The 288,358-nt window shown below is 41.1% G+C and overlaps 2 protein-coding genes across 3 annotated transcripts; one reads left to right on the top strand and one right to left on the bottom strand.

The window, feature by feature from the left end:
• Positions 1–103,769: 103,769 nt before the first annotated feature.
• On the top strand, positions 103,770–225,185 carry NSMAF (neutral sphingomyelinase activation associated factor). 2 transcript variants are annotated; one of them, XM_089685304.1, is made up of 31 exons: positions 103,770–104,112; positions 132,359–132,448; positions 147,311–147,389; positions 147,731–147,789; positions 148,613–148,649; positions 150,457–150,507; positions 152,132–152,203; positions 154,664–154,711; positions 154,801–154,853; positions 154,940–155,069; positions 156,130–156,201; positions 160,020–160,128; positions 166,228–166,404; positions 166,567–166,646; positions 169,836–169,926; positions 174,526–174,589; positions 174,706–174,757; positions 174,829–174,949; positions 175,057–175,188; positions 180,129–180,171; positions 182,387–182,550; positions 187,413–187,521; positions 190,759–190,817; positions 192,698–192,765; positions 194,914–194,981; positions 196,845–196,968; positions 199,957–200,040; positions 206,889–207,039; positions 214,549–214,651; positions 215,394–215,503; positions 220,176–225,185. In XM_089685304.1, the coding sequence occupies exons 1-31, from the start codon at positions 104,093–104,095 to the stop codon at positions 220,268–220,270; spliced, it is 2,715 nt and encodes a 904-aa protein (XP_089541430.1). In that variant the 5' UTR covers positions 103,770–104,092; the 3' UTR covers positions 220,271–225,185. The 2 variants fall into 2 exon arrangements, with proteins under 2 accessions (XP_089541430.1, XP_089541429.1); XM_089685303.1 differs by lacking the exon at positions 103,770–104,112 and adding an exon at positions 108,523–108,753.
• A 398-nt stretch (positions 225,186–225,583) lies between these two features.
• SDCBP (syndecan binding protein) lies at positions 225,584–257,820 on the bottom strand. Its single transcript, XM_089685305.1, has 8 exons — positions 257,667–257,820; positions 246,925–247,003; positions 245,399–245,499; positions 243,515–243,676; positions 239,431–239,606; positions 234,264–234,435; positions 231,125–231,216; positions 225,584–230,438 (listed from the first exon to the last, which is right to left on the bottom strand). The coding sequence occupies exons 1-8, from the start codon at positions 257,715–257,717 to the stop codon at positions 230,384–230,386; spliced, it is 888 nt and encodes a 295-aa protein (XP_089541431.1). The 5' UTR covers positions 257,718–257,820; the 3' UTR covers positions 225,584–230,383.
• Between the last annotated feature and the right edge of the window lie 30,538 nt (positions 257,821–288,358).

The raw sequence follows: 288,358 nt of genomic DNA, 5'->3' as shown, positions 1-288,358 counted from the left end.
CGATGAGGTTATTGAAATTATTGTGACGAAGACAAATAGGTACGCAGCGCAACAACTAGCTGCTCCACATAGCAGGTTTTCACGAAGCAGAAAGTGGGAACCTGTGACCAAAGAGGACATTTGGCTGTTTCTCGGCCTAATTATTCTGCAAGGGGTGGTGAGGAAACCATTGCAGAAGTGGTACTGTATCACAAACAAAATGCTCGTCACGCCATTCTTTGGCACAGTAATGTCGGACTACAGCTTTTCCCTTATTATGAAATTTTTGCACTATACAAATAATGAGGATTTTGATGAAACAACTCATCTGGCTCCCAAGCTAAAAAAAATTTGGGAAGTCTCCCAAATAATTGTAAGAAATTTCCAGCAGAGCTATGTGCCAGAGAGAGACATTAGCATAGACGAAAGTCTAATGGCCTACAAAGGAAGGCTCAGCTGGATACAGTATATAGCGTCCAAGTGAGCAAGATTTGGCATCAAATCCTACCTGCTGTGCGAATCCTCTACCGGCTATATATGGATCACAGTTATATACATCGGCAAAGTCACAAAATTTGATCCCAAGCACAGCAACTACGGAATGGCAACATCTTCCGCCCTGTCACTGATTGAGCCTCTGCAAAAACCAAGGTTACTGTGTAACGACGGACAATTTCTACACCTCTCCAGAACTTTACGAGGTTCTTCTTCAGCACAAAACGGATGCATATGGAACCGTTCGGGCTAACCGTCGCAACCTGCCATCAATGTTTGCAAAAAACAAACTGAAGTCGAGAGAATTAGTTGCCTGCCAGAAAGGCAAAATGATTGCACTGAGATGGCGGGACAAGAAGGATGTGTGCCTAATGTGTACCATTCATAATTCCTCCACAGTGATGGTACAAAAAAAAGGTGGGAAAAACATCCAGAAGCCACAGGTTGTCATTGACTACAACAGCACTATGGGAGGTGTCAACAGAGTTTACCAAGCTACGACATTCTATCCAGCGATGAGAAAGCAGCAGAGGAAATACTATAAAAAGATTTTCCGGCATCTTCTGGAACAGTGCTTGTAGAATGCCTATATTCTGTTCCGCAAAAACAGTGACAAGCTTGTGGTTCATGCAGACTTTATCTGGAAAGTGGCAGAATCCATTTTCCTCAAGCATCAAACACCATCAGTGTCTGTGGGTAGATCCGGATGACATGCTGTGGGAGTTGTCAACCCAGAACGTCTGACTAGACGTCATTTTATGGACCACATAAAACCAACCCAAGAAAAGGCACCACCTACACGGATGTGTGTGGTATGTTGCTCTCGGTGAGATGAGAGTGGAAAAAAATCTGCACGGAAACAAGGTTCCATTGTCCTGATTGCGATGTCAGACTTTGTGCAGTCCCGTGTTTCAAAATATACCACACCCGTGATATTTTCTAGAATATGCAGTGTCTATATAATATTGTTTTGGAGTTACGTGTTTGATTTGAGTACATTATTTAATTTATTATTATTATTTTTTATTATATTATAATTTATGATTTAATTTATTAAACTTTATTGCACCAAGGATGTCTACTAGACTCTTGTTTAAACAGATTTCAGTGAGTTATTCTTAAGAATTACAGGTCTGCAATGAAAAAAAACCCATATTTCCATTGAAAACAATGTACCGCTTTGAGCACAGAAATACTGACATAATCATACTACTAGGGAAGTTAAGCAGTGTCAGGTCAGGAGTTTGAATGACAACAAAACAATTTAAACATGCTATTTATTCAGACAGTTTAATTATATCTAGCATATACCACAAGAAGGACCCTTGGCAGAGCAGTCTGGCTGGTCCTTGGGGTGCACCATCGCAAAAGTCAGCAGGATAACAAGAACTGGTGGAAGGATGCAGAAGTTCAGAGCAGACCAGAAGGTAATAGAGAGTCTGATATCACGGGAGGGTCAGGCAAAACAGAGTCAAAAATGGTACAGAATCTTAATGGATAAAGCAAGGTCAAAGCAAGCCACGTCATACAGAGATATCCACAGAACAAATACAAGCTGGATCAGGTAAGAGCACATCAAGTAGTATCTGCTATCACAAATCCTGGTTGTGTGTGAAATAGGTGCTTTAAACATTGGCAGCAAGAATCTGGTCAGTCACTGTTGTTTCCTGAGGCTGTATCAGGTGAGTTTTATTCAGCCTTAAAGGGCCAGCACAAGTCCTGTTACTGACATTACCCCCCCCCCCTCCCCCCCCCCACACACACACACACACACACACATGCACACTTCTTTGAGTTGAAGCAGGAGCATAATGTCCTACAGCTAATACTGTGACAGGCTGAATTGAGGTGGCAGGTGCAGAGACAGGCAACTGGCACAAGAATTGGCACGACTGTCACAGATAGCACCAGACAAGGCTGGACTGGTACTGCTGATACAGAGGTAACCTGGACTGAAGCAGTGAGCACAGGCTGAGATGAGGCAGGCTGGACAGACAGGGACAATACTTTATTTGAGGAGGTGTACCACCAGGTAGGAGATCAATGGAACAGTTGTAACTGTGATAAGGCAGTAAAGTGTTACCCGACCCTTTAGAAGATGCATCCATGGAGTACTTATAACAAGGCAAAATCTATTTCACTTAGCAGGCAGCAATCTGGATTGAATGTGGCATGCAGGTTGTACACACTGATCATACCATGCCAACATATTCCCTGTGCTCCAATCAATCAGTGGATTGTGGCCCTGAATCCAAGAAAGGCCTAGAATCAAGGGTGTGGACAGAGAGTTAATGACAAGACAAGAGATCTTCTCCCAGTGTGAATGACCTACTTATAGCTGTAAAGGGTCCGTGGCCCATAGCAATTTGTGAGAGAGGTTGATTTTCCATAGAAATCGAGTGGACAGGATAATCCAGAGCATGAGCTTTCATAGACAAGTGGGTGACCAGAACTTGATCAAGAAAATGTCTGGCATATCTGGTATCCACAAAGGCTAGTGGCTCATGAGACCCAGACCCATAGTGGTTAACAGCAGGGATCCTTAAGTGTTTGTCCTTTTGTGGAGATAAAATTAGACCTAAATTGACCTTTTCACAATCACCTGGAGTTCCCTGGAAGTGTGGGGTAAGAACGTAGCACATGACCTTTGAGGTCACAATACAAAGTCCCAAGTAATGATGGTTGAATGTGTGTTCCTGAGCAGATAAACAGGTGGAACTTCCTTCTCAAACATGGCACTGAATGGGGGGGGGGGGGGATTTGGTGTCAAGGAATGCACAGGTTTCAGTCTCTTTTCAGTCTGACGATGGTCAATTCTGATCCAGTGAAACTAAGAAGGGGTGGTTAAAGTGGAACATTAGCCAGGAATGAAGTCTTGCTAGATCACTTCAGGTTAGCCCCTTTTGCAGGTATAGCCACAGTATGTAAAGTGCCTATACTGTTTAAAATCCAGTAATAAACTGTCTCACCCTGCTCTGCACATAGTCAGTTGCTCTCTATTTTTAAGCACTGTGCCAAAAATCAGAGCTATTAGAGGCTAATCTGCTGACACCCTAAAGATCTACTGCTCAGGGGCTCTGGCCTTCAGCAAAATGGCAGCCTCCAGAAAGAAGAAACAGAAGCAACGCTGGGGGCAATTTGCAGCACATATTAATTTTGGTAGCATAATTATTATTGTGGAATGTATGTTTTTTTGCTAAAGAACATTATTTCTTATTGTTACAAATAAAGTTCCACTTTAACCAAAGTGTCTTTGATTGTCTCAGACAGGCCAGTTCAGAATTGGCTGCAGGGAGCTATCCAGATTCCGGAGTCCACCTATGAAACTCTGAACAAAGTATCTCAGCGGAGCTGGCCCCTTGCTGTAAATTACTCAGGGCTGTTTCAGCAGCTCCATGATCTGGGTCATCATAAAGCCTAGGGCTTCAATGAAGGCCTCTACATTTAAAATTGCTGGATGGTTTGGTTCCAGACTATAGGCCCAGGTCTGGGGGTCACTCTACTGTAACGAAATGATGATTTGCACCCTCTGTTATTAGAGCAAGGCAAGGATGGCTTTAACTTGAAATATAATTTGCAACTGTTCTTAAAGTTAAATAATTAGTAATTAAATAAAATTAAATGTGAATTAGAAATACTAACATTAATAATTATGCTACCAAAGTTAGTGTGTGCTGTAAATTGCCTCCAGCATTGCTCCTATTTCTTCATGTCAGAGGCTGCCAGTTTGCTGAAGTCCAGAGCCCCTGAGTAGCAGCAGATCAGCCACTACAAATTCAGAGCAATGCCTAAAAATAGAGGGCAACTGAGCATGTGCAGAGCGGGGTGAGACTGGATTTTAAACAGTATAGGCATTTATTTTTAATGTGTTACATAGCTGTACCTGCTAAAGAGGCCAGCCTGAAGTGATCTAGCAGAACTTAATTTTCTGTATCCCTATAGTAGAGAAAGGGGAAATCAGTCAAGCTCCACACCAATCAGGAGTTCTCCCATCATATATCTGTGAATCAGAGTTTGATAGGAATGTATTTATTTGTTTCTTAAATGGCATCAAGTAAACAATGTTGAACATTCAGTACTCTTGTAGTATACCCAGGCTAAGCAGGTGATTAAAAAGCCATAATTTGTGTTTTTGTCCTGGGAAATGTGAGCATACACTTTCAAAAATGTACATTCACTTTGCTAAGTAAGAATCTTTATTCCCTTAATAAATCAATCCCAATGACTTGTAGTATACATTTGTTACACAGTGCAGAGCAATTCATGGAAAATGGCAGGGTAGTTTTATCAAATGACCTAGTTTAAAAGCATTCAATAATGAAAGACAAAAGACACAAGGCTTCTGTTTTAAATGAAAACACTTGTGTTTTAAGGTGTTTAATTTTCCATGTATCTCTATCATAAAATGAACAGGATGTAAGAAGTCATGGCCTTTGGAAAAAATTTGAGTCGGTAACCTTGTTTTTTAATGACCAAATAATTTCTGTGTAACCTCTAATACACTTTGCGCTCTACTTATTTCTTTAGGTAAGTTATTTCATGTGAAACTATTGCATTGGATCCTCTTATTTTTCATGAGTCATCACTGATTTGCAAAAGTAGAAGCATGCAAGTAATGATTATAGTGCATGCTAATTTATTATTTATTTTACAAAAGCATGTTTAAAGTGTTAAGCGGCACCATCTTTAGGAATATCTAGAGTGTGAAGGGGGTGCTCTCCTTTGAAGGTGGTACCCTATTACTGAACTGACATCTGGTGGGTCTTCGTTGCTCATAGTGGGCACCCTTCTGTGATGAACATGGTGCCTGAACCCTGCCCTTCTCACCAACTCCTGACAAAGGATCAGCCAATCTCACACCACACTGTCACTTACATAACAATGCCACTCTCAGCTGCATCCTGCAAAAACATTTTCCAGCTTGTAGGACCACTATCTAGGTCAGGGTTAGGCAACCTGCAGCTCTCCAGCTGTTGCAGGACCACAAGTTCCATCATGCCTCTGCAAGTCATAGCTGTAACTGTCAATTTTGCAATGTCTCATGGGAAATGTAGTTCCACAACAGCTAGAGAGCTGCAGGTTGCCTACCCCTGATCTAGGTACTGCAGCCTGAGAGTGATTGTCACTGTGTTAAGGTACTAAGCAATTAACTCTTTAAAGCGATTGTAAGGTTCCATGGGACTCAGGTAAGTATTGAGGGGGCTGGGGGAACTGCTGCACACAGAATGTTTTTTACCTTAATGCATAGAATGCATACTTGCAAAGTCCTGTTTTAGCAGATTTCAGTCAATAAGCATGGTGCTATTGGCTCTCATAACTTGACAGATGTTCCTCCATTGATGGCAAAACAAGAGCTTGACAACAGGTTCTGCCATTCCCTTTTCCTGTGGTATCAAAGGGGTGTTGACAGAGACCATCTGGCCAATCATCCAGTTTAAGGGGTGGGTGCTGGGAGGTCACCATGTTTATGACCAAGTCTCACATACAGTTTTTATACTAATATTAATATCTTCCACCATGTACAGGTTGCTTTCTGGAAACTGGTAGATAATTGTTTATTATTGAATATTATTATTGATTATTATTGTAGCATTATATTTTGTGTCCAAGGATACCAAACACAGAGAATTTTGGATGGGTCTGTCACCCAGGAGGGGGGAGACGGCTTTCTCCCCTTTCGTATGTGCTAGCTTAGTCATGTATAACCTTGATTTGTTCAGTATGATATTCCCTATTCAAACATATACTTAATTAATGTGTCCTGGTCCTGTTGGCCTTTATGAATTGTGTGTGGATTTTGGTAAGTTGTTAATTGGGTATAGGTCTCAGAGAGGTCAACCACATCTGACTGCTTTTTGTGTAGACATTTCATGGCACGGTATGCATTCCTAGAGCTTTAATTGCATTACACATCATGCCTGACAGAACGGATGGATTTGTCATTGTTTTACAACAGTTCAGAAGGAAGTGTCAATCTGTAGAGTGTTTTATGGTCTGTAGAAGCAGGCATCCTGCAAGCCCTAATTACTTGTTTACAGCTCTGACCAAGGCCTGTGTGCTGATGTCTGCTGTCCCTAATTTGAGATAACAGGCACTTTTGAAGTGTGTTAAAAGTTAAAGCTATGAATTCCATAGTTTGCAGGAGGAGGGATGGGGTAAGATCACTGGGCTCAGGAAAAAACAAAATAGCTGAAACCTGACAAGATGGCTGTCACCCACAGCTTGCATGTGTCTACTGTGCACTACCATTACACCTTCTAAGTATTATTAAAACAAGTAAAAAATAGCAGTGCTAAGAATTGTGAAAAAATGTCATAAATTTATCTAATATATAAATAGAAATAATTAGTGCACAAAATAAATAAATACTTTAAATAACAAAGTGTCCTTATTTGTACATATTCAGTGCCATGTGATGTGAACCAAAGATTACATATTTGTAAAAAAAAGAAAAAAAAAAAAGGGTCCAAAATAACTGATCCTTCAATAAAGATGGCCAGCCACATAGGGTGCAATATCTTCCACCACCTCAAGGTATCCACTACCATGGTCAAATGCAATCATGATTCAATCCCAGAAGTTGTACCGGCATCAGCTTGGAAAAAACCATGGGGTCAGAAAAAAAACACTTCCATAGTGAAGAAAGTATTAAAAGACAAAAGCCATTTACAGTATTGTTTAAAAAAGAGACATCACCGCCTTGCAAATATAAAATAAAACTTTTACAGCAACCTTAAAAAAGTTAGGCTGATTGCTCAAGACAAGAATGGCAACAGCTACAGGCATTGAAGGCGTGATGATGTCATGTACAGGTCATGCCCGACATGTTATGTCTAACAGACATCTTCTGGGGACCGGCTGCACAGCATTTATCACAAATACACTCAATAAATAATGACTGCTAACAATGGCACCACCCAAAAAGGAGCAAAAACTCCCTGTGGCACAAAATAAAAACCACTAACATCACTCAAGAGGACAAAAACTCCATCTACAGGTAAAACAAAAATTAACCACTTGCCCTTCAGAAGATTCCCCCCCCCCCCCTTAATGACCAGGCCATTTTTTGCTATTCGGCACTGCGCCATTTCAACTGGTAATGGCGGGGCCATGCAATGCTGTACCCAAATGAAATTTATGTCCTTTTTTGACACAAATAGAGCTTTCTTTTGGTGGTATTTGATCACCAATGAGTTTTTTATTTTTTGTGATATAAATGAAAAGAGACTAAAAAATTTGGAAAAAAAAAACATTATTTTTTACTTTCGGTTATAAAAATATCCAGTAAACTCAAAGTTAGTCATACATTTAGGCCAAAATGTATTCTGCTACATGTCTTTGGTAAAAAAAAAAATCCCAATACATATATATTAATTGGTTTATGTGAAAGTTATAGGTCTACAAACTATGGTGTATATAGTATATTGGAATGTATGCAGTTTTTGCTTTCTGACTGTCTATCACACTTCTTGACGTGCTAAAATGAGAGGCATGTTGAGTCCATGGAACATTTTATTTTTTGCCACAAATTTTTGGAAAATGACAAAACTTTTTTTTAAACAAAGTCATTTAAATGATATATTGAAATGGTATATGTGAAATAACACCCCAAAACACATTCTGCTACTTTTCCTGAGTAAGGGGATACCACATGTGAGAGACTTTTTGGCAGCCTAGCTAGATACAGGCCCCCAAAATCCAATGACCACCTCCAGGCTTTCAAAAAGCATATTTCTTCATATCTCTTCCCCACTACCTATCACAGTTTTGGAGGCCCTAAAATGCCAGGATAATACAAACAGCCCCCTCCAAATGACCACTTTTTGGAGATTAGACACCCAAGCAATTTGATAAGAGGCATGGTGAGTATTTTGCAGATATAATTTCTTTCACAGGGTTTTAAAAAAGAATAATAGAAAAGAAAAAATACATTTTTGTTTTCCTTCTTTCTTTGTTTTCCAAAAACTTGTGGCAACAAACGAGATCTTCAAAATACTCACCATGCCTCTTAGCAAATACCTTGGGGTGTCTACTTTCCAAAAAGGGGTCATTTGAGGGGGAGGGGTGCTTCTACTATCCTGGCATTTCAGGGCCACACATCACCAACTTTTCTAACCACTTGAAGACCAAGCCTTTTCTGACGCTTTTTGTTTACTTGAAAAAAATTTTTTTTTTGCTAGAAAATTAATTTGAACCCCCAAACATTAAATATTCTTTTAAAGCAGAGGCCCTAGAGAATACAACGGTGGGTGTTGAAATTTTTGATGTCACACAGTATTTGCACAGTAATTTTTCAAATGCAAATATTTTGGAAAAAACACACTTTTTAAAATTTTAACGTACAAAAACATATATATTATATTATATAATATATTGCCCAATTGTTTAATAAAGTAGAAAAGATGATGTTATGCTTCATCCCTGAAAAAGTCATGTGATGCAAACGCAATGCGTCGGACAGAAGCGTGGTAATGTCATTTCTGGCATCTTTGTTTACCCCAGTGATATGCTTTATTGTGTTTAACGCATTTAAGCGCATCAAGCACTTGGGCATTCATTCATTTCATTGAACATAATAATAATTTAATCTGGCCGCTGAAATGAATTAACACTCAAGTGCTAAATGTGCTTAACATTAATGCGTGCTTAGATGCGTTCACAGAGTGTTTACACGCGTAAAGATTTTTTTCGGCCAAAATGCAGCTGCCTCTTGGATGCACTGGCAGTGGGGTTTTTTTCTGCCTTTAAACATCCCTGCCTCGAAGTTTCTTTTCCCTGGACACATATGCTAACACACAGGGGCATTTAGAGGAAGAAAATAGAAATTCCAAATGCCCCTAAGAGCAGCTTTAAAAATGTCCAGTTTGCACGAGGCCCTATAGTCCTGAGAGTGTCTCCTTTGAAGGAAAAAAATAAATAAATAAATATATATATATATACATATATTATATATACACTGTAACTGGCCACTGTATTAGATAGACCTGTTCAATTGCTTGGTAACACAAATTGCTAATCAGCCAATCACATGGCAGCAACTAAATGCATTTAGGCATCTAGACGTGGTGAAGATGACTTGCTGAAGTTCAAGCATCAGAATGGGAAAGAAAGGGGATTTAGGTGGCTTTGAACGTGGCATGATTGTTAGTGCCAGGCGGGCTGCTCTGATTATTTAAAAAACTGCTGATCTACTGGGATTTTCATGCACAACCATCTCTAGGGTTTACAGAGAATGGGCTGAAAAAATGAGAAAATATCCAGTGAGTGGAAGTTGTGTAGACAAAAATGCCTTGTTGATGTCAAAGGATAATGGGCAGACTGGTTGCTGCGACATTCAGATGTTAGGGTCAGAATTAGGTGTAAACAACATGAAAGCATGGATCCACCCTGCCTTGTATCCACGGTCCAGACTGGTGGTGGTGAAATGGTGTGGGGGAGATTTTCTTGGCACTAGCAAGGTGTACCTAATAAAGTGGCCGGTGAGTGTATATGTATAATACTGTGTACACACACAAACATATATATACTTACCCATTTTCTCAGCTGTTTATATTAGCCATTTGAAGTAATGCTTTAAAACAAATTATCACATATTTCTTCCTTTCAACACACTGTTTAACACTCGTTATCACGATTTACAACTGTTTTCCATTTAATAATGAGAAAAACACAAAACAGTGCCGCACTATTTCCTAACAAGCTCATATGTGTGTATAAACATAGCCAAGAGTGTGTGGCAACCGTGGATCTCATACCCATGTCTCCCAGAGGAAGGCAATCCTCTCGTTATAGATTTTGTTTTTCATCCGTGTTACAGAGAAGGCAGAATGTAGAACAACCTACAAAACAATTGAAAAGTTTGCCAAATGAAGACAAGGCAAATGCAAAAGTATATTGCGAATGAAAGCAAAATGTGCTTAACAATTGAGTGTTTATAATAAGTGCAGGCATAATTGCTCTGAAGGGCTGTCAGGGAAAAGATTAATTTGGCAAAGATTAGTATTGACTTGCTGTTTATTAAGGCTTTTGAACAGCTGTATCTGGCAATATTCCTGTAACTGCTTGTCATATCTGAAAATCAAACTCACACACCCCGGTGCTTACCAGCTGTTACTAAACAATCTTACACCACTTTGCGTGTCTCTCTCCTAACAGAACAGAAAAAAAAGTATAAAGTGTTGCCAAATAAGTCCTTTTTCCCCCCATCTGTCAATTTTTTTGATTATTACAAACCTAAATGGCAGTTTGCAGCTGATGGCTGGTCTGATAACAGACACCGGAAGAAAAGCAGGTGTTTGAAGAAGGTGCAGCAGCAACAAGACCCACTTCTTTTTTGAAAGTGGTATTTCTGCTACTGACCTGATAAGGCCATCAAACCACAGCTCTCAACTGCTGTGCACGGATAACACAGGAGAAGTCAGGTAAACCTAGTCTCATTAAACATAAAAGATATTCCTTTAAAGCCCACTGTGGCAGGCCTGTTATTTGTGTATGTGTGATAGCTTGCCTTGCTGTATTCCATAGTACTACTCCAAATGTGGACAAATATAGGTATATATTATGCATATTCCCACAAAAATTATGGTCAGGAAATAATAACTTTATTCACTTGGCTTCAAATAATATATACAATCAAATCTACTGTTTCTATAACTGTTCCACAAGCTGCAGTTGCATGAAACGTAGATTTTACTGCATTTATTATTTAAATCTATTAGATTAAAGTAGAATTCCAGTCTAACACTAACTATGCTTAAAGTGATTCTAAAAACATTTTTTTAAAATAACAAACATGTTATACTTACCTGCTCAATGCAATAGTTTTGCACAGAGCAGCCTGATCCTCCTCTTCTGAGGCCCCCCTCTGGCACTCCTGGCTCCTTCAACCTGCCGAGTGCCCCCATAAGCTGCTGCTTGCTATGGGGGCACTCATGTGGGCTCACTTCTAAGCCACCCTCTGTGTGTTCATTGACTTGGCCCTGCCTCCTGATCTTTCTTCACTGACTGTGATTGATAGCAGGAGGAGCCAATGGCTCCCACTGCTGCCTCTCTGTCCAATGAGGAGAGAGAGAGAGAGAACTGAGAGAGCTACTGCTCTGGGGCATAGCCCTGGACTAAGATAAGGCTCAGGTAAGTATAAGGGGCTGGGGGGGGCTTACACAGAGAAGGTTTTTTACCTTAATTCATAGAATGCCCCTCCTTTCCTCCCTCCTGCTACCTATCCTGCCTAACCTGTGTAAAAAGATGTGTATACTTACCGAGTTCACACTACATGCACTTCAGTGCGCTTTTTTTCTTCATCAAAAACGCGTGCACAGTGTTTTCCATGTATTCCAATGACTGGCAGTTTGAACTGGCTTTCTTATCCCCCTCTTTTGATAAGTTATACTTATCCATGTTCCTTGCCAACAAAAGCCATTATTAGACTGGGGTAGGCTGGCAAATTGAACTGGATAGTCCTATTTTTTACTTTGTGACGCTTTCCATGTTCACTGTTTAAAAAGCCAGTTATAGATCTGGGTAGGTGACCAGTTTTTTCTTTGTATGGTAATTTTGGAGGTTCAGTGGGTGCATTGGACACCCTGGCTGCCGTTGTGCTACATGCTGGGTGTCAGGTGCGCTCCCATGACCTTAATGAGGGGTGGACTCCCTCAGGTTCACCTGCCCTTGTTTCTATCCATTTAAATGCATGTGCCTCCATTGTGAGGACTCTCAAGATTTATAGAGTTAGGACCACAGATACTCAGGGCGCCGTGATGGGGCTCTGTGGCTTACGTATGTATTTGCAAATGTGTGCTAACTAAACCCCTGTTTTTAAACGCATGTTCTTAGACAGGTTAATTTGGTTTTTGATAGTTGGCTAACTGGCTGGCAGTTTGAACTGGCTTTCTTATCCCCCTCTTTTGATAAGTTATACTTTATCCATGTTCCTTGCCGACAATAGCCATTATTAGACTGGGGTAGGCTAGCAAGTTGAACTGGATAGTCCTATTTTTTACTTTGTGATGCCTTCCATGTTCACTGTTTGAAAAGCCAGTTATAGACCTGGGTAGGTGACCAGTTTTTTCTTAGTTTTTTCTTTTTTCTTTGTATGTATTCCAATGGCCCTGGTTCACACTAGTGCAGTCAGTGCCAGTCAGTTTCCGGTGCCAAAAAAAGTTGAAAATACTGGATTTTTTCTGCACATAACCATACTGGAACATTGCAAACTGCATCAAAACTGCACTGGAACTGCGTTTGGTGTGAACTGTAAGCAAAAACGTATCCAGTATGCATGCAGAGTGCATTATTGTAGTGAGAACTGGCCCTTAGTCTGGTGATCTTGCAGATCCAGCACCCCTGTGTCAGTGAGCGGCAGCTGCAGGGGAGAGGAGTGAGTGCTCACAATGGCTGGAACATGGGAGCCTATAAGTGATGTCACAGCTCATGGAATTCCAAGGCATTGTGAAGCGCTCCCTCTTCACCCCTGCAGCCATTGCTTACTGACACAGGTGAGATCACATGACCAGAGTGACCTAAAAATAGTATTTAAATAAGTATTCACATCTTTTTTATACAGGTTAGGCAGGACAGGTAGCAGGAGGTGGGAGGGGACATTTTTAAGCATAGTTAAGAACTTCACTTTATGCAGAGTGCAGAGCCTTGATTTGTTTTGGAATATGCACTTATTGATTTACTAATAATGAACTGAGTACTGTGGGAGGTATTTTGTGTGTAACATGCAAGCCTAGAAAACTAACTTTGTTTTTTTTGAACCTCTGTGTAACTTCCATGTAAAATGTTGTTAGGTTCAATTCAAATGCATATCTTTACAAAAAAAACTATGCTTTGCCCATTCAGGAGCAAGTTTGTTCCCTCAAATCTCCATAGCAGTATATAATCACCTTTCCTTAACCCCCCACCCCATCTCTCTGTTCAGATTTTGGAGCCAAAGAAAATACCTGGTCATTCCAAGTATAAAGGAGCATGAGATTTACTCCATAGCCTTGGATAAGCTATGACTCTGGCAACTTGTAACTCACACACAACTTTTGGGCCATTTATGCACTTATGGCTGGATGCTAACTGCATTTCATTGGCTCTGTACATGTACTTTGCACAATGACAATAAAGTTGAATCTAAATCTAAAAATCTAAACTTTTCTTTGATCTCAGGAGACAGTGGAGGTATGGTACATTATGTTCTTCCAAGAAAGGGCTAAATTGAAGAAACTTTTTCAGAATTTTTGAAAAGGGAAAATAGGCAAAGCCTACAAAGCAAGTAAATAACCACTTCCAATTCTGGCCAATTCGGACATTCTTCTCCTACATGTAAAAAACATAATTCTTTGCTAGAAAACTACTTAGGACCACCAAACAGTATACATTTTTTAAGCCATAGGGAATAGAATGGTGGGTGTTCCATATTTTTATGTCACACAGTATTTGTGCAGTGGTTTTTCAAACACACATTTTGGAAAAAATACACTTTAATGAATTTTGATGCACAAAAACACAATATAATACCCAATTGTTTGGTAAAATATAATGTTATGCCGAGTAAATAGATACTAAATATGTCACACTTTAAAATTGTGCCCGTCCGTGGAGCGGTGCCAAACTACGGTACTTTAAAATCTCAATAGACAATGCTTTAAAAGCCTTTACAAATTACCAGTTTAGAGTTACAGAGGAGGTCTGGTGCTGAAATTATTTCCCTCGCTTAAAATTTTTTTAAATGAATATTTATTTTATTTAAAAATAATTACACTGTATCTTATTTTGTTTTTTTAATCTTTTTTCTTACTATCAGAAGGGGTAAACAACTTCCCTTGTGATAGCATGGGTCATGAAAGCTCCTCTTTAATGGAGACATCTGGGGTCTATTAGACCCCATATCTCTCCTCTGGCCTCCAAAGCATTTGAACTAAGATCAGTTTGATCAGATGTTTAATCAGATGTTTGTTCAAGCCAGTAATGGCTTGTTTATATTAAATGTAAACCGGAAGTGACAAAATCCATGTGGCTTTTGATTTCTGACATCACACAGTAGGAGGAACAACATCAGTTCCTATCACTTTGTCCCAGGAATCAGATATTACCAGTCACATCCTTTCCAGGCTCCCTGATCGCACGGGAGTACCCAGTAAATGCAGCAGCAGGAGTGAGGTGGGCCCACTTCCCCCAGCTGTATAAGTAATCCAGAGGCTTCTTAGATGTTAGAATTTCTTTTATTTTGTGCAGATTCAATTGGGCTAAAAAAAATTATATATAGGTAATTGCTGCAGCTGCAGTGATAACCGAGTTATCACCTCCCAATCCAGCGACATACTGGTATGTGGCCAGACCCGGAAGCAGTTAAGCCAACACCCCCCACTATGCACAGGTTGACAGGTCATTTGGGTTAACCATGAAACCAGTAAAAGCTAGGCCATAGAAGAAAAGTATAACTATATCAGATAAGGACGCAGAAGATTTCAGTTTAAGAAGTTTAAAATGGAGATAAACTTTAACAATTACCTCTTAATAAATGTAACTGTGTATAGAATGTTTATTTATAAATGATCCACATTGCAGTGGCTAAATACTATCCAATTACTGTATGTGCCTTTACATTATAGCAAGGTACAAGTAATGATGTCTTCCAGCCCAACACAACCAATCAGAGATGAGATTCATGAGTTTAGACTAATTAGACTAGTAGATTATGATTTCTCATCAGTTTCTACAGTTTACAGCACACTGATTTTTTTTGGCCAGTTAAATAAAGTGCTTGGAATTAGTTTCAAATATCAGGCTCCTATAAGTAAATGTCAAGCATCACTAATAGCAAATTAGTGATTTTGCAAAAAAAGTTAAGAAGTGACAACAAATATCACACAATTCAATCTTTCATGCATGGAATCCACATTTAGGAAATGAAAATTAAAAGCAGCTCAAGGTAACTCGTAACTTCAGTGAACTGCTAATGGCACTTAGAAAACACTGCATTTGTGCTAAAGTCAAATTTAGTTGGGCGTCACTATAGCCTGTGAACCCAGGTTATTCGGGGGTCATTGTAAAAGTTAGCTGGTAGATTATGAGGGCTGGGTTTCAGTCACCTCCTCCTGGCTTCTGGAAGCTTTTAGAGAGCAGTCTGAGTATTTAAGGGGACTCCACGGATGCAAATCCCTGGGGGAAGAACCACCCAGTATGTGGAGAGTGACCCATAAGTATTCAGGAGCCTGGCCAGAGGCCTGGAGGGAACCCCTATGCTGGGGGGGGGGCTCTGCCTCCAGGCAGAAGTGTGCTACGGAAAGAGGAAGAAGAAAAGGAGCCAGAGACCTCCTCACCCCCTACAGACTCAGTCAGGCTTGGCTATGACTCCCTGCTAGCAAGAGGGACCTGTACAGCAGAAGGTCTAGACAGAAGACCCCATCTTTGCTCCAGCAAGCATCAGGGACTGAGTGAGTGATCTCTATTTTGTTCATCCCCCTCTCCTCCTACAATGGAGAAAGCAGCCAGGTGCAAGACCTAGCTTGTTTTCAGGAGGGACAGTGTTTAGCCTACCTTTGTCCCTGCTGGGGACATTTCAAATACTGAGCTGCCTGCATTAGATTTCTTCTTGTGGAAAAAGTTCAGGATTCCTACAGTCAGTATAGAAGTTTCTCTTAAAGGAGTACAGTTTTGGATTTTGTGCCAGGAGTCTACAATCGTTGTCCAGCTTGTCCTCACAGTTTGTGCTTTGAAGTCAGTTCTGTGCATCCAATACTACCCTATCCCTGTCCAAATTATCATTCCCTAATAATTTGTCAAAACCAGGCTCATGGACTGGATTATTTACAGTGGAGTACTTGCTGAAAATGCATGTTGCTTGGCTGTGCAGGTAAAGAGGGACCCAAAATCCAGCAGTTCTCTGCAGTGGTTCTCAACCTGTTAAACCTCAGGACCCACATTTGTCCTTAGTCATTAAGTTGCAACCCAAAAATAATTTAATTTTCAAAACATAATTTATTCCACAAAACAACTTGTGCAGTATTCTACATGGTTTATGCACTTTTTATAAAGTAAACAAACGGCTTCCTTTCAAAATGGATAGTGCAGTAATCACAATGCTAGTGACAATGAAGGTCCTGGCCCCAGTCCCCGCTGTCCTAACATTTACAGTGACTCATTACTTGAGAAACAGGACTGTAGGGGGTAGCACTACACTTATATATACTTAGAATTTATATACTAATGTTTTATAGTGCTCCTGGGAGGGACTGCAGTCTTTTGCCACATAATTATGGGCTTTGCAATTTCCCCGAGACCTAGGGAGGGTGGTACTCTAAGCCTAGGAACACTTTAACTGCATTTATAGCATTTATAGCAAATATAGGAATTTAGGTACTTAGTTGTGATATGGCTACTAGGATGAAAACTAGAGCTGCTTAATCAAGTAGGTTGTGTTTTGAGGTTGACTGCCCATTTGTTATGTTTGATTTGCTTGTACCATTAGGATGCCTAAATGTATAAATGTCAGACAGGTATTTTGCTATCATGCTAAATAAATATTAATTTAAAAGAAAAAAAAAATCTATTTACTTGTATAGTGTTTAGAAACATGCAGTCGGTTCAGTGCTATTAGAACATCAGCCCGAAACATGCCATATCTTGACAGTAGAGTACAAAGCTATGCAATGTTACAGTAGAATTTGTACAAGCAGCTAAATCCACAAGTGAAATACGTTGACCTTTTAGAGCTTTAGTTGCCAAGGGATTTGTTAGTTTGGCCAGTTATTTTATGATAAACAAGCCTTTATTAAACAATAGACTCACTGTGCTACTTCTTAGTTTTCCATTTCTGTGTATTGGGTCAGCTTTACTGCTTCTTTGGGCAGCTCCCTGCTCACTAAATAAAGGTGTTAATGTTACTTCACTGCCCAATGAAGAGATTTAAAGGAGAACCTAACTGTACCTGAGCACCAAAGGTCAAAAATGATATTAATTCATTTAATTTAGTTAATTTTTAATACTCAAAGCACCCCCTCCTTCCATGTCTCCATGTGTCATTTTGTTGAGAAATCACATTGAAAAACATCCCCTCCCCCAGCTTTTCTAGCTGTTGAGTAAGGGCAGATGATTCATGTAGCATTTACTTCCTGAAATTCATCTGCCCATTGCTTATGCATGCAGATCTGAAAAATCCCCTCCTGTCCACCCCAGATGAAAGAAAAAAAAATCCCATGAAGACTGTAGGGATGTATGACATCATTTTAACCTAGGCCAGAAACTAAGAGGTAACTGAAGAAATAATAAAAAAAAATAAAGTTAAAACAATTAAGTATAATATACTGTACCTTCCTATCTATTTACTAATGCTAGCAGCATAGTGATTACAAAATTCATAATGTTGATTAAAAGAGTAAAGTTCCACTGTAAGATGTATTTCAGTAGTGTATTTAGCTGTTTGCCTGGACTTGTACTTTATGGGCCTGATATATAGAAATTTGACTTACTATACAAGCACGTACCTGTACGTTGGCAGTGTCTTCCGGGTTCAGGGCAAAGCAGGGAGAAGGAACAAACAGATGTTTAGTAAAAATCAGTACACATTACACATTGTTAGGCACACAGCTAACCCTTTGATCGCTCATAGATGTTAACCCCTTTACAGCCAGAGTCATTAGTACAGTAAGAGAGTATAGTATTATCACTGATCACTGTATTAGTGTCACTGGTGATGTCAGTCAGTTAGTGTACCTCCCAGCCAGCGTCAGTTAGTGTCAGATTGTCCGTTGCAGTTCCACTATAAGTCACTGATCAATGCCATTAAAAGTATAATCAATAAATAAATACATTAATTAATTATTGTTCCAGTATATATATCAAACCAATCAATACTTACTGGGATTATTTTTCTACCAAAAACATGTAGCACAATACATTTTGGCCCGAATTTATGAAGAAATTAGATTTTTTTTTTATTGCATATGTTTCATAGCAGAAAGAAAAATATATGTAATAAAAAAGTACACAATAAAAACTAAAAAACCCAGTGGTGCTCAAATTCCACCCAAAAAAATCTCTATTTGCGTGAAAAAAAATATCATTTGGATACAGAGTTGCATTTCCGTGCAAATCCCAGTTAAAATAGTGCAGTGCTAAACAACAAAAAATGGCCCGGTCAGGAAGGGGGTAAAACCTTCCGGAGGTCAAGTGGTTAAGATACACTTTAATACCCCTCTAGTAAAATAACCCCACAATACATGCAATATGCATTCATTCCATACTGTAACAGGAATATATAGCATTCATGTAAAATGCTACACATAACAGCATATACAAATATTGTGCAGGAAGTACCCTGATGACTGCCATTCTTGTATATCAGCAGGTTAGAAGCATTTTCAAAAGGAAAAGTAAGGCCAGTGCTACTAAAGCAGCACACATCCCAATCAGAGAATTCTAATGCCAAGTTATCAAAACTGAGTATGATAATTTACAGCTTCATTGTTATACAAAAATCCCATTTTTGCAATGCTATTTGTGTCATATAAGGAAGTTATCAAACCTTATTTCAGCTACATAAGATGTGAAGATGAATAAGGATGGGAAATTTATCAGAGTGTGACAAATTGTACATATGAAACATCACATGCTCAGTTTTGGATGAGCCTTCAATAAAACCCCAAAGTTCTATTGCATTTGATTTTTATCATCCGCTATCTCCTTTTTGTCATCTGCCATCCATGTTTCCTGCTGGCATTTCCTGTGGTTATGCTTACAGTATGCAAATGAGACAACATAGCCAGATACAGAATTCCAGCAGTGTAAAATGAAAGAAGAGAGAAGAGAAAGGAGTCATGATTAAAGCATTTAAAATAGATTTTCAGATAATACTCAGAAGTAAGTAATAACTATGCAATGTGAATAACTATTAAACTCAGTGTGCTTTATGTTCTCTAGCACATTGTTATGCAGAAAAATGTTAACCTCCTCAAATCTGTTGGATTTGTTACTATTATATAATCAAAAGGCAGTCTGACATCTTAACTGTGGCAAGCGGACACTGCTAGTCTTTATATACAAAGCAATTTAATCACTTGCCCTCCAGAGGATTTACCCCCCTTCCTGATCAGGCCATTTTTTGTATTATGGCACTGCTTTACTTTAACTGACAATTGCACTGTCATGCAACGCTGCCCCCAAATTAAATGTATGTCCTTTTTCCCATGAATTGAGCTTTCTTTCGGTGGTACGTGCGTTTTTTATTTTTTGCACTATAAAAAAATAAAGACCAACAATTTTGAGAAAAAAATAATATTTATGACTTTTTGCTATTAAATATGTCCAGTAAAAAAATTCTAAAAATAAAATTTCATCACAAATTTAGGCCAAAATGTGTTCTGCTAATGTCTTTGCTAAAAAAAATCTCAATACGTGTAAATTAACTGGTTTACGTGAAAGTTATAGCGTTTACAAATGGCGGTGTATATACTGGTATTTTTTATTATTATTTTTACTAATAATGGCGATCAGCGATTTATAGCAGGACTGCTGCGGGCATTCTGACACTGGGGGGAACTGACTTGGTGTCAATAACATCTCGAGTGACACCAATACAGTGATCAGTGCTAATAAAAAGCACTGACACTGTACTAATGACACTGGGCAGGAAGGGGCTAACATGTGGGGCGATCAAAGGGTTAACTGTGTGCTGGGAGTGTTTTACTTGTGGCTGTGTGTTAGTGCTTCACTGTAAGCACACTGCCATGCAAAGCAGTATGCATGAGCTGACAGGGACGAGAACTGTTTTGTTTACTAACAGTTCTCCCCCCCCGTCAGAGATGCTCAGCAATCACAAGGTGCTGGCGAGTAATCACTGTCCAGGACCCGGTGATTGACAGCCATGGCTGCTGATTTTGCGCACCTGTGCCACCCTGTAGCAGTATATCTGCTATAGGGCGGACCGGAAGCGGTTAATCCATTACAAATGCTTTGCTTGTGATTGTTCAGATACTATCGAGAACAGAACTTTAAAGCAATATTAAACTCAAAACCAAAAATATATTATATTGCAGCTTACCAGTCATTAGATGTGGTGGCTACATCAGTTTTCTTATCTTTGGCTTTTTCCCTCTGTTTTCACCTGGTGATCTGGCCAGTAACTCGACTCCTGTATTATTGAGACACAATTCTGGATGAATGAGCACAGGGGACACAGCAGACAGCTGCAGTGTCAGTCTTGGGGGGGGGGGAAGGGGAGTGTTTAATGTATTAGCAGATTTAAATACACTAATTGAAGTCAAACTCCAGTTTTGTTTCCTTTTCTGATAAATATTTTGCTTGAATAAATACAGTAAAAGTTGATCATTTTAACCACCCTTACCAGTGTTAAATGGTTTGTTTAATCCATGTAAAAGATACATTCTGATGGAGAGCTTGAGCTTTTGAAAAACATTTGCTGATTGGTTCACCAGATGAAAACAGAAAAAAGAAAATTAATGCAGCCATCACATCTAATAATAAATAAGCTGCAATATAATACGTGTTTGCTTTTGAGTTTAATACTCATTTAACTTCACAACCAGTTAAGTGCAAAAAAGTACCTAAAATACCTAAATGTAATTTCTCATTGAAACTGCTAAAAATTGGACCTGAACAGCTGTTTCATGTTAAATTAAGTGCACCATACAAAAAACATTTGCTGCAAGACATGCTAAACAGACTATCAATAATGCCAAAGCATATACAGTATATCCTTAAAAGTATTACAATAAAGATCCTTCTGAAAATTGCATAGTATTTGTACTATGCAAGTCAGCACTTTAATAAGCTGATCCTGTATCACACAGCTATTTATCTTATGACCGATGTCCTTTAAAGTAGAAATGTAGCTAATAATTAAAAAAAAATGCCAACATTGAAAAAATAACTCTCTCTGCACCTTCAGTCCATTAGAATTAAACAAAAATATTTTTTTTCTATTAGAAAGTGATCCTCTTCCAGGTTGCATGATATCCAGCATCATTCAATCTACTCCCTGTGAGCCTAGGCTGTCACAGACACACCCACTGGGGGTTCATCATCATGCAGATCTGGGCTCATAACTCTGCACTCCTCATTAAAATATTTTGTACTGAAGTAAGAATTGACCCATGTCCTACAGCCATATGCATATATATTGAAGCACATTGGTGGGCTTTAACTCATATCTGAGTAACATATACAGCCAATGAGTTAATTTGGTGCCCCCAGCACTGTGACTGGGCTGTCACCAAAAGTCCTGGTCACTGTTTTCAATTGGGCTTTTGATCACATGATAATTGTGAAAGCCAATCACAATGATTATATGATCAGGAAGCCCAGGAAATGCCTTGGATGTTAAGAACTCCTTAACGGACTGGTCGGAGCCAGCAGAAAGGAGTTAAAGGATGTATTTATGGAATTTGAAAAAGTGGGGAAAGGGGACCTGGGAGGGGGCTGGGAGAACTAATGATGGGGAAAACTAGAGATTAGCTTTACTCTGTTCTAGATAATACATTTTATGAACATAGAAAGTAAATATTTAGTGTCAGGGTATAAAAAGAACACATTATAGATATTTATACATAAGCCTTTCTACAGATTCATATGAAACCACACTCAACCTATACACAATCCTGTTGATTATTTAAAAAATGTTTTTCAGGAAATAAAGTAGATCATTGGTTATTTTTGTAGCATGATAACACGTACAAGTAACTAGCTAACCAGTAGATCATTCTGAAAGCTAAGGCTGGCCATACATTGTACTATTTTACTTTAGATTTATCAAAAGCATATAATATGAGTTCAAACCTAAGCACTTTCAATTTGTATGCAATCAGACAGGCCCTTGCACTACATAGTTGAAGGTAAATCTAAAGGAAATTGAACAAGAAAAGTGTATAATGTATGGCCAGCTTAACAATAAAATTCTAATCTATGGGAACCTTAATTTTATCCATTTATTGAACCAACGTACTACTTTACACAATAAAAGTGCTAAAAAATAACATAAAAAATATATACTTACACCTAAATCCCAAACATTTTTTTTTAAATAAAATGCACACTTTTTCTAAACACATTTTACACACAATGACCCTGATTAATAAAGCATGCTGAGTATGAAATGTTTGCAAGGTGAATTTTTACTTTGTTTGAATTTAAGAGTGAACATGCTCTGCTCCCCTGGTGCCCAACACTACAGGCTGCATGTGGTCCACAGGCTCTTGGGCACCAGTTAGGCAGCAGGGTGCCAGGAGCTAGAACATTCTCTGTGTTCCAGCACCCAGCACTAAAATAAAGACTGTACTGTGAGTGGTGTTATCACCACCCACAGTACAAATAAAGTACCAACCTGAGTATAGAGAGTGGTGTGTGAGCCTGTGATAACGTAGGTGATTGTCAATTGGGTGGGATGGTGGGAGCAGTTAACTTTCACTGCCATGACCACCAATATGTGGGAGGGGTTAACTATCTCTGCCATGAGCACCAGTGCTGGGGGGAAATCACTTTCAATGCCAATGCTGGGGGTCATTATTGTGTCCACTGACACCAGTGCTAGGGGTTATAATAGCATCCACTGACACCAATGTTGGGGGTTTTATTGATTCCACTGATACAAATGTTGGAGGTTATTATTGCGTTCACTGACATTAATGTTGGGGTTATTATTCAATCTACTGATATCAGCACTGGGGGTCTATTATGCGCCCCAAAGTTGAGGTTTATTATTACTTCAACTGATATCAATGTTGGGGGTTTTACTATGTCCACTGACAGCAGTATTGGGGGTTATTATTGCATCCACTGACACCGATGCCAGGGATTATTATTACTGCCACTGACATCAATGCTGGGGGTTATTGTACTTCAACAGCATCAGTGTGCATTAAGATAAACTGCAAAAATGCAGCAGGACCAATTTTTGGGGGTATTGAGGTATGCTATGCACAAATATACACAAATATGCACTGCTTTTCTGCGGTCCTCTGGAAATGTCGGAGGCCATACTTCAGGCCTTTTATCATTTTAAGTTGACCACCAATTCTACTCTACTCTTTTAGCAAATTAGTAACTTCACCCTACCATAAATATTATTAAATTCAAAAATTAAATAATACCAGTCAATTTATGGAAGAACCACATTATATACAAGGCCTTGTATACAGTATAAAAATAAGCAGCAAAGATTGTATGTAGAAAATAAACCTTGCCTATGTTTCAGTCCTTAGCCATACATAAAGAAAATTGCATCCCATACAATTGAAAAAGCTGAATGTGTGCTGTGATGTGCTGAAGAAGAACTAAGTTATTTTTCCAATTTAGAGATTGCAAGGATATTAAAGCTAATCTCAAGGCTACTATATAAAAATATATCAAGTAATTAAAAAAAGTAATACTGCATGCATTCATTAAAAAAATCATTAAATGTATTTGTAAATGTAGTTTCCTAAATGCCTTAATCTATCTTGTTATAAGCTTCTTGAATCCCATTCAGCCTTGAGACTTGGGAAGGTCAACACTAGCAGCCATTTATGCTTTGCTGCAGTGCACACATTCTGACAGAGAGCATGCTAACAGGAGGAGAGAGTAAGAGTGTGACTTTCTGGGTTTATATTTTTCTGTACTGGCATACACCCTTTCTGTATAGCTGGGAGAGTAGTGGGCCAGCCTGAGGGTCCAACCTGGTAAGCTCCTACCTTATGTTGCTCCATGCCTTTGACAGCAGTGAGTGATGGCAGAGTAAATTAAGTTTAGGAAGTCTAGGAAGGCCCTAGAGAGGAGGATTGTTGAATCTGTCTTTAGTGAGCCACAGGCCTTGAAGGGCCTGGGCCCTGTTATGAGGGAGGGCCTGCCTTTGACTAATCTGGAGAGAATCCCTTTAAAGTTTTGAGAATTAGCCTGGCTCTCATCTCATGTCAGACTCTGTTTGAAGGGTAACCTGAAGCATCACTCTCTGGATGTCTGTGGCTGTCTGAGAGTATAGTGTGGCGGAGTGGAAAAGAAGATGAATAATTTTTTGCCTCAGTGTCAGTTTAAACATGGAAGTCTATAGTGGGTGGGAGGGGCTCTGTGTATCCCTTTCCTTTCCCACATGAGTATGCAAAATGTATGTATGGGGCCCTTTAGACTCACCAGAATTTTGATTTCTTTTAACACTTTTTTCGTGTTACTGTAGCATGTTACTTTACATGCAATGCACAGGATCAAGTTTACATTTGGAAATAAGTCTTTCCTATTGAGGTTGTGGAACAAGATATTCTGGGTGAGGTTGGGAATATCTGGGTCTGGAGAAAGACAGGTATGGTGGAAGGCCTGAACAAAAGCGTGGAGGAATGTCAGGTCTTTGTAGCTGCAGTCTGTCAGTCTTTGGGTGTGTGCATCTTCCTTCTGTCCTTACAAGTCCCCTAGATTTTGATAGGTTCGGATTTCTGGAAAAGGGCTACAGCCATGGGTAACATTTTTAAATATTTCTTACTATGAGTTTGTGTTTAGGTTGAGGAAGGGTTTTGTTGTGGTACTTTATAACAATAGTAATATATAGTAAAAATAATAAAAATTTGTAATTTTGTATACAGTTCAATTTATATTTTTATTTTGTCAAAAATCCATTTTTCTGTTTATGATACCATAGGCCAGGGGTCTCCAAACTAGCTAAACAAAGGGCCAGTTTATTGTCCTTCAGACTTTATGGACTTTATGGCCAGTGGGAGTAAGGCAGGCCATAGACGGGCCATTTATCGGCTGACTTTTCGGCCAATAAACGAAGAATAGGTCGGCCCCGTTGCCGATGCTGCCACCAATGTCCACCAAAAATGGCCGATTTTCGTGGATTTTCCAGCATGACCGATAAAACTAAACGAGAAGATCCGTGAAAAATGGCCGACGGGCTGGTCCCACTAACGGCGTGAATATCGGCTGATTTTTCGTGCAGACGAAAATTCGGCCAATAAACGACCCATCTATGGCCTGCATACAAAATTCCCTGGTATCAGTAGGAGTAAACAATGCATAATTTATTGTTATTATACAGGATTTATATAGCACCAACAGTTTGCTCAGAGCTTTACAATATAAAGGGAGATGATATAGTTCAATACAAAAGGGTAAGGAGGGCCCTGCTCCTGGGAACTTACAATATAATAGGGAGGGGCTGGTGGTTCAAAAGATAATAACTGTGGGGGATGAACTGATGGGAGAAGTAGAAGATTCAGTTATTAGCTGAAGGCAGGATAGGTTTCCCTGAAGAGATAGGTTTTCAGGGATCATCTAAAAGTGGGCAGAGTAGTTTTTTGAATTTTTTTCATTGGGCAATGGGAGTCACTTGTTTAAATGGGAGCAATAGTGCTCCATTGCTGGTATCAGTGGGAGTAAAAGTGCTACGTTGTTGGTATCAGTAGGAATAATAGTGCCCCATTGTTGACATCTTTAGTGTCTGTGGTAGGAATTGTGCCCCACCATTGGTGTCAGTGGATGGAATGGCGCCTCATCACTGGTGACGTTTGTGGATAGAATAGTGCCCCAAGGGCCAGATAGAGGCAAGAAAAAGGACACAGTTTGGAGACCACTGCCCTAGGCTAATGTAAGTTTATTTTTGTTTATGTATAAAAATGTATTGTATTTATTTTGTATATATGTAATATGTTTTAGGAAGCTGTGATTTTGTAAGATTTGTAATAAACAAATATGTACAGATATAACCTCATCACTGTGCTGATGTTCCTTCATTGTATAATTAGCAAGTTAGGAGTGTGTTCCTGACTACTCTTTTCTGCCACTACAGAGAAGATCAAGGATCTGATATCACCATCTGGCAGAGGTATCTGGATCACAAGATTCACTCTACAGAGTTTTACATTTTTTAGGCTGCTAAAACAGCAGCAGTGTTTCAATTGGGTTAAAGCTGCTTACCTAGAGTTCACATTTTTTGAACAATAAAAAATACAATACTGCTAAGTGAAATTATAAGGCCAACAAAGTTATATGCCTCAATTATTGTCATTATTTCTTAAACAATCCATTGCAGAAAATGGAGCAACTTTGTTCCACAAACCCATCAAAAATAGGGATGATGATTGAAACCTCGAAGGATTTCCAGTGTGACTTGAGATTTACAGCAAGTGGGGTTTTTAGTACTCTGTTGTAAAATGATTTCAATTGTCTGTCTCTTAAGGAGACACTAGGGGTTATTTACTAAAACGGGAGAGTGCAAAATCTGGTAAAACTCTGCATAGAAACCAATCAGCTTCCAGGTTTTGTTGTTAAAGCTTAATTGAACAAGCTGAAATTAGAAGCTGATTGGCTACCATGCACAGCTACACCAGATTCTGAGTGCACTGGTTTTAGTAAGTGTCCCCCACTGTGACCTTGCCCATTCAGGACCTAGTGAAAGTATCTTTGCAAAGGACCAACCACAGAAAGAGTTAGGGCAGGTACACAGTAGTATGTCCTGTTTGCCAAACCATGAAGGGTGGCATGGTGCGCTATTTACTTTTTGTTATTTTTAACAATATTGGCAAAATACAAAGTTACACCCCATTCAAGTCTCTGAACTGCAGTGCGCTGTGCTGTACTGTGATACGGTGACTTGTCGTGCCATCAGAATTTCTGCATTTTAATGCACCACACATGCTTCTACTCAGCTGATGACAATAACCAGTATGGGGGAGCATGTAACTTCCTTCCCTGTGAAAATGGTTGGGTCTAAGCAGGCAATTACTAGGCCCGAGCATGGAGTAATGCCACCACTATCCTTAGTGTCCAACACCAGTCAACACTGGGGATTTTAGTGCCTGCTGAAACAGAGAGGGGAGCAGGGTGGGAGCTCTAACATAGTGACTGTCAGAGGTACAAGGGCGAAGCCTTTATAAAGATAATGTCACTTTGCCCTGAATTGGCAATATATCAATGGGGTTGATTTACTAAAACTGGAGAGTGCAACATCTGGTGCAGCTCTTCAGAGAAACCAATCAGCTTTCAGATTTTTTGTCAAAGCTTAATTGAACAAGCTGAAGTTAGAAGCTGATTGGCTACCATGCACAGCTGCACGAGATTTTGCATACTCCAGTTTTAGCACATGAACCCAAATGTATTTTTAAAGGAAAACTCCACTATCATTAAAAACGTAAAAACTAATTTCAAAGCAATATACTTTATCCAGTAATTTAATATTATTAACAAATACTTTTCTATTTTAATCTGCAGCCAGCAATAACTTTCTCTAACTGCCAAAAAGAGATATTTCTTACAATTATGAGTTCCCTGTGTATACAGTGCCTCAGAAATCACATTTTCTATTGATATACAGTAATTGGCTTCTTGTTAAAGGCTGCACAGAGCTTGCAGTAAAGTTACATGCATCCCTGGACTCTCCTTAGATTTACAGCAGTAAGCTTTTCATCTCGGATGATATACTGGCTTTATGTCTACAGGGATTCTGAGGATGGAATTGTTTTCTAATTATAAATTCAATATATTCACGGTTTCAGTGACAGTGCACTCAGCTAATAGTACACTATATTACCAAAAGTATTGGGACACCCCTACAAATCATTGGATTTAGGTGTTCCAATCACCTCCATGGCCACAGGAGTATAAAATCAAGCACCTAGGCATGCAGACTGCTTCCTCAAACATTTGTGAAAAAATGGGTTGGTTAGGTGCTCAGTGAATCCAAATGTTGTACATTGATAGGTTGCCACCTGTGCAATAAGTCCATCTGTGAAATATGCTACTAAATATTCCATGATCAACTAATAGAAAACTGTTAACAAAGTGTAAAAAACTGAGAACAGCAACTCAGCCACAAAGTGGTAAGCCACGCAAAATGACAGAGCAGGGTCAGTACATGCTGTAGCACACAGTGCGCAGAAGTCACCAACTGTATGCAGAGTCAATAGCAGAGTCAAATGCAGAAGTCACCAACTGTATGCAGAGTTATAGCTTCGTGGGGCCTTCAGATTAGCACAACAGTGCGTAGAAAGCTTCATGGAATGGGTTTCCATGGCTGAGCAGCTGCATCCAAGCCTTACATCACCAAGTGCAATGCAAAGCATCAGATGCAGTGGTGTAAAGCACGCCACCACTGGACTCTAGAACAGTAGAGATGTGTTCTCTAGAGGGATGATTCATACTTCTCTGTCTTGCAATATGATGGACGTCTCTGGGTTTGACGATTGCCAGGAGAACGGTACTTGCCTGACTGCATTGTGCCAAGTGTAAAGTTTGGTGGAGGGGGGATTATGGTGTGGGTTGTTTTTCAGGGGTTGGGCTTAGCCCCTTAGTTCCAGTGAAGGGAACTCTTAGGGTGTCAGCATACCAAAACATTTTGGACAAGTTCATGCTCCCAACTTTGTGGGAACAGTTTGGGGATGGCCCATTCCTGTTCCAACGTGACTGCGTACCAGTGCACAAAGCAAGATCCATAAAGACATGGTTGAGTGAGTTTGGGGTGGAGGAACTTGACTGACCTTAACCCGATAGAACACCTTTGGAATGAATTAGAGCGGAGACTGTGAGCCAGGCCTTCTCATCTAAAATCATTGCCTGACCTCACAAATGCACAACTGGAAGAATTGCCAATTATTCCCATAGACACACACCTAAACCTTGTGGACAGTCTTCCCAGAAGAGCTGAAGCTGTTATAGCTGCAAAGGGTGAATCAACTCAATATTGAACCCTATGGACTAAGACTGGGATGCCATTAAAGTTCATGTGCGCGTAACAGCAGGCGTCCCAATACTTTTGGCAATATAGTGTATATACAGGAGTGTTCTCTTTAAGGGGAATGTCTGATATATATATATATATATATATATATATATATACACACACATACAGTATATAGTCTATATTAGCCAGTTTTACACAGGCTTCCAGCAAACATGTGAGGTTGATAGTCTTCTAAGTTTGTAAACATCGCATCCAAATAATTACGGTTTGCTTGGAATTTTGAGTACATATAATCTCTACACTTTAAGGATAATTTCAGCTCTGATTTCACATGTCATACAATAATATTCAATCATTTAATTATATGGAATACAATCTTATTTATGTTTAACATGATATACGTTTGTCTGTTTTGTATTTAATGTAAGCATTCTTTCCTGCCTTTTTATACCTATGTATCATTCATTTTCTATGGCAACATCACCAGAGTAGATATATTTTATGTTATTGTTTAGAACTTGGGGGTAGGTATTTTAACTAGAATTCACACCATAAGAGCTCACTTTCTTTTCAGCTATAATGAGAAAATTTGTTGAAATCTCATTTGTTTGTACCAGACCAAATTCATCTAACGTCTCAGAAAACCTCATATTGTTTTTAACTTTGAGGATGGTTTCTATTTTTTAACCTTGTTATAAACACACTCCTTAAAATACACTAATATATTTTTGTGGGTCTGATTTTAACATTTAATGCCAGCTAGACATGTTTAAAAACATTCCTCTTCTACAATTACTGTTCAAACTCAATATGGAATGTTTTATTCAGTTAACTAGCAATTCTCTGTTAGTAGGGGAATTATAGATAAGCTACTGCAGCCTGTTTTATGGTGTATAGTTCTCGAAGGATCGACATAAGTGAGTTCACATTTTAATCCGTCTTTACCAACAGATGGTTTGGATAAAATCTATTAGTTTCATTAGTGCAAATGTTTTTATACAGAGTTGCCTGTTATTAACATACTGCCTTAGGGCCTGGAGTGAACAATTGCAAGAGTGTAGAATGTTTGCCAAACCCTTTAAAACTTTAATCAGCATAATTGCTATCAAATAAAACATGGCATTGTAATGTAATTCAAATCTTCACAGACAGAATTTATGGTACTTGGTTTAATTACTTAGTATTTATTTATTAAACAAGAAATGATCATTATTTTTTTTATAATCCTACTTCCATTCTAAACACTAGATAAATAATGTGTTTTCATAGAGACATTTACAAAGTGTATATTAAGTCTGCATGTTGTGTTAGTATTACATTCTCAATTTTCTAATCTGCAGCACATCATTCATGAGTAGCACAGCACTGCTACAGTTTAGAAGTACTTTATAGGTCTATGGTTTGTATAAAATCACATAATTTGAATCCATGCGATATACCTTACAGCATTTTTTTTGTCATTTTTTTTCTTTTAAAATAATAAACATGGTAAACTTATTGGCTTGAACCTCCTCTTCTTGGGGCCCTTGTGGGCACTCCTGGTTCCTCCTCTTCTCAGTGGGCCACCATAGGAAGCCACTTCCTATTGCTGCACACCTGCAGGCTCGATCTCGAGCCACGCTGCCTGCATCTATAGACACAGACAGCGAGGCTTGGCCCCACCCTCCCTTATCAATGGCTCCCACTGCTCTCAGAAAAGCATGTGAGAGTGGAGAGAAGAGGAGAGAGCCGCTACTCTCGGGTACGGTACAGGAACGAGATCAAGCTCAGGTACATATAAGGGGGTTAAGGGGGTGATGCACATACTGAAACATTTTTTACTTTAATGCAGGGAATGCAGTAAGGTAAAAAATGTTTAGGCTTCATAACCACTTTAAATTGCAAATTCAAAACTTTTTAACATTTTGGATAGAGTAGAGAATCGTTAATTGTTTTTTTGTTTTTTCATTCATTCGTTTCTTTGATTTACCATTACTATTTACCTTTATTTCCTACCCCAGAGATACAGAAGGAAGTGAAAAGAAAGTTCTCCAAAGTTAGCTTAATTCCCTTTTTCCTAGTTCATGCCATAGAAATGCAGTCCGGATGTATTCCAGATGCATTTCTGCATGCACATTTGTGACAATTTTTTTTATGCATTCCGGTGCGTTTTTAATCCATTTTTATGCATTCTAGTGCATTTTTCCCCTCTTTTTTTGTTTTTCTTAAATAGGGACTCTGGTGCATTTTTGGTGTGTTTTGGTGCTTTCCAATGTTTTTTTGTGGCATTTCACCGCGTTCCAGTACAGTTCAGTGCATAAAAAATGCAGCATGTTCTACTTTTTTTCTGCAGTGGAGCGCACTGGAACTGACTGCACTGGTGTGAACAAGGCCATTGGAACTCATGTAACAGCAAAACTCATAGGGGTTTTAAAATTGCTTATGATGTCCAAAACCTAAAAACTTAAGGTTTTACACATTACTTAATAAAACACTTCTGAAAAACTCACTTTTTTATAAATTCAAATACAGTGATCAGATTTTTCCAATAGTCAAAGGGGCGATCAAGAATGACACTAGAAACCTATGTGCTGCTCTTTAAAAATGTATTTTGTCAAATGTATCACAAGTTCTGATATATGTATTTTTCAAGCAATGTGAACGTCTTCTAATCTGCACTGAGAAGTGTGTTTATGAGAAGTCTAACTGGGTGTAGGAGTCTGAATGTTTAGTTCCAAATAATCCTATCTTCTTAGCTTAAAGCATTGGGTTGTATTTTTTTTTCTATAAATAAGAGTCTTACTCTAGTATAACCAGTCAATTGAAGGTATATGGCAGGGTTTCTCAACCAGGGTTCCTCCAGAGGTTGCTAGGGGTTCCTTGAGTAATTAACAATTTCTGCCTCTCAGATAAGTTCCCAATGACACCATTGATGTTTTTAGCTATTTGTAAAGGGGTCTTTCTTCCCAATGACAACAAGTGTAAGCAACATTCTTACCACTGACCATCACACTTCATGAGTTGTAGATATAGTAATTTTTAGCAAGGGTTTCCCAAGAATGAAAAGTTATCTAAGGGTTCCTCTGTGTTGGGAAGGCTGGAAAAGGCTATTATATGCTATATTAGCTTATATACAGCACTTTTGCGCATGCTTTAAGTCCCATCATATATTTCTAGTTTAGTTACAGCTTATTAATTTTTTTAAAGGAAATATATGGATCCCCCACGCTCAGTAGGATAGCAAAATGACCTAATAGAACATAAGAAGCAGCCAAAACACCTAATCCTATACCTATAGGTCGAGAGATAATAATGAATGCAAAATGATGCGGTGCTAAGATTAAGTGTGTTTTTGATCACTTATTGTCACTTAATCTTAGCACCGCATCAGTTTGTATTCATTATTATTAATTTTTTTGCTTTCCTTACATCAAATCTCTAGCTACTGTCCCATTATGGTACATAATTTAAAGATTCAGTAGTTGTTGCATAAAATTGTAATTTCCCATGCCTGGCCATTTTATTTTCTGGTCTATAATCTCTTGTCTGTGAGCTTTCCCTGGTAACAATCACCTGTCCTGATATCCAATGTCTCTCCCACTTCACTGCTGATATGTTGTGATAAAACCTGTAAGGTTGGCACAACCAACCTGAAGTTTTAAAGAGTTAAGGTATACCTGTGCTAAAATCCTATTGGCTTCTATGTGTACATAATTCATCAGGTGATAAAGGGGTGTGACCACATGTTAAAGGATAAGTTAACCTTTTGTAACACATCACACCCATATTCAGGGTGTAACATGTAACATGGTATGAAGGAACCAGCCCCCGCTCCCCATTGTGACAGCTAAAGTGGAATATTGTCCTCCCCGATAGCTGTCACAATTCATTCACGGTGTTCTGTAAATTAATGAACTACAATTCCTGACAGCTTTTGTGGCTTTCGGCGGCTAGTAGTTCTTAAAGAACTACCATGGCACTGTGGAGTGCTGTGTTAGTTCATTGACTCTTCCTGTAAGCATATCTGCTTGCCCGCCCCTGCATGGCACCAGCAATCTGTTGATCACTGTTGCAATGCTTTAGAGGCTCCAGGAACAAAAAATAATAAATGCACATTTTTTTACCTGCAAAAAAATGTGCATTTCTTATTTTTTGTAAAAAAGGTGAATGTATCCTTTAACACTAAAAATTCTTTATAAACCCTCTGCTCATGTACAGACTTTGACACATCCTTTTGTTACCTTCCTGTAGCACCTGATGGATTATGTACACATAGACGTTATTGGGATTAAACACAGGCATATCTTACTTCTATTGCATTACAGGCCAATGACCAGACCTGAATCTTGTAGCTCTCCTACAACTTGTGTCTATCTGACCCATATTGGCATTATATTCACTGGAGCATTTGCGTTTGGCAGAGCAGAAAAAAAAGAAAGTTTCAAAGTCTGACATTTGCTGAATAGGAGAGTTGCAGGGTAAAATTTGATGTGTTCAAGAGTAAATTAAGACAAGCTGAAGTCTTAATGTTAGTTATTCATGGTGAGGCATCTGTCCCTCAATGGATATTCGTGTGTTGTTTAATAGCACATGTATGGTTTTTAGTTCTGGTGACATGAACAGCTCTTTTTTCAGCATAACCAATAAGGATCTTAATAGTGCCGCGCTCCTATTGCTATATATATTATAAATTCAATCTACTCTCTTTCCAATGAATATATATATTGAAACCTCAGCAAAATCCATAAATCACTATACTTATTGGGTGAAATATAATATATAATCACAGTGACTGGTGAATCAAAAAAAATGGTTGTAAAAGAACCTTAATAAATTAGGCTGATCTCAATCAATTAATAGTAACCAATAAATTGAAATTAGAGTGTGTATAAATACTTGGTGCCACTCATCAATCCATCAATATTGTGCAAAAACATATATTAATATTAATGTGCAAGTGCAAACATAATAATACATGAATAAATAAATAAAGAGTCTTTTAAAGTAAGTGCAATGTGCAGGTGAGTTCCTTATTCCCTTTTGCCTCAGGTGCCTTGTGATCTCCCTATGCGTTCACCTTAATATTTGCCCAAATAAATTCAGGCAAATAAACTTTTAATCCTTGCAGGATTGATGGAATAATGCTGATGTATAGGATGTTCCACGAGGTAAGTGTAGATCTATTATGGATACTCCTGTACTCTCCTCTCTCTCCTTAGGCTGCTGCTCATAGGTGAGTATTTACACCAGCTCTATAGGGATCTCCTTGTTCCCCTCCTGGCATTTATTATTATAACAAAGACTACATTCATGTCAAAACACAACTCAGCCAAAAATTGGAAGGTACTGCTCCATAATGTGTTTTTGGAAAGTTAAATAAATACTGTATATACTTAACTATATAATATACTGTATATTAATGCAAAGCATTACATAGTTTGTGGAAAATGCCTGATGTATATTTGTATTTATTTTTACTGTGCAGATATATGTATATTTCTGATTTAAACCGTATTCTGGTTAAGATCCCTCAAGCCCAGGAGTGTTTAAATATTCATAAATATGGTATTAGCTTTCTATTTAAATAAGACACTCTCATAGATGTGGCCCATTTTAGGATAACCTAGTAAACTGAGATGAATACATTTGCTAAGTTTGAAACCGAATGAGACACTACTGAGAGGGACAGGTGGGGGCTCCAGTGCTCTTATGCCATATAATAGACTAACAGGTGGATTAACCTACTGGCACACGCAAAAACACGACACATACATTATAAAGATCTTTTGATTATATTATTCCACTAAAATACAGAAATAAAATGTATTTGACTTCTTTTTCTAAACACAAGTTAAAATACTAAAATAATGTACCAGTTAACAACCATTTCCAAGCCTTAGATGCACACTTGGTTTCCAAATTTTCAGGGGTTGAAAACTACCAATGTGTCACCATGACCATGTTGCAGCATTTATTTTGTTTTTATATATTTTTATATTCCATTATATTACATGGAGAAATCTTTATTTTATACCAACTGAATGAATTTGTGGCACTACAAAACTCCAAGGTTATCATAGTAAAATAGGCATATAGAGACTTGTCAAAACAATCCGGTTCTGCTGTTATCTGGTAATAGCACTTTCTGTTATCAAACAATAGCTGGACGGTGTTTGTGCTAGAAATAACTGCCACAGATAACTGTGGAATGCCAACAACAGAAAATGGGTTGATTTACTAAATGCAAATAGGCAGTTCATGTTACAAAGAAATCTGAACTTCACAATGGAATTTTTACCTTAGCTTAGTGAGAGCAGTGAAATTTAATTTTGCAAATAATACCCAATCACATGCAAGAAACATTGAAAAAATTGTATCTTTGCTTGCACATGTTTGGATGATAAAAATCAGCACCGCTTCCCCACATTTACCAAGCTAAGGAGAGAAGTGAACAATTCCTTGCAAAGTACTGTCTATTTGCCTTTAGTAAATCAACCCCTAACAGTCTACTGGCCAAGCCAGAACTTTTAGATCAATTCTTTTTCCAATATGTTTGTAGCAGAAGGTAAGTCTAGTTCAATATTCATAAGTAATCCATTCAAAATACATTTTCCTATGTTTGATGTGTGTCAGAAGCACACCTAATGCACAAGTTTGCAGATTCCTATCTCCTTTATTAGTGTAGTGTTAATGACAGTTTGCAGGCTGCATTTGACCTGCTTTGTAATTCTTTGAATGCAGCAGGTCCTATTGAGATGTATTTTGAGACACGAGTCCATGCACAGTATTGAACAAACTTTATTGTTTTGAATTAATTGGAAAGACGTAAATGGTCAAGTACTGGTATAGTGCCTGGAAAGTGGCTTTGTATTAGCAAATTGTCAGGACTGCAATTTGTAGGCAGCTCTGTATTTAGCTGCTTGCCTACAGTTACACATTCATTAATTAATTTACCTATACATTACAGTCAAATTGGTAGTAAGCAGATGTTCTCCATCCAAATCATGTTTCTAGTTTGACCTATGAACAACAGTAATGGTCATATAAAATGCAAGCAGATGCAGCAACTATAGTGATGATTTAACTCCAGCCACATATTGATTGGGCAGAAGAAATGTTTGAGCAAGCCATTAAGCCTGAGAAGTCTTTAGTGGCCAAATATTTGACTCATCTAAGCCCATCTATAGTCTCTGGTAACATTGTTCTGGTTTGTTTTATTGTCCTGCTAAAGCCTGTCATAGATGGATCGAATCTCGGCTGGTTCAGCAGGGACCGGCTGAGACTCGATCCATCTATGGGTAAGCTGCTTGTACCCAAGTCAATCCATCGATTTGAGTACAACCAGCCTCTCAGATTTTTTCCATGAGATTACTTTCAGCAGCTTTATTCATTGTCTTCAACTGGCTGTCAGCAGAACACAATGCTTTGCCTTACTTATACATTTGTACAGTATAATACATTGTATTTTGGTCCATTTTCTTTTGCACAGCTTGTCCTAAGCTAGGCTATCGTTTTGTTATCATTATATGAACATATACAATACCAGGGTATTTAAATTAAACATCTGCTCTTTATAATCTACACATTTTATTAGTTTGTTATCAAGCTGGAGTGTTAAATTACTCGCCACATGTCTTCCTTATGTTCTAGCGCCAAAGAAAATGCTGCCATGATTATTCGATTAATATTTGATTGTGATTTATTGCACCCTGTAACAGGTTTCTCATTAACAAGGCCTAAATAATGTAAAATCAAATTAAATTATATGGATAATCAATACAATGAAGATGTTTTCTGAAATACACAATGTTTTCACTCTGAAAATAAGAGCAAAAATAGCAATGCGGCATGTATGGTGCTTAATATGGTTAAAACAGCAAATAAAATACTTTTAATACCAGCGTCAACCATATATTTGCAGTTTCAGTCTGCACACATTTTTCTTCATCAGTCTTCTCATTTAAGACACAAAATGTTCATAATAATGGAAAGATCTATGTAGAACATGTTGTACAGTGGAGAAGGCATAGATTTACCAGCTCTGCTCCCATGTAAGTAAACAACAGTGCTGGCTTTATGCTTGCTACTGTTCCTAGGTGTACGGACTCAGCCGTTTTCCTTCAATTTCAATCATTTTCAATAAAGAAAAAATACTAACTACTTATTTAATTGACAGACATTTTTCGTTTAAGTTAGAAATATTAAACATGTGTTAGATAAACATATATTTTAGGGCATTAGAGTGCCTTAGCAATAGATACTGTAAGATTTTGCATCAGCAAGTCTGAGTATTTTACTCACAGTCTAGGAATGTGTCTGTGTAATTTCACAGAATCTCCTGGAATAGTTACCGTTTAGAAATCAAGATGATGTAAAGTTTACAAAAAAAAATTAAATGATGCATTTCTGATTTTACAAAACCATTGTGACCATTGGTTAAGGAGCGTGCGGTCGCCGCTTGTCTCCCTCTTTGCTGACCTGTTGGGATGCATGCTCGGATAAGAGTCTGGTATTGATTTTGGGGGGACCCCACGCCTTATTTTTTATTTTGGCATGGGAGTTCTCCTCAAAAACCATACCAGACTCAAAGGGCCTAGTAAGGATTGGTGGGGGGACCCCACACTGTTTTTTTTCTTAATTTTTAAGTGCCGTTTTTTTACATTCAGCTGTCAGTGGAGAGCCTGCTGACACCTGATAACTCATTACATTACCTTATGTGTTCACTACTAAAACACCGCATGATTTCATAAAATAACTCATGCGGTATTTTAGTAGCATTTTTTTAGTGAATGCCAACAAAACTTTTTTAAAAATGCTGTACGGTATCTTACCACATCATTGGTGAAAATTACATTTCATCATAAATTTAGGCCAAAATGTATTCTACTACATGTCTTTGCTAAAAACAAATCCCAATACATGTAAATTAATTGGTTTATGTGAAAGTTATAGTGTCTACAAATGGCGGTGTATATATACTGGAATTTTTATTTTTTTATACCAGTAATGGAGGCGATCAGCGACTTATAGTGGGACTGCGGGGGGCATTCTGACACTGGGAGGGAACTGACTAACTGTCACTGACATCCCCAGTGACACTAATACAGTGATCAGTACTAATAAAAAGCACTGACACAACTAATGGCACTGGGCAGGAAGGGGCAGGGGTGGACTGACCATTTGGAAACTCGGGCACTGCCCGAGGGCCCAGGGTCAGTAGGGGGCCCCATGAGATGCCCCTGGTACCTTTTTCATAGGCTTTTTTGAGTTTGGGCAAGGACACAGGGGCCCCATGATCCCATATTGCCCAGGGGCCCCATGAGTTGTCAGTCTGCCCCTGGGAAGGGGTTAACATCTGCGGCGATCAAAGGGTTAACTGTGTGCTGTGTGTGTTTTACTGTGTGTTGTGTGCTGTGTTTTACTAGGGAGACATGCTGTTTTGTATTGCTCTGCTATGCAGAGCAATACAAAGCAGCATGCTGGTGCTAATAGGGGAGAGATCTCTATTATTTACATACAGACCTCTCCCCCATCAGTGTTCCTTGGTGATCGCCGGGTGCCAGCAGAGAATCTCCGGCCGGGTCCTGATGATTGACAGCGTGTGCCCCCTACCTGGAAATATAAAAATCATGTATATATACGTGATTTTGCGCAGCCCTGCAGTAGTTCTGCTTTAGGGCGGTCGGGAAGCGGTTAAATCAACCCTGCTGATTCTACTTGTTTCTATTGTAGTACTGAGTGGGTTGGGAAACTCATATTTGCTATACTTACTGATTAGGCAATAATTTTTACATTATTTATAATACCAAAAAAACGAATATAAGGCTCATTCATACTGATTTATTTCAATTTATTTCATCTTGCAGTTAAACAACTTTAATGGCAATGTAGAGAATTGCACAAGGCTATCTGGCGTACGTCCAGTGTGTTGTGCTGTAATTCAGTTTAAGTGGAATCACTATGCACCTAGACAGCAGGCCGCAATCTAGTTGTGTTCACACACACCACAACACGCACCATGTGAACTTTCTGTGCACTGTGTTAAAAAAATTGTGTCTGTTAAAATATCCATTGTGGTGAATCAGAAGCCCTCACATTAATAGTCAGTAGCAATTCTAAGCATCCTTATGAAAGAGACACTGTATTAGCATACAACCGGTGTTGCAGAGCTTAATAGGGATGTTGCCTTGAGAAAGGGACCATGTGAGACCATGAAACATCAGCTGTATATGTGATGACTCTTTCACAATAAAGCTGTGAAAATAATACGTTTGGAGTGCTGATGACTTTATGCGTCACCATTGAATTTACCATTGTCCCATATGTTGTTGTCATTTCATGTACTCATGACACGAAGGTCAAGTGCTGTATGAAGTGCATTTTATAGATGGGCTTTAGTCGACATATTAATGTAAGTGCATTAATGCAATACAGAGCATCGGACCAGTGAGAATGGGTCTATATCAAGTTTTGTTCAGACAGACAAAACTTAAAGTAACATTCCAGTCAAATCCTAACTATACCTAAATCTATTGCCACCCTCATTCTAAGCCTATTCTAACTACTCTGTGAAAGGAAAGATGTCTATACTTACCTCTATTAAGGGTGCTCCGCTCCAGTCATGTGGTCGATTCCCAGCACCAGCTTCAGTGTACAAGAGGGACAGCTGACAACGGATGCCCCATAGTAAGCCTATGGGTGACGTCATTGCCCAGGCTTTTCAGCTGTTCTTGGCAATCTGTGAAGCCGGCCACTGGAGAAATTATGTGACCAGACCAGAGTGTCCTCAAAATAGGTAGGTATAGAAATCTTTCCTTTACAGGGTAGTTATAATGGACTCCTAATTGGGGGTGTGAGTAGGTTTAGGTACAGGTGTTAGGACTTGACTGGGACAATATTTTATTAGTTAACCTGGCAAACACTTTTTGCAGGAATCATTTAAACAGGTACTATCACAGCGGCTCAGACACTTGGTTGTACACAGCTGTCAAATTGACTGTTGGGTTTTATCAAATTATTATTATTATTATACAGGATTTATATAGCGCCGACTGTTTGCTCAGCGCTTTACATTATGGGGGAGACAGTACGCGAGACAGTACAGTAACAATACCATTCAATACACGAGGGGTTCGAGGGCCCTGCTCCTTGGAGCTTACAATCTAGGAGGGAAGGGATAGTGGTACAGGAGGAAATAGCTGTGGGGGATGGAGGAGTTCAGTATTTAGCTGAGGGCGGACTAGGCTTCCCTGAAGAGATAGGTTTTCAGAGTGCGCCTAAAGGTGAGCAGAGTAGGTGATAGTCTGATTGATTGGGGTAGGGAGTTCCAGAGGATGGGGGAAGCCCTGGAGAAGTCCTGGAGACGAGCAAGGGAGGAGGAGACCAGGGAACTAGAGAGTAGGAGGTCTTGTGAGGAGCGGAGAGTATGTTTTGGGTGATATTTGGAGACAAGATCGGTGATGTAGTTTGGGGCAGTATTATGAAATTTATACGTCAGTGTTAGCGTTTTGAATTTTATCCATTGGGCAATCAGAAGCCCGTGGACGGATTGGCAGAGGGGGGTGGCAGATATGGAGTGGTTATAAGGTGGATGAGTCTGGCCGCAGCATTCAAGATAGACTGAAGCGGGGACAGCCTGCGGTGAGGTAGGCCGATGAGGAGGGAGTTACAGTAGTCGAGGCGTGATATAATAAGGTAGTGAATGAGTAGCTTAGTGGTTTCCGGGGTTAGGAACGGTTGTATTTTGGAGATGTTGTGTAGGTGAAGTCTACATGAGTTTGTCAGCGATTGGACCTGGGGCTGGAAGGACCGATTGGAGTCTAGGATGACACCTAGTACTCTGGCTTGAGGGGTGGGACTGATGGTAGTGTTGTTGGTCTTGATGGAGAAGTCGGGGGAGGGGGGCGCGGGATGGGCGGAAAACTAGGAGCTCAGTTTTGGAAAGATTTCGTTTGAGGAACTGGAGTGACATCCAATCCGATATGTTACTCAGTAGGCTTGTGATATGGGGAGAGACTGAAGGGGTGAGGTGAGGGGTAGAGAGATAGATTTGCGTGTCGTCGGCATAGAGATGGTAGTTGAAGCCGTGGGAATCAATTGGCCAAGGAAGGAGGTGTAGATGGAGAAGAGAAGGGGCCCAAGGACAGAACCTTGAGGGACCCCAACAGAGAGGGGGAGTGAAGAGGAGGTGGCAGCGTAACACTGAAGGAGCGCTGTGATAGATAGGAAGAGAGCCAGGAGAGAGCAGAGTCTCTGAGGCCTAGAGAGTGTAGTTTTTTGAGGAGGAGGGGATGGTCAACCGTGTCGAAAGCCGCAGAGAGGTCGAGGAGTAGGAGCACTGAATAGTGGCCATTCGTTTTGGCGGTAAGCAGGTCATTGGTGAGTTTGAGTAGGGTAGTTTCGGTGAAGTGTAGGGGGCGGAAGCCAGACTGTAGGGGATCAAGGAGGTTGTTGTCGGTGAGGTGGGAACTCAGGCGATTATAGACTAAGCGCTCTAGGAGTTTGGATGTAATTGGCAGCAGGGAGATGGTTTTTAGGTTGTTTAGGTCAGTGGGATCCAGCTTGGGTTTTTTAAGTATGGGAGTGATGTGCACGTGCTTTAGAGGGGAGGGGAAGGTGCCAGTAGAGAGGGAAAGATTAAAGATGTGAGTGAGGGAGTAGAGGATGGGAGAAGAGGGTGATTGTAGGAGTTGTGAGGGGACAGGGTCAAGGGGGCAGGTGGTGAGGCGGGCTTCTAAGAAGACCTTAGTGACCTCTTCAGTAATAGCGAGGTCGAAGTAGTAGAGTTTTGAGGGGGTTTTAGTGTGAGGGGTGCTAGGTGGGGTGGAGGTCTGAGCAGTGGTGAGGTCGATGGAGTGGAGTGTTGAGGGGGTTTTAGTGTGAGGAATGCTAGGTGGGGTGGAAGTCTGAGCAGTGGCAATGTCCCTACAAATTGCATCGATCTTGTTTTGGAAGTGGTTAGCAATCTCGTGGGCGGTGAGTGAAGTACTGGGTGGAGGTGGGGGCGAAGAGAGTAGAGAGTTAAAAGTAGAGAAGAGCCGGCGAGGACTGGAAGAGAAGGTATTAATGAGGGTAACAAAGTAGGCTTGCTTGGCAGCATGAAGGGAGGAAGTGTATGTTAGGAAGGCAGATTTATATCGGGTGAACGCCTGTTGGGATTTCGAAGGAAGAGAAGGATAAAGAGGGAGGGTTTGGGAGGACTTGGAAGGTGCTCTGTGGTGACAGGAGCATACCAACCCCATCACCTTTCCGACCGCTGGGTCTGGGTGAGTGGGTCCAGATGAGACCTCCATAGGAGAGTGCTGCATGGTAGGCAGAGTCAGTAGCTTGGATCCAGGTTTCGGTGGTCACTAGGAGGTTGAGGGAGCAGGAGACAAATAGGTCGTGGATGGCGGTGAGTTTGTTGCAAACCGATCGGACGTTCCAGAGTGCACATGAAAACGGGAGGGTGGTTTTGGGGAGCAAGGGGACAGGTATTAGATTGAAGGGGTTGCGGTAGTTCATGGAAGAAAGAGGATGCCTTGTGTGTGGGCGAGGTAGTGGAGGACCAGGGTTCGGGGATATGTCCCCAGAGGTTAGGAGAAGAAGAAGGGTGAGAAAGGTGGCATAGGAGTGGGATGTACATGAACGCGTATGTCTGCCAGTGATGACGTTCGGGTCAGTGGGAGAGTGGAGTATCAAGAGGAGGTGATGAGAGCTGTAGTAGGGAGATGGGAGCAGTGAAGGTGAGATGTACAGTTGTTTGGGTGGAGCAGAGGGATATAGAAAATAGATTTTGGGAACAGAGGAGAGGAGTATGAGGAGGAGGAGGAGTAGAGGAAGGTATACGGAGTGGCGGTCAGGTGTGGTGGAATGTTTCTCAGGGTGCTTGATTGCAGATAGTCCAGCGTGCAGTAGAGTATCTCATTGTTGTATCTTCGTGCAGCTAGAGTTCTCGTGAACGTCACGTGACCCTGTGACGCAACGCGTAGGGGAGGGGCTCTGACATCACGACGTTGCATCGGAGAGGCTCGGCGATTCTAGCAGAGGCAGACAGAGAGGCAGAGGGAATCACAAGCTCAGCATATCTGCACAAGATAAGTGCCTCAAATGCCTGTATCACCGCATCTGGTAGCAATAAATACTCTTACCTAAAAGGATAAGGCACCATGGTCTTTTTTTTCTCCATCTGATTTATATATCCAATACTGAGGAAAGGTGGATATGAGAAGGAGGTGTCCCCAGGAGGGGAAATAAGAGATACTCATACCCTCTTCAAATGTCTATCTATGAGAGGCTACGTGGATGAACTGAGAGGAGATTATAAGAGGATCTGAGCAGGCCTTTACATCCATCTGGAATACTGCATAGAGGAGCATTATCCCACCACTATCCCACCAGTCCTGGAAGGACTAAAAGTCTATTTGCCTAAATTTATTTGGGCAAATATTAAGGTGAGCGCATATTGAGACTACACGGCACCTGAAAAGAGGGATTAAGGAGTTCACCTGCACATTGCACATTTGCACAAAGATATATAAGACTTTTTATTTATTTATTCTTTCATGCACATTTGCACAAAGATATATAAGACTTTTTATTTATTTATTCTTTCATGCACTATATGAATTACATTAGAATATTTATTATGGCATTGATATTATTGATTGAGCACTAATGGCATGCTTTAGCACAATAATGGTTTGATTTGTATTTACTCATCACAATAATTAACTAATTGATTTTTATTTATTTTTTTAGTTTATTTATTAATTATTAGTTTATTCATTTTATTGATTATTATGAGTGATACACAATATATGATTAAGTATTTATAGTAGGAGCGTGGCATTATAAGTACATTTAACTAATTAACATATACACAATCAAGTGAGTTTGTGAAAGTGCCAGCGCACCTAGCACAATATACAGGTAGTTTACTACCACTAATTTCACCTACTATACTGAACACCTGAGTTATAGTAGCTCACAAGTATTCACTTTTAAAGAGTATCTCATTGTTGTATCTTCGTGCAGCTAGAGTTCTCGTGCTTAGGTTCAGGATGGGTTGAGTTCAGTTAGATAGCTTATGGCCAAGGGTAGTATTGGCCCCAAGGGATCCATGGCAGCTGGCGCCGGTGCAGGGGGGTGGTAGCATGGTTGTAATCAAGGTACAAGTTCCAGTTTGTGCAAGTCCCAGATTGTAGGATGAAGTTTGGTTTGAGGAGATGAGGGCTGGACGTCAGCTGTAGAAGTGTTTCCCAGGTGGTGGAGACAAGATTTAGTAGAAGGTTGTGAGGGTGGGCATCCTCTGTGGGAGTTGGGTGTAGTACGGGGGCTAGGGGACTACGGAATCAGCAGTCGGGCCCTCTCCCACACTGGCTGTACTCATGGGGGGTAGACAGATGGGCTTCAGGTCCGGACAGGGTCGCGTCATGGTAGTCGGTGGTAGGCCTCACCAGGCCGAGATCATCTGCTGGGCTCAACTGCGTGGAAATAGGCCCGCTTCGGTTCACTCTTTCAGGTGTGGATGGGGATGTGCAGGTGAAGCTCCTTTATGCCAGCTGCTTGCTCCCCTCGGATGTCAGAGGGGGTGTGCCATGGTAGGCCACAGCTGGCCCTGCCAGGCCAGGTGCTGTGGTAGCGTGGTAGGCCTCAGCCTAGGTGGCACTGGTCTCTTTCTCCTACACCGGGTGCAGGTAGGGTCGGGGAGACCTCCGGTGTTCTCCCCCTGCCCTCTGCTACCCGGGTGGTTGAATTATATGGTGGGGGCTGAGTAGTGTGGTTGGCGGGCCTGGCGGCCTTTGTAGCGGTGGGCCCTGCTAGGTTGGCGTGCGGCCTTGATGCGGGAGGCCGCGGCAGGCTCTGTCAGGACAGATGCCTGAAGTTGTGGGCGGTGGAAGGCGGCGGAGTTGAGGGCGGTGGGGAGGCTCGGGCGGATGCTCCCCCTTCTCTATGTGTATCAGGAGCATGGCTTGGTGGTGGCAGGCCGCGGCTCAGCGGGCCCTGCGTGGACGGGCGCCACAGCGTGGGGAGGCAGCAATGGAGCGGAGGGGTGGCTCGGGCGTCCGCTCCTCCTTTTCTGCCAAATATACTAGACAAAGCTGCTGCAGTGGGAGAGAAAGATCAGGACGTTTAAGTATGTTCAAGGTATTTAGTCAGCAAGTGATTATTATTTATTTATTATTTTATTTACTTATACAGCGCCGTCAATTTACGCAATGCTTTACATATATACTGTATATTTACATCAGTCCCTAACCCTCAAGGGGCGTACAATCTAAAGTCCCTACCTTACATTCATACATACACATACTAGGGACAATTTAGACAGGATCCAATTAACCTACCAGCATGTCTTTGGAGTGTGGGAGGAAACTGGAGTACCTGGAGGAAACCCACGCAGGCACAGGGAGAACATTCAAACTCCAGGCAGGTGGTGCCGTGGTTGGGATTCAGACCAACGACCCTAGTACTGCCAGGTGGAAGTGCTAACCATTTAGCCACTGTGCTGCCCATGATTAAACTTTTTTTTTCATCAAAGTATACTATATCAGCTTGCCTTTGCATTTTAGAAGTTCCACTTTAAAAGAAAAGGGCTCTAAGTTGTATTGCTATATTAAGAAATAATTGTATTATCTTGGTTTTCAGTAATAGAATTCAAAGTCTTTGCCTATTACAGAGCAGGACAATCAGCTTTCGGACTGATTACCAATATTAGGGAAAAAAATGGAGCAGGCGTTATCATCAGTTTTTGTAATATATAACCAGTTTAAATGGTAAAGGGCTGTAATACCATGAAACCTCAGCAGCCTACAGTGATATTTACAGCTTGGGCTCTCTCACTGAGATGGATAGAGCCTGAGACTACTATTTTTGTAACCGGTCATCTGTTTGAAGTTAAAGCGTTACTAAACCCACAACAATAAAATCTGTATATGCAGTAAAGCATGCTTGTTATACTCACTGTGGAACCTATGGGGTTAATCCTCTGCATTCTGTAAAAAGGATGTTTGATCCTGAATTCTCTGATCATCCCCTTCTTCTACTGCCCCCCTCTTTTTTCCTCATAAGACATATTGTGTGGAGTCACTCTGCACATACACAGTTTGATGTGTATTGCTAGAGAGGGTTTTTCTTTTTCTTGGGAGAGTGCATGTGATCAGCACATGGCCAATCAGCACAGTCCAGACAGAGGTCACAGGTTCTGCATCCTCCTACAGCAAAATGAAAACTCATCTTACAAGCTTTAACCAGTGCGTGGCTGGACACTGATAAAAGTCAGAAGACTGCTCAAACTGCTGATGAAAAGGTATTAAGCAGTTTATATTTACTAAAATAATTGCACTTCCATGTTCTGTGTACTGTGGGATACCAGACATGGGGAATGCAGCATCCTGGGTTTAGTAACACTTTAAGTAAATTATATTTTTCTTTTTTAATTGTGGGTGTGAGTTAAGTGGCCTAAATCATATGTAAAATCTGCTTTCTTGGGGTCACTGCAAATTAACTTAAATAGTAGCTCCACTCTTGTTAAGAAAAAAATAATCCCCTCTGGATGATTAGTGTACATTGCAAGGATTTTAACAACCTTTGTTGCAGATTCCTACCTGTTTCCACTCTGAAGAAATACCTGTTTGTTCTTCTATGTTTTTTAATATAGAAAGATTGGCACCAATGGGCATTAAAAGCACCACATCCCTAAAGAAAATCTGAAAAGAAGCAAATAGAGAAATGTGGGACTTTTAAGGTACTTATAACCATGTCTATAAATTACTACGATGTTAAAATTCCATGAAATTTAATTTGCATTATAAATCTTAAAATTAGGTTGAAAATTAAAATATCTCAGGACTTCATACAATGCAATTATAACAGCAGACACCGTCAGCATCGTACCAACTACATGATTATATACAGTATATAGTAAACTAAAGAAGCTGTATCTCGTGTTTTGTGAGTTGTGCTTCTTTAGGAGATCCTAATTTTAAGAATTCTAATGCAATACAATATATGGAATTTTATCATTGTAGTCATTTATGGTCATTCCTGAGGTTAAGAGCACCTTCTAAGTCCTACATTTCTCTATTTGCTTCTTTACAGATCTTCTTTGTCTTTTAAACACTGAGTCTGAATAGGAGCGACTTTGTCATTATCAATCAGCTAATCAACTTGCAGGGCTCTAATGAGGCAAGTTGCAGGGCCTGCATTCCTTTAGAAGTAATTAAACCTTTAGTAGTATCTCACCAAAAACAGAGGATTCTGGAAAAATCGATGAGCCAGTGCTTTGTACCCCAGTTGTGTACAGGAGGCCTTCAGGTTGCCATAGTGCACTGAATTTTACAGAAAATTATGTCGCTGATTGAAAATAAAAAATCATTTTTAATAACAAGCAAAATGGGTGCAGCGCTGAAAAAAATTATTATAATATAGTGCAAAACTAAAAATATTAATGATAATATGGAAATAATAAATATAAGTGATATCACAAAAGTGAATGAATCACTGCAATTAGCGCAATAAAACAAGTGCAGCTGTGAAAGTCTTAAACAAAATAAGTGTTCATACGATGGTGAGGGTCTGCCAAACACCGGTCAGAAAGTCGTGCTGCAAACGGATCCTATTGCACAGGTAGTATCAGATTATTTCATGTGACTTTTATCTGTGCAGGGAATAGATAAAAATGCTCATTCACCAGATGCGCATAGTAAAAGCGCAATGTGTTGAACCATATATTGACCAAGGGTCTGCAGGAAGCCCCCTTTAAATGGACCAGACAGACAGCATGGAAAGAAACTCCCTCCTCCCAGATCCAGAGGAGGGAGTCTCTTTCCATGCTGTCTGTCTGGTCCATTTAAAAGGGGCTTCCTGCAGATCCTTGGTCAATATATGGTTCAACACATTGCACTTTTACTATGCGCATTTGGTGAGTGCGCATTTTTATAAATTCCCTGAACGGATAAAAGTCACATGAAATAATATGATACCACCTGTGCAAAAGGATCCGTTTGCAGCACAACTTTCTGACTGGTGTTTGTCAGACCCTTACCATCATATGAACACTTATTTTGTTTAGGACTTTCACAGCTGCACTTGTTTTATTGCGCTAATTGCAGCGCTTCATTCACTTTTGTGATATATTATACTTATATTTATTATTTCCATATTATCATTAATATTTTTAATTTTGCACTGTATTATAACAGTGCTGCACCAATTTTGTTTGTATTTTATAGAAGGTTTAGGGTTCCTTTTTAGTGCATTTGCTGCTGATCTCATCAGATTCTTGAGCGTTTGTTGTCCCTTTGTTCAGCATTTTTAATAACAGTCAGTTACAATATGGCTTGCGTCGCAATTGCACATGCTATATTATTCTTTTTAATTGCTATATTTTTAACATAAAAGCGGAGTTACCATTTAAGATAGACAGTGCCAGGCAAATGTAGCTCTCTTAAAAACGGGATCAATAAATTCTGAGATCAAATGCCACAGCACTACATAAGTCCTGTGGAATTGGGACTTTTATGCAAACATTCACCCTAATAGAAAAGTTAAATTATAAAAACAGTGCAGCGCTATAAATTCCCTATCCACATAACTTAATACAAGAAAATAAAGACAACATGTGGTGCTGTGATTCCTCCCAGTATATAGATCTGTCCTATTATGTGAAAAACACACACAACAAACTTCATGCAGGTGCTCCCAATTGTAATGTGAATCCACAGTGACAGGGGTGCCCCCTCACCTTCCTGCCCAGGCCCCGCAGGACCACTGAGCCAGACAATTGCCTCTTTGTTATCCTCCCACAACACCTTGGGGGCCTTCTCAGCAGTAGTGGTGGTACTTCCTCCTCTGATGGGTAATATTTCCACTAGGTACCTCCAGATATTAGTGCGCACTCATTTTCATATGCATACCACATAAGACAAGAAAGATCCACATAGTGTAAAACCGCATAGACCTTTTATTTAAAAAGCCACACTACTGGTACTACTCACATTTGTGAGTAGTGCATGAAGATTGTTGTGTGTGTTTTTCACATAATAGGACGGATCTATATACTGGGAGGAATCACAGCACCACATGTTGTCTTTATTTTCTTGTATTAAGTTATGTGGATAGGGAATTTATAGCGCTGCACTGTTTTTATAATTTAACTTTCCTATTGTGTTTGGTGCCAGGGTTGCGTCACCTTAGTGCTGGCAGCTTACCATATATTTTATATATTTAATAGCGCAGGAGTAACATCTATACACATATAATTCACCCTAATAGAGCCTTATCCATTTACATTTTCTTTTGTTATTCAGCATGTTTGCAGGCCAATAGCGGTATTAAACCCAAAACAAAAATGCAATATATTGCAGCTTACAAATCCTTAGCTGTGATGGCTGCATTCTTTTTCTTTGGCAGTGTTTCCTTGATTTCAGCTGGTGATGTGGCCAGTAACACACTTCCCATCTAAAGTCAGACATAGATGGATCTAATCTCAGATGGTTTAGCAGGGACCGGCCAAGATTCGATCCTTTTGTAAGCAGACTGGTTGTACTAAAGTCGATCCATCGATCGACTTCAGTACAACCAGCCACTTGGATTTTTTTCATGCAATCACTGCTGGCAGATAAAGCTGCCAAAACTGATCATTATGTTCTTCCAGCAGGGAAGGTTCCCAGCCAGAAGAATACAATAGTGCTGCGGGAGGAATTCCCCAATGAATGCTGACTGCAATGATCAAGGGGTAGCAAGCAATTTTCTTTCCTTCCACCCATGGTGAAAGGAAACAAAATTGCATAATCTATGGGCTCCTTTAGGGTATCTCCACTCAGGATGAAGTAGACACCTTTGGACAGCAGCATTGTCAGTCTGGGGAGAGGGTAGTGATGGAATAGCAAATAACCCAATCAGTGGTATATGGTTTATCGCAACCATCTAACTGCCACTTTGTCTGGACAGTTCAGTCTGTTGAAGAATAGTAGGCTTACTGGATGAATGACCAGGTGAAAATAAGGGAATAAAGCCTAAAAAAAAGAAACCAAATGCAGCCATCACATCTAAGAATTGGCAAGCTGCATTGGAATATGATTGTTTTGGGGTTTAATGCCACTTTAGGCCAGACAAGTCAGGAATTATGACCATGGAATCATGTTCTACTTTTCTTAGAACTTGCTCTGCTATGACATGGCAAACAAACAAACCTGTTGCTGTCAAATGTGTACTTTTTGTACCAGTTACCTATTAAAGTGTTACTAAACCCAGGAGCCTGCATTCACTATATCTGGCCTCCCACAGTACACAGAGCATGGAAATGAAATTATTTTAATAAATATAAACTGCTAAATACCTTTTCTCATCAGCAGTTAGAGCAGTCTTGTGACATATATCAGTGTCCAGACCAGCACTAGCTAAAGCTTGTAGGAGGAGCTTTTTTTCTGCTCTAGGAGGATGGAAATCCCCTGCCCTCTCTCTGGACAGTGCTGATTGGCCCTGTGCTGATCACATGGACTCTCCCAAAAAGAAAAAAACCTCTCTAGCAATATACACCAAACTGAGAATGTGCATGCCTACGGTTCAGTCTGGAGATAAGTGGTGGTCGCTTGAAAAAGGGGAGGAACAGAGAAGAAAGGATCAAACAGCCTTTTTATACAATGCAGAGGATTAACCCCTTAGGCTCCACAGTGAGTATAACAAGCATGCTTTACTGCATATACAGACTGATTTTACTGTTGTGGGTTTAGTAACACTTTAAGAGTAACCTTTCACTGTTCCTTCCATTGCATCCTTTTTCATTGGATTGGAAAAATACAACAACCTGTTCAACATATGTTCAAAAGAATACTATAAAGGTAAAAGCACTCTTATATTATCGAAGCTGACATTTGTGTTTAACTCTCTTTTCAACATGTAATTGTAATTCTGCGCTTTCTAATGAAATTTACAGTAATATACAATTTTAGAAATTTACAGTAAAATATACTTTTTTAAATAAAGCCATAAAATGGTTAGAATAGTAAAATTATCATTAGCGTGATTTTATGAACAAGATAAACTAGGTTTGTTACAAAACAAAAATTCACCTCTGTAAACCTGAATTATGCAAGTCATTTCCAATCCACAGACTCACACAGTTCAAATAGTCATGGTGTGTGGGAGGATATAATACAAATATGTATAATGTAATAAAAATGCAAGCACATCTCCGGCAAGAATATATTCATTAGTGATCTAGGTGTGCTTGCATTTATCTTAGCTTGGCTAGAGTTACTACTACACATAATTTGTTTTGTAATTTACTTCAGTGTGTTACCAACTCAACTTGATGATTCCAAAGAAGACATACAGTATGTGGTCCATCTGCTCCCTTTATTAATGCATTATAATAAACAAAAAAACATTATATTTAAATTATCAACCGTGTGGTGTGAATCGGTAAGCTTAATACAGCACCCCACCCTTCCATCAAATAGGCCAAATTAAATTCTACTTGGAAAGAAGCCTGCAGTTTTATCACAAGTACTACCTTCTGCTGTCTTATAAATACCATCTGTCTCAGAAGCAGTGAGAATGGCTCAGGAAACCAGATGTATCCTCAGAAGATATATCTGTTTTTTCTTAATGTAGATAGTGCAAGTAATAATTATTTTAGATATCCAAATGTGCTGTCATGTTGTTTTATTTTCTGTCTTTGGAATTACTGTTTTTTTAATACATTGTACTATTAACATTAAACTATCATATAATAATAATAATAATAATAAAAAATACCAATTAGGTTTTTATAAACTCTGATTCATTTTCCAGGAGCTTTTCTCATTTCTAATCAGCAGCATTAACCTTTCATCACCTATGTATCGTCAGTTTTGGAATTGAGAAAGTCTGTGTAAAATTATAAATTAAATTACATTTTTTGGGACAATTGAATTTTCAAGTAGTATTATAATTAGATTTTTTTCAAATGTCCTGAGAACAAGCTGAATATGTGAAAAGATATACACATGAGTGCATGCACAATAATATGTAAAGTATTACACGTCATACCTTGCTTTTGTTTCAAAATGCATTTGACAGAGGAAAAGAGAGATTTGATACTGAGAATTTGACTGGCTGTCAGAGGAATCATATGGCTAGGAACTAAAAATAATATTTGTAACCATTACTGTGGAGCCACACTTAAACCCATATCTTCTTAAAGCAGAATTAAAGTATATATTTTTCTTGAATCGAAAAACACTTTGAAGTTGCTAGTTAAAAATAGAGCATTTATGCACACTTGCCAATCTGTGATAGCTTTATCTATATTTTTTATTATCCATATGCCATCTTGCACAGTATTTTCCATTTACTTCAGCATTAAAAAAGTACTGACCCTTTCACTGCCAGAGCCATTTTTGCATTTTTTGCACACATGTTTGATAAATCAATGCAGTCCTGAGGATTACATAAAACTGTCAAACATTATATATTTTCTGAAAGCAGATACCTTAGAGAATAATGTGGCATCAGTCTGAATCCAAATTTCAGTAAAAATACACTGAAGTTAATTTTAGGGCACATAAATGCAATTTATTTCCTAATTTGGTAAAATATAAAAGGTGAAGTTGTTCTGAGTAAATAGATACCCAACATGTCAAACCTTAAAACTGCATGAGACATGAAAAGCAAACAAATATAAAGAGCCAGCATCTTGGGCTTCCGTGGTGACAGTTAAAAGCAGCTTATGCATATCAGCAATTTGTCTTAATCATAGCATAATACACAATAAACCCTTTTATCACTTTGTACACAATCCTCCCACAAACAGATAGGTGTCAGTTCTTTAACAATTAAAATCAAATTGAAAAACAGAAAATGCAAGTCTGAGCAGTAACAATAAATATAGTACAGTTATATTACAAAGTTATATTACAAAACATACAAAAAGTATACAAATGATGTAAAATACACAAATCACAAACATGAAGAGCCAAAAGTTCTGCCGTTCAGTTACTGGGATCGGCATGGAGCAAAGCCATATCTAAAAAGAAAATATAGAATAGATAAAAAATATACATATAAAAAACTTTTTCAGATACATGTTGGTCCCAGTAAAACTATCCATTAAATAAATTCAGCATAACTCACTGGGGAAGAAGTAAACATATAAAAAAACGAGAACTAAAATATGACCGAATTTCAAAAAGAGTTATACCGTACATCCCATCTAAAGTTATGTCATAGGGGGACTCATGAAATGGCAACAATCTTCAGTACCCTATATTTTCCATCCACTTTAGAAGCCCCTACAGGTCATCAGTTCAGAGTTTCCCAGAAGATCTAGTGGTAGAATTATTGTTCTTAAGTGTGCACAGTGATATGTAACAAGTGTAGGGCAGTCAACGTCTTTGGGCTTAGGCTCCCCCGAAGCTGCATTTACATTTGCATGTGCCTGTATTTAGGGGTTAGGGGGGCCTCAAAAATTCTTGGGAGGGAGGATTTTAAGTGCCTGGGTATCATTTTAATTTTTTTACAATGTCTTTTTTTAACTGAACTTTATTAATCCCATTGAAGACAAAAAGCCATTTGTGATTTTTTTTTTTGGGTGACAGGTTCTCCTTATTGAGACATCAGGGAGTTTATTTACTAAAGCTGGAGAGTCCAAAATCAGACTCCCTTCTGCATAGAAACCAATCAGCTTCTAACCTCAGCTTGTTCAATGAAGCTTTGGCAATGAAACCTGGAAGCTGTTTGGTTTCTATGCAGAAGTGAGTCTGATTTTGCACTCTCCAGCTTTAGTAAATAAACCCCCAGGGGTCTAAAAGACTACTCGTTTTACTAAATGCAACTGTCAATCAAGTGAAGGCAGAACATAGGGCTGGGGTTGGATAAAATTATGGAAACACCAGGTAAATGAACAAAATTGTTACCAATGAGGTGCGAGAACAGCAGCTCTTATGCACATCACTGGATCAAGATGGGGCTCAGGTAAGTATATGGGGGAGCTGATGGGGGAGCTGCACCTAGAAGGTTTTTTACCTTAATGCATAGAAGGCATTAAGGTAAAAAAACTTTTAGCTTTTAGAACCACTTTAAACTGGGCATACACTAGAAGAATTTTGCTTGAAACTTTTCATTACAAGAACATTTGCTCATTTTCTAATCATTTATGGAGTCAAATTGACATCTGTTTTTATCTGTAATGATAAGAAAATTCAAAGGAGCAGAATTGAACATTTTATTCAAATGTACGAATTTCTAACAGTGTATGTGGTTTTCATTTGATAAAGTCCATTTATTCCAAAACCGAATGTTAAAACCAAATAAAATCTTGAACTACTGTCAACCAACATTCAAATGTTCTGAGAATTTTCATTAAAATTTTCCAAAGAATTTTCATACAAATAATTTTTTGAAATGTTACTAGGGTATTCCCAGCTTTAGAGGATTGAGACAAACCATTTAATACTGTCAGGAATGCTTACAATGGCCAACTTTTGTTTATTTATTTAAAAACATTATTCCAAAAGGAAAAAAATACTATTTCTGTTATGGCTTAAAAAGGTGTTAGCTGAAGTTAGGTTTTAAAGTGGCAATAAAACCAAAACCAAAAATGTATTATATTGCAGCTTACCAAGCATAAGCTGTGGTGGCTTCATCAGTTTACTTTTCTCTGGATTTTTTCCATCTGTTTTTACCTGGTGATCTGACCAGTAACACACTTTGGAGGAATTATCCAGGACACAGGAAAAGCAGCATTGACAGATGGGGTGGAGTGGGGGGGTGTTAAATGTTTTAGCAGATTAGAATACAAATAGAAAATTACAGCCAAACTCCAGCTACCACTTTATAATCAGTTACAACAAACAGCTTTGCTCCTTTTGGGATAAAGGTTTTACATTAATAAATAAAAGCTGATCATTTGAATCACCCCTGCCAGTGGGTGATTATCCATGTAAACTGATACATTCTGCTGGAGAGCTTGGTGACTCCAGTGTTGGGCTTTGTGCACTTGGATATCAAGGTCATTTGGAAATGAGCTGGGAACTATAGCTGGGAGAACTTACTATTGGAGTCCTAAATAAGATAATAAAAATCAGTATGCAACTCACCACACTTCACCTATACCTAAAATATCATTTTTATGCGGACTTTACATTATCATCTGCATATACATCTGCTTTAATTATCTTTTTAAACCATTTGCTATTAAGATTTATTGGACATGTGCTGTTGCTTACTAAAATAGTTCATAGTGTAAAGTCTTTAGGTTGTTTAATGTAATTGGATGTGGTTTGGTTGCCGTCATTATACATGCCACTTTATAGACACACAGGTAAAAGAATTAAGCATACACCAATAAGCCAAAGTTAACTCAGGGATTGATTTACTAAAGGCAAATAGACTGTGCAATTTGCAGGTGCAGTTGCTCCAGAGCTTTCTAAATGAAGGGAAGCACTGCTGACTTCCATCATCCAATCATGTGCAAGGAGAAATTGCTGTTTTTTTAAACTTTTCTTGCATGTGATTGGGTATTCTTTGCAAAGTGAAGCTTTACCTAATTTACTAAGTTCAGTCTATTTGCCTTTAGTAAATAAACCCCTATGCCATTAAATGATAAATAAATAATTAGTTTATTCTCTGGCTAATTGTTATGATGAAAAGTTTAAATTTTCTAATAAATATGTTTTCAATTCAACCAACTATTAATAGTATATTTTTACTACTTTTATGATTCACAAACTACTTTGAACTCATTTTGTAGGGTAGGAAGATATCACTCATTATTGTCACCTGTAGGATAACGTCATTCATCTTTCTCCTCTAAAGAAAACCATAATTAATAATTGGTCATATCTTTTTACTTATTGCTCATTAAATACACTACATTTCTCACCACTTGTTCATCATAATTCATTATTTGCCACTAATTATAATCCTCTATAATCAGTCTTTACAGTTTTCTTATCCTTTATCACTGTGGGTAGCCCCTGATGTATTGTCATTTATTGCATGTATCTACATTATGTATGTATGCATCTATCTATCTATCTATCTATCTATCTATCTATCTATCTATCCAGAGAGATTCTTATTGTGTAAAATGCCTCAAATATCAAAATATGCCAGAAAATATGCAAATCATTTGGAAAGGAAATATAATTATCCTATTAAAATATTTTACAACTGTGTCAACATTTGAAAAGTTGTTTGGTATAGATTTCATAGAGGGAAACCCCATGCAAAAAACATGGAAAAGAAATGTGGGTCATTGGGTAAGGTGCAGGGGGGATCCCCCAGCAACATACTCTCCATGTGTTAAGGGAACGTGCTTAGTATGGTGTAAAATCGGGGGCCATACACCTGCTGCCCGCTACCCTGTTTTTCTGGCCAGCCAAGCTGCATGCTTGCTTAACCATTTTGTATGGACTTTAGAGGGAACCCCATGCCATTTTTTTTGCACATTGTCACCCCTTAACATTTATATCAGACTCTTATTCAGAATAAGGGTCTGCTATAGGTGAAGAGAATCACTAACATTCTGAATGAACCCTCTACACACTGCTATACACCCTTTCTGGGAACCTTTGTACAAAAACATGGATTTTTAGTTCACATACATTGCAATAATTGTTTAAGCTGGCTGAGTCAAAGTAATCCCTATCTGGCCAGTCCCTACTCTGCTCTGCAAAATGCAAATGCTCCAGTGAATATAGTACCAATATGGGGCAGATCGTCAAAAGTTGTAAGAAAGCTACAGGTGTAGGTCTTGTCACTAATCTGGACTACACAATAGAAATAAAATATATCTGTGTTCAAATCCAAATAGCCTATACACATATATAACTCATAAGGTGCTATAGGGGTGTTACTACATGTTAACACGAAAAATTCTGAATTAACCCTCTTACACTGCACTTTTTTTGTGCCATTTTTTCTAGAAAGGGCATATAGCAGTGTGCAGAGGGTTCATTTGGAATTTTTAGTGACTTTTCATGTGTATAAGCTAATTGGAATGGAGCACATATACACTATATTGCCAAAAGTATTGGGACACCCCAATCCAAATCATTGGATTCTGGTGTTCCAATCATCTCCTTGGCCACAAGTGGTTAAAATCAAGCACCTAGGCATGCAGACTGCTTCTACAAACAAAGCGAGTGGGTCGCTCTCAGGAGCTCAGTGAATTTAAGCATGGTACCGTGATAGGTTGCCACCTGTGCAATCAGTCCATCCGTGAAATTTTCTTGCTACTAAATATTCCACAGTCAACTGTTAGTGGTATTATAACAAAGTGGAAATAACTGGGAACAACAGCAACTCAGCCACGAAGTGGTAGGCCATGTAAAATGACAGAGTGAGGTCAGCGCATTCTGCAGCGCACAGTGTGCAGAAGTCGCCAACTGTCTGCAGAGTCATTAGCTAAAGTGCTCCAAACTTCATGTGGCCTTCAGATTAGCACAACAACGGTGCGTAGAGAGCTTCATGGAATGGGTTTCCATGGCCGAGCTGCTGCATCCAAGCCTTACATCACCAAGTGCAATGCAAAGCGTAGGATGCAGTGGTGTAAAGCACGTCGCCACTGGACTCTATAGCAGTGGAGACGTGTTCTCTGGAGTGACCAATCACGCTTCTCTATCTGGCAATCTGACGGACATGTCTGGGTTTGAAAGTTGCCAGGAGAACGGTACTTGCCTGACTGCATTGTGCCAAGTGTAAAGTTTGATGGAGGGGGGATTATGGTGTGGGGTTGTTTTTCAAAGGTTAGACTTGGCTCCTTAGTTCCAGTGAAGGGAACTCTTAAGGTGTCAGCATACCAGGACATTTTCATGCTCCCAACTTTGTGAGAACAGTTTGGGGATGGCCCGTTCCTTTTCTAACATGACTGCACACCAGTGCACAAATTAAGGTCCATAAAGACATGCATGAGCCAGTTTGGGGTGGAGGAACTTGACTTGCCTGCACAGAGTCCTGACCTAAACCCAACAGAACACCTTTGGGATGAATTAGAGGGAAGACTGCAAGCCAGGCCTTTTTTTCCAACATCAATGCCTGAGCTCACAAATGCGGTTCTGGAAGAATGGTCAAACATTCCCATAGACACACTTCTAAACCTTTTGGACAGCATTCCCAGAAGAGTTGAAGCTGTTATAACTGTAAATGGTGGGCCAACTCAATATTGAACCCTGCCGACTAAGACTGGGATGCCATTAAAGTTCATGTGCTTGTAAAGGCAGGCGTCCCAATATTTTTGGCAATATAGTGTATATTTTATTTCTATTGCATAGATGAAGAGAATCCCCTGCCGCTTTGTTTACTAATAAAATGAAGGGTCCAGGAAATCACTTACTGGCAATTTAAGTGGGATTTTTTTGGCAAAGCCAGATTTGCTGTAGTACATTTTATATATCATACAGATGCACCATTTCACAGATAGGTTTAAGGCATTCCACAGGCATATTATTTAAATGAGAAGTATGGCCAACAATTTTTGGCTATACTTCTAATGGGGGGTTCATTAAGAGTGCACTTAGTTCTGCATTCCTGTGTCCCAGATTCAGCCAACAGTGGGCTAAAGCCAGCTGTCAGCTGATGTCACAGAGTCAGTCTAGGCTCTAAAGGGATCCTGACAATAATGTTGGGATACATCCAGACGCCTTACCAGCAGCTGTATCAGCCTCTGAGTGGGCCATTGGTAGCCTGAGCCAGCTGCTCCTGTCTCCTCCACAGCCTGGCACTCCAGTGAGTGAGTGACTGCTGGGCATTTTAAATGTATCACTTTATGCATTACTAAAATTGCCACCAAATGGTATATTAAAAAAAAAATTGCATTGATTCATATATCCCAAGGCAGTGTCCAGCTCCCATGCTCTTTGATAATCCCTCAGCCTTGATAATGGCCAGAACATAGTTACATAATTACATAGTTAGTCTGGCTGAAAAAAGACAAAAGTCCATCCAGTTCAACCATAGAAAAAAAAAAAGTTATAATCCTATGAGAAAAAATATATAAGTGGAAATAGCGCCAAAAAGTATTATACTACTATATAATATACTATTATACAGACCGGACGTTCGTCGACGCGAGGGTCTCTGAAAACGCCTGGTGGGAGGGGTGAAACACACCATCGCACTTCTGGTCTGCCATCTTACGACACTTCCGGTGAGTGGAACGCAAGCCACAGTGCTGTGTTCCAGGTGGCCATCTTTGTGGTCTAAATAGTACACTGTCATCTACTGCTAAGCTGTGGGACTTCTGGCAACTGTCCTGGATGTACTGAAGCTTTTTGAATGCCTGTGGAGGCAATAAAAACATGCTGTTTTACATCTTAAACAATGTGAGTGGCCTGTTGTTTAAATAGTGTTGTAAGCCGGGTGTTGCAGTATTACACTATGTATTTTTTCTTTCCTACATCAAATTGAGTCTGGCTGGGAAGAGAAGCTTGGAGGTGTGGGAAGGTGGAGAAAGTTCTCTTGAGCTGGAGTGGAGTTCTGTAGGTTTATCATAAGGGTCTAGGACCCCAAAAATACCTAGAAGGCGTTTATTTCACCAGAATCTGGTGAGTGCGGTATATGTTGGTGTAAGCACATTTTTGGTGGAAGCGCACTTCATTGGAAAAAGGACTTATATTTTTGGCACTTGTGGTTATTTTACAGAATTTGTTTTGTTCACAATTTTTCACGTTTTTTGAGTGGGACTATTTATATTCATTTTTATGAATTTGTATTTTTATTTTATTATTAGATTTTTATGATTTATATATAATTATTTGCGCCGTTTGAATGTTTTCATAAAACAACAATCATATCAAAAGATTCGAAAGTATCCTTGTAATCATAATATCCACCCCAAAAAGACAAGGGTTGTACCATACACTCTATTATTGATCTTTTAAAGGGGCCAGCATATTAAAGAAAAACTCTAACTTTACACATTCATAAATGAGCTGATAACTACAATAGAATTCATATTATCCACTCCTAAAAACAAGGAGTGTGCCATACACTCTATTATTATCAATCTTTTAAAGAGCCAGTATATTAAGGGAAAACTCTAACTTAGAAATTGAACCTCATATACCACTTCTAAGCATATCATCAAATATTATATACCTTCTCAAATAGTTTACAAAGAAGTTTTTTTAGAAATCTGTGAGGAAACAATTGAGATCAATATCAATGTTTAACCCTTGTGGTCTAAGGGTATCCAGATTATATATCCAAAAAGTTTCCTTTTTAGAAACTTCTTTTAACATATCAATCCCTCTCCAATGTTGATCAATTTTATCAATACCCCAAAAGGTGAACAATTCTGGATTACAATCATGATACAGTTTAAAATGTTTAGATACACTATGTTTATCAAATCCTTTCTTAATATTATTTATATGTTTTCCAATTCTTGTTTTTAAAGTTCTAACTGTTCTTCCAACATACTGGAAATTACAAGGACATTCCAGCATATATACCACATGTGTGGATTCACAAGATACCTATAAATGTTAGTATCCAGTTATATTCTGTGTATCTAAGAAACAATCCAGTCCTTTTTTGAAGAAATCCACTGAGCTGGCCAGAACCAACTCTTGAGGGAGTCTATTCCACATTTTCACAGCTCTTATTGTGAAGAAACCTTTCCGTGTTTGGAGATTAAATTTCTTTTCCTCCACATGTAAAGAGTGCCCCCTTGTCCTCTGTGTTGACCTCAGGGTGAATAGCTCTACACCGAGTTCACTATATGAACCACTGATGTATTTATACATGGTGATCATATCCCCCCTTAATCTCCTCTTCTCAAGAGAGAATAAATTTAGTTTCTCTAATCTTTCCTCATAGCTGATCTCCTCCATGCCTTGTATCAGTTTAGTTGCCCTTCTCTGTAGTTTCTCAAGTTCCCCAATGTTCTTTTTGTGAATTGATGCCCAAAACTGAGCTGCATATTCCAGATGAGGTATTATTAATGATTTGTACAGGGGTAATATGATATCTCTCTCTCTGGAGTCTATACCTCTTTTAATACAAAAGAGGATTTTGCTCGCTTTAGAAGCCTTAGCTTGGCATTGTATGCCATTATTAAGCTTGTGATCTACCAGAACCCCCAGATCTTTCTCCACCATTGATTCCCCCAGTTGTACTCCCCCCTAGTATGTATGATGCATGCATATTCTTAGCCCCCAAGTGCATAACCTTACATTTATCAACATTAAATCTCATTTGCCACATAGTTGCCCAATTAAACAGTGCATTGAGGTTGGCTTGTAAGTTGAAGACATCCTGTAAGGAAGTTATTCCACTGCACAGCTTGGTGTCATCTGCAAAGACTGAAATTGGATTTTTAATCTCAGACCCTATATTGTTTATAAATATATTAAAAAGAAAGGGTCCCAACACTGAACCCTGGGGTACACCACTGATGACCCCAGACCATTCAGAGTATGAATCATTAACCACTACTCTCTGAATACGATCTTTTAGCTAGTTCTCTATCCATTTACATATGGATTTTTCCAAGCCCGTAGACTTTACCTTACAAATTAGCTGTGTGTGGGGAACTGTGTCAAATGCTTTTGCAAAATCCAAGTATACCACGTCCTCCGCCACCCCTCTGTCCAAGGTTTTGCTCACCTCCTCATAAAAAGAAATCAGATTTGTTTGACAACTTCTGTCCTTCAGGAATGCATGCTGTCTGTTGCTTAAAATATTTTTTTCCAGCAAGTACTCATCTATGTGGTCTTTTATTAAACTCTCCAGTATCTTCCCAACTATAGAAGTTAAACTAACAGGTCTGTTATTACTAGGTAAATATTTTGACGTCCTTTTAAATATTGGCACCACATTGGCCTTACGCCAATCCAGTGGTACTATGCCAGTCATTAAAGAGTCCCTAAAAATTAGAAACAATGGCTTTGAAATGACAGAGCTCAATTCTTTAAGGACCCGTGGTTGTATGCCATCTGGTCCAGGTGCTTTATTCACCTTTATTCTGTTTAAATATTTTTGGATCATATCAATTGTGAGCCAATGTGGATTATCTGGAACTGTGCCAATACCATGCCCATTATGGACAAGAGCTCCCCCATGCTCCTTTGTATATACAGAGCTGAAGAAGGTATTAAATAAATTTGCCTTCTCTTTGTCCCCAGTCACCCACTCTAGATTATTTTGTAAAGGGCCTGCATGCTCAGACTGAACCTTTTTACTATTAATATATTTGAAGAATTTTTGGGGGTTGGTCCTGCTATCTTTTGCAATCTGTCGTTCGTTTTAAATTTTTGCAGCCTTTATTTCCTTTTTGCATATTCTGTTATATTCTTTGTAATGTTTAAATGATGATAGTGTTCCTTCATTATTATATTGAATAAAAGCTCTTTTCTTATTATCTATAGCCTTTTTAACTTTGGCCGTTAGCCACATAGGTTTGATTTTTAGCCTTTTAAACTTGTTGCCCATAGGAATATATTTTGCAGTGTGTTCACATACAGTCTTTTTGAAGAACTCCCATTTCTGTGTTGTGTTCATCAATGCCAATATTCCCTCCTAGTCTAAGTCTTGGAGAGCAGCTCTCAGCCTTGGAAAATTAGCTCTCTTGAAATGTAGCGGTTTTATTTTTCCCGTATGTGCTTGATGTTTACAGCTAACAATAAATGAAATCATGTTATGGTCACTGCTACCCAGATGTTCTTTTATATGGACATTCGTAATAAGCTCTGCATGGTTTTGGATTATCAGGTCCAGCGGAGAATCATTCCTAGTAGGGGCCTCTATGAACTGTACCATAAAATTTTCCTGTAGTAGGTTTAAAATTTTTTGCCCTTTAACTGTTCCTGCAGTACCATTACTCCAGTCAATTTCTGGGTAGTTAAAATCCCCCATTGTTATCACTGTCCCAGTCCTTGCAGCCCTTTTGATCTGTGCAAGGAGCTGAGTTTCCACCTCTTCATTAACACTAGGAGGCTTATAACAAACTCCAATGATTACCTTTGTAGTACACACCCCCATGTGCAGTTCCACCCTTAATACTTCAGCCTCATCACACTCTCCATCAACTAGGTCCTCTTTCACACTCGCTCTGAGATCACTTCTCACATAGAGACATAAACCACCACCTTTCCTATTTACTCTGTCTCTCTGAAAGAGAACATAGCCAGGAATATTAATGGCCCAGTCATGTGAAGAATGAAGCAAAGATTCAGCAATACCAATTAAATCATAGCTCTCTTCATGCAATAAAGCTTCCAACTCACCTATTTTGCTTGGCAGACTTCTGGCATTGGTGAACAAACACTTTAATCAATTGACACCTTGTTCAAATGTATTTTGCATATTTTTTTATTTTCATACAAATGGTACCAATTCCACTGGTTGTTTGTAACATGGAAACCTTCTTATCATCTGCCATAGCCTTCCCCCCATCTATCCCCATTCCACCCACCAATAAGTACTGACCCCTGTCTGATCTGTCTACCCCATTATAATCTAATTCTCCCTCCCCCCTCGATCCTAGTTTAAATACTCCTCCAGCCTTCCCATAAACCTCTCCCACAGCAGACCCCCTTCCATTTAGGTGCAGACCATCTCTAGCATATAGGTTGCACCCCAATGAAAAGCCAGCCCAGTGCTCTAGAAACACAAATCCTTCCCTCATACACCAGGCCTTCAGCCATGCATTGAGTTCTCTAATCTCCCCCTGTCTTTCCTGAGTTGCGCATGGCACAGGTAATATATCAGAGAATATCACCTTGGTGGTCCTTCCCTTCAACTTGCAACCTAGTTCTTTAAATTGATTCTTAAGGATCCTCCACCTTCCATGTATTCTGTCATTGGTTCCAACATTATTCAAGACAGCTGGGTCATGCCCAGCCCCTCCCATAATTTATCAACCCGCATGCCGAACCCTGGTACCAGGCAGACAGCAAACCATTCGGTTGAGGCGATCCTGGCTACAATTATTCTATCAGTCCTTCTGATCATTGAATCCCCTACTACCACCAGCTGTCTAGGCCTTCCTGCACTACCCTCACCGCCCCTCCCAGATGGTCTGCCCTCCCAGCTGTTAGGGATAGCAGGGACATCCAAGGCTGCCACCCCTGAGCTTGCCACCCCCACATCTTCACCCAACTTGGCTGTCTGGCTGTGTTTGGAGTTCATGGTTCCTGCTGGTGATTCATTGAAGCTGTGTCCATTCACCTATGAGAATATCCATCTGCATCTATTGACCTGACCTGGCTTTATTCTCATGCTAAATTTGGCCTTTGTATTGATGGTCAAACTATATGGTGAGAGCACATTCTTTGAAGGAGTAGGTGAAGGTCTCCTGATATTGTCACGCATCTTTCGATGAATTTTGGATTTATTATTTGACACAAACTTGATTTTGGATTTTGGACTTTGCTCTGTATGACATACAGTATTGCACATGCTTTATATATATATATATATATATATATATATATATAATATATATATATATATAAATATTGTCATTACACTGTGCACACTATTTATTTCATACAGTTAGCCCTGCACTCCTCCCAGAGCACATTACTCTGACACATTACTCTGAAGACTGCTTAATCACTTTGAGAGAGAACAGTTTGAATGACTTTAGTGCTTCTGCACTGAATGTTTAGAAAGATTGCTCTACAATACCTGCTGCAATAGGGTGAGTAAAAGCATTGTTGAAAACTCATTTACTGCTTCCTTGATGTGTATTTACTTTTCTATGTCTATAGCCTTGTCATAGGCTCAATTTAAAGCATATCTAAATCTGAGACACAAAATGTCTTATATTACAGCTTACCAATCTTTGGATGTGGCTAAATTAGTGGTTTTTCAAGTTTTTTTCCTTTTTTACCTGGTGATCTTACCAATAACATACTTCCTGTCCTAGAGTGACAATACTCACCATACTGCTCTATGAAGGAATAGCGTTTTTACCATGAGACAAGACTACAGATTATGTCCCCCTCTTTTCTTCCTTATAACATAAAGGAGAGGGGTTCAGTAGTTTACAGTGATAGCTGTCAACAATGAAACTGATAACAGTGCAGCACAGGCGGAGAGCAAATGAAGTTAGTAACTGAAAAAATATGATGGTATATTAAACAGACCGATGAAAGGATATGAGCCTAGTGATACAGAGCTAGGTGGTAACTACCAACATCTCTAAATAGTGCATAGAAAAACCTAAAAGGTATGTGGAAATCCCCTTGGGATCTAAAAGACCAATTGTCAAGTTTCATTCATGTAAAGATTTTTGGCCAAAAGGCCAATAAAATCTGATAATGGTTCAACAAAAATTACACATGTGATACAAAGAATTAAATATTCAACATATACCCTTACAGGATACACATACACCGATATACAAAGATATCACTTGATTGATAGCTGTGTGGTCTTCCGATAACTCCCAACATGTTTCGGAACGAAGTTCCTTCTTCAGGGGAACAAATAGGTATAGTGATGCTGTGATACAACAGCTAAAACATCAATAATATGCACAGAAAGAGTATTTGAAAATAAAAGCGTACATAGGTATATGTTCCAAAAATGCAAAAACAAATTAGGCAGAGTGCTTCTCTAATCCTTGGGTGAGATAAACATGCCCACCGCTCAGGTGCAGCAAAATTGGCATGCATCATGGGATTCTCTGGCATGCCAGTGCGCGGTATCACCACGCACAGAGGTGTGTGATGCTGTCATGTGTCACCACGTCACCGGCATGCATATGTCAGTCATCACGCCGAGACGTGGCATGATTGAGGTGGGGGGACATAGGACGATGTCACAGGGGCGTGACTGAGGCCCCACAGCCACAATGACTGACAGGAAAAATAGTCCCTCCCAACCATGCAAAATGTGACAGGGAGGGACCCTTGTGTGCAGGGTAGCGAGGGACAAACCTGTGGACACACCAGCACAACACTCCCCAGCACTGAAGCGGGCACCTATTGGAGTAGTAGAACAAAAAAGAAAGGGGCATGGAACATATGATGTTACCATAGAATCAGAGATTGTTGTAAAAACATACAACTAGCACATAAGATGTTCCTAACACAGGAAATACAAGTATGATATACATAATAGTATGAGTACATAACATAGCAGTACCCCACATGATTTACATGCCAGAAATGTCTAGCTATACATAGCTCACTAACTAATATGTACAAATACCCAAGCAAAATTCAAGGTAAAAATAAACACTTCACATGTTAAGTTCACATCCTCCTGAACTAAATCCTTCTAGATAGGGTTTGAAATTAAAGGCCTCATTGAGGCCAGGGGTGTAGTTGCATTAAGTGAAAAAATCCATCTTAGTTCCTGTTGAAGGAGGAATATATTGAATTCCCCTCCCCTGGATCCTATCCAGTGCTAAAAACCATACAGTCAGGGTAGAGGCTTTATGGACAAAAGCAGCATGGCGGACTAATGGAAAGTCAGGGTCCTTTTTGCGTATAGTGGCTAGATGTCGGTACATACGTCTCCAGGACTGCAATTTGGTTTTCCCAACATAAAAACACCTGCATTTGCAAGTGAGGAGGTATATATGAGGAGGATAATGGCCTGAGATCCTTGATTCTTGTACAAAGAGCTAAAAGAGAAAAAATACCAACAATACTTTTGTCGATAGATGCTGAAAAGGCCTTTGATAGGGTTAATTGGGGATTTATGTTTGATACATTAGAAACATTAGGAATAGGGCCTAAGATGATGAACTGGATAAAAGGATTGTATAATAACCCATCAGCGGCAGTTAAGGTCAACTGATCTCTCTCTCAGTTCTTTAGGATGCATAATGGCACTAGATAGGAATGTCCCCTTTCTCCTCTATTGTTTGTCTTGTTGTTGGAACCACTCTTAGAGAGGGTAAGGAAAAGTGTAGATATAAGGGAGATAAAATTAGGAAAAATAGAGCATAAAGTCGCCGCCTATGCAGATGATATGTTGTTTTACATCATTAACCCTAGAATAACGTTGCCTAACTTAATTAAAGTATTAAAACAGTATGGGGAGATAACAAACTTAAAAATAAACCCTGTTAAATCTGAAGTTTTAAATATAAATCTCTAAGTGGCAGAGAAGACTGGTCTACAAAAAGAATTCCCTTTTACTTGGAAGAGAAATTAAATACGATATCTTGGAGTAAAATTAACTACCTCATTAAAAAGCTTATATCAAGTAAATTACATCCCTTTAATAAATGAAATTAAGGAAGAATTAAGAAGACATTTAAAAGGAGGAGTATCGTGGATCAGACGAATAAACCTGGTTAAGATGGTGATACTTCCAAAAATTCTGTATAAATTCCACATGCTCCGATTTCTCTTCCAGGGTCCTTTTTTGGAATAATTAAAAAAATGATTACTAAGTTACTGGGCAAACAAGAAACCAAGAATCAGCTAGGAGGTGTTGAGCAAAGCAAAAGGAAATGGAGGTTTGGGATTACCTAATATGAAGATTTATTACACAGAAGTAATATTATCACGAGTAGTAGATTGGACATTTTATTCACAAGGGAAGAGTTGGGTAAATATGGAAGGGATATTAAGTAAAGCTCAGTTAGAAAAAAGTATATGGATGCCACATAGGTTTCGCACATTGGATGTAGATATTAGTTCACTGACTAGGATAATCTTGGGCACGTGGGACAGAGTACACAAACAAAAAAAAATAGAAATTTAATTCACTGATGAAACCACTTGTGGGAATGTATTTTTTTCCCCCAGGGAAGGATAAAATTAGTGGGAATTGGATAAAAGACAAGAATGCACATTTGAAAGATATTATACAGGATTGGAAATTGCATACACTTCAAAATTTAAAAAAGGAAAAAAACTTGTTTGTCACGATAGATGAATGGAGGTATTACCAGCTAAACCATGTCATTGTGAGCCTTCCATAACCATTGAGGACAATGGAGGATATGTATCCATTTGAAAAATTATTAAGTGGAAGTTTGACTCCAAAACATGTTACTTCAAGGATATAAAAGATCCTTGTGGATACGGGAGGAGTAGACCCCCCAGGGTTTCTAGGGAAATCGGAGAAGGAACTGGGAGTAAACATGAAACCACAGCAAAGGAATATTGTTCTCAAATTAACACATAAGGTGATAAATAGGCATACAGTAGAAATGAATTATAAATGTATAGCCAGATGGTATATAACACCAAGTGTAGCCCATAAACAGCAAGTAGAAATCTCCCCATTGTGTTGGAGAGGATGTAGAGAAGGAGGCACAATGGCACACATTTGGTGGAGTTGTCCGAAAATACAGAATTATTGGAGGGAAATAACCCAACTTATTCAGGAAATTTGTGAGGTAACTTTTCAGAGAGACCTGTGGAAGTGCTTATTTTATTATTTTGAGCCCCCATCAGAATTATACAAAAACAGAGTATTGTATCATTTAATTCGTGCAGCAAAGGGTCTAATTCCCAAGTATTGGCAAGATTGAAGCACCAAAAATCGGAGACTGGATAGATAGAGCGGAGGGTATCTTTAGAATGGAGGAATTGTACCATATGGAAGAGGACAAAATGGAAAAATTTAAGAAAACATGGTATAGATGGATGAAATTTAAAACGTCGGAAATATATATACAATTGATCAGGGTAAAGGGGGAATCTAGAAACTGTAAGTGTGCTAAGGTGGTAAACACGAGAAAGAGATGTAATTGATACAGATAGATAGGTATGAGAGAAGGACTAGATTGGGCGTGGAGGGGGGGAGGGACTGGGGAAATGCTGGGGGAAAATGGATTATATATTAAATATTTTTATAATGGATGTTTTCTAGTTTTTTCTTTGTTTCTATAATAATCAAATAAAAATTTAAATAAAAAAAAAGAGGAGGTATATTACCCCTGGAGTTTTGCAGTTGATATAGTGTTTTGGATTAAAGTAGTTCAGTTGGGGAGTCTGATGTAAGGCCTTAAGTCCATAAATTGGCAGTATTAATGTACAGTCAGGACTCGTTTTGGATGTGTACGTCCAAAAAGGTGACGTCAGATGTACTGTATGACATAGTGAAATGTAAGTTGAAGTTATTACAGAATAATGCTTAGTGAGCTGCCACACTTCACCCAGTTGCTCCAATCCAAAGATAGCCTGACAGTCTAATAGAGATTGCTGCAACCAGTCATAAAGTGCACTCTTACACACCTAACGTAAACAACTTACAACCTTTGTGGTGTGCTATACCTTTAACTACATAAATATCAAACTAAGTACAAATAAACCATCAAAAAACGTATATGTCCATTCTTAAATGATATGAATGTCCATAAATTGTGTAAACTTTCATATATTAGTGCTGTGTCATTCAATCCAACAAATGTGCTCCTTTAGGTGAAAAACTTGTTCACCTTGTAATCAGACCTACAACTCAATATAGGTCCAGTGCGCTGTGTTAATAACAATGATACTATTTCAAAAAGACTCTTCCATCCAGGATCTGCTTACTGGCTCCAAAATGTGAGAGTATGCTCCAAAAAAATAAAAAAAAACATATTTCATAGTGCAACACTGTATTAACCAATTTGTTACAACTAAATTAATGCTCTCACATGTGGTCTTTTAAAATCATGCCCTTCAAATCCTCCTGTGTTTTAAATAGTGTACATTTTAACACATCACTGGCAAATGTGCTCAACAGCCCATCACCCCTCAATGCAATGCAGGCTCACCTTCTCATTTGACCCATGTGAGTGCATTAATTGAGTTTAGTGTAACAAAGTGGCGAACTCCTGGCAACTATATGTGGGCATTGGCCCTACTTTCTGCTCTTTCTTTGGGTTGTTTTTACCAGTATTGGATATGGTTATACCAACACACATATCGATTGTAAGTGTACATTTTATGGAGCATATGCATATATGGATCTGTTGTTTTTGCATCTTTTGAACATATACCTATGTACGCTCTTATTTTCAAATACTCTTTCTCTGTATGTTCTTGATGTTTTATCTATTGTATCACAGAATCGCTATACCTATTTGTTCACATGTGTAATTGTTGAACCATTATCAGGTTTTATTGACCTTTTGGCCAAAAATCTTTACATGAATTAAAATTGACAATTGGTCTTTTAGATACTTTTTCTACTTTTTTTGCCTTTAAAGTCCCAAGGGGACTTCCACGTACCTTTTAAGTTTTTCTATATATTAAACAGACCAAAAGGGATCACAAAGTGAAGTTCATTGCTAGGGTTTACATACACTTTCAGAAATAAATTGAGGATTAAGTGTTAGGGGAGGTTACGTGTTTTTTAGGGATCAGGTTAAATTTTAGGAATTGGCAGAGGAAAGATTTATAGGTTGTAGCCTAGGTGTAAGTTAATTTAAGACAGCGGTCAGAGTGTTTAGGTGGACATTCTTTTCACACATGTTATTGCATCAAAAGCCCAAATGAAAAACTACCAGATGCTTGGTGCCACAAAATAAAAACATTAATCTGAAACCAGAGTTCAACCAAGAATCTGCTTGGGGCATCATCAAAACCATAGTTTATAAAGAAGCAATTAACACCTATTAGGAATGTAAGTTAGTTTGTTCTTAAACCAAGAATCTCAAATTAAATTCAATTCAACTTAATTTAAGCATTTTATTTAATAAATCCTATGAGCTTTTCATTGATCTTTACCTTGTCTTTTTATTTGGAACTATTTCAATTCGTAAGTCTGGTTGATGTCACAATTTTAAGTTTGGAGTTTCTAGTAATGACAAAAATAAAACGTAAATGTTTGCTAGTGGTTTTTGGCAACTCCCCAGGGTTATAGCTTTATAAGACAGACATATAGATAAAGTAAACTGTTGAGATAAGATGCTATTGATAATTTGCTCAGCCTTCTGTCAAAATAACTTTAAAGAGATATGTTTATATGACCGTTTAATACTACAGCCTCTAAAGGCCCATTCATACAATGTGCAACAATGCATATTGTTGCATTTTTTTAATGTAGACAAAATACGCAGACATAAAAAGTCTATTATTTTGATGAAGAACCCTTCCCACCAATGAATTGCATTGCAGTACACTGAAAATACAAATGCTACCTTTTTGGTGCTTAGACCTGCTGTTTTACTAATCAAGTCATTTGAAACGGCTCTTTAAATAATATCATATGAAATGCATGTCAAAGCATGTTAATACAATAAAAGTTAAGGCATACATCCTAGTGTGAAAGGATCATAAAGTAATCAGAAAGTTAATAAGGAAATTGATTATGTTCTTGTGAGGACGTGTAATTCCACATGCATAAATGATTTATACAATATTTTGCTAGAAATTATGTTTCATGAAATTTTGCTAGCATGTAAAAAATTATTTAATGAATTAGTGTAAAGCTAGATTAATAAATAATCTTCATATTAAGTTAATATCTCTGATTGTACTAAAACCAGGATTAAAATTTCCAAAGCAACAGTCTTGCTACAAAATTATCAGTAGCTGCTCTGACCAATCATTTTGGTAATATGTTAAGCTTCTGAACTGTCTGCCAAATTTGGAAAAAACTGAAAGGAAGCTGCTGTCAACACTTTTTGTTGCATTTAACTAGTTCACTAGTCTGCATCTGCCTAGGAGGGCTTTACAGCAGAGCTATACCCTCCAACCTTTTTTAGCCAAGGAAGCCACCATCTTAGCCTCTGTTTGATCTGCACCTGCCATGGTGCCACAAATATGACCAGTTATGATACCAGCCATTTCATGAAAGTTTGGTTAGGATTACAAGCAAATGTGACAGTTAGCTTTCCCAGCATGTCTTGAATGAAACTTTTTTGAAACCGTAAAATCAACGGATTTAGTTCCGCTTTAAGATCATCAAAACTCAATAGCCTGCAGTGAAGTCTGCAGGTTTGGCCCTCTCACGAAGGTGAACGGAAACTGAGAGTGAGACCTGAGACTTCTATTTTCTGAAAACTGTCATCTGTTATTGGTTAAGTAAATTATATTTTTCATTTTTTTTGTGTGAATGTGTGTGATTGAACTGGTAATATGTTGAGAGACTTGCATGAATAATCAGCTTCCTTAGGGACATTGCAAATGAATATAAGATGAACAGTGACAGGCAATTTGTAGAGTTCTTCAATATCTGATCATTCAATTCTTAGATCAAGTACCATAACACTACAATGGTGTCAGAGAGGTGGGACTGTGTGTATTCTAATGGAAAAAGAATGGCAGGATTTAACTTTCTCAGTGCAACTAGTGAAGTAATAACCGATTAATGAATTGTAATGTTTTTGAGAGCATAGGCACGCTCAGACTTATAGGTTAAATTGGTCACATCTCCACTTGGGAGACAGAATAGAATGCAGATGTCTTCATGCAAGGGAATGAAGCCTGCAGCTAGAAGTTGAGTGGGATATGTGAGTTAGAGTTCAAATATATATATAATATTTGGAATGACAGTGTTGTCTTGTGTAATTGAGATGTGGCTATTAGGCATTATCTTAACTACATAACTAACAAAACCAATAGAAATGTCAGGATATACAAATATAATAAAAATATTTTAAGAAAACAGCTTGTAACAATTTGTAAAGCTTACGAAGCTGAGTATCATTACGACATCTCTTACTGCCATCAGAGAGAGAGGGTCTAGAAACAGACAGAATGTAGTGTATGCAAGTGCCTGGGAATCTTAACATGCAAGAATTTAAATTATTAGTTGGGGTTTTCAAATTATAATAAAATCATCTAATTTACTATGAATAAACAACAGGAGTGGCAGGCTTATGGTGGTGATTTAGTAATAGATGGAAAAATGAATGATAGGCACACAAACTAAAGTTGATGATCTGGGAAAGTTTGATAGAAAGCATGATGTGCAAAAGCCATGGTATAGTTAAATGGACATTTTTATTCCCACAGGGGGGGTGTGACTGTGGTAAACTGTTTTTAAAGAGATTTTACAGTATACTCTGCTGAAAATGCTTATTTTAATCTGTTATAGGAGCTTATAAAACTATAAGCTCCCCAGGGGCAGACTGACAACTCATGGGGCCCCCAGGCAATAGGGGATCATGGGGCCCCTGTGTCCTTGCCCAAACTCAAAAAAGCCTATGAAAAAGGTACCAGGGGCATCTCATGGGGCCCCCTACTGACCTTGAGCCCTCGGGCAGTGCCCGAGTTTCCAAATGGTCAGTCTGCCCCTGAAGCTCCCCCACTATGCATATTACTACAGGAACCCCCAGCTCTGTGGAACATTAATAGAAGCCAATCTCCCACTGCCCAGTCCACAAATGATGCCAGGCTCCACCCCTGATGTGCTGGTGTGCAGCGCCACCCTTTCACGCAGTGTGGGATGACGTCACTCATGGATAAATCGCTGACATGCAACAAACACTGCTCATGTATCTATTAATATGTACCTTTGGAGATAACAGTTTCTGTTTTTGCCCACTTTAAGAGCCGATATTTATATTTGTACCTGTTTAATTTATAAGGCTTTTTGGTACCATATTCTAGAGTCTATCCGGTTTGACACCCTAAAAGCTTTGGAGAGAACCCTACATACGGTTTTGTGCTCATCTACACTATATTGCCAAAAGCACTGGGACGCCTGCCTTTACACGCACATGAACTTTAATGGCATCCCAGTCTGAGTCAGTAGGGTTCAATATTGAGTTGGCCCACCCTTTGCAGCTATAACAGCTTCAACTCATCTGGGAAGGCTGTCCACAAGGTTCAGGAGTGTGTCTATGGGAATGTTTGACCATTCTTACAGAAGTGCATTTGTGGGGTCAGGCACTGACGTCGGATGAGAAGGTCTGGCTTGCAGTCTCCGCTCTAATTCATCCAAAAGGTATTCTATCAGATTGAGGTCAGGACGTTGTGCAGGCCAGTCAGGTTTCTTGACCCCAAACTCGCTCATCCATGTCTTTATGGACCTTGCTTTATGCACTGGTGCGCAGTCATGTTAAAAAAGGAATGGCCATCCCCAAACTGTTCCCACAAAGTTGGGAGCATGAAATTATCCAAAATGTCTTGGCATGGTGATGCCTTAAGAGTTCCCTTCACTTGAATTAAGGGGCCAAGCCCAACCCCTGAAAAACACCCCCCTCCCACCATAATCCCCTCTCCATCAAACTTTACACTTGGCACAATGCAGTCAGGCAAATACCGTTCTCCTGGCAACCTCTAAACCCAGACATGTCCATCGGATTGCCAGACAGAGAAGCATGATTAGTCACTCCAGAGAACACATCTTCACTGCTCCAGTGTTGGCGTGCTTTACACCACTGCATCTGACACTTTGCAGTACACTTGGTGATGTAAGGCTTGGATGCAGCTGTTTGGCCATGGAAACCCATTCCATGAAGCTCTCTACACACTGTTGTGCTAATCTGAAGGTCACTTGAAGTTTGGAAGCCTTTAGCTTCTGATTCTGCAGACAGTTTGCGACTTCTGTGCACTGTACACTTCAGCATGCTCTGACCCTGGTCTGTAATTTTACATAGTCTTCCACTTCATGGCTGAGTTGCTGTTGTTCCCAGTTACTTCCACTTTGTTATAATACCACTAACAGTTGACCATGGAATGTTTAGTAGCAAGGAGATTTCACGGATGGACTTTTTACACAGGTAGCAACCTATCACAGTACCATGCTTGAATTCACTGAGCTCCTGAGAGCGACACATTCTTTCACAAGTGTTTGTCGAAGCAGTCTGCATGCCTAGGTGCTTGATTTTATAAACTTGTGGCCATGGAGGTTATTGGAACACCAGAATCCAATGATTTGGAGGGGTGTCCAAATACTTTTGGTAATATAGTGTACATATGGGAAGTAGCATCTGTGAAGACATTTATGCACTAATAACCACAATGGTGGGTGTTTTATATGTTCACCTTGCAATGTGTAACAATAATCAGTATTTTCTGCCCATTTTGGACTTAGTGTCTATTTGGAGGGGCCCTGGGTGATCGGTAACTACTGAAATGAGGACTGAGGAGTAGCAGCAAACCTGACTATGTTTTTAAGTATTATGTTGTTTCAATATTTTGATGGTGTGAGTATTGTATACTCATATTCATACAAATATGGCACATGGATGTGTTATGATTGTAGCATTTATGTTCTAAACAAAAGTATTTTTATTTTTATAGATTATATCACCATTCTGCATGTCGGGAATTTTTGTTACAAAATAAAGATTCATGCAAACCTTTTTAATTTATGGATTGATGCCATTAAAGTCCCACAGAAGTGGGGGTTCTTTGTAGCAATATGCATAGTATTTTAGGGATCTAGGCTTGTATCAGGAATACCTCACTTTTTTCTTTACTTATAAGCTCCCCCTCAGACGATCTGTCAGAGAATTCATGTATTGTGAGTCCATTATGGAGATTTAACATAAGATCCAGGAGAGCCAAAAACTAACGAAACATCACTCACCAGCCACCATGCATGCATGTGGCCAATATCTTATCTTTTTTCGTGCAGCACTCTCCTTGATTCAGGTATGGTAGCCATGTTTTCTTTATGTAAACTAACACAATATGAGAATTAACAATAAAGAATATTGCACAGCTATCACCTGTTTTAAAAGTAACAGGTTTGCATACATAAACAATTCTAGAAATGTAAACTAAAGAAAGTAAGATCCTTGGCTAACATCAACAAAATCAACAGAACTCATCAGGGGCGGACTGACCATTTGGAAACTCAGGTGCTGTCTGAGGACCCAGGGTCAGTAGGGGACCCCATGAGATGCCCTTGGTACCTTTTTAATAGGCTTTGTTGAGTTTGGGCAAGGACACAGGGGCCCCATGATCCCCTATTGCCCGGGGGCCTCATGAGTTGTCAGTCTACTCCTGGTGCTCATCATACCAGCCATCTATGAAAGCTGCCCAACACGCCATAAGATAGACTGTGAAATATAACACAATGAATGTAACAGGTAGTCAATAGGATCATAAATAAACACAGTCTGAGAACACATAAGTGTATGGGTAGCCCAAAACTAATTAGGAAAATACTGATCTAACTAAGCATGTAATGCTGCTTGGTGATCTGGAGGGGGAGCTCCATCTAATTCAAATATAGGAAAGAAAAGACACAGCGCAAAACCTGTATAGTGTAGTAAATCAAATCCAGAAAATGTATTACAAACCATAAGAAATGCACTCACAGGGGTTAAAGTAACATATGGATGTGGAATACTGCTGGGTCATTGCACAGTGAGGAAGCCAACAATCTCTGATATGGAAACCCATACCTGGGCTGAAACCAGAGATAACCAGGACGTGCAGCCACAAGACAAGGATCCATCCTCCTCTGACATCACCCTCAGACATGCGCAATAAGACATATTTCAAGGTATCCTACACCTTCTTCATCTTAACTCTAGAGTTACCCTAGGGAATATCCCTAGAGTTAGTCTGAGGAAGAGGTGAGATATCTTGAAATGTGTCCTATTAAGCATGTTTGAGGGTGATGCCAGAGAAGGGTGGATCCTGAGATAATGATCACATGTCCTGGCTTGGCAACGGTTCTAACCAACTTGCAGTTATGCTGGTGCTCTGCTATCACTTTTTAGTTCCTTTCGGTACCACACTTGCAGTGGGGCAGCTTTTGGTTGTCTATGGCAGCATTTCTCTACCAAGGTGCCCTGGCACCCTAGGGTGCCTTGAGGTTTCTTCAGGGGTGCCTTGGCAAAATGTCTAAATATTGCCCAAAACTTGTATAAAAGCCAGAGGGTGGAACAAGCCTGCCTTTTATTTACACAAAGCCACAGTTTTTCATTGTGCACCATTATGACCTTCCAGCCACCGGCGTCCTGACAACCAATGATATCATCAGTTAATAAGGAGGACGTCATGCGTCTGCACAGCATTCTAGTTTGACCCTCCCCTGCCCCTCTCCATCAGTGCTGGGGTCACATTAGCTCAGTGATGGAGAGGAATTGAGGGAAAAGAGAAACACTGGAATACTAGTCAGTACTGAATACTAGTCAGTGTACAAAAGTGTATTTGCTTTGGAAGAATAAATCACCTCTAATGTTGGGTGTCCTACATGTGTGGATGTTGCTGCGTTATATAAAACTATTAGAAACGTTTTTCACATTTTAGAATGGGGTGCCCTATTAAAATTATGGACAGTCTTAAGGCACCCCATTTTAGAATGCGGTGCCTCAAGTATGTCCATAATTTTAAAGGGTGCCTTGACTGAAAATAGGTTGAGAAACACTAGTCTACGGTATTGTGGAATTAGGTTTTTAGCATCATATAACAGGTATCTTCTTAATTGACATGTTACAATGGAATAGAGACATGCTTGGGTGAAGGATTAAATCTTCAAAGAAGAGAGTTAGAAACATGCACACCTCTGTAATGCACACTGTGATGGAGATCAGAAATATTATTTTATTTTTGTGTTGTTTTGTTGAATGCAACAAGTGTGACAAGCAGTCAACTTGTCTGCTTAATTAAATCTATGAGTTCCTGTGCCCCACAGGGGGTGGGAGATGAGTTTGATCTCAGCAGGAGGCACAGACAGCATGGTATCCTGCAGCTGGAAAAAGCCAGACCTGTAGGCACCAGGTGCTTGAGGTTTGGTTGAACTGAAGGGACAATATAATATACCTATGCTGGCAGAAAGGGACAGAACATTCAGAGCTTAATTCAGTGATAGAGGAGCTCATGGCTGCAGGTCTCGCGAGAAGATGGCATTGAACTGCTGACATACATAGTTCTGTATGGGCAGTGCTTTGCTTTCTGAACTGCTGGGACTTGTAGTTCTCCATTGTCTGTGTGGCTTTCTTATACTGTGACTTTCCTCTACCCTCTGCTTTCATGTCAGCTGTTGTCTGTATGGTCTTGGAACTGGGGCCAGGACACAAAGCCCTCCGAGGACCTGTGATGAGTTGGTAATAGACCTCTGCCCTCTGGTCCTCTTTCTTCATGCCACTCTGCCTAGACTTCCTCTGCTGAGGCCACTGTTAGCTGGTGAGTCCCTGAATTACTTCCCCATGCAGTCACCAAAGATCCATTATCTCCTGCGCTCAAAGACTCAGATCAAACAGGCGTTAGTGACGAGCAGCGTGTTGTGTGTTCATCCGCTGGTGATCAGAGGTTGTGCAGCTCTATCATGAAGCTTGGGAAGCTTAATAAAACTGTAGAGGAAGATGAAAGAAAGAGCGCACAAACCTTGCGCATTACCTCAATAAATAGTGACTAATTTTATTAATAAGGAAATATACTCACAAAGTGATGGTAAAACAGGCATAAGTAACCATAATCCAAACAGCGTTACAGGTAAATCGAATTCAATTTCGATTTACCTGTGTGGATTATGGTTACTTATGCCTGTTATACCATCACTTTGTGAGTATATTTTCTTATTAATAATATTAGTCACTATTTATTGAGGTAATGCGCAAGGTTTGTGCGCTCTTTCTTTACTTCCCCATGCTCCAGGACTTTGCTGTACAAGTTTGTGGCCTGCTACTCACTGGGCCCAGATTTTTGCTCTTTGGCTCTGGACTAAACTCTGCTGTGCTAGAGTGCCACCCTGCGCCAAGCACCCTGTTTTGCTGGACCCCTGTGCATTCCTGCTGTGTGCCCAGTTACTTGTGCGGATTAACTCTTTGCCTGCCAAAACTCTGCCATCTCTGCTGTGTACCCAGCCGATGCTACTGACTTAACCCTTTGTCTGTTAGAGTTCTGCTATCCCTTCTTTGTGTCCAGCCTGTGTTACAGACTTAATCCTTTGTCTGTTGGAATTCTGCCATCCCTGTTGTGTGCCAACCCTGTGCTGAGGATATAACCCTTTGTCTGCTGGAGTTCTGCAATTCCTGCTGTGTGCCAATCCTGTGGATTTAACCCTTTATCTGCTGGAGTCCGGCCATCCCTGTAGTGTGTTCAGCCCTGTGTTATGGCTTTAACTCTTTGCCCGCCAGCACACTGCTATCTCTGCTTTGAGTCCAGCCTGTGTTACGGACTTAACCCTTTGTCTGCTGGAGTCTTGCCATCCCTGTAGTATGTTCAGCCCTGTGTTACGGATTTAACTCCTTGCCTGCCAGAACTCTGTTATCCCTGCTGTGTGCCAGCCCCGTCTTGTAGACTTAGTCCTTTGCCTACCAGAACTTGCTATCCCTGCTTTTCAATAAAAGCCTTGTGTGTACTTCTGCTCTCCGTGTGTGTTCTCTTCCACCCACACCTCTGTCACACACACATATCACATATAAAGAGATGATAGAATAGAGTGTGTTGTTCTAATATTTAGAACCACAAAATCTTTATACTCATATTACACAAACTAATAGTTCACAAATAAAGATTTTATCTACTTTGCAAAAATGTAAGTATAAAGTGCCAGTAGCACCAATCAGAATGAAACAAACTGATAAGAATACATCACCTTATTATAATGTTATTGCTTTTATTGCCCTTACTGCATCTAGTGATATGGAAGTGAAACAGTTAAATCTTCAAAAGAGAAGAACTTGCTAGTTTTAAGTAAAGGAATGATGGTTACAAAGTCCACAACAGCTCACCAATAATGGAATTAAGTGTTGGGAGCACACCTATTGAGGATACTATGTCATGCAGTGTTAATGCAGCATACTGTATGTCATAGAATCGTGGTTCTTTATCAGTCATGACTGCTTAAAAAAACTTGTTTTTTTTCCAGTTGAGATTGTTTAAGAATGGATGCTAGATATATAAGAGGCGTTATCCACATAGCATTCATCCAGGAGACTCAACTGCAGTTAAGTGTTTTATATTCCCATACAGTTCAGTTAATAAATGTGTAACCTTTTGCTTTGTGTCTGACTGTTTTCACACGCTGCTTAAAGGATCAACCACATATCTAGAATTACTGCTTGTATAGTAGATGCTAATATTGAAATGTTTACCTTTAATATCAGGCTCAAACTGCACAAACTAGCCAGAATATACAGTATATTTTTGGCCTGTGCATTAACCATTGTTCATAAGGAGTAAAGCTGGCTACACACTTATACATTTTTTTGTTCAGCCTGAAAAGTAATGAACAGATTCCTCCATCCACTCTATACAGCATGGATTAATAAGTTTTCTCTGTTGCTACAGTATTTCGACCGCTGGCCCCACCAGCTGTCAAAATACCAAACATCGGCTACATCTGACTGGATGCAGCCACTGTTAAGCAGACAAATATCCTCCTGGCTCATTTGATGTTTCAGCCGAAGAATGTCAAGTGGAAGGGTGGCGACAGGGCCATAATGTTGGCATTGGTGTTTCATCAGAAACTGGCCATAACTCACACAGTGTATGGGCAGCTTAACCATACAGTTAGCTGTTCTTATAGTGAAAGTGAACAAAACCACTATCAGTATAAATAGAGCTATTGCAGGATAGGTCTTTTTACATTTGTCTCTGTATCTGTCAGCATTGATACTAAAGCAGATCATACATGGACTGAAATGCAGCCGGTTCAGCAAGGAATAGCCGTGAATTGATCCATGTATGGGCAGGCTAATTGTACTCGACTTGGGTACAATTAGCCTGTTGGACTTTTTGACATTCTGTTACTTCCAGAGGCTATAGCACTGTGCCCCCTACCAGCAAAACACAATGGCACTACAGAAGGCTTTCCCATCAACATTGACTGTGTTGATGGGGGAAATCGAGCGATTTTGTTCCCTTCCACCCATGGTGGAAGGAAAGAAAATCAAGTAATCTATGGGCTACTTTATCTGAGAGCTATCTTCATAATTAATTGCAAGATCAGTTGTAAGCTTGCTGTTGGCTAACTACTGTATATAGTTAAAAGCAGTTAACATTTGGGTCAATATATAATTTTTGTATCTTTCTAATTTTCATGTATGGTATGCTCTGTGCAATTTCCCAGTTTAACCTCTAATACTGACATCTACAACAGTAACTCTGAACAATAAATTTTAAATTATTCTATTTTAATTAGATATATGTAGATATTATATATATATATATATATATATATATATATATATATACTGTATATATAAATGCTTTTATGAACATGCATGACTGCATTCTGTAATTACATTTTTACAGTTTCTTTCCCATACATGTTTTTATGAAGTATTGATGTATGATGTAAAAACAGTTGGACAAAGTCACTGCAAATGGTCAAAGGAGCAAACTCTTTTGCAACCCCTTCAGCATATAGAAATATAATGAAGAGGAGAATCAATAGAGCAGTATCAGGATACGCTTGTGTCTAAATCCAGGAAAGGTATCTAAAGTCTGTTAGAGGCATCAGCACAGAAGAAAAGGACAATTTTTGATACTTTATTGATGTTTTGCATGTTGTTAATGAGCTATTGTTGGAGGTGACAGTTGTGAGCTTGATGTTTGCTCTGATAGACCTCAATAGTGTTTTAGTACTTAGGTTGCTAGCTGAAGGGAGCACTAACTCATCTGCTACTCCAGTACTACCCACTTTTTAAAAGTGGTTGAATCAATTACTCTAGCTAAGAAAGCTGTTTCAAAGTAGTTTTTGAAATTCCAGTTGCTCAAGACCCCATCCTTTTATTTTAGTAGGAGTAGAATTGAAAATTTTATGTTTCTTGTGACTCCAGATGTATTTTTGCATTTAAAGTTAATAGCAAACCCATTTCAAGTGGAACGGCAACAGAAATAGAAAACGTTTGTAATCTCTTACCTTCAGTTATTCTGTAGTCTATTTTTCAGTAATGCATCAGCAGTTGAATAATGACCTTCTAATGCATTCCAGGACTCCCTTGCCCTGATTTCCCATTTATAAGATTGGCAGCCACTATGCTATCTTCTTGCTGCAGCCAGAGGTTAAGTACATGTCCCTTTGTAGTTCTCCTTTAGTGAGACATAATAACTTGGCTTATCACAACAGTAGGTGGACCTGGAAAGCTCAGACTTCTGGTATGTCTTGCCCACCAATAACTACTATAGCTGATTGACAGGCTGAGAGAATCCCAGTATGTCCCACCCACCAATGAAATAAATGGCTGATTGACGGACAGATTGGCAGACTATGCAAAAATACCCACAGTCCCGTAAAACTGGTAATGACAATGTCCCAATGCATCATGCATTGGGTGCTGGTGTGATCCTACTGGCTGAGCATCCCTGCACTTTTCCAGTTAATGTGACAATGTCACAGACTTTTAAAATTACAATTTCTCGTAATAAATGAGTATGAAGAAAAAAACACTGTCGGTCTCTCTGTTATTAAAATGCTATCTTGAAGCATGAATTGTACATTTTTTATTCTTTGAATCTTTTATTGGTATAGGTGCTGTAGAAACAATTCTGGTACAAACTTAAATCAAGTATCATAAAAGTTGTGTGAAAGTGAAGGTCATGAAAGACTTGATGTTTGTTAACTGGGCTGTTTTAACACCCACATTACAAACGTTTATATTAATTGGAATTATGGGTTGTTACAAATAAACAAGTTGGTAATGTTTACAAACATTATTCATAATAAAGTGGAAAGAAAAGTCTACAGAACCACACATAGACATGTGCAAATTTGTTGGTACCCTTACAGGCCATTGAAACAATACTTCATTCCTCCTGAAAAGTGATTAAATTAAATACAGTTGTTGCCCATGGAAAGGGATCCTGTCACTCTCAGAAAAGACTGCCAAGAGGTTGTATTTTTTAACTCCCTCAGAGATGGCATGAAATCTGCAATTTACCCTCAGGGATCCAATAGAGTGGCCAACCAGTAATGTCCCTTTCCTTCATGACCCGAACACTTGGGTACACAGTTATTCTGGAATAAATTAGCTCATTTGGCACAAATTGTCTGCCTCAGTTAGCTCACTCCACCCATGTACAACTCCTAGGGTTAGGAGCCTGCCTCATGTTTTCCTCCACACAGCCAACACCCCAACACTCATCCTCCTCCTCATACTCCTCCTTTACCTGTTGCTTGTTCTGCTTTATTTGGTTTGTGGTCGATCATACAGTATGTCCCTGCTGTTTTCTTTCCAAGGCCTTGGTAAGCAGCTGGCCACACTAATTCCCTTGCTCATAAAATCTCTTGGACAGGAGTCACACTCCTCTACCTGAGAATCTAGAATTTGTAGTAACTATGACCTGAGATTCAGCAGACTTTGCTCATTATGGACATCATCCAACCCTTTATGTTGGTATTTGAAGTTAGCAAACTGTGTGTAGTTTTTTTTTGCATTGCTACATGTTTCCCATGGTAATGCCCAGCCCCCAGTACCTTTTATTTGACAATCCCATGCCCATTTGTCTTGAAAATGGCCAGAACTGAATTTCAAGATTTACGATGGGTTCAGTGAATGGCCGATGAAACAATCCCAGGCCAATTTGCTTATTCCTACTCTTGAGAAATTTTGAGGTGTAAACTCCTGTTCTACAGGACCAGTGAACACAGAAAGAATAAGTGAGTGCTAGAATAGTGTCAACTCTGTCAGCAGCTGTACACCAAAAAGGTACCATATAAGACCTTCAAAAACACTCATTCATGGTCAGTAGCTTTTACTTTCACTCCTTATTGTACGCATATCTTTGAATGGAATAAAATATCCATAAAGATACTGCACTATGTGGGCTTTTTTGTCTTTTTGAGCTCTCTTGGGAGCAAACTACACCCGCAGAGCAAGCTGCATCCATTGTGAGGAGACCCCCATGTGAGCAAGCTGCATCCATTGTGTGGTGACCCCCATATGTGACAGTACCGCCAGGGAGTGAGGGAAATTTGACCAGATCTGACCAGACCTACCTGATGATATCCGATGACCAGTGGTTTTCTACTATTAATGCGCATTTGATTTGTGTATCTGGTGAGTGCTCAATCATATAATCACTTATCACCTGATCCACGGGCCTCACCATTGGACATGCTGAGATCATCTGAGATCTTATCAACACCTCTCTTTTTGTAGACTTATAATTGGGTTCAACACCTTCTAGCACCATTTGCCACCATACAGTGGCTTACGCATTTGCACCTTGTCACTTTATTTACAGTCAGGTCCATAAATATTGGGACATCGACACAATTCTAACATTTTGGCTCTATACACCACCACAATGGATTTGAAATGAAACAAACAAGATGTGCTTTAACTGCAGACTGTCAGCTTTAATTTGAGGGTATTCACATCCAAACCAGTTGAACGGTGTAGGAATTACAACACTTTGCATATGTGCCTCCCACTTCTTAAGGGACCAAAAGTAATGGGACAGAATAATAATCATAAATCAAACTTTCACTTTTTAATACTTGGTTGCAAATCCTTTGCAGTCAATTACAGCCTGAAGTTTGGAACACATAGACATCACCAGACACTGGGTTTCATCCCTGGTGATGCTCTGCCAGGCCTCTACTGCAACTGTCTTCAGTTCCTGCTTGTTCTTGGGGCATTTTCCCTTCAGTTTTATCTTCAACAAGTGAAATGCATGCTCAATCGGATTCATGTCAGGTGATTGACTTGGCCATTGCATAACATTCCACTTCTTTCCCTTAAAAAAACTCTTTGGTTGCTTTTGCAGTATGCTTTGTGTCATTGTCCGTCTGCACTGTGAAGCGGCGTCCAATGAGTTCTGAAGTATTTGGCTGAATATGAGCAGATAATATTGCCCGAAACACTTCAGAATTCATCCTGCTGCTTTTGTCAGCAGTCACATCATCAATAAATACAAGAGAACCAGTTCCATTGGCAGCCATACATGCCCACGTCATGACACTACCACCACCATGCTTCACTGATGAGGTGGTATGCTTAGGATCATGAGCAGTTCCTTTCCTTCTCCATACTCTTCTCTTCCCATCACTCTGGTACAAGTTGATCTTGGTCTCATCTGTCCATCGGATGTTGTTCCAGAACTGTGAAGGCTTTTTTAGATGTCGTTTGGCAAACTCTAATCTGGCCTTCCTGTTTTTGAGGCTCACCAATGGTTTACATCTTGTGGTGAACCCTCTGTATTCACTCTGGTGAAGTCTTCTCTTGATTGTTGACTTTCACACACATACACCTACCTCCTGGAGAGTGTTCTTGATCTGGCCAACTGTTGTGAAGGGTGTTTTCTTCACCAGGAAAAGAATTCTTCGGTCATCCACCACAGTTGTTTTCCGTGGTCTTCCGGGTCTTTTGGTGTTGCTGAGCTCACCGGTGCGTTCCTTCTTTTTAAGAATGTTCCAAACAGTTGTTTTGGCCACGCCTAATGTTTTTACTATCTCTCTGATGGGTTTGTTTTGTTTTTTCAGCCTAATGATGGCTTGCTTCACTGATAGTGACAGCTCTTTGGATCTCATCTTGAGAGTTGACAGCAACAGATTCCAAAAGCAAATAGCACACTTGAAATGAACTCTGGACCTTTTATCTGCTCATTGTAATTGGGATAATGAGGGAATAACACACACCTGGCCATGGAACAGCTGAGAAGCCAATTGTCCCATTACTTTTGGTCCCTTAACAAGTGGGAGGAACATATGCAAACTGTTGTAATTCCTACACCGTTCACCTGATTTGGATGCAAATGCCCTCAAATGAAAGCTGACAGTCTGCAGTTAAAGCACATCTTCATTTCATTTCAAATCCATTGTGGTGGTGTATAGAGCCAAAAATGTTAGAATTGTGTCGATGTCCCAATATTTATGGACCTGACTGTATTAATATTTGTACTTTGTTAATATTGTTGATCATATTAGCGCTGCACCCCCTGTCTTTTTATGTTCTACAGGACCATCTGAGTGGACAAGGAGGAAGGCTCCCAGACAACAGTATCATTGTTTGGAGAAAATGTATGTATGCATTGAATAGGATTCTGAAAAAAAACCTGTATATTATGTTCAGGTAACACAGAAAACACAGTGCAAGGACCTTCAGAGTATATATGATGTCCTAATAAAGATTTGACAAAGAGGTAAGACTTCAAAACATGTATTCTTTAAGACTGTGTATGCTCACTGGCACTATGGACTCTGGCAATATGGCCACCTGAGGACTTCCTGTTAGCAGTGATGCACTTCTGGTCCATCATGGTTTAGATATGCTTTTCATCCACTGCACACCGTGGAAACCAGTGTAAGCACTATTTATGATTGCTGCTCTAATGTGGACATCATTTACTCACTGAGGACTTTGTTTTTAACCCCTTGCTGACTCAATAAAGTGTCCATTGGATTTTAAATGAGAGTGGCATCCTGGCACCTTAATTCAACACCACCATCAGAGTTATAACATCCTCCAGGATGCAGCGCAATCCCATCAAATAATTTGACAGTCCTCAGTTCGAAACAATAAAATTGTCCTTCAATATCTAGTAAAGCTGTATTTCCTCTACCACCATGATGTGATTTATTTCTTCCTTCCTCTTTGATCAAGCTCTGTGACACATGCAAAGCCCCAGTGATAATGTGCATTCACCTTGTGCAATGAACTTCAATACAGATCAAGGTCATAACACACTTGTTGCCCCACCTTGGGCATATGTGGAATTAGCTATTCCTCTCGCTCCTTCCTTCTCAGTATTCATCATCCCAGAAACATCACATGCAAATATAGAATGGGACCACAATAATGCTCTCTGAATAATAACAATGTATTAAAAGCTCCTAAAATCCACACTTACATTTAAAACGCTCACACAGTGCTATGTATCTCAGCATGAATAAACATGGTCATAGTGATTAGTACAGCCAGTGTTCTCATACCCACAGCGCGGCTCCAAATCCTGTATGCATTATGCTCCTGTACCAGAGCTTCCTCAGCAGGCTACCTGTTGAGAAAGCTCTGGTAGAGGAGCATAACGCATACAGGATTTGGAGTTGCATATTCAGCAACGCTTTTCTTACTGTTCCATGTTACATGCTGATCAGGTCTGAGTAAGCACCTAGGCAGGAATACACTGACTCCTGGAGCCTCAGACTGCACAGTAAAGGGACTCTTGTGGTCTTTAGGACATAGATTGTATGTCAAGTCACATATAGCTTCAGGTAACCCATCAATCAGGTTATTCACATGGCTCCAGGCTTTTTGATCTTCAACTGAAATAAATGTTCAGGAGGTTATATAAGTCTTGCATGTTCAGGCATGCAGCTCTGTGACTGCATTAAAATGAGCATTCTATTTTATTGGTTTAGTTAAATCACTCCAAAAGGAGATTTCCAGGTCTTCTTCAGTCTTGCAAGCATGGCTTGCTTACTTGCTCTGCTAGGAACATGGCTGTGCTATCTGGCAGGGGTAAATAGATTACAAAAATCGCTCAAATAATGCACATACCTAAGTAATACAAGGCAGTTCACGTATATGCAATTCATCTGAGTATTTAGTTGTTTGCTTGTAGTTCAGCTTTAAGGTATGCTGCAGTCATAAAGTCATGGCATTAATATAAAGTCATACATTTAATAAATCTGTATAGTTAGAATTTTTTCAGTATTGTAATAGTACACGCATTTAAAATGTTTCAGAATTACTGTATAGAGTACCAAGTTTTCTGGGTACCTGAGAGAAGCTTATTGTTTGCTCCATAATCATTCTCCTGCTAACAAATGGTAAAGATAAAAATGTAGCTGGACTAATAGGATATGTGATACTAATATGTGCTGACAAACAAAAGCCCAAAGTTTCATTAAGGGCCAGAGGGATGTCTGTAACGGAGCTCATATTTATTCTGGTGTGATCTAATGAAAGAACAAAGCTGTACAGAAAGCAGTTAGAGGGCGTGTTTTGCTTACACAGTTTATAGATCCCTAGACAGAAGCCCTAAAGAAAGAGATACAAAATTAATAAAAAAAACAGTAAACAAGATAAAAGAAGGTATGTAGATTCAAATAATATATTGTATAACCAGTATGCAAAGTATTTATGCATTTATCTTTTATTATATTATCTGGTTAACTTCATCCTGTTTCCAATGAACTTTTTTTCTGGGGTCATAAAAATCAGGAAGGTTAGGTGGCATAGTTTCTTAATCTGAAACAGACTGAGACCAGGCCTTTTGATTTCTTCTACAATTGCATTTATTTCCCATATTAATCTGGTGACAACATATTTCAAAGCACATTACAGAGCACATGGAGCTATTCACATCATTCCTGACCAGTGAAGAAGATTACAGTTCAATGTTTCTACCACTTTAACACACACCCAAGAGCCAGTTTGGTGAGATGCCAATAAATGTCCTCATGTTTTTTTGTTTTGTTTTGGGAACATACAAACCCCATGCAGTAAGTCTCCTGGAGTTGCAAGTCAAGGTCTATACAAAGTAAATTTATAAAGCTATTCTTTGCACAGCTGGTCTTTGTCCAATCACAGCTAGTCACATGAAAACACACTTGCCAGTTATCAGCAGTCCTTTCCTCACACGGTGCCTCTGTGTGAGAAAAAGGAGTGCTAATAAATGGCAAGGCTGACAGTACATTGTTTACACTGATAATCAGGGTGCTGATCATTAGTGACCTGATTATCAGTGCAGCCCCATCAGTGCAACTTATCAGTGCCCATCAGTGCAACTTATCAGTGCCCATCAGTGCCACCACATCAATGCAGCCTCATCAGTGTATCCTCATCAGCACACATCAGTGAAAAAGAAAAATTACTTATTTGCTAAATTTTATAATAGAAACTAAGAAAAAACTATTTCAGACTTTTTGGTCTTTTTTTTTAATTGTTTAGCAAAAAATAAAAAACCCAGTGGTGATTAAATATCACCAAAAGTAAGCTCTGTCTCAAAAAAATGCAAAAAATGTCATATTTCAAAGTGTTGCATGACCGCACAATTGACATTCAAAGTGCGTCACTGAAAGTTGAAAATTGGCCTAGACAGGAAGGGGGTGAAGGTGCCCAGTATTGCAGTGGTTAACCTGAGTGTTTTTAGTTAAGCTGTATACCTACTCCTTTTTTTTGCTACTGTTGTTTACTTCTGTAGTTTTTCTTGAAACTAATAAAACAATTGAAATAGAATTATGCAAGAAAAGTGGACTTATGGTTCTAAAGGCTGAAGGTTTTTTTTACCTTCGTGCATTCTAAGAAAAACCTTTTGTGTGCAGCCCCCTAATAGTTACCTGAGCCCAATCTCAATCCAGCAATGTACACAAGAGCAGCTACTCTCCCGGCTTTCTCCCTCCTCATTGGCTCAGACACAGCAGCAGGAGCCAATGGCTCCTGCTGCTGTCAATCATAGCCAGTGAGGAGGGAGCATGAGGGAAGGGCTGAGCCCCATTCTGTTTGTCAATGGACACACAGAGAGGGGCTCAGGAACAAGCATGCATGAGTGCTCCCATAGCAAGTGGCTTGCTATGGGGAAACTCAGCAGGGGAGAGGGGGGGATCCCAGGATGCCAATGGAGGACTCAAGAAGAAGAAGAGGATCTGATATATGTAAAACCACTGCACAGACCAGGTAAGTATAACATGTTTTTTTTCCTTTTAGTATCGCTTTTAGATGCTATGCATTTGAGTGTATAAAATTCTTTGATGTAAGCCCTCTAAGATGCGGGGTACACATTGTTGAAATCTGTAGAGCTGACCTCATCTCAACTAGGCTACATTTCTTCAAGAATCAGAATATTCTCCTGTACAAAGAATATAAAATCGTAGTTAGAGAAATACAGGGCTGCCATTGCTGGACTACTTCTCTGGCTTGAATACTTTGTGAGCCACTGACCTGTAACAAGCATGCAGCCAAACAAGTCAGTGAAGTCAGAACTCCTGGTCTGCACAATTGTTCTAGGCTAATATCCCAAAAAGTTATAAAGCCATTAGATCAGCCTGACAGCCAGACAACTAGAGATTTTTCAATTGCAAATCAGCCATAGCAGTCCCCATATTTTCTCAAAACAGTTTTTTTTCAACCAACCCTACCTCCCTCATGGCCACTCATGAGTTATTAAAAAATAAAAGATGTTCTGCAGCCTCTTTTATAGCAATCTAATTCTGTTGTTTGTGTCTTTCACCAGTGCCACTGCTGAGAGCGAGTACCAGTCACCCCTCACCATCTAATCTTCTGCTGAGAGGACCATGCTGCCAACCAGCCAATAGGAAGTGTCCACATCTCCAAGGAAGTTACATGGACACTCATAGGACTCTCCACCTCTATAGGAAATAAGACAGACAATTTAGGACTGTACATCACATTAACACAGATTTAGGACATTTAGAATATTTGGTTGTAAACTAACTCAGCTATTGATAGGGGGTAGGGGAAGTGCCCAGAGTTCAGCTTTAAATATTTATATTCCCCCATATTTTACTTATTTTTAGTTGCTTTGGGGAAGATTTACTAAACTGGCGCACACAAAATTTGGTGCAGCTGTGCATAGTAACCAATCAGCTTCCAGGTTTTATTGGCAAAATGTAGTTGAACAAGCTGAAGTTAGAAACTGATTACTTACTATGCACAGATGCACCAGATCAAGTCTGCACCAGTTTTAGTAACTTTCCCTCTCTGAGTCTGGTGAAGGTTCCCTATCAACTGGCTGATCTGAGATTGTACTCAAAAATTGGGAATACATTAGTGCAGGCAGACAGAAACTGACAGACATTGGGTAATCTCGGACAACCTGAAACCCAAGCTGAATAATCAGGCAAAGATTCATTGCTCATAGGTAATCTTGCAAAATTATAATAATTAAAAACTGAATATTCAGATTAGGAATAAGATCTTTTGTAGCTGGTTTTCTCCGTGATAAGTACCACAGTGTCAGCATTTAGACAACATTCGGTTGTTAGCAGTACAGCTCCTGGAGAACTAGGCCACTGTTATGTATTGTTGTTTCTGGCTTCAAACGCACATTTGCTTCCAGGCGTGAGGGAAGGGTGGTTCTGTCAGCATGCTGAGTATCTTATTGTAGCACCCTCCTAGATAGGTGCTAAGTTTAGTTAGACATACTTACTGTAGCTTATATTTTGAAAGGAAAATGTAGTTGTCACACTGTAGACAGTATAAAGGTAATTGTTGTTAGGTAAAAGCCTAACTTGCACACTGTAATCAGTGTTGCTGTATTCTGCTATTTAGATCTGCTCATTTTGCTCAGCTGCTGCCAGCCTGATAGCTCTCTCTGCATGCAGAAAGCTTGAGAACTTTCTGGATAATAGGCGTGGAGCTATGCAGATGGCAGCATGAATATTGATGCAGCTCTGGCCTATCCAAAAGAGAGAACCATGCAGGGTAACTGTATATATTCAGTGAGCACACTGGGCTCTGGGTCTTTCCTGTATAGACTACTTCCAGCCTGGGGAGGGCACACAGCTCCCCAGGCAATGCTGCTGGATAAACTGCTGTAGGCCTGAAGGACTGAATGTTGGGACTTGGGTTCTGCTAAAGCTGACTGAGGGGCTCTCTACTGAAGATCTAGTCTGGTATCACAGAGGAAGGCAACCAGCTGCTCTTGGGCCTTGTGAGTACAGACACCTCTAAAGGATCTTAGAGACTGTGTGCTACTTAACCCCTTCTGGTGCTAGGGATTCAGCTGTGGGTCTAACGGGGACACCGGCTGGTGTTCCAAAGAGATTTGTCCACTTAATCTCCTACCTAAAAGGACTCTGCTCTAGCTTCTACTACTACTTCTACTACTGCTGTCTTACAGCGGAAGTCTTCTGTTTGTTTCAAGCCCGGACTTCATCATAGCGTATTTGATAGAATACATAAAGTCCTCAACTGTACATTGTTTCTCTTTTTTATTATTATTATAATACAGGATTTATATAGCATCAACAGTTTGCACAGCGCTTTACAAAATGAAGGTAGACATTACAGTTACAATACAATTTGGTACATGAGGAAACAGAGGGCCCTGCTTGTTAGAGCTTACAATCCAGCAGGAAGGGTTGAGTGATAAAAAATGGTAATAGCTGTGGGGGGGATGAGCTGATGGAGGAAATAAATGGCAGTTTACTAGTTAGAAGCAGGATAGGATTCTTTAAAGAGAAAGGTTTTCAGGGATCATCTAAAGGTGGATAGATTAGGAGATAGCCAGACAGATTGGGGTAGGGAGTTCCAGAGGATGGGAGAAGCTGAAGAGAAGTCCTGGAGGCAGGCATGGGAGGAGGTGACACATGAACTAGAGAACAGAAGGTTTTGGGAGGATCAAAAAGAGCGGTTTTGTTGATACTTTGAGACCAGGTTGGTGATGTAGCTGGGGGAAAAGTTGTGGATGGATTTGTAAGTTGTTGTTAGTATTTTGAATTTTATTCGTTGGGCGAGTGGAAGTCAGTGGAGGGATTGGTAGAGAAAGGGAGCAGACACTGAATGGTTGGTAAGGTGGATGAGCCTGGCAGCAGTATTCATGATGGACTGGAGGAACATAGCCTATGTAAAGGTAAGCCAATGAGGAGGGAGTTGTAGTAGTCGAGGTGAGAGATAACCAGGGAGTATATTAGGAGCTTTGTGGTATTATTGGTTAAAAAGGGGTGTATTCTGGAGATGTTGCAGAGGTTGAGGCTTCATGATTTGGACAGGGCTTGGATGTGGGCCTGGAAGGATAGTTCAGAATCCAGGGTTATCCCTAGTACCTTGACATGCAGGGATAGGTTGATAGTGGTGCTATTGATCCTGACCGAGAAATCAGGGGAAGAGGCATGTGGGGGAGGAAATATTATGAGGTCAGTTTTGGATAGATTGAGTTTGAGGAAGTGGTGTGACATCCAGTCTGATATGTCTGTTAATATATTGGTATGTAAGGAAACTGATGTGATGAGTAGAGAGATAGATTTGTGTGTCATCAACATAGAAATGGTATTGGAAACCATGGGAAGCTATCAGCTGACCCAAGGAAGAAGTGTAGATCGAGAATAAGAGAGGTCCAAGGACAGAACCTTGGGGGACCCTGACAGTAAGAGGAGTAGAAGAGGAGGAAGTAGAGTAGAGTAAGTGAAGGCAGCTGAGTGGTCCATGAGTAAGAGTACAGAATAGTGACCATTGGTTTTAGCGGTTAGTAAGTCGTTTGTGAGTTTTAGGAGAGCAGTTTCTGTGGAGTGTTGTGGGCGAAATAAAGTGGTGGCTCAATTGGTTGTAGACTAGACGTTCAAGGAGTTTGGAGGCAAAAGGGAGAAAGGAGATGGGTCTTAGGTTGCTAAGATTGGTGGGGTCCAGTGAGGCCTTTTTAAGTATGGGAGTGACTAGCGTATGTTTTAGAGAGTTGGGGAAGATGCCAGTAGAAAGGGAGAGATTGAAGATATGAGTTAAAGAATGAAGGATAGAGCCAGAGGGTGACCAAAGTATTTGGGAACAGGGTCCAGGGGGTATGTGGTTAGGTGGGCTTTAGAAAAAAGTTTACCAACCTCCTCTATAGTAGCCGGGTTAAACAAGGGAAGTATAGATTGTGCTGGTGGCCAAGGTGTGTAGGGTGAAGGAGATATCTGTACAGTGGAGATCTCATCAAAAATTGTATAAATCGTATTTTTTAAGTGATTAACGATCTCCTGGGCAGTGAGTGAGTTAGTGGGTGGAGGTAAAGAAGAACGAAGTAGAAAGTTAAAGGTAGAAAAGGGTTGATGGGGATTGTGTGAGAGGGTGTTAATGAGAGTGATAAAATAGGTCTGTTTAGCAGTGTGGAGACAAGAATTGCATTTTTGAAGGACAGATTTATATTGGTCGAAGTCTTGCTGGGTCTTAGTCTTACACCATAAACATTCAAGAGCACAGCTCCATTTTTTGAGGCATCTGATATTGTCTGTTTGCCAGTGCTGTAGCAGTCGGGGCCTAATTCTGTGTGTAGTGAGGGGGCCAATGTGTCCACGGTGGATGAGGGTGAACTGTTGTATACAGAAGTGGCCAGGTTGGGGCAGGACAGGGCTGAGATTTATAGAGACAATCTGTTGCCGAAAAAAGAAGAGAAGGGTTAAGATAGCAAAGGTTTCTACAGATAACCGTTCGGTAGTTGGAAGACAATGAGGAGGAAGCCAGGCAGAGAGTGAAGCTAATAAGGGAGTGATCAGAGAGAGGAAAAGGAAAGTTGGTGAGGTTGCAAGAAGTGCAGAGGTAAGAGAATACAAGGTCGAGGCAGTTACCATTAGAGTGAGTAGAAGCATGTGTCCATTGTTTTAGGTCAAAAGAAGTGGTTAGGCTCAGAAGCAGGGGCGGACTGACAACTCATGAGGCCCCCGGGCAATAGGGGATCATGGGGCCCCTGTGTCCTTGCCCAAACTTGAAAAAGCCTATGAAAAAGGTACCAGGGGCATTTCATGGGGCCCCCTACTGACCCCAGGCCCTCAGGCAGTGCCCGCGTTTGCAAATGGTCAGTCTGCCCCTGCTCAGAAGTTTATAGGTAGCAGGAGTGTTAAGATTAACAGGGATGTTGAAGTCACCGAGAATGATTGTGGGAATTTCAGAAGAGAGAAAGTAAGGCAGCCAAGCAGAGAAGTCATCATGGAAGCTTGATACCGGTCCATGAGGCCGATAGATCACAGCAATTCTTAAAGAAACTGGAGAGAATAGACGAACTGCAAATGAGGAGAGGGACAGAGAGGGAGGTGAATGAAGGACCTGAAAAGTGATTTGAGCGGATAGGAGAATTCCAACTCCATCTCCTTTCTTTCCACTAGGCCTGAGTGTGTCCAGAGCAGACCACCATGGGAGAGGGCATGGATTATCCCACCTAATTCCATTATCCTTATCCAAGAGCTCAAAAAAAAATAACACCCTTAGACTGGTCATTGAAGAAATACGTGAATGAGCTTATGTGCCTGGTTGTGGGGCAAAGCTTTTGGGGAAGACCTGGACAATATTCTTGCAGCTGCTATGGGAGTAGCCTTACAATATTTTGATTCAGTGTGTACTGGGTTTTAATAGCTTAAAGCTTCACTTCGGATACCAGAAAAAATACTGAAGCAGTGAGGCCTCCCCACATTGCAAAAGTTAAATGCTTGTAACTCTAGGGGTAGAGGACTAAGCTTTGTTACTTCCTCCATGGTGTGCGATAGATCCACAAAGCCTCTTCTCTTTGGCGCTCTGACGCATGCTAACATCATCACATTCATTGCAGGATCAATAGTCCTGCATCCTATGCGAGGATGGCAAGAACCTGCCTACAACCTGAAACACTGAAGAGGAAAGCATCAGTGGTCTGGGGAACAAGGAATAAGGTAAGTATTACAGCTTATTTCTCTACCCCTAGAGTTATTCAGCATTTATTAATTTCAGTGTGGATGGCGGGGGGGAGGGGTTGTTGTGGGCCACTGCAAAGATTATTCTTATTTTTTTCCGGGAGTGCAGCTTTACAAAAAAATACAAATGTATGTGTGACTACTTTAGTTACAGAAGCCCGATTTGCAATTTTTATTACTTGGGATATATTAAAATGCAGTAACAACTTAACAAATGTCACTGTTCAGTGTATATGCTGTACTATTTAAAATATCTGTCAAACACTGTTCTTTGCAGTTTCTCATATTTTAGTGCTGACAGATTCCAAAGTTTTTTTTTTTGTTCATTTTTAAATTACAATAAAACCAGTATGTGCATGTTTAGACATTTTCAAAAAAGCATAAAGAATGTCAAGACAGCGCCATCTGCTGACTATATTTTATTACTGCTCCACATATAGTTAGGAAAAGGAATATAAAAATATACATAGGCAAGCACAGCATTTAGCAATAAATGGTTTATAAGAAAAGCTGAATATTTTGTGTCAGCTTTTTGTGTACTGCTTGACAAGCAAGCTAACTGCATAACTGACCAGACTGATATAACTCCAAAACTCAGCTTGTAGTACACTGTTTGCAGCACATTTGCAGCACATTTCCTGGTCTGTTCCTGCTATCTGTAAAATGCTGGGATTGAGAGATGGGAGCACACTATGTGTGTCACAATGAGCACACATACCGTATATGCTTTGCATACTGCACAATATGGCAAGAGCTCTGGAGGCCCACAATGCAGATACAGTTCTACTGGTCTCTGGGATAAGCAAATATTCTCTAAATAAGTGTAGCGCTACCCCCGAAGGAGCCGCTTGAATGTTTTCCATAGGCTCCCCTTGCTTCGCCTCGTAGCCAGGCACAGTGTATTTCTTCAGCCAAATACACTCACACACACTTCCGCTCATTGTCTTCAATGACCAGTCTAAGGGATGTTTTGTTTTGGAGTTTATTGTAGAAATGGGGATAGGGATTGTAGTAGGATACTCCAAAATGATAACTCTTCACACTGAGGACATCTAGCTGATCTCTTAGTTGAACACTTATGAAGTCTTAGCTGAAGCAAAAAGCAGACTTCCATTTACTTTGTAGCAACAAGTAGTTTAGGAGTGAGCAAAGTCCCTTTTTGCAGTAGTAGTAGTTACAGTCTCGAGCTCCTCAGGTATAAGCCAGTTACGATAGACTGCAACAGCCCAAAGGTATCGTACCTGAGTAAAGTCCCTTTGCAGTAGTAGTAGTTACAGTCTCGAGCTCCTCAGGTATAAGCCAGTTACGATAGACTGCAACAGCCCAAAGGTATCGTACCTGAGTAAAGTCCCTTTGCAGTAGTAGTAGTTACAGTCTCGAGCTCCTCAGGTATAAGCCAGTTACGACAGACTGCAACAGCCCAAAGGTATCGTGCCTGAGTAAAGTCCCTTTGCAGTAGTAGTTGCAGGGCTGAGCTCCTCATGTATAAGCCAGCTACAACAGACTGTGACAGCCTAAAAGTGTCGTAGCTGAGTAAAGTCCCTTTGTCCCTCGGACAAGCTCTTCAGAACAGCTAGTCAGTGTCCCCTTTCTCAGACCCACGCTGACTATCAAGTACCAGGGGAGGTAGCAAGCACACAGAGTCCCCAAATTCCTCAATGTCAGTACTCACAAGGCCCAAGAACAAAATGGTTGCCTCCTTCCAATCCACAAAACAAAACCCTCCAGTGATACAGACAAAGCTTTGACAGACAGCTCTCCTAAGTCAACTTACTGAAGAACTAGGGTCACTCTCTCTAACTTCACACCTGAGGCCACATGGCAGTAAGTGCCAGACAAGGCAGCATGCCTCCAGCCAGGCTTGTCGCAATCCACTCCTGGGAAAGACCTGAACCCATGTGCTCTCAGAATATAATAAAACCACTCCCAGCATGCAATGGGACTGCCTTCCCCTGCAATTGGCCAGGGCTGTATCTATATTCATGCTGTTCATTTGCCTAGCCCCTACCCATGTTCTGGAAGGCTCTCATAGCTTCCTGAAGGTGGGTAGAACTCAGACAAACTCCAACAGCACCAGAGCAGCATGAGCAGACCTGACATGAGTCATAATATTAGTCACCTATCACCGGCATTACAAGTATAGCGTCTAAAGCCGTGTAAATTCCAGTTTGTAGACGCTATATTTTTCCCACAAACCAATTTATATACACTTATTGCAATCTTTTTTTTTTTTTTACCACAGAAATGTAGCAGAATACATTTTGGCTTAAATTTATAAAGACATATGATTTTTTACATTTTTTTATTGGATGTTTTATAACAGAAATATCTTATTTTTTTCAAAATGTTCAGTCTTTTTTCATTTATATAATAAAACTAAAGAAAAAACAGTGGTGACCAAATACCACCAAAAGAAAGGTCTATTTGTTTGAAAAAAATGATGTAAATTTCATTTGGGTACAGTGTTGTATGACCAAGAAATTGAAATGAAAGTAGCGCAGTGCTGAATAGCAAAAAAATGCCGTGGTCATGGGAGTAAAACCTTCCGGAAGTCAAGTGGTTAGAGTAGGCTGTTACAAAGACATCCCAACTAAACTAATGAGTGAGCAACTATAGTAGTGCAGCTTCCTATAGCAGAAATGGTGTTTGCATATTTGAATAAGTTTTTTTCTCATGATGTACATGACATTTTGAGACCCTGCAACAACAAGCCCGCCCCTCTGTCATCAACTTCTTAGTACTCCTCTGGATTGTGTGAGATATTCAGCCCTGACAATGCTGGGTAATAGAGCTATAGCTGTGTAATTGGGATGCCCACTGCGCAGATGTGAGATTACAATGCATACTGTACACAGTACTTAACTTCCAGGCCTAGATCAGCACAGGCAGCATGGCAAAAGTTAAAAGATAGCGGTATGGATCCAGAGCAGGCAATGTCATTTATTTGCTGAGTTGCTGAATCATCTTTTCACATGGAAATTAATCCCGTGTAGGGAAGAGCATGGGGTTGGTCCAAACATACTGTAGGTTTGCACTGAACTCAGAGGCAAATGAATGCCCCGTCTACGGCGTATCCTGCTCCAAAGAGATGGATTCCTGTGCATTTCTCTGCAGTGCACTTTTCAGCTTATTCTTTTAAACAGGCTGAAATCACACTGGATCACACAAAAAGTAGTGCATGCACTACCTTTGAAAAATGCACCACACCATATCACATGGTATCATGCGATCTGGTGCACTCAAATGCACTGCATTTGCGATCTGTGCTTGAGATGCCATTAACAATATAGTGGCAACTGCAGCAGAACGCAAAAGCAGTGCATTTTTAAAGCGGTGCGGGACCCTCACATAGCACGTGCCTTTCCCACACCACATTCTGGTGTGTACCTACCCTCAATCCAATCCTGAAAGTTCATACCAAACCCCTGCTTATTCCTACTCCTGTGAGTAGTCAGAATGTATTAAATGATTTTACGTTTTAATAGCCAGGGAAATATACAGGTTTTCTTTCACCACTTCCGTTTTTGCACCTGTGCAGACCCTAAAGAGCAGAGCAATTTTTACATTTCTGCTAGGAGCCAGTTTACTTACTAAAAGAAATTCCAGCTATGAACAATTTATACATAGTTACCTTGGTCCAGCTTGAACCAATGTAACTATGCAGGGTTGTGGATAAGGGAATACCACCAGCCCTCCTGTACAGGGCCCAGGCCAGCAGGGGGGGCCAGGCAGCAGGGTGAATTGGATGTGGGCAGGAAGGGTGATGGGCATGGCAGGGAGGGCAATCATTGGAACCAATCCCCCTCCTTTCCTTTTCACTGGCAGCTGCAAGCACACAATAGGATCCTTCAGGAGAGTGGAAGGGGGGGGGGGGGGGGGGTCCTGCAAATATGTCACAATTACCAGCCCCTCTCTTTCCTGAATGAACACAGCACAGCCATCCAGAGCAGTGTGCTTACACCAACACCAAGCACCAACACACCGCCCCCCCCAGTAAAACACTCCCAGCACACAGTTAACCCTTTGTTCGCCCCTCATGTTAACTCCTTCCTACCCAGTGCCATTCGTACAGTGCCAGTGTTTTTTTTAGCACTGATCACTGTATTGGTGTCACTGGGGATGTCAGTCACACTAAGTCAGTTCCCCCCAGTGGCAGAATGCCAGCCGCAGTCCCGTAATAAGTCGCTGATTGCCACCATTATTATTATAAGAAAAAAAAAATTCCAGTATCTATACCGCCATTTGTAGACGCTATAACTTTCACGTAAACCAATTAATTTACACATATTGGTCTTTTTTTTAGCAAAGACATGTTGCAGAATACAATTTGGCCTAAATTTATGACGAAATGTGATTTTTTAAATTTTTTTTACTGGACATGGTTTATAGCAAAAAGTCTAAAATATTTTTTTTTCTCAAAATTGTTTGTAAACGCTATAACTTTCACATAAACCAATTAATTTACACATATTGGGATTTGTTTTAGCAAAGACATATAGCAGGATACATTTTGGTGTAACTTTATGACGAAATTTGATTTTTTAAATTTTTTTACTGGACATGTTTAATAGCAAAAAGTCAAAAATATTGTTTTTTTCTCAAAATTGTTGGTCTTTTTTTTAATAGTGCAAAAAATAAAAATAAAAAATGCACAGGTGATCAAATAGCGCAGAAAGAAAGCACAATTCATGGGGAAAAGGATGTAAATTTCATTTGGGCACAGCATTGCATGACCGTGCAATTGTCAGTTAAACATAACGCAAAAAATGGCCTGGTCAGGAAGGGGGGTAAATCCTCTGGAGGGCAAGTGGGTAATTATGGGGCCTTCCATTGCACATACAGTATATAAACATCAAGTAGCATATTATTGTAAGTTTGCTAAACACTGTGTTTATATACCATCAATGGCTATCTTTGTCCCCCTTTACTTTTCTGAGGAACTACAATAGCACAAAGGGAGACGATGGCAGAACATGGTAAGCAGAACAAGAGAAATCAATAATTGGTGAGACAGTGGGAACAAACTCAGGTAGAAGCTTGCTTTACTGTCATGACAACATAAGTGTTTTAACATGTCACCATGATGGATCCCTTACTTCTGCACCTACATAGAAGAGTATATGATCCCAGGGCAGATTCATATTTGGCCCCCTTACTCTCTTTAGCGTGTTTTAGACAATGCACCTTTAGAGGGCTCTATTAGCTTTATGGAATAGTATTCTACTCATGGTGGGATATGTAAGAAAATTAAAATGGAACTCCTGCCTTGTTAATGCGTATTATTTAGACAAACATAGAGGGAGGTCTATTGCACAGAGAAGAGCATTACCTTGAGGGACTAGCTTCTAATCTTTCAGTTTTTGAAGCACTGGAGAGAGGAAGGAAAAAGACACAAAGCTGAGTTGTTGCTAGGCATCATCACAAATTACACCTTTTATGTTGATGAAAAAGCTTTCTAAATGGTCCTTCTTGTTCAGACTTTAATATAGTTGTTACAAAAGCATGTTTCTCTTACCAGTCATGCTAAGGCAGGCTAGTAAAGGGGGTTTGCAGAGGCACAGGGCATATGCTAGTGTAGGAGCTGCACACAAACACCATTTTTTATATGTTTTTTTCTAATATTTAGTTAAATTGTATTAAACACTACAAGGTGCACCCATAAAAAGACCTTGCGGAGCATTCTGAGTTTCTAAGACTAGATTCATGCTGTTTTGTATGCATTGCAGTGTTAATAGAAATGAATCAGCCCCATAGGAAAGAATGGACTTTACAGTAAACCATTAAAGTCAGCTAGGTATTGAATGTAAAAAAACCTACAGCTCCACCTGCTGGTTGCAAATCCTAAATTTAAAAAAAATCCATTTGCAATATTTTATATTTGCCAAATTTCAGAAATTAGTATTTTAATTCTTAGTTCTGAACATATAAAAAATTATGCAAAAACCTATTTTATATTCACTTTAAAACCTCAAGGTCCCTCCATACCTGGGCATTCCACTGCAGGCATGATAATATGAGCTTCAGTTGTTTAACTCTGTATACAAGCTTTTTATTTTTAGCACAGCAATTAAAGTACATTTTCACATTAAAAAAAAAAGAATACCCATTGCCCCTAACTGGGACCTTCAATACACAGAGCTGTCCCCCTTCCCAAAGTGGCATGTACTTACCTTGTCCGATAGCTGAGGCCTCCTGTGCTATCTACAGCTTGAACAGTAAAAATTTGGTGCCAGCTGTCCTGCTATGCGTGTGTGTCCTATTTAGGTCAAAGGGGAGTTTTTATTTTCTTGCTTGTTCTCATTGTTTTCTTAGCATGTTGCTGTTTTCTTGCACAGCTTTTTGCTGCCTTATGGCATCCAAAAACATGAACCCTTTCTTTTGCTAACATTTTGTTAGGATTGATTGGGCTTTCGTTTGATAACATATAATAACGGATAAAAGCTGAAAAAATACAGTATAACCAGCTTATCTCAATGTAGGACTATACCAGCACAGAATAAGAGATAATAGCCCATTTTCATAAAAAATTATGTTTTTATTACAAATCCATTTAAAAGCATGTTAAAACCACAAAAAGATCCCCATGCATAAAAAACCTCCTCATCAATACTGAATAGCTCTGGAAGTTGGCTTAATCACATGTAGAAAGTGAGATGGTAAGAGTCCAATATAGATATATTCTATTCTTCCAGTGCATAAAAGTCAAGGCATTTCGCCAGCATCTGGCTTCCTCAGGATCCAGAGAGATTCTGAGGGCATAAACTAGATAGAACAGTAACAACCAATTTACAACTGACAATCCACACCATTATCATATACAAAAATATACAGATGTGCATGCTTTATCGTCAGGGAATGCATATATCTATGCGCAGGAGCAGAACCCCTGTTAGCCCTGCTTGTGGCCAATTAGCAAATGCGCATGCGCACAAGTGTGCATATGTGATGACGCATTGGTGCCAGGCGGGCTATTTAAGCTGAGCTAGTGCCTTGCATTAGTGCCGTTTGGTCTAATACTTTTGAGCACCCGTGCATCCTGTTACCTGTAATTCCCTTGCTGATCTGGTCTGTTATTGACCCTGCTTGAACGCTACCTGTACCGACCCCAGGCTTGCCCTTTGACTATTCTGCCTGCCGTTTATGTTTACTCTGCCTGCTAGTTGCCGACCTGGACCACCTGACCTTGCCTTACTCTGCTCCTCCACCTGAACTGGCTTATCCTTGCCAGTATCCTGCTCCTGCACATCTGCCTGCGTGCCACCTGCCAGTCTGCTCCTGCACCTCTGCCAGAGTGTCATCTGCCAAGTTGTTCCTGCACTTCTTCCAGCATGCTGTCAGCTGCTTATGCACTTCTGCTTGTGTGCCATCCACCAGCTGCTCCTGCATTCCACGTCAACATCCATCCGCAGAAGTCCTACCAGGCACTTGTACACCTCTGTGCTCGATGCTTCCTGTTACTCTGCCAGGGCCCCGGAGTTGCAAGGGAGGCTTCCTCTGCACTTCAGGTTCTACCACCAGGTACGTTACGTTAGTGGCGTCCCGAGGCAGGTGCGGGGAGTACGGCCTGCACCGGGTGACACTGACCGCACGGGGTGACACCGGACCCGCTGCACGAAAAGGTAAATTGTAAAGCAAGCCAATGATCCCCACAGGATGGATCCGATGCATCCTGCGGGGATTGTCGGCTTTCTTTACAACTTACCTTTTCTTGGAGTGGTCCGGTATCACCCCGTATAGGTTGCATGCCGGCGATCCCCGCATCCTGCGGGGATTGTCAGCATGCACCCTATACGGGGTGACACCGGACCTGCTTCAAGAAAAGGTAAGTTGTAAAAAATGCCGACGATCCCCGCAGGATGGATCGGATCTGCGTATTGAGCATAATGGATCGGAGTCCGATCCATTATGCTCAATTCCAATCGATTCTGCGGGGATCGTCAGAGGGGGTGTCACAAAGTGTTACCGCACCTGGTGACACCAACCATAGGGACACCTCTGGTTACACTTACTTAGTCTGATCTGTATGGTGAGGTGTCCAGTAAATGGTCCTAAGGCAGACACAGGGGCTTCGGGCCCGAACACCCACCTGAAGGGGGGAAGAAGGTGGGTGGACCCAACTCTAAATGTCTGAATGCAAAGAAGTGTATAGCAAAATGAGCTATAATGCTGCAGGAGGGCACTAAAGAACATAACACATAACTATGCAAGCCACCTACTAGACAAGATGCTAGTATATGTATATGGAGGTCGAGGGATAAATTGGACCCAGAGGCCAAAATATTTCCAATGTATATAGTATAGTACATCAGAGTAGCATTGAGTATCTGAAATAGCTACATAATTGCCTAAGGACCCATTGCTGGTAAGAAACAAAGTGCATACTTACACAAAAAAAATCAATGCTAGAAGGCTATATTTCCCATTAATGTACAAGTAGGAAATGGCCATATGGGGCCACTGAGCCGCAGTAGCATCCAATCCACAGAAAGAATCAAATAATGGCCTCCCCTATAAAATGAATACCAGTATCAGACCATCGGAAAACAGAGAGAGAGTGAAAAAAGATCTATAGATCTTAGACAGAAGAGGGCAGACCCAAAGGTCTCCATACATCTCCATACATCAGAAGCACAAGTTCATAAAGTAAAGCCAGTATAGCCATCACTACCAATAGTACAATCTTGTCTCCGACCGCCACGCCAAACACCCACACCACCAAGGGGAAGGGCCCCTTATACCCTGGTATGTGAGCCCGCCAGATGCCAGCACGAAAAAGGCACGCTTAGCAATAACATCATCATGCGACGTGCACCCCAACATATAGCACACAACCACAGCCATGCCGTCTCTGTGACAAACCCCTGCTGCTGTAAGCTATACGCATGAGGGACGTTGGATGTCATCACCGAGAGCGCCATTCCATTGATTGCCACTTGGATTTCAGATCGAACTGGTAGCACCAGGTCTCATCCCCTGTGATGATGGCTCGCAGAAAGGATGGATCCTGGCCACACATGGTAAGAAAATCTCCAGAGGTTTCTATCCATTTTGCTTTCTATTCGTCTGTCAGCTTGTGCGGCACAAACCTGGAAACAGATCTTCTACCTGAATCTTTGCGAATGTCAGTGTGCACCACGTCTTTGCTAATTCCCAATTCCTCCACCGCCATTCGTAGAGTCATTCGCCGATCTCGTGCCAGCATTTGTCACACTCATGTCTGGGGTTCTACTTGTTGACTGCTGACCCGAACATGGCTCATCCTCAGTTGTTTTCTTCCCGTTGCGAATGCGTTTGAACCGTCATAAACACATTTTCAGCTCACGGCTTCTGTCCCATACACTTGAACCAACATTTCATGCGTCTCCGTTTTACCCTATTTGTAGTAGAACTTGATGTTCACTCATTGCTCCCATTGCACTGTGACCCTACCTCTCACACTGGCTACGTTTGACTGCACATAGCGGCTTTACCCTGATAGTCACATGTACTCCACGCTAGGTGGTGCTTCTCAACATGTCTCTGGATAGCCATGTGCATGCGCACAAACCTGACCCAAGTTGCCATTACCGGACTGTTCACCAAACTTTTTAGACACATCTTGCTATATTAAGAATATTCTGTAACTCATAAAATTTTCTGTAAAAAACAAATTTAAATTGTGGATTTTTTTGGAGTTTAACTAAGGAGCGATATCTCCTAATTTCTTTGAACAGTTTCGCATTCAAACATTTTTTTTCAATACATTTTTTTCTGTTTGCAGTGGCAGCTAGTGAGTGGTGGCTGCAACTCCAACTGTTGTCCCTGAGGTATTTAAAGCAAAACAAATGGCAAGTACACACGCAACCCAAAGGAAAACAATGGAACCAGAAGTTAAACAGTATGCTGGACATTATGGCCATCTATAGACATCACCGATGATAACACATTCATAGCCTACGTATATTGTTTATATAGCAAAGGGCTTTTGGAGTGAGTTGTGGGATTAGCATGAATTGGAACCGTATTTCTTGTTGGCATGGTGGATGGAATAGAAGGCATATAAGGATATGGTGGAAAGGATCAGGAAGGTAAGTTATGGTGATAAGAAACAGGCTAGTAATATACTGTTGGCTGAAGGGGGGAATTGTGTAATTTGCATAAGAACAGTAGGATGGTGGACCATTGGAGTGTATGAATGCGAGTTCTTGGTCTGATGGAGGTATGAAAGTCGCTATATATCGAATGACACCTGCCCACATCGCAGTCTTAAGTTCAGAGGGAATTCTGCCTATGATTCCCTCTAGACCAGTTTCCATTGATTCAGTCTGCCATAATGTCCAATATATGGTTGAATTCCAGCCCTGTTGTCCTCCCTCTTGTTCCACATGTGCTTGTATGTGCTTGCATGTGAAGGTGCACGAACATGATTTATTGGGGTTGGAGTTATTGGGTTAGAGTCCTCATCGGATATGGGGGTGACAGATTAAGATGTGGTAGGTTCGATTGGTGTCTCCTGTCTTGGTTATTCTCCTATGATTTCATTTGCTTTGAGAGTTTCAATTGGAGCTAAATCCTGCCAGCTACATAGTTACATAGTTAGTCTGGCTGAAAAAAGACAAAAGTCTATCCAGTTCAACCATAGAAAAAAAAAAAAAGTTATAATCCTATACCCACAGTTGATCTAGAGGAAGGCAAAAAAACCTCAGCAAAGCACGATCCAATTTGCTCCTGCTGGGAAAAGAATTCCTTCCTGATCCCCCGAGAGGCAATCGGATATTCCCTGGATCAACTTTAGCTATAAATGTTAGTATCCAGTTATATTCTGTGTATCTAAGAAAGAATCCAGGCCTTTTTTAAAGCAATCCACTGAGCTGGCCAGAAGGAGTCTATTCCACATTTTCACAGCTCTCACTGTGAAGAAACCTTTCCATGTTTGGAGATTAAATTTCTTTTCCTCCAGACGTAAATTGTGCCCCCTTGTCCTCTGTGTTGACCTCAGGATGAATAGCTCTACACTGAGTTCGCTATATGAACCACTGATGTATTTATACATGTTGATCATATCCCCCCTAATCTCTTTTCAAGAGAGAATAAATTCAGTTCCTCTAATCTTTCCTCATAGCTGATCTCCTCCATGCCTCATATCAGTTTAGTTGCCCTTCTCTGTACTTTCTCCAGTTCCCCAATGTTCTTTTTGTGAATTGGTGCCCAAAACTGAACTTCATATTCCAGATGAGGTCTTACTAATGATTTGTACAGGGGTAATATGATATCTTTCACTCTGTGGAGTCTATACCTTTTCTAATACAAGAGAGGATTTTGCTCGCTTTAGAAACCACAGCTTGACATTGCATGCCATTATTAAGCTTGTGATCTACCAGAATTCCCAGATCCTTTTCCACCATTGATTCCCCCAGTTGTATTCCCCTAGTATGTATGATGCCTGCATATTCTTAACCCCCAAGTGCATAACCTTACATTTATGAACATTAAACCTCATTTGCCACATAGTTGCCCAATTAAACAGTTCATTGAGGTCAGCTTGTAAATTGAAGACATCCTGTGAGGACGTTATTCCACTGCACAGCTTGGTGTCATCTGCAAAGACTGAAATGGGATTTTTAATTCCAGACCCCATATCGTTTATAAATATATTAAAAAGTAAGGGGCCCAACAAGCAACCCAATTGAGCATGCATTTCACTTGTTGAAGGCAAAACTAAAAGCAGAAAGACCCACAAACAAAGAACAACTGAAGACAGCTGCAGTTAGAACCTAGCAAAGCATCAGAAAGGAGGAAACCCAGTCTTTGGTAATGTCCATGGGTTCCAGACTTCAGTCAGTCATTGCCAGTAAAGGATTCTCAACAAAATATTAAAAATTAACATTTTATTTATGACTATATTCATTTGTCCAATTACTTTTGGTCCCTTGAAAAAGGGGGGATGGCTAGTCTTAAGAGCTGTAATTCCTAAATGCTTCTTCCAATATGGATGTACATCCCCTCAAATGAAACCTGAGAGTGAGCTCATATCTATTATATAACTATAGCTTGAATATGTTTTGGTAAATACCTTAAAAAATAAAATTGTGCTTGTGTCCAAATATATATGGACCTAACTGTGTATATATATTATTAGTATACAGGATTTATATAGTGCCAACAGTTTGCTCAGTGCTTTACAATATAACGGGAGACAATACAGCAACAATACAGTTCAATACAAGAGGGATAGAAGGGCCCTGCTCCTCGGAGCTTACAATCTAGGAGGTATTCTTTCTAAATTGTCAGTCTTTTTTTGTTTATAGAGAAAAGAAAAACACAGAGGTGATCACATACCACCAAAACAAAAGCTCTATTTGTTGGGTAAAAAATTACATCAATTTCATTTATGTACATCATTGCATGACCTCGCAATTGTCGGTTAAAGCAATGCAGCACCGTATTGAAAAAAATGGCCTGGTCAGGAAGGGGGGAGAAACTGAGGGAGAGCAGAAACATTGGATACTAGTCAGTACCAGTGTGTAAAGGTGTCACTGTTTTGGAGGAATAAATCACCTCTAAGTCTAGGTTCACACCTAAGCGGTTTCCACAGCTTTTTGCAGAAATGCACTACAGTCCATTTAACATGATTTTCTATGCAACAGGTTCACATCTCAATGCTTTCACCCAGTGCATTTTTTTTTTTTTTGAAAGGTCAGGGACTTTTTTAAAAGATACGTTTTTGGTTCTATAGACTTCAATGGAGACGCTGAAGAAAAGCATGAAGTTCGTTACTGCTGCATTTTTCATGCGTTTTAATCTCTCTAGCAACAAGAAAAACCCTGCAAAACACGTACAAAATGCATGTGCAAAAATGCAAAATGCACCGCAAAAAGCACTGCAGAAATGGATCAAACGCAAACTGTATAGGTGTGACTCTAGGGCAGTGTTTCTCAACTCCAGTCCTCATGGACCCCCAACAGGTCATGTTTTCAGGATTTCCCTCAGATGAAACAGCTGTGGTAATTTCTAAGGCAGTGAAACTGATCAAATCACCTGTGCAAAATAATGGAAATCCTGAAAACATGACCTGTTGGGGGTCCATGAGGACTGGAATTGAGAAACACTGCTCTAGGGTAACATTGGGATTGTGTGTGTGTGGATGTGGTTGTGATATGTAAAACAGCTAGTTTAGTTTTTCACATTTTAGAACCGTGTGCCTTTGATGAGAAAAGGTTGAGAAGCAGTGTTCTAGCTTCTTGTCATGTACACAACCCACAGCATATTCCACCAACAACCTCCTCCTCATCATCATCCACTAACTGCGCACTCCCACTTCTGTCAACACCGGCTTCTACCCAATTAACCAATCAGAGACAACAGCTCCAACAAGGAAGTCATCCAGCAACCAATCCGCTGCTACTTTTCTTTTTCTCCTTTCACTTTCCAATAGGAACGAGTTGTATGAGGCTGCTCTGGGAACTTCTAGCCAATCGCGAAGCTCCTTTCATTTCCGAGCAGCCCCGCAGTTGTGTTGTGTGTGTGCGGAGTGTATATGGAGTGAGTGCTCCGTGTATGTCGGAGTGTGGTCACTGGCTGAGTGTAGACAAGCTGCGGGAGCTCAATCTGCCGGGACACAGGCAATCCATGGCGTTCTGGAAGAGATCCAAGTCACTGCAGTATTCCAGTAAGGAGAGGTGAGTGACTTCCTGCTGGTGATCATTACATTAGAATCACGGGGGAGATATCAGTACAGATACATTGTATCTGCTGAATGACCTGTCACGAGTCACACAGCAGGAGCCCTGATGATCTGTATAGGAAGGCTTCATGTCTGTCATCTATGGTGGATGGGAGTTGTGTTCATGTCACAAGCAGGGCTGCTGTTAGAAACCATGGGGCCCCATACAGCCAACCTGACAGCCCCCCCCCCCCCCCCAGAAAACAAAGTTTAGTATGCTTCAGTTATGAATGAACACAGTGAGTGATTGATACCGATACTCGTGTTCATTTAGAGAAGGAGGGGGCTGGTAAATGTGAGATGGGAAGCCAGTAGCATTGCGGGGGTGGGAGCATATAGGGTGGCCTAGGAAGCAAGGGGAAATGCATGGTGAACAGGGAGGGTGATGGGCGAGGTGGGGGCAGTTACTGGAAAGAATCCCCTATATGGTTCTCTCTGCAGCAGCTGAAAGTTGTAGGAGGGAGAGAAGAAAAAGCCAGCTCTCATTTGCTGCAGAGAGAGCCATACAGGGGGTTGGTTCCAGTAACCCCCCCGTGCTGATCACCCGCCCTGCCTACATCTGAATCACCCAGCTGCCTTGGTCACAAGTGACCACAATTTTTTGATTTGGAAGGAGATGTCACCATCTAATATTAAAATAAAAGTGACATTAGTCATGTTTAATACAAGCATTGTGGGATCTTTCCTCAGTAGCCAACTATAGATTCTGACAAAAGCCCAACATGGACAAAAGCAGACAAAAATAGATCAGTAAGGTATATTGTACTATAATATATATCTCGGTAATGGTATTGACGCTAGGGATGCACCAATACAGAAAATTTTCAGGAGGACTCGTGAAAATACTTCCAATACCAGAAGCCGATACTTTGCTGTGCGATTTGCATCAATACAAAATTGCACCACAAAGAATAGCATGCGATTCCTGTCCAAATGGCATGCGGTTTCCCCATTGCTCCTGTGTGAACCCAGGCTTGTCATAGCCTGAGTTCACACAGGTGCGGTGCAGGAAACCTCCCTGCACTGATCCCATGCTGAGTGGGCGTGTGGGGATGTATACCTGCTGGCAGATGCTCCAAATTCTCAGCTGCAGGAGAGGAGAGAACGCGGCGGGGATTTGAAATTCCTCCGGCTTTCTCTCCTCTTCTTGCAGGGATGACTGTTCGGGCTAGAGGGCTTTTGATTGGTCAGTACATCACTTGGACGGTGCTGACCTATCAGATGCCGCCTAGCCCATACTGTTACTTCTGCAAGAAGAGAACAGTAAGCCGTAGAGATTTCAAATCCCTGCCACTTTCTCTCCTCTCCTGCAGTTCAGAGTATGGAGCATCTGCCTCCATGTTATACATCCCCACACGCCCTTCTCTCCCACTCTCTCCTGCAGGAAACCTCCCTGCACTACTCCTGTGTGATCTCAGGCTTTGACAAGCCCGGGTTCACACAGGAGGGGAAACAGCATGCCATTTGGATAGGAATCACATTCCTGTTCAAATCGCATGCTATTCTTTGCAGTGTAATTTGCGTCCATACATTTTGTATGGATGCAAATCGCACCGCAAAGTATCGGTACTCAGTATCGGCGAGTAGTTGACCGAACATACTCATACTTGCCTATCAAAAAAGGGTATTGGTGCATCCCTAATTGGTGCCGATTAATAAGCATTTGCACAGGTACTGGTACAAATGCTCTCATATTTGAAACCAATACCTTTGTGATGAGCTCATACAAAATGAATGGGCTCAAATCACTCTGCAAAGAATCACATGTGGTTTGAACCAAAATCGCACTATTTCAACTGAAGTATCAGTGCGATCCCTGTCTAAATAACATGCAGTTTCCCTGTGGGTGCAGTGCGACTTTAGCTATTCATTTTGTAAAGCTTAAATCACACTGCATAACGTGTCTCTCCCACAGGGAAACTGCATGTTATTTAGACAGGAATTGCACCCCATTCTCATTGAAATCACATGGCAGTCTTTGATGTCCAATTTGAGCCCATCTGCAAGTAATTGAGCACAAGTATCTGTACTTGTACTCACCAATGAAAAAAAGGTATCGTTGCAACCCTAATAATATATGAATGAAAGACAGCACACCAACCAGCTTAGCCTAGGATTACCTCGCTGCAGGCTGTATTCTACCTGTAGGGCAGCCCATGCATTTCAATCAGCTGCTCTACCCACAGAAACACCGGGGGGAAAAGTCCCGGACCCTTTGTTAAAATTATGCCTGCATGGAAATGTGGCATCATGTAGTTTTGCATGCACAAAAGCTAGATTTATGGGGGTGTCATTCACACTAGCATTAGATGCGGGAAACCTGGGTTCTGTGCACATTTCCCACACTACTGCAAAACGCACTGTAATTGTGATCTGCATTGGGATTCAATGCTAAGTTAATGACACCCCAAACGCAGGTCACAAACGCAGTACATATGCCTGCACTGGATCGCATGGTACAAAAATATCTAGTTGCAGTTCATTTCCAAAAGTAGTGCCTGCAGTATGAGCCCATTCTAAGGGTTTTGTCTGCGGGTTGGGAACGCCCACAGTTTTGCAAGCATTCCTAACCCACACAAGTATGAACCTAGACATGGTGTATAACCATTTTGCTTGTATTATGTATACGGATATAATACAGTTAAAATGGGAATTTCCACTTTTCTGCGTCTTCCCTCCTTTACCTCATTTGGAAACTCGCTCTCCTCAATGGGTGGTCGTGTGAAAACGGGCCGCTCTGTCCAGTTACATCCGACCCGATCCAACAGAAGGAAGGGGAATTGGATCCCCATCCTTCCCTTTCTTGCAGGTTGGTTTGAATTGGATGTTGGCGGGTGTAAATGGACACATGTCCATTTTATACCCACCGCTCCATAGAGGAGAATGGTTGTTCCGATCAGGTCTGTCTGAAAAACGGGCTTGGAATGTCTGTGTGAAAGGGGCCACAATACTAGGGTTTAATACTACTTTTAGAAAAGAAAACTAAAAGGGTGGACTTGATGACCACTTGGCCTTTTTTTTTTTTTTTTTTCTCTTCCACTCTACTATGTTTCTATGTATATGATTAAAAAAGACTCATGTAACAACTAGGTAACAGATTTATGTAGTAGTAGACTTTTTCCTTCGACAACTTGAGCTTCAGAACTAGAGAACCAGAGCAGTGTTTACATTTCAGATATAAGCGTACTGATTTGGCAATAATGTTGCAACTATATACCATACTAATCCTCATGCACACTATGCTCTTCTGTAGATAAAAAGTGGTCTCTCATTGTGTCCCCCCTGACATTTTTGCGTATGGTACAAAGTATTGAAAAGTTGTTTACAAATCTCTGAAGGGCTGTTTAATTTCTTTCCCCTGCATTCCAAAAGCTAACAAGATGAAAAAATGAATATAGATAATAAAAGGCAACATTTTTTAAAATGTAATATATTGCAGTTTACCTATCCTTAGATGTGGCCGCTGCATTACAGTCAAGCAGTTCAATAAAAAGAGCGGATAGAGGATTGAGACAAACCATTTAACATTGACAGGGGTGCTTGCAACAATCCGTTTTATTCAATAATGTAAAACCTTTATCCCAGAAGGGGAAAAAAAACTGTTTGCTGTAACTGATTATAACACTACTCTCTCCTCAGATTGACTATGCTGCTGTTCAAAGGTGTCTCCTTTGCTCTTCCATCCATAGAGGTGACACTGTAAGACAAGTAGTGTTTTACTGGCCAGGTCACCAGGTTGATATAATAGAAAAAAAAAGGCTAAAAAATAGAAAACTAAAGCAGCCACGACATTTAAGAATTGGTAAGCTGCAATATATTCTGTATTTGTTTTGGAGTTTAACACTACTTTAAGGTGAGATGGGGGATAAAGAATTTTGTTGCCCCCACTTGGTAAACTGAAGATTAAAAAGCGAGTAATCCATATACTTGCAAGGTTATCTTTAGCTCTTTACCCCAGCTATATACAATCACCAGGAGCCGATGGATATACTTGGAACTTCCAGGTATGGCTCACATGTAACTCACTAGTGGGACAGCACTGGACCTGTGTAAGCTATGAGTCCAGCTATGTTCATGGTCAGTAGGACATCATATTGATTGTTATGCACTGCACCTGAGGTTGCATCCTAAGGGAAATCTAAACCTAAAAGTACATACCGTATTTTTCGCCGTATAAGACGCACTTTTTCTTCCCCAAAACTGGAGGGGAAATGTCAGTGCGCCTTATGGAGCGAATATGGAGCGGCCGGTCCGGTATTTCCACCACGGCCGTGTCCGAATACCGGGCCGGCCGCTCAGCTCTGCAGCGGGACCTTACCTGTTCCTCTATCCAGTGGCGTGCTGTCTTCCCGGCTTCTGTAGTGTGGGCACTGGGCATGACAGCAGGGTGCCAAGTGCGCATGCGCAAGAAGCGGTGCTTTTTGTGAATGGTAAGGCGGTACCTGGGACACATGACAGATCCCAGAAGCCGCCGGACCAATCACAAAGCGCAAGTGCTTCTCGCTCATGCGCACTGGGCACCCGGCTGTCATGCCGAGCGCCGTTACAGAAGCCGGGAAGACAGCGCACGGCTGGATCGAGGAACAGGTAAGATCAAACAAAAACTCTGCGGAAGTAAGAGCGGGTACCTGTCAAATTCAGGTACCCGCTCCCCACCTCCCCAAAGGTCAGCAGTCATCTGTGCTGTCCGCAGTCTCTGGTCATCCCTGTGCTGTCCGCAGTCTCTGGTCATCCCTGTGCTGTCCGCAGTCTCTGGTCATCCCTGTGCTGTCCGCAGTCTCTGGTCATCCCTGTGCTGTCCGCAGTCTCTGGTCATCCCTGTGCTGTCCGCAGTCTCTGGTCATCCCTGTGCTGTCCGCAGTCTCTGGTCATCCCTGTGCTGTCCGCAGTCTCTGGTCATCCCTGTGCTGTCCGCAGTCTCTGGTCATCCCTGTGCTGTCCGCAGTCTCTGGTCATCCCTGTGCTGTCCGCAGTCTCTGGTCATCCCTGTGCTGTCCGCAGTCTCTGGTCATCCCTGTGCTGTCCGCAGTCTCTGGTCATCTCCTGTGCTGTGTCTGCAGTCCATTAGTTCAGAATTTTTTTTTTCCTGTTTTCTGCCTCTAAAACCTAGGTGCGTCTTATACGGCGAAAAATACAGTATTTATGATATTGCAGCTTTACCGGTCCTTAGATGTGGTGGCTGCATTGGTTTTATTTATTTTTTTTTGGATTTGTTTAAATTTATTATTGATGATCCTGACCGGACTGTGCTTTTGGGTGACAACATCAAACCTGACAGAAGGGCTAACCTTTTCCCAATGTTATCCTGAACAAAAAATAAAGTTTTACTTGGAGATACACTTTAAAAGAGTAGGATAGATTTGTTTGCTTTATGTTTAAATCATACTTGCCTACAGTGAGGAACAGAAGTATTTGAACACCCTGCGATTTTGCAAGTTCTCCCACTTAGAAATCATGGAGGGGTCTGAAATTCACATTGTAGGTGCATTCCCACTCTGAGAGACAGAATTAAAAAAAAAAAAAAAAAAAAAAAAAAAAAAAATTCAGGAAATCATTGTATGATTTTTAAAGAATTTATTTGTCTTGCACTGCTGAACATAAGTATTTGAACACCTGAGAAAATCAATGTTAATATTTGGTACAGAAGCCTTTGTTTGCAATTACAGAGGTCAAACGTTTCCTGTAGTTCTTGACCAGGTTTGCACACACTGCAACAGGGATTTTGGCCCACTCCTCCACACATCTCCTCTAGATCTGTCAGGTTTCGGGGCTGTCGCTGAGCAACATGGAGTTTCAGCTCCCTCCAACGATGTTTTATTGGATTTAGGTCTGGAGACTGGCTAGGCCACTCCAGAACCTTGATATGCTTCTTACGGAGCCACTCCTTGGTTATCCTGGCTGTGTGCTTCGGGTCGTTGTCATGTTGGAAGACCCAGCCACGACCCATCTTCAATGCTCTGACTGAGGGAAGGAGGTTGTTGCTCAAAATATCACACTAAATGGCCCCAGTCATCCTCTCCTTAATACAGTGCAGTCGTCCTGTCCCCTTTGCAGAAAAGCACCCCCAAAGCATGATTCACAGTAGGGATGGTGTTCTTGGGATGCAACTCATCCTTTTTCCTCCAAACACGACAAGTGAAGTTTAGACCAAAAAGTTCTACTTTGGTCTCATCTGACCACATGACTTTCTCCCATGCCTCCTCTGGATCATCCAGATGGTCATTGGCAAACTTCAGATGGGCCTGGACATGTGATGACTTGAGCAGGGGAACCTTCCGTGCAATGCATGATTTGAAATCATGACGGTGTAGTGTTCTACCAACAGTGACCTTTGAAACTGTGGTCCCAGCTCTCTTCATGTCATTGACCAGCTCCTCCCTTGTAGTTCTGGGCTGATTCCTCACCTTTCTTATCAGTGATACCCCACGAGGTGGAGGTCCACAATTTTGTCTCTGGTGTCTTTTGACAGCTCTTTGGTCTTGCCCATGGTAGTAGTTGTTGTCTGACTGATTGTGGGGTGGACAGGTCTTTAAAGAGCTCAGACAGGTGCTACTAAGTTAGATTAATGAGTGGAGTAAAGGTGTACTTTTTAAAGGCACAGTAACAGGTCTTTGAGAGCCAGAATTCTTGCTGTTTCTTAGGTGTTTAAATACTTATGTTCAGCAGTGCAAGACAAACTAGAAAAGCTACAATTTCTGGGGAAATTGTATTAAGTGTTCTTGCCTCCACCAGTAGTCCACAACTGGATAGAGTGGCTTGTCACTCTGCTGCCTGCTCACACATCTGGGTTCCTATGGCAACTCGCTGTACAGCAAGGGCAGCGAAGAGCGGTTAAAAACAAACTGCTCCAACTTGCTCACTACACTGGCGGTTGCCATTATCAAACGGTTGTAGTTTAAAAATTACAAATCCTACACTGTAGAGCTTTATATTGTGAGAATCACAAGACCCAGACCTACATTTTGATGCATAGTATGTCTCTGAAATATTAAAAATGAAGGCACAGTCGCAGTTTAGAAATTGCCCTTCAAATTTGAGGTGGCTAGAGTGGAGTTTCAATGAATGTCAATGGGCGGTGTGAGTTGCAAACAAATGGTCATATTGTGAAAACTATTAGGACTATGGCTTAGCCAAGGACATTTTTAGTGGCAGCAGGGATAGCTGAACATTTTGATATAAGATTTGTGTAGATGGGCTTGAAAATGTGGGAGTGATGGCAGTTTAGAAATCATGTCCTGATTTTTCAGCTCACACTCTAGCTTTTGTCAGCTCCCACTAATTTTGAACATTCCGCCATTCATTCCTATAGGACCAATTTCACCACAAAAACGCCAATATTTTGTGAACCATTCGGCGAAACGTTTCACAAAGTAATAGCACACCAATCGGGAACAATCCGCACGTTTCGGTATATTACTGCCTATGTAGTGTAAAAACTGTGGGAGGAGTTAGGGTGGTAAATTTGGCTATATTAAGAATATATATGTGAGATAACCGTAAGTGGTCTTGCCATGCAAGAACACTTAATAAATTCTTTAAAAATCATACAATGTGATTTCCTGGTGTGTGTGGTGTTTTTTTTTTTTTTTTTTTATTTAAATTCTGTCTCAGAGTGGGAATGCACCTACAATGTGAATTTCAGACCCCTCCATGATTTCTAAGTGGGAGAACTTGCAAAATTGCAGGGTGTTCAAATACTTCTGTTCCTCTCTGTAGGTGGATGCAGCATCGGTCCCCCGCCGGCTCTAACATTGAGAACTGAGCATGCAAAGACTGCTGATTGCTCAGTTCTCCCTGTCACTCTGAGCAGAGATTGGTGACTATTCTGCCACCCATCCCCAGTGCTCATTGGAGCTCTGGGCTGTGGAGGGAGCGGCTGGCTCAGGCTCTCAGCTGCTCACTGAGAGACTGAGCCAGGTGCTGGTCCAGGCTCCTGGTTGAATCCTGACTTTAAAATTGGGATCTTTCCCCAACCTGGACTGGCTGAGTGACACCAGCCAACAACAAGCTTCAGCCCATTGTCAACTGAAAGCAGCTCACAGGAGTGCAGAACAAACTGCACTCCTGTGATCCACAGGAGAAGTACAGCCAAACGAGCTTTGGCTGTACTTCTTTAAGATCTATTGCTGCTCGTTCATTGACACCTACTGTAGTGAAGCAAAGATCAGTATGATTTTAAAACATTTAAACTCGCATCTAAATCTACCCCAAGGATAGGGATTTTAATTCCTATCCTTGGGGTAGACTTAGATGTGCATCTAAATCTCACTTTCCCCTGAAGCCCGATCTGCATTTGTATAGGCTAGTGACAGGCAGGGAAGAAGAGATGCGTTGCCTTCTCACCGCCTGTTTTAACTCCATTTTTGTTGTCAAATATGCCACAACTGCATGCAACGCAATGCAGGTGTCGCAATGCTTCCCTATTTGCCTGAATATATAGCGTTCAGCATGCTTGCCGCCCACGGATCGCTACATGTAAGGCATGCTTTGCTGCGGGTGCAAAGCATTGCGACTGTGGCATGTAAACACCCCCGTCAGCTGCATGTTGCAGCTTAAGGAGGGCAGGTGGCAATAACAGAACCAGGGGCGGACTGACAACTCATGGGGCCCCTGGGCAATAGGGGATCATGGGGCCCCTGTGTCCTTGCCCAAGCTCAAAAAAGCCTATGAAAAAGGTACCAGGAGCATCTCATGGGGCCCCCTACTGACCCCGGGCCCTCGGGCAGTGCCCGAGTTTCCAAATGGTCAATTCGCCCCTGAACAGAACCTAGCTGCGCATTTTCTTCTGCCCCTTCCCCCTCCCTCCCCACCACACTTCTAAATGAAGCCTTAATGTGTTGGTGTTCTCATAAAAGAAAATGAACTGCACGCCTGTTTTCCATTGCCGTTTATTTAATTGTGACTGTCTGGAGCTGGGTACCTCGTCCACGCACAGCCTCACAGAGAGAGATGAATGGGAGAGGCACTTTTGAAGTCTGGTAAAGATTATATCTTATCCATGTATGAATGTGAACAACTGCTGCTTACACAGTGATGTGTGTGGGCTTCCCAAGGTTAATAGAGCTCAGTTAAAGCTGAGCTCAAGATTTGCCTTCAGTTTTGTACAGTTGCCTCTCCTGTACTGCTTACTCTGAATTTGCTGCACACTGTGAGCTTCTCACAGTGTGCATTAGAAGCTTCAGAAAGTCAAATAGAACCTGCCTCGTTTCTGTCATGAAGGACATACATTAGCATCTATCACTTTCCTCCTAGCCTGACTGTCTGTGGCCCACCCCATTCATTAATTGAATTTCAATTCTTTCAATCTCGCTTTCCCCTGAAGCCTGATCGGCATTTGGATCGTGCTTCAGAGGCTAGTGACAGGCGGGGAGGAAGAGATGTGTCGCCTTCTTACCTCCTGTTTTAACCCCAACTCCGCATCGCATGTGGGTATTACCGAGAATGCCCTGTATACAAATATACAAAATGTTCACTCCAAAGTGACTCCCTCTGATCAAGGCATTTTGATATTTGCATAACTCCTCTTAACCTCCCTGGAGGTATTCCTGTGTGTAACTCGGGGTAAAGTTTCAGTACCACAAGCGGTAACCCCGAGCTACACTCAGGAATACCCTGCAGCGTTGCTCCGGGATCTCTTCCCCACTTACCTTGTCCTTTGCTCCCGCGATGTCCCCCCTGCAATGTCCGATGCCGGCATCTGTCTTCCGGGTTTCCTTTCCCTGCGACGTCAGGACGTACGGGGACATAACTGGTGGGAAATTTGAAAAACATTCACTAAAATCACATAGTAAAACATTACTCTATCAAACCATTTCACATACATTTTGTCCCTAGTGCTTTGTCCTGTGCCCTGCCTGCATATTTACTGTTCTTTCTGCCTGGAAACTGAGAAACGTCCATGGTGTCCAAAAAGCGTCCCTTTAGGTCAAAATCGGTTTTAAAACTGCTAGAGAACAGCGATAGTAAATTAGAACCACTTGCAGAATTGAGTGATAATGATTCGTGGGGAAATTCGTCATCAGACACTGAAAACGATTTTGCGACTTTGGTCAGTGATGTGTGAACTTGGCGCTATATTTCAAATTTCAGTGTTTTTGGTTTGATTATATTATTGAATTAAATTTATTATATTTTTTATGATTAAATTATAATGATTTCGTGTTTCAAACTTTAACATATTCGGGATGTTTACTAGACTCTTGTTGGGACAGATTTCAGTGAGTTATTCCTAAAAATTACATGCCTACAATAAAAAAACGACATATTTCCATGCAAAAAAATTTACTGCTTTGAGCACAGAAATATGGACATATTCAGACCGCTAGGGAGGTTACAAGCCAGCCTACTGTTTGCATCAGGGTGGAGTACTGATACTGAGGCAGGGTGCTGTGATGTTTTCAGTATGCTATGTACAGTCCCTTCCTTCAGCCATGATCTACCTGCAATTATATTGTAAAGCGCTGAGCAAACTGTTGGTGCTATATAAATCCTGTCTAATAATGCAGAGACAAGCACAGAGACCCAATAATGAGGTTAGTGGATCTAAAATAAGATATATTTTTTTCTTTTAATCAGGTTTTAATTTTGTTTTGCAGTTGGGTTTTAGTCACCAAACAATAAAAAAGACAAACAATGCGGCTACCCAAGATGTGGAATACAGTGAGGCTAAAAAAAGATATGTAATGAAATTTAGAAATTCCATTGGATTGTTGATTGGAGTAATTATGGAGGGCAAAATAGAAGCAAATTAAATCCACTTTATATCATGATGAGTCCCTGTAAGTCTGACCTCTGGTCAGTATTTTTGATGTACCAGGTATGCATATTGTATAAAATAAATGGGTATCTCTGGTTCTGTATCTAGTGGTGGTCACCAGTGTGAGCCTTAGGTGTGACTTATCTGTAGTGTGCATTTAATGAACACAGATCCACTGTATGTAGTGTGCAGAACTGGGCTCCACATTGTTTAGGCTGAGCAAAAGACCTTCTGACTGATGAGAAGGGTTCATTAGAAACAGAAGAGCAGATGGGCTCATAAAGAGATGTACTCAATTACTGGAAAAAAGGTAACGAGAGACTAGATCTGGAGCCAGAAATGAAATGCTCCTGTTTGTTGATTCTTCAGAGCTGCTAGCACTTTCTGCATTTCACATATATAATCATATGTTCTAGGTTAATACTTCTCAATGTCATTAGAGCTGTGAATGCTCTACACTGTGAACACAATGTAGAGACAATAAGGCCCCATTCACAAGATTTTAAATTGCGGGTAGAATTGCCACAATTCTACCTGCAATTCCAAATCGTGGCAAATGCACAATGCAAGTTTGGGTGCCATTTATCCTTAACGGCACCCTAAAAGTAATGCATTTCTGCCACGATTGTTCCATGACAGAATGGTGCAGCAATTGTGGCAAAACGTGTGGTTAAAAATCACGCTACGCTTGTCACCCAAAAAATGAACAAGAGTTTCTTTTGTGCTAAAAACATGCCTAGGGAAGCCCATTGAAGTGAATGGGCTGCCATATACGTGACGTGTGTTTCTGCATGTAAATCTCACTTTAGAAATCACGAGGTCTGAATAGGACCTCAATCCTGTCATGATATCTAATCTAGGGGAACTGAGCGACTGATCAACAGCAAGGGTACTGCTGAGGTGGGGTACTACTGAGAAAACCAACACACTAGGCATTTGCGAAGCTTCATTAACCACTTCAAGTTTGGACACTTTTACCCCCTTCCTGTCCAGGCCAATTTTCAGCTTTCAGCGCTGTTACACTTTGAATGACAATTGCGCGGTCATGCAACACTGTACCCATATGAATTTTTTAGCATTTGTTTTGAGACAGATAAAACTTTATTTTGGTGGTATTTATTCACCACTGGGATTTTTTTTTGCTATGTAAATGAAAAGTCAAAAACATTTTTAAAGTGTTTCTTATAAAATTTTGCTAATTAATCTTTCTTCATAAATCTTGGCCAAAATGTATTCAGTTATCTTTTTAGTAAAAAGAAAATTAACTCCGATTTAGTTTACAACCAAAAATCATAATTTTTCAAAACTTTTTACATTTTTATTTTTTTTTATAGTATTTTGTTTTTAACTTACTGTCACTCTAGCAGTACAGTATCACCATGGTGACACTATACTACTTGTGGGGGGTGATGAAGTGTTTTTTTTTTTTTTTTTTACACTGATTTTACAGCCTTTGAGTGTAAAAGCAATCATTTCTCCTCTCTGGCTGCATTCTTGCAGCCATTGAGAAATACTGTGAGAGCTGTGATTGGTCAGATGGTATAAGGCTGTTGTGAATATCATTGTACCATGTGATCTCTGTGATCATTCACAGATTTCAGATGTAGTAAGCAATGGTGTCAGAAGTGACATCTTGCTTACTGCTGTTCATGTGATCACTGATTGGCCAATCAGTGATCACATGATCGGGACCTCACACAGAGGTCCCGTACAGCAATCTGTGTTCCACAGTGTCCGGAGGACACAGTAGGCACTGGATCGCGGTGCCACATGCTCCCAGGGAGCGCGCGCACAGGCTAAAATGGCGGGCGCCATTTATGAACGCAACCTGCCCCTACACTGCTTCTGTCCGGCCGTTTTGATACATAGGCCGGATGGGAAGTGGTAAATGCGTTAAAAACATTAAAAACGCATGTTAACACACTAGTTGCTTTAGTGTATGTTCTTAATCAATGCAAGTGTAAACGAATCCTAAGACTGAGCTCCTGGAGGATAAATGAAAATGCTTAAACTGGTAATGTATTCATTAAAATAAATCGAATGATTTTTTTTTCACATACATCAGACTGGAAGAGGGATGGCCAGGATTCTGAGCCAGAGAGAGTTCTGTGGCTTTTCATTCAGGAAGAGAGAGCAAAGTGATAACCTGACCAAGATACTGCTTCTGCTTTTACAACTCATAAACTGGAAGTAGGTTGGTGATCAAGCTGTATTATTTAACCACTTGCCTACTGGGCACTTTACTGCCTTCCTGCCCAGTCCAATTTCAGCTTCCAGTACTGTCACACTTTAAATGACAATTGCGCGGTCATGCAACACTGCCCATATGACATTTTTTTTTTTTATAATTTTTTTTACACACAGAGCTTTCTTTTGGTGGTATTTAATCACCACTGAGTGTTTTTTTTTTTTTTTTTTCTTTTTTTTTTTTTTTTTTTGTGCACTATAAAGGAAAAAAATAGCGAACATTTTTAAAAGGTTTTTCTATTATAAAATTTTGCAAACAGGTAATTTTCTCCTTCACTGATGTGTGTTGATGGGGCAGTACTGATGGTCACTGATAGACTGCACTGATGAGGTGGCACTGGTGGGCATTGATGAGGAGGTACTGATAATGCTCCACTCATATGCGGCACTGATGAGTACTAATAGGTAGCACTGAATGTCACAGACTGGTGGCACTGATGAGCACAAATGGGCAGCACTTCTGGGCACTTTTGAGGCTGCACTGATACTCAGTGCTCTGATCATCAGTGCAGATGTCTCCTTTGACAGTTGCTGGTTATCGGTGGTACTTTCCTCATGTTGTGGCAGCATGAGGAAAGTACTGCTGACAACCGGCAAGTGCATTTATATGGTGATCAGCTGTGATTGGACACAGCTGATCACGTGGTAAAAGGCTGCTGTGATTGGCCTTTTTACCATGTCGTGATCAGCTGTGTCCAAAAGACACAGCGATCACAGACAGTGCCACATGCGCGCCTCTAGGGGCGCTTTTTGGGAGGACATTGTATGACACCCTCCCAGAACTGGACGACTGCGCTGTAGCCATCATTCGGCTGTAGCGCGGTAAGAAAATGGTTAAAGTAGAAGAAAAAGCTTCACAATAATCCGCCTGGTAAATATTGCCTTCCCCTTGCTTTGACACTCTCTATATTTTCCAATAAATTGCCTTTTAAATACCCTGTTTGTTTTTCTGTGGCCTTTTGACCACAAAGCTCCGGCCCAATCCCCTTTCCCTGTAGCTGGTGGGTGTAAACCCTTTCCCAGCAGATAATGCCTTTTTAGAGCTATGGATGCCAGCAGGTGACGCCACACCTAGGGGGTTAAGACCAGAGGGCTGAAAGTTCAGCAGTGTTGTCAGCCCTACACAGGACACAATGACTAGCCAGGGCTTTGCAATCATGTGACTGCATAGTGAAAAAAAGGTATTTGAATTGCAATTTATTAAGAGAATGTATCTGGGGAATATCAGAGAAGTGGGGAGGCAGTATTTAACAGGTGGGTTATGGGGTAGCCTTTCCTTCTACTTTAACTAGTGTGGTGAAAAGTCAGGCCCCTGGGTAAAAGATTAGGTGAACACAATTACTGATCTTTTTGGTAGATTTGTAAGGACAGCCAAAGAGTGAGGTGGCAGACCCACTGCAACACGCTAAATCACCAACATATTACAGAATGTTTGAGTTTAAAGCACTCCAGGATAGGCAAAAAAACACCCTTTAGTGCACCCCCCTACACAAAACACTAAACCGTTAATAAGATTTTGAAAATCCTTGAATTTTCATGATCTCAGCTCTGTAATTCATAAAACTGCATCTGCTCTGCCAAGGAGGAGGTGTAACAGCAGGGATTACATCCTATCCTCTCTGCAGTAAAATGAAACTGCAGTTCCCATCAAGCACAGGGAATTGTGAATGTCGGCGAGTACACTAGACCTGTACATGTTGTATGAGTGTATCCAGCCAACCCTGCCATACCTGCTGGAACTTATGATAAGCATTGTGATGTTGGTACATGAGTTTCTCCCGTGGGAGTATACCCGAGAAATCATGCCCTTCTTATGGGTTGCCTGAGTGACATCCTTAAGAAAAACTGAGTCTGTCAATGTGAGATTAGAGAGCGAAGACTGAGCCTGTATTGCATGGCATAGCTGAAGATAACGATAAAAATGCTTATGTGTAAATGTAAATTCCATTTGCAGTTGAGAAAAGGACTTTAGGATTGCCCCCGAATACAGCTGATATACAAATGTCAGGCCTCAATCCCTCCAGTTGTGAAAAACCTCCAGTTAAGCCAGTTCTGCATATTGCGGATTATTCCACAAGGGAGTACAGGAAAGAAAGTAATATGAAAGGATGCTTTTATCATACTCCAGACGTGCCTCAAGAGGCCCGCAGTTGGAGCCGTAGATGGAAGGACCAGTAGAGCCATCTCAAGCTGACAGAGAGCCAAAATGGTGGAATCAGGAAGGGAAATCAAACTAATAATGGCATTAGTATTATCAGGTGAATCCCAGCCAACCAGTTGCTACAATTGGACCACCAGAAAATAAAGTCTGAGCTCAGGAACCCCCAACTCCTTGCCATATTGCAACATAGACCATTTTATCCTAGCCACTTTTTTTTCCAAATAAGACTCCTAAACTGGGTCTCTATTCGATTGAAGCCATTTCTTAGGAACCCATATGGGAGAATTATGAAAAATACAAAAGTTGCAGGCCCAAATCATTTTAATTAAATTGACCCTACCCAGCACCGACAGAGGGAGTTTGCACCAACTGTTACTTCAATTTCTGCTGATGGAGTAGAGGTAAAAGGTTAAGAGAAATATACTGCTTCGGATCAGGAGAGACTACCGCCCCCAAATACTTAAATGTAGATACTACTTGGATGTGTTGTGCACAGGCCAAGAGGGGGAATTCTACAGGATCCACAGGATTCAACACTGATTTATGCCAATTAATTTTAAAGCCGGAAGATCCACCAAAGCGTTCAATAAGGAACATAACCGCATCTAAGGAAGTATCGCCCAAACATAACCGTGTGTTATCCGCATAAAGGGATATCTTTTCTGAAAGAACACCCCTTGTAAAACCGACGATGTTCGGAGATTGTCGCACCAAAATCGCAACCCTGCCTCGTTCCCCTTGCAGCCTGAATGAATCTGACAAATCCCCGTTAACCCAGATTCGGGCACTAGAGGCCGCATAGAGAAGGCGCACCCAACTAATGAACTTGGGACCAAAGCCGAATCTAGACAATACTTCCAATAGGCCATTCCTCACTATCAAATGCCTTGGCTGCATCCAAAGACAAAATTGTCCACTGGAATTTGCAAATTCAAAAAAAGTCTACGAATATTATTAGACGTCACTCTAGAAGGAATAAACCCTGAATGATCTTTATGTACGATATTACCAATAATCCACGCCAGTCTAGTAGCTAGAACCCAGGCCAACAATTTAGCATCCGTATTCAGAAGTGAAATAGGTCGGTAATCTGACACTCATTGAAGAGGTTTCATCCTGCCTAGGTTTTGAAGATCAGGAGCATGGGAGACAGGAGGGATGAAACCTTTTTGTAGCTATGCCTTTTAGGTTTGGGTTTGAAAATGTGTGGGGTTTTTTATATGTTGCTTCAAATCAACCCTTTCCTTTGCAGATAGATGGATAGATACCACAGCAAAAAGCATACTATTCAGTTTAAGGCCAGGCCAGTCTGTAATCTGTCCCCTGAGACCCAGTTACACCCCCCCACTGGGCACTACCATCTTGATTCTCAACGTAGAGTAGGTAGTAAGGTTGTCTGTCACAGCCCGCATGTCAAAGATCCCTTTATTCCTCCTGTGGTAGTTGTGTGTGTGTGTGTGTGTGTGTGTGTGTGTGTGTGTGTGTGTGTGTGTGTGACTGCTCCCTGTGGATGACCAGAGGGTTTTGCTAATAACTTTTGACAAAAAGTCAATATTTGCATATCGGGAACAGAGACCTGTTTACTTTGCATGTTTTTAGGAATAAGAAGTACATTTGAACATTGATAGAGTAGATTGTAAAGGCACCATTATGTTGATATACTTGGAGAACAGATTCTTTTTGTTGAATATGTGCTATTGAGTAAGAGTGGAAAAGCACAGCCAACTATCTTAGATGATAAACAATGTTCTGTGTCTGTCATAGTTCATTTGTATTAGAAAGTCCGGAAATTCCCCTTCTGTGTTCTAGTATTACTAATGAAGAGGCACTTCGGGGTCAGCCAGCCCAGCTTCCCATTAAAATATTTTGTTTATGAGGAACTGTTCATTTCTAAACCACTATGATGTAACTAAATTGTCAGTCTTCAAAATTATTATTATTATACAGGATTTTTATAGCACCAGCAGTTTGCTCAGCGCTTTACAATATAACAGGAGACAATAGACCAAAAATACAGTTCAATACAAGAGGGATGGGCGGGCCCTGCTCCTTGGAGCTTACAAAAATAACTGTAATCTATTTGTGTTGTGTTTTTTTTGTTTTTGTTTTTTTTTCTTACATTTGTTCATTTTGTCAAATATTTGTCATGATTTAAGACTGTTTTACCTCTTAAAATGGACCTACACTGTAGATTAGTTTTTAAATTCTCCCACAATATTTACTTAAACTAGTACACATGAGTTTTAAACAGTCATTACACCCAAAACCAAAAATGTAATATATTGCAGCTTACCAATCATTCAATGTGGTGGCTGCATTGGTTTTCCTTTTTAGACTTTTTTTCCTATCTGTTTTCACCTTGTGATCTGGCCAGTAACACCTCCTGTATTAGAGTGCCTTCACTTTGGATGAAAGCGCACAGGGGTCACAGCAGACAGCAGCATTGTCAGTCTGGGGGGGAGGGGGATGTTAGATGTATTAGAATACACTATTATACACTAACAAATTGAAGTCAAATTCCAGCTCACACTTTTTATAATCCGTTCCAGCAAACCAGTTTTCCTTTTGCAATAAAGGTTTTACATGAATAAATAAAAGCTGATCATTGTAAGCACTGCTGCCAGTGTTGAGTGGTTTGTCTCATCCCAGGGATGTTCGATTCCTACCGCCTGACTCGGGACATGTAGTTCCAGGCATCGGGCAGGTAGTTTTTCCAGCTTTAGCCCTGCTGTGGGCAAGCAGCGGGCTCACCTGTCAGGTGGAAGCATTCGGGTGACAGGGCTGCCGCCCAATTGCTTCCATACAGTGCCAGCCTCTTCCCCCCCCCCCCCCCATCCCCCCTTTGAGGTCTCCTGGGCTCCGCTTACCCATCTGTGGGCCCGGGACCGGCTCACCTCCATTGGCTACAGGGAAGGGAGGAGAGGGGATACATCCGCTCCCCTCCCCTTGTCCTGACCCGGGAAGTTATGCTGTAACTTCCAGGTCCCCGTTGAGAGATTCCCAGCCATGGAAGCCAGGAAAGAATGTAATGCGGTGCGATGTGCACCACATTACATTCAGTGGAGCACAGGGGAGACATCCAGGTTCTTTTAGACCCTGGATGCCTCACTAAAGAAAACCTGTCACCAAAAAGTCATCACATAAGTCTATGTGATGAAAACTAAAGGTGTGTGTGTGTGTGTGTGTGTGTGTGTGTGTGTGTGTGTGTGTTCGTTTTTGTTTTTTTTTGTTTTTGCTTTTTTTATTGTAAAAAATGAAAGTTACACCCAAACACATACCATTTCCCCCCCCCCCCCCACCCCCCCCCCAAAAAAAATTGAGGCCCTCCCCCCACATATACGCACGTACAAATGTAGAAGCACACACTGGGACGCCACGCATGAAAACGTCAATTGTGATACACGTCACACCAGAATTAGTGCAATCATTCTAGCACCAGACCTCCTCCATAATGCTAAACTATAAGGAGCTTTAAAAGCGTTGACCTATAGAAAATATAGGGCACTGAAGTTCGTCGCCATTTCATGAACGCGCACAAATTTAAGGTTTGACAAGCTGGATATCTACTTACTTGGTGCAACCTCATCTTTTTTTATATTTTACAAAAAAAGAGGGTTATTGCTTTTTTTGTGTCCTAAAATTAACTTGCTTGTATTATTTTTTACTGAAATTTTGTGGTAATAGCATGCAAAAAAAAAGGAAAAAAAATGCATAAAAAACGCATCGGAATGCATCAAAAACGTGCATGCAGAAATGCGATGAGTAGCCTTGGCTTGTGCAGTCCTAGTGGAAGACTAGGCAGAAAGCCTGTAACCACTGTGTTGCGGTGGAACTTGCTGAAAAAAAGTAAAACTTGCAGTACTTTTTTTCCAGTGTGGGGAGTTGCGACTCAAACTATCGCATCACAGTGCCGTATTTGAATAGAACTTAATGAAAGGTCACTTGTGGGATTTGTAGTGTGCACAGAGCATGCGCGTGACCACAACTTTTGTGCACTGCTCATTCCAAACAAACAGGAGTGAGGGGTAAAGGAGAGTTTTTTTAGGAGCTCACAGAGGACGTTACACGGAGGCACAAACACAACCAGAAATGGTTTCATGAAAAACAGATTAGAGGGCCATAAATTTGTGGATGTGTATAGATTTTTTGGAGAATAAGGATATTATTATTATTATACAGGATTTATATCGTGCCAACAGTTTGCTCAGCGCTTTACATTATAGTGGGAGACAATACAGTTCAATACAAGAGGGAATTGAGGGCCCTGCTCCTTGGAGCTTACAATCTAGGAGGGAGGGGTGAGTGGTACAATAGGTAAAACTGTGGGGGATGGAGTGGTTGGAAGCGTAGAGGATTTCAGTATTAGCAGAGGGTGGGATAGGCTTCCCTGAAGAGAGGTTTTTAATGATCACCTAAAGGTAAGTAGAGTAGGTGATAGACTGAAAGATTGGGGTAGGGAGTTCCAGAGGATGGGTGACGCCCTAAAGAAGTCTTGGAGATGAGCATGGGAGGAGGAGATAAGGGAGCTAGAGAGTAGGAGGTCTTGCGAGGAGCAGAGTGTACGGTTTGGGTGATATTTAGAGATAAATCTCAAAACAAGTGAGCGCTTAAAACAACTTATAAAATCAATAAGTGAACAAAATTAAATTAAACGAGAAAATAGCAGCTGAACACCAAAAAGGTACCATAAAACCTTCACAATAATCAGAATGCATAAAAGGGGGAGGTGCAGCGCTAACTTAATAAATATACACTTAAATAGTTACACAAACCAATGTTAAGGTGCTATTAAAGTGCAAAACGGTGACTAAAATAAGTATAGTCCATAACGTGTTCAAAAAGTGTTCAAAACCCAAGAGTCTTCAAAAAGCTCCAATGCCTGGATTCGTGGATGAGGTGATAAAGGTATAAAGATTGCGCACTCACCAGATACGCAATCCAAATGCGCATTCAAAGCAGATAATCCTAGGGTCCTCATATGGATCTGGTCAGATCTGGTCACAAAAGCCCCTCGTCACTCGATGGTGTTTGCCACGCATAGAAGAAAAAAGGGGGGGCCACTCTGCAGATGTAAAGGGCTCCCAACGGAGCTCAAAGAACAAAGGAGGCCCCCTATGACTACGTGCCTTCGCACGAAACGCGTCAGAGAGCGGCTACAGCGGTGTGACGTCACGCCGACCGGCGCCATGAGGGCCCCGGCGGCCATTTGTTATCTTTATATGGTCAGTATCTCTCCTGCCTCTGCTTGTATACTGTGTGTCTTTGGGAATAAATACCCCTTGCCTATAAGGTATCACACTATTTGGCCTCCTTTGTTCTTTGAGCTCCGTTGGGAGCCCTTTACATCTGCAGAGTGGCCCCCCCTTTTTTCTTCTATGCGTGGCAAACACCATCGAGTGACGAGGGGCTTTTGTGACCAGATCTGACCAGATCCATATGAGGACCCTAGGATTATCTGCTTTGAATGCGCATTTGGATTGCGTATCTGGTGAGTGCGCAATCTTTATACCTTTATCACCTCATCCACGAATCCAGGCATTGGAGCTTTTTGAAGACTCTCTTGGGTTTTGAACACTTTTTGAACACGTTATGGACTATACTTATTTTAGTCACCGTTTTGCACTTTAATAGCACCTTAACATTGGTTTGTGTAACTATTTAAGTGTATATTTAGAGATAAGATCGGATATGTAAATTGGGGAAGTGTTGTGAATGGCTTTGTATGTCATAGTTAGTGTTTTGAATTTTATCCGTTGGGCAACTGGGAGCCAGTGGAGGGATTGGCAGAGAGGGGAGGCAGATACAGAGCGGTTAGTGAGGTGGATGAGTCTGGCAGCAACGTTCATGATAGACTGAAGGGGGGGGGGGGGGATAGCCTGTGATGAGGTAGGCCAATAAGGAGGGAGTTACAATAGTCGAGGCGTGTTATGACAAGGGAGTGAATACGTTGCTTAGTGGTTTCCAAGGTTAGGAATGGTTGTATCTTGGAGATGTTGCGGTGGTGAAGTCTACATGATTTTGTCAGCGATTGGATCTGGGGCTGGAAGGACAGATGGGAGTCTAGGATTACACCTAGTACCCTGGCATGAGGGGATGGACTAATGATTGTGTTATCGATATTTATGGTGAAGTCAGTGGAGGTGGAACGGGCTGGGGGGAATACTAGGAGCTCAGTTTTGGAAAGGTTGAGTTTGAGGAAGTGGAGTGACATCCAAGCCGATATGTCACTTGGTAGGCTAGCGATGCAGGTGGAGACTGAAGGGGTGAGGTGAGGGGTAGACAGATTTGCGTGTCATCAGCATAGAGATGGTAATTGAAGCTGTGGGAGTTTATCAAGTGACCAAGGGAGGAGGTGTAGATGGAGAATAGAAGGGGTCCAAGGACAGAACCTTGAGGGACCCCTACAGAGAGAGAGGGAGTGAAGAGGAGGTGGCAGCGTTATAGGTAACACTGAAGGAGCGCTGCGGTAGATAGGATAACCAGCAGAGTCTCTGAGGCCAAGAGTGTAGTTTTTTGAGGAGGAGGGGATGGTCAACCATGTCAAAAGCCACGGAGAGGTCGAGTAGTAGGAGCATTGAATAGTGGCCATTGGTTTTTGCAGTTAGTAGGCCATTAGAGAGTTTTAGTAGGGCAGTTTCAGTGGCATGTAGAGGGCGAAAGCCAGACTGTAAAGGGTTGAGAAGGTTGTTGTCAGTGAGGTGGGAGCTCAGACAATTGTAGGAGTTTAGAGGTAAATGGCAGCAGGGAGATGGGTCTTAGGTTGTTCAGGTTGGTGGGGTCTAGGGAGGGTTTTTTGAGTATGGGAGTGCTATGCACGTGCTTTAGAGGAGAGGGGAAGGCACCTGAAGAGAGGGAAAGATTGAAGATGTGAGGGAGCATAGGATGGAGAAGGGTGACCGAGGGAGTTGTAAGGGGACAGGGTCCAGGGGGCAGGTGGTGAGGCAGCCTTCTGAGAAGACCTTGAGGACCTCTTCGGTGGTAGCAAGGTCAAAGGAGGAGAGTGTTGAGGGAGGTATGGTATAAGGAATGCTAAGTGGGGTGAGTGTCTGTGTAGTGGAAATGTCCCTGCGAATTGCGTCAATCTTGTTTTGGAAGTGGTTTGCAATCTCGTGGCCAGTGAGTGAGATGCTGGGTGGCGGTGGGGGTGGAGAAAGTAGAGAGTTAAAGGTAGAGAAGAGCCGACAAGGACTCGAAGAGAAGGTATTGATGAGAGTGACAAAGTAGGCTTGTTTGGCAGCGTGAAGGGAGGAAGTGTGTTAGGAATGCATATTTATAACGGGTGAACACTTGGTGGGACTTGCTTTTACGCCATAATCGCTCCAGCGCGCGACTGTGTCATTTGAGATTCTGGGTGTGGTCAGTCTGCCAAGGTTGTAGAGGTCGGGGCCCGATGCTTTGTGGTGTTAGGGGAGCAAGCGAGTCTAGAGTGGATGAAAGCGAGTTGTTGTGGACAGCAGTGGCCAGGTCAGGGCAGGACAAGGGGTTGATGCTGTCATAAAGTTGGTCAGTTGCAGAGTGGAAGGAAGCCAGGTTTAGGTTTTGGAGGTTTCTGCTGGTATTGATATTATGTAGTGTCCCCTTTTAAAGCTGTGGTAGCAGCATTTGTTTTCTTTTTCAGCAGCCTGTGCTGCTTTCATGAATTGGATTTCAAACACATCCCTCTCCTCATCTCCATTACATACAGTGGGGCAAAAAAGTATTTAGTCAGCCACCAATTGTGCAAGTTCTCCCACTTAAAAAGATGAGAGAGGCCTCTAATTGGCATCATAGGTAGACCTCAACTATGAGAGACAAAATGAGAAAAAAAATCCAGACAATCACATTGGCTGATTTGGAAAGAATTTATTTGCAAATTATGGTGGAAAATAAGTATTTGGTCACCTACAAACAAGCAAGATTTCTGGCTCTCACAGACCTGTACCTTCTTCTTTAAGAGGCTCCTCTGTCCTGCACTCATTACCTGTATCAATGGCACCTATTTGAACTTATCAGTATAAAAGACACCTGTCCAAAACCTCAAACAGTCACACTCCAAACTCCACTATGGTGAAGACCAAAGAGCTGTCGAAGGACACCAGAAACAAAATTGTAGACCTGCACCAGGCTTGGAAGACTGAATCTGCAATAGGCAAGCAGCTTGGTGTGAACAAATAAACTGTGAGAGCGATAATTAGAAAATGGAAGACATACAACACCACTGTGTGTCTGCATGCAGTTGGGAACACGTGTTTTTTTTTTTTTTTTTTTTTTTTTTTTTTTTTTTTTTCCCCCCCTTTCCCCCCCATATATTCCCGCACCCAAACAGATGTGAACCTAGCTTATAGTGGAAACATAAAGATAAAATATACCTAATGTAGTACTTATGTTGATTGCTTTTTTTTTTTTTTTTTTGTACAGGTTTTCTCTGTTGTTGTTGGATTTGGAAGAATATTTTTTTGAACAGCACATAGCCCACCAGATTTCGAAAGGATTGAACTCATCAGAAAGGTAAAAAATAAATGCATTTTTGTAAGTAGTTAAGATAGCAGATGATCCTTGCAGTTCTGCATTGGCTGATTCATTCTATTGTCGTGATAACCCTGTATACACCCAGATATCTACTGTTAATGTACCCAGAGGCTGTTGGCAGATGAATTTCAGTCTTTGAAGCTCACTACTGGACACCAGTGAATTAGCACAGATGTAGATAGATGCTTAAGAGACCATTTGAAACCTATCTGCCTAAGCTATGATTTTCAGTTTTAATAAGCATACTTCAGAGGATCTTAATAGGATACGGATGACACAATCCTACTGAGATGCTTTTCGTTGTGCATAACAAAAAAAAGGGAGCATTAGGGTTGCGTTGAAGCAAGTGGTACTTTAAAGAACTATACTAGTTAAAAATAAGTATGGTATGGGAATTAAAAAAACTTACAACACGTAGCTGGATACCGCATCTGTCCCCGCTGCTTCGTGATCAAAGACGGTCAGTCACTGGCTGTCTGCTCTGGCCCCTCCAGTGCTTACTTGAGTGCTGGGCTGTGCAGAGGGTAGGAGCAGCTGGCTCAGGCTTTCAGTGGCAGAGGTTGAGTCAGCTGCCCTTCAGGTGTCTCGGTGAGTCCCGAAATTAAGAGTGACATAAACTGACAGTGAGCTGAATACGGATCACAGAGGTGCAGAACAAAGTGTATTCCTGTGACCCGAAGGAGTACGCTTAATTCACCTGCTAGTCTGTGAAGAGAACTGAAAAACCACAACTAAGAACCTTTAATAGCAAGGAGCCAAAACGGCCTTGTGATCTCTCATCAAATACAAATTGGAATGGATTGCATGCTCTCTAATCAACTTACAACCTCAAAGTTGTTACATGTTCCCTATATGATAAAAGAAAAAAAAAAATCCCAAAACAAGGACAAGTCATTTCTATTTAAATGAAGTTTAACTTATTTAGCAAGCTTCATTTACAGGCATTATGTTGCCATTCATCTGTTCACTGGTGGCAGTGTGTTCCTCCATTGGTCATTTAAGCCATATCCAACTTTTGTTTGAGCCTAAAACTATTTCTCCTATCATCTTCCAGGATGGCACACCTGGCGGATGATCGACTCCTCCCCACTAGGAAACGCAATCAAGAGACCGCTGTTAAATACTCCCACCCACCCTCTCAAGCCTCAGCCTTGATTGTGTTACTTCCCTCAGCGCAATGTTTGTTGTTTTGTTTTTCCTGAAGACCAGGGGTTCAGATGGTACCCCTGTGAAGCTGATTTAAGCAGGCCGGTTAGGGCTCTACTAAACAAGCAGGCTGTGAGTTCCTCAAAGGTCACCACACAAGCGGGAGTCGGTTTGGGCACAGGGAATGTGTGTTGCGTTGCTCCTGCATGTTGCTTCAGCTTCTCTCTCTCCCTGTGGGTCCCGGTGGCTGGACGTAGAGCAATGGTATGGTGCATGTGTGGCCAAGAGATGTGGTCCAAGCCTCAATTTCATTGGTGATGCATTTCCAGTCCAATGGACCCTTTCTTTAGCCCAGCAGGGCAGAGAGGTGGAGAGGGCTGGGAGACCAAAGAGGCTAGCTACGTCTCGGCAGTGGAGGTATTGTCACAGCAGGATCTAGGTTTGCAAGTAGTGGTCCCAACCTAAGGTAGGCCTGTGCTACTTGATTCTCTTCTCAGGTGTCCATCCTGGAAGATGGTAGGAGAAAATCCCCAGTTAGACTTACTGATAACTGTTCCTGGCAGTCTTCCAGGATGGCAGGCCTACTTCCCGCCCAGCAGAGTTGGAACATGTATTTGTTTGTTGTGGATGATGTATGGTGAGTTCCCCTCAGGTATTTGTGCAGGGAGTTACTTTTATGAAAACTGAGGCTCGAGGGGGTGGTTGGGAGTATTTAAGAGCTGCCTCTTGATTGTGTTTTCTAATGGGGAGGAGCCTCCCTGGTGTGCCGTCCTGGAATGATCCGAGAAACACTGTTGCTGGTAAGTCTAATTGTGAATTTTTCCTCGCTACAGCTTGGAATACCCCAGTGCTGCAGCTGTGATAGTTTCACTGATTCTGCCAAAATCTGAATCAAATAAAATGCATGAAAAAAACCAGCATGTGGACTGCCCTTGTAAAGATAGCCTTATCAGACAGATGGACCTAGACTCTTGAAAAGACCTAGCTATTCCAGGATCTGCTGTAAATAGGGTGAATTGACATTTTCCTCTTTTTTTTTTTTGTTTTTTTTTGTTTTTTTTTTTATTCATGTTTGACCTTTTGATGTGCACACTCCCTGGGCGGTAGCCGGCAGTGATCGGTAAGCTCCTAATCAACACTTGCAATGGAGAGCTTTTCAATAATGTGACCACTGTGACATTCAATCAGTGGTCACATGACCCAAAGGCCGACCTCCGCCTCCTGGCTTTTAGAACGCTTAGACTGGGAGGCAGTCAAGTCCCATAAGGCCTACATAAGAGGTATATTGACCGCATCCAGGGCAAAAAAGAAACGGGAAAAAAGAGAGAAACTTACTGGGCTGTTAAAAGAAATAAAAGAAATATTTGACCTGGAGCAGATACATAAAAATAGAATAACAAAAGAGAGAAGACAGAAGATAACAAAAAAATAACTAGAGATACTGATGGAAGAGGAGAGGAGAAGAGTTTTTAATAAAGTGGCAAGTGAGAGGTATAGATGGGGAGATAGACCAGAAAAATATTTAATGAGAGCCTTGAGGAAAAAGAAAAACAGGAATTATATAGAAAAAATAAGAAACCCCAAGGGAGAAATGGTTTATTCTACTAAAGAGATCGCCAAGGTGTTTAAAGAATGTTATAGCAGCTGTATAATATTATTTCCCAGGATTCAGTAAATAAAAGTGGAAATGCGAGTAGAGAAAAAATAAGGGTATATCAAAAAATGCAGGACTATCGAAGTTAAGTGAAGATCAATTGAATTCCCTTGTTTTAGAAATTACGCAAGAGGAAATAAAAATAGCATTAAAAAGTACCATGACGGGGAAAAGCCCAGGCCCAGATGGTTATACTGTGAGGTACTATAAAAAATATTGTGAATTGTTAATACCTAAATTGAAGAAATATATGACCGCCCTGGGTGGGGAGATGGAGATGAGGCGAGAATCTTTTAAGGCCCATGTGGTGCTTATTCAAAAGGAAGGGAAAGATGCTTCTCGGTGCTCTAGCTATAGACCAATCTCACTTTTGAACATAGACACTAAGTGATATGCAAAGGTTTTAGCAAATAGGTTGAAAGATTTAATGCCAGAATGGATCCAGGGGGACCAGGTGGGATTTGTACCAGGGAGGGTAGAGACAATGGGTTGCTTATCCAGAAAGCTAGGAAGGGTAAAACTCCGGCGGTGGTGCTTTTAATCGATGCTGAAAAAGCATTCAATAGAGTAGATTGGAGCTTTATGATGGACACCCTGGAGACTCTAGGATTGGGAGTTAGAATGAGAGAATGGATAGGAAATTTATATAGAAAGCCCTCCGTGGTTATTTTGGTTAACGGAGAGAGGTCGGAACCTATTAGGATGTCAAATGGAACAAGACAGGGATGCCCACTGTCCCCATTGTTGTATGTATTATCATTGGAACCTTTACTAGCAAAAATTAGGAAAAATATGGACATAAAAGGAATACAGATAGGAGGAATTGAACATAAAATGGCAGCCTTTGCGAACGACCTGCTGTTCTGTGTGGGAAATCCTAGCATAACACTCCCAAATTTAATGAAGAGCTTAAAGGACTATGAGGAGGTAGCAAATTTGAAAATCAACCCAACAAAAACTGAGATCTTAAATGTAAATCTTCCAAATAGTAAAAAAGAAAAGATACAAAAAGAATTCCCTTTTTATATGGAAAGATAAAGAGAGAAAATATCTAGGGGTTAAACTCACTGCTTCGTATATGTACTTGTATAAATCAAATGATATCTCGCTTTTAAACGAGATTAAGGAGGAACTAAAGAAATTGGGAGGAGGTAACCCGTCTTGGATAGGGCGCATAAACCTGATAAAAATGGTAATTGTACCTAAAATCCTATATAAATTCCAGATGATCCCAATTAAACTTCCGGAGGTCTTTTTCAAGGTAATTAAAAAGATGTTAACAAGATATATATGTAAAAATAAAAAACCTAGAATATCTTATGATTTGATGAGTAGAAATAAAGAGAAGGGAGGATTGGGAGTGCCAGATTTTAAGAGGTATTATAGAGCAGTAGTTCTAACAAGAATTTATGACTGGACCCACAAACCAGAGTGGAAAAGATGGGTCAAGATTGAAAATGAATTAAGCGGAGTTAACTTGAGTAAAATCATATGGGTACCAGCACAATATAGAGGATTAAAAGATACCACGAGGGTTTATACCAGGGGTGGGCAAACTTTTTGACTTGAGGGCCGCAATGGGTTCATATATTGGACCCGGGGGCCGGACCAAGAGTAGATGAATGATGTGTATGTGTCATCCATAGTAAGTATAGTAATATTCCCCCATAGTAAGCATAGTAATTCATTCCCCATATTAATTCATCCCCCATATTAAGTCCCCCCTGTGTCAATTCACTTACCTTTGCTCCGCGTGTTCCTCTCGCCGTGTTCCCGCGCCGTTCCGGTGTAGCATGAAAATCTGTCTCCTATGAGGATCTGTCCCCCTTGACGTATCTGCGCATGTGGCAGTTTCAGGCATTAGCAGCCGATCGGCGATCTCCGGCACATGCGCAGATACGTCGAGGGGGACAGATCCTCATAGGAGACAGATTTTCATGCTACACCGGTCTTCAGGGCGGACTGTGAGAGGATGTATTAACAGTAGTTATTAAGAGGTTGTCAAATGATTTATCATGTCACCCAATATTGGTCTCCATTCAGTAGCCAAAAAAGGCATTCAAAAAAGGGGGATTTGTGAAAAGAAATTCACAGAAAAAGCGGCTACATTATGAACAGAACGTGACACTCAGAAAAATTTCCAAAAATTATGCTTTATTACACACACATAAATATGACATATGGGCGTTCGCCCTGGTTTACCATCACCTCAGTATGAGACAATACACACAGACCTAAAACCATATAAAATGACACCAAGACCGGTCTAAATGCATGTGCAACAGAAAAAATGACTGCAGGAGTCTAATGTCCCTGTAGCACAGACACATAGGTGAACACTTCCCAAAAGAGGTGTATCCAAAAATTATACCATAGGCATACCATAATATTGAATTTATAAATAGAACAATACCATAATGGTGAATCCCAGTCAGGGAATCCAAAAATTGTACTATGGATATAAGTATCACATGTATGCAATGCAGCAAGCACAATATGCGTCAAAAATGCGTCTGTGAATTTCTTCGGACTGTGAGAGGAGCCTAGCTCCGTGGGCCGGATTAAAAGGTCCGCCGGGCCGTATACGGCCCGCGGGCCATAGTTTGCCCATTGCTGGTTTATACATTAAATGTTTTTAAAGGTTTGGGATAAATTGCAGAAGCTTATGAAATGGGATTTTAATTCACAATTAATGTCACTGAGGAACACTGATTATTTCCCTCCAGGTAGGTAGGAGAGTACAGGAAAATGGTTTAAAAAGGATATTCAACTGAGGGCTATTATGGAAGGGCAGGAATTGAGAACACTTAAGGATTTGAAAGGACAAAAGGGAGCTTTTCATTAAGATAGACAAGTGGAGATATCACCAATTAAAACACTTTGTCGGGAGTCTTCCGAAACCTTTGAGATTGAGAGAGGATTTGAATTTGTTTGAGAGGCTGTTGGAATCACGTGGAGATGGGAAACGGGGGATGGCAAAAGTTTATAAGATTCTCACTGAGTTAGACACACACACAAAGCCAATGTACATAATAAAATGGGAAAGGGGGGAATAGAGATAGATTAAGACAAACCGAGGAAAATATATAGACTAATACATGTGAATGTAAGCATGAGAGAGGTGGAGGTAAACTATAAGTGTTTAACAAGATGGCACATTGTACCGAACGTTGAATACAAGATGAGTGGGGAGAATACAGCAGAGTGTTGGCGGGGGTGTGGAAAGATAGGTACGTTATATCACATATGGTGGGAGTGCCCAAAGATTCAAGGTTTTTGGGAGATAATGATTTATTTAATTGGGATAATCTCTGGGATAAAGATATGATTGGATCCAGAGTTGTGTCTATTACATAGTAGAGAACTATCAGTGAACAAATCCAAGGATTCGGGTATATGGTACTATCTGAATGCGGCAAAGGGTATGATACCTAAGTTTTGGCATAGCTCAGAGGTGCCGAGAGAAGAGGATTGGGTGGCAAGAGTGAACCAGATATGTAGGATGGAGAAACTGTATTATATGCAAGAAGACAAGATGGGGTTATGTTACAGGAGGTGGGGAAAATTGAAAGATTTTGCGCCCAAGGTGAAATATATGAAGTAGTAGAGTGGGATATGTGAAAGTACCCCTTACTTAGGAAAAGATGTAATGGAGAAATGCAAAGTGGGTGGTTTTATTTGTGGGGGGGGGGGGGGGGGAGTTGGGTTTTCAGGGTGGGTGGGGATATTAGGTGGGGGGGTAATAGGAATAAAGATATAAAGGGATATAATTGATGTTTTTGTATGTTTTATGAGAGTAATGATGGAAAATGTATTTTATATTGAAAATTAATAAATATTTAAATTAAAAAAAAGACTGGGAGGCAGTTGGCACCAAGGAGTTAAAGTGGTTGTAAACCCAATGTTGGTCAGATGCTGAATACTGTCATCCATAAATACCTTTTGAGTGCTCTGTGTCTGATCGCCTCTTTGTAAAATTTTTCTGTCACTCCAATTTTGAGATGTAGGCTTCTGAAGTTGTTCCTTTCTGTGGGCGTGGCGGCAGTGTAGTAGTGATGTCACCGGAATCCTCTCCTCGTTCTACACGCCTTCATCCCCGTGCTAATCCCTGGCATAGTGGCACACACTGTTGTCTGCCTATGCCCTCTGATGAGTCCTGTCCAATCAGACACCTGGATCTGCACCACCTGACTTCTTCCCCTTCCACAATGCTGAGGGACAGAGCTGCCAATCCAAGTGCAGCAAGAGGGGGGGGGGGAGAGCGAGAGAGAGATTGTGCATGAGTGCACAGGAGACTGGGACACTTCTCGTGCTAGTTTGCAAGAAGTATTACGTAGGCTGTCAAGCAAAGGAGAGGGAGCGTGGCGCCACCATTTATGGCCTGTGGCAGTTTTGTTCAATGAGGGACAAAGAGGAAAATAGCAGAAGAGTGCCGGGACCTTTTCCAGCCAGACTGGGGGGTGTATGCGTTTTTTTCTCTCCAGATTATGGTAACGTAATTATCTAAATTTTATATTTTTTGCGTTTACAACCACTTTAAGGAAAGAGGGGCATTAGGTAATTTTCAGTTATGGTAACAAATGGAATTGTATAACAAAGAGGACACAGCATTGATGTACTTCAAACAGCATTAAGAAAACTGCAAGCTAAACTTGAAATGTATTCATCATATTTGATAACCTAAGTATGTGTACAGGTTTTACTGATAGGATGGGTTTTACACCCCCCCCCCATTTCTTTTTGTTTAGCAAACGCTTTCAGTGCATAACTAAATCCTGATGTGCCTTTGGTAGATTTACCAGGGTAGATTGTGAATTAAAGTGTATCTTGGAAATTGAAGTCTAGAGTAGGGAATAGGTAAAACCCCTGTCACCTTTTTGAGAAAAGAAATTCTCCCTAGAGCAGGGACACAAACAACAAGAAAAATCTGAGATACTATCTGACCTTTTCCCTACTTTGTCCAAAATTCTTTTAAAATGCATTTAAGCATACTTTAATCACTTGCCCTCCAGAGGATTTACCCCACTTCCTGACCAGGTCATATTTTGTGATATGGCGCTACATTATTTTACTTGGCAATTGTGTCGTCATGCAACGCTGCACCCAAATGAAATTTACATCCTTTTTTTCCCATGAATAGAGCTTTCTTTCAGTGGTATTTGATCGCCTGTATGTTTGTTTATTTGTTGCGCTAAAAAAAAAAAAAAGTCCACCAATTTTGAGAAACAATATTTTTGACTTTTTGCGATTAAAAAGTTTAATTTGCCAGTAAAACTTTTGTCATAAATTGAGGCCAAAATGTATTCTGCTACATGTCTTTGCTAAAAAAAAAAAAATCCCAATACGTGCAAATGAATTGGTTTCCGTGAACGTTATAGCATTTATGAATATATATATATATATATATATATATATATATATATATATATATATATATATATATATATATATATATATATATTCTTTTCTATATATCTATCTCCATATATTGGAATTTTTTTTTTTACTAGTAATGGCAGTGGTCAGCGACTTCTAGAAGGACTGCGGCGGACATTCTGACAGTGGGGGGAACTGACTTTGTGTCACTGACATCCCCACTGACACCAATACAGTGATCAGTGCTAAAAAAAAAAAAAGCAGCACTGACACTGGGCAGGAAGGGGTTAACATGTGGGGCGATCAAATGGTTAACTGTGTGCTGTTTTACTATGGGGGCTGTGTGTGTTTCACTGTAAGCACTGCTTTCTATGGATATGCTATGCAGAGCCATACAATGCAGTGTGCAGGAGCTGACAGGGGAGAGCTCTGTATTGTTTACATACAGGTCTCTCCCCCATTGGAAATCCTCTGAGATCGCTGGTTGCCGGCGGGCAATCACTGGCCGGGATCTGGTGGTTGACAGCCGAGGCCGCAAATTGCGGCGCGGGTAGGGCGTGTGCATGCCACCTACCTGGAAAATATAAATATACGTGATTTTGCACACCCATTCATTTGTGCTATAGGGCAGCGCGGAAGCGGTTAAAGTGCCTATAAAGGCTCAAGATTTTTTACCTTCCTGCATTCCATGCAGGAAGGTAAAAAACCTTCTGTATGCAGCAGCCCCCCTAATATTTACCTGAGTCCCATCGTGATCCAGCGATGGCCATGAGAGCCTTGGCTCTCCGAGGGCTCTCCCTTCTCATTGGTTGAGACAGCAGCAGGAACAAGCAGGACAGGAGCAGCTGCCTCTGCTGTCAGTCACAGCCAGCGAGCCAGTAAGGAGAGAGGGAGGGGGGCCCAAGCCATGGCTCTGTGTGTGAATGGACACGCAGAGCAATGGCTCAGAAGCGAACCTGCTTGGGTGCCCCCATAGCATGTTGCTTGCATTGGGGGCACTTGGCAGGAGGGAGGGGCCAGGAGCATGGGTGGGGGACCCAAGAAGAGGAGGATCTGGGTTGCTCTGTGCAAAACCAATAAATGATTGTTCTTGCCTTTTAATATCACTGTGAGGTATTTATCTCTAGTCATTACATTTTGTCAGTTTTGACTTTTAAAGCCTTTAGGACATGAAGGATTTTTTACCCCCCAACCCCCCCCCCCCGTTGTCCCTCTGGAAGTATACTCCCCTTATCTTCTGTCATGCTTTCTGCCAACATTCTCAGTACAGCTGGCCATGCATGCGCAGATGGGAAAATTTGACTCATAGTCCTTTGGTAAATTGGGAATCGGCTAAAAGGAATTTGGAGCATTTGTTGTCAAGGTAATAACATCTTTGGCATAGAAAACACATTTTCTGTCCCCTCTCTCATTTTACAGTGAAATTTGTTTTCTGCCAAACCTTGAGCTTTTTTCCAGTGTTTTTCTCTTGTCTTTTTCGTTGTGATGCAGCTTTCATGTACTGGAACTAAACAAACCTCTGACATCTTGGAAAGTGTCACACCTCCTCCTAATTTAAAAGCATATTTACACAGAAATAAAAGGTTTGTCTGATCTTGTAACTATTATCTGACATTTTAGGCAACAATGAGAAGTTTCCTTGAAGACTGCTTTTAGGAAATTGAGAAATTGAGGAAGTGAGATAATGGTGAAGATTGCCTAAATAATCTGTCTAGAATTGGAGGAAGTAACATCCATCAGAGCAGATAGCCTGACTAAGGTTAACGTCTTCGATTAATTGTGGCTTTAAACGCTTCCTGATCGCCCTATAGCAGAAATACTGCTACAGGGCAGCACATGTGTGCGTATATATACGTGATTTCGCATTTTCAGGTAGGGGAAGCGCAGGCCGTACCCGCGCCGCCATTCGCAATCACGGCCGTCAGTCTCCGGGTCCAGGCCGGTGATTACTGAGGATCTCCAATGGGGAAGAGAACTGTTTGTTTACTAGCAGTTCTCCCTGTCAGCTTGGGCACACTGCTTTGCATGGCACAGCACAGCCATCCAAAGCAGTGTGCTTACAGTGATGCGCACACACACAGCCCCATTGTAAAACGCACAAAGTTAACTCTTTGCCCCTCATGTTAACCCCTTTCTGCCCAGTGCCATTAATTCAGTGTCAGTCCTTTTTTGCACTGATCACTGTATTGGTGTCACTGGGGGTGTCAGTGACACCAAGTGAGTTCCCTCCAGTGTCAGAATGTCCACCGCAGTCCTGCTATAAGTCGCTGATTGCTGCCATTACTAGTAAAAGAAAAAAAAAACAATCCCAGTATATATACCGCCATTTGTAAACGCTATAACTTTCACATTAACCAATTAATTTACACGTATTGGGATTTTTTTGTAGCAAAGGCATGTAGCAGAATACATTTTGGCCTAAATTTTATGACAAAATTAGATTTTTGTACATTTTTTTTTTTTTTTTTTTTTACTGGACATGTTTAATAGCAAAAAGTCAAAAATATTGTTTTATTTTCTCAAAACTGTCGGTCCTTTTTTTTTTTTTTTTTTTTTTTTTATCGCACAAAAAAAAATTCACTGGTGATCATATACCACCTTTTTTTTCCCCTCAATTCGTGAGGGGAAAAAAGGGCCGTAAATTTAATTTGGGTGCAGCATTGCATGACCGCACAATTGTCAGTTAAAGTAATGCAGCGCCGTAATGCAAAAAATGGCCTGGTCAGGAAGAGGGGTAAATCCTCAAGAGGGCAAGTGGTTAATAAACACGTTTTTGTTTTCATTTTAGTTTTTTTTTTTTTTTTTTTTTTAACTTAACAGAGATATACTCTTTGATATTACACGAAAACAACTTTATTCAAAGTGATATATAATTTTTTTTTTTTTTTTTTTTTTATAATAAACCTGTCATATTTACCAGCTCCGTGCAATGGTTTTGCACAGAGCAGCCCTGATCTTTCTTTTCTCATATCCCCCACTAGTGTTCCTGGCTCCTCCCTGCCGAGTGCCACCATAACAAACTGCTGAGTGCGGGCTTGCTCCCGAGCTAGCTTTGTGTGCCCATGGACACACAGAGTGCAGCTTAGCCCCACCCCCACTGCTTCCTCAGCGGCTGTGATTGACAACAGTGGGAGCAGCAGGGTGAGTCTTGTTTCTCACCCCTGCTCCTACCTAATTTGTTTAATTTATTTGTTTTTGCTTCAGAGATGAGCTCCCAGAGTTGCTTGTGGCAACCAATCCATGTACAGCTTTTTTGTTTTACTCTAAACTGTATGATAGTCTTCACTTTTCTATCTCAACTAAATTGTAAATTGATTGGTTGCTACAGATATCTCTGGAAGCTCATCTGTGTAGTTTCCCCCATTTTTGAAAGCTGGGTAGGACTGTAAATAGTAAACAGATCTGTGTCTTAATTAATATAATTTATTTACCCATCAGATTCCCTCAGGATCACTCCTTGTCCCTGGAGACGTAGTCCAACCTTCACTGTGCAGGTGCTTCAGCCACCTTCTCCATAGTCGTCTTCGGCTTTTAAATTCCCAACGGCAAAAAAGGAAATCTGTATATTGCTGCTCAAGCGCAATTGATACAGCAGCCCCGTATTCGGGCGACTGCAGTGCCTGCACAGTGTGGGCCAAACTACTTCACTGGGGATTTTTCCAGGGTCAGACCCCATTTGAAAATTTGTTAATTGAGATTTTTCTATTAAAATAAATACTAACAAAAACAGATGCATGTAAGACCTCATTTTGTCATACAACAATACAGTTTGACAGTTGAGTGTTTGCACACAAGTCAAATCCAATGTACATTTAACTGACGTAAGTAACAGTTGCTGACATATATAAGGCCATGTGATGCCATTGAAGGCCTTGGCAGTGTCCAGTGACAAGACAGCTCTGTGGCCTATAATCTGTGGGGAGCTGAAGATTCAAATATACTTTCCTCAGGTTGATAGCAGTGAACCTGGTGGGAATAAAACCTGACTGATCGGAGTGCACCAATTTCTGTATTACTGAAGCAAGCCTATTTGCTAACACTTGCAACAGTAGTTTAATGTTGGAAGTTAGTAAAGAAAGTGGGCTATAGAAGTCCAGAAGCAAAGTATTTTTACCTGGTTTTGAGAGAACTATAAATATTTCCCTGCTCATTGAATGAGGGAGCAATTTTGCTATGAAAACCTAATTTAACATTGTGAGGAATTCCGGTAAAAGTATGTCATGAAACTGTCTGTGCACCTCCTGAGGGAAGTCCATCCACTCCCATTTTCTTGTTATTAGGAGTGTTGGACAATGCCATGTGAAATTCCCCAATGGTAAATGGAGCATTCAGAATTTTTTTTTATCTGCTTCCTTGAGACAAGGGAGTTACAAACAGTCAAGAAAATCGGTAAGCATTCCATGTGTGTAGTTTTACTTTTGTATTATATAAGGTTTGATGGAACTTTTGGAAGTTGTCTGCTATATCCTCAGGATTATGAGAGGCATGGCCTTCCATAGTTGTATTTGCCCCAGCAAAAGTGGGAACATTCTGAGATTTAGCGATAACCGCAAGAAGGTGCCCTATATGTTGTATAATTCTTGTGCATCTTTCCAAATTTGTAGATGAGATGAAGTAGGATCATTGAGGTAAATGCACTCTTCTTGCTGAACTTCCTCCATGAAAGTTTTCTCCCAAGCACCCTTATTTTTTCATAGCTATTAACAAGGATTGCAACCAGAAGAGCTTTCATTGCATCCTATACTAATTAAGGTGAAGAGTAGGCCCTGTTAAAGGAGAATAATTCCCACAGTTCTGATTCAAGTTGGTCTGTGGAGCATATTACGTTGAACCGTTTAGGACTTAAGTTCCACAAAGGATGTACTGTATAGATGGGGGACCAGTAGACCATTTGATCTTCAGAGGAGAATGATTAGATAGACCTCTGGCTCTAAAGGCAGTATCCACTACTAGGGGTAACAAGGACCTAATGTTAACTCTAACCTGGAAAGGGATAGATTAATACTGGAACAGCAGGAGAATTGCCTCTCGCCAGGGTGCTGCAGTCTCCATATATCCAGAAGTCTTGCCTCCTGTTAGTATCTAGCAAAAGGTGTTTCGGTTTGTGCAAATGAATTATTTCCAGAATGCCTGTCTATGGTAGGGTTCAAGACACCATTGAAGTCACCTAGTGCCAGGAGTGGTATCCCCTGAATATTATTGAGAACACAGCGAGGATAAATGAATGAGTGGATCCACTTTGAAGTGACTGCAGGAAAAATTAACTGCAGATTAAGACATTGACTCCTCTAACATGAGCTGAGTATACTGAATGGAATTGAGAAATGTCTGCGCTTGAGGAGTTTGGTCGTGTCTTTTTATTAGGCGAGTTTCCTGCAGGCAAACCACTAAGGAGCCAAATGTGGACAAAGAAGAGAACAAAGCATATCTTTTTTTCATGTCTTTCCGTCCTCTTACATGCCAGGATGTGAAAGTCAGTATGTTGGCATACCCGACCTTTGTGAAAGAAATAGCCATGCTGATGCATGTTTGAGGGGTAGATCTAGACAGCATAACAGAAAGTGAAGTGGAACTCTGGTAAATACTGAACAGAAATCACCCCAATGGCATGAAAGGTGAGCGGCAGGCTTCAAAATTCCCCAAACTAATGAGGATGCAGGGAAACAACCAACCCACTTGTTCCAGTAATTCTGGAGGGCTTAGTACAGCCAGTTCCTGGCAAAGATGCCAACGAGAGGAAATCGACCCAGTAAGCAGTTCTACATTTTGAAGGATCAATGAGGAGGGTACCAAAGTTACTAACAACAACTAATTCAGCAAGAGAGGGCTATTACAGCTTATCACAATTAGCTTGTAGATGTTGTTCATTATTTTCCAACCACAGAGTGGTCACACCAGGGTTATCAAATGTATGTCTGCTCCCACAGTTACCCTCAGTTTAGTGAGGTATAACATGGCATATGTAAGTTTTAGTTGACGAAGTCTCTCTTCTTAACATCCACATATTTGGCCCTTTTTTACCTTTTGGTTTGTGCAGCAGGCAGTTTTTTTAATTTGGTAAACTGTTGCCAGAGGTCTGTTAGCTTTCAGATTTTACATTGAGATGTTCCCATGGATAAACAATGTATCACTTTCCATGCAGTAGATTGTCCATAGGATCAAGAACAGTACCTGAATCTGCCAGCCGGTAAAAGCCAAACTTGGCCTATCACAACCGTGTGGTGGTGTCAGCGTTGACTCTGTTGTCTCACAGCATTAAAACTTAAAGGGAATGGCATCCTCACCCAGTTGATCAAAAATATTGAAATGATCTTGTTCTAAGAAACTCCTTTAAACTTTTATATTCTAATATGGGAACAGAAGTTAGAGTTGCTGTTCTTTCATACATGACATTCTCTAACACCTTGCCTACCTGCCAAACGACAGTCTTCCTTTTCTTTCCTAGCCTTAAAGGAGAAGCCCACTGGTTGTTTAAAGGCGAGATATTCCTTTCATATATTTTTAAGCATGAGGCTTGGAGACTTGTGTTTTGGTGCAGCCACAATGATAAATTAACAAGTTGATAACGGGGATCCTTTCTACAGTATTTTTGAAACTGTTGTGGATGAATGTAAACATTTATTGCAGTTTTTCCCTTCAGATTAACATGCTTTCTTTTTTATTAGAAAAGCAAGTGGATCCCTCAAAATATGTTCCAAATCTCTTATTTTTGAACCTGATCAAATTGATCTGCCTATAATTAAGGTGAGCAGTCAATATTACTATTTGCTGTAATGCTTCTGTTGGCTGGGAGACCAGAAATTTTAATTCCACTTGTATAATAATATATTTTTTCTTATCTTGTGTCTCATCATTTCCTGTTCTTACAATTGTTAATCTTCAATAACTTTTGCAGCATGCTTGATGACAATGGTTGCCAATACTACTACATGTACAACATGTTTGATGATCTTTCACAACACACATACGCCTAATACATTGTAATTAGGGATGAAATCTTTATTATAATGGATAGAACATAAGCATGTGTAACTTTCAGTTGCAGCAAGTACACAAAATTGTAAGTGTTATATGGTTTGTTACAGATTTCACTGCGGGATTGCACAAAGATTGAAGTAGAAGATGAAGAGAATCTCTTCAGCAAGTATGTCATCCAGTACACTTGATTAATAATTTCTTTCTTGTAGTAGCTCGTGTGGTAATCTAAACCTGTCCTGGTCTAGTAAGTGCCTAAGGTAGCAGTACTGAGGTGCCAGCACTGCCATTGACATGTTGGTCTTCAGATTGTTCTTTGTGTCCTTGTGAATCCTAAGCCAGACCATTTACTGCTCACGTGACTCTGGTATCTTGATTCGGAGAGTCAAGGTACTGTGTTCCTGTGTATAGCCCAGGTGGCTCCAGGGGAACACAAATTAATTTTAAAGTACTGTAGATTTAAACCCTATCACAAAGGCCACATATATGATATAGGGGTCTGGCCTATTTTCAAAAGTAATCAGTAATTTCTAAAAATGCAGGATTCATTAAAAGAAAACCCTGTTATTTGGCCATGTGGTTCCTAGTTTAGACCCTTCCTGTTATAGGTTGACAGGAAGAAATTTGTTGTCATCACATAAGATACATTCCGCATGCATGGTTTCACCATAGTCCCTATTGAGAGGCCAGAAGATTGATGTGGAGCAGGCACTGGAGCGAGTGCATGGGCAGGAAGTAGATAAAGAGGGCTAGAGGAGATAAAGCAGCACTGAGATGCAAAAAGTTGCAAATTAAATGTGGCAGTTGTTTAAGATGCACAGTGATTTGAAAAACTAAATTTAGCAGGCTAATTGGTTTCTAGATCTGCTTGAAGACACAGATACATGTAGGCACTATATGTTGCCTGCACTTAAGCACTGTTGTTACCTCCGGCACCTTTTAGGCCAAATCATGTTAACTTTTAAGTGATTCCTATTTTTCTGTCTTTTTAGGAACGCAAACAAACTATTTTGTGTTCTGTTCAGTCAGGTAAGATTTCTGCAGTTAATTATTTTAAAAGCCACTGTCCTTTTTTTTTTTTTTTTTTTTTTTTTTTTTTTTTTTACTTTGGAAACGTGTTAAGTTTTGTTGCTACATGAAGAGTATAAACCAGCCAGGGCACCTTATTTAAATCTCCTGATGCTTATGCATGTTTCATTCACTTCCTGTACCCCAAAGTTCAGGGCACTTTATAATGCAAACAGTGGCCTTGCCTCTCATAGTTGTGACCTGCCTTTTACAGTTTCCCATGCCTCTCTATTACAGCATGAGTCACAAAGTAGCCAAGGGGTGCCGGAAGAAGCAGGCCACCGAGTGACCATGAGTTTTTTCTGTTCACTGTTTTTTATAGAGCAATACATTTTAGGCGAAAGCCCAACTGAACCCCATGATTTTTTAACAGTGTAATAAAAGTAAAAGAACAGCACATGTCTTACTGTATATGACACCTGATTGCATGACAGTAATAAAATGGGAGACTTAATTGGGCTATAATTATTCTTGCATGCAGGCAGGTGTCTGCATAATGATCCTGAGGTTGGTTTATCTTCTATTTGATGCCCACATAAAAATGGTCAGTCCAGAATCCATTGTTTGACGTTGGTGGGCATAATTACCCATTTCAATCACTTTTTCCAGAGGTAAAGTCTTCTTTTCCACATTTCCCAGCTCTTCTATCACCACATTGTGGAGACTCAGAGTTCATTCCATATTCACCATAATGGTAAACGGGTGAGAAGGAATAGGAGACCCGTAGATTGAGGGCAAGAAACTGGTGTACAGGCTGCCAAGTCAATAGCAGATATATAGTTGGTGTACACAGGCTTTTTAAGTTTGTGTAAGGTTGCATAAGTCTAGATTTATTTGTTGTAGAATCTTGTACTATAAAAAGACAATGCATTTTGGGGTTTCATTACTGCCCTCTTCATCAGGGCTTTGTAAAGTAGAACGAAGCTTCTGAACATACGTAAATATTACTCCTGATGCTGGTTTAATTTAAAAATGAAAACGCTGCTTTCCTGGTCTGTTAGAACAGAAATGCCAGATTGAGTTGATGGGCTGCCTTAAACAGACTTTCAGACTGTACATTTCTCAGTTTTTATAACTGCATGTTAATTACCCGCCTCATGATCAGTCTTTTAATTTAAACATTTTAATTATTAAATGTCCTTGTTTGTAGAGAGGATGCATACTCCAGGCGTACTCACAATGCCTGTGATTACATGTGCAATCAAAAGAGCCCGTCTGAGTGGCTCTGTACCGGAGAACCAATGATCACAATTCTAAACAGTTGCTGATCAGCAGCCAACCTTCACCTTCCCCCAGCTGATGACAAACAGCTTGCACTACCATGTTTCTGTTGGGCAGCATTAGAAGGAGACAATAGAGAGAGGGAGAGCTGGAACACTGCACCAGTACACTAGAAACCAAGATCCGGACGTACTGTGACCACCAAGTACTACAAATTATAGTTAACGTTTCAGTCATGTTGTGAAGATCCATTCAGTTCATCTGCCTGTGTGACTTTTAACATGTCAAATTTGTTTAAAGTGGTACTAAATGCACAGAGGTTTTTTATTTTTATTTTTTTTTTTACCTTAATGCAAGAAAGTAAAAAAAAAAAAAACACCCCAGTAACTTTCCACCACTTTCACTAGTAGCCGTAAAACCCCAGCAGCAGTTCTAACCATAAATTAAATTTTCCTTTTTAGATTTAGGTTTATATCTACTTTAATTTTACAAAGTTTGCATTTGATTGCAGTTTATTAATGCTTTGTTGTTTTTCTTTCTTTTTTAGGTGTACTTTATCAAGGAGCAAAACATAGTAGCGCCTTACAAGGTTCAACGCGTAAGTAGGACTTTACTGATTTACATGCTAACAATGAGAATGATCTCTAACTATCAAGTAAAGCAATACTGTAAAGCTCTGAAAAAATTCCAGCATTAGAGTTCTTATGCTTACCTCTCCAGTTGCTCATATCTCCTGCTTTCCAACCCAACATGCTTTGTTCGTTCTGGCAGTGTTTGACGGCTGAGGCCCCACGCTATGTGCCATGGTTCCTCCCTTCAACCCTTCCATCACTCCTGAGTTCTGTAGTGACCTGTGTTTCCTTCTGCCTCATGCTTGGTCCACCGCTATAATAGACAGCCTCTTTAGCCAGTTGTAAGGCGCAAGAGATGGGAGGGGATTGACCAGAGCCAGCGATCGTGTGCAAAGGTTTAATCGCATAGCACGCTGGCTTTTAGAGGTACCAAGGTGTCATACAGGGGATTAGAGGCAGAGTGCATTCATCTAATTATAGTGAAAAATTCTGTTTGTTTTTGGGTGCACCATTTATAATATTGAAATAATGTTCCGTACATGTTTAGACCTCTAGCACGTAACCCGTTATGTAAAGTTATGAATTATTACTTACCATTGCTGGTGCCCTCCTTTAAAGTATAACTGTCTGTATACCATGAAGGCAAGTATTCTATTAGTTGGACCAGAGTTTGTGTTTGCAGTTCATAGCAAGAAATGATCATTAAAAGTAATAACCGCAATGTATTTTATAATAGTTCAAACTGTTGTCAGGCTTGATAATGGGGCAAGAAAAGCATTACGACATTCATTTTATCAGAAATTATATTTTTTTCCCTTTGCTAGTCAAGACTCCATTTTTTATTATGACAAACACACACTTCTTTAGTTATTACATTTCTGGCATTGTGTTTGCATAGGAACGTTGGAAAAGCGATTGTATTTCCAAGCCAAGCTCTTTGAAAAGTTGAGGCTGTATGGTTTGACAGTGATGATCTGTAATTGATCTTAGCTACTGGAAAGAGTTGACTCTACTAATTAATATCTAGAGTTTGCTGCCAATGCATATTCTTTATCACCTCTGTATATCACTTTTGTCTGATGTAAGTATTAAGCATGCAGCATAATAATGTAAACAGTGGCGAGTGGCCAGACATCCCTGCTGCCTTCCTTATCTTACAAAAAAATACAGGTGTGTCTTAAAAAACCCAACCTGGCCGATTGCTCATTTCCTTGAGAACAGTCCTCAGAGGTTTTTTGATATCTCAGACAGATCAAGTAACATTGGTCACAGGAAACTAGCGTTTGTAAATTCTCATTAAAAAAAACCAAACATGTCAAACTTACCTGCTCTGTACACAGAACAGCCCCAATTGTCTTCTTCTTGGGTCCCCCGTGGTGGAGAGCCGTTTGCTCTCATGCGCATCTCTGGATCAAGATCGGGCTCAGATAGGTATTAGAGGGTGCTGGGGGTGCTGCATTCAGAAGGTTTTCTTATCTTAGTGCAGAGCATGGATTAAAGTTAAAAAAAAAAAAAAACCTTTACATTTATATATGTGAATGTCACCATGTGCCTCATCTACTGTATTTAAAAATCTTTTTTTCGATGTATAAAGTGTCTGTGTTTGTATTTAGGTTTATGCATACTTAAACATATCCATATATTTTTTAGGGTGGAAATCAATTTTTCTTCCAGTTGGAAGATTCAAGGAAGGTTGATGATGTTGTACAAACTGTTCTCCAGGTAAAATACTGGATCTAGAGTATCTCTTAGCTTTTCATAGGTTTGCTGAATTTGGTTAACTTGAATGTCTCATGCGCACTGAGCATAAAAGACACCACTTTTGAGGATGTTTCACATCCCTCTATATTAGCCTATGGGTCCATGTACATATAGGCAGGCATTTAGAGGCAAAAAAAGCCCAGTGCCAGCTCATTTAGGACATGAGTGTTTTGCTACAAGAATCACTTCTGGATCATCCGTGAAAGATGACAGCCAGAACTGCACATTTAGCAGTCTACTAGCCAGAGAAGAATTTCTGGTAATGAAGTGGATGAAAAGGCAGCCAAATTTGAATGGGTAAACATTTATCATAACAATACCTATAAGGCCGACTAAAGCAAAACAATAATAATCGGGATAAAAACCCTTAAATGTGGATTATCTTCTAACTTCTGCCTTTAAACCTGCTCAGAGTAACGATCCAACAAGACATGTAGCCAGGAACTGGTATGTAATAGTAAAGGGAAAACAATGTTGTATCTTCTCCACAATATTGGTCTCTTTTGGAGTCCAGGCTTGAGGGGTCTTCAGGATCTGGGTACCATTGGAATGGACCATGGCCCTTGTCCTGTATCCCTGGCACATTCCAGCCTCTAGGTTGGGTGACACACTTCCCTGGGGGCATGCAGATCACTCACCCCATATTCTGCAATCTATTAGATGAGGTAGTTCTCAACTAGTGTGATGAAAGGGAGCTCCATCCTAGAAATGGTTCCCATTCTTCATCCTGACGCTTTTTCTATTTGGAATTGCCATACGCCTACCCTTCAGCTGTGAGTTGAGCCTTGTATATCCTCTTCACCTTGGCTTTCTCACTCCCTTTTTGGACCCTTTTTTGCAAGAAGTTGCTCGTCTTCATTTTCTTCATCAACTTTCTATGTCCCTGTGGGGCCTTCCTTAGATGCTCTTACCTTCACAGAGCTCCCTTTCTGCTCAAAGTGGCTAACCTTGCTCTGAAGGCACATCAAACCGTTATGATTCAACCTATGTGTTGAGTTAGGACTGTCATCTGTGGCTGTCTGCCACTTCTTTCCTTGGCAGCTGATCCTTCTTCTGTTCCTCACTGGTGGGATTACTTCCTCTTCTTTCACCTGGCTGGGTGGTTATTTTCCTTTTTTTTATTTTCTAGTACTTCCACTGTCAGGGAATAAGTCCCTTCTACACTATCTGAGCCCATTCGCCCGAAAGGTTCTAGTGCTTGTACAGCATCAAGCCATCTTTCCCTCTCACAAGTTTCAGGGCTGCCACTTGTTTTTCTGTTCACATTTTTAAGACAAGTTTTTTTTTTTTTTTTTTTTTTTTTTTTTTTGAGGAGTGCCTGTTTGAACCCCTATTGATTCATATCTCGGTTACAGGATGCTTCTGCTGTCAGCTGTCTGTTTTTGTCAATTGAGCCATCTGTTTTTTCTTGTGTGCTTGTTGCTCTTGTTTTGTAGCCCACCCTTGATGCAATTTGGTATGAAGCACATCCCTAATTTTAAATGCGAATACACAACAAGAGGAAAGGGTGTGATTTTTTTTTTTTTTTTTTTTTTTTTTTTTTTTTTTTTTTTGTTGGTACTCTCAGAAATAAATTCACAATCGAAAGTAAAAAAAAAAAAAAAAAAGTATTCCATTTTCTTTATAAAAAATTAAAATCAGATAAAATCAAGAAATCTTAAAATTCCCTGTATAATGCCTCAGTCTCATCCTATATGTTAAACTACTAGCAGACTAGACCCTCATACATATATTACTACGTTATGTCAATATCATGTAACTAACAGAGTACGATGGTGCTCAATGGTTGGAGGTTTCGCGTCTCAAAAACCCTGCCCTATTCCTCTTGTTTTTTGTGTTCACACCCTTGAATTATTGCTTGAGGACATCCCACTGCCTAAAAATCAATTTTTGTCATGTACAGTCCAATAAAAATAATGGGAATTTCAATGCACCTGTACATCTTGGAGTACAGTACAGCCCTCACGGGAAGGGTGGCATTATATGCGTATACAGAAGAGGGGCGGTTCCCAACAAAACTTTTGCCAGTATCCAGTCACCTAAAGGCAAAAGCCATATAACCCATTGACTATGAATCAATTCCTGTGTCCTGTACTGTACTCTAAGATGGGGAATATTATCATGGCTCACTATATATGGTTTTCTTTGACAATTTTTACCTGGAAATCCTCTTAGTAACAGCAATTCTTGTTCCAGGGAGACAGTGCTTAGCCACTGCCTTGCAGTTGGCAACAATGCTTTCTGCCTACTGTGTGCTCCTACCAGGTCTTTCAAATAGGCAGCCAAGGGGAGTACTGAAGGAAAAGCATATGGCAGGCAGTGTTCTAGCATTAGGAAAACATTTTGTATATTTCCATTGTCTCTTTTTGGGCGGGTTGACAATTAAACAGTTAAACAATTGATATTTCTTCATTCTTACAGCTACAAAGAGCTTCTCGCCTGGAGAAACTCGGTGACCAGACAGCCATGGTAAGACCCAAAAGCGTTTTACAGGAAGCACTGGTTGGGGTTTTGATTTTTCTGGTACATAATAGAAAAGCTTTCTTTTTATTTACTAGATAACTGCTATTTTACAATCACGTTTAGCAAGATCATCATTTGATAAAAACAGGTTAGTAAAAATATTAAGGTATTAAGAAATCTTTTGTAAAGAGCTTTGTAATTGTGATATTCAGATATCCTCAAATTCCTGTACAGCTTTCAAAGTGTATCTGAAACCTCCCACATGGAATGCTTAGCAGAAATGGTAACACCGTTGGTCACCAATCCGGGACATGTGTGTATAACAGATCAATACCTCTACTTTCAGCCATTAAATGGCTATCCAGTAAGTCAATATTTTCATTAATCTTTTTCACTGTAGATTTTTATATGTATATTGTCAGCATCAAATCGCTTCTAAAAATTAGTGGTAATAAATGCAGATAATCTCAGGTGATTTCTAGGTCTGCCATTTGTTCAACCACAAACATATATCAATTAGCACTTCTATAACATAATAAAATCCATCTTTAATAGACAATCTTCTTATGAACATTTCACAGCCATACGAATACATCGCCTTAGAAGTGGTCCGCCATTTATGTACCGTGCACAAAGCACAGAAAGTTACTTCCCATGTATCCAATATGTGATGAATAACGCCGCTCCAGAACAGTCATGCAGACTCTGTACTTTGATGCCAGGATGCCTATGACATCTAATTCAGCTAAGATGCTTCTGCCGACATCAATCCTTTGTGCATAATCCCTCCTTCCAGATGACATTTTTCAATACAGCTGGCTTTGTCAAGTCATTTATTTATAGGAAATAAAAACGTAATTCAGTAAGCTGTGTAAAAATTGCAGTAATAATACAATAGCCAGTATTCTTTGCATTTCCTGATGCAGAAGGCAAGGGTATGTCAGGTCAAGATAAAAAATATGCAGTATATTTCTGTGACACATCATTTTTTTTGTAAAGACCCTGTCCGTAGAGAAAAATGCTTGTTGATCTGTCAAAAATGTTGACAGCTCATAATTTCCTTTTTGTGGACTGACTACACAGTCTTATTCTGGTGCAGCCGTGCCGAGTAACCAATCAGCTTCTAGGTTTTATTGCCAAAGCTTAATTGAACAAGCTGAAGTTAGAAGCTGATTGGTTACTATGCACAGCTGCTCCAGATTCTCAGTGCACCAGTTTTAGTAAATCTCCCCCAGTGAGTGCTCGTGAGATAACCAATAGAGCTATTGTAATGTTTAATATTGTTCTAGAATGGACAGGTTTACTTTAAGGAAAGGATTTTATTAGCAAAAAACATTTTAAAATGCAAATTTTATCTGTAAATAAGCACCCAAAATGCAGTTACATTTTGAAATAAAATGTTTGCTTGTCTTTTTTTTTTCTAGAAACCTGTTGTGTGCATTAGCTTGGCTGATATAAGGAGAATATACAAAAGGAGACACATGCTAATGCCCATGGTAAGTGTGTTGGTGATATCCAGATAAACGGAATCTTTTTTTCTTTGGTTTTAATGACCTTTGACATAATGCTATACCTCTATAGCTATAATTATGTGTAGCTCTGTATCTACTGCTTGGTTTTAAACCTAGTAAAAGGGTACCATAGTCATTCCATTATTGTAGAAGTGTACAGTATTGGGATGTCCACACAGAGCGTTTTTCACAAGAAATCAATGGTTTTAAGAAAGTCTCATTCTGTATGCGGCATAAACAAATGGGTTATGGGAATAGAAGAGATCATGTGACTTGTACTGAATGAGAATATGCCAAGATCTGTAGAGTCATAGGCCAGAGCCAGATATGGCAGAATTTAAAAGGGGTTTAGGACAGCAGGCTTTTGTTTGCTTCGTTATGTTATTGTCCTTTCGTATGGAAACCGTAGGAAACATTTCATCATAAAGTGGAACACTCTTCTGTATAGAATATGTAGAGTGTAGGACTGCACAGCCACAATGTCATAGAACTGAGTGGATGTTCTTTGCTGTGATCACAAAAGTGTGCTAGTTTGAAACAAAGTGTTGATCACAGTCTACGGCAGTTGTTTGTAGATATTGTTGTATGCATTAAAAAACAAAACAAAAACCTGTAAACCGTGCCTGATATATGGTTTTCAGCACCGAGAACTTGGCACAGATTGTCAGTGCATAGTGTTTTGTGTTGAAAACACATTTTTAAAAAAGGGTTTATTCAGTTGCCCTGACCCTTAATCCAGTTTTTAGCTAACCCTAACAGCTGAACCTGAAAAAATATATAAAATAGTAGATCATTGAAGGATAAAATAATTTAGTTGCTTTTGCTGCCATACTTGGCTTCACTAAATATAATATGTAGGACTGTGCTCTAGGACTCCTGCACCACTCAGCAAGAAAAACACAAAACTAACAAGTAGCTGCTGTTCTTAGTGGAATCCCATTAATTGACAAATCCCATTAATTGAACAAATCTATATGAACAGCGCTGCTCACTAATATCTACAATACCTTATCCAAAGAATTAAATATCTGTGAAAATATCCCCTTATTATAATAATATTATTATTATTATTATAATACAGTATTTATATAGCGCTAAAAGGTTTGATCAGCGCTGATCTAAAAATTTGTGTAAGAAATTCCTTTTGAGTTTCTTTCCTATGAGTGAGAGTGGTATATCAATTTAAGAAGTCCTTGTAGATAGGATTGCGGGCTGCCGACTGTCACTTTCCGAGCAAAAAGCGCTTATTCTGGTCTATAATTTCACCAGCATAGCGCTCTGGTGCGTTTATCCAATTCATCTGGTGGTGGATAGAGCACATTTTGTGGCGTCATTGGCATGGGGAAATTTGCACAACTAGCAGCACATTTTATTATTGAGTAACTTCACTTATTGGATGGAGACCAGGAGTTATGTTGGATTTTTGTGATGTGACTACGTTTTATAGTGATTTAATGGACACATCTGTTGCACTTTAGTCATTTATTTATTTGATTGCACTAATAATAATGTATAATATTGTTTTATATACTTCTGTGTTGAGAGGACAATACATGTTAGTTACATATTATATTGCGTTCACACTATATGCTAATTAGAGGTGTAGGAAGGTTTGTTATATAAAAATTGTGCAAGAAATAGTGCAAGAAATAGTGCAAAACACTGATGCACATATAAGGGGATATTTTTATAGATATTTCATTCTTTGGATTAGGTATTGTAGTTATTAGTGAGTAGCACTGTTATTAAAAAAAAAAAATATATATATATATATATATATATATATATATATATATATATATTTATTATTATTATTCTTCAGTATTTATAAAGCGCCAATAGTTCGCTCAGCGCTGTACATTACAAAGGGGGACAGAACATGTGACAGAACAATACCAATACAATGCAAAACATGAGGGGATCGAGGGCCCTGCTCTTTCAAGCTTACAATCTAGGAGATATATATATATATATATATATATATATATATATATATATATATATATATATATATATATATATATATATATATATATATATATATATATCTATCACAAATACTTGGCTTCAATCTGGAGTTGCTTTTCAGTCACAAAATTTCCTTAGTCTTCATGGTTGGATGACAGCCAACATCATTCAACCCCTTTCCCCTGAGCCCAGGCTGTCAAGCATCCACCCTCAGGCTGTGTCTAGACAGCAAAGTGATCAACCTAACTCTCTATGCTTTCTCCTTCTATCAGCATGCTACTTGACAATGCGTGAACTATTTAATTCCTTGTGCTGCCTTGTCACTCAGTCCTACGGTACAAGGACTGGCAGAGGCTGTTGCGAAATAGAATTCAGGTATTAGCACTGCTTGGATTTAAAAAACGTTTTTAATGTTATATTAAAGTGATTCTAAAGCTAAAATGTTTTTACTTTCTTGCTTTTCCTGTATCAAGGCAAAAGATGTTTTGCCACTTGCTGTGCCCCATCCCCCCAAACACTTTCGTGAGCCCTGTATCAATCCAGCTCTGTGCCCATTTGCTGGTCTTCTCCCCTATTTTTTTTTGTGAGCAGAGAGCTTGGGAAGGGATGAGCAGAGCTGTGTGTGTCTATGGACACACACACAGCCTGGCTCAGCAGTGTTCCTGCACATCTGCCCCCATAGCAAACTGCTTGCTCTGAGGGAAGACACAAAAAAAGAGAAACAGAACTCCATTGTGTGCAATGCCATTGCACACAACAGGTTAGTGTAGCTTGTTTATTATTTTAATGAATACAGAGTTGTAATCGTTTGTATCTCTAAGATGTACTTGGCATTCCTAATTTTTAAGCAAACACCTCAAAATCTTAACCAGTAAAGTGACACTGAACTCTGTTTAAAAAAAAAAAAAAATGATATTCATGTATTCCTAACTCCTTTTTATTCTTTGCCGCCTCCTAAACTCCAAATTTCTTTTTTTTTTTTTTTTTTGCTACAGTGATCTGGCTTCCTGTTTGGAGGGTGGCTACTATAATTCTCATTGGTTCCAGTGTATGTAGGAACATAACAACCCTATTTTACTTGCTCTCAAGATGAACTCTGGGATTTGTAGTGTGCATAGAGCAGTGCACATAACCACAACTAATGTGCACTCCTCGTTTCAGACAAAAGGAAGTGAGAGGGAAAAGGAGAGGTTCAGGAGCTCACAGAGGATGATACAAGTAGGCCAAAAAACACAGCAAGAAACAATTTGAATGAAAAATAGTGCCATTAAATTGTGGATGTGTGAGAATTATTTTGGGAGAATAAGGTTTCGTTGTGTCAATCTTCACTTGTAGCCCTGCCCAAAAACCGTTCTTCCTCCTAAAATTGAGGCTCCAGTCACACTTGAGTGATTTGAAGTTCAAAGTTCCAAAAATTTTACAGTACCTGTTCCTGCGATCAGTTGTGAGCAGGCACCATAGAGAACAATTGATTTTTTTTTAAGTTTGAGCGTTTTTGGACCTTCAGTCTGCTCAAGTGTGAATGCAGCCTTAACTTCAGCCCTAATCCAATACTCGACTCCTTTATCAGTTCCCCTTGTCCAATCAGTTTGGCGCACAGGAAGCCACTGATTCAGTGGATAAATAGCAAAACATCTTCAGCGAGCCAAGTGATGGAAAACAGAGCCGTGTTTGGTAGCCATAACTTCTGCTAGGTATACTACACCTGGATAAATAAGAACCTTTACAGATGTACCTGATAAGCAATTTCCTGTCACTTGTAAAGAAGACTGAATTTTATTTTGAATTGTCATTGCTGCAGCTAACTACATTATTTATTTTATTTTTTTACATAGGGACTAGAAGTATTTTGCACTGAAAACGACTTGTGTTCCGACATATACCTCAAATTTTACAATCCAAAAGATCGCGATGGACTATACTACTATATTGCAGCTTATATAGGTTGGAATATTTTTATAATAGTTTATCACTATATTGGCAATCATTGTATGAATCATTGAAATCAATGCTTTCCTTTCTTATAATGTGTAAAAGTTTTCTGTATTGTACTATCATGGGCCCATTGTATTTGCAGACTAGAGGAAGCCAGTTATTAGACCAAATGAGAGTTAAAAAGACCATAAACAGTATTAGTGCTCATGTCCTCAGGGGTTGTGATTTGCCTGCATTTGATGTGCGTTTGGAACATCAAACACAGGTCAGCAAAATCCCACTGATTGAGTGGTACACTGTGTTTTTTTGTATTTTTGGGATGCAGCATGTCCTATTACGATGATTTTGCACTGACTTACACTGGCTGCTCTCTTAGTTGATCAGCCTATAAAAAAGAATGGCAAACTTTTTTTTTTTTTTTTTTTTTTCGGATTATCCGCGTTTTAGGCTGGTAACATGTTCTTTTTTTTTTTTTCCCATTTTTGTACATTTGTTAGCTTATAATAAAAAGAATGAACATGGTATTTATTAAAACCATATACCAATTAAAGGTCCTATAAATCATTAAAGTAAAAATGATTTAGGTGGGCAAATTAGTCATAGGGTTAGCGAACACATTGGGGGTTATTTACTAAATCTGGAGTGCAAAATCTGGTTCAACTCTGCATAGAAATCAATCAGCTTCATAGAATGCATGAAGATAACAAACCTTGAGCCTTTAGAACCACTTTAATTAAACAAGCTGAATGTAAAACTGATTGGCTACCATGCACAGCTGCACCAGATTCTGAGTGCTCCAATCTTCCCCATTGTAACTGTCTGTCTAAATTTGACATTGGTATCCAGGCATCAATGACCTTGTCACAATGGGGGTTAAAGGGATTTTTTTTTATTCCAGCTTGATCATTTATCATATGCAACAAAATTTGGCAGAACATAAAATCACTAACATCACTGCAAAATCAATTTCTCCAAAACGACTCCGTTTATCCCTAGTGGTAATTAGTAATCACAAGTCTCGCCTCCTCAGGCTGATCAGATAGATGGACAGTGTATATGGCTGTGAAGCTGAACAAAGCTTTATTTGATGTATCGTTTACTTTAACCATTATATGACATCATCCCAGGATCGCATGTATGTAAAAGGGGAAAAAAAAAATTTAAAAAATTGAATATATTTTTTTTCCCTGTTTTTTTACATTTAGTCACCATTCAGTGTTCCTGATTATTCCCATACCAGTTATATGATGATGCTACATTCCAAAGGCAACAGTTGAAGAAAAAAATTGTGAAAAAAAATTTTTTTCTTAACTTCTTAATTTTCTTAAAAATTACAACTTTAAAAACCTCACCATGCCTCTAACTAAATACCTTGATCTACTTGGACAACATAGAGGAAAACAAAGATCACCAGGGAGAAGGGGGGAGGGGTACTAAAAAAAACAACAAATTATCACGCTCTCAATAAAAAGACTGCATGAGTAACACATATTGTAGTGTCCTCTGCCTCCCTCCCTCCGCAGTAGTGTCCTGTGCCACCCCCCAAAATGGTGTCCTCTGCCCCTTCACATCCACCCTCACTTTATTGTCCTCTGCCTCCAACAAAGTACTTTTTTACCTGTCAGCCTGTGTACAGCAGAGCGGCGATCAGGAGACAGCATAGTGCTGGGTGGAAGGTGGGAGCTGCCGGAGTTCATAATAACAAGTTTGTGATTGGTTGCTAGTACTCCCTAGCAACCAATCACAGAGGCAGCTACTGCCTTCCACTCTCCGCTCTGCAAAAACATGAGAGCGCCAGAGGCTGGGGGAAAGGCGGAACCATTGTCACGATCCACCTGTTGGCTTCCTGCGGTGGACCGGTCGATCGCAATTGACGGCTTGCCAACCCCTGCCTTGGACTGTCTACTTTACTTTCCTAAAAGGGTAATTTGGTGAGTATTTGCCCTGTCCTGGCATTTTGGGACCTCAAGAAATGAGATGGCTGTTAGTACATCAGGATCGATCAATTTTCAAATAGTGTGTGTGTGTGTGTGTGTGTATATACAGTATTTCACAGAAGTGAGTACACCCCCCACATTTTTGTAAATATTTTATTATATCTTCATGTAACAACACTGAAGAAATTACACTTAGTTAGTAGTGAGTGTACAGCTTGTATAACAGTGTAAATTTGCTGTCCCCTCAAAATAACTCAACACACAGCCATTAACCACTTGCCTACCAGGCACTTATACCCCCTTATTTACCAGGCCAATTTTCAGCTTTCAGCGCTGCCGCACTTTGACAATTGCGCGGTCATGCAACATTGTACCCATATGAAATTTTGATCATTTTTTTCTCACAAATAGAGCTTTCTTTTGGTGGTATTTAATCGCCACTGGGCGCTTTACTTTTTGCGCTATAAATAAAAAAAAGTGCAAAAAATTTTGAAAAAAAAAAAGTTTCTTTGTTTCTATTATAACCTTTTTCAAACAGGTATTTTTTCTCCTTCACTGATGTGCGGCACTGATGGGCACTGATAGGCGGCACTGATGGGCAGCACTAAAGGGCACTGATGGGCACTGATGGGCAGCACTAAAGGGCACTGATGGGCAGCACTAAAGGGCACTGATGGGCAGCACTAAAGGGCACTGATGGGCAGCACTAAAGGGCACTGATGGGCAGCACTAAAGGGCACTGATGGGCAGCACTAAAGGGCACTGATGGGCAGCACTAAAGGGCACTGATGGGCAGCACTAAAGGGCACTGATGGGCAGCACTAAAGGGCACTGATGGGCAGCACTAAAGGGCACTGATGGGCAGCACTAAAGGGCACTGATGGGCAGCACTAAAGGGCACTGATGGGCAGCACTAAAGGGCACTGATGGGCAGCACTAAAATGCAGCACTGATGGGCAGCACTAATATGCAGCACTAATATGCAGCACTGATGGGCAGCACTAATATGCAGCACTGATGGGCAGCACTAATATGCAGCACTGATGGGCAGCACTAATATGCAGCACTGATGGGCAGCACTAATATGCAGCACTGATGGGCAGCACTAATATGCAGCACTGATGGGCAGCACTAATATGCAGCACTGATGGGCAGCACTAATATGCAGCACTGATGGGCAGCACTAATATGCAGCACTGATGGGCAGCACTAATATGCAGCACTGATGGGCAGCACTAATATGCAGCACTGATGGGCAGCACTAATATGCAGCACTGATGGGCAGCACTAATATGCAGCACTGATGGGCAGCACTAATATGCAGCACTGATGGGCAGCACTAATATGCAGCACTGATGGGCACTGAAAGACGGCACTGACTGGCGGCACTAACTGGCACAACCCCTGGGCACTGACTGGTGGCACTGACTGGCTCGACTGGTGGGCAGCACTGGTGGGTGGGCACAGGTGGGTGGCACTGGTGGGCACAGGTGGGTGGGCACAGGTGGGTGGCACTTCTGGGCTCAGGTGGGTGGCACTTCTGGGCACAGGTGTGTGACACTGCAGAGTGGCACAGGTGGGTGATCTGCTGGGCACAGGTGGGCGGAGCTAGTGGGCGCACTGCTGGGCGGAACTGCTGGGCACCCTGATGATCGGTGCCGATCCCCGCTCTGACAACTGCCGGTTCTCGGCAGTACTTTCCTCACAATCTGACAGCGTGAGGAAAGTGCAGCCGAGAACCGGCACTTGCGTTTCCCTCTGATCAGCGTGTCATTGGACACCGCTGATCACGTGGTAAAAGGCCGCTGTGATTGGCCTTTTTACCACATCACGTGATCAGCACATCACGTGATCAGCTGTGTCCGTAGGACACAGCGATCACGGAGATCGCCGGGTGCGCGCCCCCTGGGGCGCGCAGGAGAGCGCGTTCTGGGAGGACGTCATATGACGTCCACTCAGAACTGGCCGGCCGCAGTGCAGCCGTCATTCGGCTATCTGCGGTCGGCAGCTAGTTAATATCTAAACTGCTGGCAACAAAAGTGAGTACACCCCTAAGTGAAAATGTCCAAATTGGGCACAAAGTGTCAATATTTTGTGTGGCCACCATTATTTTCCAGCACTGCCTTTACCTTCTTGGACATGGAGTTCACCAGAGCTTCACAGGTTGTCACTGGAGTCCTCTTCCACTCCTCCATGATGACATCACGGAGCTGGTGGATGTTAGAGACCTTGTGCTCCTCCACCTTCAGTATGAGGATGCCCCACAGATGCTCAGTAGGGTTTAGGTCTGGAGACATGCTTGGTCAGTCCATCACCTTTACCCTCAGCAGGTGTTTCTGGGGTTATGTTGGAATATCCCTGCAGCCCAGTCTCCGAAGGGAGGGGATCATGCTCTGTTTCAGTATGTTACAGTACATGTTGGCATTCATGGTTCCCTCAATGGAACTGTAGCTCCCCAGTGCCAGCAGCACTCATGCAGCCTTAGACTATGACACTCCCACCACCATGCTTGACTGTAGGCAAGACACACTTGTCTTTGTACTCCTCACCTGGTTGCCGCCACACACTTGACACCATCTGAATCAAACAAGTTTACCTTGGTCTTATCAGACCACAGGCCATGGTTCCAGTAATCCAGCAGCTCGGTTTCAGGGTCGTTGCAATCTTCTTATAGCCTAGGCCATCTTTATGTAGAGCAACAATTCGTTTTTTGAGATCCTCAGAGAGTTACTTGCCATGAGGTGCCATGTTGAACTTCCAGTGACCAGTATGAGAGAGTGAGAGCGATAACACTAAATTTAACACACCTGCTCCTCATTCATACCTGAGACCTTGTAACACTGAGTCACATGACGCCGGGGAGGGAAAATGGCTAATTGGGCCCAATTTGGACATTTCACTTAGGGGTGTACTCACTTTTGTTGCCAGCAGTTTAGATATTAATGGCTGTGTGTTGAGTTATTTTGAGGGAAAAGCAAATTTACACTGTTATACAAGCTGTACACTCACTACCTTACATTGTAGCAAAGTGTCATTTCTTCAGTGTTGTCACATGAAAAGATATAATAAAATATTTACAAAAATGTGAGGGGTGGACTCGCTTCTGTGAGATACTGTGTGTGTGTGTGTGTGTGTGTGTGTGTTATACACACAACCCTCTAAATCATTGGATTCAGGTGTTCCAACCACCTCCATGGCCACAGTTGTATAAAATCAAGAACCTAGGCATGCAGACTGCTTCTACAAACATTTGTGTAAGAATGGGTCACTCTCGGGAGCTCAGTGAACTCTAGCGTTTTGCCATGATAGGTTGCCACCTGTGTAAAAAGTCTATCCGTGACATTTCTTTTCTACTAAATATTCTGCGGACAACTGTTAGTGGTATTATAACAAAGTGGAAGTAACTGGGAACAGCAACTCAGCCACAAAGTTGAAGGCCACGTAAAATTACAGACCAGGGTGAGAGCATGCTACAGTGCACAGAAGTCGCCAGCTATCTGCAGAATCAATAGCTAAAGACTTCCAAACTTCGAGTGACCTTCAGATTAGCACAACAGTGTGTAGAGAGCTTCATGGAATAGGTTTCCATGGCTGAGCAGCTGCATCCAAGCCTTACATCACCAAGTGCACTGTAAAGCGTCGGATGCAGTGGTGTAAACAGCTCCAATGATCAGACTTCTACTGACACCCCCCCCCCCCCCCCCGCACAGCATTGCACTGGGTAGATCAGTGTACTACTGTTTTTCCGCCCTGAGCTCCTTATGCTGCTGAGAACAGAGAGTATGTGATCACTTTTAAAAAAGGTATTTATAATGTTTTTGTATATGTACGGAATAGATTTACAAGGTGTGAGGGTTTATATATATACTTTTAATGGTAGCTGTTGGGGGAACTGCAGATATTACTATGGTGAGGGGAGTTGCAAAGCCTCATTGTAGCAGGTTCCTAGTTTTATGGAACTGACTTTAGTCTGGCTGCCTCAACTGAATGTACAAATTAAACTGGATATAATATGTTCTTCTCCCATTTTAAAGGTTTCAGTTTAGGATTATCCCATGTTTAACAAAAGCACCGGAAACATATGTATGAGTGACCTTTTGTTGTTTTCATTGCCGTGCATTAAGAAAATGGTGACATTCAAGATAATGGTCGTGTCTCATGTTTCCTGCAGAAAATCACGTGGCTGAGCATACTGCAGACAGCTACATGCTCCAGTGGCAGATGGGACATATCTCCAATTACCAGTATCTGTTACATCTCAATAACCTGGCAGACCGGAGCTGCAATGATCTGTCCCAGTATCCTGTGTTTCCTTGGATCATTGCAGACTATACAAATTCTGTGCTAGGTATGAGCCAGTGGGTTTTTTTTTTTTTTTTGCTGGAACTTTTGTCATAGTTGTTCATCAGCATGTAACATTTGACCTTGTGCAGTGTGTTTTGCATACCATTCACGTGTAAATGTCAATGAAAGTATCACAAGCTGTTTTTGTTTTGTTTTTTTCCTGAAGATTTATCCATTGCAAAAACCTTCCGGGATCTGAGTAAACCAGTTGGAGCTTTAAATAAAGACAGACTTGAAAGGCTGTTGGTATGTAATTAGAAAAAAAAGTGTACTTTGCTTGCTAAAATGCCCTTTTTACCATACAAACATGTTCTGAAGAACTACGCCAGAAAAAGCACATGGAGATGTTTGAAATTGTGTTTCTGGGTGTGGCCACTTCTCTTCTTCAGCATGTCAAAGCTGTTTTTATAAAGGGAAAATGGTCCATCTCCCATTTTTGCATTGCAAACTTTCCCAGTGTTTTTGTGCGTAAACTGAGCTGTCAGTCAGCAGGATGTGGAGCAGAAGGGAAGGCTATTAAAAAGTACAGCAAAAACTCTTTTGGCTGTGCTTCTCCTGTGGATCACAAGAGTGCAGTCCATTTTCAGCAGACAGCGGGCTGAAGCTTGTTGTTGGCTGACATCACTCAGCTGGTTCAGGCTGGGGAAAGATTCCGACTTTAAAGTCGGGATCCACCCCAGAGTCTGGAGCGGCACCTTTCTCAGGCTCCCAGCTGTAGCTTCTGACTTTTAAAATAAGGGCTCTTACCTGCCAGGCATCCAGCGGTGTCCTCACTGGGCCCCCGATTCGGTTATTGGGTGCTGGCGTAGACATCTAGACTAAGGGAGACCTGCAGTTAAGCCTTGCGGCTTCACAGCTGGTTTCCTACTGTGCATGAGCGAAGCGCTTTGTGCAAATGTGCCGCAGTCTTCTGGGACCTGTGAAGTGTTCCAGAAGGCTGTGGGGGAAGGAGGGGGGAGCACACTTTTGAGTCACTTCGCCATGGCAAACTGAGCTGGAAGTGGGAGCGGGTACCTTAATATTGAACATGTGGTTATAATCTACTAAAACACTTACACATTGTATCCATAATGCAAATATAGTTTTCTTTATGCAAATCCCTTCCTAAATCATATACAAGTTATGTTGCGTGGCCCTTTAAAGAATAACCCATGCTTAACCACTTGCCAACTGCACTATAGCCGAATGGCGGCTACAGCACGGTTGTCCAGTTCTGGGAGGGTGTCCTATGACATCCTCCTAGAACGTGCCCTCCCGCGTGCCCCTGGGAATCTCCGTGATCGCTGTGTCCTACTGTGATGTGGTAAAAGGCCACATGATGTTGTAAAAGGCCAATCACAGCGGCCTTTTACCACGTGATCAGCTGTGTCCAATGACACAGCAAATCACCGGTAAATGCAGTTGCCTTTTTATTGGCTGCACTTTCCTCACACTGTCACAGCATGAGGATGGTACTGCCAATAACACCGGCAATTGTCAGAGGACGGATCGGCACTGATGCTCAGTGCCCTGATGAGCAATGCTGCCCACCTGTGCCCAGCAGTGCCACCTACCGGTGCCCATCAGTACCCTGCAGTGCCGCCAGTCAGTGCCTATCATTGCTGCATATCAGTGCCTTCTATCAGTGCCCATCTGTGCCCCCTCATCAGTGCAGCCTCATCAACCGACATCCGTGAAGGAGAAAAATTACCTCTTTGCAAAATTTTTTAATAGAAGCAAAGAAAAACTTTTTTTTTTTTTTTCAAATTGTTTGCTCTTTTTTTGTTTATAGCGCAAAAAATAAAACACCCATTAGCGATTAAATACCACTAAAAGAAAGCTCTATTTGTGTGAAAAAAAATTATAAAAATGTCATATGGGTACAGTGTTGCATGACTGCACAATTCTCATTCAAAGTGTAACAGCGCTGAAAGCTGTAAATTGGCCTGGGCAGGAAGGGGGTGTAAGTGACCGGTAGGCAAGTGGTTAATGGAAAGAATAATGTTTTCGAATACAAATTTAGTATTTTAAAAAATTTAAACAATTTTAGTTTTTTAAAAGAGAAGTATGGAATGACTGATTTTTTTTTTTTTTTTTAAATCATACTTACCCAGGTGGATGCAGCATCGGTCCAATGACTGCATAGTCAGTCTAAATATTATCTGTAAAAGTCGAGTTTGGTTGTGTCCTCACCTCCACCTAAGCTTCATTATTGGTCAATGAATCTATCTCTCCTACCTAAAGAGTCACGGTGACCAAGAAACACTTTTCAGGCTGCTCGCATCAACAAATCATGTTTATCGTTAACAATTACTGTCGCTGTCCTTGCTATAGCAATTCATTATATTTTTGTCAGTAACAGCCCTGTAGTACTCTTTAAAGGCTAAGTTCACATTTTACAAAAAATAATAAATTCACAATTTTTTGCAGTTTAAAAAAAAATATATGCATTTATTATTTTTTTTTAAGCAGGAGCCTGTAAAGTATTGCACATGTGATCAGCAGATCATGGGGGCAGTTTCAGGCTCCTGCACACTCTCCCTCCAGCTTTCAGCTTGTACCTCTGTACGAGCTGTCAGCTTGTAAGCTGGAGTGCGTGTGAATGCACTATGGGCATGCTGATTGGCATGCCCATGGCCCATTCAAATTACAAGTCTGTCTGCTGAGGTGACAGGAAGGGATCCCCCGCCTGCTGTCACTGGGAAGGGGGGGATCAGAGATGCAGAAGGAGGTTGCTGAGCATGTTGCATGTTACACCCTAAATATGGGTGTCACGTGTTCAAAAAGGTGAACTTATCCTTTAACCTCTCACCCTTTCATAGGCCCGCACTGCTCCCTCTATCAGGGTGTCTGGCTGCTGCCTGTGAACCCTCCAGGGCTGTGTGAGTGACAGCAAGAAACAGGTTGAACATTCTCTGCTGAGCATTGGAAGTCAATGCCATCGCTGATAATATGCAGGCACTCTCCTGCAGGAACCTACTACAGAAGGCCCCGGACACTCCACAAAGTGTGAATACATCTACAGGGCTATTACTGACAAAAGGCATAAAGAATTTGTATAGCAAAGGCAGGATCTGTAAGGAGCGTATTTAAAAGCTGTAAATGTGAGTTTAACCAAGCATTCATTTTGGGTGAATCTTCTGGTGAATAAGTTTTTTAATTTTCAGTGAATGATTCACCTGTGGACACATTTACTGCTTTATAAATATGTCCCAAAGATTTTTTTTTTAAACATTTTTATATATTTGATCAGGCAGGAAAAATGTTACCTGGTGGCAGGGTCTCTTTAAGAAAAACAATGACAGCTCGAGAGAGGTAGATGGGGGGCAGAGTCAGGCTTTATTTGCCTGTAATTTAGAGAAACCTTTTTTAAGAAACTTTACAGAATCTATAATATAATTAACCTTTTTTATAATTCAATTCTGATTTGTTTTTTTGTTTTTTTATGTTTAACAGAGCCGTTATCATGAAATGCCCGATCCAAAGTTTATATATGGAAGCCACTATTCCTCGCCAGGATATGTTCTGTTCTACCTGGTTCGAGTTGGTAAGGCTAAATCTGGTTAAAATCTGAAATTTTTAAGACCTAGTGCTAGATATGTAATGCTAAGTCCTTTTAAAGTGTTACTAAACCCTCAACAGTAAAATCAGTCTGTAGTAAAGCATGCTTGTTATACTCACTGTGGAACCTAAGGGGTTAATCCTCCGCATTGTGTAAAAAGGATGTTTGATCCTGTCTTCTCTGAGCCTCCCCTTCTACTGTTCCCAATATAACTCTTGATAGAGCAGAAGCTTGGAGACAAGCTGCACATGCTCAGTTTAGTGTGTATTGCTAGAGATTTTTTTTTCCTTGGGAGAGTCCATGTGATCAGCACAGGGCCAATCAGTGCTGTCCGGACAGAGGGTCAGGGGTCAGGAGAATGAAAACTCCTCCTACAAGCTTTAACCAGTGCTCAGCTGGAAACTGCTAGAAGTCACAAGACTGCTGATGAGAGAGTGCATGCCCAGGGTCAGCCACATGTGGATCGCGATCTGGGCTTGCGAACCCAATATCCCAGAAAATAAGAGTGCATCAAGTGGGTGACGGCAGCAGAGGAAACAGGTGGCTGCGGAGGGAGCTGGGGCTGCATAAGCCGATGCCCGCTTTATAGCGCGGGCTCTTGTGCCAGGCAGAGTGATACCAAGTGCACTTCGTCTGGGACCTTTCTAGCAGCCTGCAGACAGAGAACCATGCCAGCAGCAGCTGGAAGAGGACAAGAAGGTCAGTGTATTAAACAACACATACACTGCGCTTTTCCAATGGGCATATTAGCACCTATAAAAGGGTTAACAGCTAATAGGCCGCTTTCACACTGATCTACATGTGCAGCGCAGTGCACCTACGGCTTATCTGCGGGTTAGCAGCACGGAGCCATAGGCTTCTATTATATCCTACGGGTTTGGTGTGCTTTCTGAAACCCACCAAAACTCCTAAATGCAGGAGTGTTGATATGCTTTCAGAAAATGCACCACACCCACAAACTATAATAGTCTATGGCAAAGTGCAGTTAACCCGCAGGAAAGCCGCAGATGCACTGCGCTTGAGCCACGGTATGGGTAAACTGCAGCGCATCAGTGTGAAAGCAGCCCCATAGGGGGCTCAGGACAGTAAGGGCTTGTTTACATTTGCAGTTTGTGGGTGGTAAAATCCCATAGTTGAGATGTGTTTTAAACATACACACCCAAACACTTTTATAGTGTTGGGTTGCAATGGTGAACCTGCCCCATGCTTCAGGGGGCCCATGTGGCCTCCCTGTCACATTCTGTTTTACATTTGGAAAGGTGGTGCAGCAAGGCTGGTATATACAGAAACCAATTCTCTCCATTTGCCTTCTGCAACCACTGAAAGACTGCTTTTCCCCCTCTCCCTGCTGCCAGAATTCAGCAGCTTCAGGAGGAAAATGTTCATTAGGTTATTAAAAAAAAATTCAAAATTAATTTCATTTCATTGTGGCCCGTGTGTGGTTACCACATCACGAGTGGCCCTCGCTTTTCAAAAGGGTGAGCCTTCCTGCTGTTGAGAGACCACTAGTAGGTGTAAGAGCAGTGGTTTCTTACAGAGGTCTGACACCCCTAATAATTTGTCTACAGCAGTGTGACACTTCCAGTCATTTCTCTGTATTGGTGTGACATGCCCAGTGGTTTCTCTATAGCAGGGGTATTGAATTTATATTCATGGCGGTCGAGTCACTAAAATTATCTTCCAGCAGAGGTCTGAATCGCATGTTTGATTCTTAATGGCACCATGGAGCATTGGCAAATGCTGCGCATTTTTTGAGTGCCGAATCGGTTTGGTGCAGTGCAATTTTTAAAAAAGGGTCAGGGACTTCTTTTTATGTGTTTTCTGCACGTAAGACAACCAATTGAAATGAATAGGCTACCTTCACACAGAACAGGTAGCAATGATGTAAACCTAGTCTCAGATCCTTCACATCACAATCCCATTATCAAAACCGTGTTCTTGGTCGTCCCGTACATCACACACCCCCTTTACATCTCATTTCTTACATCAAGATCACCCTTTTGCATCATAGCCCCCCCCCCCCTTCATATCACTCCCCCCATTAATATCACCTCACATTCACATTCCTGTTCTCTTACCCCTTTATATCAGCCCCCTCCTCCTTCACATTACTGTCCTCCAGCTCCCCTGCACATGACACCCTTTACATCCCTGTTATCTCCCCCCCACTTTGTATCACTCCCTCCTCCTCATTCCAGTACTCACCCCCCTTTGCATTCCTACTGCATCCTCCCCTTTGTATCAGCCACCTCCTTCAGATTCCTGTTCTTAACCCCCCCTTTATACCACCCCCTTCCTCCTTAACATTCCTGTCGTTACCTCTCTTCCCTTTTGTATCACCCCCTCCTCCTTAACATTCCTGTCCTCGGACCACCTTTTACATTTCTTTCCTCGGGCCCTCTGCCCTTATATCACCCCCCCCCCCACATTCCTGTCCTCAGCCCCCCTTTATATCTCCCCCTTCCCGTTCCTGTCCTCACCCCCCCCCCCTTCCCGTTCCTGTCCTCACCCCCCCCCCCTTCCCGTTCCTGTCCTCACCCCACCCCCCCCCCCTTCCCTTCCCGTTCCTGTCCTCACCCCCCCCCCCTTCCCTTCCCGTTCCTGTCCTCACCCCCCCCCCCCTTCCCTTCCCGTTCCTGTCCTCACCCCCCCCCCTTCCCGTTCCTGTCCTCACCCCCCCCCCTTCCCTTCCCGTTCCTGTCCTCTTCCCCCCCTTCACATCATCCTCAGCTTCTCCAACAGCAGTGACATAGTTCTCATTTGTGTCTTACCTACACAGGGCAGAAGGCAGGAGACACATCCACCTAGGGCTAACATTGGAGGCAGGTCATCTTCAAAAGAAGGAAAGGAGCTGCATGACTTTTCCTGGGAACCAGCTTGTGTTTGGTTACTAGCAACCAATCACCTGCTGGTTAACTTGGCAGCTCCTGCCCTCCATCCGAAGCTGCCTTGCCTCCGTTGTCAATTCTAGACTGATGTGCCTTCCGCCATCCATCTGGAACTCTCCTGCCTCCGATATAGCCTCGTTAAGGATGACCGTAGTAACTGTGGCTGAGCAGAACAGCCAGCTCCTAAATGGCAGGAACGAGTTGGTCCAGATGGTAAAGTGACTCGATCCGGACTGCCATCCGCCATTTGTTTATATCTGCTGTTTGGCAGTGTGATATACCCAGTGGTTTCTCTATAGCTGTGTGGCATGCCCAGTGGTTTCTCTATAGTGATGTGAACTGGCCAAATGTTGCCCTATAGCAATGTGACATGCCCAATGATAGCCCTATAGCGTTCTGACACACCTAGTGGTTTCTCTGTAGTGCTGTGACATGCCCAGTGGTATCTCTGTAGCTTTGTGACTTAACCAGTGGTTTCTCTATAGTGATGTGACATACCTAGTGGTTTCTCTATTGGTGTGACACACCCAGTGGTTTCTCTATAGCAGTCTGACATACCAATTGGTTTCTCTATAGTAATGTGGCACACCCAGCGGTTTCTCTATAGTGATCTCACAGCCATCACACGCCCTGCTGACTGTAAGACTGTAGGTCTGACTCAAAAGGCCGCATGTAAGCCATATCAACAGAAGTGTCGTCATGAAACAGTAAGAGCTTTTTTTTTTTTTTTTACATAAGTAGGTTTATACCTTGTTACTAGTTTACATGCACCTAATGCTTAGTAGACTTTTTTTAAGTGAGTGTAGACTCTTATCTTCTCACAATAAGTAATCATAATGATGTAACTCCCTGTAATTAATGTACACATCTCAGGCCCTGTAAACTAGCACCAGAATGTTTGTATAGGCTCTCAGAGGTGCCTGCCTATATATTACATTATCGTCTACAAAACCTGTGAGATCCCTGAACCCAAAAGCAGTAACATGCTAATGCCGACATGGACTAGTCGTGCATTACTTTTGCACTGCTGCCTTCTGCAGCTCTATAGCTGTGATAGACAGACCAGCTCACTGAACAGCTGGAGGAGGGGGCAAGGTCAAACACAACTTACTTGGCCAAGTTCCTATTTTTAAATTCTAGTTTTCCATATTTTTAGGCTTCCAGGGTACTAGACAGAAAATATGTGGAGATGCCTTTAGGTGTCTGCCTTAAAACTCTGGTGCCATTTTACAATGCATGAGGTTCCAAGGCACTTTAAAGCAGAAGTCCAGAATTGTTATCCAAAAAGTTGAAACCTGCTCCCCAGCCACTTTCTATATCCTTTTCCAACTACCCTGTAAAAGAAAGTTGCTTTATACTTGGGGTGCTTTGGTCTGGTCACATGATTGGCTCCCAGTGGCAACTTTTAGGGGAAAGGAGAGGCAGAAAATGGAGTAAATCTATGGGTGACGTCGCTGTTCAGCTTTTGTTGGCGATCTCTCCTCTCCCCTGAAGCCACCTGCTGGGGGATCAGGTGACCAGACCAGAATGCCCCCAAAATAGGTAAGTATAAGCATCTTCCTTTTACAGAGTAGTTTGAATAGGATTTAGGAAGGTGGTGGGAGCAGTTTTAGGCTTCGTTAGATCAATTCTGTACTTTGACTTTTAGATATTTACCAAAAATGTAGACCTTAAAGTGCTCTCCTCCTTTTTCCAGCCCCTGAGTACATGCTTTGCATCCAGAATGGAAAGTACGACCACGCAGACAGGATGTTCAACAGGTGAATATTTGTATGCTGCTGGAGATAATGTTACATGGTAAAATACATTTGTTCTGCATAATGTGCTTCATAATGAGGATATCAAGGATGTAACCGATTCTTCCTCTCATTTCTAGCATTGCAGAGACATGGAGGAATTGTTTAGAAGGTGTGACAGACTTCAAAGAGGTAATTCCTGTTTTTACTACTGTATACTTCACTAATTTGTTTTCTTTTCATAACTCAATTGATATTGTTAGTTGGTTCCAGAGTTTTTTGGAAAGGACGGGAGTTTTCTGTTAAACGGTTTGAATCTGGAGCTGGGGAAGAGACAAGGGGGAAAACTGGTGGATGACGTAGATCTTCCGCCGTGGGCCTCAGGTAATGTAGTCCTAATCTCTGTTCTGGCATGTATATGGCAGCTGTATACACTGTGTAACGGTTTGTATTATCCATGTGGCTTATGCATGTCCTCATCCTCTAATTAGATCCAGAAGATTTTCTGCAGAAAAACTTAGAAGCTCTGGAAAGCCAGTATGTCTCAGATCATCTCCATGAATGGATTGATTTGATATTTGGTTGTAAGCAGAGAGGAAGTGAAGCAGTTGCTGCAAATAATGGTAGGAAACAATTGATTTTACAAATACCAGTGAATAATACATAGTTATAGGTGACTTACAAACCCCCTTTACACAATAAATAAAGGTGCCATATCTGCAGAATACAGCACTCACCAGAACTGTGCCAACTTTTTCTTTGTGTTTCGATTTATAGATGTACATTTCAAGCACGGCAGTCTTTCTGCAATATTTATATTTAATCTTAAATGGGCAGCGGAAGCACCTGATTGATAAAACTATATGTAAACCTTCACCTTCTAAAACAACTCGGGGCAAAACATTTTGTGTATAGATCTAAATAGAAACATAAATATTTTTTTTTTTTTTTCTTTTTTTTTTTTTTTTCTTTTGATCACATTCCCTCTGTTCTCGGCTGCATAAGAGCTGGGGTTGGAGAAACAGTATACTGATCTTCCCAGTGAAAGGCTGTGCAGGAAGGAGGGGGGGGTGTCAGAAGGAGTGTAATCATCGGAGGAGAGCAGGCTGAGTTCCCAGCATAACTATAGAACTGACCACAGTATGCTCTCCTGCTTAGTGTGGTCAGGTTTTATAGGAAAGCAAAGGGAACTGGCAGGAACACCAGGAATTTCAATCCCTGCAATACAAAGAAAACAGGATACTTATTCATAGAAGCGCATGGTACAGCAAGCACATATCAGGAATATGAACTACTGGGTTGATTTACTCTTTTAAAGCACTAGTAATAAGTCCATACTCTGGCCAGCTCACTCATATGCCCTTTCCCTCCTATCTGCTTGTTGTGCTCCTTCCTACTTCTCTTTTCCCCCTTTTCTTCACTGTTCTGCCCTCTTTGTGCAGCCATGTGAATGCAGCCTATCAGTAGATTCTCACCAGTTGTTCTAAATGCTGCTTGCACACTGCGTGAACCACAGCAGCTGTCAGATATGAAATCTATATAAATCAATGGCCAGCACAGCCATTGTTTGCATGTACCACTCAAATGAGTGAGTGAATAGAGCTCTTCTTAGAGCCTCCGACTGACCCTGGACACAATGTGCACTCAGTCTTTGTTTTTTTGGAGTTCTGGCCACAAGTTTGTATGTGGTCACAGCACAGAGTGTTGCCACATCCAGAGGCGGCGTTTAAGCATCTACGAACGCAGAAAAGTATGGTCCCTGGGTGCCTGTGTAATTATTGCTTTACATGTCAAGGTCAAAAGAGAAATATGGGCTTTAAAAAAAAAATCATACTTGTTTAGGTGGATGCAGCATCGATCTGCTGGACTGTGGAGGGGGTGGGACTGGCGAGGGGGCGGAAGGGACTGGCTCAAGCTCTCAGCAGATCGCTAAGAGCCCAAACCAGGTGCCAGTCCAGGCTTCTGGGTGGATCCTGACCATATGACCAGGATCTTGTCAGAGCCTGGACTGGCTCTATGATGGCAGCCGACAATGGGCTTTAGTCCACTGTTGGCTGAAAAATGTGTCAAAGGAGTGCAGAACAAACTGCACTCCTGTGATCCGTAGAAATATTGTGGCATACATGTTAAGATGACTGTAACTTTGCTTGGTACATATGACATATGCTGTGTTCTCGCCCCACATTATTTCTGAACAGTCATGTACAGTATATGCAGCTTGACCGTGGAAACTTACTTTTGTATTGTTTTTGTAATGTAAAAACTTAGTGAAAAACAAAACCGTACTGCTGGTCAATGGGTGTTTTCATACCTTTACTTTTAGTAAAATAAAGTAGTATTAATCTCCAGTGTGTATTTTACTTTGCTTCTCATTACAGTTTTATTTTCTTAAGTGTGTGTGTGTGTGTGTATGTATGTATATGTGTGTGTATATGTATGTGTATGTGTATATATATATATATATATATATATATATATATATATATATATATATATATATATATATATATATATATATACACACACACACACACACACAGTGGGGATCGAAAGTTTGGGCACCCCAGCTAAAAATTTGTATTAATGTGCATAAAGAAGCCAAGGAAAGATGGAAAAATCTCCAAAAGGCATCAAATCACAGATTAGACATTCTTATAATATGTCAACAAAAGTTAGATTTTATTTCTATCATTTACACTTTCAAAATAACACAAAACAAAAAAATGGCGTCTGCAAAAGTTTGGGCACCCTGCAGAATTTATAGCATGCACTGCCCCCTTTGCCAAGCTGAGACCTCCCAGTGTCATGGATTGTTCTCAATCATCGTCTGGGAAGACCAGGTGATGTCAATCTCAAAGGTTTTAAATGCCCAGACTCATCTGACCTTGCCCCAACAATCAGCACCATGTTTTCTTCTAAGCAGTTGTCTAGAAAACTGAAAATAGTTGACGCTCACAAAGCTGGAGAAGGCTATAAGAAGATAGCAAAGCGTTTTCAGATGTCAATATCCTCTGTTTGGAATGTAATTAAGAAATGGCAGTCATCAGGAACAGTGGAAGTTAAAGCAAGATCTGGAAGGCCAAGAAAAATATCAGACAGAACAGCTCGCAGGATTGTGAGAAAAACAATTCAAAACCCATGTTTGACTGCACGATCCCTCCAGAAAGATCTGGCAGACACTGGAGTTGTGGTACACTATTCCACTATAAAGAGATACTTGTACAAATATGGTCTTCATGGAAGAGTCATCAGAAGAAAACCTCTTCTACGTCCTCACCACAAAAATCATCATTTGAACTTTGCAAATGAACATATAGACAAGCCTGATGCATATTGGAAACAAGTTCTGTGGACCGATGACGTTAAAATTGAACTTTTTGGCCGGAATGAGCAAAGGTACGTTTGGAGAAGAAGGGGCACAGAATTTAATGAAAAGAACGTCTGCCCAACTGTTAAGCATGGGGTTGGATCAATCATGCTTTGGGGTTGTGTTGCAGCCAGTGGCACAGGGAACATCTCACGAGTAGAAGGAAAAATGGATTCAATAAAATTTCAGCAAATTTTGGATGGTAACTTGATGCCATCTGTGAAAAAGCTGAAGTTAAAGAGAGGATGGCTTCTACAAATGGATAATGATCCTAAACACACCTCGAAATCCACGGGGGATTACATCAAGAGGCATAAACTGAAGGTTTTGCCGTGGCCTTCACAATCTCCTGACCTCAACATAATTGAAAATCTATGGATAGACCTTAAAAGAGCAGTGCGTGACAGACAGCCCAGAAATCTCAAAGAACTGGAAGACTTTTGTAAGGAAGAATGGGCAAAGATACCTCAAACAAGAATTGAAAGACTCTTGGCTGGCTACAAAAAGCTTTTACAAGCTGTAATACTTGCCAAAGGGGGCAGTACAAGATATTAACTCTGCAGGGTGCCCAAACTTTTGCAGACGCCATTTTTTTGTTTTCTGTTATTTTGAAAGTGTAAATGATGGAAATAAAATCTAACTTTTGTTGACATATAAGAATGTCTAATCTGTAATTTTATTCCTTTTGGAGATTTTTCCATCTTTCCTTGGCTTCTTTATGCACATTAATACAAATTTTTATCTGGGGTGCCAAAACTTTCGATCCCCACTGTGTATGTGTGTGTATGTATATATGTGTATGTGTGTTACATAGCGGTAGGTTTTACATTTTTGTTTTGTTTGACAACATGGCAAAAGCTGGTCCCCTTTTTGTAGCAGGTTGCTTTTTAATCTGATTTTTTTAGCTCATTGTATTAATTTTCTTACTATACTCTATTAAAAATTTACATTTATTTCTGTCCTTTTGGGGCAGGTGTATATGAAATAGGTATATATTTCATATTTAATCAGAGCCAGCAGGTGGTGCAGTAGTGCCATGTCATTTTACCAAGTTACTGAGAAAAAGATGTAGTTATCATGCTATTCAAAGCACAAAGCTGAATATATCAGAAGAGGGATACTTTCCCCGGCCCTTCCCTTCTTTATCTCCAATTCAGGTTAAGCCGGCCATACATGGATTGAAATTCAGCCGGTCAGTCTAATGATCAACTTCTGTACAACCAGCCTGTTGGATTTTTCCTACTCACTCAACACTGCCAGCTATAGCCAGCAGTGATGATCACTGTATTCTGATGGCTAGGAAGTCTCCCCCTTGTCTAAATACAATACTTCCACATCCTATCATATTCACATCATTTTTTTTTTCCATTCATCCCTCTGGTTGAATGAAATTGACTCCTATGGTCTGCTTTAATGCAATTCAGTATGAAGCTTCAGTTAGAGACAGTCAAAAGAGACACAACTGGGCTTTCTTATGCTCTGCAATGACTGTATTATAGAAGCTTCCTTATTAAAAAGAAGTGATCAAGTGATGGAAAAGAATATAAAAGGTCAGTATGGAAATATTTAACACATCTGAATAAAACTGACCTAAAGCTATCATCATACAATGTGAAATGACTAATATGGTTTTGACTCCCTTGGTATATATAATCTCTTATTTTGTCTTTTTGTAAAGTACCAATAACCCTAGAAAAATGGCTTTCCAATTAAAGAGGACCGAGGGATAATGTTCACCGAAATATTGGCTAAAACCAAACCAGTGATGATAAAAATGTGACAGCTGCCATTGCAGTTTTCAGGCTACTGGGTTGTTATCCTGATACTTCATCTATTGAGCTGGTGGATGGGAACAAGCATGCAGCTTGAACTCTTTTCCTCCATTTTTGTTCCAGTTTAGTGAGCCAACTTTTTTCCCATAAAAATTGTATTGGCAACGTGATATCTCTAAACCTTTCTAAACCAGGCATAATCATTTATTTTGGAAGGACTCTGGAGAAAAAGCTTCCTGTAAATATGGCATAGTTGGTGTTTTTCCAGATGTCGTCATTTCTTCAGTGGTCCTGTGTTTTGTGTGTTTGTTTTTTTACCATCCTGTCTGCTGTTTTTCACTTCAAAATCACAACTTTCCACAAATAACATAGAATGTTCTGCAACATGAAAACACAATTTTAATGCAAGATGTATTTTTTGCAGTGTTTCACCCTGTAACATATGAAGGAGAAATTGACTTGCACAGGTAATTATACACATGTAGTAGATGATAAAATACTGTCCTATGATTTTAGTGTTTATATTGCTCATGTTCTAGTTTTTTGTTCTATTATTTGTTAATCATTGATAATAATAGTTAAATATTTGTAATAATATAAGTGCCCAATCATAGCTGAATGCTGATTAAAAAAAAAAAATTACTCCAACAGACAAACGGGGAAGTACAGCTGTCTCTGTAATTTTTGGCTTCTCATGCAGGAAGGGGGGGAGGGTAGTTATAGCAGCAGGAGATTGCAGGAAAGGTGAGTATCATTGGATCAGGGTAAGGCCATTTCAAAGTGTCACACTCGCCTATTCTGTGTTCCAGCCCTGGGTCCCTCCCTCTGTATGCAGCCACCAGCTTCCACCCAGTCACAGAGGGGATGTTGTCTGAAAGGTCTAGCATGCACTGTGCTCAGTGTTCGAGCAACATGTCCACACACTGGCAGCTGGATGCCCTGACTCCTCCAGCAACATCCTCCTGTTTTTCTATGCCTTCATTGATCTCCTGCATTTCTTTGTTTCTTCAATGTGTCCCACCCTGCTTCCAGACTCGTATTCCCAGTGTGTCCCAGACTCGTGTTCCCAGTGTGTCCCACCCTGCTTCCAGACTCGTATTCCCAGTGTGTCCCAGACTCGTGTTCCCAGTGTGTCCCACCCTGCTCCCAGACTCGTGTGTTCCAGACTCCCAGTGTGTCCCAGCCTTGTATTCCCAGGGTGTCCTAGCCTACTCTCCCAGCCTTGTGTTGCCAGGGTGTCCTAGTCTACTCTCCCAGCCTTGTATTCCCAGGGTGTCCCAGCCATGTGTTCCCAGTATGTCCCAGACTCCTAGTGAGTTCCAGCCTTGTATTCCTAGGGTGTCTTAGCCTTCGCTCAGCCTCGTATTCCCAGTGTGTCCCAGCCCCCTCCCAGCATTATGTTTCCAGTGTCCCAGCCTATATTCCCAGTTTGTCCCAGCCTGTATTCCCAGTTTGGGAATAAAGGCTGGGAGCAGGCTGGGACAAACTGGGAATACAGGCTGGGACATACTGGGAATGCAGGCTGGGACTGTGTGTCCCAGCCTGTATTCCCAGCCTGCTCCCAGCCTTGTGTTTCTAGTTTGTCCCAGTTTGTTCCCAGCTACTCCCAGTGTGCCCAAGCCGGTTTCCCAGTCTGTATCCTGCTCCTGTCACTCTGTACACTCCTACCTGCATCCAGTCTTCCTTCATCTCTGTGTCTCTTTGCATTTCAGCTCCTTGCTTCTCTACACCAGTGTGTTTCCCCTGTGAGTTCCAGCCAACCTTGTTGTTGGTACCTGTGCACTCCCAGACTGTGTTTTCTTTGTCTCTGTGTGTTCCTTTGCTCTCTTGCTATTTCCTCAGTGTGTCCTGCTGTCTTGTGAGTCCAGTGCTGCAAGGGAGTTTTTCATCTGGAGTCCACAATCCTGGGTATCAATCACATTGTAACCTCTCCACCACTAAGAGGCTTGGTTTAGACCAGGTGGTACCTTGACCCTTTTCAGGACCTCACCTCTGCTAAGTAAGCCGGCGTGCCAAACACTCTGTCTCTACTTTATGGCTTTCTACACCATCTGATCCACTACCTCAACCAGTTCTGGTCGGCTACTTGGCCCTTAGAGGGAGAAGGTTCCCGAGTCCTGACACTCAGTATGTCTTGAATGAGAAAAAGGATTGGTTCACGTTTACAGGAAAAATGGAAAGTGACCTAACATTAGACATCCTCTCCACTGAACATACCACTGGTGATGCTAAGCTGTCATTGTCCCAACAGCCTCTCCAGATTTCTGGGTATTTTAAATCCCCACTCTTCTCCGTGCAGCGCTTCCAGGACAGACCGGATCGTTTCTGATTGGTCAGCGTCATTGACAGTGAAGCGATCTATTCTGTCTCTGAAGCACTGCATTGAGAAGAGGGAAAAGAGCGGGGATTTCAAATTCCTAAACCGCTGGGAGACACTGACAATTCAGCATCACCGTCCATAATTGCAGCGGGGGGAGGGGGTTGTTTGGTTTTCATGTTAACAACATTTTTTTTTTTGTAAAGTTGAACATTCTAAGACTTCAACATCCTCTGCTGTATTTTTACTACACATAACTTATTTCCCGATTAGTCTTTTGATCTAAAATGTGAGATGGCAAATAAAAGTATGCCAGAGATATGCACAGATTTTTTTTTTTTTTAATGTGTTCTTTCCCTTTATAGTATTGAAGATCCTGATCAGAAAGTCGCTATGTTGACACAAATCCTGGAATTCGGTCAGACACCCAAGCAGCTATTCATGAAATCTCATCCAAAGAGAATATTTACAAAGTCAAAATGTTTTTCAAGGTCTTCCAGCCAAAATATTTCTGTGCCAGAATCACCTGGTATGTCTGAAACATGACATCTTCTTTCTAGAATTGTTGCTCAAAATTTATATTTGCCAAAGTAATTAACTTTTATGCTAGTGCATAACTATATGGGTGTTGTGGATGGCACGGCTTCTGGGCCCACAAGGTCAGGAAGCTCAAGTTTGACTCTACACCCTGTTATTTACCAGCTGTATGTTAACATTACATTCTCTAGAGTATCAAGTAATACTTCCCTTACTTCTTGTCACATTTCCTTTGTTTTCTTAGTAGAGATATCTTTATTTAGCAGTTGACTGGACACTTTAATGTTGTATGGAACAGAAGCAAGCCTTGGTCAAGGTATCCAGTGTTGACTGGGGAATCCCTCTCGCTGAACCATTGTGTTCTTCCGCTGAGGTGGGGGGGTGTCTGTCCCTGCTGGGTGAATGCCGTGATTATTTCTAGTAGCTTATGATAATTGTATGTAAAATCCAGCAGGCTGTTTGTGCCCATACATGGTTCGAATCTGGACTGGTTCCTGCTGGGCTTAAAGATTTCCTATTCAAGACAAGTGGCAGTGTAAAGCCCACTCCGACCACATTTTCTCCATTTTGCAGCAATTCTCCTGCTCCCTCCCACTGCTCCTTCCTTCATTGCAGTTGCCATGAAAATGCCCATTGTAAGGTGGTGTCAAACCTCAAGTTGAGCTGTGACATCACCACCCTTGTCCTTTGACCGTGCTCAGGCCTAGTGATGGGTCATATGAATGCTGATTTTTTTTTTTTGCAATGGCAGCCACAGGAGAAGGAACTGTAGATGCGCATTGGAGAGGTAAGATTGGCAGTGCCAGATTACCAAATGGGCAATGTAGGCACTGGCCTATAGACTCCATGCTATTTAGGGGCCCCGCAACAACAGATCAAAATTATATTTGATCTTGAAAGAAAATTACAATGAAGCTTTCTTAAACTGTTTACTAAAGAGAGAAAAAATGAATCAACTTAAAGAAAGGAAAGATTACATTAAAGGCTCTATAGAGAAATACAGTATTATTATTATACAGTATTTAGCACCAAAACGTTTGCTCAGCGCTGTACATTATAGTGGGGGACAGTACATGAGACAATACAGTAACAAAACCATACACGAGGGGTTCGAGGGCCCTGCTCTTTCGAGCTTACAATCTAGGAGGGAGGGGATAGTGGTACAGGAGGAAATGGCTGTGGGGGATGGAGTGGTAGGAGGAGTGGAGGAGATCGGCAGTTAGGTGAGGGTGGGGTAGGCTTCCCTGACGAGATGGGTTTTCAGGGTGCGCCTAAAGGTGAGGAGGGTAGGTGACAGTCTGATGGATTGGGGTAGTGCGTTCCAGAAGATGGGGGAAGTCCTGGAGAAGTCCTGCAGCCGAGCGTGGGAGGTGGAGACCAGGGAGCTAGAGAGTAGGAGGTCTTGTGAGGAGCGAAGATTACGGGTAGGGTGGTATTTGGGTATCAGATCGGTGAGGCAGTTTGGGGCAGCGTTATGAATGGCTTTGTACGTCAGTGTTAGTAGTTTGAATTTGATGCGTTGGGCAATCGGGAGCCAGTGGAGGGAATGACGGGGGGTGGCAGAAGAGGAGCGGTTGGGAAGGTGGATGAGTCTGGCCGCTGATTTCAGGATAGACTGAAGCGGGGATAGTCTGTGATAGGCCGGTGAGGAGGGAGTTGCAGTAGTCCAGGCATGAGATGAGGGAGTGAACAAGTTGTTTAGTAGTGTCTGGGGTTAGGAACGTAAATATTTTGGAGATGTTGCGGAGGTGGAGCCTGCATGAGCTTGCTAGCTATTGGATATGGGGTTGGAAGATCAGGCTTGAATCTAGAGTGACACCTAGGACTTTGGCTTGCGGGGTGGGACTGATGGTGGTGGTGTTGGTCGTGATGGAGAGGGTGGGGCACGGGCTGGGGGAAAATTAGGAGCTCGGTTTTGGAAAGGTTCAGTTTGAGGAAGTGGAGCAACATCCAAGCTGATATGTCGTTCAGCAGGTGGGTGATACGGGCGGAGACTGAAGGGGTGAGTTGAAGGGTGGAGAGGTAAATTTGCGTGTCGTCGGCGTAGAGGTGATAGTTGAAGTCGTGGGAGTGTATCAGTTTGCCAAGGGAGGAGGTGTAGATGGAGAAGAGAAGGGGCCCGAGGACAGAGTCTTGGGGGACCCCAACAGAGAGAGGGGGAGGTGGTAGCGTTATAGGTAACGCTGAAGGAGCGTTGGGAGAGATAGGAGGAGAGCGGAGTCTCTGATGCCGAGGGAGTGTAGTTTATCAAGGAGGAGGGGGTGGTCAACTGTGTCGAAGGCCACGGAGAGGTCAAGAAGTAAGAAGACAGAGTAGTGGCCATTAGCTTTGGCGGTTAGCAGGTAATTAGTGATTTTGAGTAGGGCGGTTTTGGTGGAGTGTAGGGGACGGAAGCCAGACTGTAGTGGATCGAAGAGGTTGTTGTCAGTGAGGTGGGAGCTTAGGCGATTGTATATTAAGCGCTCAAGGAGCTTGGAAGTGAATGGCAGCAGGGAGATGGGTCTAAGGTTGTTCAGGTCAGTGGGGTCCAAGGAGGGTTTTTTGAGTATGGGGGTGATGTGCGTGTCCTTTAGGGGGGAGGGGAATGCGCCAGTAGAGAGGGAGATATTGAAGATGTGGGTGAGGGAGCGTAGGATGGAGGGGGAGGGTGCCCGGAGGAGTTGTGTGGGGACAGGGTCAAGGGGGCAAGTGGTGAGGCGGGCTTCTGAGAAGACCTTGATGACCTCCTCAGTGGTGGCAAGGCTGAAGGAGCGGAGTGTTGGGGAGGTTATAGTGTGCGAGATGTTAAGAGTGGTGGGGGGCAGGGCGGTTGCAAGGTCAGAGGAGGGGAGAGTTGGAGGGGTTGTAGTGGGAGGGAGGCTAGGTGGGGAGGTAGGAGGAGCATTGGCAATGTTCTTAATGTAATGTACCCAAAAACAACTTAAAAGGAGAAGCTCCGCTTGTTTGCAATCCCTCACCCCCACGCCACATTTGGCGCTTTATGGGGGGGGAGCGGGTACCTGGTTTTAACCGTTCAGCCCCCCTCTTTCCCTTCACAGCTCCCAGAAGACTACGGGACCAATCGCAAAGTGCAGCGTGACTTGCACATGCACAGTAGGAAACAGGCTGTGAAGCCCTAAGACTTCCAGTTTCCCTTACTTGCAATGTCGGCACTGGGAACCCGGAGGCTAGTGAAGAACTAGCCCGGTTACAGTTTGTAAATAATTTTGGTGCAAACTACATACATGTAATGGTCATCGCCATCAACGTGCACACTACTTAGTTCAATGTTATCCAACTACAGTGTGATAACAGGAAACCTCCAGAAGCCTGCGAGGGGGACCCCAAGGTTTCAATGGCTTGGGGGCCTCCACAGAATTTAATCTGCCATTAAAGGTTGGGTTTTACACAGACGCTGTCCCTTTTCCCAAGTCGGTAAAGTGACAGTGTCTTTTTTTTAATCTTGTACTGGGCCACTGGCTTTTGGCTGCATGTTTGCAACTACAAACTCATGAAAATCACTTTTAGTAAGAAGCAAACACTCTGTAGTTACCTGTAACCAAGCACCTTATTAGGTAGGCCATTCCAGTTAGTTGCATGCAATGTGAATACCTCGGCTACGCCTTGTTCCTTGTTCTTCTTCCTTGTTTAGACTACATAGCAGTAGAAAGAACTGCTTCAGAAGCTAAATGAATGCCCTTTACAAACCTTGTTACCTAAAATACACCTGCCATGAGATATATGGAGGCTGCCATTGCTTTTTTGCATACCTACTAATTTTAAACCTTTTTAGTCACCAACCATGAACAAAGTAGGTAGATTAGGGAATTTGCAAACTCTATGCTTAAAGCATTGTAGTAAGAAAGTCGGAATAACTGCCAGGCAACTCATGTTGTCACATGACAAGCTTGTCTTATAAGTTCATTTAAAATGTGCTCAAACGTTGGCAAATGTGTGCATGTTGTAACGGCTGTTCTGCATTACCAAACACCATCACAGTTGCCTGTGAAAGCTTTCCATGGGAGTTTAAAAAAAGAAAAAAAGGGTAGATTTGTAGAATTTTAACCACTTCAAGCCCGGACACTTTCACCTCCTTCCTGTCCAGGCCAATTTTCAGCTTTCAGTGCTATCACACTTTGAATGACAATTGCACGGTCATGCAACACTACCCCAATGAATTTTTTTGGGACAGATAAAACTTTATTTTGTTGGTATTTATTCACCACTGGGATTTTTTTTTGCTATATAAATGAAAAAGTCCAAACCCTTTGTGTTTTTTTTTTTTTTTTTTTTGTTTTTTTTTTTTTTTTTTTACACTGATTACTTTTACAGCCTTATGGGTGTAAAAGCAATGATTTCTCCTTCTCTCTGGCTGCATTCTTGCAGCCATTGAGAAATACAGTGAGAGCTGTGATTGGTCACAGCTTGTCACATGGTATAAGGCTGTTGTAAATAGCCTTGTACCGTGTGACCTCTGTGATCATTCACAGATTTCGCAAGTAGTTAGCAATCATGTCAGGAAGTGACATCTTGCTTACTAGTATTCATGTGATCACTGATTGGTCAATCAGTGATCACATGATCGGGACCTCGCATAGAGGTCCCATACAGCGAGCAGTGCCACGCGCTCCTAGGGAGTGCGCACAGGCATGGAAATGGGTTGGACATTTATAAACGGCCACCCGCCTCTGCATTGCTCCCATCCAGCCGTTTATATACATGGGCCGGACAGGAAGTGGTTAAAGCTTCTGCTAAACTGGTCACCACATGCTTTCAAGCCTGAGTTTTCACAGGAATTTGATACAGGTGATATTTTAGACCATTTAGTGACTTAAGCTTTTGCAGTTTATTTTCATGTCTTTGTGTTTCTTGCAGTATCCCTTAGTGAAGATTCTTTTGAAGATTTAACAGAAGAAAGTAAAACTCTTGCCTGGTGTAATATCACTAAATTCCAGATAGACAGCGGGTACAAGATTCACAAAGAGTATGTAAATACTATATATTTTTTTTTTTTTTTTTTTTTTTTTAGCTGTATTCAAAAATATTGTCTACTTTTATGTCTGCTTTATAAGTCTTGATCTCTCCTGCAAATATGAACTAACTTAAAGGAGAAGTATGGCTGTACTCTTGTGGGTCACAGGAATGCACTTATTTCTGTACTCCTGTGACCCAGATGCAGCCGACTGCTTGGTGATGTCACAGAGCCAGTCCAGGCTCTGCAGGGATTTCGATAATAATGTTTGGATATGTCTGCTCCCCAGCCCGGTGCTCAAGTGAGCATAGTGGATCCAAGAACTGAGTAATCAGTGGTCTTTGATCTCTCAGCTCACAGTATAGAGCCATCAGGGGACAGCTGCAGTATCACATCAATGCTGCATCCACCTAGGTGAGTTTGATTTATTTTTTTAAATCCCGCACTTCTCTTTTTAATGTTTTTCATATAAATCTTCAAGACCTTGGTGAATATTATTACACCCGTCTTCAATTGGCTCATATGGACCCTGTGAAAAGAACGGAGAACCATCTGAAACTGGGCTTCTGGTTTATTTCCTGTAGAAACATGTAGGCATTCGTGTGTGTATTCTAGCATGGAACACAGGGGTAATATATGTAAAGCAGCGGCTGATGGACCCTTGGCTATTTTGATGTGTGGGGGGTTTTTTTTGTTTTGTTTTTTGTGGGGCTTTTTACTTTTTAAAAGGCACGTGCACACAGTCCTATGAAAAATAGTTTCAAATATGCTGCCAGAAGTTGGCAGAATAAATGCCTCCTAATCCGGCCTTCTCATGCTCGTATACGGACGTACAGCGTTTAGATGCATGTGAGCGTCAGCTCATTCTATTGGCTAGATTTAAACAGGGCTTGAAAAAGCTGCTCGCCAAATGCGAGGAGAAATCCTTGTGTGGCGTCCAGAGGCAGGTGCAGGGGGTGCGGTTCGCACACGGCCACTCCCAGTACGATGTGAATGGACAGTGGCCCTTCCTCACTGAGTTTGCCCCGCCCTACTGTCAGAGGCGAGAGGAGAGGAAGGTGCAGCTCACCATCACCTCCAGGACAGCCTGTGATAGCAGTGAAGCCCTTGGTGTCCCTTGGTAAGGGGCTGGGAGAAGAGGCGCCCGCACTTCTTCCGGGAGTGCCAGGACCCGCCCCCTCCCCACTGATCCCTCCATCTACTTACCTGCTGCTAATCCGGAGCCCTCATCACCACACACAGCGACATGTCTGAGCTGTGGAGGAGAGGCCCGGGGGAGCCCGAGCACGACAACAGCACTGACAGGGTGAGTGTCAGCGGACAGGGCATGGGATTGGGGGCAGGTCACCTGTACATGGAGTGTCCTGGGTCTGACTGAGTGCAGGTGAGGGGGGCCCTGACAGGGGGTGCTGCCTTCATTTCTGTGGGGTAACTCTTGGCTTCTGTGGTCTGGCCTCAAAGCATACATTGATTTCCACACTGGATTTCAGTCATTTCCACTCTACTCCTATTATTCTGAAGTTTGTAAACTGACTTTGCAAAGATCTCCTCACATTTAGGGTAGGTTCACACTATCTCTTTGCTCTGAAAATCAATCCACCATGGATCACTTTTCAGAGTGTGACTAAGCTGCCCCTGTCAGAGGTTCAAGTGATTTTAAAGGCAATTTTTTTTTGAATAAGAAAAAATAAACATGTCTATACTTACCTGCTGTGTGCAGTGGTTTTGCACAGAGCACCCCCAATCCTCCTCTTCTTGGGTCCCCCGCCTGCGCTCCTGGCCCCTCCCTCCTGCTGAGTGCCCCCAGAGCAAGCAGCTTGCTATGGGGCACCTGAGCCGCTGCTCTGCGTATCAATTCACATGCAGAGCCGCAGCTCGTCCCCGCCCCTCTCTCTCCTTATTGGCTGTAATTGCACCCTATTGCTATTAAGCTATTGCTGTTATGTTTAAATTGCCATAATAAAGCTATGTTATAATTGCAGTTTTTTATATTTTGGACTCTTTATTCTAAAGAAAAATGTAATTTCATAAGCTTTAAGGTGGCGTGGTTGGGGGACGGGCCTGGGCTAGGTTGGGTGGGGCAGCTGGTGGAAAGTAAGGCTTGTGCCTGGCTAGTAGGTCTAGACTCGAAATTTTTAGCCCTAGCCGCTAGAATATGAATCTATTCTAGCCACTAGAGTAAATGTACACGTTTAGATGTGTATAGGCATAAATTATGCTGGAAAACTCCTCTCTGAATGCAGGTTTGGGGCATTTTATTATGCCCCTAAACTCTGCTCTAAAATACGCTTGTAAATGACATATGCTTATTAGATAACCTAGAGCTGCTTTCAGAGGCATTAAAAAAAAAAAACAGACACCTCTAACAGCAGCATTTTTTTCTACCTGTGTGCATGAGTCCTGTGCTGTAAAACAAACCAAATTTGCAAGAATTTAAAAGGACCAGGAAATCATTAAAAAGCTAGCTTGAAAGGGCAGAGAAAGTGAGTAAGTGCTAGTTATAAATTGGGATTAATTAGGGGTTGAAAATAGTTTTTCATTAAAAAAAAAAAAAAAAAAATTATCTTCTTTCGGGCCTGCTTTGGCAACATTAGGGAAAAATACATTCATTTAAATAGTCTTGGCAAAAGTCAACTACTACAGTGTAGTAACTTTTTTGTTTATTTTTGGCGAGCACTAATGCTTTAATTCCTTGTTTACACAGGATGTGGAGCTGTGTGTTTTTGGGTTTTTTTTTGTTTGTTTTTTTTTCCACCAACCTAAAAGATAACATGCAGTCAGAGGGGGTCCTATACATTCTGTGGTCGCAATGCTTTGCTTCACAGCAATGGCATATTTAACTGGGTTTGTCAAACCAAACTCACCCATTGAATTCAATTGAACCATGCTGCAACCATGAGCCAAACACTTGGCTCACTGTTGTGGTGCAGTATTTCAATACAAAATCCAGATTTGGCAGGGAGAAAACAGGAATTCATGGATTGGCAGGATTGCCTCCTTAATGCCTGGGAGCTATTACTCTACCATTGCGGCCTAACATTGCTGTCGGAACCAAAAATACTGATTACAGTAGCTCTGATACACTGATTGAGAGACCGTGGCTGTCAAACTAATATCAGGTCCCATCGGTTTCACCCAAGGGTCTGTAGGCCTTTGCAACAAAATTTACGCACTGTAAGGACACTAGTGGAAAGTAATTGTATTTTTTCTTTGGTTTGAGAACCATGATTGCTGTTTTTATCCCAACAGAACTATCACGGGCATTGCTGTATCTTCTAATGGATCCTCTGTTTTCACAACATCACAAGGTTAGTTGTAAGAACGGGATTCCTTCAATATGGGAAAGTCTGCTGTTTTATTCAGGTTGGACAAAAGAAAAAGATATGCTGGAAAGGTGATAAGTGTGTGTGTATACAATAAATGAGGCTTAGCCACTGGGCCATAGTAGGGCTATTTTTTTTGCATCCAACCAATAACTGCTATCTTTCTGATTTAGAAGAGTACTTCATGTAACAATATGTACATTGGTGATGTTAAGGTGAGATTTGTTAAACGCCATGGATACATAAGGGCACAAAGTGGTCTCTGACAGACCATTGCATTATGGATAAATTTAAGAATCTGCTCCCAAATCTATTCACTATGGCGCATGACCATTTACGATGCACACTTAAGGCTTGCAGGTAAGTACATTTAGGGTAGCAGGACTTTGTGAATGTGAGAATTTATAAAGTCTATGTAGGCTTGATGTAGGACAGGAACTTATATTTGTCTCCTTGACACGCATGCAAACCTTGCTTTTAGCCTCGAGGCATTCCTCCCAGTCCTCTCCATCCATACCTGAAATCTATCCCTGCCATACTTGGTGGGATTTGTGAACATTCAGTTTAGCTTTTTAAGTATTTCCTAATAGAGTGATTTCTATGGCGGTTTTCTCACAGATGTCATCAGTGGATGATCTATAGCTATTAGAGAGGTGATAGGTAGTTGTGTCCTGTAGACATACCTGAGCTGAAAGGTATCTGTAGGAACTGCTTTGTAGTAAGGTGTGCGTCATCTAGAAGTTGACCTAGAAATCACAGACCCAATATCTGCTGCCGGGTAGTATCTGGTAAGTTTAAAGTGGTTGTAAAGGCTGAAGGTTTTTTTACCTTCATGAATTCTATGCATGAAGGTAAAAAACCTTCTGTGTGCAGCAGCTCCCTCAGCCCCCTCAATACATGCTTACCTGAGCCTCATCGCGATCTAGTGATGTGAATAAAAAGTGTCGGCTGTCCCGGTTTCTGCCTCCTCATTGGCTGAGACTGCAAGCGGGAGCCATTGGCTCCTGCTGCTGTTAATCACAGCCAGTCAGCCAATGAGACAGCGGGGCGGGGCCAAGCCACTGCTCCACGTGCGAATGGACACGCGGAGCAGCAGTTTCCCCCATAGCAAGCTGTTTGCTGTGGGACAACCCGACAGACAGGAGGAGCCAGGAGAGCCTGTGGGGGACCTGAGAACAGGAAGATCCAGGCTCCTCTGTGGAAAACCACTGCACCACTTGCAACCACTTGTTTTACAAAAAAAAAAAAAAAAAGAAACTTTTAGGCCTTGTTCACACTATAAGTGCAGAAAAACTGGTGGAAACTGACATGCAGATTTCACTTGCAGAGACATCAGTTTACATCAGTTTTCATGTACGTTTCAATGAGTTTTATACATGTTGCAGATTCTTGTGCAGAAAAATATCTGCACGTAATACTAGTATTGTGGTGTGAACAGGGCAAATAGAAAACAATTGATTTTTTTGTGCCCTTGCAGATGGCATGCAGAAAACGTCTCTGCTCCATAGTGTAAATGAGGCCTTATAATCTCTTTAAGTTCTGAATGGGTCAAGTTATCCCATAATGGGGTATGGTATGAAAATCAATGAAGTAGCAGCGTATACTTCAGTGATTTCCAGCTTCCAAGGGTATCAGCCAGGTATGGTATTTACATTGTTCCAAGCTGGATCAATGTAAATATGTAAAAATATACCATGCCTGAAATTCATCTTTTACAGAAAATCCTCCATGATGATCTCTGCCTGTAAAGAATGTAATTTGCCCCCTTCCAGCTCTGACTCTTTTATGAGCAGGTGAAGACCAAGTAAAGTTTATTTTAAAAGCATATATGTGTGAATTAAATGTAATTTATTAATACATTTTAGATTCCACTTTGAAGATGTTCTCCATGAGCCAGAAATCTCTCCAAAGAAGTGTTTCATTTTCTAATATGGTAAGTAGGGCCCTTCCCTGGTACAATTAAGCACTGTTCGCTTCGTGTATAAATGCTAGTGGAAAGAAAAATCTGAGGTGATACCTTTGGCAACCAGTCACATTTAAGAGCTTTCTTTTGCCAGCTACAAAAGAAAACAAAAGTACAGACGTAAGCCTTGTAGCAGTTTCATTAATAAGATTGGAAAAGGGGATATTTGTCAGCTAAAGGGGAAACAATTTTCCTAGAGGTATGGTCTCTAGATGGGGCTGTATTTTTGGTTTTACTCAGTGTGCAATTTACTAGAGGAGGAGTTATACCAAGAGTTTGAAGACCCCCAATGAATCCTTGTAAAAACAAATACTTGCACCCCATTGCCCAACAAAAAATTTGTAATGATCTTCAGCCAGTCTTGTGATCTAGGCATCTCTTCCACACAACACAGAGCCTGGCCCCAAACCTCCCTGCAGACTGTACTGCACTTAAACAGTACAGCCTGGTGCCAAACCTGTCCAAGCTTTAATTAAGGGTTAACAGTACATTGATTAAAAAAATAGTTCTGTGCTCTCACCCCACATTGTCATGTACCTGTACTAATCGGAGCTCTATTTTTTCAAAGCGTTACCCCTACCTCTCCCAAAGATTCTAGCATTGAGTTCAGAGGCTAATATCTTGTAGAATTTTGGTTACCTTTTTTGCTTTTATATAGCTGGAGTTTAACTTAAAGCACTTCTTCTAAGAAGGAAATTGTAAATAAGGAGTGGGAAAGAAGAGAGTTTGTAGTGTAGTGTAATGTCATGTCACACCAATGACAACTTGCTCCCTTGTTGGCTGGAATGGTGAGCCACCACTCCCACACTGGCCAAGGGATATCTGCAATATTTTAGTAAGCGAGGGAACTTTGCCAAAGAAATAGGTGAGTGGGGTTACTTGCCCTTGCCCTCTTTAGAGAAGACAACTTGCCAGTGACATTGGCCTTCATTAGTAGTTGAAAGTTTACATGTATTGTTCAGTGTCATTGATATACAGATGATATTTGGAGCAGAAGCCAATGACTACATATAAAAGAATGGGATTCCCAATCTGCTTGTCCCTCATGACAATCTATTTGTCCTGATTTAAAAAAAAAAAAAATTAACCAAAATTGTTTTTAAATACTTATTGATGGCAAGAAGGGTTGATGTTGTTTTATTAGTTAGAGGTGCTTTTAGGAATGCCTGGGGTTTTAAAACATTAAAAGTTTAAATCAGTATAAAGCCCCTTTCATTTTTAAACACTGTTCTGTTTATCTCCTACTCACCTCCCTGCCTGTCTTCAGCACCGCACACGGTGACTAGCAGGGAGGGGGGAGACCTTGCAGTGTAATGAGCACCGATTGGGTGCTCATCAGAAAAGGGAAGTGTTAGGCTCTCTTAACGCCCAGCATAAGCGCATCTGCTGAGTGAGTAAATAACGCGCCAGCCCCAAAGAGGGGAAAAAAAACCCTTTGTCCTTCAGGTTACTCTCGCACATGAAAGCATTTGGGTGCTCAGTACAAGCGAATACTGAGCAGCCAAATCAAGCTCCGGTGTCTGCTCTGTTAATTGGCAAAAAAAAAAGTAAACCCTCTTACTTGCCTGCAGCAGAGCTTAAATGTAAAGAAACACCTGCCAGAACCCAGAACTTCATGTCCCGGGTGTCGGGCGACATGATTTGTGCATCCCTGAAGATAGATTGTTACCAAGTGCTGACCCTTTAGGTAAACCAACGGTTATGCTTGACATACAATGTTGACACTTTTCTAGCTATTTCAAACACAAAAGACCAAACTGGTTATGGTAAATTATCAAAACCATTTCTATCAAAATGAATGCTGTTATTGGTAGGTTGACTTCATATGCTTTGTTTTTGCGATTGAAATCTGGCTGAAGGTGGTTGAAATTGCTATAGATGCATAGGGGAAGAAATAGAACTACTGAAGGAGTGAAAGAAGTGAGTCATGCTAATATCGTGTTCTATTGGCACAAGGTGTTCAGAGACAGACTGCGAAGATAATGATTATCTGTATTAAAAGCAGGACACATTTCAAGTGGCATTAGTAGGGAATATTCTGCTGTCTTACAATTTGTAGTGAAGCAAATACATATTGAAATATTTAACTATTTACTTTTTCTATACCTTTTTCCACAGGCGTTATCGTCTTGTATATTGTTACCAGGTGATACAACAGTGATGTGTTCCTCCTGGGATAATAACGTGTACGTATTAACTAACTTCCTTTTCAATGATTTGATAGTCTGTTATATCTCATTTCAGTAGGCATAAAACCATACCGTTCTACATCTAAGAACCGACTACAGTCAGTTGGACAATTGCATCAAGCAAGGTTACCAAATCAATCTTTACATTTGAACAATGGCAGCCGCTCTGATCTGTTTGAAAGTAGCAAAATGGGAAAAGGTGCACATGGGCAGGACCATATACAAAGCAGTACAAAAGACTTCCCCAGCACACTTTCAAGCAAGCCAGCAAATAAACGCATCGGTTTCAACTATGATAGAAAACGACAAGATGTTTTAGATGCATACCTTTGCAAATGGGCATTTCTGATAAGTGTGCTGTATTGCTCTGTCCCATGTGCACCTTTCCCTTTTTTTGCTTGTTTCAAAGCCACTACCTTTGTTGCTTCCTTTATATAATAAGTCTAGGTGTTTGTAAGTAATTTTTTTTTTTTTAACCTATTCCTGCTGGCATAACCCACATAGGCATCAGCACAGTGAGTAGGTCCTAATGCTAGCTGTATGCATGTATGTGCCAGCCAACTCCACAATTCTGTGATGAGGCCACACTCACTGCATGCTTCCTAGGACGGTGACTGAGCTGTCAATGACAGATCTCAACATAAACCGCCAAAAAATTTCCCAGCACGCTTGCCAGCTAGCACAAAACAGAAAAAAAAATTAGCTCTGTCTAACAATTCACATTAAAAAAGGGTTTGTTTGCACGTTTGCAAATATATGTGGAAGGTAAACAGCGGTCCTAACTTTGTTTTTGAGATTCTCCCAAGTTGGAACATATGTAACAGTAGATAAATTAAGGGCAAGTTTGCCTGGAGGAAGCCCACTCCTCCTTAAAGGCACAGGGACACATTGGACACCCAGCAAAAACACAGTGGCAGCTGTGGCATCCATTGTGTCCCAACACCAAATCCAGCGAACAAACTATACAAAAAGATGGCAGCCACCCCAATTTATAAATGGCCTTTGCAGTAAGGCATCCATTGTGTCCCTACGCCAAATCCAGCGAACAAGCTATACAAAAAGATGGCTGCCACCCCAATTTATAAATAGCCTTTGCAGTAAGGCATCCATTGTGTCCCTACGCCAAATCCAGCGAACAAGCTATACAAAAAGATGGCTGCCACCCCAATTTATAAATAGCCTTTGCAGTAAGGCATCCATTGTGTCCCTACGCCAAATCCAGCGATCAAGCTATACAAAAAGATGGCTGCCACCCCAATTTATAAATAGCCTTTGCAGTAAGGTTCACAGCACAAACTGACAAAAAATTTCCAGCACACTTACCAGTTAGCCTGCATAAAAAAAACAAAAACAAAATTAACTCTAACAATTCCCGTTTAAAACAGAGTGTTTAGTTGCACACATTTGCAAATATTTGTGGAATCTGCAGTTCCTACTTAAGGCTCCGAACTCTCTATTTTTGAGAGCCTCCCAGAAAGACAGATCTCAGTCACGTTTATTACTCAAATATTAGGAGAAGACCAAGCTATTTTGGAACAAAGGTTAAAGCCTACCTGTGGTTCATTTTTTATTATTATTTTAGGTAGATGTGTTTTTTTCATTGTATTTGATATAATGTTGCAGTCGTGTAATTTTTTTTTTTTTTTGGACAAGTTGGGCTAAACAGATCTGTTCTGAATTGGATGTCTCAGGTGGTTAGGCACAAGGAACCATGGGAAATCCAGTTACGTAACAGTCTGAGGTTTTCTGTTGGAGTGCCTCCAAAAACATACATTGTTCTAAAGGTGGTGTTCATTAAAATCACTAGTGTAACAAGAGCTTGTTTCTCTGTATGAGTGTGCTAAATGTGTACTTTTCCAGGTATTTTTATTCCATCGCTTTTGGAAGGAGACAAGACACTTTAATGGGGCATGATGATGCTGTTAGCAAAATCCACTGGTGTAACAATAGGCTGTTCTCCGCATCATGGGATTCTACAGTAAAGGTGCGTATCGGCTGTGATATTTAAAGTAAATGATAATCGCCTAATAGAATGCCAAGGTTTGGAGGATCCTAGTCCTCTAAAGATAAACCCAGCCAACCTGAGCCACATAGAGGTGCCTGGTTTATTGTACTGGGTTTACTTTAAATAAATAAACACTTTTTAAACAAATCAATTTAATAAAAAGTTTTTAAGTTTTACTCATGTCATATTTTACTAAATACTTTAACCCTTTGCCTGTCTTCATTTCTGAAATCACCTTACAGCACTGTAAGGATAGTACACAGGATTTGCACTTATACTTTTATCCACATTCTGCACATGCTCAGTTTGGTGTGTATTGCTAGAACGTTTTTTTTCTTTTCCTTGGGAGGGTGCATGTGATCAGCACAGGACCAATCAGCACTGTCCAGACAGAGGGTCAGGGGCTAAGCAATCTTATAGGGCAGTGAGAGGAGAATGAAAACTCCTCCTACAAGCTTTAGCCAGTGCTCTGCTGGACACAAGTCACAAGACTGCTCTAACTGCTGATGAGAAAAGGTGTTTAGCAGTTTATATTTACTAAAATAATTTCACTTCCATGTTCTGTGTACTGTGGGAGACCAGATATAGTGAATGCAGGGTCCTGAGTTTCGTGACACTTTAAAGAAATCATGTCTTCCTTTCAGGTATGGGTAGCATGTAATCTGCTCTTTCTAGCCGTCTGTAGCAAGGTGAAGGAGCTCCGTGCAGGTTCTCTGTTGTAACTTGGAGTTTCCAAAAGGTGTCCTCACTGAGATGTCTTTGGTGCTTGGTGAATAGAGAGTAACATCTTGGAACTGTGTATGTTCCAAGTTGTAACTCAGGGCTTTAACAGGACTTGTATCAAAACAGTGTAGCACATAAACAATAAGTCAAAAATAATACACATAAGTACACAATCAATGAATATAATAATATAAATTATTACATAGTGCGTAATAAAGTACCGAGTGTGGCAAACTGTGGCCCGCGGGCCGGATGTGGCCCTTTGCTTGCTTTTATCCGTCCCTAGGGGCACTTTGCCTTCCACTGATACAAAGCACTATTCCTTCCATTGACCGCAACGAATGGGGCGCTGTTCCTCCCACCGAGCCCAACGAATGGGGCGCTGTTCCTCCCACCGAGCCCAACGAATGGGGCGCTGTTCCTCCCACCGATGCCAGGGCATTTTCAAATCCCACCGGCCACATTCTGGCCCCCCTAAAGTTTGAAGGGCAGTAAACTGGCCCTTTGTTTAAAAAGTTTGGAGACCCCTGATATAAACTGTGCGCTTTAAAGTGTCAAGTGCAGTAATATAGCAAAAGTCCTTCCAGGTGACAGTCTTATAAAATCTCTCCAGTGAAAACAATTCCCAACAGTGTTGAGTCCTATAAAAGTGACGGTATTGGGGGCTCATCCAGCCAGCTGTCCAAGGAGCTAATCAATGAGTACCAGGAATTGACATAGCTTACAAATCAGGAAATTTTACTGCTAAATGATAGCAGATTTGAGATGTGAGAAATGGAGGTTCCCTACTGATTGAATTACAGGCTATTTAGCAAGTAGCGTTCTGATGAGTGCATGGTGGTGGAGGACCTTGCATAGGAGAAGAGCACTTTTAATAGGACTCAACACTGTTGGGAATTGCTTTCACTAAAGAGATTTTATAAGACAGTCACCTGGAAGGACGTTTGTCATATTATTGCACTTGGCACTTTAAAGAGCAGGGTTTATATGATAATACTGATGTGTTTCTATTAGAAGGATTGTGTTATACATAAATACATAGAAAATACTTACTAAAGTACACAGTGCGATGATATAATATTTTTTCATTTATTTATTAACTGTGGTTGACACTTTTATGTGTATTAATTTTGACATATTTATGCACTGCACTGTTTTGATACATTTACATTTTGGGTTTGTCGCTTTCCTTTTAGTGCGAGCAGTTCCAACTCTCTAGCGTCACCATTTACGTTTGACATTTTGTTTAACAGGGCTTCTTCTTTTCTCACCCACATGTGAAAGCAGAAAGTAAGGGATCAACTCCCATCTGTCACTTTGTCCTGCATGGACAAAGCAATGGTTTCACTTTAAATATCCAGTAATAGTCTCGTTCAACTGGACTTGTTTTGTAATGTTGAAGACCTTTTGTAGCTTGTCTAAGCTACCTTTCCTCAGTTGGGATGAGTACCAGGAAAATATACCAGCATTTATATCCACACAGCTAGTACCAAGCCTTGATCCAAACACCATGGAAATCCAGATGTCCTTGTCCTAGAACAGGATAGCAGGTGTAAAAATTGTGGACCAACCCTCATCTAAAATATTACTATCCTTGGTGTCGGGAGAGCCTTGTATGTGTTAATCATTTGATTTACAATGCTGAAGGTGCTAGGGTAGAAATGTTAATATGGCATATGTGGAAGACAGATGGTGTCAAAGGTTCCCATTGGTTGCTGTAGTGGATGGCCTCTTTCATTCTTCTGGTGAACTAGTTGTTTTCTCTGTCCTTACTGTCTTTGAAAGAATCTCCCTTTTTCTTAAAATGTAGTAGTCCTAGCCTGTAGAATTTCCCCTCCTATGATGGGCCATTCATATTTAACGAGGGGTTGTTTCGTCCCCCAACGTACAGGTCTTCGCATTTCTCACTGCACTGCATATAATATTCCTTGTATTCATTGAAACTTCTGCTAGTTAGGATTTATTCATGATGTGATGAAAATGTACTCCTGATTTTTTGATTAGGAAGTTTTTAGTGTTCAATAAGTAAACAAACTAGCATGTTATGTGTTTTCAAACAGTTTTGCATGCTATAATATGTGTAGGAAGACTTAACACAGTTTTTCTTGGATGTTTGTTTCAAAGGTACGTGTTAAAAGCATGACCTAATATAGCTTATGACAGGTCTTTTGATCTGTTACATGTAACCAATCTTTTGACAGCAGAAGGCATTCAAAGGCTTTTTATCCTCTTCCCATGCTGCAGGTGTGGAGCTGTGTGCCTTCCAAAGTGTGCGGAACCAAAAGGAACAACTTTGAACTGCTGGCTGAATTAGAACATGATGCTGGTGTGAGTGTTTAAATGTTCATGTATTGAAAGGAATATCCCAGCATGGAATATCATGTATTTTATTAAGGATGGCACAAATGGACTTAGATATTTAAACGTCCTAAAGAAGCAATCCGTTATCAAGTTGTGTGGTGCAAATCACAAGGTTTAATTCACACAGTTTGTCTGAGGGAATAATGTAAGCTGTCATTGCTGACCTTCTGGAATTAGGGTACCTGGCTGCCTGTGAGGTTAAGGTGGAACAAAACTGTATTTGAGCACCACAAACTGAAAATGCTATTTTAATTAATTTTTAATATTCAAAGCAAACTCCATCCATGTCTCCGTGCTTTATTTTGCTGAGAAACCACTTTTCTAGCCATGTCCATCTTCAGTAAGGGCAGATGATTCATGTAGTTTACTTCCTGGAATCCATCTGCCTTATGCACATGCATGCAGGCAGGAAGATGTACTGAGATGAGAAATCCCCTCCTCTCCTCCAGATGAAAGAAAAATGGCCATAGAACATGTGACATCATTTGCCTAAGCCAGAAACCTGGAAGCAACTAAAGACCTGTTGAAAGAAAAAAAAAAAAAAAGTGTTTCAAACAAGTAAATGTAAAATACCTTCCTATCCATTTACTGAGGCTAGCAGCATAAGAATTAAAATAGTAAATGTTGATTGAGAGAGCTCAGTTCCACTTTAATAATTTAGGTCAGTTACCCTGGACAAGTATGCAGTCAGTAAAGTCACGCTCCTGACTTAGTGGTGGTTCACATATATACGGATTGGATGCAGTTTGAACCTCATCCAATCCGCATGATGTGAAAAATCTTGCTTCCTATGGTGTCTGTTCACATATGTCCGGTGCACTGGCAGTGCGGATTCGGTGATTCCAGTATGGTTTAAACAAAAAAACTAATGTACAGTTTCTGAGCAGTGTGGTCCAGTTCAGGTGTGGATTACAGGCTATTGACTTCTATGGGAACCGTTTCTAAACTGCATATGTGTGAACAATATACGATCCTGTGCTGAACCTGATGTAAACCTGACATGAACCTGTGAACAACCACTGTATCAATTAGCTGTGAAACCTGAGCTTCAATCCGCACCGCACATGTGTGAATCAGCTTAGTTGATGGTTCACATATATGTGGATTGAATGCAGGTTGGACCGCATCCAATCCGCATGACATGTAAAATAACATTGCTTCCTATGGTGCCTGCTCATATACAGTGAATAAAAAGTGTTTTTAATTTTTTTGAGCAGAGTATAGCATCAAGTCAATTAAACTCCTGGGATATTGATCAGGTCAGTTAAGTAGCAGAGGGGGTTGTTAATTTCACTGACACCAAAACAGCTGAAACTGATTAACAGCAGGTACACTAGATGGGCAATAATGAGACGACTCCCAAAACTGGAATGGTTTTACAGGTGGAGGCCACTGACGTTCTTTTTTCCCTACTCCTCTTTTCTGACTGTTTTTTTTTTTTTTACTAGTTTTCCGTTTGGCTAGAGTCAGTGTCACTACTGGTAGCATGAGGTAATACTTGGACCCTACAGAGGTTGCACAGGCAGTCCAACTTCTCCACGATGGCACTTAATACGTGCCATTGCCAGAAAGTTTGCTGTGTCTTGCAGCACAGTCTCAAGAACATGGAGGAGATTCCAGGAGACAGGCAGTTACTCTAGGAGAGCTGGACAGGGCCGTAGAATATCCTTAACCCATTAGCAGGACTAGTATCTGCTCCTTTGTGCAAGGAGGAACAGGATAAGCACTGCCAGATCCCTCAAAATGACCTCCAGCAGGCCACTGGTTTGACTGTTATTGACCAAAGAATCCAAAACAGACTTCATGAGGGTGGCCTGAGGGCCTGACATCCTATAGTAGGCCCTGTGCTCACTGTCCAGCACCATTGAGCTCAATTGGCAGGTGTCTTAGACTTCCGTCCTCTGTAGGTTGATTATTTTAATTTCCATCAAACGAAGGGGCATCCTTACATTCCTAACACATTACCCAGTCCAAATCAGTATAGATATCCAGCATGAGGTTCTAGCCATCAATGGTTTATCATTACTCTGAAATGGATAATTATGATCAGGTAAGCAGGGTGACCAAAGGAGCCAGCTCATAGTGTGGTCCGCACACTGCTCATATTTTCCAGACACTTCAGTTGTTCACAGCTTGGCTCAACCTTACTATGTAGGGTCCTCAGATAACCTCTAGTGGTTGGCTGCACTTCATGAAAATTTAATACGAATAAGTGCTTCCTAAAAGCATTTCTTATGTATTAACATTGATTTCAAATAGATTACATATGCTGTTGAGCAATCAACTTCCATATACAGGGACAGTAATTTCATTATTTATTCATTTTGCATGAAAGAGTTATGAATCTAACAAACATTACAAAGCAAAATTCCACTAGTAAAAATTGTGTATAGCTGGCAATATTTGGATCCCTGCTGGACAGGCTGAATTTCAATCCATGTATGGCCTGGTTGGTTGTATAGTGTGGCTGTAAAAGTCAGGTTTTTCCTGAACAATTAGTGCCAGCTATAGTTGGCAGCACTGACCCTTGTATTCTGCTGGTGGGGAAGGATCCCTGCCATCAGAATACAATTACTTTGCGGGAGTGATTCATCATCCACCTTGAATGTGTAGATGGGGAATCTTCCCATTTTTTTTTGTTAAACTCGCTGGTTGAACAAAAAGGAATGAATCTCATATGGCCAGCATATGTCTATCTATGCACTATTCTATCATGAGTTAACTATTTTATGCAGTTAAGTTATGCTTGTGAAAGGGTGTATAAAAATATTAAGAAGTAGTACACTACATGCATTGAAAATGTTTACTTATAAAAGTAATTTTGAAAGTATCATTAATTTTTTTTTCTGTTTTAAAGATGGGTCTCTGCAGAGTTTGACATTTATAACATGTCTTGTAGCTGGAGAGTTGACTTAAAGGGTAACTCTAATTTTTGGGGAAATAAAATAAAAAATATATAGCATATACAACTGCTGCACAAGCCATGTTGTGATTGAATGTTATTAAAATGACCTTTTCCTTTTCATTTTTTTATTATATCTTTTTATTGTTTTTTTTTTTTTTTTGTTACAAAAACACATCAGTATACCGTTTTCATCCAAAATGCAAACATTTCACTAAGGTTTTCCATCCCAACCTCCCTTCTCCCCCCCACAACTTCCCACAGTCCATATAACTCCTCCCATCTCTTTCCAATAGTCCAGTCCGTGTCTATAACCCTTCTCAATCCACTCTTCCTTTTCTTAAGATTCTTTCTTCCCCTCCAACCTTTCTTTTCCCTTTTCCTATTTCTGCTACGGTTTTACATAACATTCCCTTTAATTCTGCTACCTCAGGTCAAATCACTGGGACCCCCACTACTTCCATATATTTCCCAGATGCCGTGAAGTCATACCATCTTCCCCATTCCTTTCTGAATTTTCCAATTTTACAGTCATCTATATGATATACAGTAACACAGTATTCAACCCTGTCTAGTCAATCCCTCATTGTTGGAGGCTCCTGTACTTGCCAAAATTTGGGAATAAGCCCTTTAGCCGCACTAATTAGATGGTATAGTAAACTATTTTTATACTGCTTCACTGGTACTTCTGACTTCTAAAATAAATATACCCACAGATCCTTAGTTATTCCCAGTATCTCTTGTATAAATTGGATTAAATCTTGCCAAAACCCCTGTATTTTTGGACAGTCCAACCATATATGTGCCATTGTTCCCTTAGCTGCACATCCCCTCCAACATAGCGGTGAGACTTCTACTCGCTGTCTATGTGCAACACTCTGTGTCAAATACTATCTCGTTAAACATTTGTAATTCATTTCTACCTTGTTCATGTTCATCACCCCATGTGTTAATTTAAGCATTTTATTTTTCTGTGATTCATTCATTTTTGTTCCCAGTTCCCTTTCCCATTTCTGTAAGAACATCGGAGGGCCCGTCCCCTTTAATTCAATAAGAATCTTGTATATCTTGGAAGTGACGTATTTGGGGCCCTACTAGAACCCAACATCTTTTCAAATGGGAGCATGTCCTTCGTCGTCCTCAGTTGTTTGGGCAACTTCGAAACAAAATGTCTTAATTGATAATCTCAATTCATCTAATGCCAAAAAATTTTCTTTTTTTTTCTTTTTCTCTTTAACTCTAGAAAAGTACACAACTTCCCATTAACTACTATATCCCCCAACCTTACATTTACATCTTTTCTCCGAAATGTTATCCTGTTATTCTTCCCCAGCAGGAAAAAAATCAGTATCCACTAGGGGAATCAACAGTGAATTATACTTCCAACCCATTTAATTGTGCAATCCATCCCATACTCTTAGCACCTCCTGTGTCAGTGTACTCCTAGTACCATCCCTAATATGAAACATTTGTGGAATCCAAATAATCTTCTCTAATTGTGTATTGCTTAAAATACCTTCCATTTGAACCCAACTCTGCCCCTGTGAGTTATATGTCCAATCTACAATTCGTGACAGTATCACCGCATTATAGTAATTCTTAATATTGGGCAGATTTAGTCGTCCTTTCTCTTTCTTATTCTCGATTTCTTATTAGCTTATATGTATTTAAGTATTCATTTTTTCATTATCCCAAAAAAGGATCATGGGATATGGACTGGGAGCATATGAAATTTATACAAGATTTTTGGGACTATCACCATCTTAACCAAATTTATACACCCAATCCAAGAGACCCTTCTCCTTGGGAGTCTTCTCAACTCATCCTTTATTTCATTTATAAATGGGATATAGTTTACCTGATATGATTTTTTTATAGACGGAGTCAACTTTATTCCTAGGTTACCCAATTCCTTCGCCCTCCATGAAAATGGAAAGTCTTTTTGTAGAATTTGCGTCTTTCTTTAAAACATTAATATTCAAGATCTCTGATTTTGATGGGTTTATTTTCAAATTTGAAAGCTCTCCATACCTTTTTAGTAACCCCATTAGGTTAGGTAATGTTATCCCAGGGTTAAAAATGTAAAACCGCATATCATTCGTGTATGCCACTACCTTTTGCTCTCTCATCTATCTTAATTCCTCTAATATCTACATTCTTTCTTACCGTCGCTAGCAAAGGTTCCAGGGATATGACAAATAATGGGCATCCCTGTCTTGTACCGTTATACATCTTAAAGAACCCCGAAAGGGACCCATTCACCTTAACCGCCGCTGATGGGTCTTTATAGAGCTCTTTTATCCAACTCATCATTTTAGTCCCTATTCCCAAGGCCTCTAGGGTATTTATCATAAACCCCCAGTCTACCCTGTCAAAAGCTTTTGCAGCGTCGACCGACAATATAATTGCTGGTGACTTTTCTCTCTTTGCTCTCTGTAAAAGAAGCAATGTTCTTAGACCATTATCTCTCCCTTCCTGGGACAAAACCCACTTGATCTAAATGTATCCATTCTGGCATCCAACTCTTTTAACCTCCTAGCTAGCACCTTTTGCCTACAGTTTTGTATCTGTATTTAGTAGAGATATAGGTCTATAGCTAGTGCATTGTGACCTATCCTTTCCTTCTTTTAGCATATACGCTTGCAATGATTCTTCTCTTATTCCCATTCCCTCTCCTAAGGCATTCATATGTGTACAAAGCTTAGGTACCAGTAGATCTCTAAATTTCTTATAATACCCCACCATATACCCATCGGGTCCTGGGCTCTTCCCTCCTGCTGTATTTTTCACGGCCAAATTAATCTCCTCCTGGGAGATTGCTTGTTCTAGGGACACTAATTTTTCTTTTGAAATGTTTGGCAGATCTGCTGCCTTTATATACTCCTGCTGTTTCCCCCTATTTTCTTCCTCTGTAACTTTCAGGTTCTTAGATTTTACATCATACATCCTACTATAACATTTTTGGAACATTTTGGCGATTTATCAGTGGTGGAGTAAACCAGTTCTCCTCCTTTTTTCATCTTTTAATTTTTTTCAATATAATGCTTCGATTTCTTAAGTCTTTTATGACCTTTCCTTTTCAATCTGCAGCTCTGTAATTTTTAGTACAGTGCAAGGCAATATGGCTACCTGCAGATGTTCTGCACATAGATGGTGTATAGAATGCCCCTGAAAATGTAATTTCCTGCTTGTGTGATTAACTGATTTTCCCAGAAGTCTGCACTAGGATACAAATCAGATTTTGGGCATCCACTGCAACAGAAATGCCATGTTTGGTGAGATACTCCCAAAGGAGATGCAGACCATGCAACATTTCTTATTAGAGCTCTTCAAGTGTAGCATCTGATTGACAATTGTAAAGTCACTCCCATTCACATGCATTTGCACCTAGACAGACAAACGGCTATTTCTTCAGAATAACAAATGTAGGAGTCTGCGACAGCATTTGTTAAAAGTCCTTGCAATGTATATAGATCACCCAGAGGGGAATGTTGTTTGTTTTTTTTTTTTTGTTTTGTTTTTTTTTGCGTTTGTTTTTTTTGCCTCAACAAAAGTGGAATTACTGTTTGAGGGGAAAAAAAACACTGACATTTCTCCACAAATCAGTCATTCAAAACATAAGGTACACTGGCTAGTAAGGGTCATTATAATACAACAGATACAATATGGAGAGTTGAGGTTTGCTTTGCTGTGCTGGTTTGTTCCTCATGTAATGTTAATAGGTCTGATTATTTACTTGGAGCCTGATACTTCAGAGCCATTACTGTACTGAAAAGGTAACCCTAATGGTTCTCTGATTTACAGTGATTGTAGTAAAGAGATGGTTTATTACACATACACAGAAGGGAAATGATTGGTTTGGTCAATAGCAACCAATTCACTTTTTAAGTTTACCTTAATATCTTGTTTACAGGTAAACACAATCAATGCGAGCTTTGATGGATCATTGCTGGTATCAGGAACTAAAGAAGGCACAGTGAGCATCTGGGATACTGCTGAATCATCTATATTACATCAGCTTCCTTGCCACAATGGACCCATTTGTGAAGTTGCATTGAGTCCCGGTAATTATTTTTTTTTCTTACAGGTACTTTTTTTAGAGCTATTGATTTACGCAGTGCTTTACCTGTATAATGTACATTCACACCAGTCCCTGCCCTCGGAGCTTACAATCTAAGGTTCCTAACTCACATTTGTACATACATATACTAGGGACAATTTAGACAGGAGCCAAGTAACCTATTAGCATGGTTTTGGCGTGTAGTATGAGATTGGAGTACCTGGAGAAGACACAGGAAGAACATGCAAACTCCATGCAGGTAGTGCTCTGGTTGAGATTTGAACAGACGACCCTAGTGCTGCCTGTAATTTCCACAGTATTATATATTGTATAAGCAATTGTTGACTAACAAAGTGATTTCAAGCAAAGTTAGTTGATTAATGGAAAATTAAAAAATTAGTAATTTATAGTTTACTTACTTGTAATTTATATATATATATATATATATATATATATATATATATATATATATATATATATATATATATATATACATATACAGTAGACCTCAACTATGAGAGAAAAATGAGAAAAAAATCCAGACAATCACATTGGCTGCTTTGGAAAGAATTTATTTGCAAATTATGGTGGAAAATAAGTATTTGGTCACCTACAAACAAGCAAGATTTCTGGCTCTCACAGACCTGTAATTTCTTCTTTTAAGATACTCCTCTGTCCTGCACTCATTACCTGTATCAATGGCACCTGTTTGAACTTGTTATCAGTATAAAAGACACCTGTCCACAACCTCAAACAGTCACACTCCAAACTCCACTATGGTGAAGACCAAAGAGCTGTCGAAGGACACCGGAAACAAAATTGTAGACCTGCACCAGGCTGGAAAGACTGAATCTGCAATAGGCAAGCAGCTTGGTGTGAACAAATCAACTGTGGGAGCAATAATTAGAAAATGGAAGACATACAAGACCACTGATAATCTCCCTCGATCTGGGGCTCCACGCAAGATCTCACCCTGTGGGGTCAAAATGATCACAAGAACGGTGAGCAAAAATCCCAGGACCACACGGGGGGACCTAGTGAATGACCTGCAGAGAGCTGGGACCAACGTAACAAAGGCTACCATCAGTAACACACTACGCCGCCAGGGACTCAGATCTTGCAGTGCCAGACGTGTCCCCCTGCTTAAGCCAGTACATATCCGGGCCCGTCTGAAGTTTGCTAGAGAGCATTTGGATGATCCAGAAGAGGATTGGGAGAATGTCATATGGTCAGATGAAACCAAAATAGAACTGTTTGGTAGAAACACAACTCGTCGTTTTTGGAGCAGAGAGAATGCTGAGTTGCATCCAAAGAACACCATACCTACTGTGAAGCATGGGAGTGGCAACATCATGCTTTGGGGCTGTTTCTCCGGAAAGGGACCAGGACGACTGATCCATGTACAGGACAGAATTAATGGGGCCATGTATCATGACATTTTGAGTGCAAACCTCCTTCCATCAGCAAGGGCATTGAAGATGAAACGTGGCTGGGTCTTCCAACATGACAATGATCCCACACATACCACCCGGGCAACAAAGGAGTGGCTTCGTAAGAAGCATTTCAAGGTCCTAGAGTGGCCTAGCCAGTCTCCAGATTTCAACCCCATAGAAAACCTTTGGAGGGAGTTGAAAGTCCATGTTGCCCAGCGACAGTCCCAAAACATCACTGCTCTAGAGGAGATCTGCATGGAGGAATGGGCCAACATACCAGCAACAGTGTGTGCCAACCTTGTGAAGACTTACAGGAAACGTTTGTTATATATCCTTTGCTTGCAATGACAGAGGTCAAAGTATTGAGATGAACTTTTGATATTGACCAAATACTTATTTTCCACCAGAATGTGCAAATAAATTCTTTCCAAATCAGCCAATGTGATTTTCTGGATTTTTTTTTCTCATTTTGAAATGAAACTATCAAGATGTGCTTTAACTGCAGACTGTCAGCTTTAATTTGAGGGTATTTACATCCAAATCAGGTGAACGGTGTAGGAATTACAACAGTTTGCATATGTGCCTCCCACTTGTTAAGGGACCAAAAGTAATGGGACAGAATAATAATCACAAATCAAACTTTCACTTTTTAATACTCGGTTGCAAATCTTTTGCAGTCAATTACAGCCTGAAGTCTGGAACATATAGACATCACCAGACGCTGGGTTTCATCCCTGGTGATGCTCTGCCAGGCCTCTACTGCAACTGTCTTCAGTTCCTGCTTGTTCTTGGGGCATTTTCCCTTTAGTTTTGTTTTCAGCAAGTGAAATGCATGCTCAATCGGATTCAGGTCAGGTGATTGACTTGGCCATTGCATAATATTCCACTTCTTTCCCTTAAACTCTTTGGTTGCTTTTGCAGTATGCTTTGGGTCATTGTCCATCTGCACTGTGAAGCGGCGTCCAATGAGTTCTGAAGCATTTGGTTGAATATGAGCAGATAATATTCCCGAAACACTTCACAATTCATCCTGCTGCTTTTGTCAGCAGTCACATCATCAATAAATACAAGAGATCCAGTTCCATTGGCAGCCATACATGCCCACGCCATGACACTACCACCACCATGCTTCACTGATGAGGTGGTATGCTTAGGATCATGAGCAGTTCCTTTCCTTCTCCATACTCTTCTCTTCCCATCACTCTGGTACAAGTTGATCTTGGTCTCATCTGTCCATAGGATGTTGTTGCAGAACTGTGAAGGCTTTTTTAGATGTCGTTTGGCAAACTCTAATCTGGCCTTCCTGTTTTTGAGGCTCACCAATGGTTTACATCTTGTGGTGAACCCTCTGTATTCACTCTGGTGGAGTCTTCTCTTGATTGTTGACTTTGACACACATACACCTACCTCCTGGAGAGTGTTCTTGATCTGGCCAACTGTTGTGAAGGGTGTTTTCTTCACCAGGGAAAGAATTCTTCGGTCATCCACCACAGTTGTTTTCCGTGGTTTTCCGGGTCTTTTGGTGTTGCTGAGCTCACCGGTGCGTTCCTTCTTTTTAAGAATGTTCCAAACAGTTGTTTTGGCCACACCTAATGTTTTTGCTATCTCTCTGATGGGTTTGTTTTGTTTTTTCAGCCTAATGATGGCTTGCTTCACTGATAGTTGACAGCTCTTTGGATCTCGAAAGTTGACAGCAACAGATTCCAAATGCAAATAGCACACTTGAAATGAACTCTGGACCTTTTACCTGCTCATTGGAATTGGGATAATGAGGGAATAACACACACCTGGCCATGGAACAGCTGAGAAGCCAATTGTCCCATTACTTTTGGTCCCTTAACAAGTGGGAGGCACATATGCAAACTGTTGTAATTCCTACACCGTTCACCTGATTTGGATGTAAATACCCTCAAATTAAAGCTGACAGTCTGCAGTTAAAGCACATCGTGTTTGTTTCATTTCAAATCCATTGTGGTGGTATATAGAGCCAAAAATGTTAGAATTGTGTTGATGTCCCAATATTTATGGACCTGACTGTATATATTCACTTTTTTAAGGTTCTAAGAGAGGTCTGGCCAGCTTTAAAGTGTTACTAAACCCACAACAGTAACATCAGTCTGTATTTGCTGTAAATCATTCTTGTTCTAGTCACTGTGGAACCTAAGGGGTTAATCCTCTGCATTGTTTCAGGCTGTTTTGATCCTGTCTTCTCTGATCCTCCCCTTCTTCCAGTCCCTAATCCATCTGCTGATAGAACAAAACAATAGGAAGCACTCTAGCAATACACTCCAAACTGAGCATATGCAGAGAGATTTTTTGGGGGGAGGTTGCATGTGATCAGCACAGGGCTAATCATCACTGTCCAGACAGGGGTCAGGGGTCATGCAGCCTCATAGGACAGTCAGAAGAGAGTGAAAACTTGTACATGTTCTGTGTACTGTGGAAGACTGCATACAGCGAAGGATATAAGTATTTGACCCCCTGCTGATTTTGAATGTTTGCCCACTCACAAAGAAATGATCAGTCTAAAAATCGCATGGTAGGTGTATTGTAACACTGAGAGACAGAATAGCAACAAAAAATTTAAAAGAAATGCATGTCTAACAAATTATGCACTGATTTGCATGTTCATGAGGGAAATAAGTATTTGATCCCCTTCACAAAACATGACTTTGTACTTGGTGGCAAATTCCTTGTTGGCAATCACAGAGGTCAGATGTTTCCTGGAGTTGGCCACCAGGTTTGCACACATCTCAGGAGGGATTTTGGCCCACTCCTCTTGGCAGATCCTCTGCAAGTCATTAAGGTTTGGTGGCTGACATTTGGCAACTCGAACTTTCAGCTCCCTCCACAGATTTTCAATTGGATTAAGGTCTGGAGACTGGCTAGACCACTCCAGGACCTTAATGTGCTTCTTCTTGAGCCACTCCTTTGCCTTGGCTGTGTGTTTTGGGTCATTGTCATGCTGGAACACCCATCCACGACCCATTTTCAATGCCCTGGCTGAGGGAAGAAGGTTCTCACCCAAGATTTGATGGTAAATTGCCCTGTCCATTGTCCCTTTTGATGCGGTGCAGTTGTCCTGTCCCCTTAGCAGAAAAACACCCCCAAAGCATAATGTTTCCACCACGTTTGACAGTTGGGATGGTGTTCTTGGGGTCATAGGCAGCATTCCTCCTCCTCCATACATGGCGAGTTGAGTTGATGCCAAAGAGCTCGATTTTGTTCTCATCTGACCACAACACTTTCAACCAGTCGTCCTCTGCATCATTCAGATGTTCAGTGGCAAACTTTAGACGTTCTGGACATGTGCTTTTTTGAGCAGAGGGACCTTGCAGGCATTGCAGGATTTCAATCCTTGTCAGTGTAGTGTGTTACCAATTGTTTCCTTGGTGACTGGTCCCAGCTGCCTGGAGATCATTGACAAGATCCTCACGTGTAGTTCTGGGATGATTCCTCACTGTTCTCATGATCATTGAAACTCCACGAGGTGAGATCTTGCATGGTGCACCAGATCTAGGAAGACAGTTGTTTTGTGTTTCTTCCATTTGCGAATGATTGCACCAACTGTTGTCACCTTCTCACCAAGCTGCTTGGCGATAGTTTGGTTGCCCAGTCCAGCCTTGTGTAGGTCTACAATCTTGTCCCTGACATCCTTGGACAGCTCTTTGGTCTTTGCCATGGTGGAGAGTTTGGAATCTGATTGTTTGATTGCTCCCGTGGACAGGTGTCTTTTATGCAGGTAACAAAATGAGATTAGCAGCACTCCCTTTAAGAGACTGCTTCTAATCTCAGCTTGTTACCTGTATGAAAGACACCTGGAAGCCAGAAATCCTGCTGAATGATAGGGGATCAAATACTTCTTTCCCTCATGAACATGCAAATCCGTGCATAATTTGTTAGACATGCATTTCTTTTGAATTTTTTGTTGCTATTCTGTCTGTGTTACAATACACCTACCATTCGATTTTCAGACTGATCATTTCTTTGTGAGTGGGCAAACATTCAAAATCAGCAGGGGATCAAATACTTATTTTCTTCACTGTATAGCGAATGCAGGATCATGGGTTTAGTAACACTTTAAAGCCCTGCAGTCATAAAATAAAAAAAACTGCGACTGCCCTCCCCAGCTGATAAAGTATTTGTTTGTTTTGTTGGGTTTTTTTTTTTTCCCAAGAGGATGATCCAAGATAGAGTAAAACTTACCATCATCCAAGATTTGGCAGCCTTCCTCCCCACAGATCCTGCATTGTGTGTGGTGACACAATGGTGCTCACTCACATTTGAGAGAGACCAGAGTAGGTTTTACTTTGTGAGATCATTACCTTGACAAAAGAATTTGAACTACTTCAGAACCTTTATGATTCATTAACTGTCCAGACTTCAGAAATTATTTGATATCTAGAGAGAATTGTGAGGGTGGTCTGAAAACTAAACGATACTTATCCATATGACTCAGTTTGATGGATGACCTCATAGTTCTACATGCACTACTTGTCATTTTATCTTTTTTATATATTTATTACACATGCTGTATGTGGTCTAGTGCTCCCCTGGGCAAACCCAACTCTTGCATATATCACTGTACCTCTTAGGGGGTATGGGGTAACAGTTTAGGTGATTGCTAAACAGGTGAGAATTATTCACTCTTTACACTCCTCAAAATTATCCTCTATAGCTCTGGTTTTGAAACATTTGGGGATAAAGACTCTTCAGCAGCTGACACACTTCTTGGTATGTTGAATGCCTGGTCTCCTGCTGTCCAGGGTGCTTCCATCCAGCAGACACAGTAGTGACATTGGGGTCAAAGGATATAACCACAGCACCTAGCGGTGCCCAAAGTATGTTCTATATTCTAGATGTGACCTTTTTTTTTTTTTTTTTTTTTTTTTTTTTTTTTCCCCCCCCCCCCAACAGGTTGAACAAAAAAATCTGTACCAAATTTCTCCATCTGCACACTTGAGGTGGATGAAGGAATCCTCCTTGCTGTGTCTTTATTCTAACAGCAGGGAAGATTCCCCACTGTCTGAATATAGACTGCTCCAGTCAGGAATACATTGCTCCAGGGGGAGTAAGTGTTACAGCCTTTTCATCTACTCCTAAACTTAAGAAGCATTTAACCATTGCAGTGCGGGGCCCCACTGCAAGGGTAGATTGTCTGATTTCTGGAGTTGGCCTTCAAAGGCAAATCCGAGTCCCAACTACAGTTTCCTGGGCTATTCCTTGGTAAAACAAGTTCTTTATGCTGTAACTACAGTATTTATGCACGCACTAAGTATAAATTCTTATATTGTAGAAGTTGCATTATAATTATTGTATTGTAAGAATCTAACATGGAATCTGGCTTGGCTCAGTATAGCTACTGGCTTTCTGCACTTTTTTGTACTTTCTATGGACTTGAACCTGTCAGTAAGTTAAAGTACTGATGCATATGCATTTTGGTGCTTTCTCCACCTGGTTGTCCCAAATCTGTAATATTCACACTTTACACTTCTTGAGCTGGCCCCTCCCTTCTTGGGTCTTTCTATTAGCCCATCGCTGTTGACGTACTGGCCTACAGAATGGTGCAGGACTGGGGAGGTTGGAGATCAGCCCTTGATACTATTAGGAAGTGTCATTATTTACATATTCCATCATCCCCAAATTAGAAAATTCCCATAGAGGTATATACAGTACAAGGACTGATAGATACTCTTAGTTTTGCAATCACCTTCATAATGGAAACTTCTCCTGAGAGATACAGAGGTTGCCAGTGCTACTTACTATATAAATGCTAGTTTCCTGCCTGTCATTTTGCTTCATTACTTTGTTCCTGGAACAGGCATGCAAATAAGAATGTCTTGATCCAGGTCAGTGACTCAAACGTTACTGAACCCAGCTGGCCAGGGCATTAGCCATTCATTTGATAAAATGCAGAATACAGTACTGAATGTATCAGAACATGATGCATGAGCACAACATGTCTAACCTGCAAGTTGCACTACAATGACTGGCAAGTGCTCCCCAAAAGTTTTTTTTTTTTGTATAATAATTATCATATTTGAAGCCAGATAAATTACTAACAAACGCTCTACTTTCAGACAACAGACATGTGCTTTCATCAGGAGAAGATGGCTGCCTAAAAGTCACTGATGTTCAAACTGGAATGCTCATCTCCTCTCTACCATCAGGAGAAGTTCAAAGGTAAAGCACCCCTATTAAGAGGAATGCTATTCCTTATTATATTTAGAAACAATTGTATTATATATTGTATTATAACAATTCTATTATGGCAACATTCCACTGTGCTTTTTGGACACCAAGCAGGTAAATAGTTTATTTGCCATAGTTTTATCAGGTTTTAGGCCCCTTTTTACACGGCGCTGACTCCACTTGCTCAGCAAGGGATCTGTCCGCTGAGCCCCCACTGAACAGGTGGGTGACAGGTCTGCTTATGCAGAGCGGACAAGGACACAGCCTGCTCTCCTCTATGGGCAGTCAGATGTAAACTGATTAAAGCTACTCCCATGTACATAGTCAAATTCCTTGATTAGTAAACTAGTTAGGAGTCAGTTGAAGGTATATTTACAAGATATTTGAGAAACCGTTTACCTTTGCTAATTACTTACTTTAATATAGGGTTCACAGGGAATCAATGATGCTGATTATATCTACTCTTGACTGTCTATAGAGTCTGCACCATTTTCTCTGGCCACACTGGAGTTTCACATTAGAGCAATCTTAAATCTTTCACTCAGTTTGTATATAGATGGTGATATTGAGCCGCAAAGTGTGTGCTGCCGGTGAACATCCTACAGAATTCTGTATTACCCTGTTGTCATACTTTGTAATCTGCCATATTTAGATTTAGCAAACGTGTAAAGATTAAGTGGAGTCCCTCTAAAATGAAAGCTATTTTCACATATTCTGGTTTACAATTTTTCAGGTGTTTTCACTGGAATGGCCACACTGTTCTGTCAGGAAATGACAGCGGTGAACTGCTTGTCTGGGATCTTGTAGGAGGACGGATTCTTGAAAGAATAGCTGGGCATGCAGGTACGTTATCTCTTTGACGTAGTACTCAGTAATATTGGTATAGTATTGGAGGGGACACTGGGCAAGATAGGATAGTGTTATATAGTGACTGCTGCTAAATTACCTAAACTTTGTCTTGTATTGAAAGTTGACTACATGGTCTGTACATATTTATGCAGTCAAGAACCCAGATAGCTCCAGAAATGGATCTGGATGTGCCTTTAGGTCATAATTTCCTATTATATAAATGCCTTCACAGCATACTATTCCAATTTACAATTATGTAATTGTGTTAACAGGGTAGTGAAGGTGCCTCATACATTAGTATATTACTGTAGTGGTATGTACTTACCAAAGGAAGTTCTTCATATACTCTGCAATTGTGAGCAGCTTTTGGGGAAAAAAGTTTACTTCGTAGACTTTGTAAGAATGCCTGCTGTCGCTAGGATATATATATGGCTCGGAAATCTTTTATTATTGGGAACTAGTAACTTTGATTCTGGATTCATTTCTCAAGGCAGTATTTTGTCAGGCTTATCTGGGTTATAAAAATACAAACCTAAACTTGCTTCGCACAGTCCATTCTAATTGCACACTCATTTGCTCCCATGTACAAGGTCAAATTCCTTGTTATCGTGTGTCAATCAGTCATCTCTGGATACTACAAGGATATTTGTCTTTGCATTAACATGTATATATGTAAATAACCAGTGTGTGTTTGGACATTGCAAAGTGAACAGTCCATTTGTGTTTAGTAAATCAACTCTGCTTTTGTAAAGAAAGTTGCACTTGACATGGGATATTGCTCAAAGGCTTCATGTCAACTATGTTTCCCCTCTCATTTGGTACATTTTGAATTTGACTGATCCTCAGCCTGTTGTGGCTGTACAGTGTGTTATTTGTAAACTTCTATATAGATGCACACGTTCCAAGGACTGGACATATTTTCTAAGTCTTTTTAAGGCTAATATACTGCCTTTTTTCCAGGTATACAGTACTGTGCAAAAGTGTTAGGCAGGTGTGAAGAAATTCTGTAAAGTAAAAATGCTTTAAAAATATATCTTGTTTGTATTTTGTAAATTGATAAAAATAAAGTGAAGGAAAAGAAGAAAAATCCAAATCAAATTAAACTTTGATTTGATTACCCTTTGACTTCATACCAGCATCAATTCTTACACTTGCACAAAGTCAGGGATTGGGGATAGGCGTCAGGTGTATGAATATCCAATTATACCAAGCAGGTGCTAATGATCATTAGTTTCATATGTTGGTTGAAACACAAACTGCTTTGTAGGAGGTTTAAAACTGGGTGATCCAAACTCCGCTACTAAGGTGAGATTGTGGAAGACAGCTTCATGTCACAGGTCATACACCATGGCAAGGCTGAGCACAGCAACAAGACATGAGGTAGTTAAACTGAAATCTGCCTGGGAACGACCTTGCTGATGCAAAGCAGACTGGGGGTTTCAAGATGTTCTGTTCAAGCTCTTTTGAAGAAGCACAAAGAAATAGGCAACATTGTGGACCATAGACGATAAAAAGGAAAATAATTGCGACAAATGAAAGACCTATCGTGGTTTCTACTATTTGACATTAGAAGATGTCCAACGGTGCCATCAGCACATAACTAGTGGGACCCAGGTACACCCATCTACTGTCTGGAGAAGTCTGGCCAGAAGTGGTCTTCATGGAAGAATTATGGCTGAAAAGCCATAACTCTTCTCTATTGCAAGTGGATGTTAAGATCCTGGCCAAAATACTAGCCTCTCGACTGAATGAGGTTATTCTGTCTCCAGTCCATTCTGACCAGACAGGCTTTATGCCTGATAAAAACAGCCATTAACATCAGGCAGCAGTTCATGAACATCCAGGCAATACACGACTGGGTTGGCACCAGGGTGGTGGTGGCTTTGGATGCGGCCAAAGCATTTGATTCTGTTGAGTGGGGTTATCTATGGGAATGTTTAAAATGTTTTGAATTCGGCTCTAGATTTGTTAAATAGGTACAGCTGTTATATCAACCCCATTAACCCCAGTTTCTGCTAATGGGTGGCTTTCAGACCCCTTTCCCTGGAGCCGGGGCAGCCATTATCTCCTCTTTTATTCGACTTGGTGGCCAAACCTCTAGCCATTTCTCTTAGGTCTCATGACCAGAATTGGTAGCCTGGTAGAAACAGTGGGCATGTACACTGATGACACCATACTTTATCTAACAGACCCAGGCACTTCATTGCCCTCAGCACTGGCTATAATAGATCAATTGGGCTCTCACTCTGGTCTGTGAATAAGTTGGGACAAATAACAAATTCTTCCATTGGACCTTTTCCCGCCTACAGAAACACAGGCCAGTTTACCACTTGCTAGAGTAGCCTCAATCCGTTATTTGGGAGTGCAAATGTCTCGATCCATACAAGATTCAATTACCCTGAATATTGAACCTCTGTTCATGTTACCTAAGCAAAAAACTCCAGGCATGGGTGGGACTACCACTGGGAGTTATGGGATGGATCAATCTGGTCTAAATGATTATATTATGGAAACTGTAATATACATCTGGCACTCGCCCGTATATATGCCTCTCAACACATTCAAAACCATAGATTCCATATTGAAGTCCTTTTGTATGGGGTGCAAGTAGGCACAAATTACAGTGGTCTGTACTGAAGAACCAAGTCTCCTTAGGCGGAGCCATCCTACCAGATTTAAGCTTATACTATGTTGCTGCCCAACTATCTCATTTTCTACCATTTTGATTAGGCAGATCAGGGGAGATATCAGGCGCTGGTTTGTGGCCATCCAGCTCTCACAACTTTACAGTTTATATTTAGGGGGGCCAGGGGTCTAGGTCGTCAAGTTACTCGATTTTAGCATGTTATATCAACGCATTTGGGAGTTGGCCCTGGTAAAACTAGGCAGCCCCCTAGTCCATACACATACCCCATTATGGTTCAATCACCAATTACCTGAATTGTTGCATATTCCGGATCCTATTCTGTGGGCGTCCAACAGAATTCTCTATTTAGCTGTTTCATATCTCGGGATTAAAAACGTTTGTTGCATTGCAATCTGAATTCTCCCTAATTACATGATATTTCGCTATATACAATTGCGGCATGCTTTTCAGGCTCAGTTTTCTAACCTACCCCCTCTCATGGCTTCCTTACCCCTATTAGATATAATCATGGGCTGGGACCCTACCAAGCTGATCTCCACTATATACAATACTTTGCTAACACCAGCTGCTACAAAACAAGCCGTTTAAAGAGTTAAAAATAGATGGTTACAGGACCTGGGGATAATGCAGATGATTGGGAAGAGGTACTTGATAATTACAAACTAGTCTCCCCCACGGTTTCTGACCGCTTAGCTCAGTTATATATATTGCTTGGGGCATATTTGACCTCGGTACGTGTATCCCGTTATAAGCCTACTCGCAGCCCATTATGTTCCCTATGCATGTCTCACACGGGTACATTCTACCATCTCCTATGGTCCTGCCCTTTTGTGCAAACCTACTGGACTCCGATTGCTTTTTTCATGACCATATGGGATCCCCCTTGACACTGGACCCAAAAGTATGTTTACTGGGTCTCCTTCCAGATCCAGACATGGACAAGTCATTAATCATGTTTCTCTATGAAAAATTATTCTCGGCTCGTAAGGTCATTGCTCAGGTTTGGATGCACAACTCCTGGAAGCGTGAGGTGAACCTCACCCTCCCCTACAAGAAACATATCTACCTACATGAAGGCTGTACAGCTAAGTAGAGAAGAGCAAGGAGTCCTGGAAGTGATGGTTTGGCCCCCACAGAGCCCTGATCTCAACATCATTGAGTCTGTCTGGGATTACATGAAGAGACATAAGGATTTGAGGTATCCTACATCCACAGATCTGTGGTTATATCTCCAAGATGCTTGGAACAACCTACCTGCCGAGTTCCTTCAAAAACTGTGTGCAAGTGTACCTAGGAGAATTGATTTGAAGGCAAAGGGTAGTCACACCAAACATTGATATGATTTACATTTCTCTTTTGTTCATTTACTTTCCATTTTGTTAAATGATAAAATAAACTATGAACACTCTTGCACAGTAGTGGCGTGTTTGTTTTAATTTGTATGTACGTACGTGCGCGCACACACACTTTATATGAATGTAAACAACTTTGTATTAATAATCTAGTGTTAAAGTGGTTGCAAAGGCTGAAGGCTTTTTCCCTTCATACATTCTATGCATAAAGGTAAAAAACCTTCTGGGTGCTGCTCCCCCACAGCCCCCCTAATACCTGAGCCCCTTTTCAATCCAGCAATGTGCAAAGGAGCCTTGTCATTCAATATGCAGGCTATGCTTTCTGCTTAGCAATACTACGAAGATTTTGCCTCAGTTTTTTTTTCCTCTCAGGCTTAAAGCAATACAAAATATTTGTGGTTTATCCTGCAGTAGATTTTTATTTGAATACTTTTTTATTATATAAAAACTGTAATGAAAATGTTGAAACCATTACATTTAAGGCATGCCTTGAATGATAACTGTCACAGTTGCTTGTGCTCTCAAACTGTCCAGGCATCAAATGGCTGTTGTCCCAACTGATCACATGTGTTTACAGCCAAAAAGCTGTTGCTATGGTGCTAAAGAATAGGAGGCTTAGTTGTTCTGCCTTATTTCCCTTCATGATTTTTTTCTTTTTTGTCTTCAGATGCTGTTACATGTATGTGGATGAATGAGTCGTGCAACACAGTCATCACAGGATCTGCAGACAGACAGATTTTATTCTGGAAACTGCAATACTAAGTTTTTATTTACTTCTTTCGCCTGCTGAAAACTTGAAGATTTTAAGATTAGTTTTATGTACAATGTTGTGTGAGTGTACAGTAATACCACATAGCGGACCGTGCCTTGACAATTCCAGCCCTTTTACCTTGTCCCTTTTTTCATATCTGTTTTGTGGTTTGTATCGTGTGAATGCCTTTTATCTCTGACCTTGCACTATGTATTTTACATGAACAACGTGGCCTATGCCATGGGTGAAGGAAGTCTCCTAATAGCTCATGCTGGTGGATAAGGAGTGATAAAACAAAAGGTGTTATTTTCCTGGAAGTGTAATATTTACATACATTATTGGGCAGCAAGTCACTGTGCCTCCTGCCAGACTCACACTGTCACAAACCATTCCATGAAATAAGTGTTTTCTGTTGTTAATGCCTTCATAAAACTGAAATCTAATCATGGCCATTCAGATTTTAGAAAATTACAACTAGTTTTAATCACAAGACCAACGATAGGAAGACAATCAGTCAAAGTTTTGCAAACCGTTTTGATAGAAATTGGTGGTGGTAGATTGCCCTTAGCCCTTGAGATTGAATTCTGGTTGGAAGTGGATGATTTAGTCTAGCGAGAGTAGAGATTTAGACACTTTTTATAAGATTATAGTTAAAGCTGTATTTCACATCCAAGTCATTGTAGCAACTTGGATCTCAGGGGCCCTTTTACTCTTGTCTGTTTTAATGCAGCAAAACTCAGGCATTTTGCTGCATGAAAATGTATTTTAAGTAGAAATCCAATTTTTTCCTTTGTGGCTGGTTCACATCAAAGTGCTGCTGTTTTAGTGAATTTTAAAAGGGAAAATAAATGGGCTCATTCATACTTATGTATATTTCACTTACACAGTTCAGTATTAATCTGGTCTATTATAATATTTGGTGTTAAAAATCAGCTTTATGCAGTAGATAAAAGCAATCACTGAACTCCTGGTCTCCGGGAAACATTTCAGCTGTGCTAAAGTCATAAATCCCACTCATTCTACCTTTTTCACCAAATACCAACTTGGAGATATGCTTTGTAAGCATCAGGCAGCTGATAGGGCTTTTAGGTGGATTTGTTTTTGCAGTTTTGCTATCAGGTTATGCTGAATGCCAGCAAGAAGGGGTAGGATTCACAGGTCCATGGGTGGAAGGCTTTTTGGAGGGGAGTGCAGAAAAAGCTGCTTGGAGAAGGATGGTAGCCATGAGTGACATCACTATTTGCCACTTTGAGCCCCATAGCACATTTGACAGGATTGGCACAAATAAAGCAGACTGTTTCTAAAAGAAACCCTGATAATAACCTAATCTAATCTTGCAGCATCTGAAAATAAAATGTTGTTTAAGAGTCACTTGTCTTGTAGACAGTTGTGTGATTCTGAATTGAATATACTTATGCTTTAAGGCTTTGCAAGCAGACAGATTTATCTATGGACAAAATGTAAAATTATATATTCATTTATACCTTTTATTTCAATTATTTCTAGCCTACCCTTATTCATCTGAACAATCTTGAAGTTTACCTCCTTGCATTTTGTAAAATGTATTCACTTTTCCATGGGAGTAGTCACTGTTGTGTCTAGTTCTGAAGGCAGGCTCTGTGAAATGTAGTAGAGAGGTGCTGAGAGGAGGAGTTTCAGGAGTTGGGTTCAGCAACGGAATCACTGCTTGCAGGCAGCAAGTTACCATGGTACCATGGGATATGTAAACCTTAGAAATTGAAAGTAGACAGCAGAGGAGAAGCTGCAAAGCATGCTTGAGATCAGGGAACTTGGGGAAGAGATGGCCGGCAGACAGGCAGCACTCACAAAATTTTTTTATTTTACGTATTGATGGATTGATAGCAATTCAAACAATAGTTCTTTTTATTACAATGCTGATGATAAAAATTAAAGGGTGTGCTGTGACCACAGAATTCCTTTAAGAAAAGTTTCATTGGGGGTGGGGGTAGTGCAAAGCATTAAACCACCTTGTGAGGTGCTTTTAAATTTCAAATTGACAAACATTAGGCCTGTGACAGATGTCTGTAATTTTTGTCTTTTTTTTTTTTTTTTGGTAGAGTCCAGAAATTCTTAGAAGCTATTGATACTTTTACACTGATCTTTATTTTGTACCTTTGTAATGCAGTTAGCTGCAAAATTGTTCCTCCATTTCTGCCAATTTACAGTAAGCTCCCTTTCACATGGGCACTTTCCAGTAGCAAGACCAGGCAATGGCCACCGGCCAGCCCCACACATTGCTGCATGGTATGCCAAGTGATATGCCTGCTACTGTGCCGCCTAGAGGTGAATGGAGCCAATGCATGTGGTTACAGTGTACTGAAGGGATTGTGTTGTGAATAAAATGAATTTTTTTTAAAATCTCCTCTTCCAGCTATTTTCCTCAGATGTAATGTTAAATGGACACATATTCCACTTCACATAATGTTCTAAATTGTGATCATTACTATATTACTGGAGCAGTATTCTATACACAAATGAGAAACTGTACAATATAATCATATATGGCTTTTAAAGTGGTTCTAAAGCCAAAACCTTTTTTTTGTCAATATGCAGGGAATGCATTTAAAGGTAAACAATGTTTTTTGCAGCTTCTATCGATACAGCACTGTGCACAGCTTCATCTCTACTCTCCAACTCCTTTACACAGGGATTCTGACAGCAACAGAAGCCAATGGCTCCTGCTGCTGTCAATCAAATGCTGAGAGGAGGAGACAGACACAAGCAGTGTGGCTTGTCCCAATGGTGTGCTGCTCCATAGACGCACACAGCGAAGAAGAGGAGCAAAGACTGCCAGCAGAGACCCTCAAAAAAGGAGGTTCTGTGCAATACCATTTCACTGAGTAAGTATTCTTCTTTTAATTTTAAAAAAATATTGCCTTTACTATCAATTCAAGGAAGAATTCCAGGTATGAAACATAGATACATTGCTCCAGCTTGGACAGATGTTACTATGCATATGAAATCCCTCTAGAAGGTGAAAATTATAGTAGACACTGCTATTTCAGTGCTCTCCACTAGCCACCAGGGGATGCATTGAACATTGCCCTACTGTATCATAAATACTAAGCATGGACGCCAGTCAGAGAATGGTCTATATTTTCTCAAAGAATGCTTTGCATTCACTGATTAGTTGATTGGATTGGGCTGTGATGTCATACTGAACGTCATCCAAGCAGAGAATGTTTTTCATTTATTGAGAAATTGCAAAGCAATCTCTTTACAATGCCTGTGCCAAGCCAGCAGCCTCCCCCATTTACAATGCAGCAGGGCATCTGTTTAGGAACCAGAAGCTAGTGCAGATCACTGTAGTAGTGGTGTAGAGATTCTGAGTAATCTCACAAGCATAATTACATTGGTCCAATGTAATGAACTATATAAAAATATACCTGGAATTCTTAAGTGTTTTATCCTGCTGGCTGTCAATCGTGATTAAATGTGGCCTGTAGAATCTTTTTTTAACCTGAAATTAATTCTTAGAACAGTATTGGCCAATTGAATAACACACTTAAAACAGGACAGGGGGGACCTTCCAAGAGCAACAGTATTTTGGCAGAAAAAAACCCAAAAAACAAAACTTGATGTGTGCAAACATGAGTTAATGCTAGGCGCTTGAGCTTTAATTCATTTCAGTGGGCAGAATACATTTATTTAGTTTAAATATGACACTGTAGTCTAATAGGCAGCAGAGGTCGATCAAACTTTGTAGTCTAATAGAGGAGGTCAGTCATAGAGGAGGTCAGTCATACAAGTGTGCATGTAGATGCTTATGATGAGCAGTGTGGTTGGTACTCCTCTATGGCAGCATACTGATGGTGTAAAGGTGTTTGAAAAACAGTAAACAAATTAACATTCTGTTGGCAATTGCCTTCTTTTCAAAACATTGATATTAAATTAAAAAAAAAAACGTGTTTTGGCAGTAGATATTATAATGGATGTTCTAGCAAACCACTGTCAAAAACTTTTTTTTTTCCTAAACTGCTGTTAAGCCCGGTGTACTGCTTTGCCCTTGGTATTACTTTTAATCTATTAAAATTGAAATCTAATACTATGGAAAAAAAGTGCACACTCTCTGATCCATTCAGATGAATGAAACTGGTCATATACTTGGTTAAAACCACACAGCCTTGCCACCATTTCACCAAAGCTCTCTCACAGAATGACATGTTGCAAAATATCAAAGGGCCAGTTCCTGCAAATCTCTGATCATACTTGCACCAGTGCCTCTCTGTGCTTTCAGAGATCGAATTAGATCTCTGCAACACAGAGCCTAAAATTAAGCAGGGTGCAGTTCAAAGAAAATCGACAAATGAGAAGACTGGTGCAGAGGTATATTTTGCCACATGAAGCACATAGGTGAGGTATTAACCTCCATAAAAAGACAAGCCCATGTATCACAGTGGGTTTAGAAGAAAATACTTTCATGTTCAGGCAGTCACTGAAACAGTACTTTTGCCTCAGTGCACCTTGCAGGAGAGTTGTTAGGGGAAAGTCAAAATGAAAGCTGAATCATATGTATACACAAGAGGTGGCCAGTTATAGCTGCCTATTTACCGGTCAAATATGATTTCTGATGGGTCCACATTAAATTACAGATGCTCTGACTGGTCCAGAAAGCATCAATGTGCCGCATTCCTCTGTTAGTATTTCCCAACTGTTCAAGTGCCACCAGCAGTGTGTTTTGAGGATAACTCCACATACTCCCTACTAGAGTACCAGGTTCACTTCTGATGAATTGTGGCAATCCCCATGGGCAACTAACCTTCATGTACCATTGATGAGACTTGTAGAGAGCTTAAGGAAACCCTGGTACATGTATATATTATGATGCAATTTGCAATATTTCAAGCTCTTGTAGAGCAAATTATGTATCCAATATCAACTCAATAAAGAAATGAACTAAAGATATTTTAAAATTGATTTCTGTATTTTGTTTTAAGCTCAAAGTTTGTTCATGTATACATTTAAACAGAAAAGCTTGAAGAAAAACCTTATACGTGATTTACATACTGAAAGTGAATATATAGCCATTTTAAATATACATGAGACTGAGATCACCTTAATGGAAATATTTCTATCAGTGTGTTGTGTACTGGCTATGAATTTTACATTTGACCCTTCAACCTCTACAACAATGCTGATGAGCTTTACCTTTACTGGACAGATTCTCTTTTTTAAACCACGTAGTCTCCAGCTATGGCTGACACCACTATAGGCTCAGCCTAAGGATACTTGCATGCAGTGAACTAAAGATTGCAATAGCCTTGCTCTTGAGCTTCGTGCAAGAACAAATTTATAATTCACAGTGCATATGATGTTCTATTTTATTTAAAACCTTGTTTTGATGTACAGTTTGAAGAATAAAAGTACATGGTAGAAGCTATATTTGCTTGGAAGATGCAGACTGCAGTTCCTGCATATTTTGTGTATTATGGTTCTCATTTTCTAATGCAAATCTATCAGTCTGCAAATGAGACTTGACATGGCTAGTTGATTTTAGCTTCACAGGGACAAATGACCACATTCCCTGATATATAAACAGCCACTAGAGATCATTACACATTTCATTTATCACATACAATAATCACAAAATGAGACAGCAAGCATGTGAAATGAGAACGGTAAACATGACAAAAATGTGTACTTGCTGAAAATAAACTAGTCTTTCAAAAAAGGAAGATCTTCTATCTACACACTGTGGGAGCTGGCCAACAAGTTTAAAAAAAAATAAAATAAATTCAATAAAGTGTAAATCTGGGGGCAGAGGTGAGTGGACAGCCAGTTGGATTGTTTCAGAGCTGTAAAGTGCCAATTCCAAATGGTTTCCAGCCACTGAATCCAGCTCTAATTTCTCTGTGTAGGGTTCTTAATATTTTGTGTGCAAAACCCTGATGTCCAAAGTATGTAGGATTTACAGGACCACATGGCCAAAGAGCTTTGGGTTCAGTTGTCTGGTATAGAGCTAATCTGTGCATTGAAGAGTGAAAGTGTCTTTACCGCAAACCTTTGCAACTCATTTTCTAAATGCATTTGAGAGTCCCAGGAAAGCACTTTACTACCAATGCTGATTTACAAAACATTGGAATTGAAATGTTTGCTCAAATCACTCCTCACCTTATTATGTGATCTTCAGCTCTATATGTTGTAGATATCACAGCAATAACAATTAGTACACAAGTTTCAGCAAGGTCACATACGTTGACCAGTTCCATAGCCCATTAATGGTTGCTTGCACTGTGCGGGGGTAGCAGATGCCCATTTTTAAATTTGGTTAGCGCTACAATATAACATGCATGCCACACTTTATATACTGACCTAACATAATATTGCATCATTCCATATAGCAGATGCAAACAAAAAAACAGAAATGTATGCTTTACCTGAGCAGCAACAATCCAGGACTGGAAAAGCATTGCAATTTAGCATGTATAACACTATACCAGCAGCATCACATTCTGTGCCATGAGTATGTAAAGGATAACTACATCTGTGAAAATTAGCATTATTGTAATATAAAAATATATATTAAAAAAACTTCTGCAGAGGTATTTTATCTGGAAAATTCAGGGTGGCAGTGTTTATATGTAGTCTTTAATGCAAATGGTCCCAAAACACTCATTTGTGAGCATCACATGGCTCTTGGTCACCAGTGCTGCAGTCTGTAAGAATAGCAGCAGCTCACTATCTGTCCCAATGTGGTCTCATTGTAAGCACAACGCAAAGTTACATGAATGCCATTTTATTAAAGTAGAAGTGTACTTTAGTCTGGAAATTAGTTAGGCATCCTTCCAAGCATTCTACATGCAGTCAAGATATTCTTCACTTTTATTTCTCCTGTCTTACTGTTGGGTAAAGATCATACCTGTGGAGTACTGCCATTCTTTAAAAAGACAGATGTGACCCATGGGACAATCATATGGAACAACATTTGTACCAGTTACATTGACCCCCTATGGCTGGGATTTGGGGGGGAAAAAAAAAACATTCATCAGACAAGAAGCGTTCACAGCGCCTAGTGCAAACATCCACTGGCATACACCTAATAGAGAGGCAGGCTTCTTTTTCTCTAATAGTAAACCTAATACAGTACCTTCTCAATCAGGTGTTACAAGTCTGCTTATTGTTGACTAGGATTCTGATGTTAAAGTGTTACTAAACCCAGGATCCTGCATTCACTATATCTGGTCTCCTCCAGAAATGGAAGTGCAATTATTTTAGTAAATATAAACTGCTAAATACCATTTCTCATTAGCAGTTAGATCAGTCTTGTGACGTCTATCAATTTCCAGCAGAGCACATTAAAGCTTGTAGGAGGAGTCTTCATTTTGCTCTAGGATACAGAACCCCTGACTTCTGTCTGGACAGTGCTGATCACAGGATCTAAGAGGGAGGGCACTGCTGAAAGGGGAGGATCAGAGAAGTCAGGATCAAACAGTCTTTTTACACAATGCAGAGGATTAACCCCTAAGATTCCACAGTGCGTATAACCAGCATGCTTTACTGCATATACAGACTGATTTTACTGTTTTATGTTTAGTAACACTTTAACCACAGGACCTTTACCTGCAGCACACCTATACCCTGTCATATTTGTTCGTTCTGTGTAGTACAAGCAGCTGTATATACCAGCCACCACTGGCTTCTGTCCAAGTTCTGAGATGTATCTGAAACCTAAAGTGGTTGTAAACCTTCCTAATTAAAAGCAAAATACAAAGCATATCCTTCTATAGTGTGTACTAGCCTCATTCCAAAGGATCTAGTGTGGTTTGTCTGCTCTCTCTGATACCTGCCTTCGACACTTCTGACAGGTTATGTGGACAACACAGAATCCCAGCGAACAACTCCTCCCACCCTCCTTCAGTAAACAGAAGGCAATTAAAGTCTCATTTTATTTTATTAAAACAAACATGTTCTACTTACCTGCCTTGTGTAAGGATATCGCACAGAGCAGTCCCTTATCTTGTACTCTACTCCAAGTGCCCCCATAAAAAGCTGTGTGCTATGGGGGCACGCATGCAGCTATTAGGCTGTGTACATCCATACACATGCAAACCCACAGGATCTGACTGCCAGCAGCAGGAGCCAATTGCTCCCTCTACTGTGAGATTCCTGTGAGAAGAGGAAGAGAAGGGAAAAGAGCTACAACCGGGCACAATGCTGGATTGACAGAGGGTTGTCTAAGTAATTGGTGTTTGGAGATGGGTGGGGGAATAGCTAGTCAAAGATTTTTTTTCCCCTTCCTTAATATAGAAAAGGCATTAAGAAAAAAAAACCTTGTATTTAGAAACATTTCCTGTTTCAATATTTTTTGTTGTCTTAAACATGACAAATATTTTTACAAACAAGCCAGCTTAAAATGTTTCCAGTCAAAGAACAAAGTTTAAATCAAACGTGTGTTTAGAATCACTTTAACATCACTGCCGAACATGTTTCATTATGGGACTGTGTATGGGAAGGAAGGGTGGTCCCTTCTTTACCTCTGCTCAGGTCTCCACTTACACTCAGAGTACACAAATCAAAAGTTATTTCACAGCAGGGAGCTGACTGGCTGTAAAGGAGAGAGGGCTGCAGGTAAAAAAAAAGGCAAAACTTGTGTAGGAGGATTTGTTTCATCTCCTCAGTATCACCTGAGGCCAGTCACTTCATTGGGTATATTTGAGTTTACAATCACTTAGACTATTAGGCCTTATAGACTCCATTTACATTCCAATTTCCGATTCAAAGATTTTCTTTGAAATGTCTTACTTATGTAACTACCTTATCCATACTAGAACTCTATCCCATTCTGACAGTCACTTGCCATTAAAAGTGTTTTACACTGTATTATCTCCTAACACATGCTCCTAAAACCTTAAGCCATGAGATTTTCCTCATATAAAAATGACAAGCAGGAGTTCAAGGACTGTATCACAAAATGCAATAAGAATGGAAAGGAAGACAACTGTGTGCTCTGCAGACAGACGTGTACAAGATGATTTTAAATAAATAAAAAGTTCCTTTGAATCTACCAGTTTATCAAATTTGGTCTTTTGAGTGAATATACATGAGTTTATTTTTTTCAGATAAGCAGAAACTTATCAACCACCCAGGAGGCACTTCAGATGTTATTGCTATACAAACAAACATTCAAGTGAACACTTTCAAATTTAAAAAAAAAAAAGTTATTTTCAATTTAAATTGCTTAGGAGAAAATATATAACCTTGTTGTATATGCCCTAAAATAAGGTTTCCCTGTTGTACAAATTTAAAGCAAGGTGCTAGACTGGCCAGAGAAGAAACCAAGCCAAGTATCTGTTATGCAAAGGCTTATATCAAAGTGAAACCTTGACAGATACCTTCACCCTATGGTGTTATAGACGTTCTCCAACAGCAATAGCCACTCACTCAGGTGCCGACTTGCCAATGAAACTTATTTCATAGCAAAGTCCTGACAGAGAACTGTAGATATCCTTGTGAATGCAGTGAGCTGCAAAGATATCACTTTAGCCATGTGTCAGAGGTCAAATGATGAAATGGTCCCCTGCTAAATGAATGGAGTTAAAATCATCCCATCTTAGTTTCATGGATATAGTTTTCCTTTAAGTATAGAATATTAAAATTGCACTACTGTGTTATCACTTTAATTATCTGTAGCATAAATAGCATATATAAAGCAAGATGGCATGCAAGTTAAACAAGATCATACATAGGAAAATAGCTCTCACATAGAATAAAAAATTACAGCATTTTATCAGATACAGTTACATGTAAGTATAGTGCATTTCTTTACTAAACCAGCGTTATAATCTGAATGGCAGAAATCAGCTTTGTGTATCTGGATAGTAATCAAAATACAAAGTTTGACTATCATTCATTCAGCTTGTACAGCACAAGGTATGACAGTTGTAAACAGCTGATTAAATGAAAGTTGCACAGCTCTCTACCTATCAAAGATGTGTTAACATATACTGTACAGAATCAGTTGCAATAGGTTTTGCTGTGGTATACAATGCCAGGGTTTACATGCAGTAGTAAGAATTCTGCTTTTAAAGAAGACCTTGCCGTCTGCCGATTGTAAAATAAGTCCTAGCTCAGACAAGGATCTATATCAGGGCAGAGGGAGCATGTTACACCTCAGGAACAGAGTGATCCATTAAGTTCTTCATAACACTCGAAGCCATTCTGTTGGAAAAAATAAGCATATAAGTTAATAATTTCAGGATGTTAGAAAATCATCTAAGAAGTGTAAAAATTATTTAAGAAGAGAATTTTTTTAATTCCATTTTGTTGGCTTCATTTGAACCCATTTCCTTTTGGAACAAGCGCATCCATATTTGCTCATTGCAAGCCCAGGATCTACTTCCTGCAGTGTTACACACTGGTTGTGCTTTTCAGATCCTTCTCACTAGATTTCAGTGTCACAGATTTGCAGTTTACAAAATCTATTAAATTTGTTTTAATAATATAATAAAATATATGGAAAAGAACAAGCATGTGAAGTGTGCACCAGTATGTGGTAAAATGGCTCTGTCCTTGGGGGATCGAAGGGATTAGCTTAACTATATTGGCTATATCATTATATAATGGATAAAATGCATCAACAGACATGAATTATGAAAGGAGCAGACTAAGTATAATGCTGGGTGAACAGACTTAACATAAAAGGCCACTTACTAGAAATAGGATAAAAAAAAAAAAAACTGAAACGTGTTCTGATGTATGGCAGCAACTTCCTGTAACCAATATTCCCTGTAGGGTTCTAGGTCAGAAGTGTTTGCTGTACACCGACCCATTTAGAAGTGTATCCACTTCCTGATAAAGCAACAAAGCATGCTAACAAATCATTTTTAGGAAGACATTTCACTCACCTCTTTACCATGTGCTCAAAGATGTAAGATGGCATTACAGTGAGGGTAACCACATTTGCAGAAGTGGACAGTGTTTCTGCAACCTGGGAATCCTGTACAAACACAGAAAGACCATCAAGCTTACAATTTGGTGAACTCCAATAAACAATACATCAGGTTCAGCACCTAAAAAGCTTATTCTGCCCCTGCAGTCAGCTATCTCAGTTCTGCATTCCCCCAAACAGTAATGCTTTTTTTTATTTTATGTAGTTATTTTTCAAACAGGCAGGGTTCAAGAGACAAATTAAAGCAGATAGGATTCCCTTTCCTTCAGGTTCTGCTGTGCCTCCCCCTTGGGTGTATGAGGGTGTAGGCCTTATTAGGTACAAAAAGCTGTGAATATTCACCCTGTGAGCGGATATACTCTGGGCAGACAGCACATGAATCTGTACACCATGCCATGGTAAATTTACATGATTCTAGTAGGGCGTTTAATTCTTACAAGACAGCAGAAAGTGTCAAGTCTTGTAAAACAGTAGTGCTAGAATCAGTCATTCTCACATACAGTTGTGACCAAAATTATTCAACCCCCACTGAAATTGAGTGTTTTGGCCAGTTTGACATTGCTTTTGATCATTCAGTCATCTTGCTTACATTTACATTAAAGAGGCACTTGTAGGTCAGACAAATATAACATAACAGTTATAATGAAATAACCACAAATGTCTTTTCTGTGCTCACAGCATTATCAGTTTTATTCAACCCCCAAGTGACATTCAATCTTAGTACTTAGTACAGCATCCTTTTACAGTTATAACAGCTTTTAAACGTGAAGCATAGCTTGACACAAGTGTCTTGCAGCGATCTACGGGTATCTTCGCCCATTCTTCATGGGCAAAGGCCTCCAGTTCAGTCACATTCTTAGGCTTGCGCACTGCAACTGCTTTCTTTAAGTCCCACCAGAGGTTCTCAATCGGATTTAAGTCTGGTGACTGCGATGGCCACTCCAAAATGTTCCAGCCTTTCCTCTGCAACCATGCTCTAGTGGACTTGGAGGTATGCTTGGGATCATTGTCCTGTTGAAAGGTCCAACGTCTCCCAAGCCTCAGGTGTGTGACGGACTGCATCACGTTTCCATCCAATATCTCCTGGTACTGAAGAGAATTCATGGTACCTTGCACACGCTGAAGCTTCCCTGTACCTGCAGAAGCAAAACAGCCCCAAAGCATGATTGACCCTCCACCATGCTTCACAGTAGGCAAGGTGTTCTTTTCATCATAGGCCTTGTTCTTCCTCCTCCAAACATAGCGTTGATCCATGGGCCCAAACAGTTCTAATTTTGTTTCATCAGTCCACAGAACACTATCCCACAACTTTTGTGGTTTGTCCACATGGCTTTTGGCATACTGCAGTCGACTCTTCTTATTCTTTGGAGACAGCAAGGGGGTACGCCTGGGAGTTCTGGCACGGAGGCCTTCATTACGCAGTGTGCGTCTTATTGTCTGGGCTGAAACTTCTGTACCCACATCTGACAAATCTTTTCTCAGTTCCTCAGCAGTCACACGGGGACTTCTCTCCACTCTACGCTTCAGGTAGCGCACAGCAGTCGAAGTCAGCATCTTCTTTCTGCCACGACCAGGTAGCGTTTCAACAGTGCCCTTTGCCTTGAATTTGCGAATGATGCTTCCTAAGGTGTCTCTTGGTATGTTTAACATCTTTGCAATCTTCTTATAGCCATTGCCCTTCCTGTGAAGAGAAATCACCTCTTCTCTTGTCTTCCTGGACCATTCTCTTGCCTTCACCATGTTTGTAACCACACCAGTAAATGTCTAGAAGGAGCTGAGTATCACAGTCATTTTAAAGCTGCCTAATTGGTGCTTATTATGCTTGATTGCTGCTCGGTGACATCCACAGGTGTTTTCAATACCTGATGGAAAGCACCTGTATGAACCTCTGTTCTTCAGAGTGGTAGTCTTTAAGGGGTTGAATAATTGTGGCAATGAAGAAACCACATAAGAACCATTTACTACTGTATTACATAAACAATTGATGTCATTTTAGTTGCATTTGGGTAGTTACAACGTCCTTGTAGGATTTGATTCTGAATACAATTCCAAATGTACACTATAGTCCCTAAACCCCTTTACAGCATTGGGGGTTGAATAATTTTGGTCACAACTGTATAACCACCAGGCCTAAATAGTTCTAAAGTAAGCTTAAAAGTGATTCTAAGGGCTTTTTTATTTTTTAGATACATAAACATGTCTATATACTGACCTGCTCTGTGCAGTAGCTTTGCACAGAGCAGCCTGGATCCTCCTCTTCTCGTGTCCCCCACCAGTGCTCCTGGTCCCTCCCTCCTGTTGGGAGCCCCCACAGCAAGCAGCTTGCTATGGGGTACCTGCTGCTCCGTGTGTCCATTCACACACGAAGCTGCGGGTCGGCTACACCACTCTATCCTCATTGGCTTACCAGCTGTGTGACAGCAGTGGGAGCCAATGGCTCCCACTTCTGTTTCGGCTATCCCGGGACTCCCTCTCCTCATTGGCTAAGACTCCAGCACACATTGCTGGATCGAGATGGGGCTTAGGTGAGTATTAGGGGGGGCTGCTGTACAGACAAGGTTTTTTACCTTCATGAAGGTAAAAAACCTTGAGCCTTCACAGAACCACTTTAGGACTCCATGCACACGTAGTGTTTTAATAACGCTGGTAACATTAGCTGTGTAAAGTCACATTACAAACGTGACTTGTTCAGCATTTTGCATCAGCGTTTAGGGCGTTTTTTTTAGCTTTTTTTTTTTTTTACCAAAAGAAAAAACATTTTTTTTTGCCCAAAAAAAATCCAGAAATGCTGGTTTGCTGCGTTAGTGTTTTTACAGCTAAACTCCTCTAGAAATTCACTAGTTCTGGGGTTTTTTTCCAGCCAAAAACAGCTGATTACAGTCTGTGTGTGCATTGATAACATGCTGGGGAGTTTACTGGCTGTAGAAGAAAAAAAAAACACCAAAAGCCAAAAACAGCAGCTGTAAAAACATTCAGTGTGCATGAGGACTAATACCTATTACATTACTGTACACATTTAACCTGAGAAACAAAAGATGCAGGTCTTCATTCAACTGAATATATTGAGCCCAGTTCATAACACTCATTCAACATACCTTTAATCCAATGACATTCTGGCCATTAATTTCACAGAGATTGTGTTCTGTGAGAAGTCCATTCCTTGCAGCAGAGCTGTCTTTGACAATGGAAGTTATTTTACCATTTTTGAAAACAAACCCAACATGTCCATTGCTGTCTTTGTGCATTGTAATAGCGCGTTCAAATGGTCTGCAAAGTACATGACAAGTTTATGAAAATATAGAATCTTTTACAAGTCTGCCAACAGCATACTATACTATATTCTCCTGCACACAACCTATATAAAATTATACAAGTGAAATCAATATTAAGCAGAAAAAAAACCCACCCATACACTGATACTTCATATTATGATTACATTAGACCCATGTATGAGTGTACAGTGGGTATAGAAAAAAAATCACCCCCTTAAAATCTCATTTTGTTGCTTTGCACCCTGAAATGAAGATAGTTTTTGTTTTATCCAGATGTATTTACTGTGCAACTTATAAATCTAGATATAAACACCAACATGTCAGAAAAAAAAATTAAAAAGACAATCACCTTTGAAAAATAAATCACCCCCTTGCCTCAGTATTTTGTTGAGCCACCTTTTGCTTTAATTCCAGCCTTTAGTCTGTTGGGATATATCTCTACTAACTTTACACATCTACTCTTTGCAATATTTGCCCACTCTTTGCAGAGCTGCTCACGTTCAGTTAAATTTGATGGTAACAGTTTGTGGACTGCAGTCTTAAATCCCATTGAAAATCTGTGCAATGACTTGAAGTCTGGGCTCTGACTAAGCTATGCATTCACCTTTTTCTCCAACAACTATGTGGTCAATTTTGCTGTGTGGTTTGGGTCATTATGATAGGAGGCAAACTTTCTTCCCATTGACAACTTTCTGGCAAAGGGCAGCAGATTTTCCTATAGCATTTCACAGTATTTTGCCCCATCCATTTTTTTCTTCTATCCTAACAAGTGCTCCAGTCCATGCTGCAGAGAAACACCCCATAACAGGATATTACCACCTCTATGCTTTACTGTAGGAATGGTGTTATTTGGATGGTGAGCTGGATTGGTTTCCTACCAGACATTTATTTTAGGGTTGAGGCAAAAGTTTAATCTCATCTGACCAGAACACCTTTTTCCATGTGGCCTCAGAATCTTCAAGGTGCGTTTTGTCAAAGCTCAATCGTGACCGTATGTGGCCTTTTTTGAGGAGTTGGTTTTTTCTTGCAACCTTCCAATATAAGCCACATATGTTGAGAATTAGTTATATTGTTGTCACCGGAACACAATAAGACCACTCTTTGTCATAAATTCCTGCAATTGCTGCAGAGTTTCTGTAGGCCTCTTGGTAGCCTCTCTAACCAGTTTCCTCCTGGCTCTTTCATCCAGTTTGCAGCGAAGTCCTGAACCAGGGAGGGTCTGTGTTGTACCAAATACCTTCCACTGTGCTTCTAGGCATTGATAAAGCCTTTGAAATTTTTTTGCATCCATTTGCTGACTTGTGCCTGTCCACAACTATCCCACAGACCTTTTGACAGTGCCTCGCCACCCATAGTTGTTTGCTTCAGTTGCACTACCAGGAACCAAAATGCGCTAGAAAGCTTTGTGCGCTATGGAGAAGGTGATTAGCTACACCGGATTAAGTTTACAAGTAATTCTTAGGAAGGGGTTATCCTTGCAAAGAGGGCACTCTGTAGGGAGAGGCGTCAGGAGCACTGACAGAAACCCCCAGAAGGGGAGGATGAGTACATGTTTGAGAAAAAAAAAAAAAAATCAAATCCACCTTAAAAATACTTAAATGGCTTACTGTGAAGTCAAGCAAGCTTTGCTTTTAAATTAACCAGTTCCGCTCCTCCCTACAGCAGAAATACTGCTACAGGGCGGCATGGTGCAGAAAGTCAAATACATACATTTCTATTACACACACATTATATATATATATATATATATATATATATATATATGATTTATTTATTACATACACACATGATTTTGCAGTTCTGGGTAAGGGGCGTGCACATGCTGCGTGCGCCCTACCAGCTCCGCCATTTGCGACCTTGGCTGTCAATCACCAGGTCCTGGCCAGTGATTACTTGCCGGCATCCAGTGATCGCCGAGTATCTCAGACGGGGGAGAGACCTGTGTATAAACAACACAGAGCTCTCCCTTCGCTCCTGCACACTGCTTTGGATGGCTCTGCATAGTAGAGACGTACAAAAAAAACAGTGTGTTTACAGTGAACACACAGCCAACATAGTGAAATAGAACACAATTAACCCTTTGATCGCCCTCGATGTTAACCCCTTCCTGCCCAGTACCATTAGCACTGATCACTGTATTGGTGATGCCAGTGACACCAAGTGAGTTTCCCCCCAGTGTCAGAATGCCTGCAGCAGTCACGCTATATGTCGCTGATTGCCGCCATTACTAGTAACAAAAAAATTCCAATATCTATACCGTCATTTGTAAATGCTATAACTTTCACGTAAATTAAATTCATTTACCCGTATTTGGATTATTTTTTTTATAGCAAAGACATAGCAAACTTTCATCATAAATTTACGCCAAAATGTATTCTATTTTTACATTTTTTTTACTGGACATGTCTAATAGCAAAAATCCAAAAATATTGTATTTTTTTTTCTCAAAATTGTCGGGTTTTTTTTGTTTATAGCGCAAAACATAAAACGCAGAGGCGATCACATGCCACCAAAAGAAAGCTCTATTTGTGGGGGAAAAAATAAAAAAAGGACACATATTTCATTTGGGGAAATGACCACCCCTATAGGTCCTTGCCTTGCCTGGTCTTTCCCCACTCACCTCAGCAACCCATAGGATCTCCCTCCCATGCCCTTTCCACTGATCCTAGTCCCCGCTCTCCTATTTTTGACAGCTCAGCCTTTCCAGGGGGTACTGGAGTACAATCAATAGGCTGCTTCCACCATACCACGTGGCCCCAAGCAAGACATCTTCTCTCCCATGACAGACTTGCCCATGTCAGGCCTTGACTGGCTGTCTGCTCATCAGTTTTTTGTTTTCTATAACTCCCTTAGGTCTTCGAACTTCACCAGACAACCCCTGACAGACTTTGGGCGGTTCTGAGAGAGAGCACAGTGTTTCAGACACATGGGGGTTTATTTACTAAAGCTGGAGAGTCCAAAATCAGACTCCCTTCTGCCTAGAAACCAATCAGCTTCTAACCTCAGCTTGTTCAATGAAGCTTTGGCAATGAAACCTGGAAGCTGATTTGTTTCTATGCAGAAGAGAGTCTGATTTTGGACTCTCCAGCTTTAGTAAATAAACCCCATGCTGTCCACGATTTATAAAGTTCTTCATTCTAACACTGACAAACGCAATTTAAAGTAGAGTTCCACTCACATTGTAAAAAAATAGCCAGCAGGTACAAAAACTGTAGCTGCTGACTTTTAAAAAACAGCCACTCATTTTTCTTATGATCTCACGATGTCCTCCCTGCAGCCCGTTTCACCGGCCCTTCCTGTGTTCCAGACTCTGGCATCTTCAGTGTGGGCATCCGGCTGTGACAGCTTATGGCTACACAGCCGGGTGCCCACTGCACATGTGCGAGTAGCGCTGCGCTTTCTGAATGGCCCCATAGTCTTCTGGGAGCTGTCACGATTCCCAGAAGACTACGGGGACGGAGGGTAGGATGACAACTTTCAATTGCCTAAGCCAGGGGTGGGCAACTGTGGCCCTCCAGCTGTTGTAGAACTACAAGTCCCATGATGCATTGCAAAACTGACAGTTACATGCATGACTCCCAAAGGCAGAGGCATGATGGGACTTGTAGTTCACCAACAGCTGGAGGACCACAGTTGCCCACCCCTGGCCTAAGCGATCACAGCGGAAGTGGAAGCGGGTACCTGTCAATTATGGGTACCCGCTCCCCAAAGGTGCCAATCCTTAATGGGGAGCGGGGGACCAGTCCTTAAAGTGGAACTTCCCCTTTTGGGTGGATCTCCGCTTTAACTTTCATGAAGGCATGGATGACAGATTTGGGGCGCAAAATTGAGTCAGCGGAGTGGGAAAGGGCCTTTCATTTTACCCATAAATCCAGCATTTCCTGTTATATTCATGAAAAGAAGTACAAACTTCTTACCAGATGGTACCGAAATCTGGTCTGTCTAAATAAATTTTACCCACAGGTCTTGGAGACGTGCTGGAGATGTATTTAAGCTAAAGGCACTTATCTACAGGTTTGGTAGGACTAGTGCAAGGTTCAGCCTTTTTGGCAGTCGATTTTCGACATCTACGACAACATTTATGGTGAATCACTCTCTCCTTCCCCTTATATAGCTCTCCTTTCCATCCTACAAAAGTCTTGTCTCCTTAGGTTTTTGTTTTGTTTGTTTTGTTTTTTTTAAATTGGCAGGCAGGCAGGCAGGCAATTGATACCTGTTTTATGGAAGACTTCTCGTACATCTTCTCTCCTCAATTGGGTACACGTAATGAATGACATTATGAGAGTGGAGGTACTTCTTGCCGAGGAGCGGGAGACCTCTGAAGTTTTTCGCTCTGTGGCGGGCTTGCATCGTATATTCCTCTTCTGATTCCCTAAAACAAAGTAAGTATACCGCTGGCCCTCACGCCACCAGATTGGTCACGGATCATGTGTGTCTCCGCTGGGTTGTCCCTGATCCCTCCACACCTCTCTTCTTACGTTTATATTACTCTTTAAAAATGCAGTTTGCACTGCAAGTATACCATGTTTGGACCACAGTTATTATACATGATTCCTAGGTTGGGCATATGTATAACCGTATGGTTTCGGCTTAAGCCATATTACTTTGTCTATATGTAGCGCATCAGAACCTTGCAACTGCAATTTCAGATGGGTGCAGATGGATGTAATTCCTAGTTTCATTGACTTTTTTTTTTTGTCTTGTTTTCATGGTCTAGAAAACACTGTGTATACTTGTATTATTGAATACTTTCCAATAAAAATATATTCAACCTTAAATTTAATTTGGGTGCAGCATTGCATGACCGCGCAATTGTCAAAGTAACACAGAGCGGTATCGCAAACAATGGCCTGGTCAGGAAGGGGGTAAATCCTTTGGAGGGCTAGAAGTTAAAAAAAAAATTAACTAGACCCCTTGGTCACCATTGGTTATTAAAGCAATTGTGTAAAAGACTATTTAGCTTTCTAAAAAAAGTATGTAATGTACTAACCTGTCTCTAACAACCATGGAAATTCTGTCTCCGGAAACTTGCTTAAGGAATTTATGGGACTTGTCTGAGCTCCAGCCAGCGCAGTTTTCACCATTGATTTGCAAAATTTGATCACCAAACTTTAATCCAACCAAAGATGCTGGAGAATTGGTCTGAACAAGTTGCACAAAAACACCCTGAAAAGCAAAGCAAAATAAGAATATTTATGCCAGAGGAGCTACATTTCAACATGTTTAGACACATCACTTTGTTTCTGTGCATGAAGGCTAAAGGAAAAATGTTTAAACAATAATGGCCATCGATACTCCTCCCTGCAAGTCTACAGTGTAATGTTTAATGTCCATGGAATGTGTGAGGGAGGAGGATGGGGGCAACAAGGTCCCTGTCAAGACAAGGTCTCACTACTTGGGTGGTGACCTTGGAGTATTTATTTTTTAAAACAGTGGATAGTGTGCATGAAGCTTCCAAAATGTGTATATAATTAACAGGACATGAACTGTGTAAATGGTTTTCCCCAAATCCTTTTGTGCATATGCAGAAGTCAGTTTTAAATTGATCTTGTTGCAATCGCTAAATAGAGATTTTCTGACTAAAGTTCCACTTTAGGTGAAAGAGCTAAAGTGTTAGTAAACCCAAGTCACTGCAGTCACTGTATCTGGTCTACTACAGTACGCAGAACATAAAAATGCATTTATTTTAGTAAACAAACTGCTAAATACCTTCTTATCAGCAGTTAGAGCAGTCTTGTAACTTATATCAGTGTCCAGCAGAGCACTGGTTAAAGCTTATAGGAGAAGTTTTCATTCTCCCCTATGAGGCTGCAGAACCCCTGTCCCTCTATCTGGACAGTGCTGATTGGCCCTGTGCTGATTACATGCACTCTCCCAAGACAAAAAAAACCCAACACAACACTCTCTAGCAATACACACCAAACTGAGCATGTGCAGCTTGCCCCAAAGGCTCTGTTCTATCACCAGCTGGATTGGGGACAGTAGAAGGGGAGGATCAGAGAAGACAGAATCAAACAGCATTTTACACAATGTGGAGGATTAACCCCTTAGGTACCACAGTGAGTATAACAAGCATGCTTTACTGCATATACAGACTGATTTTACTGCTGTGGGTTTAGTAACATTTTAAGTCCTGCTAAATCACTTCAGGCTGGCCCCTTTTCCAGGTATAGCTATGTAAAACATTAGATATCAATGCATATATGGTCTAAAATCCAGTAATACGCGGTCTCGCCCTGTTCTGCACATGCTCAGTTGCTTTCTATTTTTTGCCACTGTGCTAAATTTGTAGAGGCCAATCTTTTGGCAGTCTGAAGATTTGCTGCTGCTCAGGACTCTGGGGTTCAGCAAAATTGTAGCCTCCCGCAAGCACAAACAGGAGCAATGCTGGAGGCAATTTACAGCACAAACTAATTTTGGTAGCATAATTATTAACCACTTGCCTACCAGGCACTTATACCCCCTTATTTACCAGGCCAATTATCAGCTTTCAGCGCCACCGCACTTTGATTGACAATTGCGCGGTCATGCAACATTGTACCCATATGAAATTTTGATCATTTTTTTCTCACAAATAGAGCTTTCTTTTGGTGGTATTTAATCGCCACTGGGCGCTTTACTTTTTGCGCTATAAATAAAAAAAAGTGCAAAAAATTTGAAAAAAAAAGTTTCTTTGTTTCTATTATAAAATTTTTCAAACAGGTAATTTTTCTCCTTCACTGATGTGCGTTGATGAGGCAGCACTGATGGGCACTGATAGGCGGCACTGATAGGCAGCACTAAAGGGCACTGATAGGCAGTACTAATGAGGTGGCACGGATAGGCGGCACTAATATGCAGCACGGATAGGCGGCACTGATAGGTGACACTGATGATGGGTACTGATAGACGGCACTGACTGGCATCACTGCTGGGCACTGACTGGCACAATCCCTGGGCACTGACTGGCGGCACTGGTGGGCGGGCACTGGTGGGTGGGCACTGCTGGGCACAGGTGTGTGACACTGCAGAGTGGCACAGGTGGGTGCACTGCTGGGCACAGGTGGGCGGAGCTAGTGGGCGCACTGCTGGGCACAGGTGGGCGAAACTTGCGGGTGGCACTGCTGGGCACCGATCATCAGGGCACTGATCATCAGTGCCCTGATGATCGGTGCCGATCCCCGCTCTGACAACTGCCGGTTCTTGGCAGTACTTTCCTCACGATCTGACAGCGTGAGGAAAGTGCAGCCGAGAACTGGCACTTGCATTTCCCTCTGATCAGCGTGTCATTGGACACCGCTGATCACGTGGTAAAAGGCCGCTGTGATTGGCCTTTTACCACATCACGTGATCAGCTGTGTCCGTAGGACACAGCGATCACGGAGATCGCCGGGTGCGCGCCCACTGGGGCGCGCAGGAGAGCGCGTTCTGGGAGGACGTCATATGACGTCCACTCAGAACTGGCCGGCCGCAGTGCAGCCGTCATTCGGCTATCTGCGGTCAGCAACTAGTTAAAGTGAAATTCCTTGCTGAAGAACATTTTTGATAAAAATTTTTATGGGTAAAGTTTCCCTTTAAAGTCTTATATGGGACAGAAGGTAATATGCAGCACAGAATACAGCCTCTCCAAAATATTGTTTTTTTGCCCCCCTCAACCAATAAACCTTGAGAGTAAAGTTTACAGCCAGAAAAACAAAGAATGGAGAGAAGATGTCCTGTGCATCACAGAAGGACAATGTTCATTTTCCTTGGCTCAGATGTGTTCTCTTCACTAGGGAAAGCAATAAACACACATGGGCATATAAAAGCAAACCTCTTCACGACAGAAGTCAATGCGAGGCACAAGGACACCCCAACTTCCATGCCATGCTTAGTTAAGCCAAGCTTAGTTTTTAAAGTATAACTAAAACCTCTCTTTCTTTCTTTAAGTTTGGATAGAGTGGAGGTGGATTAGAACACCTGTCAGGCTATTATTGCTGTCTGTGTCCCTGTTAGGCAGATTTACCCTCTCAATTTGTCCTGTTTACCGTTGCCATTCAAACTCAAACCAGCACTATTAAGACTGTTCAAATGTCCATCCAAAAGATCTCTATCAAAAGAAAATAGTCCCAATATGCAAACAGAAAATAATGCTTTTTCCTAGGATTCTGACCAGATGTGAAGAACCTTTGTTGTATCCGGGTCTAGAGCCAGCCATAGATGGTTTGAATCTTGGCCGGTTCAGCAGGGACCAACTGAGATTCAAACCATCTATGGGCAGGCTGATTGTACCCAAGTGAGTGGCTATTCTAGCCGCCAACAGTAAATCACAGTGTTCTCCTGGCAGGGATGGCTCTCCCTGCCAGGAGAACACAATAACTCCGTGAAAGGGATTCTCCCATCAACATAGTCAGTGGTTACAGGAAATAAAAATCGCATCATCTATGGCCTGCATAAAAAAGCTTGTATTCAGACTTGATCATTTTTGGATCTAATAAGGCTTGCAGTAAAAGACTTGAAAAAGTGCCTTATCTTTGTTTTCTCTGCTTCCTCTCATCTTTATGTCCTCCCCTCATCCACGTGACATAAGTAACACAATAGTGTTGCCAGATGCTGGGGAGTATTTCTTTTCTTTATTTGCTCCCGATACTGCATTAGAGCTAACAGTTATCACTGAAAGAAAATTCCAAATTTGAGGTAAACACCAGAACAGGAATGGAGGTGAAATCTTCTAATGGGGACAAAGGTTCTAGTGACCCTGACAAGGGATTTCCTTTTGTTGGAGAAATTTGCTCTCACTTCCTGTTCTGGCTATGAAACAGGAAATTAAAGGAAAAATACCCCAATAACACCCCCCCAAAAAAAAAAAAAACAACACACAAACAAATACACACCTGACAGAGGTTAAGTCCTTTATACAAATTAGAAGTCATTGCAATCATCAATAGGAAGTAACTACTCTCAGACATTATCTACAAAGTTACACCACACTACTTCCCCTGAAAAGGTTAGATTAAGAACACTGCATAATACATAACCATCCTTAAAGCAAAATACAACCCTCAATCTGCCTAGCTGTTTTCACTCCTTAGGATGACAGAAGGATGGATACTTACATTGTCAATCGATTTAAGGCGAAGACCAATTTTTCCATCCTGATCCTTACACAAGATAACTTCACGTAGTCCTTGTTTTATTTCTGCTCTCCGGATTCCAAGATCACTTCCACTTATTGGAGCCACCATGTTATTTACAGCAGATGGTCTTGCTACCTGGCGCTGAAGAATAAAAAAAAAAAAAAAAAAAGTGTAAACAATCAGCAGCAATGAAAGAGAATCAACTTTTCCTGTTTAGAGACATTTAGAGCTGGCTACATCAGTCAGCGTTTTATACATTTTTAAAATTTAAAGAGCTGAATTAAAAATCACATGGACTGACACATACCAAAGATATATTCCAATCCACAAAAATGTCAGTTGAGAGGGTTTCTGGATCTCTACTGCTGCTGAAGGGTTGTTAAAGAATGAGACCAGTGGTGTGATTTAACACCTTGTCATCCACCTGAGACTGAACTCTTAAGTGGTTGAACTTTAGCACCAAATTTAAAGCGTGTACTGTGAAATGAATATATTCAAAACATAGCCCCTATGTTTTTTTTAAACAGTAAGGACCAGCGATACAGGGTGACCCTGTCTTACATGTACACAACACTGGACTGTAAAATATATATTTTTTTTATTTTAAAGCAAAGGCCCTAGAGAATAAATTGGTGGACTTTGCAATTTTTTGTGTCACTTGGTATTTGCGCAACGGTTTTTCGAAAAATAATTTAATGCACAAAAACAATAAATCAAATTTGTTTGTAAAATATAAAAAGACATTACACCAAGTAAATAGATACCAAACTTGTCATGCTTTAAAATTAAACACGCCCATGCAACATCAACAAATGGCGCAAATTTTTTGATGCTTTAAAAGCCTAGCAGGTTACCACTTTAGATTTATAGAGGAGTTCTGGTGCTAGAATTACCGCCCAAGATCTGACGTTCACAGTAAATACCTCACATGTATGGGCCGATCGCTGTTTGTGTGCATGCAGGACAAACACGTGCATTCGCCTTTCCACACAAACACTGGGGGACAGGGGATCTTTAAAAAAAAAAAAATGAAAAAAAATGAACACTGTCATTTAAAAAAAAATTTTGGATCGCTTTTATTAATCAACACAAAGAATGTAAACCTCCCCTGTGATAGTCACTCCTCTTTATGGAGGGATCTGGGGTCAATAAGACCTCAAATCCCTCCTCTGGCCCTAAAAGCATTTAATCACACCAAGATCAATGTGATTAAAGGCTTTTCTTTTTTTAAAATGGCGCCATGTATTTCTGAGTAAACTGGAAGTGATGTCAGGTCATCGCTTCCAGGTTATAATATATTGTGGAGCCCAACAAAGCCAGTCTTTGTTGGCCTCTATGGTCAGTCGGCTGAAGCTGTGGAGGGGGGTGTGGGAGCAGTGTCTCCTCCCGATATGATGGCTCAGACTCCAGCTCCGTGCCCGAGAACAGCAGCTCTCCCTCCTCACATGGCAGACTAACAGCAGCAGAAGCCAATGACTCCCACTGCTATTAATCAAGTCCTGTGACTGGGTAGGGCCAAGACATGTTGCCTGTGTCCACAGACACAGACAGTGCAGCTTGGGATCGAGCCCACGCAAGTGCCCTTATAGGAAGCAGCTTCCTATGGGGGTACTCATCGAAGAGAAGGAGCCCAGAGCACCCACAGGGTCCCCAGAAGAGGAGCATCAAGGTGCACAGAGCAGGAAAGCATAACATGTTTATTATTGAAAGAAAATGAAAATGAAGGTTTACAGACACTACAACACCATGGGAAATCTGAAAACCAGAACAGCTGAAGCTATGGAATTGTGGAAGATGAGCAAGGATGTTGTTTGAAAAACTGTAAACACTGTAAAGAAAAAGAACAAAACTTGTTTTACTTACTCCATCTGCAGGCACCATAGACATATTTTTGTGGATTTCATCTTCACTCAGGCTTAAACCCATGTACTGGGACAACTCTGGATACAGCTTGGGATACAAACCTGGCCAGGAAAACAGAATTTGAATCAGAGACTGCAGTCTTGAGAAGATATATGAAGGAACTTGATCAAGTAATATCTACAGGGATTTCCAGAAAAATGGAAATCTACACCTTCCATGTGCACCTTACTGCTAAGGCTGGTTATAGGTTGGGATGGTTGGCATTTTTTGTGTAGTTGGCTAATTGGGATGCAAGGACGCACTGGATGCCTTTGCTGTAATTCTGGTATAGCTGGGCATCACGTTCATCCCTGTACCTTTAAGAAGGGATGGGCTCCTCCATGCACACCTGCCTTAACCTATCCATTGATATATGTGCTCCTACTATGGAAGCTCTGGAAATTTTAGAGTTAGGTCCACAGTACACAGAGGACCCTTAACGTGGGACTGTGGCTTGCGCATGTATTTGGCAATTGTGTGCAAACAAAAACCTCTGTTTTTATCGAAAACTGTTGGGCAGGGCCAAATTGGTTGTTTTGCAGACTGGCAGGTAAATCCTTTGTTTGTAATGCGCATTGCCCTTCCATGTGCACCTTACTGCTAAGGCTGGTTATAGGTTGGGATGGTTGACATTTTTTATGTATCAAGTCTACACTTGTCTACCCTTTACTTCTCTAGAAAGCAGCTAAACGGTAAAAAGTAGATGTTTTCCTTATGCAGGCCATACATGGGTTGAATTCTGAACAAACGTTCTTTAGAAAATCTGAAATTTTGTGCATTTTGTTATCCAATGGTGCCACCATTGATTCCGAAATTCGGCCAACCAAGCCTTTTATTTCATGTCATGTGGCTACAGAAAAGAATTTTCGTGGCCAAGAATTTTCTTTTCTTCAAGATCCGCTCATGCTCATTTCTTTTTCAATTACATTTCATGCACGATTCTCCCATCATTGATTAGAAATTTGTTTTTCTAAAAATCTGATCGCTTGAAAATTGGCTAGTGTGGCCCGCAAATGGTGCGATATTCGAACCAAAATTCTTAGAAAAGATTTTCAAAAGAAAATTCTTTCGGCATTTGACCCATGTATGGATGGTTTTAGGGTGATGCATTGTTTCTACAAGGGTTAACAAACCTGTATATACAGCGTACTCATATTTCTATACCAGACCTGTCAAAAAGTCAAAACAAGGCATTCCAAAGGCTAAATAGGATGTTCATCAGAAGCAAATACACAATTTCGGTGGATAGTATTAACCTGTCAAAATATTCTTCCTGCCTCCACCTCCAGAAGATTATGGAAGGATGTTAATGTGGTATATCGACAGACTGGAGCAAAAAAAATCTTATTAACCAATAAGTTATTTTGACTTTCATCTCAGATTTCATTATATGATAAAACATCTCCTTCATAATAATTTAAGAACTTATCAACCCACATGCTCTTCAGGTCAAAAGAAACACAAAAATATAGAAGCTCTGCTCATACCTCCATGCTGGGATAAAGGTGCTGAAGCCTCTGATAAAATTGCTGGATTGACTGGGTTTGCTGCAAATGCAGTTTGAGCCTAAAAAGTAATGTTAAACAATTATTAAAATTAATTTAGTAGAAAAACAACAGAGTACATTATTCTTATACTTGTAATGTAATCGTGATGAAACTAGGGCAGATACACTATATTGCCAAAAGTATTGGGACACCCCTCCAAATCATTGGAATCAGGTGTTTTAATCACCTCCATGGCCACAGATGTATAAAATCAAGCAACTAGGCATGCAGACTGCTTCTACAAACATTTGTGAAAGAATGGGTTGCTGTCCGGAGCTCAGTGAATCCAAGCGTGGTACTATGATAGGTTGCCACCTGTGCAGTAAGTCCATCCATGAAATTTCCTTGCTGCTAAAAATTCCATGGTCAACTGTTAGTGGTACTATAACACAGTGGACGCAACTGGGAACAGCTGCAACTCAGCCACAAAGTGGTAAGCCACATAAAATGAAAGAGCGGGGTCAGCACATAGTGCGCAGAAGTCGCCAACTGTCTACAGAGTGAATAGCTAAAGACCTCCAAACTTCGTGAGGCCTTCAGATTAGTACAACTGTGCATAGAGAGCTTCATGGAATGGGATACCATGGCTGAGCAGCTGCATTCAAGCCTTATATCACCAAGCGCAATGCAAAGCGCTAAATGCAGTAGTGTAAAGCACGTCGCCACTTGACTCTAGAGCAGTGGAGACATGTTCTCTGAAGTGATGAATCACGCTTCTCTGTCTGGCAATCCAATAGACGTGTCTGGGTTTGGCGGTTACCAGGAGAATGGTACTTGCCCGACTACATTCTGCCAAGTGTAAAGTTTGTTGGGGGGGGGGGGGGGGGATTATGGTGTGGGGTTGTTTTTCAGGGGTTGGGCTTGGCCCCTTAGTTCCAGTGAAGGGAACTCTTAAGGCGTCAGCATACCAAAACATTTTGGACAATTTCAAGCTCCCAACCTTGTGGGAACAGTTTGGGGATGGCCCCTTCCTGTTCCAACATGACTGCGCACCAATGAGCAAAACAAGGTCCATAAAGACATGGATGAGAGAGTTTGGGGTGGAGGAACTTGACTGACCTGCACAGAGTCCTGACCTCAACCCCATAGAACACGTTTGGGATGAATTAGAGAGGAGACTGCGAGCCAGGCCTTCTTAAATGCACTTCTGTAAGAATGGTCCAACATTCCCATAGACACACTCCTAAACCTTGTGGACTGCCTTCCCAGAAGAGTTGAAGCTGTTATAGCTGCAAAGGGTGGGCCAACTCAATACTGAACCCTACGGACTAAGACTGGGATCCCATTAAAGTTCATGTGCATGTAAAAAGGCAGGCGTCCCAATACTTTTGGCAATATAGTGTATGTAGTGTTAAATGCTGCCAAGAAGCCAAAACACTTTGTCTTTAAAAGTACTTGTTTTTTTAGTTTAGTGTTGTCAAGGGTGAGGCTCTTTCAGGTTTTCATGGCAGGATGTGTCACCTCTGGTGAGCTTTACCATCTGGTGACCTTTGTTACGGTGACTAAAAGTGAGGGACAATATAACATTGAGTTGTCACTGGCACAGGAATAGTTGGAAAAACTTCCAATGAAGCTACTTGTTCTGACAGAGGTTAAAAGGGACACTGTGTTTAACCCTAGTCTTACCATTCCCCAACTCCATTCTTTGCAAAATAGAAAATAAATAAAAATTATCTTGACTTTAGATATACTTTAAATGCTATGAATATTCAATGAAAGGTGGGACAAAGATTGAAAATAGCATTAAAGGCCAACTCTGGGACTTAGAATATATCCACTGCAAGGGTTAAATGCTTGTTACCTCTAGGGGATGATGAATAAGGTGTAGTCATTACCTTTTTCCTTACTTCAGCAGGCTGTTTATCTGTGTGACTGGTCCCCCAAGCCTCTTTTAGAAGACGCACTGGGCCGCAGTCAAACAAGGACATTGTCAAGTATAATGCATGGCTGACAGCTCTGTATTGTACGTGAGGACATCAAGAACCTACCCATAATCCAAAGCAGAAGAGAGCGCCAAAGCAAAAAAAAAAAAAAAGAGTAAGAGTATTACACCTTATTCTTTAAGCATTTAACCCTTGCAGGCTGAACAAGAGTAAAATCAATCAATTGATTCTCCCATCCACACTAAACAGTGTGGAGGGAGCAACCTACACTGCTGGTTATTGTATTCAGGCAACCTCCCCACCCATGGCTGCAAAACAATGTCACTGCTGAACAGTGACTGCTTCTGATAGGATGTAATCACTGGTCATCCAAAAGCTTTCCAATTTTTTAATAAAATTGTCAAGCCAAGTGGTGTTTGCAGGGCCACCTACAGATCAAATTTCATCTGATATTAGAAGGAAATTCTAATTTGCGCAAAATTCAAGCTTTCTAAGGCCAGCTTTAGGCTTGTACCCCACCCATTGACAGTACTCAGACATTGAGAATTTAATTCTAGAATGAAGAAGGGGCTAGCCTGCTCAGCCGACATCTTGACAGTTGAGGCATTTTAAGGGCTCCAGGAGGGAAAATGAAACATGCCAGCAACATAGAGAATGCAAAGTGCTTTAACCACTTCCCGTCCGGCCCATGTATATAAACGGCCAGAAAGGAGCAGTGCAGGAGCGGGTTGCCGTTCATAAACAGCGCTCGCCATTTTAGCCTGTGCGCGCACGGCTTTGCGATCGGTGCCTGTGTCCGGAGGGCACAGCGGAACACCGATCGCTGTACAGGACCTCTGTGTGAGGTCCCGATCATGTGATCATTGATTGGCCAAATTTTACTACATGTGAAATTTGTGTATGATCACAGAGATCACATGGTACAAGGCTATTCACAACAGCCTTGTACCATGTGATAAGCTGTGACCAATCACAGCTCTCACTGTATTTCTCAATGGATGCAAGAATGCAGCCAGAGAGAAAGAGAAATGATTGCTTTTACAGCCTTTATGGGTGTAAAAAAAAAACATCACCCCCCCACAAGTAGTACAGTGTCAATATAGTAACACTACTGCTAGGGTGACAGTATGATGTAAAAAAAAAATAAAATAAAATATTTATATTATAATATATATATATATATATATACACACACACACACACATACATACATACAGTGGGGATCGAAAGTTTGGGCACCCCAGCTAAAAATTTGTATTAATGTTATTCTTATAATATGTCAACAAAAGTTAGATTTTATTTCCATCATTTACACTTTCAAAATAACAGAAAACAAAAAAATGGCGTCTGCAAAAGTTTGGGCACCCTGCAGAGTTAATATCTTGTACTGCCCCCTTTGGCAAGTATCACAGCTTGTAAACGCTTTTCGTAGCCAGCCAAGAGTCTTTCAATTCTTGTTTGAGGTATCTTTGCCCATTCTTCCTTACAAAAGTCTTCCAGTTCTTTGAGATTTCTGGGCTGTCTGTCACGCACTGCTCTTTTAAGGTCTATCCATAGATTTTCAATTATGTTGAGGTCAGGAGATTGTGAAGGCCATGGCAAAACCTTCAGTTTACGTCTCTTGATGTAATCCCCCGTGGATTTTGAGGTGTGTTTAGGACCATTATCCATTTGTAGAAGCCCTCCTCTCTTTAACTTCAGCTTTTTCACAGATGGCATCAAGTTACCATCCAAAATTTGCTGAAATTTTATTGAATCCATTTTTCCTTCTACTCGTGAGATGTTCCCTGTGCCACTGGCTGCAACACAACCCCAAAGCATGATTGATCCAACCCCATGCTTAACAGTTGGACAGAGGTTCTTTTCATTAAATTCTGTGCCCCTTCTTCTCCAAACGTACCTTTGCTCATTCCGGCCAAAAAGTTCAATTTTAACCTCATCGGTCCACAGAACTTGTTTCCAAAATGCATCAGGCTTGTCTATATGTTCATTTGCAAATTTCAAACGATGATTTTTGTGGTGAGGACGTAGAAGAGGTTTTCTTCTGATGACTCTTCCATGAAGACCATATTTGTACAAGTATCTCTTTATAGTGGAATAGTGTACCGCAACTCCAGTGTCTGCCAGATCTTTCTGGAGGGATCGTGCAGTCAATCGTGGGTTTTGAATTGTTTTTCTCACAATCCTGCGACCTGTTCTGTCTGATATTTTTCTTGGTCTTCCAGATCTTGCTTTAACTTCCACTGTTCCTGATGACTGCCATTTCTTAATTACATTCCAAACAGAGGATATTGACATCTGAAAACGCTTTGCTATCTTCTTATAGCCTTCTCCAGCTTTGTGAGCGTCAACTATTTTCAGTTTTCTAGACAACTGCTTAGAAGAACCCATGGTGCTGATTGTTGGGCAAGGTCTAATGAGTCTGGGCATTTAAAACCTTTGAGATTGACATAACCTGGTCTTCCCAGATGATGATTGAGAACAATCCATGACACTGGCAGGTCTCAGCTTGGCAAAGGGGGCAGTGCATGCTATAAATTCTGCAGGGTGCCCAAACTTTTTCAGACGCCATTTTTTTGTTTTCTGTTATTTTGAAAGTGTAAATGATGGAAATAAAATCTAACTTTTGTTGACATATTATAATGTCTAATCTGTAATTTGATGCCTTTTGGAGATTTTTCCATCTTTCCTTGGCTTCTTTATGCACATTAATACAAATTTTTAGCTGGGCTGCCCAAACTTTCAATCCCCACTGTGTATATATATATATATATATATATATATATATATATATATATATATATATATACACATACATACACACACATACACACACATATATATATATATATATATATATAAAAAACTTTTTTGAAAAATTATATATTTTGGTTATAAACTAATTTTTTTTAATACATTTTGGCCAAGATTTATGAAAAAAGATTTATTTGCAATATTTTATAAGAACTTTTTTTTCAAAATTTTTCGACCTTTTCATTAATAAATACCACCAAAATAAAAGTTTTATCGGTCTCATATGGGTACAGTGTTGCATGACCGTCCAATTGTCATTCAAAGTGCGATAGTGCTGAAAGCTGAAAATTGGCCTGGACAGGAAGGGGGTAAAAGTGTCCGGACTTGAAGTGGTTAAAGTGGTTCTAAAGCCTTAAGGTTTTTTTTTTTTTTTTTACCTGAATGCATTCTATGAATTAAGGAGAAAAAAAAATTCTCTCGTAGAGGATACTACCCCAGCACCACCACACTTCCCAGAGATTGATCTTAATCCAGCACTGTGCACAAGAGCCGTGGCTCTCCCGGACCTGTCCCTCCTCACTGGACAGGTTGAAAGGAGTGGCTCCCGATCCTGTCAATCAAATCCCATGACGGGGGAGAGGGGGCACAGTAGACGCGTCAAGGGGCTTAGGAACGAGCACACATGTGGCACCAAGGAAGAGGCTTCCTATGATGGCAAACAAGAGGAGGAAACGTGAGCACTTGGCAGGGGTCCCAGGGCTGCTCTGTGCAAACCATTGCACAGAGCAGGTAAGTATAATATACATGTTTGTATTTTAATTTTAAAAAATGGAAGCTTTAATATCACTTTAATAAAGACTGGATGTGTGAGGAGTGCATTCAATTTATAAATGAGGAAAATATATAGCCAAATCACAATGACACTTTCTCCATGAACTAGCTGACATGGAATGAACAAAAAATAATTGTGGCGATATACTAAATACATGAGATCAGAAAACTAAAAAAACACAAATCCTAAAAAAAAGCCACCAAAATGTCTAATGCATTGCTTAAACAACTGTATACAAAACTGATGAACTATCAGACTTTTGTAAAATGTACACTGGTCACTGTCAATCATGTACTATAAACAGGACACCAATCTGCTGAACAAGGTCACACATTACCTACTCAAAAACAATTGATCTAAAGGAAATATAAAAAGGGGCAGCAAATCTTCCTATTGCTTTACTTTACTCATCCCAGTGGACCACGGGAATACAAATATTTTGTATATGTGTACACAAAAAGCCATGCTCAGTTATTCTAAAGAAGCCTTGGCTTCCTTCCACTGCTCTTTCTTGTAAACAAAAAATACACAAAAGATCCCTTCATAAAAACACATTAGTATTCTAGGTAGCTTTTGGTGTGGTTTAAATTTTGTATGAATAGAAAAAAGGTTACCAAAGGCATTGAAAACAACTGCTAAATTTCAGAAGACCAAGACATGTTCTACATATCAGAAACAAGTAGATACATGATAAAATATACCAGATAAAAATAAGTTAAATAGAACCTTTCCAGACAGTAATATAGAAACCGTATTTGAAGGTACGGACACTGGGACTTTCACTTTCATCCAAATTATTAATAAGGAGTCATTGACCCGAGACAGTTATGGGAATACAAGCTGCCGACAAGTTTATTGGCCTACTGCAGGCTTGTTCCAGGTAAACCATATACAAAATATATAAAATCAGAAAAAGCAGCAACTTTAAGGCTATGTTCACACTAGCGTTGTGTGCAGGCGGCAGAGAGGCGTTTGGGAAGCGTTTTTACCGCTTCCCAAACGCCTCTGCCAATTCTGCACATTACAGCACATGGTGCTGTTCTAACTGGAGCGTTTGCGTCACGGCAAAACGGACGCCTCTGGGCGAGTCAGGAGGCGTTGAAGCCTCCTATTCTCGTCTATGGTGCCGCTCCGCAAACGCCCGGCCGGCGTTTGCGGTGCGGTTGCGACGCGGTTGCGGGACGTTTGCAGAGCGGTAACACCACTCAAACTGCATTATAGGCATTTGTGGGGCGTTATTAACGCTCGGCAAATGCCTAGCAACCGCCGCTAAACCGCGCATGCGGCGTTTGCAGAGCGTTAAAAACCGCTCCGCAAACGCCGGACCAACGCTTGCCAAACGCTATAGAGGCGTTTGGTAAACGTTGGTAAAACAGCCAAGTGTGAACGAGCCCTAAGTCAGCAGTGGTAAGTTCTTCTATTTCTGCTCTAATAGCCTTCTTTCAAAACGTCTCTCCCAATATCAAATTATTTCAACCATTTCATAACTTCAAGTACATTTGTCTTGCTGACTGCAAATGTTCATAACACATGCACCATTTAATGTGCCACACCTGAGATTATGTGTTATATTCTTTATTTTGTAAGAACTATTCCAAATAAAAGGGGTTGTCTAGGGTAGTCTAACAAACAGCATTAAAGTGGTTGTAAAACCTTAATGTATTACGGTGAAAAACCTTCTGTGCTGCAGCTATCCCCTAGCCATCGCCTCCTTTTCTTACCTGAGCTCAATCCGATCCAGCGATGTGCACAAAAGCAGCGGATCTAGCCGCCAGCTCCCTGCTCACTGGGAAGAATAATAGTAGCGGGTCCCCAGAAAAGGAGGATCAGGGCTGCTCCATGCAAAACCATTGCACAGATCAGATAAATTAAAACAACAAGCATATCATACTTAGGGGGGAACCCCCCCCAAAAAAAAAAAACACCACCTCTGTGCCTGGAATCCCCCCCCCCCCCCCCAAATATTTACCTGACCCCAGTGTGATCCATCGCTGTGCATGTGAGCAGCAGTTCTGTCCCTCCTCACTGGGCAGATCGATAGCAACAGGAGACATTGGCTCAGCTGCTGTCAAACAATGTCACGAGGAAGCGTGTCTATAGATGCAGACAGCGAGGCTCGGGAGCGAGCCCGCACAAGTACCCCCATAGGAATCGGCTTTCTATGAGGGGACTATATAAAGAGGAGGAACCAGTAGTGCCAGCAGGGGACCCGAGAAGAGGATCGGGGCTATTCTGTGCAAAACCATTCAACAGAACAGGCAAGTAGAACATGATTATTTTATTATAAAAAAAAAAAAAAAAAACACACAGCTTTACAACCACTTTAGGCTTGGTATGCATAGTAAGATCTTTTACAATTCAGTAATAGTTCCTGTTTGTTTTAGGTTTTTGATGGTGCAAATAGGTTGCTGTATTTTGTAAATCTCAAGGCAAGATCACCAGCTATTTTGAGGCTCAGATAATTTCTGTTTTTGTAGTTTAATTCCGAATAGAAAAAAAAGAGCAAAAAACACAAACTGCCCAATGACTCAGAGGAGGAATACCCTGAGTTAAAGTAGGACTTGACCAAGTGCATGAGAGAGAAAAAAAAGAAGAATGGTATAGAAACTACTGGTAGTCACATCACTGGAGTGTAAGTTTAGTTGCACTTTAATATAAATTTGTGACTATGGCAAACAGAGTAAATGTAAGGCTGATATGTGGTTTTGCTTTTTTTTTAAACATAATATCAGCAGATCTTCTTATAGATCTTCCTGTTTAAAGATGTCCAGAAATACAAGATCTCTGGAACAGGGGTGAGAGAAAATATGTGCATAAGGCTTCCTGCACACTAGAAAAGCTAAAAACTGCTTTAGAAACGCTGGACAAAAAAAAAAAATGTTTTAGCGGTTTTTGCCAGCCTTTAGACTAGTGTGTAAGCTATGTTTAGTCGCTTCAGCGTTAAGGAGCAGGGCCGGGAAACAAACCGCCGCATCCTTAACAACGGATGAGTCATCAGCTGTCAGCAGGGTTCCCTGCTCTGACAGCCGATTGTAAAGAAAAAAAAAAAACCCACACAGGGGTGTTTTGGGTTCCCCCTGGTCCATACCAGGCCCTTTGGGTCTTGTATGTATTTTATTAAGAACCCCACAGCAAAATGGGAAAAAAACAAAACCGCATGGGGTCCCCACCCAAGATCCATACCAGACTCTTATATTTCCTCCCCCACGTACCTATTCCCCATTTCTCGGTCAGGATCAATAGCACCACTATCAACCCATCCTTGCATGCTAGGGTGCTAGGTGTAACCCTGGATTCTGAACTATCCTTTCAGGCCCACATCCAATCCCTGTCCAAATCATGCCGTCTCAACTTCTGCAACATCTCCAGAACACGCCCCTTTTTAACCAATGATACCAAAAAGTTCCTAATTTACTCTCTGGTTATCTGTCGCCTCAACTACTGCAACTCCCTGCTCATTGGCTTACCTTTACATAGGCTATCCCCACTGGTCCATCATGAATACTGCTGCCAGGCTCATCCACCTTACCAACCGTTCAGTGTCTGCTACCCCTCTCTGCCAATCCCTCCACTGGCTTCCACTCGCCCAATGAATAACATACTAATAACGTACAAAGCCGTCCACAAGTCTGCCCCCTGCTACATCACCAACCTGGTCTCAAAATATCAACCAAAATTGCTCTCTTCTATCCTCCCAAGACCATCTGCTCTCTAGTTCCCTTGTCACTATCTCCTATGCTCGCCTCCAGGACTTCTCCGGAGCTTACCCCAATCTGTCCAGCTATCTCCTAATCTATCCACCTTTAGACGATCCCTGAAAACTCTCTTTAAAGAAACCTATCCTGCTTCTACCTAGTAAACTGCTAGTTATTTCCTCCATCACCTCATCCCCCCACAGCTATTACCTTTTGTATCACTCAACCCTTCCCCCTAGATTGTAAGCTCTAACGAGCAGGACTCTGTTTCCTTTTGTACCAAATTGTATTGAAACTAATGTCTACCATCATTTTGTAAAGCACTGCGCAAACTATTGGTGCTATATAAACCCTGTATAATAATAAATAATAATTATCTGAGCATGCAGTCTGGCAGGTCAGGAAAGGGAGTGGGGGGGGGGGGGGAAATAGTGGAACGAGCGAGCATCCAACAACTATACCAGTACCAACTATACTATAACCAAAAGGCCTAATATGAATGGTTTTGTTTTATTTTCCACAGGTGTTTTTTTTCAAATTTATTGCCGGCAAAGGTTTGGTTTTTTTTACATTCAGCTTTCAAACAAAAAAACACCTTTACTAAACGCTGGGCACCAGCTATTTGAAGAGTTTAGGAGCAGTCAGCATTTTTTCTGCCAAAACGCTGCTGCTCCAGAATGCACTGGCAGAGGGTTTTTTTCTGCCACTAAACTCTCCTACCAGAAAATACTGCTGAAAGCCTATGTGTGCATGAACACAAACATTTTTTTTTTTTTAACTGCCTCTAAACTTTCCTGCAGGTTAACCTGACGCCCAAAACCGCAGCTGTAAAAAACACCCCGTGTGCATTAGGTCTTAAGTTACAATTCTGAGGTCCCCCCTTGGTTTCTGGTTGCTGTGGTAATCTCCACAAACATCTAAATTCAAACAACTAATCCTGTGTGGAGGATGATGCTAGGTCAAAAGCATTCTAGAACAAGCTTTGGGGCCCATTCCCAATAATTGTGATGTGGGAAACACATGTATCCATGTGCGTTTCCCATACCGCACAGGAGCGCACTTGCCTTTGTTAGATGTGCACAGGTGCCATTATTTGCTAATGGTACCCCAAACGCATCTAGAAAACGCATGCGTGTTGTGTCCACCAAACCACAGGATACCACAGTACCATGTGGTTTGGTGCAGCAGGAATTTAAAAGTTGAGCCTGCCATACTTTTTGCAAGCTTCAACACATTTGGCAGCCCATTGAAATGAATATGTGAGTGCAAAAGCTTAAAAGCTTAAGATCTCCAGGTTAGGGGTATGCAGGTAAATGCAATGTTTCTCTAACTTCATTCCAATACTGAAATCTAGAAATCTTGGGCTTCTTTCCTAACAACCTAACACAGGAATAAGCCCTGCCTGCACCATGATGCAGTCTCAGGTTTGTTTTGTGGAGATGGCCATATTAGGAAATCACACCAAAAGGAAAAAAAAAAAAAAAAAAAAACTATGGAGTGAATAAAATAAATATGTACCTGAATGACTTTGTCAACTTTCAGGTCTTCTAGGGATGGATACAGAGACATTGTTCTTACTCCTGCCAAGAAAAAAAAAAAAAGAAAAAGACAAACATTTTTTATGTAAATATAGATATTGCACAAACATTGCAATCACCCCAAGAACTTCATCAAGCATCAGGGAGGCATGCAAATGGACCCAAAGTTATTCTACAGCAGGACAATGACCCCAAACATGCAGCTAATGTCATTAAGAACTATATTCACTAAAAAAAAAAAAAAAACAAGGAGTCCTAGAAGTAATGGCTTGGCCCCCACAGAGCCCTAATCTAAACATCTTTGAATCTGTCTGGGATTGCATGAAGAGGCAGAAGAAAATGAAGCAGCCGACATCCGCAGATTTGTGGTTCTCCAAACAATTTGGAACAACCTACCTGCCGAGTTCCTGTGTGCAAGTGTACCTAGAAAAATTGATACTGTTTTGAAAGCAAAGGGTGGTCACACCAAATATGGATTTGGATTTATTTTCTGTTCATTTACCTTTTTTTTTTTTTTTTTTTTTTAACTCATTGTTATTTGAAAAAATAAACTTAACACTTCAATTTCTGAAAGTATTTTTTAATAAACAGCATTTTTTCACACCTGCCAAGAATGTCTAACTGTACACACACACAAAGTTGTTTTTTTAACTTGTAACTAGTAATTACACTTCATTTCAGTCTCCTGTAATACTTTTTACTGAGACACCACATTGGGAGAAAAAGCAACATTTCCAACCAATAGTATCACAGTGTAGCACAGCAATATATCATTAATTGCATAAACCTCAGTGTCAAAAAAATATATATATGTGCTAGTAAATGATACATACATACATACATGTGCTCATCTGGAGCACCACAGTAAAAGGCTTATATTCCCTTAACCCCTTCACGGCGACATCACACAAATATGCAGCCTCACAGAACTGGGCTTTTTTTCCATGGGGCCGCATATTTGCATACCTGTCTTTGTGCGTGCTCGCTCCCTGCACAAAGATCGGGCTATCACGGAGAGCCCCAGGTCCCATTTTAACGATTGGGACTCAGGACTCCCAGTTCTGGGTCACATGATTGCTGTGATAGCCTCTGAATGGCTATCACAGTGATCAGTCACTGTACAGCCCGCCCCCCTTGTTTTGTTCGTTCTATGAATGAAGGAGAGAGATGCATTGTATATCTCTCTCTCTCTCTCTCTTTGCAAAGAGAAGAGAAAAAAAAATGAAGTAAATGATTAAAAAAAATAAAATAAAGCAAAAATACCTAGATCAAGGTTTGATCTAGTTCAGTGCTAGGGTTAAGGTTTAGGTCAAAGGTCAGGATTTTTTTAAATTGGTATCAGTGTTAGCCTCAGTGTGTTTTAGGTGTAAAAAGAAAAAAAAATGCACACTATTGTTTCTAGGCTGTACTGTGAGTACAAACAACAAATAACAAACACATATATGGTATCGCTGCGATCGTCAAAAGCTGCAAAATTTATTTTGGGTTTTTCTTTGGTGGTAGGTTATGGTAGTAAGAAGAAAAAAAAAAAACCCACACAGCTAAATGTATTTTTTATTTTACCAGTTTGGGACAGTTTTCCTTTCATAATAATAAAAAAAAAATATATATAATATCAGAAGATATGCATTACCATTTACCACCAAATGAAATCCCAATTTTTCCTGAAAAAAAAACAAACACAAGGTATAATTCACCTGGATGTACAGTTGTGATGATATGCATGGTTTTACTAACACATGTCAAAGTTGCAAAATTGTGCTTCGGCGTTAAGATTTGGTTTACCCTTAGGCGTTAAGGGGTTAAGAGATGCTGTTCCTTGATCTGACAAGATGGCGGCTCATAAACGTCCAGGAGTGGTGCTTGACGTTATCGGCCTGCCCAATAATCATGTAATAATAATGTATAAATAAGGACACTACTACACAGTCAGTCAAAATATACTGTGATTATTCTAAAGGACTCACTACTATTTCTTGTATTTTTCTGGTATTTTGAATAAATGTTTTTATTTGATTTTTGCATGTACTGCACATATCAGTTACTAACACATACTTTTTGACACGGAGGTTTATGCAATTGATAGCGATATATGACCGTGCTGTAATGTCATACTATTAGATTATGAGATATAGAGATAGTATAACAGGTGATACATAACTGCGCTGAAGTATATTTAGTTTATAATATCCAGCCAATAAAGGTGTTGCATGTACATGTGCTGACCAGGATTAGGATGACAGCAGAACAAAGATGACCTAATGTATGTGCTGCTGCTCATTCAGCATGGACCATCCAAAATTCAAGCAATGTATGGGCAGGCTGAATGTACCCAAGCTGACCAATCGATCAATTTACAGCCAGCATGTTGGATTCTACATGCAATTAAATTTCCAGCAGCCATTATAGCCACTAGCAGTAATCACTGTGTTCCCCAGCAGGGATAGCTGCCCCTTGAAGAACTCAATGGCTCTGTGGGAGGGATATATCATAATCTAATAGTATGACATACGGACCTGTAGTTGCAGAAAATAAAAATCGCTCCATCTATGACCAGCTTAAGGTAACCATGCTGGCTCTACAGTCTGGGTGGGGTTTGTAAATCCCAGAATGGGGTTGAGAGAAATACAAATCCTTTGGCTGGTAAAATAGTTCCAATATGTCCAATCTAATGGTCGTAACATGCAAATAAAAGAATCATACATATTTGTCCACACTGTTAACCCTTACCAACCATCTTTGTGTGTTTTATTAAAAATGTATTTAATAAAACACTAAGCCAATAAAAAAAAAAAAAGTCTTAAATCACTACTGAAAAAATTAAATCTCATAAATCTCATAAAGTAAAATATCTGAAGGTAAAGAAAAAAAAACTAAGAAATAATGATTACCATCAATAGAGAGATAGATATATATAGTTATATTTTACAGCAAACAATTAGTTTAAACTTAATTGCTAGTACTGTGATGGTTTTAAGCCTGCCATTATTCTGATAGGAGGTCCTACTTTGTATGTGGAGTTCAACTAATATCACGGTTTCATTTCATTCCACAAAAATATGCTTGTTTAAAAATTAACAAAATGAAAAGTCATGAAGATTAAAGTGGATGTGTCTGAATGAGACAAAAAACAAAACCACAAGAACTGAAGAAAAGGATTAGCTGGCCAGCTGATCTCTGGTAGATGACAGTCATATGATACTTACGAAGAATGAAAAAAATCCATTACATTGCATCACAGCTATTTACACAATCTATTAAAGTCCCAAGAGTAGGTGAAATAGATGACTAGATTTATCTCCACTAACAGATAATGATCTTGGATACACCTTTCAACAGCAGCTCCACCAAGGCCCCTCAAACACTTAACCAAGTCCATTCTCTATCTAGTACTGTGCCCATCTGCTCCAGCACTTTTCTCCTCTTCCTGGTCTCACTGGAGGCTCTGACAGCAGCGGGAGCCACTGAGGGGATAGGGCCAAGCCGCTCTATGGGCACACAAGACCCAGCATGGTTGCATGTCCGCATCTGCACGAGTGCCCCTATAATAAGTAGCTTGCTATGGAAACACTCACATAAGAAGAGGAGCCAAGAGTGCCAGCGGAAGACCCCAGAAGAGGAGGTCCAGGGCCACTCTGTGCAATGTTAATGCGGCAAGAAAGACTTTTCAAAAGCACAGCGTGCTGTATAAAAAAAAAAAAACCAAAAAAAAAAAAACACATTTAAGGCTCACAGATGTGAACAGTTATATAGCATTTAAGGGGGACCATTTTATATTCACATTTGAAGTAATAAGTAGGTGCATTTTAGCACAGCATAAGCGCACAGATGTGAACAAGCTATAACAGTCATTTGAGTACTTACAGTATAGAAACTTAAACAAAACTAACGGTTCATGTACACTGCAGCTGATAAACTCACATTTAGGAGCTGTTCAGCATTTTTTTCAGCAGCCCCTGAACGCATCCTAATATTTTCCTATGTGTCCATGTACACATCTTTGTTTACAAGGACAAAAAAAAAAAAACTTAAACACAGGATGTTCCCACCAAGCTTGTCACACATTGTAATGACCCATTCACACCTCAGACCTCTCCCACCCTTGGAAACAAAAAGATATGTTAATGACCATTCAGGCCTCAAATTCCTCACAAAGACCTCCTACCAGGTGGCCTTAATGACTCACTCCAGATACCTTTCCCACCCTTGGAAACAAAAGAAGTGTTAATGAGCAACTCACACCTAGCTAATGTCAACACATGCTTCTACTCTCTGTATTTCTCTGAAACAGTCTGAAATAGGTAATAATTTACCACTTTTCAGTGCATTCTGGGCATTTGGGAGGTTCTCCTGTGCTGATCTTTAAAGAACGCTTCTAAAGCGCAAAAGCTCATAAACACGTTACGCAAACGTGGTTACACAAACATTTTTTAACCTACATTTACCAGCAGTCAGTTTCCATCATTCAGAAGTGTCCCGCGTACATGGGGCCTATAACTTAACGCCAAACTTGGAAGACAGTTTTGCCATATCTGAAATAATCCCATTTCCAATTATTTACAAATAAAGAGGTTATAGCTGTGTTTGCAGCCTATGTATAGATAATAACAATATGTATGTATGTACGTATAAATGACAATATAATAACAATATGTACTAAATAATAGGTGTAAACATCCACCAAATAAATATTAAAAAAATTTAAGTGTCCATCTGTGGCCAGAAAAACATTCAGAATGTGATAGTCATCTCACATGTATGGGCGATATTTAAGAGGTATACTCTCTCCATGAGAGGTGCACAGCTAATCCTACAACCTCTCAATTTAACACAGTAACCAAACCATAGAAAAGCAAGCATGAAAAGGTGTTATTGTCACAGTATACCAACCCATTTAAAATAAAAAAACAGGAACAGTATAGTGTAACAGTCATGTTGACACACAAGTGTTACTGTATAATGCACTGGTTAACTTAGGACACAGCACTAAAACAGGCAAGCTCACATTTGTCCCAAATCAGAAGTTCCTATATATTTCAAATGCAAGAATAAAAAAAATAAAAAATAAATAAAAAAAAGGGGGGGGGGGGGGTCAAGCTACAGTGTTGTGAAAAAGTATCTGACAAATGTTTGGGAAAACAAAATATTCAGGAAGGGGGCACACTTAAGTGACTCAGATAATCAAACAAATTTAATACACAAAAAAATAACCAGAGTAAATACAAAATGCAGTTTTTAAATGAGGATTTAATTTATTAAAAAGGAAGAAAAGCCGTCCAAACCTGCCTTACTCTATGTGAAAAAACAACTGCCCCTAAACCTAACTGGTTATACCCTCCTTGGTGGCAACAACTTCAATCAAGTGTCTGTGATAACTGGCAATACGTCTTTCATTATTGTTTTAACCATCTCCTGTCCGGCCGTTGTATATAAACGGACGGGGGCAGTGCAGGGTCGGGTGGCCGTGTACAAACGGCCTCCCCGCCGCCTGCTTGTGCGCGCTCCCTGGGACACACTGGAACACCGATCGCTGTACGGGACCTCTGTACGAGGCCCCAATCATGTGATCACTGATTGGCCAATCGGTGATCACATGTAGAGTAGTAAGCAAGATGTCACTTCTGACATCATTGCTTACTATGTGTGAAATCTGTGAATGATCACAGAGGTCACATGGTACAAGGCTATTCACAACAGCCTTGTACCATGTGACAAGCTGTGACCAAATCACAGCTCACACAGTAGTTCTCAATGGCTGCAAGAATGCAGCCAGAGAGAAGGAGAAATGATTGCTTTTACAGCCTTTATGGTGACACTGTACTGCTAGGGTGACAGTATGTAAGAAAAACCAAAACAAAAAAACAAAATATAATAAAATAAAAATGTAAAAAAAAAAAATAGTTTAAAAATTATAATTTTTGGTTATAAACTAATTTGGGTTATTTTGTTTACTAAAAAGATAACAGAATACATTTTGGCCAAGATTTATGATGAAATATTTGCTAAATTTTATAAGAAAAAACACTTTTCAAAATTTTTGAACTTTCATTTACATAGCAAAAAAATAAAAATCCCAGTGGTGAATAAAAACCACCAAAATAAAGCTTTATCTGTCTCAATAAAATGCTAAAAAATTCATATGGGTACAGTGTTGCATGACCGCGCTATTGTCATTCAAAGTGGGATAGCACTGAAAGCTGAAAATTGGCCTGGACAGGAAGGGGGTAAAAGTGTCCGGAATGGAAGTGGCTAATTAAGCCGCATTGGAGGGTTTTATTTTAGCATGAGCAGCCTGTTTTTTGTTTACAAACGTTTTATTGAGGGATAGACAGCAAAAACAGCACATCTTCATAAAGGTATAGTATACATCAAGAAAAAGGCACATAAGTAATAAACAGTATTATAAAACACAATCATAGAAAAATAAATTTCAAGTACATAAATGAGGTAGGCAGTAAGATACAGTGAGGAACAGAAGTATTTGAACACCCTGCAATTTTGCAAGTTCTCCCACTTAGAAATCATGGAGGGGTCTGAAATTCACATTGTAGGTGCATTACCACTCTGAGAGACAGAAGTTAAAAAAAATTCAGGAAATCACATTGTATGATTTTTAAAAGAATTTGTCTTGCACTGCTGAACATAAGTATTTGAACACCTAAGAAACAGCAAGAATTCTGGCTCTCACTGTTACTGTGCCTTTAAAAAGTCCACCTATACTCCACTCATTAATCTAACTTAGTAGCACCTGCCTGAGCTCTTTAAAGACCTGTCCACCCCACAGTCAGTCAGACGCAAACTACTACCATGGGTAAGATCAAAGAGCTGTCAAAAGACACCAGAGACAAAATTGTGGACCTCCACAAGGTTGGAAAGGGCTATGGGGCAATTGCCAAGCAGCTTGGTGAAAATAGATCAACTGTTGGAGCAATTGTTAGAAAATGGAAGAGGCTAAAAGACGACTGTCAGTCTGCCTCAGACTGGGGCTCCATGCAAGATCTAACTTGGGGGGGGTATCACTGATAAGAAAGGTTAGGAATCAGCCCAGAACTACAAAAAGGGAGGAGCTGGTCAATGACATGAAAAGAGCTGGGACCACAGTTTCAAAGGTCACTGTCGGTAGAACACTACGCCGTCATGGTTTCAAATCATGCATTGCACGGAAGGTTCCCCTGCTCAAGTCATCACATGTCCAGGCCCGTCTGAAGTTTGCCAATGACCATCTGGATGATCCAGAGGAGGCATGGGAGAAAGTCCTGTGGTCAGATGAGACCAAAGTAGAACTTTTTGGTCTAAACTTCACTCGTCGTGTTTGGAGGAAAAAGGATGAGTTGCATCCCAAGAACACCATCCCTACTGTGAAGCATGGGGGTGGTAACATCACGCTTTGAGGGTGCTTTTCTGCGAAGGGGACAGGACGACTGCACTGTTTTAAGGAGAGGATGAATGGGGCCATTTATTGTGAGATTTTAAGCAACAACCTCCTTCCCTCAGTCAGAGCATTGAAGATGGGTCGTGGCTGGGACTTCCAAAATGACAACGACCCGAAGCACACAGCCAGGATAACCAAGAAGTGGCTCCGTAAGAAGCATATCAAGGTTCTGGAGTGGCCTAGCCAGTCTCCAGACCTAAATTCAATAGAACATCTTTGGAGAGAGCCGAAACTTCATGTTGCTCAGTGACAGCCCCGAAACCTGACAGATCTAGAGGAGATGTGTGCAGGAGTAGGCCAAAATCCCTGTTGTAGTGTGTGCAAACCTGGTCAAGAACTACAGGAAACATTTGACCTCTGTAAATTGTAAACAAAGGCTTCTGTACCAAATATTATCACTGATTTTCTCAGGTGTTCAAATACTTATGTTCAGCAGTGCAAAACAAATAAATTCTTTAAAAATCATACAATGTGATTTCCTGAATTTTGTTTTTAAATTCTGTCTCTCAAGAGTGGGAATGCACCTACAATGTGAATTTCAGACCCCTAAGTGGGAGAACTTGCATAATCACAGGCTGTTCAAACACTTCTGTTCCTCATTGTATGCAGAACAACCATACAACCAACTAAGATTCAATGCCAATCAATTTATGATAGTAAAATCAGTCGAACAGTAAATGCCGATGTGTATTCAAACCATCCAATTTTCTGTTGAATATGTGCATCCTATCCGGTAATGTATATTGAATATGTTCCATGAGCATCACCATATCGACTCTCCGCAAAACAGAGAGCAAATGAGCAGCCTGTTTAAGGTCATACCACAGATCTCAACTGGATTTAGGTCCAGACTTTGGACCACTCAAAAACCTTAATTTTTTTTTTCTTTTTTAGGATATTGAGAAATGGACATGCTGGTGTTTTGGATCATTGCCCTGTTGCATAACCCAATTGCGCATGAGGTCTTACTGATGGCCAGACATTCCCCTTCAGGATTTTTTGGTACAGCTCAGAATTCATGGTTCCATCAAGTATGGCAAGTTGTCCAAGTCCAGAAACTGCAAAGCAACCCCAGACCATCACACTACCACCACGTTTGACTGTTGGTGAGATCTGTCACGGATCCACGATCGCCGCCACCAACATGCGACAATCGCACGACCGCGACTAACTGTAATACATCACGCCCACGGCGTCAGACCCCAGACCTTCTCACCAAACTTGTGACCGAAGGGCCGGCCGATCTAAAACCGCAGTGTGACGCGCGTAACAAGGCCACACTCAGCTGCACCCAGCACAGCGATTGCCCAGCTAATGGACTACAATCGGTGCCTGCAGCCTGAATGCGCTTGTTACTGGGTCGGGTTAATTACGCAACTAACCCTCTACTGCCACCACCACTTTTGTCGGAGACTGGGAAACTTCCGTTATCAAAATACACTATAATGATTGAAATATTGATCTATATAGCACGGCCCGCGGACCTGTTATACAGGGATATAACAAACAGTAGCGTCTCTTCAAAGGCAGGGATTCGTGAATTGCAAGTAAGCGCTTAGAAACAGTTTAACACTTTCAGAAAGAAAGATTTATTACTAAAAGTGTCAAACAGGTGCAATACAATATTTACAAAGATGTCACAAAAAAAATATATATGTGTATGTATATAAAGACACAGCAAAGAGATAATTAGGAAGGAGATTACAGGGTTAAGTTACTTGCCCATATGCCTGGGTTTGCAGATCCAAGTTGTAGAGCAGGGTGATTTCTTGATCTCCTTTTGTTACGATGTTGCTGGGAGATCTCTATGTGGGTCAAGCTCTAACTCACTTGTCTCTTCTTAAAAGTCCCTCTCGGGGGGCGCTCGTGAGCAGCAACCAGGATGGTTGCCTTCTAAATCTGTGCTTTGGCCGCCGGACACATCGGCCGATTTCTGCCCCTCAGGGGGGGTCCCCCTGCTTCTTCTCTGGCCTCTTGTCACCCTGGTGCCCCGATGGGCAAAAAAATGCCGGCCGCCCGTGCCTCCAGCTCCCGGCGGGCGGCGCCGGAGTTTGCGGCCTACCCGCCGGAGGTCGCGGCTGAAGCCGCGGCCTCGATTTTGGGCCGGCCGCCGAACACTTTCAGGACCCCGGCCGCGGATTCGCGGCTCCCGCCGGAGACCTTAAATGGAGCCCCAGCCGCAATTTTGGGTCCCATGCCATCACCATCTGCAGGTGGGTCGGATCATGGCAGTGTGGAGGACCCGTCCCAGCAATCTCCCATGCCATTGGAGCCATCCCACCAGTCTCCCATGCCATCTCTGCGGGATGCTGAGCTCCTGCGCCCCTTCCAGTTTATGTTACAATCAGAATTGTCCTCCGCTACCTCCAAGCTGGCCGACCGTCTCTCAAGGGAAATGCGTGAGTTGGGCAGCCGGACGAACGACCTTGAAGATAAAATGGATGCTGCGGCTACGGTCCTTGAAAATCACGAGCAGGATTTATGCGACCTCAAGAAAGAATTGGCGGACGCGCTGTTACGGCTTGAGGATTTTGAAAATCGTTCCCGCCATGGCAATTTGCGGTTAAGGGGTATCCCGGAAACGGTTACGGATCTTACCTCCACTGCTACTGCTCTGTTCCAGGAGCTGACGCCCGCCATTCCCATTGACCGTCTTGAATTTGATCGCATACATCATGCATTGGGCCCCAGACGACCGGATGGGCCCCCGAGAGACATTATCATCAAGTTCACTTATTACCGCACTAAGGAAACCATCCTCTTGGCGGTCAGAAATAAACCTGATCTCAGCTTCCAGGGGCATCGCTATCAGCTCTTCGCGGACCTCTCCCAGACCACTCTTCAAAAGCGCCGCCAGTTGAAGCCCTTCACTTCGGTCCTGGTGAAACATAGTATTAAATACGCCTGGGGCTTTCCGTTCCGCCTCACCTTCACCTACCAGGGCCGCAGTCACTCTGGCTACACCAGAGGAGGCTCACTCTCTCCTGGAATCCTTACACCCTCTTTCGCCGGAGGCTGCGGATCGGAGCCCAGTTCATTCATCTGGATCTCCGGCGAGGCCGCTTCCCCCGAGCCGCATCTGGGAGCGGTCGTCCAATAGGAAGAGGGCCCTTTCTCAGACCCCTTCGCGATCAAGTCCTTCCTGTTCTTCTCCGGGCTGAAGATGCGTCCTGGACTTTCCATGTATCATCTCACCGATGAACTCTCTGACGGGACCGTGAGTTTGGCCCTTGGGGCTCCCCCAGTTTGTTTGCATTCCGGGTTGATACTGCTCCTCGGGCTCCGGGGTGGGAGGTTGACCCGGTGGGCCTGATTGGGTGGAAGGGGGTTGGCCCCTATGGTTTGCCAGGTTTCTATGGGGAGGTTATCACGGAGGTCCCTGCTCCTGGGACTTTTAGTTTTATTAAGTTTTACTACATTATATTATGTTTATTGCCTTTTTGCCCTCTGAGGGCTTCTGTTTTGATGTTTCCATTTGCAGCCATGTGTCCGGTGGTAGAGTTACCCCTAACTGTATCCTTCATGTGTAGGATGCACGTCACCATTGGTGTGACACAATTGCACTGTTGTGTATACTTTTTGTGTCTTTTTCCTTTCTTTGTTCTTTTCTTTTTCTCTGTTTTTTTTCGTTTTTGTTTTCTGCAGGGTTCCGGGACGACATGGTCCGATCGCCATTGGGAGTGGAGATTGCTGGCTGCTTTGAGCTTTTTTCTGCTGAGCATGTTGCATTTGTACCGCCATGGCCTCGCCCCTTTTGAAAATACATTCACAAAATGTTCAAGGCTTCAATTCGCCTCAGAAACGGGCTAAAGTTTTTCATCACCTCAAATCGCAACAAATTGATGTGGTATGTCTACAGGAGACCAGGTTTTCTCAGTGCTCCGCGTTATCTTTCACCTCACTATCCCATCTTTTACACGGCCTCGGTTCCTGAGAAGCGTCGGGGTGTTCTGATAGCTTTTAAATGCAATCTCCCCGTTGTCTGTTCTAGGCATATAGTGGACCCCACGGGCAGGTATTTGCTTCTTCAAGGCACCCTCTGGGACCAGGAGGTTACCTTTGTCTCTTACTACGCGCCTAACCGTTTCCAGCATAAATTGTTTTCGCATCTTTGCACCATTGTTTCTCGACACTCTAAGGGTCTTCTTGTTATGGGGGATTCAAATGTTACCTTGGATTCCACATTGGATAGGCGCTACGCACGGGGAGCGACCCCCTCTCATGACTTGGTGCTAGAGGAACGTATGCGCTCTCTTTTGCGGACGGCAGGGCTAGCGGACGTCTGGAGGGAACTTCATCCAACTGAACGCGACTTTACGTTCTATTCCAATCCTCATGACAGTTTTTGTAGAATTGATCATATATTCATGTAGGTCCAGCAGCTCCCCTTGGTCCGGCAGATAACTATTCCCTCCTCACCCTGGTCAGATCACGATCCCTTGGTACTCCTCCTTGCCCTTTCTGGGTCAGAACGGCGCCCTTTTCATTGGCGCATCAATGACTCTTTGCTGACCACTCAGGCTACCTGCCAACAAATAGAATTCTTTTTACGGACATACTTTGCGGAAAACTCGGGATCGGTCTCTTCAGCAGTGCCCCTTTGGGAAGCGCATAAGGCCACGATGCGGGGTCATGTTATACAGCTGGCTGCGGTCCGGAAGCGGGAGCGCAGACTCTTGGAGCTTCATTCTCTCCCGGCCTCTGCGGATGCGCGTTGGAAGTCATCTCCATCCGTGGCCCATAAACGAGCTCGGGACGCTCTGGCGACAGAATTGGACCTCCTCGCCTCTTCGGAGGCGGAACGGGCCCTGCGTTGGACCAGACAAATTTTATTCCTGCGCTAATAAGCCCGGTCCCATGCTAGCCAGGTAACTCAATTCTGTGGGGAAACCCCATAAACCGATTCGACTTTCCACAGGTGGCTGTACTTCTAATCCCCAGCAGATTGTTTCCCGATTCTCGGACTTCCTTTCGCGCCTCTATGCTGCCCCAGATCCTTTCCCTGTGGCGCAGGCAGAGGCATTCTTTCAAGACCTCCAGCTTCCCGGATTAACCGAGGCAGCACAGGCGGCCCTCAATGCTGGTGTCACCGTACCGGAAGTGCTCCAAGCGATCAAATCTTTATGGTCCACCGCGGCCCCAGGTCCCGACGGCTTCTCCGGTCTCTATTATAAAAAATTCTCAGCCCTATTGGCGCCCTTTTTAGCGGCCTATTTCAATGAGTTACGACAGGGCTCTTTGCCCTCTCCAGACGCACTTAGGGCACATATCTCTATGATTCCTAAGACGACCGACGATGTCCAGGAACCGCAAGCCTTCCGGCCCATTTCTCTTCTTAATGAAGACCTGAAGATATTGGGCAAGATCCTTAGTTTTCGCATCAATAAATATTTGTGTAGCTTGGTCCACAGGGACCAAGTAGGGTTCGTCCCCGGGAGGCAGGCGGGTGATAACGTCCGTAAGGTGGTCCATCTTATACATTTTCTGCAACAACAGAAAATCCCAGGATTCCTACTGTCCTTGGACATATATAAAGCTTTTGATTCTCTATCTTGGGAATATCTACGGTTTGTGCGGTCTCGTTGGGGTTTCGGGGATTCTATTCTCTCTTGGATTCAGGCCTTGTATTCCTTTCCTTCGGCCTCCGTTAAATACGCTGGGTATTTCTCGGATCCCTTTCCTGTTGGGCGAGGGATGAGGCAGGGTTGCCCGCTGTCCCCGGCGCTCTTTGTCCTGGTGCTTGAGCCACTGGCTTTAGCGCTCCGGACCGATTGCAATATATCGGGGGTTCCATACGCGGGACAGGAGTTTAAGCTGAGCCTCTTTGCGGACGATGCCCTCTTGACCCTTACTAATCCTCTGACGACGCTTCCTAACTTGCAACGAGTTCTTGAGCGCTTCTCCTTGATTTCGGGTCTACGTATCAATTTGGATAAAACCGTCGCTCTCAATATTACTTTGGCTTCAGATTTGGTTTCGCGCCTACAATCCCACTTCCCATACCGGTGGGCTTCCTCTTCTCTGGAATACTTGGGCATTCGCTTGACCCCCACCTATGACTCCCTTTTTGCTGCAAATTATTATCCTTTGCTTAGCTCTTTATCTTCTCTTATGCATTCCTGGCAATTTCCGCACCTGTCTTGGATAGGACGGGTTCATTCAGTGAAAATGACCATCTTGCCGAAAATTGTTATATTATTTTCGCACCCTCCCGATGCGGGTTCCCCCTCACTTTCTTCGGTTGCTTCAGGCGAAGTTTATGCGTTTTATCTGGGCCGATAAACACCCCAGAGTCTCTAGAAACACGCTCTTTGCTCATAGACTCCAGGGTGGTCTTGGGGTACCCAATGTAGCTAAGTATTATCAGGCGAGCCAGATTGCCCCGCTGTCTATGTTGCACGCTTCCTCCGATGTTCCTCTCTGGGTCCTGCTGGAACTACCTAATTGTGCCCCTATCGCACTGTCGACACTCCTATGGCTTCCCCCTGCCCTGCGCCCTATGGCGCTGAGTCCGATGTCGCTCCATGGCCTACAAGTCTGGGACTCGGTACGTTACTCCAGTGGCCTGATGTCACCCTTTTTGCCCTTGCTTCCAATCGTTAACAACCCTCTTTTCCCATCGGGTCTAGATCGCCCGAGGGCATTTTCTTGGTGGGTGGCTCATGGTTTCTCACAGGTGCAACACTTTTTGACTTTTCGGTCCTTTCCCACCTGGAATGTCCTTCGGGAGTCTCGGGATGTTCCCCCAGCGGAATTTTTTCAGTACCTTCAATTGCGGCACTGGCTACTTTCACTGAGGGCCACTTCTGCTTTTCAATATCAGAAATCTGCCTTTGAACAGCTTTGCCAGCAGCACCCGGGCGCCCCGGGCCTTATCTCCCTTCTTTACGCAGCTTTGAACAGACACTCGTCTCACACTTCTCTTTCATATGTTGTTCAGTGAGAACGCGACCTGGGAGTGGCTGTGGATCCGGAGGACTGGAGTAGGGCCTGGTCACTCATAGCTAAATGTTCATTTAATACGACCACGCTGGAAGCAGCCTACAAGGTATTGTTCCGTTGGTATTGGGTTCCGGCTCGTCTGGCCCAGGCTAACCCTGCCTGTAGTGATTGATGTTTTCGGGGTTGTGGCCATCGTGGCGATGTACTGCATATCTGGTGGTCATGCCCGAGGTTGGTTCGTTTTTGGTCTCGTGTGTTTGGCCTTCTTTTCACTTTGTTCCATCTCTCCATACGCCGGGATGCTCGGTATGCTTTGCTTCATTGCCCCATACCGGGCCTCTTGGCTCGTCAGCAGCGGTTGGCTTCCTATTTGTTTTTATCAGCTACTAGGACAATTGCTCAGGCCTGGAAGAGTCTGTTTGTACTTTTCCAGGGGGTGCGGGATCGTATGACTACTATGATGCTCAACGAACAGATGTCGAGTATATGCAACGACTCTCAACATAAATTTTTGAAAGTTTGGGAGCCGTGGTTGCAATACGCCTTTCCCACGCTCCCCCCAGCCAGTGTGGGGAGGTAATGGAGTTTGGTATTGGCGCTCGTGGACCCCTGCTCTTTGGTGTGGTTTTTTTTTTCCCCTTTCTTCTCTGCTCTTCTTCTTTCCTTTTCTGTTTGTTTTGATGTGACAGTGGACAGCTGTCTTTAGTTGCGATAGTCAGAGTCTCACTGATGTTATTGTAACCTATGTGCCATTGATAGCCCCTGCGTGGGCATACGTTTTGCCTTATTGGAATTAGAGCGTTGTCTGCTCTATTATGCCTTTTTTATTGGTGCAATTGATAGCCCCTGCGTGGGTGTGTTTTGTTGCCTGTGTTTTATACTGTTTAAAATTAATAAAAACCATTGAAGTACAAAAAAAAAAAAAAAAAAAAAAAATGAATTAAATAAAGTTTTTGGTTTGTGTTGCTCAAAAAAAAAAAAAAAAAAAAAAAAAGTCCCTCTCAAAGGTGGGGGCTCTGACACGTTTTGGGAGTGGTCAGTGGGAAACTCTATATTAACTCCAGCTTCATAATACATGACATGAAACATACGGTTGACCTAAGGAATGTGCAATTACTCTGGTCAGTTTGATGTGTGGGCTTACACCGTTTTGGGTCAATGCTTCCCAGCTCTCTGAAAAATGCTGTCTTATCAGACGTAGGTGAGAAAGGTGACAGCTTTCCCAGACCACTGGCACCACCAGGGATGTCTTACCCTGGTTGACCTACACCATCTGTCAGGAGATAACGTTTGCATCTCAGGACTGGAAAGGGGGGATGTGAGGAATGATTGAGGAATACCTCAAATAACAGAAAGGAAGAAAAAGAAGAACTCCGCTTCCAGCTCTGATGAGCTAGTTTGTTACAGGATCTTTTTATGAAATGCTGTGCTAGTGTTACACCAGATGCAACAGGACTCACACCTTCCAAAAAGGTTAACTTATCTCATCAGTCCACAGAATATTTGTCCAAATGTCTTGGGGGTAATCAAGATGTTTTTTGGCAAATGTGAAATGAGCCTGTGTGTTGTTTGGTCAGCAATGGCTTTCAACTTGGAACTTTCCTATGGATGCCATTTCTACCTAGTCTCTTACTGTTGAATCATGAACACTGACCCTGAGACAAGTGAGGCCTGCACTTATTTAGATGTTCTAGGTTTTTATGATCTCCTGGATGTGTTGTTTTTGTGCACTTGGAGTAATTTTTGTAGGCCGGCCAAACCTGGGAAGGTTCACCACTGTTCCAAGTATTCTATATTTGTGCATAAAGGTTCTCACTGTAGTTTGTTGGGAGTCCTAAAGCTTTAGAAATGGCTTTGAAACCCTTTCCAGACCGATACATGTCAATTACTTTGTTTCTCATCTGGTCTTGAATTTCTTTAGATCACAGCATGATGGGTTGCTTTTTTAAATCTTTTAGCGTGCTTCACGTTGTCAGACAGCTTCTGTTTAAGCGATTTCTTCATTCAACAAGTCTGGTAGTAATCAGGCCTGGGTGTGGCAAGTGAAATTTAACTTTAAGCAAATGTGATTAACTTTGGAAAAGCTTTCTGCCAAAAAACAATTCATTCATGATTTAGTAAGGGGGTGGGGGCAATTACTTTTTCACATAGGACCAGGTAGGTTCAGACAGCTTTTTTCCGCCTTAATGAAATCATTTAAAAACGGCACTTTGAATTTACTTGGGTTATCTTTGTGTAATATTAAAATTTGTTTGATCTGAATAATTTAAGTGTGACAAATATGCAGAAAAACAAAAAAAAAATCAAGAAGGGGCAAATACTTTCACAGCACTGTAGATTGTTGGATTTTGTTTTTATGCCATTTACAAAATGAATCACACAGGAATGTGCAGCGTGTTCCTGTTCGATTCACATGCAATTCAGTGTGGTGTGATCTGAGCCCAATCATTCTGAATGAGCTTAGAACCACCCTGCATCACATCAAAAGTAGTGCATGCACTACTTTGGAAATACATTGCAACCAGATCACATGGTACAATTAGATCATATGATATGGTACAGGCAAACACACTGTTTGTGATCTGCGTTTGCAATAGCGCTAGCATTCACATATCCTGCAGATTGCAGCTGCACTGCTTTTTGAACGTAATACAGGAAACCTGCACAGCATTCTAGTGAGAACTGGGACTACATACTACAATTACCTGTCTAGCATCACAATTAATTCACGTTTGCTTCTGTTGGTAAATATTTGTAGGTATTTACCAAACTAGAGCTAATGTGTTTTAAGGCTAGGTTCACACTATTCAGATCAGATTTTGATCCAACTTTTTGGCCCCGTTCACATCTGGGCATTTGTGATCTTGGGCAGAATTGCCGCAATTCTGCCACGATCGTGAAGTACTCTGCAAAACTGACAAATTGCTCCATGTATGTTTGGGCGCAATTCATTTTCAATATCACCTAAACACAGTGTGCTTCTGCTGCAATTGTTGCACGATAAATCACGCTGCCGTTGTACCAAACTGTAGCGTGTGAAGCTTGGTCGCCCAAAAGAAGCTCCTATTCCTTTTTGGGCAACAACAAGCCTCATGCAATGAGGTTTGCCAGATTGCAGCAAGATTTATCATGTAACAACTGCAGCAGAACCACACAGAGTTTAATTAAATTGAAAATGAATGGAACCCGAACATGCGTAGTGCAATTTGCCAGATTTGCACAGTGCTTTAAGATCACGGGCAAAATTGCCAGGATTCTGCCCAAAATTGCAATCACCCAGATGTGAACAAAGCTTAGTACAATTATGTAGTGTATCTTGGATGGGGGGGGGGGGGGGGAAAATTGCAAGTGGCAGAATTGTTTAGGAACACCAAAGTAGTACAGAAACCTTTTCCAAAATCACGCTGTACGGCGTCACACTGATGCCAACAGGCCCCAATGAAAACAAAATGATTTCCCTGCTCGTGAGATTCTGTGCAACTCAAGTCTCATCTAAAATCTCACCACTGTCAACAAGGCCTAATCAGCAACAGGTTTCTGCCAAGTTAGGACAAGGTTTCAATACTTCCAGACATATGTGACATAACAGAAGTACGGAGGAATGCAGATCATGCAGGGAGGAGGAGACAAAGCAGAGAATCATGAAATGTGACTGTGGGAGACAGCAAGAGCGTGTCATACCATCTCAATATATACTCCCTAAAGGCATAACATTTTTATGGTTTTAACCTCAAACTGCACAGCACTTTAAAGCCTTTCAGAACATGATTGGCCTGCATAGTCACAAGGATCTGCATGCATAAGCAATTCAAATGCCCATTAACTTGTAGCTTACAGATCACAGATCATGACCCTATTCATAGAATGCTTCACACCAGAGAGGCATTATCATTTGGTTACTTCCACATGAACATGCTTTGACTGCTTTTATCTAACCTTAAATCTTATGAACAAAGACAAAAGACTACAAGAGCAACTGTCTAAAGGGCAGACAGCTATAAGATGCTGCTAATGAAGGTCATAAAGACAGAGACAAAACAGAAGATTGAAGTGGATGGAAAGAGTCAGTGGGACCCCACAGTTTCCTCATTTTATTTTGCACAGAGGAGAGGCTTCCAACTAGTCACTCTGCCATAAAGCCCAGATCGGTGGAGGGCTGCAGGGATGGCTGTCCTTCTGGAACTTTTTCCCATCTCCACACATGATCTCTAGAGCTTAGTCATAATGAACATTGGGTTCTTGGTCACCTTTCTTACTAAGGCCCTTCCCCCCGATTGCTCAGATTGGCTATGCTACCAGCTCTTTGAAGCGTCCTGGCTGTGCCAAACTTCTTCTATTTGAGAATTTTGGAGGTCACTGTGCTCTTGGGAAACGTTAGCACAGCAGAACATTTTTTGAAGCCTTCCCCAGATCTGTGCCTTGCAATTATCCTGTCTCTTGAGTTCTGCAGGTAGTTCCTTTGACCTCTTGGCTTTTACTCTGATACAGTATGCATTGTCAGTTGTGAGGCCTTTTAAAGAGAGGTGTGTGCCTTTCCAAATCATGTCCAATCATTTTAATTTATCACAGGTGGACTCCAATCAAGGTGTAGAAACATCTCAGCAACAATCAAGAGAAATAGGAGGCATCAGAGCTGAAATTCAAGTATTGTTGCAAATGGTCTAAATACTTATGCCAATGTAATATTTCAGTTTTCTCTTTTTAATTAATTCAGACATTTCTAGAATAGTTTTCATTTTAATCGTTATGAGGTACTGGGAGTGTAGATTAATGAGGGAAGAAAATGGATTTAAAACTGTAGTATCAAGCTGCAACATAACAAAATTGAAAAAAGTGAAGGGGAGATACAGTATGGCACAAGAGTGAGTACACCCCTCACATTTTTGTAAAGATTTTATTATATCTTTTCATGTGACAACACTGAAGAAATGACACTTTGCTACAATGTACAGTAGTGAGCGTATATCTTGTATGACAGTGTAAATTTTCTGTCCCCTCAAAATAACTCCACACAGATTAACGTCTAAACCGCTGGCAACAAAAGTGAGTACACCCCTAAGTGAAAATGCCCAAATTGGGCCCAAAGTGTCAATATTTTGTGTGGCCACCATTATTTTCCAGCACTGCCTTAACCCTCTTGGGCATGGAGTTCACCAGAGCTTCACAGGTTGCCACTGGAGTCCTCTTCCACACCTCCATGACAACATCACGGAGCTGGTGGATGTTAGAGACCTTGCGCTCCTCCACCTTCCATTTGAGGATGCTGCACAAATGCTCAATAGGGTTTAGATCTGGAGACATGCTTGGCTAGTCCATCGCCTTTACCCTCAGCTTCTTTAGCAAGGCAGTGGTCATCTTGGAGGTGTGTTTAGGGTCGTTATGTTGGAATACTGCCCTGTGGCCCAGTCTCCGAAGGGAGAGAATCATGCTCTGCTTCAGTATGCACAGTACATGTTGGCATTCATGGTTCCCTCAATGAACTGTAGCTCCCCAGTGCTGGCAGCACTCATGCAGCCCCAGACCATGACACTCCCATCACCATGCTTGACTATAGGCAAGACACACTTGTCTTTGTACTCCTCACCTGGTTGCCGCCACACACGCTTGACACCATCTGAACCACATAATTTTAATTTGGTCTCATCAGACCACAGGACATGGTTCCAGTAATCCATGCCCTCAGTCTGCTTGTCTTCAGCAAACTGTTTGCGGGCTTTCTTGTGCATCAACTTTAGAAGAGGCTTCTTTCTGGGATGACAGGCATGCAGACCAATTTGATGCAGTGTGGTGTATGGTCTAAACACTGACAGGCTGACCCCCCCCACCCCTTCAACCTCTGCAGCAATGCTGGCAGCATTCATACGTCTATTTCCAAAAGAGAATCTCTGGATGACGCTGAGCACGTGCACTCAACTTCGTTGGTCGACCATGCCGAGGCCTGTTCTGAGTGGAACCTGTCCTGTTTGCGTCTTGGCCACCCTACTGCAGCTCAGTTTCAGGGTCTTGGCAAACTTCTTATAGCCTAGACCATCTTTACGTAGGGCAAAAATTATTTTTTTTAGATCCTCAGAGTTCTTTGCCATGAAGTGCCATGTTGAACTTCCAGTGACCAGCATGAGAGAGCAATAACACCAAATTTAAACACACCTGCTCCCCATTCGCACCTGAAACCTTGTAACACTAATGAGTCACATGACAACGGGGAGGGAAAATGGCTAATTGGGCCCCAATTTGGACATTTCACTTAGGGGTGTACTCACTTTTGTTGCCAGCAGTTTAGATATTAATGGCTGTGTGTTGAGTTATTTTGAGGGTACAGCAAATTTACAGTTATACAAGCTGTACACTCACTACTTTACATTGTAGCAAAGTGTCATTTCTTCAGTGTTGTCACATGAAAAGATGGAATAAAATATTTACAAAAATGTGAGGGGTGTACTCACTTCTGTAAGATACTGTATACACACACGGCTCCACAAATTCCAAGTGCCAGGTGGTCTTCATGGTGACTAGAATTTGCATCCTTGTGTCTGGACTTTTGTCAGCCTATTCAATTTTGGTCTGAATAATGTGTCTGCCTGAAACCTGGACACATTATTCAAACAGGAAGGTGGCTTGGAGCAGGGCCTAGTGCAGCAATGGGCAAACTACGGCCCGTGGGCCGTATACGGCCCGGCGGACCTTTTAATCCGGCCCGCAGAGCTAGGCTCCCGCTAGGCTCCTCTCACAGTTCGCCCTGAAGACCGGTGTAGCATGAAAATCTGTCTCCTATGAGAATCTGTCCCCCTCGACGTATCTGCGCATGTACCGGAGATCGCCGATCGGCTGCTAATGCCTGAAACTGGCACATGCGCAGATACGTCGAGGGGGACATCCTCATAGGAGACAAGATTTTCATGCTACACCGGAACAGCGAGAGGAACGCGCGGAGCAAAGGTAAGTGAATTGACACAGGGGGGACTTGGGGACTTAATATGGGGGATAAATTACTATATGGGGGATAAATTACTATATGGAGGATGAATTACTATGCTTACTATGGGGGAATATTACTATACTTACTATGGATGACACATACACATCATTCATCTACTCTTGGTCCGGCCCCCGGGTCCAATATATGAACCCATTGCGGCCCTCAAGTCAAAAAGTTTGCACACCCCTGGCCTAGTGGGAGAGTGAGGGGAGCTCAGAAGCAGGACGAGTAGGGGAATGTCAGTGATGGTGACGGGGGGGAGGAGGAGGAGGCAGTGGCGGCACCCAACCTGCAAATTAGTGGCAGAATGGATCGGGTTCTCAGGCTGTGATTTTACCTCACTCCATGCAGCTTACGATGGAGCCACTGGGCTACAGGAAGGTGAGAGGACTCTGACATTAGATGACATGACAAAACAATGATGTAGTGATCAGGGAACTCTGCTGATAGGATCCGGGTACATCACAGGCATCTGAAAGCTGTAGAAAATGATAAAGGTGTAATTTGGGTTGGGGGGGGAGGGGGGGGGTCTCCTGGTGGGAAATAAAAGTCCCCCTCCCTCTCACCTCCCCCCTCCTCTTTCCAGGCAGCACATAACCCTGACAGCGTTACATCGAGGTTATTGGCTGGATGCTCTGCTGTATGCAAGGTAGAGTTGAGGGAGTGAAAATTACTTGCCTGGTCCCTGGTAGTGACGACCCACGCTACAATTAAACATTTTTTTTTTTTTAAATGGTTCCCAACTTTTTCTTAGCTGGCTCCCAGATTCACAGCAAATTTGTCAAGTCATATATACAGTATATTTTATAAAAAATACACCAGCTACTTTATTCGGTACACCTTTGCCTTCAGAACTGCCTTAATTCTTCATGGCTTAGATTCAACAAGGTGTTGGAAACATTCCTCAGAGAATTTGGTCCATATTGACATGATGGCATCACACAGTTGCTGAAGATTTGTCGGCTCTATAAACTGTACAAGGCAGGATGGATCCATGATTTCATGTTTACGCAAAATTCTGACCCAACCATTTGAATGTCACAGCCAAAATCGAAATTCATCAGACCAGGCTATGTTGTTCCAATCTTCTATTCTCTAGCCTGTGTGAATTGTTGCCTCAGTTTCCTGTTCTTTGCTGACAGGAGTAGCACCCAGTGTGGTCTTCTGCTGCTGTAGCACATCTGCTTCAAGGTTCGAAGTGTTGTGTGTACAGAGATAGTATTCTGCATACCATTGTTGTATCGATTTGTGATTTGAGTTACTGTTGCCTTTCCCTTAACCACTTGCCATCCTGAGGATTTTCTCCACTTCCTGACCAGGCCTCTTTTTGCTATTTGGCGCTGCACTATTTCAGCTGATAATTGTGCGGTCATGCAATGCTGTACCCAAACGAAATTTATGTCCTTTTTTTTCCACACAAATAGAGCTTTTTTTCAGTGCTATTTGATCACCTGTGTGCTTTTTTTTTATTTTTACACTATAAACAAAACAAAGACCAAAAATTCTGAAGAAAACACCATATTTTAACTTTCGGCTATAAAAAAAATATATAGGAAACTCAAAGTTAGTCAAATTTAGGCCAAAATGTATTCTGCTATATATATTTTGTATATTTTGATTGCTTTGTGTGAAGTTTATAGCGTCTTCAAACTATGGTAAAGAAACTGCAATTTAGGCCATTTGTTTGCTATACAGCACTGCACTAGTTTAACTGAGAATTGCGCGGATATGCAATACGGTACATAAATGTAATTTACATCCTTTTTTTAAACAAACAAGTGATGCTGCACTGCTGACACTACAAAAAAAGCATAACTAAATAAAAATGTCCCAAATTTAGATCATTCAATAAATCCTGTGGTTTCTTCTTATATTAATGTCCCAAAGCCCATCAAGTGAAATTAAGCAAATCAAAAACGGTGCCACCTCCCTGCTCACAGAACTCTCACCTTAGAGCACATGAAAATGCACTTTGATAACGAATAAACAGAAAGATTTTCCACTTTCTTAATTCATAGCCATACGGTAGTAATCAGACATCTTAAGTGTGCATTTGACTGTCAGATCAGAGCTAGGGATCGATCCCTTTAAGAGCAATGGAGGTCTCATATCCATATGTATTCAGGATAAAAACGTTGGTTGGTGCTATCCTGGCATTTCAGGGCCTCCGAAACTGTGATAGGTAGACAGGAAGTGTAATGAGGAAATAAAGCCTGTACTTGGCTAGATTGCCAAAACGTCTCACATATGTGGTACCCCCATACTCGGGAGAAGTAGCAGGATGTATTTTGGGGCGTAATTCCACATATACCCATGGCATGTGTGAGCAATAAATCATTTAAGATACACTTTTGTGTTAAAAAAAAAAAAAAAAAAAAAAAAAAAAATTTGGTCATTTTCCAAAAACGTGTAAAAAAAATAAAAATTATTCTATTGATTCAACATGCCCCTCAGCAAATAGTTGGGGTGTATACTTTCCAAAAAGGGGTTGTTTTTGGGGGTGGGGACATTTTATGCCCAGCATTAGAAGTTTATGCCACACATCACTCACTCTAACCACCTGAAGACCAAGCCTTCTGACACTTTTTGCTCCCATGAAGAAGAAAAGAAAAAAAAAACACCACAGTATTTTTTGCTAGGAAATTACTTTGAACCCCCAAACATTATATATATTTTTTTAAAGCAGACACCCTAGTGAATAAAATGGTGGGTGTTATGTCACATAGTACTCGCGCAGCGATTTTTCAAATGCAGATTTTTTTGCAAAAATTACACTTTGTTTACTTTTAATGCACAAAAACACAATATATTGGCCAATTATTTGGTAAAATATAATAGATGATGGTATGCCAAGTAAATGGATACCAAACATGACATGCTTTAAAACGGTGCATGCCCAGTGCAATGGCGACAAACTGCATACCTTCAAATTAAACCTGAGAGTGTGCACTTTCGTCCGATATCCATTATATAACTATAGCTTGAATATGTTTTGGTAAATACCTGAAAAAAAAAAAAATTGTCCAAATATATATGGAGCTAACTGTGTATATATCATTTTGTAAAGCGCTGCGCAAACTGTTGGCGCTATATAAATCCTATATAATAATATTATTGTACATCCACATCAGTCCCTAAACCTCAAGGAACGTACAATCCAAGGTCCCCAACTCACCAGAAACCAGAGTACCCGGAGCAAACCCATGCAGACACAGGGAGAACATGCAAACTCCAAGTAGGTAGTACCATGGTTGGGATTCGAACCAACAATCCTAGTGCTGCTAGATGAAAGTGCTAACCACTTAGCCACTGTGCGGTTTACATATGCATTCACCTTTGCGTGCAAGCACAGGGGGTGGCGGTGCTTTAAATTTTTTTCATTATTATATTATTTAGGTTTTTTTGATCACTCGTATTGCTAATGCAACGGATGGACAACATCCCTTGTGATAGCTGGAGCAGTGACAGGTCCTCTTTACTGAGACATTTGGGGTCTATTAGACCCCAGATCTCTCTTTTGCCCTTAAAAGCATCTGATCAAACCATTATTGGCTTGTTTACTTCCTGGCAAAACTGGAAGTGACAAGATACGCTTTGCTTTCAGCTTCTTAGACCAGGGCTTGAAAAAGCCACTCGCCCACTTTCCAAATGCGAGGACAAATTCCTGTGTGGCGAGCAGCGGCGAGCACAGATGATGGATGGAGCGGCTGCACCTGCGCTCCAAGCCTCACTGCGAAGCCTAGTTCCGGTTTCCGACTTCTGCGGCACCGTCATTACACAGGCAGTGCCACTGAGGGGACAGGTGCAGGAGAGGCCCGCTCTCCTCCGCTGAGAGGAGACACCCTCTCCACCGCCACAGGGGACTCGAGGAGAGGCCCGCTCTCCACCTTGCCTTGTTTGAGCTGACCTGCCATTAATCTGAACTGCCTGGTTTGAGCTGAACTGTCTGGTTTAATCTGCCTTCAAGCAGACCAGCCTTTGAAGCAGGCCGTCAATCAGACCAGCCAGCAGACCAGACTTTAATCAGGCCATCAATCAAGCCAGTCAGGCATCAATCAAGCCAACCAGCAGACCAGCGTTTAATAGGCTCAGCCAGCAGAAAGGCCTATAGGCAGCCAAGACCGGCCTTGACTGTGCAACTAGCATAATCACATGTCAGAGGATCTTCTTCAGCCTGAGTCATCTGTGGCAGCCCAGACGTAATACAAAAAAAATGGTCCTAATTTCCAGTATTCAACCCATATCTCATGCCTGTGAGTTTTTCCTTATTTTTTTTGGTCGCCTTGTTTACACTGCAACATGAAACAGAGCAAATTAAGATTTTTTTTTTACAGAAAAAAGATCCTACTATTGTGGAGTCCCAGTCAAACCCTATAGAAAAAGAATGAATAAATAGCCAATTCAGTTGCTAGTTGTAGTTTGCCACAAACTTCCACTGTCGTAATAACTAAAAATACAAAATGATGGTGATGCTGGAAAGACCGTGAAAAATGCTTTTTTAGTACGCATTGGCTGGATCAGTTTTCATGGCTTGCTTACTCCAAGGAAAATGATAGTTATATGTAAAGTTTGCAGTCGGTTCCCCCAAATTTCAGATGAAAAATGGGCAAATGGCGTAAAAGCTCCATTTAAAAAAGGGAAACTTTTGTATGGCATGACAAATGTAATAAACACAAAGAGAATATTGATAAGGCAAATGCTAGAGACAACCCTGAAAAAAGACCTTTAGCTATGTGTATCAGAAAAATGGACGCAGCAATGTTTCAGCTCATGACACACACGTTTAACATTGCTTACTACGTAGCTAAATGTGAAAAGCCATTTCTAGATTTCCCTGATTTTATAACATTGAGTGCCAAACTAGATGTGCCAGTTCTGCAGAAATATGGAAGTAATGTTCAATGTAAACATATCATTCATTTCATTGCAAGTATATCAGAGAAAGTCTTGTGGCAAACATTAAAAAGTCACCTTTTGTTTGCAACATGATTGACGGATCTACAGAGCGAATCTACACTGAACATGCAAACATTTATGTCCGTTATGTTTTAGAAGGAGACGTCAATGAAGATTTTTTTAGGTACATTTGCTGTAGAAAATTCTTCTGCCGAAGATTTTTTCAAAGGATTGACTGCCTTTATGGACAATTTGCATCTTAATTACAGAGGCTCTTCATGGGTTGTAGGCTTGGGAACAAATGGAGCTGCAAGCATGCTTGGCCACAAGTCAGGTTTAGCAGTCCAGATGAAGGAAGTCTGCCCACAAATGATCAGCATACATTGTGTGGCTCATCGCTTGCCATCTTAGATGTTTGCAAGGAAATGCCATACCTACAAACATTCGATGAGATGGTGCGGTGCGTTTTCAAATATCATTCCTCAGCAAAACGCCTTATGCAACTTAAAGATCTCGCAAACACTTTAAGTGAGGAAATCTTGAAAATGAAAGATGTACACACAGTGCGCTGGTTATGCAGCAAAGTTCAGGCCTTGCGTGCTTTTCTGCAAAACTGGAAGACAGTAGTGAGCCATTTTGAGCCGATATCAACTGAGGGATCATGTGAATCTGCTAAAGTTAAAAGGCATCCTGAAAGACCTGAAACAGCTGAAGTTTGTGAAACTTTTGCATTTCCTATTCGATTTTTATAGCAAGCTGAAACCTTTGTCAGAGGGTCTTCAGAACAAGGAACTTATGATCTGTCAGGTAAAAAACAAACTAGAACATGCAGTTAAAACTCTTCAGGATCTTTCTGGTGTTAAAGGAAAAAACAAACTTGAATTTCTTAGTAAGTGTACAGAAGATGGAAAACTACATGGGCTGCAGCTGACCAACCTTCAAGCTGGTCACAGAATTTCAGTCTATACGCCAATCTGCATTGGCCAAAGCAGAAAGATATTTAATTTTGAGGCTTTCCTCATTCTCCTCAGATATTGTACAATCTTTCAATATATTTAACAGCGTGTCTTGGCCAGACAAAGCACACATCCTCAACTTTGGATTGACTGAGTTGTACAGAATTGCAAGACATGTTTTTGATAATCAGTTTGAAGACAAAATTGACCTGTTAGAAGCAGAGTGGGCTGACCTAAAACTCTCCATTCATAATGGACTCTCTTTTAATGAGACTCTGAAAAGATTGAATCAGCAGAAAGAAAGATTCAGCAACATACTCCCTCTGATCAATTTCTGTGCTGTACTTCCCCCAACAACCGTCTCATGTGAACGTGGCTTTAGCTACCAAAACAGAATAAAGACGGTCTATCATTCATCACTGACACTGGAGACTTTGGATGATCTTTTGATGATTGCCATTAATGGACCACCATTAAAGATTACAATATAAACACTGCCATTGATAAGTGGTATTTTTCATCAGAAAGGGGATGTTACAAAAGTCTTGGCCCTGCTGTACAACGAAAACCATAATAAAAATCTTGATATGAAACTGGCTTCCTACTGCTTTTTGTCATCCAAAATAAAATCATTTTTTTCGTGTGTTTTTTTTCTTAATTGAGTAGAATGCAATCCAAACACAGCCATTGAAGTGGTATTTTGCATCAGAAAATGGGTATTACACAAGTCTTGGTCCTGCTGTACAACACAAACCATGGCTGCTCTATTAGCACATCTTTGGTAAAATGTTTACTATTGTTATGCCATGTTTTTTGGCATCTAAGCACTTTTGTTTTTTCTTAATGCACTACTTCTCTAAGCTCTCTTTTAATAAGATGCTGGAGATAAAAAATGCAAAATGTTTACTATTGTTATTTATTTTATGCAATATTTTTTGGCCATCAAAGAGGCACTTTTTTCTTTATGCCACACTTCTCTAAGGTCTCTGCTGGAGATACAAACAAAATACAACATGTTTACAGTAACTGTTATTCCATGTTTTGTGGCATCAAAATAAGCACTTTTTCTTATGCTACACTTCTGTAAACTAAACTTACATCTTTTAAAAAGAGACTTTAGTTACTAAAGTCTCTTTTTAAAGATACAGGAGATAAACAAAAAAACACTACAAAATGTTCACTACAGGTTTAAAGCTGAAAAACTTGATATTTTGATTGCACCCTATTGCTATTAGGCTATTGCTGTTCTGTTTAAATTGACATAATAAAGCTATGTTATAATTGCAGTTTTTTAGATTTTGGACTCTTTATCCTAAAAAAAAAAATGTAATTTCATAAGCTTTAAGGGGGCATGGTTGGGGGCAGGGCTGGGGGGGGCGGACCTGGACAAGGTTGGGCGGGGCAACTTGTGGAGAATAAGGTTTGTGCTTGGCTAGTAGGTCTGGACTCAAAATTTTAAGCCATGTCTTAGACCATAGAAATAATCAGGGATTTCTGATCCTCTGTCATCTCTATGGTAAGCTGGTGGAACTGCCAGTTTCAGTCCCGGGCTTGCTGGTCCTAGAACTTAGAAAGGCACCAGAAAGCGACGGGAAGGAGGGGGGACCCCCTTCCACCATGATTAAAAGCGATCCAGCAGCTATTTAGCTACTAGGATTGCTTTTAAATTAAAGAGCATCGCTGCCGAAGAATTTTGGTATCGGGATACTGCAGGCATCATCCAGGTATAACCACTCAAAGTCCAGGACGTCCATGAGGTCCTACGGATAGAAAGTGGTTAAAGTATGACTAAACCAATAAAATCAGTCTGAACATGAAGTAAAGCATGCTTGTTATACTCACTGTGGAACCTAAGGGGTTAATCCTCTGCCTTGTGTTAAAAAGCTGTTTGATCCTGTCTTCTCTAATCCTCCCTTTTTTTTGTGTCTACCTCTCATCTCCTGATAAGACATATCATGTGGAGACACTCTACATGCTCAATTTGGTGTGTACTGCTAGAGTTTTTTTTCTTTTTTCTTGGGAGAGTGCATGTGATCAGCACAGGGCCAACCAGCACTGCCCATACAGAGGTGAGGAGTTCTATATCCTCCTAGAGAAAACTCCTCCTACAAGCTTTAACTAGTGTTCTGCTGGACACTGATAGAAGTCACAAGACTGCTCTAACTGCTGAAGAGAAAAGGTATTTAGCAGTTTATATTTACTAAAATAATTGCATTTCCATGTTGTGTGTACTGTGGGAGACCACATATAGTGAATGCAGGGTCCTGGGTATAGTAACACTTTAAGGCCCTTTCACACTTGCGCACCGTTTGTTTGATCAGTTCAGTCACGTTTTTCCAAAGAATAAACAGATACTTTTTCATCAGTTTACCATCCATTTTTTACATCCTTTTTTAACATCCACTTAACCACTTGAGTCCCAGAGTCATTTTTTTACGCCTAAAGATTAAAGTGTTACTAAACCCAGGAGGCTGCATTCACTATATCTGGTCTCCCACAGTACACAGAACATAGAAATGCAATTATTTTAGTAAATTTAAACTGCTAAATACCTTTTCTCATCAGCAGTTAGAAGAGTCTTGTGACTTCAGCTGAACACTGGTTAAAGCTTGTAGGATGAGTTTTTTCTGCTCTAGGAGGATGCAAAACCCCTGACTTCTGACTGGACGGTGCTGATTGGCCCTGTGCTGATCACATGCACTCTACCAAGGAAAAAAAAACAAAAAACAAAAACCTCTCTAGCAATACACACCAAACTGAGCATGCACATGTGCCCATGGGTTCAGTCTGTATCAGATGGTCATTTCAACAAGGAGGGGCAGAGAAGAAAGCATCAAACAGCCTTTTTACAAAATGCAGAGGATTAACCCCTTAGGTTCCACAGTGAGTACAACAAGCATGCTTTACTGCATATACAGACTGATTTTACTGCTGTGGGTTTAGTAACAGTTTAAATCCAAATTCCCCCACAATTATATATTTCCTGAAAGCAGACACCCTAGAGAATAAATTTATGGTAGTTCCAAATTTTTTTTATGTCCCACGATCTCCGCACAACAGTTTAAAAAAATAAATAAATAAAATTTCAGGGCAAAAAAAAAATTAATTTTAGGGCACAAAACCACAATAATTTACCCAATTTTTGGTAAAATATAAAAGATGAAGTTGCACTAAGTAAACAGATACCCAACACCTCAAGCATTAAAATAGCACGCACCCATGAAACAGTGAAAAAATGTCAATACCCTATATTTTCCATAGGTGATGCTTTAAAAGCCCCTACAGGTCATCAGCTTAGCGTAACCCATCAGCTCTGGTGCTGAAATTATTGATCTCACTCTGGCGTGCACAGTTTTTTGTGTAGGCGCCCCAACGATTGCATTTTTAATGCAGTTTTTTATGTATGCCTGAGAATGTGGGTGTGTGGAGGTTCACATTGTTTTGGGGTTTTTTTTGTAATTTTCATGTGT

This window comes from Staurois parvus, unplaced genomic scaffold (genome assembly GCF_062004578.1).
Source record: "Staurois parvus isolate SC_StPar_1 unplaced genomic scaffold, SC_StPar_1.0 ptg000371l, whole genome shotgun sequence".
NCBI classification, from domain to species: domain Eukaryota; kingdom Metazoa; phylum Chordata; class Amphibia; order Anura; family Ranidae; genus Staurois; species Staurois parvus.
Note: the sequence above shows the minus strand (reverse complement) of the source record. Positions and strands in the feature narration are given on the sequence as shown.

What these genes read in the sequence shown, in the direction of transcription:
- NSMAF (XM_089685303.1), top strand. Translation starts at nt 108,632, where the DNA reads ATGTCGGAGTGTGGTCACTGGCTGAGTGTAGACAAGCTGCGGGAGCTC. An exon ending in AGCCATTAAATGGCTATCCA is followed by an intron (nt 155,070 to 156,129) that starts GTAAGTCAATAT and finishes TTTTTTTTCTAG; the next exon opens with AAACCTGTTGTGTGCATTAG. An exon ending in TGTTTTCACAACATCACAAG is followed by an intron (nt 190,818 to 192,697) that starts GTTAGTTGTAAG and finishes AATACATTTTAG; the next exon opens with ATTCCACTTTGAAGATGTTC.
- SDCBP (XM_089685305.1), bottom strand. Translation starts at nt 257,717, where the DNA reads ATGTCTCTGTATCCATCCCTAGAAGACCTGAAAGTTGACAAAGTCATT. An exon ending in CTATGGTGCCTGCAGATGGA is followed by an intron (nt 243,677 to 245,398) that starts GTAAGTAAAACA and finishes TTTATTCTTCAG; the next exon opens with CGCCAGGTAGCAAGACCATC. An exon ending in AGAATGTCATTGGATTAAAG is followed by an intron (nt 231,217 to 234,263) that starts GTATGTTGAATG and finishes GTGTTTGTACAG; the next exon opens with GATTCCCAGGTTGCAGAAAC.